The following is a 288358-nucleotide window of genomic DNA, read 5'->3' on the forward strand; positions in this document are numbered from 1 at the left end:
AGCAGTTTCCTGAGAGACACTTGGCTCAGAAGGGAGTAATTTGTCCTTAAAATTTAAAGTCTTAGCTAAACATGAAGAACAAAATTGCATAGGCAAAATAATGTGGTTCTCTAAACATAAACATTTGTCTATAGACATGGGCTGATTCGGTTCTGGGTCCATAGCTATGGAAAATAACTCCTACTAAAAAATAAATAAAGAGAATGCAAATAAAACTTACTAAAAAATGAGCAAAACGATTAAAACTTAAGGTAAAACTTTAATACCCCACCTCAGACAAGAAGCTAAGCGTCTGTCTGGGTCTCCTACCGTTACCAGAATGAGTATCCCACTAGTAATAGGGTATAGAAAGCTGAGTAGTCCAGTAGAGATTAGCGCTTCTACAATACTCCGATCAGCAATTGATGTCGGCACCTCAAAGCACGACGCTCCGCATACAGGAGAAACCAGAAGTCACATGACCAGCTGAAAATTAAATGCGCCACAGATAGAAAGGGCCCAAAGTTAAACTAAAACAGCCGCTTAGCGTATGCACTAACGACACACTTGCACATTAATAATTAAACAAAAAGCAAACATCTCTTATAAATAAAAAAGGACCCCTTTCCAAGTATTAAGGGAAGCTTTAGTAAGAAAACGCTCCCTTAAGTCTTTCAAAGTCTCACTCTACAGTGCCTGAAAGTATACTGAATAAGAAAGCCACTATCTCCCCAGAGTCAGTAAAGTTGCCCAAATTTATCCAAGTCTTAAAAGGATATCTAAGTCCCAAATTATGTCCACTTAAAGAGAAGATCTCAAAAGTGCTGTCCTTCAGTACCTAGAAGGCAAAAGCACTTACCTGTGGATCCAGCTGCAGGGCAAATGACAGCTACTAAGGTGTGACCGGTTCTCCACTTCCTGTCAGGGACCTGTTGCAAAAGAAAGATCAGAGTAACCACCCCAGGCTTTTTGCAAAGGGGTAGCAAGTAAAGAAAAGACTACCTTGCCGCCTTTTTACTGCTAAAAGCCACCACTACTCTTATTAAAGAGATTGACATGGACTTGGCTAGACCCCAATCCTTGCTTGCAGGAAAAAGTACCCATAAAAGGATTAAATATCTTCAGACACCGACTTCGCATTCCTCCATTGACAGAGGCAAAGAGAATGACTGGGGATTATGGGTAAGGGAAGTTACACTTAAAGAGACACTGAACCCAATTTTTTTCTTTCCCGATTCACATAGAGCATGCAATTTTAAGCAACTTTCTAATTTACTCCTAGTATCCAGTTTTCTTCGTTCACTTTTTATTTTTATTTGAAAAAGAAGGCATCTAAGCTAAGGAGCCAGCATTTTTTTGGTTCAGCACCATAAACAGCACTTGTTTATTGGTGCTGTCCAATCAGCAAGGACAACCCAGGTTGTTCACCAAAAATGGGCCGGCATCTAAACTGACATTCTTGCTTTTCAAATAAACATACCAAGAGAATGAAGAAAATTTGATAAAAGGAGTAAATTAGAAAGTTGCTTAAAATTGCATGCTCTATCTGAATCCCAAAAGAAAACATTTGGGTTCAGTGTCCCTTTAACAGCTTTGCTGGGGTGCTCTTTGCCTCCTCCTGCTGGCCAGGAGTTGAATATCCAACTATTAATTGGAATGACGTTTTGGACTCTCCATGTCTTAGGAAAGAAATGTAGATGCGCATTCGGGTGTTTTGTTTTAAAACTAATGTGAATATGACCGCTGTCAGCGACATTTGGCTCTTTTCGGAGCAGTATTTTTTTGTGAAAATCCAGATCTTTGTGTGTTGCATTTTCACAAGAAGAAATCTGGCTCTGAAGAGAGACAAATGTCACTGGCAGCGGCCATATTCACATTAGTTTTAAAACACTCGAATGCACGTCTACTAAATAGTAATAGGGTTAGCACAGTGAACAAACTAACAGCTAGCCCTAACTGGCTTCAATCAATGGAGCTAACACTTAAATGGTGTGTTTCAATTTGCAAAACTCTGCACATTATGCTAACAAGATAATGTCTTGGCCACTGTCCATGTCCCTTTAAGCATAATAACATATATATATATATATATATATATATATATATATATATATATATATATATATATATATATATACACATATATATATATATACACACACACACATACATACACCATCATGTAGACTATATAGCACCTTAGGATGTATGAATCATATATAATATGAACACTGCTGGTCACTTAATGATTTAGATAACCAATAGCAATGAGCATTGATAAGTATACAACATAATACAATGAGATCAAATTTCATTAAAGGGGCATGAAACACCTCTTGGTATTGTGCCAAAAAAATATGCATTGTCCCACTCTTCCTAGAGGCCAAAAAGCAAAATCCTTAAGTTCAGTTTTCAAAACGCTGCAAATGGCATATAACAGCCATTTTATTTGCAGGCTACAGAATTAGGTTTCTGGCACCTCTAGAGAGCATAGGAGTAACACAAATGCACAAGGTCTTTAATGTCCTCCTAATGCCAATATAAAATATCACCACACAGTGGCAGAGTAAAATGATGTCACATTTCCTGTTCACCAGTTGACCAAACTTGCTGAGCAGATACAAATCTGTTAAATTTAACACCTATTAAGAGCACTTCTTAAATTTGCACACAATCCTCACCATAAAAAGAAATATACTGCACAAATACACAATAAGGCATTGTTAGAGAGCAGTTCAAAATGTTTAGTTCTTTCATATGACGTTTAAAAAAAGTTTTTAAATGGGGCAATATTTTATTATGGTCAATATGTTGACTTTTCCTGATCCTGCTCAAAAAATGTACATAAAAAAAAAAGTTAATACAAAGTATATTTAGCATTTTATTTTCCTGGAAGATCCTGGCAATTCATTTTCTTCCGTGATCATGCTGCAGAAAGACAAAAAACTCAGCTGACAAAATGGCTTGAATATGCTTTTATCAAGACCAAAAAAAAAAAAAAAAAAAGTTTATATCTTTATGTTAACAATTTAATGTACTGAAAATCAGTATCCTAACTTTATTCCATTAGATGTCCTATTGTCTATTTACCCCTTGGCTCAAAGTGCAGAATGTTTCCAAATTTTTGATAACCAGGGAAAAAGAAAATAAATACAGTTAAGTGATAGACACTGCTGTCAGGTTTTCAGCCTCTTCGCACTTTTCTCTTTTTTGGCTTTCTGTTTTAATTCCTCTTCTTCACGTCTCAGTTCCTCCAAGTCCTCCTGGATACCCAGACGCAAGCTGTGGGCAAATAAGAAACAAGTTAACATTGACCCAATGAAAGCTCAATCGGTCTTAAAAGAAAAATAACCCAGGGAAAACATAATTTATGTAAGAACTTACCTGATAAATTCATTTCTTTCATATTAGAAAGAGTCCATGAGCTAGTGACGTATGGGATATACATTCCTACCAGGAGGGGCAAAGTTTCCCAAACCTCAAAATGCCTACAAATACACCCCTCATCACACCCACAAATCAGTTTAACGAATAGCCAAGAAGTGGGGTGATAAGAAAAAGTGCGAAAGCATAAAAAATAAGGAATTGGAATAATTGTGCTTTATACAAAAAAAATCATAACCACCACAAAAAAAGGGCGGGCCTCATGGACTCTTGCGAATATGAAAGAAATGAATTTATCAGGTAAGTTCTTACATAAATTATATTTTCTTTCATGTAATTAGCAATTCCATGAGCAAGTGACGTATGGGATAATGACTACCCAAGATGTGGATCTTCCACGCAAGAGTCACTAGAGAGGGAGGGATAAAATAAAGACAGCCAATTCCGCTGAAAATAATCCACACCCAAAATAAAGTTTAATATTAAAAATATAAGCAGAAGATTCAAACTGAAACAGCTGCCTGAAGTACTTTTCTACCAAAAACTGCTTCAGAAGAAGAAAACACATCAAAATGGTAGAATTTAGTAAAAGTATGCAAAGAAGACCAAGTTGCTGCTTTGCAAATCTGATCAACCGAAGCTTCATTCCTAAACGCCCAGGAAGTAGAAACTGACCTAGTAGAATGAGCTGTAATCCTCTGAGGCAGAGTTTTACCCGACTCAACATAAGCATGATGAATTAAAGATTTCAACCAAGATGCCAAAGAAATGGCAGAAGCTTTCTGGCCTTTTCTAGAACCGGAAAAGATGACAAATAGACTAGAAGTCTTTCGGAAAGTCTTAGTAGCTTCAACATAATATTTCAAAGCTCTAACAACATCCAAAGAATGCAATGATTTCTCCTTAGAATTCTTAGGATTAGGGCATAATGAAGGAACCACAATTTCTCTACTAATGTTGTTGGAATTCACAACCTTATGTAAAAATTTAAAAGAAGTTCGCAACACCGCCTTATCCTGATGAAAAATCAGAAAAGGAGACTCACAAGAAAGAGCAGACAATTCAGAGACTCTTCTGGCAGAAGAGATGGCCAAAAGGAACAAAACTTTCCAAGAAAGTAATTTAATGTCCAATGAATGCATAGGTTCAAACGGAGGAGCTTGAAGAGCCCCCAGAACCAAATTCAAACTCCAAGGAGGAGAAATTGACTTAATGACAGGTTTTATACGAACCAAGGCTTGTACAAAACAATGAATATCAGGAAGATTAGCAATCTTTCTGTGAAAAAGAACAGAAAGAGCAGAGATTTGACCTTTCAAGGAACTTGCGGACAAACCTTTATCTAAACCATCCTGAAGAAACTGTAAAATTCTCGAAATTCTAAAAGAATGCCAGGAAAAATGATGAGAAAGACACCAAGAAATATAAGTCTTCCAGACTCTATAATATATCTCTCTAGATACAGATTTACGAGCCTGTAACATAGTATTAATCACAGAGTCAGAGAAACCTCTTTGACCAAGAATCAAGCGTTCAATCTCCATACCTTTAAATTTAAGGATTTCAGATCCTGATGAAAAAAGGACCTTGCGACAGAAGGTCTGGTCTTAACGGAAGAGTCCACGGTTGGCAAGAGGCCATCCGGACAAGATCCGCATACCAAAACCTGTGAGGCCATGCTGGAGCTACCAGCAGAACAAACGAGCATTCCTTCAGAATCTTGGAGATTACTCTTGGAAGAAGAACTAGAGGCGGAAAGATATAGGCAGGATGATACTTCCAAGGAAGTGATAATGCATCCACTGCCTCCGCCTGAGGATCCCGGGATCTGGACAGATACCTGGGAAGTTTCTTGTTTAGATGAGAAGCCATCAGATCTATTTCTGGAAGTTCCCACATTTGAACAATCTGAAGAAATACCTCTGGGTGAAGAGACCATTCGCCCGGATGCAACGTTTGGCGACTGAGATAATCCGCTTCCCAATTGTCTATACCTGGAATATGAACCGCAGAGATTAGACAGGAGCTGGATTCCGCCCAAACCAGAATTCGAGATACTTCTTTCATAGCCAGAGGACTGTGAGTCCCTCCTTGATGATTGATGTATGCCACAGTTGTGACATTGTCTGTCTGAAAACAAATGAACGATTCTCTCTTCAGAAGAGGCCAAGACTGAAGAGCTCTGAAAATTGCACGGAGTTCCAAAATATTGATCGGTAATCTCACCTCTTGAGATTCCCAAACCCCTTGTGCCGTCAGAGACCCCCACACAGCTCCCCAACCTGTAAGACTTGCATCTGTTGAAATTACAGTCCAGGTCGGAAGAACAAAAGAAGCCCCCTGAACTAAACGATGGTGATCTGTCCACCACGTCAGAGTGTCGTACAATCGGTTTTAAAGATATTAATTGAGATATCTTTGTGTAATCCCTGCACCATTGGTTCAGCATACAGAGCTGAAGAGGTCGCATGTGAAAACGAGCAAAGGGGATCGCGTCCGATGCAGCAGTCATAAGACCTAGAATTTCCATGCATAAGGCTACCGAAGGGAATGATTGTGACTGAAGGTTTCGACAAGCTGAATTCAATTTTAGACGTCTCTTGTCTGTCAAAGACAGAGTCATGGATACTGAATCTATCTGGAAACCCAAAAAGGTTACCCTTGTCTGAGGAATCAATGAACTTTTTAGTGAATTGATCCTCCAACCATGATCTTGAAGAAACAACAAAAGTCGATTCGTATGAAATTCTGCTAAATGTGAAGTCTGAGCAAGTACCAAGATATCGTCCAAATAAGGAAATACCACAATACCCTGTTCTCTGATTACAGACAGAAGGGCACCGAGAACCTTGGTAAAAATTATTGGAGCTGTTGCTAGGCCAAACGGCAGAGCCACAAACTGGTAATGCTTGTCCAGGAAAGAGAACCTCAGAAACTGATAGTGAGCTGGATGAATCGGAATATGCAGATATGCATCCTGTAAATCTATTGTAGACATATAATGCCCTTGCTGAACAAAAGGCAGGATAGTCCTTACAGTTACCATTTTGAATGTTGGTATCCTTACATAACGATTCAATATTTTTAGATCCAGAACTGGTCTGAAGGAATTCTCCTTCTTTGGTACAATGAAGAGATTCGAATAAAACCCCAGCCCCTGTTCCAGAACTGGAACCGGCATAATTACTCCAGCCAACTCTAGATCTGAAACACATTTCAGAAATGCTTGAGCTTTCGCTGGGTTTACTTGGACACGGGAAAGAAAAAATCTCTTTGCAGGAGGTCTTATCTTGAAACCAGTTCTGAAATAATGTTCTGAATCCAAAGATTGTGAACAGAATTGATCCAAATTTCTTTGAAAAAACGTAATCTGCCCCCTACCAGCTGAGCTGAAATGAGGGCCGCACCTTCATGTGGACTTAGAAGCTGGCTTTGCTTTTCTAGAAGGCTTGGATTTATTCCAAACTGGAGATGGTTTCCAAACTGAAACTGCTCCTGAGGATGAAGGATCAGGCTTTTGTTCTTTGTGGAAACGAAAGGAACGAAAACGATTATTAGCCCTGTTTTTACCCTTAGATTTTTTATCCTGTGGTAAAAAAGTTCCTTTCCCACCAGTAACAGTTGAGATAATAGAATCCAACTGAGAACCAAATAATTTATTACCCTGGAAAGAAAGGGAAAGTAGAGTTGATTTAGAAGACATATCAGCATTCCAAGTTTTAAGCCATAAAGCTCTTCTAGCTAAAATAGCTAGAGACATAAACCTGACATCAACTCTGACAATATAAAAAATGGCATCACAGATAAAATTATTAGCATGTTGAAGAAGAATAATAATGTTATGAGAATCATGATCTGTTACTTGTTGCGCTAAAGTTTCCAACCAAAAAGTTGAAGCTGCAGCAACATCCGCCAAAGATATAGCAGGTCTAAGAAGATTACCTGAACACAAATAAGCTTTTCTTAGAAAGGATTCAATTTTCCTATCTAAAGGATCCTTAAAGGAAGTACCATCTGCCGTAGGAATAGTAGTACGTTTAGCAAGGGTAGAGATAGCCCCATCAACTTTAGGGATTTTGTCCCAAAACTTTAATCTGTCAGACGGCACAGGATATAATTGCTTAAAACGTTTAGAAGGAGTAAATGAATTACCCAAATTATTCCATTCCCTGGAAATTACTTCAGAAATAGCACCAGGAACAGGAAAAACTTCTGGAATAACTACAGGAGATTTAAAGACCTTGTCTAAACGTTTAGATTTAGTATCAAGAGGACCAGAATCCTCAATTTCTAATGCAATTAGGACTTCTTTAAGTAAAGGACGAATAAATTCCATTTTGAATAAATATGAAGATTTATCAGCATCAACCTCTGAAACAGAATCCTCTGAACCAGAAGAATCATTAGAATCAGAATGATGATGTTCATTTAAAAATTCATCTGGATAAAGAGAAGTTTTAAAAGACTTTTTATGTTTACTAGAAGGAGGAATAACAGACAGCCTTCTTAATGGATTCAGAAACAAAATCTCTTATGTTATCAGGAACACTCTGAACATTAGATGTTGATGGAACTGCAACAGGTAATGGTATTTTACTAAAGGAAATATTTTCTGCATTAACAAGTTTGTCATGACATTTAATACAAACAACAGCTGGAGGAACAGCTACCAAAAGTTTACAGCAGATACACTTAGCTTTGGTAGTTCCAGCACCAGGCAGCGATTTTCCTGAAGTATCTTCTGACTCAGATGCAACATGAGACATCTTGCAACATGTAAGAGAAAAAACAACATATAAAGCAAAATTGATCAAATTCCTTAAATGACAGTTTCAGGAATGGGAAAAATGCCAAAGAACAAGCTTCTAGCAACCAGAAGCAATGAAAAATGAGACTTAAATAATGTGGAGACAAAAGCGACGCCCATATTTTTTTAGCGCCAAATAAGACGCCCACATTATTTGGCGCCTAAATGCTTTTGGCGCCAAAAATGACGCCACATCCGGAACGCCGACATTTTTGGCACAAAAGAAAGTCAAAAAATGACGCAACTTCCGGCGACACGTATGACGCCGGAAACAGAAAAGATTTTTTGCGCCAAAAAAGTCTGCGCCAAGAATGACGCAATAAAATGAAGCATTTTCAGCCCCCGCGAGCCTAACAGCCCACAGGGAAAAAGTCAAATTTTTTAAGGTAAGAAAAAATGATTGATTCAAATGCATTATGCCAAATATGAAACTGACTGTCTGAAAATAAGGAATGTTGAACATCCTGAGTCAAGGCAAATAAATGTTTGAATACATATATTTAGAACTTTATAAAAAAAAAAGTGCCCAACCATAGCTTAGAGTGTCACAGAAAATAAGACTTACTTACCCCAGGACACTCGTCTACATGTTGTAGAAAGCCAAACCAGTACTGAAACGAAAATCAGCAGAGGTAATGGTATATATATATATATAAGAGTATATCGTCGATCTTAAAAGGGAGGTAAGAGATGAATCTCTACGACCGATAACAGAGAACCTATGAAATAGACCCCGTAGAAGGAGATCATTGCATTCAAATAGGCAATACTCTCCTCACATCCCTCTGACATTCACTGCACGCTGAGAGGAAAACCGGGCTCCAACCTGCTGCGGAGCGCATATCAACGTAGAATCTAGCACAAACTTACTTCACCACCTCCATAGGAGGCAAAGTTTGTAAAACTGATTTGTGGTTGTGGTGAGGGGTGTATTTGTAGGCATTTTGAGGTTTGGGAAACTTTGCCCCTCCTGGTAGGAATGTATATCCCATACGTCACTAGCTCATGGACTCTTGCTAATTACATGAAAGAAATAAGTATTTTATGAAAACTGGAAATAATTTAAAGGGACAGTCAAGTCCAAAAAAAACTTTCATGATTTAAATAGGGCATGCAATTTTAAACAACATCCCAATTTACTTTTATCACCAATTTTGCTTTGTTCTCTTGGTATTCTTAGTTGAAAGCTAAACCTAGGAGGTTCATATGCTAATTTCTTAGACCTTGAAGACTGCCTCTAATCTGAATACATTTTGACCACTAGAGGGCATTAGTTCACGTTTCATATAGATAACATTGAGCTCATGCACGTAAAGTGACCTAGGAGTAAGCACTGATTGGCTAAACTGCATGTCTGTCAAAAGAACTGAAATAAGGGGGCAGTCAGCAGAGGCTTAGATACAAGATAATTACAGAGGTAAAACGTGTATCATAACTGTGTTGGATATGCAAAACTGGGGAATGGGTAATAACATAATGTATGCTTACCTGATAAATTTATTTCTCTTGTAGTGTATCCAGTCCACGGATCATCCATTACTTGTGGGATATTCTCCTTCCCAACAGGAAGTTGCAAGAGGATCACCCACAGCAGAGCTGCTATATAGCTCCTCCCCTAACTGTCATATCCAGTCATTCGACCGAAAACAAACAGAGAAAGGAGAAACCATAGGGTGCAGTGGTGACTGTAGTTTAATTAAAATTTAGACCTGCCTTAAAAGGACAGGGCGGGCCGTGGACTGGATACACTACAAGAGAAATAAATTTATCAGGTAAGCATAAATTATGTTTTCTCTTGTTAGGTGTATCCAGTCCACGAATCATCCATTACTTGTGGGATACCAATACCAAAGCTAAAGTACACGGATGATGGGAGGGACAAGGCAGGATTAAGCGGAAGGAACCACTGCCTGAAGAACCTTTCTCCCAAACACAGCCTCCGAAGAAGCAAAAGTATCAAATTTGTAAAATTTTTAAAAAGTGTGAAGCGAAGACCAAGTCGCAGCCTTGCAAATCTGTTCAACAGAGGCCTCATTTTTGAAGGCCCAGGTGGAAGCCACAGCTCTAGTAGAATGAGCTGTAATCCTTTCAGGGGGCTGCTGTCCAGCAGTCTCATAGGCTAGGCGTATTACGCTCCGAAGCCAAAAGGAGAGAGAGGTTGCCGAAGCTTTTTGACCTCTCCTCTGTCCAGAGTAAACGACAAACAGGGAAGATGTTTGACGAAAATCTTTAGTAGCTTATAAGTAAAACTTCAAGGCACGGACTACGTCCAGATTATATAAAAGACGTTCCTTCTTTGAAGAAGGATTAGGGCACAACGATGGAACAACAATCTCTTGATTGATATTCTTGTTAGAAACTACCTTAGGTAAAAACCCAAGTTTGGTACGCAGAACTACCTTATCTGCATGAAAAATCAGATAACGAGAATCACATTGTAAGGCAGATAGCTCCGAGTCTCTCCGAGCCGAGGAAATAGCCATCAAAAACAGAACTTTCCAAGATAAAAGTTTAATATCAATGGAATGAAGGGGTTCAAACGGAACTCCTTGAAGAACCTTAAGAACCAAGTTTAAGCTCCACGGGGGAGCAACAGGTTTAAACACAGGCTTAATTCTAACCAAAGCCTGGCTAAATGCCTGGACGTCTGGAACCACTGCCAGACGCTTGTGCAAAAGAATAGACAGAGCAGAAATCTGTCCCTTTAAGGAACTAGCTGATAATCCTTTGTCCAAGCCCTCTTGGAGAAAAGACAATATTCTAGGAATCCTAACCTTACTCCATGAGTAATTCTTGGATTCACACCAATAAAGATATTTACTCCATATCTTGTGGTAGATTTTCCTGGTAACAGGCTTTCGTGCCTGTATTAAAGTATCAATGACTGACTCGGAGAAGCCAATCTCCATGCAGTCAGTCTCAGAGAAATTAGATTTGGATGATTGAAAGGACCTTGTATCAGAAGGTCCTGTCTTAGAGGCAGAGTCCATGGTGGAAAGGATGACATATCCACTAGGTCTGCATACCAAGTCCTGCGTGGCCACGCAGGTGCTATCAGAATCACTGATGCTCTCTCCTGTTTGATTTTGGCAATCAGTCGAGGGAGCAGAGGAAACGGTGGAAACACATAAGCCAGGTTGAAGAACCAAGGCGCTGCTAGAGCATCTATCAGCGTCGCTTCTGGGTCCCTGGACCTGGATCCGTAAGAAGGAAGCTTGGCGTTCTGGCGAGACGCCATGAGATCCAACTCTGGTTTGCCCCAACGATGAATCAACTGAGCAAACACCTCCGGATGGAGTTCCCACTCCCCCGGATGGAAAGTCTGACGACTTAGAAGATCCGCCTCCCAGTTTTCCACGCCTGGGATATGGATTGCTGACAGGTGGCAAGAGTGGTACTCTGCCCAGCGAATTATTTTTGAGACTTCTAACATCGCTAGGGAACTCCTGGTTCCCCCTTGATGGTTGATGTAAGCCACAGTCGTGATGTTGTCCGACTGAAATCTGATGAACCTCAATGTTGCTAACTGAGGCCAAGCCAGAAGAGCATTGAATATCGCTCTTAGCTCCAGAATATTTATTGGAAGGAGTTTCTCCTCCTGAGTCCACGATCCCTGTGCCTTCAGGGAATTCCAGACTGCACCCCAACCTAGAAGGCTGGCATCTGTTGTTACAATTGTCCAATCTGGCCTGCGAAAGGTCATACCCTTGGACAGGTGTACCCGAGACAACCACCAGAGAAGAGAATCTCTGGTCTCTTGATCCAGATTTAGCAGAGGGGACAAATCTGTGTAATCCCCATTCCACTGACTCAGCATGCATAATTGCAGCGGTCTGAGATGAAGGCGCGCAAATGGCACTATGTCCATTGCCGCTACCATTAAGCCGATTACCTCCATACACTGAGCTACCGAAGGGCGCGGAATGGAGTGAAGAACACGGCAAGCATTTAGAAGTTTTGATAACCTGGACTCCGTCAGGTAAATTTTCATTTCTACAGAATCTATAAGAGTCCCTAAGAAGGAGACTCTTGTGAGTGGGGATAGAGAACTCTTTTCCTCGTTCACTTTCCACCCGTGCGACCTCAGAAATGCCAGAACTATCTCTGTATGAGACTTGGCAACTTGAAAGCTTGACGCCTGTATCAGGATGTCGTCTAGATACGGAGCCACCGCTATGCCTCGCGGTCTTAGAACCGCCAGAAGTGAGCCCAGAACCTTTGTAAAGATTCTCGGGGCTGTAGCCAACCCGAAGGGAAGAGCTACAAATTGGTAATGCCTGTCTAGAAAGGCAAACCTTAGAAACCGATGATGATCCTTGTGAATCGGTATGTGAAGGTAGGCATCCTTTAAGTCCACTGTGGTCATGTACTGACCTTCTTGGATCATGGGTAGGATGGTCCGAATAGTTTCTATTTTGAATGATGGAACTCTGAGGAATTTGTTTAAGATCTTTAGATCCAAAATTGGTCTGAAGGTTCCCTCTTTTTTGGGAACCACAAACAGATTAGACTAAAAACCCTGTCCTTGTTCCGTCCGCGGAACTGGATGGATCACTCCCATAACTAGGAGGTCTTGCACACAGCGTAGGAATGCCTCATTCTTTATCTGATTTGCAGATAGCCTTGAAAGATGAAATCTCCCTTGTGGAGGGGAAGCTTTGAAGTCCAGAAGGTATCCCTGAGATATGATTTCCAACGCCCAGGGATCCTGAACATCTCTTGCCCACGCCTGGGCGAAGAGAGAAAGTCTGCCCCCTACTAGATCCGTCACCGGATAGGGGGCCGTTCCTTCATGCTGTCTTAGAGGCAGCAGCAGGCTTTCTGGCCTGCTTACCTTTGTTCCAGGACTGGTTAGGTTTCCAGGCCTGCTTAGATTGAGCAAAAGTTCCCTCTTGTTTTGAAGCGGAGGAAGTTGATGCTGCACCTGCCTTGAAATTTCGAAAGGCACGAAAATTAGACTGCTTGGCCTTTGCTTTGGCCCTGTCCTGAGGAAGGGTGTGACCCTTACCTCCAGTAATGTCAGCAATAATTTCCTTCAAACCAGGCCCGAATAAGGTCTGCCCCTTGAAAGGAATGTTGAGTAATTTAGACTTCGAAGTCACGTCAGCTGACCAGGATTTAAGTCATAGCGCCCTACGCGCCTGGATGGCGAATCCCGAATTCTTAGCCGTTAGTTTAGTCAAATGAACAATGGCATCAGAAACAAATGAGTTAGCTAGCTTAAGGGTTCTAAGCTTGTCAATAATTACAGTCAATGGAGCTGTATGGATGGCCTTTTCCAGGGCCTCAAACCAGAATGCCGCCGTGGCCGTGACAGGCGCAATGCATGCAAGGGGCTGTAAAATAAAACCTTGTTGAATAAACATTTTCTTAAGGTAACCCTCCAATTTTTTATCCATTGGATCTGAAAAAGCACAACTGTCCTCAACCGGGATAGTGGTACGCTTTGCTAAAGTAGAAACTGCTCCCTCCACCTTAGGGACCGTCTGCCATAAGTCCCGTGTAGTGGCGTCTATTGGAAACATTTTTCTAAATATAGGAGGTGGGGAAAAAGGCACACCCGGTCTATCCCACTCCTTGCTAATAATTTCTGTAAGCCTTTTAGGTATAGGAAAAACATCAGTACACACCGGTACCGCATAGTATTTATCCAGCCTACACAATTTCTCTGGTACTGCAACTGGGTTACAGTCATTCAGAGCAGCTAATACCTCCCCAAGCAACACACTGAGGTTCTCGAGCTTAAATTTAAAATTAGAAATCTCTGAATCAGGTTTCCCCGAATCAGAGATGTCACCCACAGACTGAAGCTCTCCGTCCTCATGATCTGCATATTGTGACGCAGTATCAGACATGGCCCTTACAGCATCTGCGCGCTCTGTATTTCTCCTAACCCCAGAGCAATCGCGCTTGCCTCTTAATTCAGGCAACCTGGATAATACCTCTGACAGGGTATTATTCATGATTGCAGCCATGTCCTGCAAGGTAATCGCTATGGGCGTCCCTGATGTAATTGGCGCCATATTAGCGTGCATCCCCTGAGCGGGAGGCGAAGGGTCTGACACGTGGGGAGAGTTAGTCGGCATAACTTCCCCCTCGTCAGAATCTTCTGGTGATATTTCTTTTATAGTTAAAGACTGATCTTTACTGTTTAAGGTGAAATCAATACATTTAGTACACATTCTCCTATGGGGCTCCACCATGGCTTTCAAACATAATGAACAAGTAGTTTCCTCTATGTCAGACATGTTTAAACAGACTAGCAATGAGACTAGCAAGCTTGGAAAACACTTTAAACAAGTTTACAAGCAATATAAAAAACGTTACTGCACCTTTAAGAAACACAAATTTTGTCAAAATTTGAAATAACAGTGAAAAAGGGCAGTTACTCTAACGAAATTTTTACAGTGTATGTAACAAGTTAGCAGAGCATTGCACCCACTTGCAAATGGATGATTAACCCCTTAATACCCAAAACTGAATAATAAAAGACAAAAACGTTTTTTTTTTTTTTTGTTTGTTTTTTCAAACAGTCACAACAACTGCCACAGCTCTACTGTGGCTTTTTACCTCCCTCAAAAATGACTTTGAAGCCTTTTGAGCCCTCCAGAGAAGTCCTGGAACATGCAGGAAGAAGCTGGATGTCTCTGTCAGTATTTTTATCTACACAGAAAAGCACTAAAATAGGCCCTTCCCACTCATATTGCAACAGTGAAAAGCCTAAGGAAACTGTTTCTAGGCAGAATTCAAGCCAGCCATGTGGAAAAAAACTAGGCCCCAATAAGTTTTATCACCAAATACATATAAAAACGATTAAACATGCCAGCAAACGTTTTATATTACATTTTTATAAGAGTATGTATCTCTATTAATAAGCCTGATACCAGTCGCTATCACTGCATTTAAGGCTTTACTTACATTACTTCGGTATCAGCAGCATTTTCTAGCAAATTCCATCCCTAGAAAAATATTAACTGCACATACCTTATTGCAGGAAAACCTGCACGCCATTCCCTCTCTGAAGTTACCTCACTCCTCAGAATATGTGAGAACAGCCATGGATCTTAGTTACTTCTGCTAAGATCATAGAAAACGCAGGCAGATTCTTCTTCTAAATACTGCCTGAGATAAACAGTACACTCCGGCACCATTTAAAAATAACAAACTTTTGATTGAAGAATAAACTAAGTATAAAACACCGCACTCCTCTTACGACCTCCATCTTGGTTGAGGCTTGCAAGAGAATGACTGGATATGACAGTTAAGGGAAGGAGCTATATAGCAGCTCTGCTGTGGGTGATCCTCTTGCAACTTCCTGTTGGGAAGGAGAATATCCCACAAGTAATGGATGATCCGTGGACTGGATACACGTAACAAGAGAAAAAGGGATTATCTTTCTTTTTAAACAACAAAAATTCTGGTGTTGACTGTCCCTTTAAGTGTAGTAAAAATGCAATATCTATTTAATTTAATTTTGCCTATGTTCCTGTAATTTATCTCTGAAAGATGTAATTTTCCATTCGTCTCAGAAAGAATGAAGAGAATACAGCTGCCAGTTCTTGAACCGGCAACATATATACAACTGTACAGAGCATTGCAAATATACATATCTGGCTTCTAATTGGCCTCATGAAATGGAACTAACTCATCATGAGGGCTTCCAAGGAGTATATCCCTAAAATACTCTGGACTTTTAAAACCACATATCATATTCTTTAAAGACCATTTTAAACTTTCTTAAAAAAAATAAAAAATGTATGCTTACCTTATAAATTATTTTCTTTCCTGGAATGGCGTCCACAAATCCATTCTAATTACTAGTGGGAATTCAACTCCTGGCCATCAGGAGGAGGCAAAGAACACCCCAGCAAAAGTATTCCTCCCACTTCCCATAATCCCCAGTCATTCAGCTGAGGGAATACGGAAAGAGAAGAGAAACACCAAGGGTATAGATGTGCCTGAAGCTTTAGAAAAATAAAAAATAATAAGCCGTCTTGAATTAGACAAGGGCGGGTCGTGGACTCTCCATGCCAGGAAAGAAAAGAATTTATCAGGTAAGCATACATTTTGTTTTCTTTCCAATGGCATGGAGAGTCCACAAATCCATTCTAATTATTAGTGGGAACCAATACCCAAGCTAGAGGACACAGAATGGAAAGGGAGGGAGAAACAAGACAGGCAGACCTAAATGGAGGGCACAACTGCTAGAAGAACCTTTCTCCCCAAAGGAAGCCTCAGCTGAGGCAAAAAAACAAAAATGTATTCTTACCTGATAAATGTATTTATTTCCGGATATGGTGAGTCCACGGCTTGAGTAATTACTGTTGGGAATATCACTCCTGGCCAGCAGGAGGCGGCAAAGAGCACCACAGTTAAACTGCTAAGTACCACTCCCTTACCCACAACCCACAGTCATTCGACTGAAGAGAAATGGAGAAAAAGGAGTAACACAAGGTGTAGAGGTGCCTGAGGTTATAGTCAAAAGAACAACGGTCTAAAATAAAGGGTGGGGCCATGGACTCACCATATGCGGAAATAAATACATTTATCAGGTAAGCATACATTTTGTTTTACTTTCCCAAGATATGCGAGTCCACAGGTTGAGTAATTACTGTTGGGAACCAATACCCAAGCTAGTGGACACGAATAAATAGGGAGGGACAAGACAGGCAGTCCTAAACAGAAGGCACCACCGCTTGAAGAACATTTCTCAAAAAAGAAGCCTAAGCCGAGGCAAAAGTATCAAATTTGGAAAAAGTATGCAGAGAAGACCAAGTTGCAGCCTTGCAAATTTGTTCCACGGAAGCTTCATTTTTGAAAGCCCAAGAAGAGGGAACAGCTCTTGTGGAATGAGCCGTATTTCTTTCAGGAGGCTGCTGTCCAGCAGTCTCATAAGCCAAACGAATTATACTTCGTAACCAAAAAGAAAAAGTAGTAGCAGTAGCTTTCTGACCTTTACTTTCCCTGAGAAATAGACAAAGATCTCCGGAAGGTCTCCCAAAGAATGTGCCCTGAGACAGATGTTCCTGAGAAATCCACCACGGTGAAGAATCCCTTGACGACTGATCTAACTCTATTCTCTGAGATAGATCCGCATGGTCGCCATTCCATGCACAACTGGAGAGCTCTCAAATGGAATCGAGCAAAAGAAATGATGTCCATGGAAGCTACCATCCAACCTATTACCTTCATTTATTGAGCCACTGAAGGATGAGCAGTAGCCTGAAGAGCGAGGCAAGAAGAAATTATTTTGTTTTTCCACTACTCTTGTAGCAGGGGAAAGGGAGCTTTATTTCCAGATTAACATTCCATCAGTGGGAAACGAAAATACAACAATATCTCTGTGTGAGATTTTGCTTGTTGAAAAGATGGCGCCTGAACCAATATGTCGTCACAAGAACGGATCACTGCCAAAAGAGCCCCCAGAACCTTTGAAAAAATTCTGGGAGCCGTGGCTAGACCAAAGGAAAGGGCCACGAACAGGAAATGTTTGTCCAGAAAGGCAAATCTCAGGAATCTGTGATGGTATAGGAACATGAATATACGCATCCTTTAAGTCTGCGTATATGACCCTCTTGTACTAAAGGAAGAATGGAGCGTATAGTCCTACTTTAGAGCATTGTGAGGGCATATCAGATACGGCTACTAAAGCGTCAGACTGCTCAGCATTTTTCCTTAACCCAGAGCTATCCTCTGTGAGGGTTGTATTCATAACTGTGGCCATGTCTTGTAAAATAAATGAATTCGACACACTAGAGGTACTTGGCGTCACTTGTGCAGGCGTTACTGGTTGTGACACTTGGGGAGAGCTAGATGGCGAACCCTCATTTACTTCTGACTGAGAATCATCTATTGCTCTATTTTTAAGTGCTAATATATGTTCTTTATAGTTTATAGACATATCAGTACAATTGGGACAAATTCTAAGAGGGGGTACCACAATGGCTTCCAAACATATTGAACAAGGATTTTCCTTGGTGTCAGACATGTTAAACAGGCTAGTAATGTAACAATCAAGCTTGGAAAACACTGTAATGAAAGTAAATAACACTTAGAAATAAAATGGTACTGTGCCTTTAAGAGAAAAAAGCTGCACAAATTCTGCAAAACAGTGTAAAAAAGCAGTAAACATATCAAAATGTTTACAGTAGTATCATATAGCCTTAGTAACTTTGCACAGCTATGCAAAAACAATTAACCCCTTAATGGCAAAACCGGATTGAAAAAACATCAAAACCGGTAAAAAAGACTTTCAGCACCTTGCCACAGCTCTGCTGTGGCGCCTACCTGCCCTTCAGAACAATTTGTGGGGAAAAAAACTTCTTTTACAGCCCTCAAACACGGCAGGAACCTCTGGAGAAACAGTTAGAAGTCTCAGAGGAAACGAAACTGCACAATTGATGCCCGAAAATAGGCCCCTCCCACCTCACTCGAGTTTTGAGGCCTAACAGAAAAATACTAGAGTGTCTCTAAATAAACCATGTGGGTTAAAAACCCCTAAAACAAGCCATAATGACCCCTTTAGTCCCTTCAAAAAATCGTTATAATTGCATCATTTACTGAATAAACAAAAACGTTTTTACCAAACAGTGTCACCAGTAACTAATGAGCCCTTCATGCAAGCTGAAATTCCTATCCAAGTGTCTGAATACAGCTTACCCTAACCTTATGGGGATATTGCCAGCCTTTCTAGAAATAACCTAGTCTGTCTAGAAAAAAATAAACTGAACATACCTTAATGCAGTTTAGCCTGCAAACTGTTCCCCCAACTGAAGTTTTCCTGTACTCTTCAGCCCTTGTGAGAACAGCAGTGGATCTTAGTAACAAAATGCTAAGATCATCATCCTCCTTGCAGAAATATTCATCCCTTTTCTGCCAGAGAGTAAATAGTACACACCGGTACCATTTAAAATAACAAACTTTCGCTTGAGAAAATAAAAACCTAACATTTTTTGTCACCACACTCCTCTTTGCCCTTCCTAGCAGTTAAGCAGGCAGAGAGAATGACTGGGGGGTGGAGCTAAGGGGGGAGCTATATAGGCAGCTCTGCTGTGGGTGCTCTCTCTGCCACTTCCTGTAGGGGAGGAGAATATCCCACAAGTAAGGATGAATCCGTGGACTAAATACATCTTACAAGAGAAAAAAACAACAGAGCAGACAAACCCTTTTCCAGACCCTCCTGGAGAAAGGACAGAATAAGGTTATTCTCACCTTACACCTAGAGAAACCCTGTGACTTGCACCAGTAAAAGGTATGGGCACCAAACCTTATGGAAAATCTTGCGAATAATCTGCTTACAAATCTGAACAAGGTGTCAATAACCTTGTCAGAAACCCTTGTCTAAACAAGACTAGGCATTCAATCTCCACGCAGCCAGCTTCAGAGGATCTAGTATTGGATGAAGAAAAAAAGACCCCGAAGTAGAAGGTCCTTCCTCAGTGGAATTTCAATGGAGGAGAAAAGGACATCTTCCCCAGGTCCGCAAACCAAAATCTGCGAGGCCAAGCTGGAGCAATTAAAAACACCAAAACCAGTTTCAATTTGATACGGACTATCACCGGAGAGTAAACGGAGGAAACCAGAAAAGCAGACTAAAATCCCACAGAACCGCTAGGACGTCTACCAGAGCTACCTGCAGATATCTTGATCTGGATCCATAAATGGGAAACTTGGAGATTAAACCAGAAGCCATCAAGTTCAACTCTGGAAACCTCCACCTAAGGGATATCACCTGGAAAAAGTGCTCACTCCCCTGGGAATAAGTCTGCCTGCTCAGGTAATCTGCCTCCCAGTAATCCACACCTGGGATGAGAATGGAAGAAATGAGACAGATGTGAAACTCCAAAAACAAAGGGGGGGTATTTTGATAGCAGGAGCCTTTGCCTGGATTCAAACCTTATAACTAACCCTCTCATTTTAGATGATGATGTGGTAATTATCTGCATTATTCTATAATTATGGATCAGCATCTAATAGTGCCTAAAATTAGTTAGTAAGAGTTGACAGGAAAACCGGATCAAACTCAGAAGGAGCCAAGCTATCAGAACAGTGAAGATAGCTCTAAACTCTAAGATATTTAAAGGCAGGACAAACTGTCTGATTCCAGATTCCCTGAGCTCTTAAGGAACCCCAAACTGCTCTCCAACCGGAAAGGCTAGCACTTGAAGACACAATCTCCCAGGATGGTTTCAAGAAGCATGTGCCTTAGGGCAGAAGGTCCTGAGAGAGCCCCCCCCCTCCAGGACAGAGAAGGTCTCCATTCCATTGTCTGAATACTGTAGGGGTCTCAGATTGAATCAAGCAAAATTAATAAAGTCCACGAAAGCCAACATTAGACCAATTACTTTGTGTCCAGGTAAGGTGTCACCGCAATACCTTGAGATCTGGCTACTGCCAAAAAAAGTCTCTAGAACCTTCAAAAAGATTTGTGGGACTGAGACTAGGCCTAAAGGCAAAACTACAAATCGGAAGAGTTTGTAAATAAAATTGTTACACATCAGAGTCCTGAATATACTGCTTACATGAAATCCCAAACATGAAGAGATTATTTTAAAGGGACAGTACACTGTAAAATAGTTTTTATGTTAATATATTTTTAATGTATGAGAAATTGCATTTTCAAGTTTATTTGTGTATATGAAGTAGCTGGTTTTGTGCTTTTAAACCACAGCCTATTACAATGGGTTGAGCATCAGGCAATATCATATCTCATTATGTTATCACTTTGTGTACACACACTTGCTTCCTTATCTTATATTTGTCTGGAAAACTAAAGCTCACTTTCTAACTTTACTCCATGAGTAGCCCTTGGATTCACAACAAAAAAGATATTTACACCATATCTTATAATAGATCTTTCTAGTGACAGGCTTACGTGCCTGAATCAAAGTATCGATGACCAAATCAGAGAAACCCCGCTTAGATAAAATCAAGCGTTCAATCTCCAAGCAGTCAGCTGCAGAGAAATCAGATTTGGATGTTGGAAAGGACCTTCAATGAGAAGGTCCTGTCTCACTGGAAGTTTCCACAGAGGCAGAGAGGACATGTCCACTAGATCTGCATACCAAGTCCTGCGTGGCCACGAGGGCATGATTAGAATTACTGAAGCTCTCTCCTGTTTGATCCAAGCAATCACCCGGGGAAGGAGAGGAAACGGTGGAAACACATAAGCTAGGTTGAACGACCAAGGCACTGCCAAGGCATCTATCAGTTCGGCCTGAGGATCCCTCGACCTGGATCCGTATCTTGGGAGCTTGGTATTCCTGTCGAGACGCCATCAGATCCCAATTCCGGCCTGCCCCATTGGAGAATCAGTGAGGCAAATACCTCCGGATGGAGTTCCCACTCCCCCGGATGAAAAGCCTGTCGGCTTAAAAAGTCAGCTTCCCAGTTGTCCACTCCTGGGATGTAGACTGCTGACAGATAACAAGAGTGGGTCTCCGCCCATCAAATTATCTTGGATACTTCTCTCATCGCTAAGGAACTCCTCGTTCCTCCCTGATGATTAATGTAAGCCACAGTCGTGATGTTGTCCGACTGGAATCTGATGAATTTGGCCGAAGCCAACTGAGGCCACGCCTGAAGCGCATTGAATATTGCTCTTAATTCCAGAATATTGATTGGAAGTAGAGACTCCACCTGAGTCCATACACCCTGAGCCTTCAGGGAATTCCAGACTGCACCCCAGCCTAGTAGACTGGCGTCCGTTGTCACTATCACCCACGAGGGTCTGCGGAAACACGTCCCTTGGGACAGATGATTCGGCGACAACCACCAAAGAACAGAGTCTCTGGTCTCCTGGTCCAGATTTAACTGAGGAGATAAATTTGCATAATCCCCATTCCCTTGTCCGAGCATGCACAGTTGCAGTGGCCTGAGATGAAATCGAGCAAACGGAATGATGTCCATTGCCGCCACCATCAATCCAATGACCTAAATGCACTGAGCCACTGATGGCCGAGGATTGGACTGAAGGGCTCGGCATGTATTTAGAATCTTTGACTTTCTGACCTCCGTCAGAAAAATCTTCATGGCTATAGAATATATCAGAGTTCCCAAGAAGGGAACCTTTGTCTGTGGAATTAGTGAACTTTTTTCTAGATTCACCTTCCATCCGTGAGTTCTCAGAAAGGACAACACTGTGTCTGTATGAGACTTTGTTAGATAAGTCGACGCCTGAATCAAAATATCGTCCAGCTAAGGCGCCACTGCTATACCCCGCGGTCTGAGAACTGCCAGAAGGGACCCTAGAACCTTTGTGAAGATCCTGGGTGCTGTGGCCAACCCGAAGGGAAGAGCCACGAACTGAAAATGTTTGTCCAGGAAGGCAAACCTTAGGTACTGATGATGATCCTTGTGGATAGGAATATGAAGGTATGCATCCTTCAAGTCCACGGTAGTCATATATTGACCCTCCTGGATCATTAGTAAAATTGTTCGAATAGTCTCCATCTTGAAAGATGGGACTCTGAGAAACTTGTTTATACTCTTGAGATCTAAAATGGGTCTGAACGTTCCCTCTTTTTTGGGAACCATGAAAACCTCTGTAAGGGTAGTTGACATAACTGCAGCCATATCCTGCAGAGTAAAAGAATTAGATGCGGTTGAGGAACTCAGCGTCGCTTGGGTGGGCGTTAAAGGTTGTGACACTTGGAGAGAATTAGGCGGCATATCCTGATTCTCTTCAGACTGAGAATCATCCTTAGGCACACTTTTACATAAAATATGCTTTTTACATTGTAAGGCCCTTTCAGTACAAGAGGTACACAAAGTAAGAGGGGATTCCACAATGGCCTCTAAACACATAGAACAAGGAGTTTCCTCAAGTTCAGACATGTTAAACAGACTAACAATAGCCAAAATAGTCGCTTTTAACCTTATTTATTGATTCAAAGAATTTTCAAAAAAAAAAAAAAAAAAAGTACTGCGCCTTTAAATAAAAGCGCAACAATTTTTCTGTATTGCACCAAAAACGATTTTTCAGCACTAAAAATGATAATAAACAGTTCAAATTAACCAAAAATGATAGCACAATTTGAGAAAAAAATGCTAAATCACATTTTAAAGTGTCTTTATTTGTAAATAAACTTTAAAAAAAAGATAACAGCCCCTGCACCTTGCCACAGCTCTGCTGTGGCGCCTACCTGCCAGGGTACTCAAGACTGAGTCAATAACGATCCGGTGACTGAAACTCAAACTTAGGCCCCACCGGAGCTAGTGCCTGCTGCCTTCTAGCGAGGAGAAAACTGCGCGTCTGAGCGTGCGAAATAGGCCCCGCCCACCATGGGCGTCGCATTAACTGTCTCCATAAGCGCATGGGAAGCGGTTTTAATAAGCCATGTGGTCCCCTAATGCCTTCACCCAAACATATCACTATGCCAAGCAATAAAAATAGAAAGTCTCTCAGCTGCCTCTCCCAGTGTCAAGCCCATATTGAGTCACATAACATAGTAATCTATATATAAAACAGTAATTTCAGTACCACCCTAACCCATTTAGGTCTACTGCTTACCCCTTCCCCTGCAGGGAATAATGTCAGCCAGTTCTGATATAACAAGTCTCCTCAGAAATAAAAGACTGAACATACCTCAATGCTGCTTGTAAGCATGACACCGTTCTCCACACTGAAGATTTTTCTTGCACTACCTTCAGAAGCTCTGTGGGAACCAGAATGGATCTTAGTAACGTCTGCTAAGATCATCAACCTCAGGGCAGAAAAATAATCTCTTCATTCCTCTTGGGAATCCAGACTGACGATTTCTCCCTGAGGAAAATAGTACTCACCAGTACCATTTTAAAATAAAAAAATTCTTGATTGAAGAATCTAAAACTAACACCTCACTTTACCTCTTCCTATTACTAACACAGGCAAAGAGAATGACTGGAGGTGGAGGGAAGGGAGGAGCTATATATACAGCTCTGCTGTGGTGCTCTTTGCCACTTCCTGTTAGCAGGAGGATAAATCCCACAAGTAAGGATGAAATCTGTGGACTCGTCATATCTTGTAGAAGAAATAACAGGCTATACTAGTATACAGGAAAGTATTAACCCCTAGTCTCCTAGTCACAATAGTACCTGCATCCTGCTACAAATATATCCTTCCAAAGATATATTATGTCCCAAAGAAAGCTGCAGTATATGTCATAAGTGCACAGCCCCCCCTATATAGAAGAACAAAAAGCACTTACCTGCAATCCAGCCGTCCAGCAGGACGACAGTCTGACCGGTATGAGAGGAAGCCACTCCTCACATAGACCTCAATGTAAACCTGCCTGGTAGCAGGGCAGCTCACCCGGTTTGAGAAGCATTCGCCCTCACATGGACCTGAGGAAAAAAAGAAAGACTGAGTGATCTTACTCAGGCTTTCACGTTAGGGCAGCAACAACTATTTGTGAGGCGCAGTGAGGATTATACCCCACAAGTTCCCAATTGCTTAAAAGCCACCACTGCTCTACTGAAGAGACTGACATGGGCTACAGCTAAACCCCAGGAAAGAGCAGAACAAGCTTGCTCTGCCTCAAAATAATAAACTCTCGATTAGACCAATATGTTTTTGCCTTACCTCATACAGATTGAGGTCTTTTGAAGTAAGTGTACATATAAGTGGGGCTTGAACAAGATTTCCTATCTTTGGGGAGTGTGATCGCACAGGACCTGTTCTTTACATTTGACTTTGAGACTCTATAGTAATACTCTCATCCCTCTGAGTGATCTGTACATACATGTTTGTTTTCTTTTTTTGTATGCTAATTATTTACATCCACATTCATATTTATATGTATAGATTTTTTATTGGTGGACGGTATTTGACATCTGCACTTGTATTTCTTTTCTTATTTGGCATATAGTATTTGCAAAGTAGCGCCATCCCTATTCTTTCTGATATATATATATATATATATATATACTGTATATATATTCTCTTTACATTTGCTTTTCTGTTAATATTCCGATATCCGTGCCTGTAATTAAGATCTACAACAAATAGCGGCTAAGGTGCAATATTTTTCTATATAAGCACAGGTTAATTAATCTCCATATAATACCCATATGTACCTCCTGGCTTCCTCCTTTTGCTGTTCTCTAAAACTGGTTTCCATGTATCTCAAGGCGTAATCACTTTCATCCTTATACCTGCAAGACAGATGCATGTTACAGTTAATATGATTGTTAGGAATAATGATCTTATATTCAGCAACCAAAGAAATCAGACTGGAGGAATCAGCCTGTCAATAAGTGAAAAAAAATAGCTCATTAGAAGCATAATTAATCCCACGTGCACAATAAGCAGCTGGACCCAACCTTCTACAAGACAGACATGCGAGTATATTCTCTACATTATTGTGGCATGGAGATGGCCAACGTAGGATCCGCAGTGGTGGAACTACAGGGTCTCAGCTGACATGGGGTCCCGTGCAACTGCTCTAACCACAATTCAATATTTTCTTTGTTTGATAACGGACACTGTATTTAAAGAGCCATGAAACCTATAAAAGGCTCTGAATTATTACTTTACTCATACAACATCTAACTTGCTTCCTTCTCTTGTTATCCTTTGCTGAAAAGCATCCCTAGGTTGGCTCAGGAGCAGCAATGCACTACTGTATGCTAGCTACTGACTGGTGGCTTAACATATGTCATTTGTTATTGGCTCCCCAAAGTGTTCAGCTAGCTCCCAGTAGTGCACTGCTGTTTCTTCAACAAATGATACCAAGAAAATGAAGCAAAATTAATAAAAGAAGTACATTTGAAAGTTGTTTAAAATTGTATGTTCTATCTGAATCACGTAAATATGTGGTGTTCCATGTCCCTTTAAAAAAAAAAAAAAAAAAAGAAGAACTTAAAACAGCTACGTGGTGTCAGTAGAGAATGCTAAAGGGCACTTTTTATTTGCGGTTTCCAGGGGTCGCTGTGGGTTATGTTTCATTGGTCAGGTATGCTGCGGTTTACCCTTATTGGGGCAGGCTATTGTATTTCATTAGGAAATAAAAACTCAGAGCTTTGCTGTAAACAAAACACCTACAGAATCTCTCTACGTCTCGCACACTCATCAGAAAATCTTACAGAAGTTTTAATGCATAAACTGAAGATAAAAAAGATCGCACAGGCTTTTTTTTAAAAGGTTAATTAATGGCATGAAGAAAAGTCTACAAACCCCATAAAATCATTGTCATAGTATTTAATCCTAATTTTCATCATCATTAGCACAGACATTTTAACCATGGGATGATGCAATAACATCTATGCTTAAAACTCAAGTCGCACAAATATGTCTTTCATATACACTGTGCTTCATGTGCTTCATATTTAAAATGGTTCTTGCTACCATAGTCCAGTTTTGTAGTCATCCTGGTCCTCTAAGGCTCCAGGTATCATGTTTAAATGGACAGTCTACTTGAAAATGTGTATTGTTTTAAAAGATAGATAATCCCATTATTACCCATTCCCCTGTTTTGCACAACCAACACAGTTATAGAAAACATAATTTATGCTTACCTGATAAATTTATTTCTCTTGTAGTGTATCCAGTCCACGGATCATCCATAACTTCCTGTTGGGAAGGAGAATATATCCCATAAGTAATGGATGATCCGTGGACTGGATACACTTAACAAGAGAAATATACTTTTTACCTCTGTAATTACCCTGTATCTACGCCTCTGAAGACTGCTCCTTATCTCAGTTATATTAATATACTTTTTACCTCTGTAATTACCCTGTATCTACGCCTCTGCAGACTGCTCCTTATCTCAATTATAATAATATACTTTTTACCTCTGTGACTACCTTGTATCTTAGCCTCTGCAGACTGCTTCCTTATCTCAGTTATATTAGTACACTTTTTACCTCTGTGATTACCTTGTATCTAAGCCTCTGCAGACTGCCCCTTATCTCAGTTATATTAATATACTTTTTACCTCTGTGATCACCTTGTATCTAAGCCTCTGCAGACTGCTCCTTATCTCAGTTATATTAATACACTTTTTATCTTTGTGATTACCTTGTATCTAAGCCTCTGCAGACTGCCCCTTATCTCAGTTATATTAATATACTTTTTACCTCTGTGATTACCTTGTAATTAAACCTCTGCAGACTGCCCCCTTATATCAGTTATATTAATACACATTTTACCTTTGTGATTACCTTGTATCTAAGCCTCTGCAGACTGCTCCTTATCTCAGTTATACTAATATACTTTTTACCTTGTAATTAAACCTCTGCAGACTGCTCCTTATCTCAGTTATATTAATATACTTTTTACCTCTGTGACTACCTTGTATCTAAGCCTCTGCAGACTGCTCCCTTATCTTAGTTATATTAATATACTTTTTACCTCTGTGATTACCTTGTAATTAAACCTCTGCTGACTGCCCCATATCTCAGTTATATTAATACACATATTACCTCTGTGATTAACTTGTAACTAAGCCTCTGCAGACTGCACCTTATCTCAGTTATATTAATATACTTGTTAACTCTGTGATTACCTTGTATCTAAGCCTCTGCAGACTGCTCCTTATCTCAGTTATATTAATACACTTTTTACCTCTGTGATTACCTTGTAATTAAACCTCTGCAGACTGCCCCGTATCTCAGTTATACTAATATACTTTTTACCTGTGATTACCTTGTATCTAAGCCTCTGCAGACTGCTCCCTTATCTTAGTTATATTAATATACTTTTTACCTCTGTGATTACCTTGTAATTAAACCTCTGCTGACTGCCCCGTATCTCAGTTATATTAATACACATATTACCTCTGTGATTAACTTGTAACTAAGCCTCTGCAGACTGCACCTTATCTCAGTTATATTAATATACTTGTTAACTCTGTGATTACCTTGTATCTAAGCCTCTGCAGACTGCTCCTTATCTCAGTTATATTAATACACATATTACCTCTGTGATTAACTTGTATCTAAGCCTCTGCAGACTGCACCTTATCTCAGTTATATTAATATACTTGTTAACTCTGTGATTACCTTGTAATTAAACCTCAGCAGACTGACCCTTATCTCAGTTATATTAATACACTTTTTACCTGTGATTACCTTGTAATTAAACCTCTGCAGACTGCTCCTTATCTCAGCTATATTAACCCCTTAATGACCGCAACATTTTTCCATTTTCTGTCCGTTTGGGACCAAGGCTATTTTTACATTTCTGCAGTGTTTGTGTTTAGCTGTAATTCTCCTCTTACTCATTTACTGTACCCACACATATTATATACTGTTTTTCTCGCCATTAAGTGGACTTTCTAAAGATACCATTATTTTCATCATATCTTATAATTAACTATAAAAAAAATTATATAATATGAGGAAAAAACCCACTTTTTCTAACTTTGACCCCCAAAATCTGTTACACATCTACAACCACCAAAAAACACCCATGCTAAATAGTTTCTAAATTTTGTCCTGAGTTAAGAAATACCCAATGTTTACATGTTCTTTGCTTTTTTTGCAAGTTATAGGGCCATAAGTACAAGTAGCACTTTGCTATTTCCAACCCCCTTTTTTTCAAAATTAGCGCTAGTTACATTGGAACACTAATATCTTTCAGGAATCCCTGAATATCCCTTGACATGTATATATTTTTTTTTAGAAGACACCCCAAAGTATTGATCTAGGCCCATTTTGGTATATTTCATGCCACCATTTCACTGCCAAATGCAATCAAATAAAAAAAACATAATTTATGTAAGAACTTACCTGATAAATTCATTTCTTTCATATTAACAAGAGTCCATGAGCTAGTGACGTATGGGATATACATTCCTACCAGGAGGGGCAAAGTTTCCCAAACCTTAAAATGCCTATAAATACACCCCTCACCACACCCACAAATCAGTTTAACGAATAGCCAAGAAGTGGGGTGATAAGAAAAAAAGTGCGAAGCATATAAAATAAGGAATTGGAATAATTGTGCTTTATACAAAAAAATCATAACCACCCCAAAAAAGGGTGGGCCTCATGGACTCTTGTTAATATGAAAGAAATGAATTTATCAGGTAAGTTCTTACATAAATTATGTTTTCTTTCATGTAATTAACAAGAGTCCATGAGCTAGTGACGTATGGGATAATGACTACCCAAGATGTGGATCTTTCCACACAAGAGTCACTAGAGAGGGAGGGATAAAATAAAGACAGCCAATTCCTGCTGAAAATAATCCACACCCAAAATAAAGTTTAACAAAAAACATAAGCAGAAGATTCAAACTGAAACCGCTGCCTGAAGAACTTTTCTACCAAAAACTGCTTCAGAAGAAGAAAATACATCAAAATGGTAGAATTTAGTAAAAGTATGCAAAGAGGACCAAGTTGCTGCTTTGCAGATCTGGTCAACCGAAGCTTCATTCCTAAACGCCCAGGAAGTAGATACTGACCTAGTAGAATGAGCTGTAATTCTCTGAGGCGGAATTTTACCCGACTCAACATAGGCAAGATGAATTAAAGATTTCAACCAAGATGCCAAAGAAATGGCAGAAGCTTTCTGGCCTTTCCTAGAACCGGAAAAGATAACAAATAGACTAGAAGTCTTACAGAAAGATTTCGTAGCTTCAACATAATATTTCAAAGCTCTAACAACATCCAAAGAATGCAACGATTTCTCCTTAGAATTCTTAGGATTAGGACATAATGAAGGAACCACAATTTCTCTACTAATGTTGTTGGAATTCACAACTTTAGGTAAAAATTCAAAAGAAGTTCGCAACACCGCCTTATCCTGATGAAGAATCAGAAAAGGAGACTCATAAGAAAGAGCAGATAATTCAGAAACTCTTCTGGCAGAAGAGATGGCCAAAAGGAACAAAACTTTCCAAGAAAGTAATTAATATCCAATGAATGCATAGGTTCAAATGGAGGAGCTTGAAGAGCCCCCAGAACCAAATTCAAACTCCAAGGAGGAGAAATTGACTTAATGACAGGCTTTATACAAACCAAAGCTTGTACAAAACAATGAATATCAGGAAGAATAGCAATCTTTCTGTGAAAAAGAACAGAAAGAGCAGAGATTTGACCTTTCAAGGAACTTGCGGACAAACCCTTATCTAAACCATCCTGAAGAAATTGTAATATTCTCGGTATTCTAAAAGAATGCCAAGAAAAGTGATGAGAAAGACACCAAGAAATATAAGTCTTCCAGACTCTATAATATATCTCTCTGGATACAGATGTACGAGCCTGTAACATAGTATTAATCACAGAGTCAGAGAAACCTCTTTGACCAAGAATCAAGCGTTCAATCTCCATACCTTTAAATTTAAGGATTTCAGATCCTGATGGAAAAAAGGACCTTGAGACAAAAGGTCTGGTCTTAACGGAAGAGTCCACGGTTGGCAAGAGGCCATCCGGACAAGATCCGCATACCAAAACCTGTGAGGCCATGCCGGAGCTACCAGCAGAACAAACGAGCATTCGTTCAGAATCTTGGAGATTACTCTTGGAAGAAGAACTAGAGGCGGAAAGATATAGGCAGGATGATACTTCCAAGGAAGTGAAAATGCATCCACTGCCTCCGCCTGAGGATCCCGGGATCTGGACAGATACCTGGGAAGTTTCTTGTTTAGATGAGAAGCCATCAGAACTATTTCTGGAAGTTCCCACATTTGAACAATCTGAAGAAATACCTCTGGGTGAAGAGACCATTCGCCCGGATGCAACGTTTGGCGACTGAGATAATCCGCTTTCCAATTGTCCATACCTGGGATATAAACCGCAGAGATTAGACAGGAGCTGGATTCCGCCCAAACCAAAATTCGAGATACTTCTTTCATAGCCAGAGGACTGTGAGTCCCTCCTTGATGATTGATGTATGCCACAGTTGTGACAATGTCTTATCTGAAAACAATGAACAACTCTCTCTTCAGAAGAGGCCAAGACTGAAGAGCTCTGAAAATTGCACGGGGTTCCAAAATATTGATCGGAAATCTCACCTCCTGAGATTCCCAAACCCCTTGTGCCGTCAGATACCCCCACACAGCTCCCCAACCTGTAAGACTCGTATCTGTTGAGATTATAGTCCAGGTCGGAAGAACAAAGAAGCCCCCTGAACTAAACGATGGTGATCTGTCCACCATGTCAGAGAGTGTCGTAAAATCGGTTTAAAGATATTAATTGAGATATCTTTGAGTAATCCCTGCACCATTGGTTCAGCATAAAGAGCTGAAGAGGTCGCATGTGAAAACGAGCAAAGGAGATCGCATCTGATGCGGCAGTCCTAAGATCCAACATTTCCATGCATAAGGCTACCAAAGGGAATGATTGTGACTGAAGGTTTTGACAAGCTGATATCAATGTTAAACTTCTCTTGTCTGACAAGGACAGAGTCATAGACACTGAATTTATCTAGAAACCGAAAAAGGTTACCCTTGTCTGAGGAATCAATAAACTGATTGGTAAATTGATCCTCCAACCATGAACTTGAAGAAACAACACAAGTCGATTCATATGAGATTCTTCGAAAATGAGAAGACTGAGCAAGTACCAAGATATCGTCCAAATAAGGAAATACCAAAACCCTATTCTCTGATTACAGAAAGAAGGGCACCGAGAACCTTTGAAAAAAATTCTTGGAACTGAGGCTAGGCCAAATAGTAGAGCCACAAAACTGGTAATGCTTGTCTAAAAAGAGAATCTCAGACAATAAAAGTGATCTGGATGAATCGGAATATGCAGATACACATCCTGTAAATCTATTGTAGACATATAATGCCCTTGCTAAACAAAAGGCAAGATAGTCCTACAGTAACCATCTTGAATGTTGGTATCCTAACATAACGATTCAATAATGATAGATCCAGAACTGGTCTGAAGGAATTGACCTTCTTTGGTACAATGAAGAGATAAAATAAAACCCCAGCCCCTGTTCCAGAACTGGAACTGGCATAAATACTCCAGCCAACTCTAGATCTGAAACACATTTCAGAAATGCTGAGCCTTGCTGTGTCAATTGGGACACGGGAAAGAAAAGAATCTCTTAGCAGGAGGCCTTAACTTGAAGCCAATTCTGTACCTTTCTGAAACAATGTTTCTGAAACCAGAGATTAAGAACGGAATTGATCCAAATTTCTTTGAAGAAAACGTAATCTGCCCCATACCAGCTGAGCTGGAATAAGGGCCGCACCTTCATAGGTACTTAGGAGCTGGCTATAGGTTTCTATAAGGCTTGGATATATTCCAAACTGGAAATAGTTTCCAAACTGATACCGCTCCTGAGGATGAAGGATCAGGCTTTTGTTCCTTGTTGTGAGGAAAGGAACGAAATGATTATTTACCCTGGAAAGAAAGGGAAAGCAAAGTTGACTTAGAAGACATGTCAGCATTCCAAGTTTAATCCATAAAGCTTTTCTAGCTAAAATAGCTAGAGACATATACCTGACATCAACTCTAATGATATCAAAAGATGGTATCACCAATAAAATTATTAGCATGTTATAGAATAATAATAATGCTATAAAATTATGATCTGTTACTTGTTGCGCTAAAGCTTCTAACCAAAAAAGTTGAAGCTGCAGCAACATCCGCTAAAAATATAGCAGGTCTAAGAAGATTACCTGAACATAAGTAAGCTTTTCTTAGAAAGGATTCAAATTTCATATCTAAAGGATCCTTAAATGAAGTACTATCTGCCATAGGAATAGTAGTACATTAGCAGGAGTAGAGACAGCCCCATAACCTTAGGGATTTTTGTCCCAACAAACTCTAATCTGTCAGATGGCACAGGATATAATTTGCTTAAACGTCTAGAAGGAGTAAATAAATTACCCAAATTATTCCATTCCCTGGAATTACTTCAGAAATAGCATCAGGGAGATAAAAAACTTCTGGAATAACTACAGAAGATTTAAAAACCTTATTTAAACGTTTACATTTAGTATCAAGAGGACCAGAATCCTCTATTTCTAATGCAAATAACACTTCTTTAAGTAAAGAACGAATAAATTCCATCTTGAACAAATACAAAGATTTATCAGCATCAACCTCTGAGACAGAAACCTCTGAACCAGAAGAACCATTATCAGTATCAGAATGATGATGTTCATTTAAAAATTCATCTGAAAAAAAGAGAAGTTTTAAAAGACTTTTATGTATACTAGAAGGAGAAATAACAGACATAGCCTTCTTAATGGATTTAAAAAATAAAATCTCTTATGTTATCAGGAACACTCTGAAAATTGGATGTTGACGGACAGCAACAGGTAATGTAACAGTACTAAAGGAAATTTTATCTGCATTAATAAGTTTGACATGACATGCAATACAAATAACAGCTGGAGAAACAGATACCAAAAGTTTATAGCAGACTTAGCTTGGTAGCTCCAGCACTGTGCAGTGATTTTCCTGTAGTAACTTCTGACTCAGTTGCAACGTGGAACATCTTGCAATATGTAAAAGAAAAAAACAACATATAAAGCAAAATTGATCAAATTCCTTAAATGACAGTTTCAGGAATGGGAAAAAAATGCCAGTGAACAAGCTTCTAGCAACCAGAAGCAATAAATAATGAGACTTAAATAATGTGGAGACAAAAATGACGCCCATATTTTTTAGCGCCAAAAAAGACGCCCACATTATTTGGCGCCTAAATGCTTTTGGCGCCAAAAATGACGCCACATCCGGAACGCCGACATTTTTGACGCAAAATAACGTCAAAAAATGACGCAACTTCCGGCGACACGTATGACGCCGGAAACGGAAAAGAATTTTTGCGCCAAAAAAGTCCGCGCCAAGAATGACGCAATAAAATGAAGCATTTTCAGCCCCCGCGAGCCTAACAGCCCACAGGGAAAAAAGTCAAATTTTTGAGGTAAGAAAAAATATGATAATTCAATGCATAATCCCAAATATGAAACTGACTGTCTGGAAATAAGGAATGTTGAACATTCTGAGTCAAGGCAAATAAATGTTTGAATACATATATTTAGAACTTTATAAATAAAGTGCCCAACCATAGCTTAGAGTGTCACAGAAAATAAGACTTACTTACCCCAGGACACTCATCTACATGTTTGTAGAAAGCCAAACCAGTACTGAAACGAGAATCAGTAGAGGAAATGGTAAATATAAGAGTATATCGTCGATCTGAAAAGGGAGGTAAGAGATGAATCTCTACGACCGATAACAGAGAACCTTATGAAATAGACCCCGTAGAAGGAGATCACTGCATTCAATAGGCAATACTCTCTTCACATCCCTCTGACATTCACTGCACGCTGAGAGGAAAACCGGGCTCCAACTTGCTGCGGAGCGCATATCAACGTAGAATCTAGCACAAACTTACTTCACCACCTCCCTTGGAGGCAAAGTTTGTAAAACTGATTTGTGGGTGTGGTGAGGGGTGTATTTATAGGCATTTTAAGGTTTGGGAAACTTTGCCCCTCCTGGTAGGAATGTATATCCCATACGTCACTAGCTCATGGACTCTTGTTAATTACATGAAAGAAAATTGTTCACTTTTTCACAATTTTGTTCACAAACTTTAGGTTTCTCACTGAAATTATTTACAAACAACTTGTGCAATTATAGCATAAATGGTTGTAAATTCTTCTCTGGGATCCCCTTTGTTCAGAAATAGTAGACATGTATGGCTTTTGTTGTTGCTTTTTGGTAATTAGAAGGGCGCTAAATGCCACTGCGCACCACACGTGTATTATGCCCCGCAGTGAAGGGGTTAATTAGGGAGCATGTAGGGAGCTTCTAAGGTTAATTTTAGCTTTAGTGTAGTCTAGTAGACAACCCAAAGTATTGATCTAGGCCCATTTTGGTATATTTCATGCCACCATTTCACCGCCAGATGCGATCAAATTAAAAAACATAATTTATGCTTACCTGATAAATTCCTTTCTCCTGTAGTGTAGTCAGTCCACGGGTCATCCATTACTTATGGGATATTAACTCCTCCCTAACAGGAAGTGCAAGAGGATCACCCAAGCAGAGCTGCTATATAGCTCCTCCCCTCTACGTCACACCCAGTCATTCGACCGAAAACCAAACGAGAAAGGAGAAACTATAGGGTGCAATGGTGACTGGAGTATAATTTAAAATTTAGACCTGCCATAAAAAACAGGGCGGGCCGTGGACTGACTACACTACAGGAGAAAGGAATTTATCAGGTAAGCATAAATTATGTTTTCTCCTGTTAAGTGTAGTCAGTCCACGGGTCATCCATTACTTATGGGATACCAATACCAAAGCTAAAGTACACGGATGACGGGAGGGACAGGCAGGATCTTTACACGGAAGGAACCACTGCCTGAAGAACCTTTCTCCCAAAAACAGCCTCAGAAGAAGCAAAAGTGTCAAATTTGTAAAATTTGGAAAAAGTATGAAGAGAAGACCAAGTTCCAGCCTTGCAAATCTGTTCAACAGAGGCCTCATTCTTAAAGGCCCACGTGGAAGCCACAGCTCTCGTAGAATGAGCTGTAATTCTTTCAGGAGGCTGCTGTCCAGCAGTCTCATAGGCTAAACGTATTATGCTACGAAGCCAAAAAGAGAGAGAAGTAGCAGATGCTTTTTGACCTCTCCTCTGTCCAGAATAAACGACAAACAGGGAAGAAGTTTGGCGAAAATCTTTAGTTGCCTGTAAATAAAATTTCAGGGCACGGACTACGTCTAGATTGTGCAGAAGTCGTTCCTTCTTAGAAGAAGGGTTAGGGCACAATGATGGAAATACAATCTCTTGATTGATATTCTTGTTAGTGACTACCTTAGGTAAGAACCCAGGTTTAGTACGCAGAACTACCTTGTCTGAATGAAAAATCAGATAAGGAGAATCACAATGTAAGGCCGATAACTCAGAGACTCTACGAGCCGAGGAAATAGCCATTAAAAACAGAACTTTCCAAGATAACAGCTTGATATCAATGGAATGAAGGGGTTCAAACGGAACACCCTGTAAAACGTTAAGAACTAAGTTTAAGCTCCACGGTGGAGCAACAGTCTTAAACACAGGCTTAATCCTGGCCAAAGCCTGACAAAAAGCCTGAATGTCTGGAACTTCTGACAGACGTTTGTGTAAAAGGATGGACAGAGCTGAGATCTGTCCCTTTAAAGAACTTGCAGATAAACCCTTTTCTAAACCTTCTTGTAGAAAAGACAATATCCTAGGAATCCTAACCTTACTCCATGAGTAACTCTTGGATTCGCACCAGTGTAAATATTTACGCCATATCTTATGGTAAATTTTCCTGGTAACAGGTTTCCTAGCCTGTATTAAGGTATCAATTACTGACTCCGAAAATCCACGCTTTGATAAAATCAAGCGTTCAATCTCCATGCAGTCAGCTTCAGAGAAATTAGATTTTGATGTTTGAAAGGACCCTGAATTAGAAGGTCCTGTCTCAGAGGCAGCGACCAAGGTGGACAGGATGACATGTCCACTAGATCTGCATACCAGGTCCTGCGTGGCCACGCAGGCGCTATTAGAATCACCGATGCTTTCTCCTGTTTGATCCTGGCAATCAATCGAGGAAGCATCGGGAAGGGTGGAAACACATAAGCCATCTTGAAGGTCCAAGGTGCTGTCAGAGCATCTATCAGGACCGCTCCCGGGTCCCTGGATCTGGACCCGTAACAATGAAGCTTGGCGTTCTGGCGAGACGCCATGAGATCCATATCTGGTTTGCCCCAACGTCGAAGTATTTGGGCAAAGACCTCCGGATGAAGTTCCCACTACCCTGGATGAAAAGTCTGGCGACTTAGGAAATCCGCCTCCCAGTTCTCCACGCCTGGGATGTGGATCGCTGACAGGTGGCAAGAGTGAGACTCTGCCCAGCGAATTATCTTTGAAACTTCCATCATCGCTAGGGAACTCCTTGTCCCTCCCTGATGGTTGATGTAAGCCACAGTCGTGATGTTGTCCGACTGAAACCTGATGAACCTCAGAGTTGCTAACTGAGGCCAAGTCAGAAGGGCATTGAGAACTGCTCTCAATTCCAGAATGTTTATTGGAAGGAGACTCTCCTCCTGAGTCCATGATCCCTGAGCCTTCAGGGAATTCCAGACAGCGCCCCAACCTAGTAGGCTGGCGTCTGTTGTTACAATTGTCCAGTCTGGCCTGCTGAAGGGCATCCCTCTGGACAGATGTGGCCGAGAAAGCCACCATAGAAGAGAATCTCTGGTCTCTTGATCCAGATTCAGCATAGGGGACAAATCTGAGTAATCCCCATTCCACTGACTTAGCATGCACAATTGCAGCGGTCTGAGATGCAGGCGTGCAAAAGGTACTATGTCCATTGCCGCTACCATTAAGCCGATTACCTCCATGCATTGAGCCACTGACGGGTGTGGAATGGAATGAAGGATCCGGCAAGCATTTAGAAGTTTTGTTAACCTGTCCTCTGTCAGGTAAATCTTCATTTCTACAGAATCTATGAGAGTCCCTAAGAAGGGAACTCTTGTGAGTGGCAATAGAGAACTCTTTTCTTCGTTCACTTTCCACCCATGTGACCTTAGAAATGCCAGTACTAACTCTGTATGAGACTTGGCAGTTTGGAAACTTGACGCTTGTATCAGAATGTCGTCTAGGTACGGAGCTACCGATATTCCTCGCGGTCTTAGTACCGCCAGAAGAGAACCCAGAACCTTTGTAAAGATTCTTGGAGCCGTAGCTAACCCGAAGGGAAGAGCTACAAACTGGTAATGCCTGTCTAGGAAAGCAAACCTTAGATACCGGTAATGATCCTTGTGAATCGGTAAATGAAGGTAGGCATCCTTTAAATCCACTGTGGTCATGTACTGACCCCTTTGGATCATGGGTAAGATTGTCCGAATAGTTTCCATTTTGAACGATGGAACTCTTAGGAATTTGTTTAGGATCTTTAAATCCAATATTGGTCTGAAGGTTCCTTCTTTCTTGGGAACCACAAACAGATTTGAGTAAAACCCTTGTCCGTGTTCCGACCGTGGAACCGGATGGATCACTCCCATTAGTAAAAGATCTTGTACACAGCGTAGAAACGCCTCTTTCTTTATCTGGTTTGTTGACAACCTTGAAAGATGAAATCTCCCTTGTGGAGGAGAAGCTTTGAATTCCAGAAGATATCCCTGAGATATGATCTCCAACGCCCAGGGATCCTGGACATCTCTTGCCCAAGCCTGGGCGAAGAGAGAAAGTCTGCCCCCCACTAGATCCGTTTCCGGATCGGGGGCCCTCACTTCATGCTGTCTTAGGGGCAGCAGCAGGTTTTCTGGCCTGCTTGCCCTTGTTCCAGGTCTGGTTAGGTTTCCAGCCTTGTCTGTAGCGAGCAACAGTTCCTTCCTGTTTTGGAGCAGAGGAAGTTGATGCTGCTCCTGCCTTGAAGTTACGAAAGGCACGAAAATTAGACTGTCTAGCCCTTGGTTTGGCTCTGTCTTGAGGCAGGGCATGGCCCTTACCTCCCGTAATGTCAGCGATAATTTCTTTCAAACCGGGCCCGAATAATGACTGCCCCTTGAAAGGTATGTTAAGCAATTTAGATTTAGAAGTCACATCAGCTGACCAGGATTTTAGCCACAGCGCTCTGCGCGCCTGAATGGCGAATCCGGAATTCTTAGCCGTAAGTTTAGTTAAGTGTACTACGGCATCAGAAATAAATGAATTAGCTAGCTTAAGGGCTTTAAGCTTGTGTGTAATCTCATCCAATGGAGCTGTGTCAAGGGTCTCTTCCAGAGACTCAAACCAAAATGCCGCCGCAGCCGTGACAGGCGCAATGCATGCAAGGGGTTGCAATATAAAACCTTGTTGAACAAACATTTTCTTAAGGTAACCCTCTAACTTTTTATCCATTGGATCTGAAAAGGCACAGCTATCCTCCACCGGGATAGTGGTACGCTTAGCTAAAGTAGAAACTGCTCCCTCCACCTTAGGGACCGTTTGCCATAAGTCCCGTGTGGTGGCGTCTATTGGAAACATTTTTCTGAATATAGGAGGGGATGAGAAAGGCACACCGGGTCTATCCCACTCCTTAGTAACAATTTCAGTAAGTCTCTTAGGTATAGGAAAAACGTCAGTACACGTCGGTACCGCAAAATATTTATCCAACCTACATATTTTCTCTGGGATTGCAACCGTGTTACAATCATTCAGAGCCGCTAACACCTCCCCTAGTAATACACGGAGGTTTTCCAGCTTAAATTTAAAATTTGAAATGTCTGAATCCAGTTTATTTGGATCAGATCCGTCACCCACAGAATGAAGCTCTCCGTCTTCATGTTCTGCAATTTGTGACGCAGTATCAGACATGGCCCTAGCATTATCAGCGCACTCTGTTCTCACCCCAGAGTGGTCTCGTTTACCCCTAAGTTCTGGCAATTTAGATAAAACTTCAGTCATAACATTAGCCATGTCTTGTAAAGTGATTTGTAATGGCCGCCCTGATGTACTTGGCTTTACAATATCACGCACCTCCTGAGCGGGAGATGCAGGTACTGACACGTGAGGCAAGTTAGTCGGCATAACTTCCCCCTCGTTCTCTGGTGAATTTTGCTTAACTTGTACAGATTGGCTTTTATTTAAAGTAGCATCAATGCAATTAGTACATAAATTTCTATTGCGCTCCACCTTGGCCTTTGAACATATTGCACAAAGAGATTCCTCTGTGTCAGACGTGTTTAAACAAACTAGCAATTAGACTAGCAAGCTTGGAAAATACTTTTCAAATGAATTTACAAGCAATATAAAAAACGTTACTGTGCCTTTAAGAAGCACACAAAAAACTGTCACTTTGATATAACAATGAACCGGTTTAGTTACAGCAATCAATTTTTCATATGAAATGCATTAATTTAGCAAAGGATAGCACCCATCAGCAAATGGATTATTAACCCCTTAATACCAAAAAAACGATTGACAAATCAAATAAATACGTTTTTATCACAGTCAAAGCACAGTCTCACAGGTCTGCTGTGAGTGATTACCTCCCTCAAACTAGTCTTGGAGACCCCTGAGCTCTGTAGAGACGTCCTGGATCATGCAGGGAGAATAAGGAAGACTGTGACTGAATTTTTAATGCGTAGTAAAAGCGCCAAAATAGGCCCCTCCCACTCATAATACAGCAGTGGGGAAGCCAGAAAACTGATTTTATTCAAAATAAACGACAGCCAAGTGGAAAATAATGCCCATAAATTTTCACCAAGTACCTCAGAGAGAAAAACGATTAATCTGCCAGTAAACGTTTTAAATATATGAAATAATAATAAAAGCCTGTTGCTAGTCGCTATCACTGCAGAAAGGCTATAAGTTATATGTATACCGTATTTTCTTAGTGAAGTGCCATTCCCCAGAAATACTTTAGTGCCAACATACATAACAGCCTGATACCAGTTGCTACTACTGCATTTAAGGCTGTACTTACATTATATTGGTATTAGCAGTATTTTCTCAGTCAATTCCATTCCTTAGAAAATAATATACTGCAACATACCTCTTTGCAGGTGAACCCTGCCCGCTGTCCCCTGTTCTGAAGTTACCTCGCTCCTCAGAATGGCCGAGAACAGCAACTGGATCTTAGTTACGTCCGCTAAGATCATATACAAACTCAGGTAGATTCTTCTTCTAATACTGCCTGAGAAGAAACAACACACTCCGGTGCTGTTTAAAACAACAAACTTTTGATTGAAGTAATAAAAAACTAAATTTAATAACCACACTCCTCTCACACATCCTATCTATTAGTTAGGTGCAAGAGAATGACTGGGTGTGACGTAGAGGGGAGGAGCTATATAGCAGCTCTGCTTGGGTGATCCTCTTGCACTTCCTGTTAGGGAGGAGTTAATATCCCATAAGTAATGGATGACCCGTGGACTGACTACACTTAACAGGAGAAAAAACGTAAAATTTTTCACAATTTTAGGTTTCTCACTGAAATCATTTACAAACAGCTTGTGCAATTATGGCACAAATGGTTGTAAATGCTTCTCTGGGATCCCCTTTGTTCAGAAATAGCAGACATATATGGCTTTGGCGTTGCTTTTTGTTAATTAGAAGGCCACTAAATGCCGATGCGCATCACACGTGTATTATGGCTAGCAGTGAAGGGGTTAATTATGTAGCTTGTAGGGAGCTTGCAGGGTTAATTTTAGCTTTAGTGTAGAGCTCAGCCTCCCACCTGAAACATCAGACCCCCTGATCCCTCCCAAACAGCTCTCTTCCCTCCCCCACCTCACAATTGTCCCCGCCATCTTAAGTACTGGCAGAAACTCTGCCAGTACTAAAATAAAAGATATATTTGTGGGGTTTTTTAGGTTTTTTTTTTAGCATATTTATATATGCTGCTTTGTAGTATCCCCCTTAGCCCCCAACCTCACTGATCCCACACCAAACAGCTCTCTAACCCTCCCCCTCTGCCTTAGCGGGCGCCATCTTGGGTACTGGCAGCTGTCTGCCAGTACCCAGTTTAGTAAAAAAAAAAATCTTTTTTTTTTTAAAAATCCCCTTTTCTGTAGTGTAGCTGTCCCCCCCCCCCAACCTCCCACCATTTGCAGATCACTTAGAAACATTATTCTTTTCTTATTTATTATAGCTATTTCAGATTTTTTTTTCTGTAGTGCAGCGGTTCCCTCCCGCTCCCGCCCCGTGCACGCGCCCGCCTGCCGCCCGCCGCCCCCCGTGCACGCGCGCGCTCACATGCGCGCCCCCGATCCCGCCCCCCTGCACATTACACGGCGCATCGATGGCCGCCCACCCGCCTCCCAAGTCCGTTCCCACCCACCAACGATACCGGCCATCGATGTCCGGTGCAGAGAGGGCCACAGAGTGGCTCTCTCTGCACCGGATGGCCATTTAAGGTTATTGCAGGATGCCTCCATATCGAGGCATCACTGCAATAACCGGAAAGCATCTGGAAGCGAGCAGGATCGCTTCCAGCTGCTTTCCACACCGAGGACGTGCAGGGTACGTCCTCAGGCGTTAACTGCCTTTTTTTTGAGGACGTACCCTGCACGTCCTCGGTCGTTAAGGGGTTAATATACTTTTTACCTCTGTGATTACCTTGTTTCTAAGCCTCTGCAGACTGCTCCTTATCTCAGTTATATTAATATACTTTTTCCCTCTGATTACCCTGTATCTAAGCCTCTGCAGACTGCCCCTTATCTCAGTTATATTAATATACTTTTTACCTGTGATTACTTTGTATATAAGCCTCTGAAGACTGCTCCCTTATCTCAGTTATATTAATATACTTTTTACCTCTGTGATAACCTTGTATCTAAGCCTCTGCAGACTGCCCCTTATTTCAGTTATATTAATATACGTTTTACCTCTGTGATTACCTTGTATCTAAGCCTCTGCAGACTGCTCCCTTATCTCAGTTATATTAATATACTTTTTACCTCTGTGATTACCTTGTATCTAAGCCTCTTTAGACTGCACCCTTATCTAAGTTATATACTTTTTACCTCTGTGATTACCTTGTAATTAAACCTCTGCAGACTGCTCCTTATCTCAGTTATATTAATACTTTTTACCTGTGATTACCTTGTAATTAAACCTCTGCAGACTGCTCCTTATCTCAGTTATATTAATATACTTTTTACCTGTGATTACCTTGTATCTAAGCCTCTGCAGACTGCTCCCTTATCTCAGTTATAGAAATATACTTTTTACCTCTGTGATTACCTTGTATATAACCCTCTACAGACTGCCCCCTTATCTTAGTTTTATTAATATAATATTTACCTCTGATTCCCTTTATCTAAGCCTCTGCAGAATGCCCCTTATTTCAGTTATATTAATATACTTTTTACCTCTGTGATTACTTTGTACCTAAGCCTCTTTAGACTGCCCCTTATCTCAGTTATATACTTTTTACCTCTGTGATTACCTTGTAATTAAACCTCTGCAGACTGCCCCGTATCTCAGTTATATTAATACACATATTACCTCTGTGATTACCTTGTATCTAAGACTCTGCAGACGCCGCCCTTATCTAAGTGTCAGGATATCTGAGTATTATTAAATAATATATTAATGTATGTATCTTTATCTACACATAGATTTGTGATAAGACCAAGAACTAATTTTTTTATTTGTTTTGGGAAACTGCCTATAAAAGACATTAGATGCCTGACTGACCACAATTCAATCCTCCACCACTCAATATGCAAAATTACAATACATCCAGGTGAGGACAAAGGGAAGACATTTGGTCTAGTTAAGCTCAGGCAGTCACTTCAAAGAAAAACAAATTACTTCAAAATAAAATTAGCATGATGGAGCCTCAGAAGTGTATGCCCATATATTGACTTCCTGCCCAAGATGAGTAATGAACTCACAAGCCCCCTGTGAGCAATAGACGGTCCGTCTGTGGGAGTGATTGAATATACAAACATGCAAAGAATTGTAGTTTTACCACCTACATGATAAATTAGTCCTGCTGAGATCTAAATACACATAGGATGCTTGAACTCCAGTTACCTACAGACATGAGAAAACTAAATCTCAGATAAAGAAATTATATATATATATATATATATATATATATATATAAAAATAATCTTTATGTAGTAAAGATACTCAAATGAATAGGTTACGAACAAGATAGGTTCTGTAGGTTTGTTCTTAAGTTGAATTTGTATGTAAGTTGGAACAGGCACTTTTTTTTGGGTAAAACTCTAGCCAAACATTTTTTTTTAGTTTTGGATAGCATAGGGAAAAGTTTGTTTTGCTATCTGTGCCCCTGTTCAGAACATTTCACATCACTTTCTGTCCTTGTGACAATTGGATTTGGGTATTTTGGGTTATCCTGGAAAGAAGGATTGGCGATAAAGCTTTGTTGTCTCCGTTTGTAAGTACGAGTTGTACTCAAGTCGGATGTCTGTAACCCGGGGTGTGTGTGTGTGTGTGTGTGTGTGTGTGTGTGTGTGTGTGTGTGTGTGTGTGTGTGTGTGTGTGTGTGTGTGTGTGTATATATATATATATATATATATATATATATATACACACATATATACATATACATATATACATATACATATACATATATACATATACATATATATATATATATATATATATATATATATATATATATATATATACACATATATACATATATACACATATATATATATTCAGACAACATATTAAATACGAATATAAAAATCTGGGAGATCATCTAGGCCTAGAAAGCTGGAAGCCCAGGAGCGGACTGATCAGCCGGGCAAATAGGACCTGGGCCGAGGGCCCAGCATGTCAGGGGGCCCACAAATGGCATTTACATGGCTCCTGGTGTGCTGCTTAAGCTAGGGCTGACAGCTGCCTTATCGGTTACTAAGCAGTTAAGTGTGGATTTAGTGGGGGCCCAAGCCACAGTATGGGGCCTTGTTCCTGGATGTGTTTTTTTCTTCTGGGGGGTCCTAGAGTGGGGAAGGGGCCTGCCGGGGATCTGTGACTGTGAGGGCCATAGAGTATGGAATCTAGCCCTGGAGGCTGGGGGCCCTGTCTCTGGCCTTTGGGGGTCATGGTCCTGGAGGTTGGGGGGTCATGGTCCTGGAGGTTGGGGGGCCTGAGGCGCAGGGCAGGGAAGCTACCATGTTCATTTGCATACATTTTAAAAAATTTGGGTCATTGTGAGACAGTGTGGGACCCTTCCCTAATTTTTGCCCGGGGCCCCTGTGGAAACCTTAGAGTTAAGATTTTAACATGTCAACCTATGTCTTAAGGATTCAAAATGTCTCAAAATTATTAACACTATTATTTTCATTTCAGACCTGCATCTTGTACTCCATGCATTCAAAATTCATTGGAAGTATGAAATATATTGCATTCCTATTGAGATGCAATGGCAGGATGTTGAATGATGTGATTCTGGGGGAGAGCAAATGATTGATAGTGTAATTGTTTATTAATATGGTCACTAGAAACATACTGTATTTGGTATTGGTGTAATCAGAAAAATGACATTATATTACCCCATCTATAATTAATATTGTAAATGATTAATACAAGGAAGTAAAATAGTTTAAAGGGACATAAAACCCACATTTTCTCTTTCATAATTCAGATAGAGCATGCAATTGTAAACAACTTTCTAATTTACTTCAATTATCTAATTTGCTTCATTCTCTTGATATTCTTTGCTGAAAAGCATATCTAGATAGGGACAGTAGCTACTGATTGGGTGCTGCCCATAGATGCCTCATGTGATTGGCTCACACATATGCATAGTTATTTCTTCAACAAAGGCTATCTAAAGAATAAAGCAAATTAGATAATAGAAGAAAAGTGGAATGATGTTTAAAATTGTATTCTCTATCTTAATCATGAAAGAAAAATTTGGGGTTTAGTGTCCCTTTAAATAATCCCTTTATAAGGATGTATTACATTGTTAGCAATATTGATGGTGAGGACATTTGCGGTTGTCTGCTTCCCCCTAGGGCAGTGCTTTCCAAACTGTGTGTCGGGACACACTAGTGTGTCGGCAGCAGTGTGTAGGTGTGTCCCTGCTTCAGCACAATTTTTTTTAAATTTTAATTTTTTTGGTTTCCGACTTTCTGCCTGCCTGCTACACATATCACATGGTTGACACGTGATTTATACCTAGTGGGTCACCGATCATTTTAACCAATTGGCGCAGCTCAGTGGGAACTGAAACTATTCCCATTGGCGGGACATTGGCTCCTGACTGCAGGTGAAGTCTCCTTAATTGGCTCGTGACTGCATGTGTAATCAGTGAGTGGGACAGCAGTGTGTTTGCAGCGCAGACAGTAGTCAATCGGACTCACGGAGCTCTGAGGGTGGCAGCTTAAACGCTGAGCTTAAGTCAGAAGTCACAGTGGGGTTTTATTGCAACTAGCTCCCATTAGTGCGTTACTGCTCCTGCTCTTGATATATGGATAGGAAGTGGAAGCTTAAAAATGCTTGATGATGAAATGCAAATGTCTTTATCTTATATTCCACCAAATATTCAGAAACTGTGTTCATCCCATCAACCTCATATATCCCATTAAAATAGTAAGTAGATATTGGTGTTATTAAACTTTTTTAATTCTTGCACATACATACTGTTACTTGTAAAAACATTTCATTATTATATAATTTATGTATGTGTCCGTATCTCTTAAAACAAGTTAGTTTAACCTCCTTTTTGCTAGTACAACTGAATTAATTACTGTGTCGCGAAATGATTTAGGTCTAAAAAGTGTGTCACCAACATGAAAAGTTTGGAAAGCTCTGCCCTAGGGGATTAAAACTGTTATGACAACCAAATGAATTATCTATTAGAACACATGTAAAACCAAATAGCCAATCAAATATTTCAGGGCGGACCAAGGACAGACTCCGGGGGCCAATCCGAGACAAACTTCCGAAGGGCCTATCATATCGTTTCACCAATGATTAAGATATATAAGCTGAATGCAAGAGGAGAAAAAAGGGAGGCTGCTGACTTTTTACTGAATTCTGGAGTCACTTTTAAGCAAATTGGGCTACTTTTTCTTATCCGAATTGCAAATACCCTTATTTTCATATGAGGTAAAACAAGGAATATTGGAATACTAAATTGGCTCATGTTGGTAATGTATGAATTCTATAATTTGATATTTTAAAGCAAATACACTCATTATTGCTAAAATCAAAAGGTATTCTAAGACTATAGTCAAATTGTAGTTAGTAATTTTAAAAGGGTATTTTGTATTTTAGCTTACATTCATAGTCCTGTATAGCTTTAAAGGGACACGCAATCAAAATTAAACTTTCATTATTCAGATAGAGCATGCAAGTTTAAAAAACTTTCCAATTTACTTCCATTAACAAACATTTTTTTTTTATATTTAAACTTTTTGAGTCACCAGCTCCTACTGAGCATGTGCAAGAATAAGTGTGTATGCATTTGTGAATGGCTGATGGCTGTCACATGGTAAGTGTATGCATTTGTGAATGGCTGATGGCTGTCACATGGTACAGGGGGAGTGGAAAAAGATAACTTTTAAAATTGTCAGAAAAAAAAAATCTACTACTCATTTGATGTTCAGACTAAGTGCTATTGTATTGTCTTGTTATCTTGCATTTGTTGATTATGCAAATCTACTGTGTTGACTGGTCCTTTAAGTTTGCCTTTTGTATGCCAAGTAATTTATCTTTGCAAATATATAAATATAATTTAGACTTTGTCTTATTTGTAGATAATTAAGAATTAATTTCAGCTTAGATAAATTGGCATATAAACTGTCTGTTTACATTTAGAATATATATATAACTTCTGGTGTTTTAATTAGAGTGTATAGAATCATTTGTGGGCGAAATAGTTAAAATATAGTTGTCTGGAAGTTAGTGACCCATACTGTGATATTTCATTGTGGTATCTTAATGAAATTCAATTGCGAATAAGGTAATTTTTATGATCTTTGCATAGCATATTATAATAGTTTAAATGTGTATAGTTTGATTCATCTGGTTTTCTATAAATATATTTCAATGTGTCTATAAATTTAAACTAATATAAAGAATTTAGGAATTTACATTAATTTTATTGTTTTGTATATGCATCTTTATTGGGAGTTTATTTTAAAGAATAATTATTAAATATATTGTATTATAACCCAGCCATATACTGACATCAGTTATATTAATATACTTTTTACCTCTGATTACCCTGTATCTAAGCCTCTGCAGACTGCCCCTTATCTCAGTTATATTAATATACTTTTTACCTCTGATTACCTTGTATCTAAGCCTCTGCAGACCGCTCCTTATCTCAGTTATATTAATACAGTTACTACCTCTGTGATTACCTTGTATCTAAGCCTCTGCCGACTGCCCCTTTTCTCAGTACTTTTGAAAGACTTGCATTTTAGTCAATCAGTGCTGACTCAAATAACACAGGGGTGAGCACAATTTTATCTATACAACACACACGAACTAGAGCTGTAAAAAAATTGTCAAAATGCACTGAGATAAGAGGCAGCCTTCAATGGCTTAGAAATTAGCATATGAGCCTACCTAGGTTTAGCTTTCAACAAAGAATACCAAGAGAACAAATCAAATGTAATGATAAAAGTAAATTGGAAAGTTGTTTAAAATCGCATGCCCTATCTAAATCATGAGTTTACTTTTAACCTGACCATCCCTTTAAGTCACTAATTTCCTAAATTGCAGGTCCAAATGATCAATTTAAACAAAGGATACCAAAAGAACAAAACAATTTAAACAAAAGATGTAAACTGGAACGATGTTTAAAATTGCAATGTCTATCTGAATCATGAAAGAGACAATTTGGGTTTAATGTCACTTACTGGCCAGACTAATGATGGTAAAGCAGTAAAAATGAACTATTTCATTACAAGTTTTAGATATTTTTTGGATCAACATATGAAATAAAAAATAAATGTGTGGCATATGCAGTATGTTCTACTTACTTATTCCTATCATAGCCAAAGATTTCCCTTATATGCCTGGAGATTTCATCCTGGGACTCTCCTCCATCATCTATAAAATCTTCCATCTCGGAATCATAGTCCTCCTCCTCGTCCTCAATTCTTCTCTTATAAGAAATAGTTATAGGTGGCTTAGGAGGGCCTGCTGAACAGAAAGCACAAGGATAAGATTCCTATACTCCTCCATAAATGATGTTTCAGTAGCTACAGGAATGCACAAAAAACACAATTTATGTAAGAACTTACCTGATAAATTCATTTCTTTCATATTAGCAAGAGTCCATGAGCTAGTGACGTATGGGATATACATTCCTACCAGGAGGGGCAAAGTTTCCCAAACCTTAAAATGCCTATAAATACACCCCTCACCACACCCACAATTCAGTTTAACGAATAGCCAAGAAGTAGGGTGATAAGAAAGGAGCGAAAGCATCAAAAATAAGGAATTGGAATAATTGTGCTTTATACAAAAAAATCATAACCACCACAAAAAAGGGTGGGCCTCATGGACTCTTGCTAATATGAAAGAAATGAATTGATCAGGTAAGTTCTTACATAAATTATGTTTTCTTTCATGTAATTAGCAAGAGTCCATGAGCTAGTGACGTATGGGATAGCAGATACCCAAGATATGGAACTTCCACGCAAGAGTCACTAGAGAGGGAGGGATAAAATAAAGACAGCCAATTCCGCTGAAAAAAACATAATTTATGTAAGAACTTACCTGATAAATTCATTTCTTTCATATTAGCAAGAGTCCATGAGCTAGTGACGTATGGGATATACATTCCTACCAGGAGGGGCAAAGTTTCCCAAACCTCAAAATGCATATAAATACACCCCTCACCACACCCACAAATCAGTTTAACGCATAGCCAAGAAGTGGGGTGATAAGAAAAAAGTGCGAAAGCATAAAAAAATAAGGAATTGGAATAATTGTGCTTTATACAAAAAATTATAATCACCATAAAAAGGGTGGGCCTCATGGACTCTTGCTAATATGAAAGAAATGAATTTATCAGGTAAGTTCTTACATAAATTATGTTTTCTTTCATGTAATTAGCAAGAGTCCATGAGCTAGTGACGTATGGGATAATGACTACCCAAGATGTGGATCTTCCACGCAAGAGTCACTAGAGAGGGAGGGATAAAATAAAGACAGCCAATTCCGCTGAAAATAATCCACACCCAAAACAAAGTTTAAATCTTATAATGAAAAAACTGAAATTATAAGCAGAAGATTCAAACTGAAACAGCTGCCTGAAGTACTTTTCTACCAAAAACTGCTTCAGAAGAAGAAAACACATCAAAATGGTAGAATTTAGTAAAAGTATGCAAAGAAGACCAAGTTGCTGCTTTGCAAATCTGATCAACCGAAGCTTCATTCCTAAACGCCCAGGAAGTAGAAACTGACCTAGTAGAATGAGCTGTAATCCTTTGAGGCGGAGTTTTACCCGACTCGACATAAGCATGATGAATCAAAGACTTTAACCAAGACGCCAAAGAAATGGCAGAGGCCTTCTGACCTTTCCTAGAACCGGAAAAGATAACAAATAGACTAGAAGTCTTTCGGAAATTTTTAGTAGCTTCAACATAATATTTCAAAGCTCTAACTACATCCAAAGAATGCAACGATCTTTCCTTAGAATTCTTAGGATTAGGACACAATGAAGGAACCACAATTTCTCTACTAATGTTGTTAGAATTCACAACCTTAGGTAAAAATTTAAAAGAAGTTCGCAACACAGCCTTATCCTGATGAAAAAATCAGAAAAGGAGACTCACAAGAAAGAGCAGATGTTACGGTACCAACTGTGTACCAAGGGTTAACCCCAGATGAACAATGTCCTGCATAGACAATCAGCAATTCACAACCCAGCCAGTTTCAGGTTTAAAACAGAATGACAACTTTATTTGAAGGCAGCACACAGATTTATACAGGTTTTTGACCCCCCCTCAGATGGGGGTTGAAAGAATGTTGTACATTAGATAAAAGGGAGAAGCGCCCTTGACATGATACAATAGAATTATATTACTTAAATACTTTACTTAGGCAGATAACAACTTAAACACATTTGGCTTGTCTTATCACCTAGCCTCTGTTCTCTGAGGGTGATTAAACAATGGCCTGTTTATTACTTAAATGTAATTATAGCACACAATAGCTGAGGCCAGAAAACCTGTCTTTATAAATTAGATTCTTAAAGCTAAACACAGTTAACTCTTTCAGTCCTGACAGAAGGGTCTGTCACATAGCTCCCCCCTTGTGGAACACTCCGGCAGACCCGGCTTGACCCTTTTGCGGGTCAACCTGGGGATGACCGGACTAGGAGGTGGTAGGCATGTCAGTTTGCTGGGACAATCCATCTGTATTCCCGTTATGAGAGAGAATCCCTGTCTGTATAAATAAGGGTTCAACCTCTTCAGTGCCCCGACTAGGGCTAAACAGTCCTTCAAAATATCATCGGCTTCTTTACGTGGTTTTTGTACCTGCTCTTTATAGGTATCCACAATCCCTTCATACTGACATAGGGTGCACTTGAGTTGCTGCACCTCCCTATGAGCCAGCGTCAGCTTCTCCTCCAGTGTCACTAAGTTTGTCCTTAATGTTTCATGTTCCACTCTCAAGCTGGTGTTTTCTGCAGTCTGTCGGTGCAGCTTGTCTAGCAGAGATTCCTGTTCTAAACGTGCTTTTTCCTCTGCACTCCTCTTCTCTCCCGCTAGCACTGTTACATGATTATTTAACGTGACCATTTTATCCTCTACGTGACTCTTCTCCTTCATCAGCGCATTGTAACGTGACTCCCACATATCAATAGCGGATAGAGATTTACTGAGCTCAGCGTCCTGGGGCTTAGCAGCAGGGGGGTCAGTCTCTGCTGCACGGATCTGAGCACGGGTAGTCACAGGGTTAACATCAGCGGGACCCATGGGAGCATAGGCAGAAACAAGGGGGACCAAGGTATTTCCAAGGAGAACATCAGCTGGTAAATCCTTCATGACCCCCACATTCACAGGTCTAGCGCCCCCTCCCCAATCCAAATGCACCCTGGCAACAGGCAGGCGGAACACAGTGCCCCCTGCTACCCTCACAGCCACAGTGTCTCCTGTGTGCTGTTTCTCAGACACCAAGTTCTTTCGAAGCAAGGTCATGGTAGCACCAGTATCCCGTAGACCACTGACCTCCTTCCCATTCACTTTAACCAGTTGCCGGTTATTCCGGTGGGCAGCTTGCACAAGGTCTGCCTCATGTAGGATGCCCCAGCATTCTTGCGCCTCTACATAGCGGGCCGCAGGCTGAGGATTACGTGGGATTCCGCTAGCGGGTCTTCTCCAGGACTGTGCTTGGTTCGCTGCGTTTAGGGGACACTCTGGTCTTTTGTGCCCTAGTTGCTTACATCCAAAGCACCGAATAGGTTGCGAGTAGCCCCGCGAATTGGACCAGGCTCTCTGAGGGTAGTTCGTGGCCCGAGACCGTGTGGTATAGCGGTGTGCTGGGGGTTGGTAACTGGCAGGTGCTGGGGTGACTGGGGGTCTGTACTCCACTCTGGCAGGGGGCTTAGTGGTAGCAGTGTCCAGTTTGCGGGCATCCGTATACTCATCTGCCAAGCGAGCCGCTTCATGCAGGGTGGAGGGTTTACGGTCCCGAACCCACTCTCGAACTCCTGCGGGTAACTTGTCGAAGCAATGTTCCAACAGGAATAGCTGCAGCACCTCTTCCCCAGATACGGCTTGGCACCCCGCTATCCAGTGAGATGCTGTGCGGTGCACCTTACATGCCCACTCAAGGTAGGAATCACCAGCCAATTTAACAGTGTCTCTGAACCGCCTCCGGTATGCCTCCGGTGTAACCGCATACCTGGAGAGCAGAGCCTCTTTTACAGTATTATAATCCCTGACTTCCTCATCTGGAATGGCCCGAAAAGCCTCTCTGGCCCGGCCGGATAATTTTCCGGATAATATCGTGACCCAGTCCTCTGCGGGTACCTGGTGTAGTGCACATTGTCTCTCAAAATCCGCAAGGTACCCATCAATCTCTCCTTCTGTTTCCAGGAAGTTTTTAAAAGCTGCAAAATTTACTTTTCTCTTTTCCACTGGGTTTGCTGCAGCGCCGCTTTGGCGAAGTAGGTTGGCCTCCACAGCTGCTATGACCCGGTCGATAATTTCCGCAGATGGGTTGGGGCCATAATGTGCCAGTCTTATTTTAACCGCCCGATCAAAGCTTGCTTCTGCGGGGGTTCTGTCTGCTATGCTGGGCCCATTGGTTCCTTCTGTCCCTGGTACTCTTTCCATCTTAGTCAGTATTGTAATAATCCCCCTCTTCCTGAGGTTACTGGCATGTGTAGTTGCTCTTCTGGGCGATAAGGTTCATTCCGTCGCTTGCCACCAATGTTACGGTACCAACTGTGTACCAAGGGTTAACCCCAGATGAACAATGTCCTGCATAGACAATCAGCAATTCACAACCCAGCCAGTTTCAGGTTTAAAACAGAATGACAACTTTATTTGAAGGCAGCACACAGATTTATACAGGTTTTTGACCCCCCCTCAGATGGGGGTTGAAAGAATGTTGTACATTAGATAAAAGGGAGAAGCGCCCTTGACATGATACAATAGAATTATATTACTTAAATACTTTACTTAGGCAGATAACAACTTAAACACATTTGGCTTGTCTTATCACCTAGCCTCTGTTCTCTGAGGGTGATTAAACAATGGCCTGTTTATTACTTAAATGTAATTATAGCACACAATAGCTGAGGCCAGAAAACCTGTCTTTATAAATTAGATTCTTAAAGCTAAACACAGTTAACTCTTTCAGTCCTGACAGAAGGGTCTGTCACAGCAGATAATTCAGAAACTCTTCTAGCAGAAGAGATGGCCAAAAGAAACAAAACTTTCCAAGAAAGTAATTTAATGTCCAGCGAATGCATAGGTTCAAACGGAGAAGCTTGAAGAGCCCCCAGAACCAAATTCAAACTCCAAGGAGGAGAAATTGACTTAATAACAGGTTTTATACGAACCAAAGCCTGTACAAAACAATGAATATCAGGAAGACTAGCAATCTTTCTGTGGAAAAGAACAGAAAGAGCAGAGATTTGTCCTTTCAAGGAACTTGCAGACAAACCTTTATCCAAACCATCCTGAAGAAACTGTAAAATTCTAGGAATTCTAATAGAATGCCAAGAAAAATGATGAGAACACCACCAAGAAATGTAAATCTTCCAGACTCGATAATATATCTTCCTAGATACAGATTTACGAGCCTGTAGCATAGTATTAATTACTGAGTCAGAGAAACCTCAATGACTGAGAAATACCTTCAAATTTAAGGATTTGAGATCCTGATGGAAAAAAGGACCTTGCGATAGAAGGTCTGGTCTTAATGGAAGAGTCCACGGTTGGCAAGTGGCCATCCGGACAAGATCCGCATACCAAAACCTGTGAGGCCATGCTGGAGCCACCAGCAGAACAAATGAGCACTCCTTTAGAATCTTGGAAATCACTCTTGGAAGGAGAACTAGAGGCGGAAAGATATAGGCAGGATGATACTTCCAAGGAAGTGACAATGCATCCACTGCCAATGCCTGATGATCCCTGGATCTGGACAGATACCTGGGAAGTTTCTTGTTTAGATGAGAAGCCTTCAGATCTATTTCTGGAAGTCCCCACATTTGAACAATCTGAAGAAATACCTCTGGGTGAAGAGACCATTCGCCTGGATGTAACGTTTGGCGACTGAGATAATCCGCTTCCCAATTGTCTATACCTGGGATATGAACCGCAGAAATTAGACAGGAGCTGGATTCCGCCCATACCAGTATTCGAGATACTTCTTTCATAGCCAGAGGACTGTGAGTCCCTCCTTGATGATTGACATATGCCACGGTTGTGACATTGTCCGTCTGAAAACAAATGAACGACTCTTTCTTTAGAAGAGGCCATGACTGAAGAGCTCTGAAAATTGCACGGAGTTCCAAAATGTTGATTGGTAATCTCACCTCCTGAGATTCCCAAACCCCTTGTGCTGTCAGAGACCCCCAAACAGCTCCCCAACCTGTCAGACTTGCATCTGTTGAAATCACAGTCCAGGTCGGAAGAACAAAAGAAGCCCCCTGAACTAAACGATGGTGGTCTGTCCACCACGTCAGAGAGTGTCGTACAATCGGTTTTAAAGATATTAATTGAGATATCTTTGTATTATCCCTGCACCACTGGTTCAGCATACAGAGTTGAAGAGGTCGCATGTGAAAACGAGCAAAGGGGATCGCGTCCGATGCAGCAGTCATAAGACCTAGAATTTCCATGCATAAGGCTACCGAAGGGAATGATTGAGACTGAAGGTTTCGACAAGCTGAAACCAATTTTAGACGTCTCTTGTCTGTCAGAGACAGAGTCATGGACACTGAATCTATCTGGAAACCAAAAAAAGGTTACCCTTGTCTGAGGAATCAATGAACTTTTTGGTAAGTTGATCCTCCAACCATGTTTTTGAAGCAACAATACAAGTCGATTCGTATGAGATTCTGCTAAATGTGAAGACTGAGCAAGTACCAAGATATCGTCCAAATAAGGAAATACCACAATACCCTGTTCTCTGATTACAGACAGAAGGGCACCGAGAACCTTTGTAAAAATCCTTGGAGCTGTTGCTAGGCCAAACGGCAGAGCCACAAACTGGTAATGCTTGTCTAGGAAAGAGAATCTCAGAAACTGATAGCAATCTGGATGAATCGGGATATGCATCCTGTAAATCTATTGTGGACATATAATGCCCTTGCTGAACAAAAGGCAGAATAGTCCTTATAGTTACCATTTTGAATGTTGGTATCCTTACATAATGATTCAATATTTTTAAATCCAGAACTGGTCTGAAGGAATTCTCCTTCTTTGGTACAATAAAGAGATTTGAGTAAAACCCCAGCCCCTGTTCCAGAACTGGAACTGGCACAATTACTCCAGCTAACTCTAGATCTGAAACACATTTCAGAAATGCTTGAGCCTTCACTGGATTTACTGGGACACGGGAAAGAAAAAATCTTCTTGCAGGAGGCATTATCTTGAAGCCTATTCTGTACCCTTGTGAAACAATGTTCTGAATCCAAAGATTGTGAATCGAATTGATCCAAATTTCTTTGAAAAATCGTAATCTGCCCCCTACCAGCTGGGCTGGAATGAGGGCCACACCTTCATGTTGACTTGGGAGCTGGCTTTGGCTTTCTAAAAGGCTTGGATTTATTCCAGACTGGAGATGGTTTCCAAACTGATACCGCTCCTGTAGGGGAAGGATCAGGCTTTTGTTCCTTATTGTGACGAAAGGAACGAAAACGATTAGTAGACCTAAATTTACCTTTAGATTTTTTATCCTGTGGTAAAAAAGTTCCTTTCCCCCCAGTAACAGTTGAAATAATGGAATCCAACTGTGAACCAAATAATTTATTACCCTGGAAAGAAAGGGAAAGCAAAGTTGACTTGGAAGACATATCAGCATTCCAAGTTTTAAGCCATAAAGCTCTTCTAGCTAAAATAGCTAGAGACATATACCTGACATCAACCCTAATGATATCAAAGATGGCATCACAAATAAAATTATTAGCATGTTGAAGAAGATTAACAATGCTATGAGAATTATGATCTGTCACTTGCTGCGCTAAAGCTTCCAACCAAAAAGTTGAAGCTGCAGCAACATCCGCTAAAGATATAGCAGGTCTAAGAAGATTACCTGAACATAAGTAAGCTTTTCTTAGAAAGGATTCAATTTTTCTATCTAAAGGATCCTTAAAGGAAGTACTATCTGCCGTAGGAATAGTAGTACGTTTAGCAAGAGTAGAGATAGCCCCATCAACCTTAGGGATTTTGTCCCAAAACTCTAATCTGTCAGATGGCACAGGATATAATTGCTTAAAACGTTTAGAAGGAGTAAATGAATTACCCAAATTATTCCATTCCCTGGAAATTACTTCAGAAATAGCATCAGGGACAGGAAAAACTTCTGGAATAACTACAGGAGATTTAAAAACCTTATTTAAACGTTTAGATTTAGTATCAAGAGGACCAGAATCCTCTATTTCTAATGCAATTAAGACTTCTTTAAGTAAAGAACGAATAAATTCCATTTTGAATAAATATGAAGATTTATCATCATCAATCTCTGAAACAGAATCCTCTGAACCAGAGGAATCATTATCAGAATGATGATGTTCATTTAAAAATTCATCTGAAAAATGAGAAGTTTTAAAAGACCTTTTACGTTTACTAGAAGGAGGAATAACAGACATAGTCTTCTTAATGGATTTAGAAACAAAATCTCTTATGTTAACAGGAACACTGAGTATTAGATGTTGATGGAACAGCAACAGGTAATGTAACATTACTAAAGGAAATATTATCTGCATTAACAAGTTTGTCATGACATTCATTACAAACAACAGCTGGAGGAACAGATACCATAAGTTTACAGCAAATACACTTAGCTTTGGTAGATCCAGCATCAAGCAGCGATTTTCCAGAAGTATCTTCTGATTCAGGCTCAATCTGAGACATCTTGCAATATGTAAAAGAAAAAACAACATATAAAGCAAAATTGATCAAATTCCTTAAATGACAGTTTCAGGAATGGGAAAAAACATAATTTATGCTTACCTGATAAATTCCTTTCTTCTGTAGTGTGATCAGTCCACGGGTCATCATTACTTCTGGGATATTACTCCTCCCCAACAGGAAGTGCAAGAGGATTCACCCAGCAGAGCTGCATATAGCTCCTCCCCTCTACGTCAATCCCAGTCATTCGACCAAGGACCAACGAGAAAGGAAAAGCCAAGGGTGAAGTGGTGACTGGAGTATAAATTAAAAAATATTTACCTGCCTTAAAAACAGGGCGGGCCGTGGACTGATCACACTACAGAAGAAAGGAATTTATCAGGTAAGCATAAATTATGTTTTCTTCTGTTAAGTGTGATCAGTCCACGGGTCATCATTACTTCTGGGATACCAATACCAAAGCAAAAGTACACGGATGACGGGAGGGATAGGCAGGCTCTTTATACAGAAGGAACCACTGCCTGAAGAACCTTTCTCCCAAAAATAGCCTCCGATGAAGCAAAAGTGTCAAATTTGTAAAATTTGGAAAAAGTATGAAGCGAAGACCAAGTTGCAACCTTGCAAATCTGCTCAACAGAGGCCTCATTCTTGAAGGCCCAAGTGGAAGCCACAGCTCTAGTAGAATGAGCTGTAATTCTTTCAGGAGGCTGCTGTCCAGCAGTCTCATAAGCTAAACGAATTATGCTACGAAGCCAAAAAGAAAGAGAGGTAGCAGAAGCTTTTTGACCTCTCCTCTGCCCAGAGTAAACGACAAACAGAGAAGACGTTTGTCGAAATTCCTTAGTTGCCTGTAAGTAAAATTTTAGAGCACGGACTACATCCAGGTTGTGCAGTAGACGTTCCTTCTTCGAAGAAGGATTTGGGCACAAGGAAGGAACAACAATCTCTTGATTGATATTCCTGTTAGTAACTACCTTAGGTAAGAACCCAGGTTTAGTACGCAGAACTACCTTATCCGAATGAAAAATCAAATAAGGAGAATCACAATGTAAGGCTGATAATTCAGAGACTCTTCGAGCCGAGGAAATAGCCATTAAAAATAGAACTTTCCAAGATAACAACTTTATATCAATGGAATGAAGGGGTTCAAACGGAACGCCCTGTAAAACATTAAGAACAAGGTTTAAACTCCATGGTGGAGCAACAGTTTTAAACACAGGCTTAATCCTGGCCAAAGCCTGACAAAAAGCCTGGACGTCAGGAACTTCTGACAGACGTTTGTGTAACAGAATGGACAGAGCTGAGATCTGTCCCTTTAATGAACTAGCAGATAAACCCTTTTCTAAATCTTCTTGTAGAAAAGACAATATCCTAGGAATCCTAACCTTACTCCAAGAGTAACCTTTGGATTCACACCAATATAGGTATTTACGCCATATCTTATGGTAAATCTTTCTGGTAACAGGCTTCCTAGCCTGTATTAAGGTATCAATAACTGACTCGGAAAACCCACGTCTTGATAAAATCAAGCGTTCAATTTCCAAGCAGTCAGCTTCAGAGAAGTTAGATTTTGATGTTTGAAGGGACCCTGTATCAGAAGGTCCTGTTTCAGAGGTAGAGACCAAGGTGGACAGGATGACATGTCCACCAGGTCTGCATACCAAGTCCTGCGTGGCCACGCAGGAGCTATTAGAATCACTGATGCTCTCTCTTGTTTGATTCTGGCAATCAATCGAGGAAGCATCGGGAAGGGTGGAAACACGTAAGCCATCCTGAAGTCCCAAGGTGCTGTCAGGGCATCTATCAGGACTGCTCCTGGATCCCTGGATCTGGACCCGTAACGAGGAAGCTTGGCGTTCTGTCGAGACGCCATGAGATCTATCTCTGGTTTGCCCCAACTTCGAAGTATTTGGGCAAAGACCTCCGGATGGAGTTCCCACTCCCCCGGATGAAAAGTCTGACGACTTAAGAAATCCACCTCCCAGTTCTCCACTCCCGGGATGTGGATTGCTGACAGGTGGCAAGAGTGAGACTCTGCCCAGCGAATTATCTTTGATACTTCCATCATAGCTAGGGAGCTTCTTGTCCCTCCCTGATGGTTGATGTAAGCTACAGTCGTGATGTTGTCCGACTGAAACCTGATGAACCCCCGAGTTGTCAACTGGGGCCAAGCCAGGAGGGCATTGAGAACTGCTCTCAATTCCAGAATGTTTATTGGCAGGAGACTCTCCTCCTGACTCCATTGTCCCTGAGCCTTCAGAGAATTCCAGACGGCACCCCAACCTAGAAGGCTGGCGTCTGTTGTTACAATTGTCCAGTCTGGTCTGCTGAATGGCATCCCCCTGGACAGATGTGGCCGAGAAAGCCACCATAGAAGAGAATTTCTGGTCTCTTGATCCAGATTCAGAGAAGGGGATAAGTCTGAGTAATCCCCATTCCACTGACTTAGCATGCACAGTTGCAGTGGTCTGAGGTGTAAGCGTGCAAAGGGTACTATGTCCATTGCCGCTACCATTAAGCCGATTACCTCCATGCATTGAGCCACTGACGGGTGTTGAATGGAATGAAGGGTGCGGCAAGCACTTTGAAGTCTTGTTAGCCTGTCCTCTGTCAGGTAAATCTTCATTTCTACAGAATCTATAAGAGTCCCCAGGAAGGGAACTCTTGTGAGTGGAACGAGTGAACTTTTCTTTTCGTTCACCTTCCATCCATGTGACCTTAGAAATGCCAGTACTAACTCTGTATGAGACTTGGCAGTTTGAAAGCTTGAAGCTTGAATCAGAATGTCGTCTAGGTATGGAGCTACCGAGATTCCCCGCGGTCTTAGTACCGCCAGAAGAGCACCCAGAACCTTTGTGAAGATTCTTGGAGCTGTAGCCAATCCGAATGGAAGAGCCACAAACTGGTAATGCCTGTCTAGGAAGGCAAACCTTAGGTACCGGTAATGATCTTTGTGAATCGGTATGTGAAGGTAGGCATCTTTTAAATTTACAGTGGTCATGTACTGACCCTCTTGGATCATAGGTAAAATTGTCCGAATAGTCTCCATCTTGAACGATGGAACTCTTAGGAATTTGTTTAGGATCTTTAAGTCCAGGATTGGTCTGAAAGTTCCCTCTTTTTTGGGAACCACAAACAGATTTGAGTAAAACCCCTGTCCCTGTTCCGATCGTGGAACAGGATGGATTACTCCCATTAACAAGAGCTCTTGTACGCAGCGTAGAAACGCCTCTTTCTTTGTCTGGATTGTTGACAACCTTGACAGATGAAATCTCTCTCTTGGAGGAGAGTATTTGAAGTCCAGAAGGTATCCCTGAGATATTATCTCTAGCGCCCAGGGATCCTGGACATCTCTTGCCCAAGCCTGGGCGAAGAGAGAAAGTCTGCCCCCCACTAGATCCGATCCCGGATCGGGGGCCCTCAATTCATGCTGTTTTAGGGGCAGCAGCAGGTTTCCTGGTCTGCTTGCCCTTGTTCCAGGACTGGTTAGGTTTCCAGCCTTGTCTGTAGCGAGCAACAGCTCCTTCCTGTCTTGGTGCAGAGGAAGTTGATGCTGCTCCAGCTTTGAAATTACGAAAGGAACGAAAATTAGACTGTCTAGCCTTAGCTTTGGCTTTGTCCTGAGGCAGGGCATGGCCTTTACCTCCTGTAATGTCAGCGATAATCTCTTTCAACCCGGGCCCGAATAAGGTCTGCCCTTTGAAAGGTATATTAAGCAATTTAGACTTAGAAGTAACATCAGCTGACCAGGATTTTAGCCACAGCGCCCTGCGTGCCTGAATGGCGAATCCTGAATTCTTCGCCGTAAGTTTAGTAAGATGTACTATGGCCTCCGAAATGAATGAATTAGCTAGTTTAAGGACTCTAAGCCTGTCCGTAATGTCGATCAGAGTAGCTGAACTAATGTTCTCTTCCAGAGACTCAATCCAGAATGCCGCTGCAGCCGTGATCGGCGCAATGCATGCAAGGGGTTGCAATATAAAACCTTGTTGAACAAACATTTTCTTAAGGTAACCCTCTAATTTTTTATCCATTGGATCTGAAAAAGCACAGCTATCCTCCACCGGGATAGTGGTACGCTTAGCTAAAGTAGAAACTGCTCCCTCCACCTTAGGGACCGTTTGCCATAAGTCCCGTGTGGTGGCGTCTATTGGAAACATTTTTCTAAATATCGGAGGGGGTGAGAACGGCACACCGGGTCTATCCCACTCCTTAGTAACAATTTCAGTAAGTCTCTTATGTATAGGAAAAACCTCAGTACTCGCCGGTACCGCAAAATATTTATCCAACCTACACATTTTCTCTGGTATTGCAACTGTGTTACAATCATTCAGAGCCGCTAACACCTCCCCTAGTAATACACTGAGGTTTTCCAGTTTAAATTTAAAATTTGAAATATCTGAATCCAGTCTGTTTGGATCAGAACCGTCACCCACAGAATGAAGTTCTCCGTCCTCATGTTCTGCCACCTGTGACGCAGTGTCTGACATGGCCCTAATATTATCAGCGCACTCTGTTCTCACCCCAGAGTGATCACGCTTACCTCTTAGTTCTGGTAATTTAGCCAAAACTTCAGTCATAACAGTAGCCATATCCTGTAATGTGATTTGTAATGGCCGCCCAGATGTACTCGGCGCTACAATATCACGCACCTCCCGATCGGGAGATGCAGGTACTGACACGTGAGGCGAGTTAGTCGGCATAACTCTCCCCTCGTTGTTTGGTGAAATTTGTTCAATTTGTACAGATTGACTTTTATTTAAAGTAGCATCAATACAGTTAGTACATAAATTTCTATTGGGCTCCACTTTGGCATTGCAACAAATGACACAGGTATCATCCTCTGAATCAGACATGTTTAACACACTAGCAAATAAACTTGCAACTTGGAATACAATTCAATTAGAATAATATTAAAAACGTACTGTGCCTTTAAGAAGCACAGAAGATCTATGACAGTTGAAAATTAATAAATTGAAAACAGTTATAGTGTAAACAACACAACTTTAGCAAAGGCTTAATCCCATTAGCAAAGATAACAAATTCTGAAAGCAGGAAACAAATTACAGAATAAACGTTTTTTATCTCAGTCAACTATAATTCTCACAGCTCTGCTGAGAGAAATTACCTCCCTCAAAATAAGTTTTGAAGACCCCTGAGCTCTGTACAGATGAACCGGATCATGCAGGAAATACAATGAGCTGCTGACTGAAATATTTGATGCGTAGCAAAAGCGCCAAAAAACGGCCCCTCCCCCTCACACACAGCAGTGAGAGAGAACAGAAACTGTCAGAAAAAAGATTTAAGCAACTGCCAAGTGGAAAAATAGTGCCCAAACATTTATTCACTCAGTACCTCAGCAAATGAAAACGATTTTACATTCCAGCAAAAACGTTAAACATAATTTCTAGTTATTAAACAGCTTTATGTAATTCTTACAGTGTAATTCTAGTGAAGTACCATTCCCCAGAATACTGAAGTGTAAAGTATACATACATGACATTATATCGGTATGGCAGGATTTTCTCATCAATTCCATTGTCAGAAAATAAAAGCTGCTACATACCTCTATGCAGATTCATCTGCCCGCTGTCCCCTGATCTGAAGTTTACCTCTCCTCAGATGGCCGAGAAACAGCAATATGATCTTAACTACTCCGGCTAAAATCATAGCAAAAACTCTGGTAGATTCTTCTTCAAACTCTGCCAGAGAGGTAATAACACACTCCGGTGCTATTTTAAAATAACAAACTTTTGATTGAAGATATAAAACTAAGTATAATCACCATAGTCCTCTCACACATCCTATCTAGTCGTTGGGTGCAAGAGAATGACTGGGAGTGACGTAGAGGGGAGGAGCTATATGCAGCTCTGCTGGGTGAATCCTCTTGCACTTCCTGTTGGGGAGGAGTAATATCCCAGAAGTAATGATGACCCGTGGACTGATCACACTTAACAGAAGAAAATGCCAGTGAACAAGCTTCTAGCAACCAGAAGCAATAAACAATGAGACAAATAATGTGGAGACAATAATGACGCCCATATTTTTTGGCGCCAAAAAAGACGCCCACATTATTTGGCGCCTAAATGTTTTTAGCGCCAAAAATGACGCCACATCCGATAACGCCAACATTTTTGGCGCAAAAACGTCAAAAATGACGCAACTTCCGGCGATATGTACGACGCCGGAAATAACAAAGAAAATTTTTGCGCCAAAAAAGTCAGCGCCAAGAATGACGCAATAAAATGAAGCATTTTCAGCCCCCGCGAGCCTAACAGCCCACAGGGAAAAAAGTCAAATTTTAAGGTAAGAAAATTGATTATTCAAATGCATTATCCCAAATAATGAAACTGACTGTCTGAAATAAGGAATATTGAACATCCTGAATCAAGGCAAATAAATGTTTAAACACAAATATTTAGAACTTTATATAAAGTGCCCAACCATAGCTTAGAGTGTCACAAAAATAAGACTTACTTACCCCAGGACACTCATCTACATGTAGTAGAAAGCCAAACCAGTACTGAAACGAGAATCAGTAGAGGTAGAGGTAATGGTATATATAAGAGTATATCGTCGATCTGAAAAGGGAGGTAAGAGATGAATCTCTACGACCGATAACAGAGAACCTATGAAATAGACCCCGTAGAAGGAGATCATTGAATTCAAATAGGCAATACTCTCTTCACATCCCTCTGACATTCACTGCACGCTGAGAGGAAAACCGGGCTCCAACCTGCTGCGGAGCGCATATCAACGTAGAATCTAGCACAAACTTACTTCACCACCTCCACAGGGGGCAAAGTTTGTAAAACTGATTTGTGGGTGTGGTGAGGGGTGTATTTATAGGCATTTTGAGGTTTGGGAAACTTTGCCCCTCCTGGTAGGAATGTATATCCCATACGTCACTAGCTCATGGACTCTTGCTAATTACATGAAAGAAATTAATCCACAACCCAAATCAAAAGTTTAAATTTTTATAATGAAAAAAACTGAAATTATAAGCAGAAGAATCACACTGAAACAGCTGCCTGAAGTACTATTCTACCAAAAACTGCTTCTGAAGAAGAGAAAACCCCAAAATGGTAGAATTTAGTAAAAGTATGCAAAGAAGACCAAGTCGTTGCTTTGCAAATCTGATCAACAGAAGCTTCATTCTTAAAAGCCCAGGAAGTAGAAACTGACCTAGTAGAATGAGCCGTAATCCTCTGAGGCGGGGATTAACCCGACTCCAAATAAGCATGATGAATCAAAAGCTTCAACCAAGATGCCAAAGAAATGGCAGAAGCCTTCTGACCTTTCCTAAAATCAGAAAAGATAACAAATAGACTAGAAGTCTTTCTGAAATCTGAGTAGCTTCAACATAATATTTCAAAACTCTTACCACATCCAAAGAAAGTAAGAATCTTTCCAAAGAATTCTTAGGATTAGGACACAAGAAAAGGACAATAATTCCTCTACTAATGTTAGAATTCACAACTAAGGTAAAAATCAAAATGAAGACAGCAAAACCACTTTATCCTGATGAAAAATCAGAAAAAGGATACTCACAAGAAAGAGCAGATAATTCAAAAACTGTTCTAGCTGAAGAGATGTCTAAAAGGAACAATACGTTCCATGAAAGTAATTTTAATGTCCAAAGAAAGCATATGCTCAAACGGAAGAGCCTGTAAAGCCCTCAGAACCAAATTAAGACTCAAAGGAGGAGAAATTGGCTTAATGACAGGCTTGATACGAACCAAAGCCTGAACAAAACAATGAATAACAGAAAGATTAGCAAATTTTTCTGTGAAAACAGCACAGAAAAAGCAGAGATTTGTCCTTTCAAAGAACTTGCAGACAAAAACACCTTATCCAAACCATCCTGAAGAAACTATAAAATCCTAGGAATTCTAAAAGAATGCCAAGAGAATTTATGAGAAGAGCATCATGAGATGTAAATCTTCCAAACTCGATAATAAATCTTACTAGACACAGATTTATGAGCCTGCAACATAGTATTAATCACTGAGTCAGAGAAACTTCTATGACTAAGTACTAAGCGTTAAATTTCCATACCATCAAATTAATAAATTGAGTTCCTGATGGAAAAAACGAATGTTAAGATATAAGGTCTGGCCTTAATGGAAGTGTCCAAGATTGGCAACTGGACATCCGAACAAGAACCATATACCAAAACCTGTGTGGCCATGCTGGAGCCACCAGCAACACAAAAGATTGCTCCCTGATGATTTTGAAAATCACTCTAAAAAGAAGAACCAGAGGCGAAAAAATATAGGCAGATTGAAAACTCCAAGGAAGTGTCAATGCATACACTGCTTCCGCCTGAGGATCCCTGGACCTGAATAGGCCCCTGGGAAGATCCTTGTTTAGATGAGATGCCATCAGATCTATTTCTGGAAGCCCTCACATCTGAACAATTTGAAAAAAACACATCTGGGTAAAGAGACCATTCTCCCGGATGTAAAGCTTGATAAACAGAGATAATCCGCTTCCCAATTGTCTATACCTGGGAAATGGACTGCAGAAATTAGACAAGAGCTGGATTTAGCCCAAGCAAGTATCCGAGATACTTCTTTCACAGCCTAAGGACTGAGAGTCCTACCCTGATGATTGACATACGCCACAGTTGTGACATTGTCTGTCTGAAAAACAAACGTCTCTTTCTTCAAAAAGAAGCCAAAACTGAAGAACTCTGAGAAATGCACGGAGTTCCAAAATATCGATTGGTAATCTCGCCTCCTGAGATTTCCAAACCCCTTGTGCTGACAGAGATCCCCAGACAGCCTCCCAACCTAAAAGACTCGCGTCTGTAGTGATCATGGTCCAGGTTGAATGAACCGAAGAGACCCGTAGAACTATATGATGGTGATCTAACCACCAAGTCAAAGATAGTTGAACATTGGGATTCAAAGATATAAAAAGTGATATCCTAGAATCCCTGCACCATTAATTCAGCATAAAAAACTGGAAAAGTTTCCTATGAAAATGAGCAAAGGGAATCGAATCAAATGCTGCAGCCATGACACCTAAAACTTCCATGCATATAGCAACTGAAGGAAATAATAGAGACTGAAGGTTCCGACAAACGGAACCCAATAAAATTGTCACTTGTTTGTTAGAGACAAAGACATTGACACAATCTATCTGGAAACCTAAAAAAGGTGACCCTTGTCTGAGGAATCAAAGAGCTTTTGATAAAAAGATCCTCTAACCATGTCTTGAAGAAACAACAAAAGTTGAATCGTATGAGATTCCGCAGAACGAAAAGACTGAGCCAGTACCACGAGACCGTCCAAATAAGGAAACACTGAGAACCTTGAAAAGATTCTTAAAGCTGTCTCTAGACCAGAAGGAAAAGCAACAAATTGGTAATGCTTGTCAAAAAAAGAGAATCTAAGAAAATGAAAATAATCTGAATAAAAACAGAAAATGAAGATATGCATCTATTGTATCTATTGTAAGCAAATAATGCCCTCACTGACCAAAAGGCAGAATAGACCATATAAACACCATTCTAAAAGATGGTACACTTATGACAATTCAATTTTTTTTTTCTATCTTTGGGACAATGAATAGTTTTGAATAAAACCCCCAAACCCTGTTCCTAAAATGGAACTGGTATAAATACCCCAGAAAACTCCAGGTCTGAGCAGCGCCTTGAGCCCCAACGGGTGACCAGCCGCGCTTCACAAGTACCCAATACATACAGGTCTGAAACACACTTCAGGAAAGTGTGAGCCTTACTGAAATAGCTGGAATATGTTAGAGAAAAAAAGACTTCTCACAGGCGGTTTTACTCTGAATCCTATTCTGTACCCAAATCTAAGAAGTTTGGACCGAATTGAACCAAACAATCTTTAAAAAGTCTTAACCTGCCCCTTACCAGCTAAGCTGGAATAAGAACCGCACCTACATGCAAATTTGGGGAGCTGACTTTGATATTTAAAATGGCTTAAATTGAATGAAGAAAACTTCCAATTATAAACATGTTACTTGGGGAAGAAATAGGATTCCATTCCTTAGTAAGAACAAAAACTAATATAAGCTTAAGATTTAGTCTTAGAGCTCAATCTTGAAGCCCAGAGTAACAGTCGAAGAATTAAATCCAATTGTGAACCAAATAATTGATTAACTTGGAAAAAAAGAAATATGGAATTTAGAAATCAAATTAGCATTCCAAGATTGAAGTCACAAAGTTCTTCTAGCTAAAATAGCTAAAGACATAGATTAAACCTCATTTGCGAAAATATCAAAAAAATGACGACACAAATGAAATTATTAGCATGTTGATCAACTTAACAATGCTAAACAAATCATAATCCGATACTTGTTGCACTAAAGTATCCAAACAGAAAGTTGAAGCAGTTGAAACATCAGCCAAATAAATTACAGGTCTAAAAAAAGTACCTGAAAATAAATAATTTTCCTTAAATAAGATACAAGTTTCCCATCTGAAGGAAAAAAATAAATACTATTTGCTATAGGAATAGTAGTATGTTAAGCAAGAGTAGAGATAACACCATTAACTTGGGGAATCTTTCCTCAAAACTTAAAACTAACTGCCGGCAAAGGATACAATTTAAAAACCTTAAAGAAGGAATAAAAGAAATTCCCGGCCTATTCCATTCCCTAGTATCAGGAACTGGAGAAAATCTCTGAAGAAACCACAGAAGGTTAATAAGCAGAATTTAAATGTTAGCTAGTCTTAATCAAAAGAACTAGTTACTTTTAATATCCAAAATAATCAACACCTTTTCAACAAAGAATGAATGTACTCTATTTAAAAAAAAAAAGTAGATTTGTTAGTGTCAATATCTGATGAAGAATATTCTGAATGAGAAAAAACACCATAAGAGAAGGATAATTCAGTATGTTGTTGGTCATTTGAAACTTCATCAACTAAATGAGAAGTTTAAAAAAGACCTAAAAATTTTATTAGAAGGCGGGATGGCAGACAAAGCCTTTAGAATAGAATCAGAAAAATATTCTTATAAATTCCTAAATATATCTTGTACATTAGATGTAAAAAGAATAGCAATAGATAATGCATAAATACTAATGGACTCTGCATGTAAAAGGTTATCATAATAACTTATTACAAACCATAGCTAAAGATAAACATTCATAACATTAAAATAAATGAACTTAGCTTTGGTAGGACTGATATCAGTCATCAGGAATCCCTCAGTATTTTCTGATACAGGAACAGTTTTTGGAATATCTTGCAATATGTAATAGAAAAAACAACATATAAAGCAAAATTATCAAATTCCTTAAATGACAGTTTCAGGAATGGGAAAAAATGAAAATGAAACAAGCTTCTAGAAAACCAGAAGCAACTGAAAAGTGAGACTGAAATAATGTGAAAAAAACTGGCGCCAAGTAGGACGTCCACATTTTTGGCGCCAAGTATAACGCCCACACATTTTTGCGCCAAGAATGACGCCCATATTTTTTGGCGCCAAAAAAACGTTCGCAATACACATACGTCAAAAATGACGCAATTACGTGAAAACTTCCGGCGCCAACTATGACGCCGGAAATGACGAAAGTATTGCGCCAAGAATGACGCAATAAACAGAAGCATTTTCTGCACCCGAGAGCCTAACAGCCCGCAATTTTGAAAAAAAGTCAATCGAAAATTTTAAATGCATTTTCCGAAAAAAATGAAACTGACAGTCTGAATGAAGGAATACTGATTATCCTGAATCATGGCAAATATAAGTTTAAACACTTATATTTAGAACTTTACATATAAAGTGCCCAACCATAGCTTTGAGTGTCATAAATAGAAATAAGATTTACTTACCCTGAGACACTCATCTACATATAGTAGATAGCCAAACCAGTACTAAACGTGAATCAATAGAGGTAATGGTATATAAGAGTATATTGTCGATCTGAAAAGGGAGGTAGGAGAAGAAATCTCTAAGACCGATAACAGAGAACCTATGAAATAGATCCCCTAGAGGAAGACCATGGTATTCAAATAGGCAATACTCTCTTCACATCCCTCTGACATTCACTGCACTCTGAGAGGAAAACCGGGCTTCAGCCTGCTGCGAAGCGCATATCAACGTAAAATCTAGCACAAACTTACTTCACCACCTACATGGGAGGCAAAGTTTGTAAAACTGAATTGTGGGTGTGGTGAGGGGTGTATTTATAGGCATTTTAAGGTTTGGGAAACTTTGGCCCTCCTGGTAGGAATGTATATCCCATACGTCACTAGCTCATGGACTCTTGCTAATTACATGAAAGAAATGTATGCTTACCTGATAAATGTATTTATTTCCAAATATGGAGAGTCCACAACGTCATCAATTACTAGTGGGAATATCACTCCTGGCCAGCAGGAGGTGGCAAAGAGCTCCACAGCAGAGCTGTTAAGTGTCACTTCCTACCAACAATCCCCAGTCATTCGACCGAAAGGAAAATGGAAAAAGGAATAACAAAGGTGTAGAGGTGCCCGAGGTTTAATAAAAAAATAACTGTCTTAAATTAAGGGTGGGGTCGTGGACTCTCCATATCTGGAAATAACATATTTTAGGAAAGATAACAAAATGTATGCTTACCTGATAATAAATTTAAGTCCACAAAGTCATCAATTATTATTGGGAACCAATACCCAAGCTAGAGGACACGGAATGAATAGGAAGGGAGAACAAGACAGGCAGACCTAAACAGAAGGCACCACCACTTGAAGAACCTTTCTCCTAAAAGAAGCCTCAGCCGAGGCAAAAGTATCAAATTTGGAAAAAGTATGCAGAGAGGACCAAGTTGCAGCCTTGCAAATCTGTCCACAGAAGGTTTATTTTTGAAAGCCCAAGAAGAGGAGACAGCCCTTGTAGAATGAGCCGTAATTCTCTCAGTAAGCTGCTGACCAGCAGACTCATAAGCAAAACGAATTATACTTCTCAACCAGAGAGAAAGAAGTAGCAGTAGCTTTCTGTCCTTTACGCTTTCCACAGAAACAAACAGGGCAGAGGACTGGGGAAAATCCTTAGTTGCCTGTAGGTAGAATTTTAGAGCACGCACAACATCCAGGTTATGCAACAAACGTTGCTTATGAGAAGAAGAATTAGACATAGAGAATAGACATAGAGAAGGAGCAACAATTCCCTGATCAATATTTCTATCAGAAACCACTTTAGGTAGAAAACCCAACTTAGTACGAAGAACTGCCTTATAAGCATGAAAGATAAGATAAGGCAAATCACACTGAAAAGCTGAGAGTTCCGAGACTCTCCGAGCAGAAGAGATAGCGAAAAAAACAACCTTCCAATATAACAACTTAATATCTATAGAGTGCAATGGCTCAAACGGAGCCTGCTGCAAAACTTTAATAACAAGGGTAAGGCTCCAAGGAGGAGCAACAGGTTTAAACACAGGCCTGATTCTGACCAGGGCCTGACAAAAAGACTGAACATCTGGCACATCCACCAGACGCTTGTGTAACAAAAAAAGATAATGCAGAAATCTGACCCTTCAGAGAACTGGCTAACAATCCCTTCTCCAGACCTTCCAGGAGAAAAGACAAGATCCTAGTACTCCTGACCCTATTCCAAGAGTAGCCTTTAAATCCACACCAATAAAAGTATTTGGTAAATCTTTCTAGTGACAGGCTTTAGAGCCTGAATCATGGTCACAATGACCGTCTCAGAAAAAACACGCTTAGACAGAACTAAGCATTCAATCTTTAAGCAGTCAGATTCAGAGAAACGAGATTTGAATGAAGAAAGGGACCGTGAGTTAGAAGGTCCTTCCTCAGAATCAACCTCTAAGGTGGAAGAGATGACATCTACACTAGGTCTACTAACCAGATCCTATGAGGCCATGCAGGAGCTATTAGAATTACCGATGCTCTCTGTTAGATACGAGCAATGACTCGTGGAAGGAAAACAAACTGAGGAAACAGATATGCCAGACTGAAATCCCAAGGAACCGCCAGAGCATCTATCAGGGCAGCCTGCGGATCTCTTGACCTAGAACCATACCTTGGAAACTTGGCGTTGGCGTTCTGCCGAGATGCAATCATATCAAACTCCGGCACCTCCCATTTAAGGGTTACCTGGAAAACACATTTCCAGATGGAGAGCCCACTCCCTGGAAAGAAATGACTGTCTTCTCAGGAAATCCGCTTCCCAGTCCACTCCTGGAAAGTGGATGGCAGATAGACAATTGTGAGCTTCCGCCCACTGAATAATCCGAGCCACCTCCTATATGGCAAAGGAACTCCAAGTTCCTCTCTGGTAGTTAATGTAAGCCGCTGAGGTGATATTGTCCGACTGGAATCTGATAAACCGGGCTAAGGGCAACTGAGACCAAGCCATCAGAGTATTGTAAATCGCTCTTAACTCCAAAATGTTTATGGGGAGAGCAGACTCCTCCCGAGTCCATAGTCCCTGCGCCTTTAATGAGTCCCAGACTGCTTCCCAGCCCAGCAGGCTGGCATCCGTGGTCAAAATCGCCCAGGAAGGTCTCCGGAAGCATGTGCCCTGAGACAGAAGCTCCTGAAAAAAACACCACGGGAGAGAGTCTCTTGTCGACTGATCTAAATCCATCCTCTGAGACCGATCCGAATGGTCCCCGTTCCATTGTCTAAGCATGCATACCTGCAGAGCTGTCAAATGGAATCGAGCAAAGGGAATGATGTCCATCGAAGCGACCATCAGACCAATTACCTCCATACACTGAGCTACAGATGGCCGAACAGCAGACTGCAGAGAGAGGCAAGAGGAAAGAATTTTGGATTTTCTGACCTGTTAGAAAAAATATTCATAGATAGGGAATCTATTATGGTCCCTAAGAAAACTACCCTTGTAGCTGGAACACAGGAACTCTCCAGATTCACTTTCCATTCGTGGGAACGCAGAAAAGACAACAAGATCTCTGCATGAGAGTTTTCTTGTTGAAAAGATGACTCCTGAACCAATATGTTGTCCAGGTAGGGCGTCACTGCAATTCCCCGAGACCTGAACACTGCCAAGAGAGCCCCAAAAACCTTTGAGAAAATTCTGGGAGCTGTGTCAAGGCTAAACGGAAAGCCAAAAACTGAAAGAGTTTGTCTAGAAAGGCAAATCTCAAGAACTTGTGATGATCCCTGAACATGAAGATACTATCACTCCAACGGAAGAAAGGTCCCAAATGCAATTCAGGATTGCGCCTCTATTTACCTGGTCTGCAGATAACCTTGAGAGGTGAAACCTGCCCCTGGGAGGAAAAGCTTTTTAAACCTGATATACTATGCCCACAGTACAGGAATCTGGGACATCTCGTATCCATGCTTAATAAAACAGAAAAAGTCTGCTCCCCACTTGATCCGAACCCAGATCAGGGGCAAACCCTTCATGCTGATTTAGACTCAGCTGCTGGTTTCTTTGATTGCTTCCCCTCATTCCAAGACTGATTGGGTATCCAAGAAGACTTGGACTGTTCCTGCACGGAAGAGAAAGACTTTACTTTGAAGTTATGAAAGGAACGAAAATCACTGACGTCCTTAAGGTCTATTCTTCTTGTCTTGTGGTAGAAAGGACCCTTTTCCACCAGAAATATCAGATTTTTTTTTTATGCCAGACCAGATCCAAACAAGGTCTTACCCTTGTAAGGAAGCACCAGAAGCTTGGACTTGAAGAAAACACTCAACCAAGATTTTAGCCACAATGCCCTGCGGGCTAGCACAGCGAAGCCAGATATCCTGGCTCCCATGGATACATCAGAATAAAGGAGTTGGCTAGCTTGAGAGCCTTAAATGGACAGTATACACTCATTTTCATATAACTGCATGTAATAGACACTACTATAAAGAATAAGATGCACATATACTGATATAAAATTTCAGTATAAAACTGTTTAAAAATGTACTTAGAAGCTCTCAGTTTAGCTCTGTTGAAAAGGTAGCAGGGAAGCCCACTGCAAGTTTGAAATAAGACCCCCCCCCCCCTCTTTTGCATATGAAAAGACCCTTAACACAAACAGGAGCAAGCTGGAGTAGGTATCTGACAGTATTCTCCTAAAACATTTGGGCTTGGTTAGGAGTCTGAAAATCAGAGTAATAGTATTTAAAAATAAGCAAAACTATACATAAAAAAAAACTAAAAAACACAACTTTATGGGCTATATAAATAGATCATCTACAAAACATTTATGTAAAGAAAAAATGAGTTTATAATGTCCCTTTAATCCTGTCTTGGATCTCCTCCAAAGAAGTCTCTACCTGAAGTGAATCAGACAAGGCGTCGAACCAATAAGTGCCGTACGACACAGTGGCAATACAAACTGCAGGTTCCAGAGAAGAACTTTCTCAAAAACGAAAATCTAACATGAGCTTAAAGGGATACTAACCCCAAATTTTTTCTTTCATGATTCAGATAGAGCATGCAATTTTAAGCAACTTTCTAATTTACTCCGATTATCAATTTTTCTTTGTTATCTTGATTTGAAAAAGCAGTAATGAAAGGTTAGGAGCCGGTGCATTTTTAGTTCAGCACCTGGGTAGTGCTTGCTAATTGGTTTGCTACATTTAGCCACAAATCAGCAAGTGCTACCCAGGTGCTGAACAAAAAAAATGGGCTGGATCTAAAGCTTACAGTACTGCTTTTTCAAATCAAGATAGCATGAGAACAAAGAAAAATTGATGATAGGAGTAAATTAGAAAGTTTCTTGAAATCTCATGCTCTATCTGAATCATGAAAGAAAAAAAATTGGGTTTAGTATCCCTGTAAGCAAAAACTAATTAAACACATCCAACCGGATCAAAAATAAAATTAAGGCAGCACCCATCGGGTGAATGCCCAAGGTGAATGAAAACGACAACGGAACCAGCCGATCAGAGGCCCCATTCACCCAAGCTCAGAACTGGAACCGAAACAAAGAAAAAAATAAAATGGAGAAGTTAAGGAGATTGGCTTCATCCCCAAATGTCATATCCAGTTTGCCATCCCAAAACTAAGGCCTCGGATCCCTCGGTCCACTAGGACTGGGATCCTCCAACATCACCAAAATATGTCTTAAAAGAACACGAAGACGTGCTAGCCTATAACGGAAGGCAAAATCATTCCTCGCCAGATCATCGAAAGACCCTGTGCCCCAAGGTTGGGGCCTCTGAAGCCACAGAGGCCAACGCTTCCCCAGAAGGCCGAACTGAATCAGGCGATCCCACGCCGGACGGGCCCTGGTTAACAGAACACGGACAGTATCTTAGAAATATTTCACTTGGGAGATATAAATGAGTCAACGCCATAGAAATGGCCATGCGGAACCATGCCGTAACCTCTGGAGGAAACAGGCCACCCTCTGGAGGAGTAAAGGCCATAGGGACACCTACTTGCGTAGCCAAGAAAAGGTATGGGGCACACGCCTCAAGGGACATGGAAATCTCGGAGGCGGATGGCTCAACACACTCTAAGCTCCCTGGTTTGGGAGAAGAGGGTACTCTAGAACGGCAATCGAAACATAACTGATGGGCATATCGAAATAAAATGAAACAATCTTACCGGAATCTACGCCATGGAACAGGAACACGGCCCTTCAAGTGTGACAGATAGTAGCCTCGCTTCTGACATGGAATTGAGTGAATAAAAGTATGCAGCGAAACTCGTCAACGCAGATTACCAAGGAGCTGTTATTATGAGTCGGGATGGGTTCGCAGGAAAACTCTCCCTGCATCTCCGGACTCTAACATTCATCCATGCTCTCACTGAGAGGCTGACAGGATTACTTAAAACTCCAGTCCCATTGAGAAGAATACTACCTTCCATAAGAGACTCTCTCGAACTTCTGACACTTCTCTGCTAACCTCCTGTGACGAAAGTCAAAGAATGACTGAGGGATGAGGGAAGTGGGGGAGGTATTTAAGCCTTTGGCTGGGGTGTCTTTGCCTCCTCCTGGTGGCCAGGTTCTGCATTTCCCAAAAGAAATGAATGCAGCTGTGGACTCTTCCCGTTTAAGAAAAGTTTAATTTTGACTAGACTGTCCCTTTAATACCTTCCTTTCTGCAATGTTTTTTCAGTGGCCCAGCTCCCAACATCACTTTACTTATTTGGAGGACCCAATGTAAAATATTCTCCCTTTTAAAGGGACACTATACTTTAAAATTGTTTTCCCCTTAATGACTTGTTAAACCAGCGGCAGGGTATTAAATATATGAGGAATTGATCCTTTATTTTTATTTATGAATTTAAAATAGATGCTTTTGCCCACTGAAATCATCACTCATTGTTTAAAGAACATGCCCATTCAAATGGGTTCATCCTGCAGGAAACACAAACCATATCTCCCTCTATACACACACAAAGGTCCTCATCTCCCTCTATACACACACAAAGGTCCTCATCTCCCTCTATACACACACAAAGGTCCTCATCTCCCTCTATACACACACAAAGGTCCTCATCTCCCTCTATACACACACAAAGGTCCTCATCTCCCTCTATACACACACAAAGGTCCTCATCTCCCTCTATACACACACAAAGGTCCTCATCGCCCTCTATACACACAAAGGTCCTCATCGCCCTCTATACACACAAAGGTCCTCATCGCCCTCTATACACACAAAGGTCCTCATCGCCCTCTATACACAAAGGTCCTCATCGCCCTCTATACACAAAGGTCCTTATCTCTCTCTATACACACACAAAGGTCATTATCTCTCTCTATACACAAAGGCATAAGCTTAGGTATCAACAATTAAAAGTTATTGAATGCGATATCTACTTATTTAAAGTGACATGAAACACAAATGATTCAGATAAAGTATAAACATTTTAAACAATTTTCCATTGTATGTCTATGATAATGTTTGCTTTATTCTCTTGGTATCCTTTGAGGGAGCAGCAATGCAACACTGGGAGCTAGTTGAACACATCAGTAAGTCAATGACAACAGCTCCTGAGCCTACCCAGGTTTGCTTATCAACAAAGGATTCCAAGAGAATTCAATAGCAGAAGTACATTGGAAAGTTGTGATTTGAATGTTGAAAGACCCATTGGGTTTCCCTTTAGAAGTAGTTCAGACCTGGGCTCTCCCCCACCGGGAGACGGTAGAGAGAATACTCAGTATTTCTATATTATTTAAATAGGCAAATGCATTTATTTCAAATTAAAGGGACATTAAACCCAAACATGTTCTTTCAGGATTCTGATAGAGAATACAATTTTAAACAACATTCCAATTTACTTATATTATCTAATTAGCTTCATTCTTTAGATATCCTTTGTTGAAGAAATAGTAATGCACATGGGTGGGCCAATCACATGAGGCATCTGTGTGCAGCCACCAATCAGCAAACAATTAACCTATCTAGATATGCGTTACAGCAAAGGCTAGCAAAAGAATGAAGCAACTTAAAAAGTTGTTTAAAATTACTGCTCTTTCTAAATCACGAAAGAAAAAATTTGGGTTTCACGTCCCTTTAACCCTTGTGTGCTAACGACTGCTCAGAGCCGTCGCTAGCACTCACCTACCTTAAAAGCAATCTGGGAGCTCCCATCGACTCCCACCCCAGCCTGTATAGTGTCAGGGTATTTGTAAATGTCAGTGGACAATATATATATATATATATATATATATATATATATATATATATATATATATATATATATATATATATACACACAAATATATATATATATATATATATATATATTATAAGATAAAATAAGCATGAAATCTTTCAAATAGTAAGTTTGAGCATGCTCATTTTATCACTGAATACCTTTTGTGTATTCCAAATCTGATTTGGTAACTATAACCAGATTGCAGTTAGTAATTTTAAAAGGGCACAATTTGTATTTTAAGTTATATCCATAGTCCTGTATAGTCTTAACTATTGCTAAATAATTTTTTTGCTAAACAAAGGTCCTTTGTGTTGCATATGTATAAGGCAGGCTTATTATTATTAAGAGTAAATTCTCTCTGGGGTGTATCAAGTTATTTGATATATATATAGATATATATATCTATAATAATTTATGCTTACCTGATAAATGTATTTATCTTGTGATGTATTGAGTCCACGGATTCATCCTTACTTGTGGGATATTCTCCTTCCCTACAGGAAGTGGCAGAGAGAGCACCCACAGCAGAGCTGTCTATATAGCTCCCCCCTTAACTCCACCCCCCAGTCATTCGACAGAAGGCTAGGAAGAAAAAGGAGAAACCATAGGGTGCAGTGGTGACAAAGTTTAAAAAATAAAAATATATATGCCTGTCGTAATAAACAGGGCGGGCCGTGGACTCGATACATCACAAGAGAAATAAATTTATCAGGTAAGCATAAATTATGTTTTCTCTTGTAAGATGTATCGAGTCCACGGATTCATCCTTACTTGTGGGATACCAATACCAAAGCTTTAGGACACGGATGAAGGGAGGGACAAGACAGGGACCTTAAACAGAAGGCACCACTGCTTGTAGAACCTTTCTCCCAAAAATAGCCTCCAAAGAAGCAAAAGTATCAAATTTGGAAAATTTGGAAAAAGTATGAAGCGAGGACCAAGTCGCCGCCTTACAAATCTGTTCAACAGAAGCCTCATTTTTAAAAGCCCATGTAGAAGCCACAGCTCTAGTAGAATGAGCAGTAATTCTTTCAGGAGGCTACTGTCCAGCAGTCTCATAGGCCAAACGGATGATGCTTTTCAGCCAAAAGGAAAGAGGTAGCCGTAGCCTTTTGGCCTCTCCGCTTACCAGAATAAACAACAAACAATGAAGATGTTTGACGGAAATCTTTGGTTGCTTGTAAGTAGAACTTTAAAGCACGAACCACATCAAGATTGTGCAACAGACGTTTCTTCTTTGATGAAGGATTAGGACACAGAGAAGGAACAATAATCTCTTGATTGATATTCTTATTAGAAACAACCTTAGGAAGAAAACCAGGTTTGGTACGCAAAATCACCTTATCTGAATGGAAAATAAGATAAGGGGAATCACACTGTAAAGCAGATAGCTCAGAAACTCTTCGAGCCGAAGAGATAGCAACTAAGAACAAAACTTTCCAAGATAGAAATTTAATATCTATGGAATGCATAGGTTCAAACGGAACCCCTTGAAGAACTCTAAGGACTAAGTTTAGGCTCCAAGGTGGAGCAGCAGGCTTAAATACAGGCTTAATTCTGACCAAAGCCTGACTAAAAGTTTGAACGTCTGGGACATCTGCCAGACGTTTGTGTAGTAGAATAGACAAAGCAGATATTTGTCCTTTTAGAGAACTAGCTGATAATCCCTTCTCCAAACCCTCTTGGAGAAAAGACAATATTCTAGGAATCTTAATCTTACTCCACGAGTAACCTTTGGATTCACACCAATAAAGATATTTGCGCCAAATCTTATGATAGATCTTCCTGGTGACAGGCTTTCTAGCCTGAATCAGGGTATCAATGACCGACTCAGAGAACCCACAATTTGATCGAACTAGGCGTTCAATCTCCAAGCAGTCAGAAGCAGAGAAACTAGATTTGGATGTGAGAACGGACCTTGGATTAGAAGGTCCCGCCTCATTGGCAGGGTCCACGGTGGAACCGAGGACATGCCCACTAGGTCACGCAGGTGCTATTAGAATCACCGAAGCTTTCTCCTGCTTGATTCTGGCAACCAGACGTGGAAGGAGAGGAAGCGGTGGAAATACGTAGGCCAGATTGAAGGACCAAGGTACTGCTAGAGCTTCTATCAGTACCGCCTTGGGATCCCGGGACCTGGACCCGTAACAAGGAAGTTTGGCATTCTGACGAGACGCCATCAGATCCAATTCTGGTGTGCCCCATAGCTGAATCAGCTGAGCAAATACCTCCGGATGGAGTTCCCACTCCCCCGGATGAAAAGTCTGACTTAGAAAATCCGCCTCCCAGTTCTCTACTCCTGGAATGTGGATTGCTGAGAGATGGCAAGAGTGATCCTCTGCCCATTGGATTATTTTGGTTACCTCCATCATCGCTAGAGAACTCCTTGTTCCTCCTTGATGATTGATATAAGCTACAGTTGTGATGTTGTCCGACTGAAACCTGATGAATTTGGTTGCAGCAAGCTGAGGCCATGCCGGAAGCGCCTTGAATATCGCTCTCAGTTCTAGGATGTTTATCGGAAGAAGAGATTCCTCCCGAGACCATAAGCCCTGTGCTTTCAGGGAGTTCCAGACTGCACCCCAGCCTAGCAGGCTGGCATCTGTCGTTACAATGAGCCACTCTGGCCAGTGGAAGTACATTCCCTGAGACAGGTGGTCCTGAGACAACCACCAGAGAAGAGAATCTCTGGTCTCCTGGTCCAGATGCAGTTGAGGAGATAAATCTGCATAATCCCCATTCCACTGTTTGAGCATGCATAGTTGCAGTGGTCTGAGGTGTAGGTGGGCAAAAGGAACTATGTCCATTGCCGCTACCATGAGTCCGATTACCTCCATACACTGAGCCACAGATGGTCGAGGAATGGAATGAAGAGTTCGGCAAGTGGTTAAGAGTTTTGATTTTCTGACTTCCGTCAGAAATATTTTAATTTCTACCGAATCTATCAGAGTCCACAGAAAGGAAACTCTTGTGAGAAGGAAGAGAGAACTCTTTTTTATGTTCACCTTCCACCCGTGAGATCCCAGAAAAGCCAACACAATGTCCGTGTGAGACTTGGCTAGCTGAAAAGTCGACGCCTGAATTAAGATGTCGTCTAGATAAGGCGCCACTGCTATGCCCCGAGGTCGTAGAACCGCCAGAAGGGACCCTAGCACCTTTGTGAAAATTCTTGGAGCCGTGGCTAACCCGAAGGGAAGAGCCACAAACTGGTAATGCCTGTTTAGAAAGGCAAATCTGAGAAATTGATGATGATTTCTGTGAATAGGGATGTGTAGATACGCATCCTTTAAGTCCACGGTAGTCATATATTGACCTCCCTGGATCAGAGGCAGAATAGTCCGAATGGTCTCCATCTTGAATAATGGAACCCTGAGGAACTTGTTTAGAATTTTGAGATCCAAGATTGGTCTGAAAGTTCCCTCTTTTTTGGGAACCACAAACAGGTTTGAGTAGAACCCTAGTCCCTGTTTCTCTTTTGGGACTGGGCGGATCACCCCCATGGTAAGCAGATCTTCTACACAGCGTAAGAACGCCTCTCTCTTTGTCTGGTTTACAGACAATCGAGAAATATGAAATCTCCCCGGTGGAAGGGAGTCTTTGAATTCCAGAAGATATCCCTGGGACACAATTTCTAAAGCCCAGGGATCGTGAACATCTCTTGCCCAAGCCTGAGCGGAGAGAGAGTCTGCCCCCCATTAGATCCGGTCCCGGATCGGGGGCTACCCATTCATGCTGTCTTAGAGGCAGCTGCAGGCTTCTTAGCCTGTTTACCCTTGTTCCAAGCCTAGTTAGGTCCCCAGACTGACTTGGATTGGGCAAAATTCCCCTCTTGCTTTGCAGCAGAGGAAGCCGAAACGGAACCACTCTTGAAGTTCCGAAAGGAACGAAAATTATTTTGTTTGATCTTTATCTTATTTGATCTATCCTGAGGAAAGGCATGACCTTTCCCTCCAGTGATGTCTGAAATAATCTCTTTCAGTTCAGGCCCGAATAGGGTCTTTCCTTTGAAAGGGATGTTCAAAAGTTTAGATTTGGATGACACATCAGCAGACCAGGACTTAAGCCATAACGCCCTGCGTGCTAAAATGGCAAAACCTGAATTCTTTGCCGCTAATTTAGCCAGTTGAAAAGCGGCATCTGTAATAAAAGAATTAGCCAAATTAAGGGCCTTGATTCTGTCCATAATCTCCTCTAATGGAATCTCCATCTGAAGAGCCTCTTCTAGAGCCTCAAACCAGAAAGCAGCTACAGTAGTTACAGGAACAATGCACGCAATAGGTTGAAGAGAAAAACCCTGATGAACAAAAATTTTCTTCAGGAGACCCTCTAATTTTTTATCCATAGGATCTTTGAAAGCACAACTGTTTTCGATAGGTATAGTTGTACGCTTAGACAGAGTAGAAATAGCTCCCTCCACCTTAGGGACTGTCTGCCATGAGTCCCGCATGGTGTCAGATATGGGAATCATTTTCTTAAAAACAGGAGGGGGAGAGAACTGAATACCTGGTCTATCCCACTCCTTAGTAATAATATTCACAATCCTCTTAGGAACTGGAAAAACATCAGTGTAAACAGGAACCTCCAAGTATTTATCCATCTTACACAATTTCTCTGGAACCACAATAGGGTCACAATCATCTAGAGTCGCTAATACCTCCCTGAGCAATAAGCGGAGGTGTTCAAGCTTAAATTTAAAGGCCGTCATATCAGAATCTATCTGAGGAAGCGACTTTCCTGAATCAGAAATTTCTCCCTCAGATAACAAATCCCTCACCCCTACTTCAGAGCATTGTGAGGGCATATCAGATACGGCTACTAAAGCGTCAGACGGCTCAGCATTTTTTCTAAACCCAGAGCTGTCCCGCTTTCCTTGTAAACCAGGCAGTTTAGATAAAACCTCTGTTAGGGTTGTATTCATAACTGTGGCCATGTCTTGTACTTCTGACTGAGAATCATCTATTGCTCTATTTTTAAGTGCTAATATATGTTCTTTATAGTTTATAGACATATCAGTACAATTGGGACACATTCTAAGAGGGGGTTCCACAATGGCTTCCTTGGTGTCAGACATGTTAAACAGGCTAGTAATGTAACAAGCAAGCTTGGAAAAGAAGAATAGAGAGAGGGCGCCACAATAGCGTGATATCGTCTGGAATGCAGGTACACATAAAAGAAGATTTTATGCTTACCAGATGGTGTGGCACTGTACTGTAACCAGTGCAAGAGAGCAGGCAAGCACTTAACAGTGGCTAGTACACTGTAGGAGCCAGGCTCCAAAGGCACTTGTCCTAGTTGCAACTTGGTGTTTGTCTCCTGTTGTCTGGACTTGTATGGACTTCAGGTGCTGCAAAGGAGTAATCTTATGTGTGTTGCTCAGATGGTATGTATGAACCACAACACAGACAACTTCAAATAAAAATGTCTTTCAATATTTTATGACGCGTTTCTCAACCTACAGGGGTTGTTTCATCAGATAAAAAAGTGTGAGAAACGCGTCATAAAATATTAAAAGACATTTTTATTTGAAGTTGTCTGTGTTGTGGTTCATACATACCATCTGAACAACACACATAAGATTACTCCTTTGCAGCACCTGAAGTCCATACAAGTCCAGACAACAGGAGACAAACACCAAGTTGCAACTAGGACAAGTGCCTTTGGAGCCTGGCTCCTACAGTGTACTAGCCACTGTTAAGTGCTAGCCTGCTCTCTTGCACTGGTTACAGTACAGTGCCACACCATCTGGTAAGCATAAAATCTTCTTTTATCTGTACCTGCATTCCAGACGATATCACGCTATTGTGGCACCCTCTCTCTATTCTTCTTCAACAGTTGTTCCACACTCTCTGGGATCAAGAGGAGCAGCCTGACTCATTATTCCATTCAAGAGGACATCTTTATTCCCTATTTACCACCAGAATATGGACAGTAAACAGGACTAATACGGTAGACTTGATCTACTATATCAATAGTACAATAATTTGGTTTTAAATTGTATATTGTTTTCTTTTTAAAACACCAGCGCTCTTTTATATCCCTTTACTGGGATATTTTTAAGCTTGGAAAACACTGTAATCAAAGTAAAAAACACTTAGAAATAAAACGGTACTGTGCCTTTAAGAGAAAAAAAAGCTGCACCAGTTCTGCAAAACAGTGTAAAAAAAGCAGTAAACTTAACGAAATTTTTACAGTAGTATTATAAAGACTTAGTAACTTTGCACAGCTATGCAAATAAACAATTAACCCTTTAATGGCAAAAACGGATTGAAAAACGTTAAACCCAGTAAAAAAGACTTTCAGCACCATGCCACAGCTCTGCTGTGGCTCCTACCTGCCCTTCAGAACGATTTGTGGGGGAAAAAACTTCTTTAACAACCCTCAAACATAGCAGAAACGACAGGAGAAGCAGTGATATGTTTCGAAGGAAAGGAAACTGCGCAACTGAGGCGCGAAAATAGGCCCCTCCCACCTCACTCGATGTTTTGATGCCTATCAGAGAAACACCAGAGTGTCTCTTAATTAACCATGTGAGTTACAAAACTCAAAACCAAGCCACAATGACCCCTTTAGTCCCTTCAAAAAACGTTATAAATGCATCAAAAAACAAAACGTTTTTTCCTAACAGTGTCACCAGTAACTAATGAGCCCTTCAAGCAAGCTTAAATTCCTATTAAAGTATCTGAATACAGCTTACCCTTCCCTCATGGGGATATTGCCAGCCTTTTCTAGATTTAACACAGTCTAGAAAAATATAGACTGAACATACCTCATATGCAGCTTAGCCTGCAAACTGTTCTCCCAACTGAAGTTTTCCAATACTCTTCAGGCCTTGTGAGAACAGCAGTGGATCTTAGTTACAAAGTGCTAAGATCATCATCCTCCTTGCAGAAATCTTCATCCCTTTTCTGCCAGAGAGTAAATAGTACACACCGGTACCATTTAAAATAATAAACTTTTGCTTGAGAAGTAAAAAACTAACATTTTAGTCACCACATAGCTCTTTGCCCTTCCTAGCAGTTAAGCAGGCAGATAGAATGACTGGGGTTGGAGCTAAGGGGGGAGCTATATAGACAGCTCTGCTGTGGGTGCTCTCTCTGCCACTTCCTGTAGGGAAGGAGAATATCCCACAAGTAAGGATGAATCCGTGGACTCGATACATCTTACAAGAGAAATATATATATATATATATATATATGCCTTATTGCTGCTAAAGAGTTTATTTCAGCTCAGAGAAATTGGCATAGGAGTTGGCTGTTTGCACAAATACTATATATAATTTCTGATGTTTTAAATTAGTTATATAGGATCAATTGTAGGCTAAGTAGTTTAGTTATACTGGTCTGAAAGTTAGTGGCCCATACTTTGGTATTTCATTGTGGTGATGTAATTCAATTGTGAATAAGGTTAATTCTAAAGGTACATTTGGTTTGCTTTGTAAAGAATATTGTAACAACGTAAGTGTATATCATTTGATTCATATCTGGTTTTCTATAAATATAAAATTCAATGTGTTTATAAATTTAACTAATTATAAAGAATTTAGGAATTTATATTAATTTTAATTGTTTCGAATATGCATTTTATTGGGGGTTTGTTTTAAAGAATAATTATTAAATATATTGTATTACAACCCGGCCATATACTGACAATAGTGACAGGCATCGCCGGGGCTTCCCGTTACGTGTGTAAGTAAAAAATGTTTTTTTTTAAATTGTAAAAAACAAAAAACTTAAATCCAGCTTAGCACTCAAAGGGTTAAGGTAAAGGAGCTGTTTTACCTCCAGCAGATAAAAGGGATTATTGAGAACACGTTAAAGGGACAGTGCACCCAGGCTAAAATGTTACAGGAACATGAGAATATAGAATCTTAAAAAATCTTTCCAAAATGACTTTGTCTTGGTACCCTTTTGTTGAGGAGCCTATGTAGGCTCAGGAATGCCCACCTGTCTGGAGCACTAAATACATTGTCTCACCAGCTGCCATACAGTGTTCTGAACAAATCCCAGCTTGTTTTTAATGGAAGTTGTTTAAAATTGCTGCTCTATCTGATTCATGAAAGTTTAATTTTGACTTGAGTGTCCCTTTAAAGGGGCCCATTGTACAGTACAGAAATAGGCACTTTTTTCTTGCAAGGTGTTTAAAGGGACACTGAACCCAAATGTGTTTCTTTCATGATTCAGATAGAGCAGCAATTTTAAGCAACTTTCTAATTTACTCCTATTAGAAATTTTTCTTCGTTCTCTTGGTATCTTTATTTAAAAAACAGGACTGTAAGCAAAGGAGTCATCCCATTTTTGGTTCAACACTCTGGATAGCGCTTGCTGATTGGTGGCTACATTTAGCCACCAATCAGAAAGTGCTACCCAGGTGCTGAACCAAAGATGGCAGGATTGTAAGCTTACATTCCTGCTTTTTCAAATAAAGATACCAAGAGAACGAAGAAAAAATAATAGGAGTAAATTAGAAAGTTGCTGCTCTATCTGAATCAAGAAATAAACAAATTGTGTTCAGTGTCCCTTTAATGTTACCAGAGTGATCACCTGCCTATACATACAAAATTCATATTTTTCTTTTGGCAGAGGGATTTGTCTACTAGAGAATAAGCTTTATTAGGGGTCTCTAAACATACCAGATTTTTTTAATTGCACATATAGGGACTGATGACCAAAAACTCGCAAAAATTTGGGGGCTATTTTTGAGCATTATTTTGCAATGTAAAATGTCTCTCCTTCACCTCCAGAACTAGGGACCTTGTGGTATTGATGAGACATATTAGATCATCTGACCGGAGCGAAGAGGCTTAGATCAGGCCATAATGACTATTATTAAAAGATCTGTTGTGTGGTACTGATCAACACCATTTGAAACAAATGAGGGGTCTTGGAGGTTTGTAGCTGCTAAGATTGAGGGGTTTGAAGAACCTCCCCATCCAGCTCCCTTGCAGCTATACTAAGCTTCCAGGTTCTGCCCTCTTTGTGACGTCACCAAGTAGGTAAGTGGTGAAGCCTGGGAGTGCTGCCCACTAAGCCACAAATGATTCCTGGTCTGTATTGCAGAGGCCACGATGTGCAAGATGACATTGAATAATTTACCTTTATTTTCAGCCTATACTGAAAGTTTCTAGACTATAGAAAATCTGTGTAACCATAGCCAGCAGATGGGGGTTAGGAGAGATAAGTAATACAATTTTAATTTTAAATTAAGTCCCTAAGTATGGGGCTTTAGTATACAGACAGATAATATAAAGAAGCATGTGTGTACAGAAAGTGATAACATAAGGAGATCTGCTTTTCCTGCAAGCTCAACCCATTTAAAAAACAAAACCAGCTAATTGATATACAAAAATAAACCTAAAGCAACTTCTCATACATATACTCTACAGTTGGTAAAACAAGTCATAGAAAACACACAAAAGGGATTTTTTTTTCTTTACAGTTCACTTTCTCTCTAAGTAACAATGCTTTAGTGCTTGACGAATATGTTCAAAAATTAAGAGCCAGTAAGAATATTTAGGAGCCAGGCATATTTTTAGGAGCCAGACAGTTGGATTTGTATATAGATATATGGAGAATAACCTAAAAAGTTAGGAGCCAGGGGTAAAATTCTAGGAGCCAGTGGCTCCCAGGCTCCTGGGTTTGTCGAGCCCTGCTAAAGTACACTAATTTGAACATTATGCAGATCACAGAAAAAAAATAAAATAAAAACAAATCACCCTATACTAAAAATTATATTGTTTACAATATTTTTGAATCCCAAAGTTTTTTTTGTTTGTTTTTTTTTTACCTGGGGGGCGCACCATAGGCCTGTGGCCAGGTGGAGGTCCTGCTCTCATTCCATTTACTGGTCCTGCTCTCATTCCATTTACTGGTCCATTGTTTGACTTAGGAACAAAGTTTTTGGATGAAATAGTTTCTGAAATAACTGTACATTTGGGCTTTGGCAGTGCCCCATGTCCTACAGTGGAATTATTCAAAGGTCGTCCAGGTCCACCATTTGGACGCACTTGGGTTGATCCTGGTGCTGGTCGAGAAGATACGCTTTTAGACAAAGGAGGTCCATTGTTTGACTTAGTGGACCCTGAAATGCTTAGTGGATGTGCAGAGTTATTAGAAAGTCTAGAACTGTCACGACGAGGTGCTCCTGAACTAGAATTACCAGAGGGCCGGGCAGAAGTAGAAACTAAACCTGTAGGAGGCCGAGCAGAACTGGATCCTAAGCCCCCAGAAGGCCGTGAAGAACTAGATCCTAAGCCTCCAGAAGGCCGCAAAGTACTTGATCCAGAGCTCCCCAAAGGCCGCGAAGAGCTAGATCCAGAGCTCCCCAAAGGCCGCGAAGAGCTAGATCCAGAGCTCCCCAAAGGCCGCGAAGAGCTAGATCCAGAGCTCCCCAAAGGCCGCGAAGAGCTAGATGCAGAGCTCCCCAAAGGCCGCGAAGAGCTAGATGCAGAGCTCCCCAAAGGCCGCGAAGAGCTAGACGAAGAGCTAGATGCAGAGCTCCCCAAAGGCCGCGAAGAGCTAGATGCAGAGCTCCCCAAAGGCCGCGAAGAGCTAGATCCAGAGCTCCCCAAAGGCCGTGAAGAGCTAGATCCAGAGCTCCCCAAAGGCTGTGAGGAGCTAGATCCAGAGCTCCCCGAAGGCCGCGAGGAGCTAGATCCAGAGCTCCCTGAAGGCCGCGAGGAGCTAGATCCAGAGCTCCCCGAAGGCCGCGAGGAGCTAGATCCAGAGCTCCCCGAAGGCCGCAAAGAACTAGATTCTGAGCTTCCCGAAGGCCGTGAAGAACTAGATCCTGAGGAAGGCCGCGAAGAATTGGGTCCTGAGCTGCCTGAAGGCTGTGCAGGCCTAGTTCCGGAATTGGAACCTCTAGAGGGTTTTGCAGAACTGGAGCTTCCAGTAGGTCTAGAGGAACCTGAGCCTCCAGATGGCCTTATAGAATTTGAGCCACTGCCTAGTTGTGTCCCTTGATATTTCCCATTTGCGTTCCCCATCTTATCTGGCTTAGATGATGAAGACTGTTTGTGATCTTTGGCAGACATTGGCTTCAAATTTCCATTCACAGAAACCTTTGAGGCTTTAGAGTGGGATCCAGTCATATTGCTGTATTCTCTACCACCGCCACCTGATGGTTTTTTAAGACCCGAAATATTAGTTTTATCAGTGGGGGTTGATTTTAAGAATGAACTGGATTTTTTTTCATGGGATTTTGATTTGATTTCCACGGAATTACTTTGTTTTAGTGACGAATGTTTGCTTTCTGAGCTTTTACTTACTTTCACAATGGTGCCATTCCTCTTGGGTTCTCTCTCTAAAATCTTTTTATCACTTTTCTGTGTTTTCCTTTCTAGAAACTCCAACTCTTTTATCTCCTCAGCAGTTCTTGGCCTTTCATCATTTTTTTTTAAAGGTTTCACAATTTCCACGGGTTCAAACTGTTTTTTTTCTGCAAGTTTTAGTAAATCAGCAAAGTTCAAAGCTACTGGCGGTGGTTTTTTCTTCAAGGGCAGTTGAATCTTTTTTGGAGGTGGCTCTTCAATTTCTTCCTCTTCTGACTCAGTTTGCGAATATTCGTAAAGTTCCTCTTCCTCCATACATTCGTCGTCCTCTGCATCCATGACATTTGCATTTTGATCTCTTTCTGGACTAGAATTTCTTTTTTTTGGTTTTTCTTCAACTGGGATACCATTATACCCTCTAAAATTATCTTTTGTCCTAGATGCCATGGCCCTGGCCTTTTTATCATGGTTCAGTTCTTTCCGTTTAGCCAACAGTTCTTCTTTCCTTCGCTTTTCTTCCAGTTCTAGAAAATACAAAAACATTAAAAAAAATATTAGATCCCTATACACATAAAACACAAATGTTACCCTTAAAAAGGACTGCACTGTAAAATTGGGAAATCACTCCATTAGATTTATTGTTGTATATGAAATAGCTGTTTTTGCTATAAACCACAAACCTTTAAAATGTGCTGAACTTTCAGGGAGAACACAAAGGCTTCCTTATCTCTGTCTAAGACAACAATTGAAAAACATTTTAGTACTTCTTCACTCCACACTGGGGGTCTGATTGCTTCTAAACATTTTAACAAATTAAAGGGAAGACAATTTCCCAGTACACTGTCCCTTAACATTTTAAATTAACATCAAATAATCCTTTGAAAAGTAATGTATGAACTATTATGTATGAACTGTGATATGTTGTTATGTTATGTATGTACTGTTATATTATATTATGTATGTACTGTTATATGTTATATTATATTATGTATGTACTGTTATATGTTATATTATATTATGTATGTACTGCTATATGTCATATTATATTATGTATGTACTGCTATATGTTATATTATATTATGTATGTACTGCTATATGTTATATTATATTATGTATGTACTGCTATATGTTATATTAAGTATGTACTGTTATATGTTATTATATTAGGTATGTACGGTTATATTATGTATGTACTGTTATATGTTATATTATATTATATTATGTATGTACGCTTATATGTTATATTATATTATGTATGTACTGTTATAGGTTATATTATATTATGTATGTACGTTATATTATATTATGTATGTACGGTTATGTTATATTATATTATGTATGTACTGCTATATGTTATATTAAGTATGTACTGTTATATGTTATTATATTATGTATGTATGTATGTATGTATGTATGGTTATATTATGTATGTACTGTTATGTTATATTATATTATGTATGTACGGTTATAGGTTATATTATATTATGTATGTACGGTTATAGGTTATATTATGTATGTACTGTTATATGTTATTATATTATGTATGGTTATATGTTATTGTTCTGTCTATTATATGCTTATTATGTTGATGACATCTGGTGGTTTCATGTTGCAATTACAGCTTGGTTCCTCTCAAGAATAAAACAGGAAGTGTTAATAAAGTTTGTTAATAAAAAGTTTTACTTTCAGTTTCTCAGCAGCCATCTTAGCTTCAAGAAGCATGGAAATCAGCTCTTCATATTTGCCTCTAAATATACATATGCCTGTAAGTTATTTATTGTTTGCTAAGAGTTCATTGTGCATTTGAATTGCATTGCTATTTGCTGTAAGGTTTAAATGTAAGCTCTCTGTGTTAGAAACATGTATTATTGTATGTATTGCAAGCACCACGTGTAACTACATATTGTAATTTCAACTTTTCTTATTGTATTGCAGTTTTACAAAATAACTATTCAGAAGTAAAATCAGTTTGGAATAAACACAAAGCTATTTCTGTCTGGTTTGTTAACTAGCTGTCTAGCTATCAGTTAGTGAGGACTGTACAGTTATATTATATTATGTATGTACTGTTATATATTATTATATTATGTATGTACGTTATATTATGTATGTACTGTTATATTATATTATTATGTATGTACGGTTATATTATATTATGTATGTACTGTTATATGTTATATTATATTATGTATGGTTATATGTTATATTATATTATTATGTATGTACGGTTATATGTTATATTATATTATGTATGTACTGTTATATGTTATATTATATTATGTATGTACTGTTATATGTTATATTATATTATGTATGTATGGTTATATGTTATATTATATTATTATGTATGTACGGTTATATGTTATATTATATTATTATGTATGTACGGTTATATTATATTATGTATGTACGGTTATATGTTATATTATGTATGTATGGTTATATGTTATATTATGTATGTATGGTTATATGTTATTATATTATGCATGTACTGTTATATGTTATTATATTATGTATGTACGGTTATATTATGTATGCACGCTATATTATATTATGTATGTACGTTACATTATATTATGTATGTACGTTACATATTATATTATGTATGTACGTTATGTTATATTATATTATGTATGTACGTTATATAATATTATGTATGTACTGTTATATGTTATATTATGTATGTACGTTACATGTTATATTATGTATGTACGTAATATGTTGTTATATTATATTATGTATGTACTGTTATAGGTTATATTATATTATGTATGTACGTTATATTATGTATGTACTTTTATATTATGTATGTACTTTTATATTATATATGTACTGTTATATGTTATATTATATTATGTATGTACTGTTATATTATGTATGTACGTTATATGTTATATTATATTATGTATGTTATATTATATTATGTATGTACTGTTATATGTTATATTATATTATATTATGTATGTACGTTATGTTATATTATATTATGTATGTACTGTTATATGTTATATTATATTATGTATGTACGTTATATTATATTATGTATGTACGTTATATTATATTATGTATGTACTGTTATAGGTTATATTATATTATGTATGGTTATATGTTATATTATATTATGTATGTACTGTTATATGTTATATTATATTATATTATGTATGTACGTTATATTATATTATGTATGTACTGTTATAGGTTATATTATATTATGTATGGTTATACGTTATATTATATTATGTATGTACTGTTATATGTTATATTATGTATGTACGTTACATGTTATATTATGTATGTACTGTTATATGTTATATTATGTATGTACGGTTATATGTTATATTATATTATGTATGTACTGTTATAGGTTATATTATATTATGTATGTACGTTATATTATGTATGTACTTTTATATTATATTATGTATGTACTTTTATATTATATATGTACTGTTATATTATATTATGTATGTACGTTATATGTTATATTATATTATGTATGTACTGTTATATTATGTATGTACGTTATATGTTATATTATATTATGTATGTACTGTTATATGTTATATTATATTATGTATGTACGTTATATGTTATATTATATTATGTATGTACTGTTATAGGTTATATTATATTATGTATGTACTGTTATAGGTTATATTATATTATGTATGGTTATATGTTATATTATATTATGTATGTACTGTTATATTATATTATGTATGTACGTTATATTATATTATGTATGTACTGTTATAGGTTATATTATATTATGTATGGTTATATGTTATATTATATTATGTATGTACTGTTATATGTTATATTATATTATGTATGTACTGTTATATTATGTATGTACGTTATATATTATATTATGTATGTACTGTTATATTCTGTATGCACGTTATATTTTATTATGTACGTACTGTTATATGTTACATAATATAACATATAAACAGTACATACATAATATAATATAACATAACAGTACATACATAATATAATATAACATAACAGTACATACATAATATAATATAACATATAACAGTACATACATAATATAATAACATATAACCGTACATACATAATATAATATAACATAACCATACATAATATATGTACTGTTATATGTTATATTATATTATGTATGTACTGTTATATGTTATATTATATTATGTATGTACGGTTATATGTTATTATATTATGTATGTACGTTATATTATATTATGTATGTACTGTTATATGTTATTATATTATGTATGTACGTTATATTATATTATGTATGTACTGTTATATGTTATTATATTATGTATGTACGTTATATTATATTATGTATGTACTGTTATATGTTATTATATTATGTATGTACGTTATATTATATTATGTATGTACTGTTATGTGTTATATTATATTATGTATGTACTGTTATATGTTATTATATTATGTATGTACGGTTATATTATGTATGTACTGTTATAGGTTATATTATATTATGTATGTACGGTTATATTATATTATGTATGTACGGTTATATTATGTATGCACGCTATATTATATTATGTATGTACGTTACATTATATTATGTATGTACGTTACATATTATATTATGTATGTACGTTATGTTATATTATATTATGTATGTACGTTATATAATATTATGTATGTACTGTTATATGTTATATTATGTATGTACGTTACATGTTATATTATGTATGTACGTAATATGTTGTTATATTATATTATGTATGTACTGTTATAGGTTATATTATATTATGTATGTACGTTATATTATGTATGTACTTTTATATTATGTATGTACTTTTATATTATATATGTACTGTTATATGTTATATTATATTATGTATGTACTGTTATATTATGTATGTACGTTATATGTTATATTATATTATGTATGTTATATTATATTATGTATGTACTGTTATATGTTATATTATATTATATTATGTATGTACGTTATGTTATATTATATTATGTATGTACTGTTATATGTTATATTATATTATGTATGTACGTTATATTATATTATGTATGTACGTTATATTATATTATGTATGTACTGTTATAGGTTATATTATATTATGTATGGTTATATGTTATATTATATTATGTATGTACTGTTATATGTTATATTATATTATATTATGTATGTACGTTATATTATATTATGTATGTACTGTTATAGGTTATATTATATTATGTATGGTTATACGTTATATTATATTATGTATGTACTGTTATATGTTATATTATGTATGTACGTTACATGTTATATTATGTATGTACTGTTATATGTTATATTATGTATGTACGGTTATATGTTATATTATATTATGTATGTACTGTTATAGGTTATATTATATTATGTATGTACGTTATATTATGTATGTACTTTTATATTATATTATGTATGTACTTTTATATTATATATGTACTGTTATATTATATTATGTATGTACGTTATATGTTATATTATATTATGTATGTACTGTTATATTATGTATGTACGTTATATGTTATATTATATTATGTATGTACTGTTATATGTTATATTATATTATGTATGTACGTTATATGTTATATTATATTATGTATGTACTGTTATAGGTTATATTATATTATGTATGTACTGTTATAGGTTATATTATATTATGTATGGTTATATGTTATATTATATTATGTATGTACTGTTATATTATATTATGTATGTACGTTATATTATATTATGTATGTACTGTTATAGGTTATATTATATTATGTATGGTTATATGTTATATTATATTATGTATGTACTGTTATATGTTATATTATATTATGTATGTACTGTTATATTATGTATGTACGTTATATATTATATTATGTATGTACTGTTATATTCTGTATGCACGTTATATTTTATTATGTACGTACTGTTATATGTTACATAATATAACATATAAACAGTACATACATAATATAATATAACATAACAGTACATACATAATATAATATAACATAACAGTACATACATAATATAATATAACATATAACAGTACATACATAATATAATAACATATAACCGTACATACATAATATAATATAACATAACCATACATAATATATGTACTGTTATATGTTATATTATATTATGTATGTACTGTTATATGTTATATTATATTATGTATGTACGGTTATATGTTATTATATTATGTATGTACGTTATATTATATTATGTATGTACTGTTATATGTTATTATATTATGTATGTACGTTATATTATATTATGTATGTACTGTTATATGTTATTATATTATGTATGTACGTTATATTATATTATGTATGTACTGTTATATGTTATTATATTATGTATGTACGTTATATTATATTATGTATGTACTGTTATGTGTTATATTATATTATGTATGTACTGTTATATGTTATTATATTATGTATGTACGGTTATATTATGTATGTACTGTTATAGGTTATATTATATTATGTATGTACGGTTATATTATATTATGTATGTACGGTTATATTATGTATGTATGTTATATATTATATTATGTATGTACGTTATGTTATATTATGTATGTACTGTTATATGTTATTATATTATGTATGTACGGTTATATGTGATTATATTATCTATGCCCAGAGGCAGAACTTTTCTCCACTTTCTGCAATGTGATTTTTTAGTGAACATTTTTCTGCAGATCATTTTGAAATAAAATAAAATCTTAAACTAGGCAGTTACACTAAAGCACCCATTCAATATTGTTAGGCATTGATTAATTGGAGAATAAAGCAATTTTTAAAGTTTTATAATATAGTGCAGCAGTTAAAAATTGCATTGCAAATTAGCTGCAAAGTAAAAACAAAATTTATGCTTACCTGATAAATGTATTTCTCTTGTGGTGTATCCAGTCCACGGATTCATCCATTACTTGTGGGATATACTCCTTCCCAACAGGAAGCTGCAAGAGGATCACCCACAGCAGAGCTGTCTATATAGCTCCTCCCCTAACTGCCACCCCCAGTCATTCGACCGAAGACAAGCAAGAGAAAGGAGAAACTATAGGGTGCAGTGGTGACTGTAGTTTAAAAATAAATAACACCTGCCTTAAAATGACATGGCGGGCCGTGGACTGGATACACCACAAGAGAAATAAATGTATTATTAGGTAAGCATAAATTTTGTTTTCTCTTGTAAGGTGTATCCAGTCCAGGGATTCATCCATTACTTGTGGGATACCAATACCAAAGCTATAGGACACGGATGAAGGGAGGGACAAGGCAGGCGCTTAAACGGAGGGCACCACTGCCTGTAAGACCTTTCTCCCAAAAATAGCCTCAGAGGAAGCAAAAGTATCGAATTTGTAGAATTTAGAAAAAGTATGAAGCGAAGACCAAGTCGCCGCCTTACAAATCTGTTCAACAGAGGCCTCATGTTTAAAAGCCCATGTGGAAGCTACTGCTCTAGTAGAATGAGCTGTAGTTCTTTCAGGAGGCTGCTGGCCAGCAGTCTCATAAGCCAAGCGGATTATGCTTCTTAGCCAAAAAGAAAGAAGTTGCTGAAGCCTTTTGGCCTCTCCTCTGTCCAGAGTAGACAACAAACAAAGCAGATGATTGACGAAAATCCTTCGTAGCTTGTAAATAGAATTTTAAAGCACGGACCACATCAAGATTGTGTAATAGACGTACCTTCTTTGAAGAAGGATTAGGACATAGTGAAGGAACAACAATCTCCTGATTGATATTCTTATTAGATACCACCTTAGGAAGAAACCCAGGTTTAGTACACAACACTACCTTATCAGCATGGAAAATGAGATAAGGAGAATCACATTGTAAAGCCGATAACTCCGAAACTCGTCGAGCCGAGGAGATAGCTACCAAAAACAGAACTTTCCAAGACAACAGCTTGATATCTATGGAATGCAAAGGTTCAAACGGAACCCCTTGAAGAACTTTAAGAACTAAATTTAGACTCCATGGCGGAGCAACAAGTTTAAACACAGGCTTGATTCTAACTAAAGCCTGACAAAACGCCTGAACGTCTGGAGAATTAGCCAGACGCTTGTGCAAAAGAATAGACAGAGCAGAAATCTGTCCCTTTAAGGAACTAGCCGACAATCCCTTCTCCAATCCTTCTTGGAGAAAAGATAATGTTTTAGGAATCCTGACCTTACTCCATGAGTAAACCTTGGATTCACACCAATGAAGATATTTACACCATATCTTATGATAGATTTTCCTGGTAACCGGCTTTCGAGCCTGAATTAAGGTATCAATGACAGATTCAGAGAAACCACGCTTTGATAAAATCAAGTGTTCAATCTCCAAGCAGTCAGATGCAGAGAAATTAGGTTTGGATGGTTGAAAGGACCCTGAAGTAGAAGGTCCTGCCTCAGCGGCAGAGTCCATGGTGGACAGGATGACATGTCCACCAGGTCTGCATACCAAGTCCTGCGTGGCCACACAGGTGCTATTAAAATCACTGAAGCTCTCTCCTGCCTGATCTTAGCAATCAGACGAGGGAGAAGAGGAAACGGTGTAAACACATAAGCCAGGTTGAAGGACCAAGGCGCTGCTAGAGCATCTATCAGCGTTGCCTTGGGGTCCCTGGACCTGGTCCCGTAACAAGGAAGCTTGGCGTTCTGGCGAGACGCCATGAGATCCAGTTCTGGTTTGCCCCAAAGTTGAATCAACTGAGCAAATACCTCCGGATGGAGTTCCCACTCTCCCGGATGAAAAGTCTGTCGACTTAGAAAATCCGCCTCCCAGTTCTCGACTCCTGGGATATGGATAGCAGATAGATGGCAAGAGTGAACCTCTGCCCATAGAATTATCTTTGAAACCTCCAACATTGCTAGGGAACTCCTTGTTCCCCCCTGATGGTTAATGTAGGCTACAGTCGTGATATTGTCCGACTGAAATCTGATGAACCTGACCCCAGCTAGCTGAGGCCACGCCTGAAGAGCATTGAAAATCGCTCTTAGTTCCAGAATGTTTATCGGAAGGAGTGCCTCCTCCTGAGCCTTCAGGGAGTTCCAGACTGCACCCCAGCCCAGAAGGCTGGCATCTGTCGTTACTATAGTCCAATCTGGCCTGCGGAAGCTCATCCCCTTAGACAGATGGACCTGACATAGCCACCAGAGAAGAGAATCCCTGGTTTCTTGATCCAGATTTAGTAGAGGGGACAAATCTGTGTAATCCCCATTCCACTGACTGAGCATGCAAAGTTGCAGCGGTCTGAGATGTAGGCGGGCAAACGGTACTATGTCCATTGCCGCTACCATTAAACCGATAACTTCCATACACTGAGCCACTGAAGGACGAGAAGTGGAATAAAGAACACGGCAAGAGTCTAGAAGTTTCTACCGAATCTATCAGAGTCCCTAGGAATGAAACTTTTGTTAGAGGTGATAGAGAACTCTTTTCTTCGTTCACCTTCCACCCATGGTACCTCAGAAATGCCAGAACAATGTCCGTATGGAACCTGGCGATTTGAAAAGTCGACGCCTGTATCAGAATGTCGTCTAAGTAAGGGGCTACTGCTATACCCCGCGGCCTTAGAACCTTTGTAAAGATTCTTGGTGCCGTGGCCAACCCGAAGGGAAGAGCCACAAACTGGTAGTGCCTGTCTAGAAAGGCAAACCTGAGAAAACGATGATGATCTTTGTGTATCGGGATGTGAAGATAAGCATCCTTTAAGTCTACAGTAGTCATATATTGACCCTCCTGGATCATAGGAAGGATGGTTCGAATAGTCTCCATCTTGAAGGATGGTACTCTGAGAAATTTGTTTAAGATCTTGAGATCTAAGATTGGTCTGAATGTTCCCTCTTTCTTGGGAACTACAAACAGATTTGAATAGAAGCCCTGCCCCTGTTCCTCCTGCGGAACTGGGTGGATCACTCCCATAACTAGGAGGTCTTGGACACAATGTAAGAATGCCTCTCTCTTTATCTGGTTTGCAGATAAATGTGAGAGATGAAATCTCCCTTTTGGGGGAGAGATTATGAATTCCAGAAGATAACCCTTGGACACAATTTCCAATGCCCAGGGATCCTGGACATCTCTTGCCCAAGCCTGGAGCGAAGAGAGAGAGTCTGCCCACTACTAGATCCGTTTCCGGATCGGGGGCTGCTCCTTCATGCTGTCTTAGAGGCAGCAGCAGGCTTTTTGGCCTGTTTCCCCTTGCTCCAAGCCTGGTTAGGTCTCCAGACCGGCTTAGAGTGGGCAAAAGTTCCCTCTTGTTTTGCGTTAGAGGAAGTTGAAACTGCGCCACTCTTGAAGTTTCGAAAGGGCCGAAAACTAGACTGTTTGGTCCTTAATTTGTTGGACCTGTCTTGAGGAAGGGTGTGACCTTTTCCTCCAGTGATGTCAGAAATGATCTCCTTCAGTCCAGGCCCGAATAGGGTCTGTCCTTTGAAGGGAATGTTGAGAAGTTTAGACTTTGAAATCACGTCAGCTGACCAGGATTTAAGCCATAGCACCCTACGCGCCTGAATAGCAAAACCTGAATTTTTAGCCGTTAGCTTGGTTAAATGAACAACGGCTTCAGAAACAAATGAATTGGCTAGCTTAAGGGCCTTAAGCTTGTCAATAATATCTTCCAACGGGGTTTCAACCTGTAGAGCCTCCTCTAGAGACTCAAACCAGAAAGCCGCAGCAGCAGTGACTGGGGCAATGCATGCAAGAGGCTGGAGAATAAAATCTTGTTGAATAAAAATTTTCTTATGGTAACCCTCTAATTTTTTATCCATTGGATCTAGAAAAGCACAACTGTCCTCGACAGGGATAGTGGTACGCTTAGCTAGAGTAGAAACTGCTCCCTCCACCTTAGGGACCGTCTGCCACAAGTCCCGTGTAGCGGCGTCTATAGGAAACATCTTTTTAAAAACAGGAGGGGGAGAGAACGGTACACCTGGTCTATCCCATTCCTTAGTAATAATTTTAGAAAACCTCTTAGGGATTGGAAAAACATCAGTGTAAGTAGGTACTGCATAGTATTTATCCAATCTACATAATTTCTCTGGGACTACAATAGCGTCACAGTCGTCCAGAGTTGCTAAGACCTCCCTGAGCAATATGCGGAGGTGTTCAAGCTTAAATTTAAATGTAGACATATCAGAATCAGGTTGAAGTATCTTCCCTGAATCAGAAAAATCACCCACAGATTGAAGCTCCCCTGCTTCGGCTTCAGTACATTGTGAGGGTGTATCAGACATAGCCACTAAAGCGTCAGAGAGCTCTGTATTTATTCTAGTCCCAGAGCTGTCTCACTTTCCTTGTAATCCTGGCAGTTTAGATAACACCTCTGTAAGGGTATGACTCATAACTGCCGCCATGTCTTGTAAGGTATATGCAATGGGCGCGCTAGATGTACTTGGCGTCCCCTGAGCGGGAGTAATAGGTTCTGACACGTGGGTAGAGTTAGACGGCATAACTTCCCCCTTGTCAATTTCTTCTGGTGATAAATTTTTTAAAGCCAGAATATGGTCTTTGTAATCTATAGTAAAATCAGTGCATTTGGTACACATTCTAAGAGGGGGTTCCACAATGGCTTCTAAACATAATGAACAATGAGTTTCCTCTATGTCAGACATGTTTAAACAGACTAGTAATGAGACCAGCAAGCTTGGAAAACACTTTATTAACTGTGAACAAGCAAAAAATAAAAACGGTACTGTGCCTTTAAGAGAAAAAAACAATCACAAACTGCAAAACAGTGAAAAAAAAGCAGTAAATTCTACAAAATTTTTACAGTGTGTATAATAGACTGAAATAGCATTGCACCCGCTTGCAAATGGATGATTAACCCCTTAGTTTCAAAACCGGATCAAAAGTCACAACCAACTGCCACAGCTCTACTGTGGCTCCTACCTGCCCATACAACGACTTTAGAAGGCACAAAAACCCTGTAGAGGGGTCCTATATGTCAGGGGACTCCTTCAGGGAAGCTGGATGTCTCTAGTAGCAAAAACTACTGCGCAATTAAGGCGTGAAAATAGGCCCCTCCCAACCTGTACTCACAGTGAGAGGGCCTTAAAAAACTATCCCTAGGCAAAATTTAGTCAGCCATGTGGAAAAACTGGGCCCCAGAATAAAGTTTTATCACCATTTGTAGTAAACGTTTATATACATCAAGCAAACGTTATATCTATTATGTAATGAGAGTAAACAACAAAAATATTACCCTTTACAGCAAGCATGATACCAGTCGTTATTAAATCACTGTAATCAGGCTTACCTTAAATACATCAGGTACTGTCAGCATTTTCTAGCTTATCTCTCTAGAAAAATTTAAAACTGCACATACCTAAGAGCAGGAAACCCTGCACGCTATTCCCCCAGCTGAAGTTACCCATCTCTTCAGTTACGTGTGAGAACAGCAGTGGACCTTAGTTACAAACTGCTAAGATCATCAAAAAACTTCAGGCAGACTCTTCTTCACCTTTCTGCCTGAAGCCAAAATAGTACAACTCCGGTACCATTTGAAAATAATAAACTTTTGATTGAAGATAAACTACATTAATTCACCACATCTCTCTAGCTACTTCCCTTGTCGAGAGCTGCAAGAGAATGACTGGGGGTGGCAGTTAGGGGAGGAGCTATATAGACAGCTCTGCTGTGGGTGATCCTCTTGCAGCTTCCTGTTGGGAAGGAGAATATCCCACAAGTAATGGATGAATCCGTGGACTGGATACACCTTACAAGAGAAAAGACATTTTGTTAAGTTGTAGTCTGCTGAGTAAAGCCCATATCCTGTAATTAAAAAGGTGTTTACTGCCCCTTTAATTATTTACACTGTGCATAAGGTTCCTGATGCACACACTGTCAAGCACAAGCTAAAGCACAATAAAGTAACATCTTCTATGTAAAAAAAAAAAAGAAAACGTCACTCTAGAAGCTGCAAGGGACTCTTAAAGAGTTATTAACTAAAGATCAGAAAAATATTGAGAAGTTACTAAAATAATAAAAAACAAAGGCTTTACACATAAAAATGCGACATTGTTTAAAAACGCAATAAAAAAAGCATTCACGTATACAACATACTCGAGACAACTTTTAGCATATATGCTCACATAAAAAACCTGCCGAGCTTTCAAGTCACGCTGTGAAATAATGGGACACACTATTTTGGGTGTATTCTCCAGATCACTTTTGAAAAGTATTTTGATATTATAAAATGATCAAATTGTTCTAAGCTTATCTGGGTGACCATTAACAAGCAGTCAATTCCTTCGTAGTTGCCTGTGCAAGCTAGATGCCACACGTGGTCCTTTCATTATGTCAGTGAAACCAGTCATGCCTTTTAATTATCATTGCAAGCGCAGAGAATTGTGAGCAGGGAACCTGTCCGCTTGTGACGCTGCATCGCATGCAGAAACAGGTTTCTTGTGCAATGCCGCCCCCTGCTCCAGTGCCACAAATTGCAGAAGAGCAGGGCATGTCAATCACCCTGAAGAAAAGGTGTGTCATGGTGATGATCTCACCCCTTCTGAGATGGCAGAGAGGAAAAAGAAGCAGTTTTTGCTTAAAGCTGTGGCTTCAGGCTCGCTCATGCACCTGCTCCACATATTAAATGTACCCCTAAGGGACAGCTGAAATGCAGATTAGTACACACTATGAAATACTTATTGACAGCTATGAAATGAGTGTGAAACAGGTGCAGAAACGGAAAGAAAATCATATCTACAGATGGTGCCTTAGATATTTGCATACAGACAGGGGAATTCATACTACAGTTTCTATGCTGTCCTGCTGCAGAACCATTTCATGCCCCTCGGCTTTAGTCCTTTGCACTTATTGCGAGCTGCACTGTGTATAATGGCGCGGTCGGGCCGGGCTGTGACTATACAGCTGGCCCGATGCGCTGTGTGAATAAAACAGACCCGCTCAGCAGAGAGCGGGTCTGTAAAACAGCCGGGTTTTTTTTAAATTAAAAGGGAATATTAGGTTTTATACAGATAAGGACAATATAATGTTACATAATTCTGCACTATGTGCATAATTATATAACATTATTTTTAAGGTTTACTGACACTTTAAATGTGTCTATAAATTTTAACTAATATAAAGAATTTAGGAATTTACATTAATTTTAATTGTTTCGTATATGCATTTTATTGGGGTTTGTTTTAAAGAATAATTAGTAAATATATTGTATTATAACCCGGCCATATACTGACAACTCTTAAATATTAAATATGAAGCAGCAACTTTTTTAACCTCCTAATTCCCAGGAATGAGATAACCCCAGGATTATAAACGCTCTATAAATTCCTCTCTCTAGCCTGCTCCCCGTCATTTCTTTATTGCACCTCCTGTGCAGAGCTACAAATTAATATAACAATTACAACACATTTCCCTCCCCACCCTTGTGCCCATCATAATTAAAGGGACAGTAAAGTCAAAATTAAACATTTATGATTCAGATAGAACAGGCAAATTTACAACTGCTTTGTTCTCGCGTTATCTTTGTTGAAGCATAAACCTAGCTAGGCTGGAAGGAGCTAAGGAGCGTGCACATGTCCTTAGCAGTCTATGGCAGCAGTATTTGCATCATTGTAAAACACTGCTACTAGATGGCTATAGACACATGCACACTCCTGAGCTCACCTAGGATTACTAATTAACAAAGAATACCAAGAGAACTAAGAAAATTGATAATAGAAGTAAATTGGAAAGTTGTTTAAAATGTAACTTTATCCATTCAATTTAAGTTTCATTTTTACTTTACCGTCCCTTTAATCTGCTCTTTACATTCTTGCAATGATACCTTTTTGTCGTATTTCCTCCTCTTTTTTCTTGAGGAACGCTTGCACTGCAGCAGAGTGAACGCCCTTAACCTTCGGATCCTTTTTTGGTGGTCCCACTGCCAGGCTGTACCTTTTCTGTTGCAAGAGAAGAAGAAGAGCGGGGTTTATAAAAAAAACAAATATAAAACTAACCTTCAGATTTCATTTTCTTGGGATTCACACTAAACGTGATATTTATTTGTTACGTAAATAAGAGCGACAACAAAGTGTAGTAGGTTTTAAAATGTATTTGTTAGAAAAAAAAACTTATTTATAGGAAAATTAAAAGGCACATGAAGCCCAAAAATGTCCTTTCCAGATTCAGAGAGAGCATAAAAATGCAAACAACTGAGCTAGTGACGTATGGGATATACAATCCTACAAGGAGGGGCAAAGTTTCCCAAACCTCAAAATGCCTATAAATACACCCCTCACCACACCCACAATTCACTTTAATGAATAGCCAAGTAGTGGGGTGATAGAAAAAAAAGGAGTAAAAAGCATAAAAAAAAGGAATTTGAAATATAATTGTGCTTTATACAAAAAAAACATAACCAGCATATAAAGGGTGGGTCTCATGGACTCTTGCCAATATGAAAGAAATGAATTTATCAGATAAGTTCTTACATAAATAATGTTTTCTTTCATGCAATTGGCAAGAGTCCACAAGCTAGTGACGTATGGGATAGTAATACCCAAGATGTGGAACTCCACTGAAGAGTCACTAGAGAGGGAGGGATAAAATAAAAAACAGCCATTTTCCGCTGAAAAATTAAATCCACAACCAAAAGAATAAGTTATTCTTAAAATTGAAAAGAAAAAAAAAAATTAAAACATAATCAGAGGAATCAAACTAAAACAGCTGCCTGAAGAACTTTTCTACCAAAAACTGCTTCCGAAGAGGCAAATACATCAAAACGGTAGAATTTAGTAAATATATGCAAAGTAGACCAAGTCACTGCTTTGCAAATCTGATCAAATGAAGCTTCACCCACAAAGTGGTGACTGATCTAGTAGAATGAGCTGTGATTCTCTGAGGCGGGGCCTGACCCGACTCCATATGAGCCTTATGAATCAAAAGCTTTAACCAAGATGCCAAGGAAATGGCAGAAGCTTTCTGACCTTTCCTAGAACCAGAAAAGACAACAAATAGACTAGAAGTATTCCTGAAATCTTTAGTAGCTTCAACATAATATTTCAAAGCTCTTACAACATCCAGAGAATGTAAGGATCTCTCCAAAGAATTCTTAGGATTAGGACACAAAGAGGGGACAACAATTTCCCTATTAATGTTGTCAGAATTAACAACTTTAGGTAAAAAAGTAAATTAAGTCCGCAAAACTGCCTTATCTTGATGACAAATCAGAAAAGGTGACTCACAAGAAAGAGCAGATAATTCAGAAACTCTTCTAGCAGAAGAGATAGCCAAAAGGTACAACACTTTCCAAGAAAGTAGTTTAATATCCAAAGAATGCATAGGCTCAAAAGGAGGAACCTGTAAAGCTCTCAAGACCAAATTAAGACTCCAAGGAGTAGAGATTGATTTAATGACAGGCTTGATATGGACCAAAGCCTGAACAAAACAGTGAATATCAGGAAGTTTAGCAATCTTTCTGTCAAATCAGAAAAAGCAGAGATTTGTTCCTTCAAGGAACTTGCAGACAAACCTTTATACAAACCATCCTGAAGAAACTGTAAAATTCTAGGAATTCTAAAAGAATGCCAGGAGAATTTATGAAAAGAACACCATGAAATATAAGTCTTCCAAACTCAATAAATCTTCCTAGAAACAGATTTACGAGCCTGTAACATAGTATCCATCACTGATAGTATCAATCACTGAGCCAGAGAAACCTCTATGACTAAGCACTAAGCGTTCAATTTCCATACCTTCAAATTTAATGTGGAAAAACGGTCCTTGAGACAGAATATCTGGTTTTAAAGAAAGTGGCCAAGGTTGACAACTGGACATCCGGAAAAGGTCCGCATACCAGAACCTGTGAGGCCATGCTGGTGCTACCAGAAACACAAACGAATGTTCCATGATGATCTTGGAGATCACTTTTGGAAAAAGAACTAGAGGCGGGAAGATATAAGCAGGTTGGTTAAACCAAGGAACTGCTAACGCATCCACCAACTCCTCCTGAGAATCCCTGGACCTGGACAGGTACCTGGGAAGTTTCTTGTTCAGATGGGAAGCCATCAGATCTATTTCTGAAAGACCCCACATCTGAACAATCTGAAAAAACACATCTGGATGGAGTGACCACTCCTCCGGATGTTAAGTCTGACAGCTGAGATAATCCGCTTCCCAATTGTCTACACCTGGGCTATGTACTGCAGAAATTAGACAAGAGCTGGATTCCGTTCAAGCAAGTATCCAAGATACTTTTTTCATAGCTAGGGGACTGCGAGTCCCACCCTGATGATTGACATATACCACAGTTGTGATATTGTCTGTCTGAAAACAAATGAATGGTTCTCTCCTTTAACAGAGGCCAAACCTGAAGAGCCCTGAAAATAGTACAGAGTTCTAAAATATTGATTGGTAACCTCACCTCTTGAGATTTCCAAACCCCTTGTGCTGTCGGATATCCCCAGACAGCTCCCCAACCTGAAAGACTTGCATCTGTTGTGATTACAGTCCAGGTTGGACAAACAAAGGAGGCCCCTTGAACTATACGATGGTGGTCTAACCACCAAGTCTGAGAGAGTCAAACATTGGGATTTAAGGATATTAACTGTGATATCTTTGTATAATCCCTGCACCATTGATTCAGCATACAAAGCCGAAGAGGTCTCATATGAAAACGAACAAAGGGGATCGCGTCCGATGCTGCAGTCATGAGACCTAAAACTTCCATGCACATAGCCACTGAAAGGAATGACAGACTGAAGGTTCCGACAAGCTGAAACCAATTTTATTCGTCTCTTGTCTTTTAGAGACAGAGTCATGGACACTGAATCTATCTGGAAACCTAAAAAGGTGACCCTTGTCTGAGGAATCAAGGAACTTTTTGGTAAATTGATGCTCCAACCATGTCTTTGAAGAAACACTAATTGATTTGTGTGAGATTCTGCAGAATGTAAAGACTGAGCTAGTACCAAGATATCGTCCAAATAAGGAACCACAATGCCCTGTTCTCCGATTAGAGAGCAGGGCACCGAGAACCTTTGAAAAAATTATTGGAGCTGTCGCTAGGCCAAATGGAAAAGCGACAAATTGGTAATGCTTGTTTAGAAAAGATTATCTCAGAAACCGATAGTGATCTGGATGAATTGGAATGTGAAGATATGCATCCTGTAAGTCTATAGTGGACATATAATGACCTTGCTAAACAAAAGGCAGAATAGTCCTTATAGTCACCATTTTGAAAGTTGGCAATCTTACAAAATGGTTCAAAATTTTCAGATCCAGAACTGGCCTGAATTAATTTTCTCTCTTTGGGACAATGAATAGATTTGAATAAAACCCCAGACCCTGTTCCTGAAACAGAACTGGTATAATTACCCCTGAAAGCTCTAGATCTGAAACACACTTCAGAAAAGCCTGAACCTTTAATGGATTTGCTGGAATGCGCGAGAGAAAATCACAGGAGGTCTTATTCTGAATCCTATTCGATACCCTTGAAAGAAAATGCTCTGAATCCAATGATTTTGGACAGAATCTACCCAAACGTTCTGGAAAATTTTTTAATCTGCCCCCCAACCAGCTGAACTGGAATGAGGGCCGCACCATCATGCAGACTTGGGGGCTGGCTTTGGTTTCTTAAAAGGCTTGGATTTATTCCAACATGAAGAAGGCTTCCAATTGGATCCAGATTCCTTGGGGGAAGGATTTGGTTTCCGTTTCTCATTCTTTCGAAAAGAACGAAAATGATTAGAAGCTTTAGATCTTTTATCCTGAGGTAAAAAAAAACTCCCTTCCCCCCAGTGATAGTTGAAATAATGGAATCCAACTGAGAACCAAATAAATTGTTACCTTGGAAAGAAAGAGATAGTAATCTAGAGACTTAGATACCATGTCAGCATTTCAATATTTGAGCCACAAATCTCTTCTAGCTAAAATAGCTAAAGACATAGATTTAACATCAATTTTGATTATATCAAAAATAGCATCACAGATAAAATGATTAGCATGTTGAAGCAAGCGAATAATGCTAGAAAAATCAGAATCTGTTTCCTGTTGAGCTAAGCTTTCCAACCAGAAGGTTGATGCAGCTGCAACATCAGCTATAGAAATTGCAGGCCTGAGAAGATAGCCAGAATATAAATAAGCTTTCCTTAGCTAAGATGCAAGTTTCCTATCTAAAGGATCATTAAAAGAAGTACTTTATTCCATAGGGATAGTAGTATGTTTGGCAAGAGTAGAAATAGCCCCATCAACTTTGGGGATTTTTCCCCAAAACTCCAATCTGGCTGCTGGCATAGGATACAACTTTTTAAATCTAGAAGGAATAAAAGAAGTACCAGGCCTATTCCATTCCTTTGAAATCATAACAGAAATAGCATCAGGAACTGGAAAAACCTCTGGAGTAACCACAGGAGGTTTATAAAACAGAATTTAAACGTTTACTAGTTTTAATATCAAGAGGACTAGTTTCCTCAATATCCAATGTAATTAACACCTCTTTTACCAAAGAACGAATATACTTCATCTTAAACAGATAAGTAGATTTGTCAGTGTCAATATCTGAGGTAGGATCTTCTAAATCAGATAGATCATCATCAGAGGAGGATAATTCAGTATGTTTTCGGTCATTTGAAATTTCATCATCTTTATGAGAAGTTTTAAAAGACCTTTAACGTTTATTAGAAGGCGGGATGGCAGACAAAGCCTTCTGAATCGCATCTGCAAAAAAATCTTTTATATTCACAGGGATATCATGTACATTAGATGTTGAAGGAACAACAAGCATTGTACTAGTACTGATGGATACATTCTCTGCATGTAAAAGCTTATCATGACAACTGTTACATACTACAGCTGGAGATATGATCTCCGCTAACTTACAACAGGATACACTTATCTTTGGTAGAACTTATCAGGCAGCAGGGATCCAATAGTGGTTTCTGAGACAAGATCAGATTGAGACATCTTGCAAATGTAAGAGAAAAAAAACAACAAATAAAGCAAAATTAACAATTTCCTTATATGCAGTTTCAGGAATGGGAAAAGAGGCATATAGGAAGTGGGGTTTAAATAGTAAGTATAGCAAGTATAGGAATTCTCGTGCCAAGAATGACGCAATAAATATCAACATTTTGCAGCCTTGCGAGCCTAAATTTTGTCCATGAAAATTAATGAAAACAGTCAATTTTGAAGAAAAGACTATACCCCGGGTAAGAAAATAACTTGCAACCTAAACACGTTTTCCCAATTTTGAAACTGATAGTCTGCAAAAGGAAATATACATAAACCTGACTCATGGCAAATATAAGTACAATACATATATTTAGAACTTTATATTAATACATAAAGTGCCAAACCATAGCTGAGAGTGTCTTAAGTAATGAAAACATACTTACCAAAAGACACCTATCCACATATAGCAGATAACCGTTTCAGTACTGGTTTGGCTATCAGTAGAGGTAATGGAATATGAGAGTATATCGTCGATCTGAAAAGGGAGGTAGGAGATGAATCTCTACGACCGATAACAGAGAACCTATGAAATAGATCCCTGTGAGGAAAACCATATAATTCAATAGGTGATACTCCCTTCACATCCCTCTGACATTCACTGTACTCAGAGGAAACAGGCTTCAAAATGCTGAGAAGCGCTTATCATAGAAGAAATCAAGCACAGACTTGGAGGCAAAGTTTGTAAAACTGAATTGTGGGTGTGGTGAGGGGTGTATTTATAGGCATTTTGAAGTTTAGGAAACTTTGTCCCTCCTGGTAGTATTGTATATCCCATACGTCACTAGCTCATGGACTCTTGCCAATTACATGAAAGAAAGCAGGGAGATAAGCTCAGGAGCATGCACATTTCCTCAAAAGCACTCGATGTAGCTAGCTGCTGATTGGTGGCTGCATATATATATACCTCTTGTCATTGACTCACTGATGTGCTCAGCTAGCTCCCAGTAGTGCATTGTTTCTCCTTCAATAAAGGATACCAAGAGAATGAAGCAAATTTGATAATAGAAGCTAATTGGGAAGTTCTATCGGAATCGTGGCAGAAAAACTGTGGGTTTTATGTCCCTTTAATATTTCAAGTAAACGTAGTGGCAAATGACTAATCAAGTTTAACTCATTTATAGGCTGGGATAACACACAGGTTTATTACAAGTTTAACTCATTTATAGGGTGGGATAACACACAGGTTCATTACAAGTTTAACTCATTTATAGGGTGGGATAACACACAGGTTCATTACAAGTTTAACTCATTTATAGGGTGGGATAACACACACGTTCATTACAAGTTTAACTCATTTATAGGGTGGGATAACACACACGTTCATTACAAGAAACCCAAAGTTTTTGTTTTATATAGGATTGCATTTAACGGCAAAACAGTGGCATGAAATATACTAAAATGGGCCTAGATCAATTTATAGGGTGGGATAACACACAGGTTTATTACAAGTTTAACTCATTTATAGGGTGGGATAACACACAGGTTCATTACAAGTTTAACTCATTTATAGGGTGGGATAACACACACGTTCATTACAAGTTTAACTCATTTATAGGGTGGGATAACACACACGTTCATTACAAGAAACCCAAAGTTTTTGTTTTATATAGGATTGCATTTAACGGCAAAACAGTGGCATGAAATATACTAAAATGGGCCTAGATCAATTTATAGGGTGGGATAACACACAGGTTTATTACAAGTTTAACTCATTTATAGGGTGGGATAACACACAGGTTCATTACAAGTTTAACTCATTTATAGGGTGGGATAACACACACGTTCATTACAAGTTTAACTCATTTATAGGGTGGGATAACACACACGTTCATTACAAGTTTAACTCATTTATAGGGTGGGATAACACACACGTTCATTACAAGTTTAACTCATTTATAGGGTGGGATAACACACACGTTCATTACAAGTTTAACTCATTTATAGGGTGGGATAACACACACACGTTCATTACAAGTTTAACTCATTTATAGGGTGGGATAACACACACGTTCATTACAAGAAACCCAAAGTTTTTGTTTTATATATGATTGCATTTAACAGCAAAACAGTGACATGAAATATACTAAAATGGGCCTAGATCAATGCCTTGGGTTAACTACTTAAAATAAATATTAGTTTTGATAGGTTAAAAAAAAAAATTCTGCTTAAATTGAGTGATAGCGAAAATGCTAAAAAAAAAATAAAAAATCTGGTATTTTGAGCAAGTTTTCCTATGAAATAAACAGTAGCAAAGGGGTTAAATAACACTCACCAGATCATGTCTTTGCTGATAGGTCAGACTACACATGGAGGCGCTGTCTGATATGGCAGACACACATAGGATACCAGCAATACAAGCTTTCTCTATATAATGGTGATTTGTATCTCATTACTATATGCAACCTTGGGTGTCTGGGGCTTAGGGTGAGAGAGAAGGCTCAGATGGGTAATTACTATAAATGCGTGTCTTCCTTTAGGGAGGCACTAAAGCCCATGCGGAGAATGATGAAATACGGTCACAGCCTGTGTCAGACTGAGCAAAACCCATCTGGGCAAGTAACAGTTTGTCACTTTTTTACCCATCTTAGTTTTTAAAGGGACCTAAATAAATGTTAGCTACCAGGCATATGTATTTTACAATTATAGAAATAAGTTTTATGTTTTCTTCTCTAGAAGTAATGGGTGTTGTAGGCTAAAGGGACCTATATAAATGTTAGCTACCGGGCATATGTATTTTACAATTATAGAAATAAGTTTTATGTTTTCTTCTCTAGAAGTAATGGGTGTTGTAGGCTAAAGGGACCTATATAAATGTTAGCTACCGGGCATATGTATTTTAAATTATAGAAATATGTTTTTATTATCTGTAGGCTAAAGGGACCTTATACACAAAAGAAAATAGCGCAATTTACACATTAAAGTGTTTTTTTTGGTATGAAAATAAAATGTTAATAAGACATAACACTAAAAGGGACACTAAAGTAAAAATTAAACTCATGATTCAGATAGAGCACACAATTTTAAACAACTTTTAAATTCACATCCATTATCTAAATGCACACAATCTTTTTATATGCACACTTTCTGATGTACCAGTTCCTACTGAGCATGTGTAAGATTCACAGAATATTTGTAAATGCATACTGTGATTGGCCGATGGCTGTCACATGATGCAGTGGCAAGGAAAATAAAACTTTGAATGGTGTCAGAAAAAAAATAAAAAATCATGTGACATTCAAACTAAGTGCTTTTGCATTGTTTATTATGCAATTCTACTGCGTTTAATGATCTAATATTTCATGTTTCAGAAAGAGAACGCAAATGAAATAAACTTCCATTTTACTTCTATTATCATTTGCCTTTATGCGCTTAAAGAGCATACCTAAGTAGGCTCAGGAGCGTGCACGTGCATTTTTATGTAATATTTGCAGTAACAGTGTTAACAAGGTTATATATTGTTGATCACTGCAGGCCAATATAGTTTAATGAGCCAACCTTGGTATGGTCTTCAAAAAAGGATACAAAGTAAACTACAACAATTATTTCCTGCAGATATTAGCAGAGTGAATATGATCCTTAATTGTTGCAATAGTTTTTTTATCATCAAACACCAGCCACCACTTTCCTTATTTGGAGGAGCCAATCCGGAGTTAAGATAAGGCTTGTCACTGACATGATGTTAACAAAATATCCATTGTTTGGTTTCAGCAGACACAATATGATAATAAACGACAAATTATGGACATATATGTAGCAAGTCTTCTGAAACCTGTCATGTACACACAGTGTTTGGACAGGAAAATCCACAATTTTCAGACAAATTACAGGAAAGGAGGCAAATAAGTATATTGCAAAGTTGTCTTACTATACATAAAAGCAACAACGGACTACAAGGTCGCTCAGTTATCCATAGTGCTGAAGACAGTTAGGGGCAGTTATAAATAGACTGGTAAAGTAATAATCTCACAGGGATTTATTTTAGTATATTTATTTTGAAACAAATCATCAACATTTTAGACCTATGCATCAATATTTGCTGTAATTTACATGTGGGATAAATAAAAACTTACAGAAATTAAAAGGGAAAACAAGAGATGAGCAGGCGTCCCTAACCTATTATAACACAATTGCTCATTGATTAATTCAGGCAAAAGAAGATCTTGTGCAGAATAAACACTGTAAAGAATACAAAGCAGATCTTTATCATATTTAAACAGGACATAAACCACCTTATATTGTAATATAACAATTATTTAAAAAACAAACAGTTTATTTATTTTGTCCCCTTTTTTCCAGAACAGAAAGACAATCTAAACCTTTTGTGAAGAATCCACAGCAGCACACTATTTGCATTTAGTACTTTGGAGTTATCTAAGCAGCAACAGGTTATAGAGCTGCAGCAGTCACCGGATGATTTGGATGTTCAGCTGCTGACGAAGCACTTAACCCTCCCCACCCCCTACACACACACAAACAACCAGCCCAGCATATAATTCTGCTCACTGGCAGTCCCTTGTTCAGCTCTCACCAGATTCAAATGTTTTAAAGGGGCACAGAAAGACAAATTACAACAATAAACTATTCTGTATTGCAGTTGGATGACAAGTTTATTTCACTTTTAGGAACCGGTGTAGTGTCAAAATCTGCGACCCGACTGAATTTGTGACCGTTGCGTCACCACATTCCTGACCGCACACGTGACTGGTTGACCGCCAATCACCTGCTACAGACACCTCCTTCCAGATTTTGACACTAAACCGTGAGGGGTCGCAGAATCAGACGGAACAGCTGAGCCTTTCTGATTTTGCAGCCTTCACTGAAGCGCCGCTGCTCCACAGCTTACCATGCCTTCATACATTTATTAGCAGTCCGAAACAGATACTACTAATATGGAAATGCCTATGAAAGTTAAAAATATGTTGAATCTTTGACGAGCGACTGCTCTATTTCATTCTTTTCAAATGACTGCTCAGCTGTTCCGTCTGATTCTGCGACCCCTCACGGTGTAGTGTCAAAATCTGGAAGGAGGTGTCTGTAGCAGGTGATTGGTGGTCAACCAGTCACGTGTGCGGTCAGGAATGTGGTGACGTAACTGTCACAAATTCCGTTGCGTCGCAGATTTTGACACTACACCGGCAACTATACCGAAGAGCCAACCACACATCTCTTTTATGCTAAAAGGAGTGTTTATAGTAAATATTTTAGTATAATAATAATTAAATGGAATTGTTAAGCACGTACTTGTGTTACACAAAAAGTTCATATCTATTTACACACACAAAAACACACCCGCTCCTAACAAATCTCATTTTACTCTCTTTAGTTCCGTTTTCCAACAGGGGCATAGATATTTATAAAATAGTTGTCAAAATTAAAATGTACATTACACTTCTACAACCAAAAATGCTTCTAGTAAGTTATCCCTCAGCGCCATACACAAATATGCTCCTTGTGTCCTATGTATTAGCATTCAAACACCACACCTACTTAGAGCACACCTGCTCTATCTGAATAATTCAAGTTTAAATTTGACTTGACTATCCCTTTGGAATAAATTTGTTGAAGAGAAAACAGGCATGCTCAGGAGCATGCACGTGTCTTTTGCCTTCTATGGCAGTAGCGTTTGCTACAATGTATAACATTACTACAAACATTGCTGCCATAAAGACACATGCAAGCTTTTGAGTTTCTTTGAGGTTGTATTTGCGTAAATTGATTGTTCTATGTAAATAATTTTGACTTTACTGTCCCTATAATGGAAGCATGAGACAAGACGAGAGGAAGAAACCAGCATTTCCAGCTATCAGTTACTATGCCCTCCTCAGTTTTATCTGCACAGTTTCTATGGGTAGGAGGGGTGTAAAGTTATAGGGTGATACAGGGTTAGTGTGCCCAAGCATGCGAACATCACAAATCATATGCAGTAATGCTTTGGCTGAGCACACGTTAACATATTTCCAGGAATTTACAATCCACATATTTAACTGCAAATGTTATTTTGTTAGCAAAACTTGTTTTGTTTTATTGTATTGTATCTTATCAATCATTGTATCATCTTATTGTTTTATTGTATTGTATCTTATCACCTCTGCTGAGGTTAAAGTGACAGATATAGAACAGGGTTAGAACAGGGTTAGGTTTGTTATGTGAATATCCTCTATTGATAACAGGCGGTTAGGTCACATGAGTCAAGCTGTGCATTGGTCATTGGGTATGTCATCAGCATTGTAGTTGACCATTACTTGTAAAGGGCCATGATACCCAAATGTGAAACACTTGAAAATGCTGCAGCATAGCGGTAAAAAAGCTGACTATAAAATATCACATGAGCATCTCTATGTAAAAAAGAAAGATATTTTACGTGAAAAGTTCGTCAGTAGCCACATCCCATTGTAAAGGACTTTAAGCAGCAAATCAGTAGGTCTGTCCCGGGACCTGCAAGGGAGCGTGCCTCATGCACACTCATTTTATTTCCCTATTCAGTTTTAGGAAGTTTACTATGAAATCTCATGAGAGTTAAAGGGACATTAACCCCCCCAAAAAATTTCCGTTATTCAGACAGAGAATAACAATTTTTAAAAAGTTTCCAATTTACTTCTATTATCAAAAATGTTTCATTCTCATGTTATTCTTTGTTAAAGAGATACCTAGGTAGGTAGCATGCACATGCCTGAAGCACTACAGGACAGGAAATAGTGCTGCCATCTAGTGCTACTGCTAATGTATAACATTGCTGCTCTTGAGCTTACATTTCTGCTTTTCAAATAAGGATAACAAGAAAACGAAGAAAATATGATAATAGAAGTAAATTAGAAAGTTGTTTAAAATTGTATGTACTATCAGAAAAAAATTGGGTTTTATGTTCCTTTAAGTTCAATCTCATGAGATCCCAGTAAAAGAGTGCATGACCTCAGCACTGCTGATAGGCTGCACTGTGAATTTGGTTTCCCTTTAATGTGTTTCCAATCAGAGGTGGAACTACAGAACATGCACTGTTAAGCAACTTTCTAATTTACTCCTATTATCAATTTTTCTTCATTCTCTTGCTATCTTAATTTAAAAAGCATGATTTTAAAGCTTAGGAGCCGACCCATTTTAGGTTCAGCAACCTGGATAGTGCTTGCTTATTGGTAACTACTTTTAGCCACCAATAAGCTAGCATAACCCAAGTTCTGAAACAAAAATGGGCCGGCTCCTAAGCTTACATTTTTGCTTTTTAAATAAAGATAGCAAGAGAGCAAAGAAAATTTGATAATAGGAGTAAATTAAAAAGTTGCTTAACATTTGGGTTTAGAATCCCTTTAACAGCCTCAGGTCGTTAGGACGTTCTATGCCACCCCAACCGCGTTGGGCTTTAACTCCTTATATGGTGTCCTGCAGTCTGCTCCTTTTAGAGAATTAAAAATCGTACTGGGGGTAACTTCCGAGCGGCGGCCATGACAGGTCGCTTAATTGTTAGCTGCTACAAGCTTCTTAATTAATCCACTAAAAATCACCCTCTACAATCGGCATCACTTAACCAAACTTGCCATACGGGACACAGCTGAAGAAGCCCGTCAACCAGCACTGACTATTACTCTGATCAGGGTCAGCTGCAATTAACCGGAGACTTTCTGAGGCTCTGGCCTCTTACATAACCCCCCGGCAGAGCGCCCTGGGCCTCTGTCGTTAGAAGGAACCTGGAGAGTTCCGATCCTACCTATTCTCAGTGGGGATTCAAATACCGGATGGAGTCCAAAGATATTCTCCTACTTAATCAGATCGCCAAAATTTTGGATGAACACTTTGCACGGCTCAGGAGAGACGTAGCTCTGGCCTGGGGAAATGGCGCTAACGCAATTCAACAACACAATATCGAGAGCGCAGTGGTGTCTGACCTGGAGCCCCTCATGGACGGTAAACTTCCAACAGCTAAGCTGACTGCAACACCGCTATCTGATGGATATCGCTTGCAGAAAGAGCTAGCTCAGGCTGACACTGAGTATCTAGACAATATGAATGCGGTAAATCTCACCACACCAACTCAGTACGCTGTCATATCAGTTCCGGAGTGCATGTTGCCTTCGTATAGATGTACCCAGCAGAACCAAGAAGTCCAGCACAGCATCGCATTGTCTGACACCCAGGCATCACAGCTCACAAAACCGTTATCAAGGAGAGAGGGTTGCATGCCTTTTGTGATATATAATGTACCTAAAACCTTGCTTCACTATGGAGATAGCATGTCAAAGGGACACGGAACCCAAATTGTTTATTTTGGGATTCAGATAGAGCATGCAATTTTAAGCAACTTTCTCATTTACTCCTATTATCAAATTTTCTTCGTTGTCTTGCTATCTTTATTTGAAAAAGAAGGCATCTAAGCTTTTTTTGGGTTCAGAACTCTGGACAGCACTTTTCTATTGGTAGATGAATTTATCCACCAATCAGCAAAGACAACCCAGGTTGTTCACCAAAAATGGGCCGGCATCTAAACTAACAATCTTGCATTTGAAATAAAGATACCAAGAGAATGAAGAAAATTTGATAATAGGAGTAAATTAGAAAGTTGCTTTAAATTTCATGCTCTATCTGAATCACAAAAGAAAAAATTTGGGTTCAGTGTCCCTTTAAGAGTTCCTAGCTCACGATCGCTAGCTATAAGGAGGCGCATTCAGACATACAGACTAGCTTGCCCAAGTCTCAGCGTACCCGTGTGTGACTTGAGGCATAAAGGACTGTAGCAAAGGACCGGGGTGGGTTAGACCGCAACATGCATACGGATTAAAGAGGTGAGCAGTGAACTCCTCGCAACTCCTACTTATTTGACCGTTTTAAGTTGCACGGACTTCTCACCGGGTACTGATACCTCAGGGCCTTTGACAGCTCAAGTTAAATTGCATTAACTATACCCGGTTACACTGAAATTGGACGGTTCCTGTTCATATTTCCTGTTTATATAAGCTATAGATCTCATCTGTGTAAAACAGTGTTTTTGTTGGTTTTATTCATAGTTACATAAGTAGCCTGTTCAATATAAAAGTTGAATGTTTAATTTCCAATCCTACACATGTTACCAGTGTACAGTACTACTAACTCAGCAGTAGTGATCCTGCCTTAAAGAGTGGTTTAATTGGATATTGCAAGTATCCCTAAAAGATCAAGCCACTGACTCTTTGAGGGGGTGGGGGAGTAGGAGTCGTGCTGTCTGTGGCCGGGATGGCGGGGCCCTGGCCTCAGCAGGATATTTTGCATTTGGCCTCACAAGAGGACTGACTCACTATAATTCTACATTCAGTGAACCACAATCTGCTCTAATTATATCACCACATGGCAAGGTTATTTTCTGTCTCTCTATGTAACGTACTCATCACATGGGTCTATATAACTAATAATTTGACAATCCCAAGTGCTTAGCCTTAGCGTTGCCCAAACGTATATTTCTATATATGCATGGTTACTTCTATGGCGATAGACTGTCACTCGTAGTATGTCTTAAGAAATATGCTTAAATGATAAAGTCCTCCGGTACACTAAGATTGTCAGAAAGAAAAAAAAAAAATGTTTTAAATAAGAGCTTCTTAAATAATACTGATTCTGCCTTGGTTGAACGACTACCAATTTTAATGAGGTTTGCAGTTAGGACCCAAAAGTGGTCCTTTTTGTTGGTACCAGCCTCCATTAACCTGATTAATTAGAGAGGAGGTCCAAAAGTGGCCTCTAATTTCACTTTGGAGGTGAACAAATTGTTAGGCATACTATCTGCATACAGTTATTTTATTATTTCTTTTCAGAAATATATTTTACCAACCTACAATATTCCTTGGTGTTTGTATTCCAACATTACACTTATGTTATGTGATTATATATCCTATGAATGCCTTTTCAAGCCTCAAACATAATACCTTCACCTTTATTCATACTAATGTAAAAACAGAAAATGAGGTTGTTCAGTTGAGATCCAAGAGTGGTCTCCTTAGTTGTTTTATACCTCCAATACCCACTTCATCTAGAGTGGAGGTCCAAAAGGGGCCTCATCTATCATCTTGGGGGTATATAAAAGTTTTGGTATACTGCCTACGTATTGTGCCCATTTCTTTGTACCTTTCTATGTAATGCATATAACCAATCACAATATTGTATCTTCTGTTTTCATTTCAAACATTTTTATGGTGTCACTGTATTGTATATTCCGTGTATACCTTATGTTAAACCTCAAATAAAAATTATTTTAAAAAATAAATAAAAATAATCGTACTGGGAGCTGTGCCTAGCAATCACCATGTTCCGATCCCAGCCTTGAAATCACATGAGCGCATCAATGATTATGTGATTTCATTTTTCCACCAACTGTTTACATTAGAACTTTGTTCCGATGTTAAACACTTGCGGCAGGAAGGGGTTAAGTATTTAAATTTTCAGTATCAGTGGGGACACAACAGGCAAATCCAGCTTTTGAAAATGACAAAATCGAGATAAAGGAGCAATCTGTAAATAATTTAATACACTCCTGCAAGACACTGTCCCTTTAATACAGTTACCTGAAAGAGAAAGTTACAACTCACACAAATGGCAAAAAAATAGCTAAAGGGACACTCAAGTCGAAATTAAACTTTCATGAATTGGATAAAGCACTTCCATTAACAAAATGTGCTCAGTCTTTTTATATTTCTTTTTTTAGTCACCAGCACCTACTGAGCATGTGCAAGAATTCACAGAATATACGTATATGCATTTGTGATTAGCTGATGGCTGTCACATGATACAGGGGGAGTGGACACAGACAAATTTGAAATGTGTTAGAAAAAAAAATCTAATACTCCTTTGAAGTTCAGACTAAGTGCTATTGCATTGTCTTATCCTGCATTTGTTTATGCAAATCTACTGTATTTACTGCTCCTTTAAGAACTGTATTGCAAAAAAACTGAATTCACATTTTATTTAAAACTCAAATTTTGTTAAATTTTTCATTAATTAACACAGATATAAAAAGCCTCCTGCAATCTCTGGGCAGAACGTTGCAAGGTCATCATTCTGCTCTGCTCCAACCTCTCATGGAGCACTGAAAAATCCCTATTTTTTTAGGGTAAAAAAGTTAGTTACATAAGTAACAAAATACATAATAAAAATACACTGCAATGTTGTCAGCTTTCATGTGGGCTTAACCCCTTAATGACCAAGGACGTACGCCACACGTCCTCAAAAAAAAGTCAGTTAATGACCGAGGACGTGTGGCGTACGTCCTTGGTCTGGAAAGCAGCTGGAAGCGATCCTGCACGCTTCCAGCTGCTTTCCGGTTATTGCAGTGATGCCTCGATATCGAGGCATCCTGCAATAACCCCCCTTGGCCATCCGATGCAGAGAGAGCCACTCTGTGGCCCTCTCTGCACCGGACATCGGTGGCCGGTATCGTTGGTGGGTGGGAGCAAGTCTGGGAGGCGGGTGGTCGGCCATCGATGTGCCGAATGGAGTGGAGGGGGGCGGGATCGGGGGCGGGAGGGGCGGGAGCGCGCACGGGAGCGCGCGCGTGCACGGGGGGGCGGCGGGCGGGCGCGTGCACGGGGCGGGAGCGGGAGGGAACCGCTGCACTACAGAAAAATAAACTGGGTAAAGTAATCAAAAAAAGTTATTAAAGCTGTAAATAAACAGCTAAGGGACCTGGAAGGGGTGGGGGGGTTGATCTTGGGGGGGGGGGAAGCTACACTACAGAAAAGATCATTTAAAAAAATAAAAAGGCACATTTTTTTTTACTACACTGGGTACTGGCAGACAGCTGCCAGTACCCAAGATGGCGCCCATTAAGGCAGAGGGGGAGGGTTAGAGAGCTGTTTGGTGGGGGATCAGTGAGGCTGGGAGCTAAGGGGGGATCCTACACAGCAGCATATGTAAATATGCTTAAAAAACACAAAAAAGGCCCAAATATAGCTTTTATTTTAGTACTGGCAGAGTTTCTGCCAGTACTTAAGATGGCGGGGACAATTGTGGGGTGGGGGAGGGAAGAGAGCTGTTTGGGAGGGATCAGGTGGTCTCATGTTTCAGGTGGGAGGCTGAGCTCTACACTAAAGCTAAAATTAACCCTGCAAGCTCCCTACAAGCTACATAATTAACCCCTTCACTGCTAGCCATAATACACGTGTGAAATGCAGCGGCATTTGGCGGCCTTCTAATTACCAAAAAGCAACGCCAAAGCCATATATGTCTGCTATTTCTGAACAAAGGGGATCCCAGAGAAGCATTTACAACCATTTGTGCCATAATTGCACAAGCTGTTTGTAAATGATTTCAGTGAGAAACCTAAAATTGTGAAAAATTTAACGGTTTTTTTAATTTGATCGCATTTGGCGGTGAAATGGTGGCATGAAATATACCAAAATTGGCCTAGATCAATACTAGGGGTTGTCTACTACACTACACTAAAGCTAAAATTATCCCTAAAGGCTCCCTACATGCTCCATAATTAACCCCTTCACTGCTGGGCATAATACACGTGTAGTGCGCAGTGGCATTTAGCAGCCTTCTAATTACTAAAAAGCAACGCCAAAGCCATATATGTCTGCTATTTCTGAACAAAGGGGATCCCAGAGAAGAATTTACAACCATTTAAGCCATAATTACACAAGCTGTTTGTAAATAATTTCAGTGAGAAACCAAAAGTTTGTGAAAAAATTAGTAAAAAAGTGAACGATTTTTTGTATTTAATCGCATTTGGCGGTGAAATGGTGGCATGAAATATACCAAAATGGGCCTAGATGAATACTTTGGGATGTCTACTAAAAAAAAATATATACATGTCAATGGATATTCAGAGATTCCTGAAAGATATTAGTGTTCTAATGTAACTAGCGCTAATTTTGAAAAATAATGGTTTGGAAATAGCAAAGTGCTAATTGTATTTATGGCCCTATAACTTACAAAAAAAGCAAAGAACATGTAAACATTGGGTATTTCTAAACTCAGGACAAAATTTAGAAACTATTTAGCATGGGTGTTTTTTGGTAGTTGTAGATGTGTAACAGATTTTGGGGGTCATAGTTAGAAAAAGTGTGTTTTTTTCAATTTTTTCCTCATATTTTATATTTTTTTTTATAGTAAATGATAAGATATGATGAAAATAATGGTATCTTTAGAAAGTCCATTTAATGGCGAGAAAAACGGTATATAATATGTGTGGGTACAGTAAATGAGTAAGAAGAAAATTACAGCTAAACACAAACACCGCAAAAATGTAAAAATAGCCTTGGTCCCAAACGGACAGAAAATGGAAAAGTGCTCTGGTCACTAAGGGGTTAATTCACTGTTATGAACATACTGCACCGTTACTGAGCCCCTGACAGACCTCTAGTTTTCCCGGCACTTGTGCCAACAGTTCCCCTCACTGAGACCCTAACTCTCCGGGCACTTGTGACAACTGTTCCCCAAACTGAACCCCTGACAGACCCCTGACTCTCCGGGCACCTGTGCCAGCTGCTCCCCTCACTAAGACCCTGACAGACCACTGACTCTCCAGGCACCTGTGGCAGTTGCTCCCCTCACTTAGTCTCTGACTGACCCCTGGCTCTCTGGGCACCTGTGCCAACTGTCCCCCTCACTGAGCCCCTGACAGACCCCTGATTCTCTGCGCACCTGTGCCAGCTGCTCCCCTCACCGAGACCCTGACTGACCCCTGGTTCTCCGGGCATCTGTGCTAACTATTCCCCTCAATAAGCCTCTGACTGACCCCTGGCTCTCCGGGCACCTGTGCCAGCTGCTCCCCTCACCGAGAACCTGACTGACCCCTGACTCTCCGGGTACCTGTGCCAGCTGCTCCCCTCACTTAGCCTCTGACTGACCCCTGGCTTTCCAGGCACCCATGCCAACTGTCCCCTGTCTCTGTCATTTTAAGGTTTGTATGATAGTCTCTAATACACAGACAGACCACTGGCTCTCTGCTTGCACTAGTGCTAACTGCTCCCTGTCACTGAGCTAATGACAGTTCCCTGGCTCTGCTTGCACTAGTGCTAACTGCTCCCTGTCACTGAGCTAATGACAGTCTGTGGCTCTACTTGCACTAGTGCTAACTGCTCCCCCTGTCACTGAGCTAATGACAGTCCCCTGGCTCTGCTTGCACTAGTGCTAACTGCTCCCCCTGTCACTGAGCTAATGACAGTCCCCTGGCTCTGCTTGCACTAGTGCTAACTGCTCCCCCTGTCACTGAGCTAATGACAGTCCCCTGGCTCTGCTTGCACTAGTGCTAACTGCTCCCCCCCTTGTCACTGAGCTAATGACAGTCCCCTGGCTCTGCTTGCACTAGTGCTAACTGCTCCCCCCTTGTCACTGAGCTAATGACAGTCCCCTGGCTCTGCTTGCACTAGTGCTAACTGCTCCCCCTGTCACTGAGCTAATGACAGTCCCCTAGCTCTGCTTGCACTAGTGCTAACTGCTCCCCCTGTCACTGAGCTAATGACAGTCCCCTGGCTCTGCTTGCACTAGTGCTAACTGCTCCCCCTGTCACTGAGCTAATGACAGTCCCCTAGCTCTGCTTGCACTAGTGCTAACTGCTCCCCCTGTCACTGAGCTAATGACAGTCCCCTAGCTCTGCTTGCACTAGTGCTAACTGCTCCCCCCTGTCACTGAGCTAAAGACAGTCCCCTAGCTCTGCTTGCACTAGTGCTAACTGCTCCAACCTGTCACTGAGCTAATGACAGTCCCCTGCCTCTGCTTGCACTAGTGCTAACTGCTCCAACCTGTCACTGAGCTAATGACAGTCCCCTGGCTCTGCTTGCACTAGAGCTAACTGCTCCCCCCTTGTCACTGAGCTAATGACAGTCCCCTGGCTCTGCTTGCACTAGTGCTAATTGCTCCCCCCTGTCACTGAGCTAATGACAGTCCCCTGGCTCTGCTTGCACTAGAGCTAACTGCTCCCCCCTCGTCACTGAGCTAATGACAGTCCCCTGGCTCTGCTTGCACTAGTGCTAACTGCTCCCTGTCACTGAGCTAATGACAGTCCCCTGGCTCTGCTTGAACTAGTGCTAACTGCTCCCCCCTTGTCACTGAGCTAATGACAGTCCCCTGGCTCTGCTTGCACTAGAGCTAACTGCTCCCCCCTTGTCACTGAGCTAATGACAGTCCCCTGGCTCTGCTTGCACTAGTGCTAACTGCTCCCTGTCACTGAGCTAATGACAGTCCCCTGGCTCTGCTTGCACTAGTGCTCCCCCCAGTCACTGAGCTAATGACAGTCCCCTGGCTCTGCTTGCACTAGTGCTCCCCCTGCCACTGAGCTAATGACAGTTCCCCTGGCTCTGCTTGCACTAGTGCTCCCCCCTGCCACTGAGGTAATGACAGTCCCCTGGCTCTGCTTGCACTAGTGTTCCCCCCTGTCACTGAGCTAATGACAGTCCCCTGGCTCTGCTTGCACTAGTGCTCCCCCCTGTCACTGAGCTAATGACAGTCCCCTGGCTCTGCTTGCACTAGTGTCCCCCCCTGTCACTGAGCTAATGACAGTCCCCTGGCTCTGCTTGCACTAGTGCTAACTGCTCCCCTTGTCACTGAGCTAATGACAGTCCCCTTGCTCTGCTTGCACTAGTGCTCCCCCTGTCACTGAGCTAATGACAGTCCCCTGGCTCTGCTTGCACTAGTGCTCCCCCCCCTGTCACTGAGCTAATGACAGTCCCCTGGCTCTGCTTGCACTAGTGCTCCCCCCCCCTGTCACTGAGCTAATGACAGTCCCCTGGCTCTGCTTGCACTAGTGCTAACTGCTCGTCACTGAGCTAATGACAGTCCCCTGGCTCTGCTTGCACTAGTGCTAACTGCTCCCCCCTGTCACTGAGCTAATGACAGTCCCCTGGCTCTGTTTGCACTAGTGCTCCCCCTGTCACTGAGCTAATGACAGTCCCCTGGCTCTGCTTGCACTAGTACTCCCCCCTGTCACTGAGCTAATGACAGTCCCCTGGCTCTGCTTGCACTAGTGCTCCCCCTGTCACTGTGCTAATGACAGTCCCCTGGCTCTGCTTGCACTAGTGCTCCCCCTGTCACTGAGCTAATGACAGTCCCCAGGCTCTGCTTGCACTAGTGCTCCCCCTGTCACTGAGTTAATGACAGTCCCCAGGCTCTGCTTGCACTAGTACTAATTGCTCCCCCTGTCACTGAGCTAATGATAGTCCCCTGGCTCTCTGGTTGCACTAGTGCTCCCCCCTGTCACTGAGCTAATGACAGTCCCCTGGCTCTTCTTGCACTAGTGCTCCCCCCTGTCACTGAGCTAATGACAGTCCCCTTGCTCTGCTTGCACTAGTGCTCCCCCTGTCACTGAGCAAATGACAGTCCCCTAGCTCTGCTTGCACTAGTGCTCCCCCCTGTCACTGAGCTAATGACAGTCCCCTGGCTCTGCTTGCACTAGTGCTAACTGCTCCCCCTGTCACTGAACTAATGACAGTCCCCTAGCTCTGCTTGCACTAGTGCTAACTGCTCCCCCTGTCACTGAGCTAATGACAGTCCCCTGCCTCTGCTTGCACTAGTGCTAACTGCTCCCCCCTATCACTGAGCTAATGACAGTCCCCTAGCTCTGCTTGCACTAGTGCTAACTGCTCCCTGTCACTGAGCTAATGACAGTCCCCTGGCTCTGCTTGCACTAGTGCTAACTGCTCCCCCCTTGCAGTTAGCACTAGTGCAAGCAGAGCCAGGGGACTGTCATTAGCTCAGTGACAAGGGGGGAGCAGTTAGCACTAGTGCAAGCAGAGCCAGGGGACTGTCATTAGCTCAGTGACAGGTTGGAGCAGTTAGCACTAGTGCAAGCAGAGCCAGGGGACTGTCATTAGCTCAGTGACAGGTTGGAGCAGTTAGCACTAGTGCAAGCAGAGCCAGGGGACTGTCATTAGCTCAGTGACAAGGGGGGAGCAGTTAGCACTAGTGCAAGCAGAGCCAGGGGACTGTCATTAGCTCAGTGACAGTGGGAGTAGTTAGCACTAGTGCAAGCAGAGCCAGGGGACTGTCATTAGCTCAGTGACGAGCAGTTAGCACTAGTGCAAGCAGAGCCAGGGGACTGTCATTAGCTCAGTGACAGGTTGGAGCAGTTAGCACTTGTGCAAGCAGATCCAGGGGACTGTCATTAGCTCAGTGACGAGCAGTTAGCACTAGTGCAAGCAGAGCCAGGGGACTGTCATTAGCTCAGTGACAGGGGGAGCACTAGTGCAAGCAGAGCCAGGGGACTGTCATTAGCTCAGTGACAGGGGGGAGCAGTTAGCACTAGTGCAAGCAGAGCCAGGGGACTGTCATTAGCTCAGTGACAGGGGGAGCAGTTAGCACTAGTGCAAGCAGAGCCAGGGGACTGTGATTAGCTCAGTGACAGTGGGAGTAGTTAGCACTAGTGCAAGCAGAGCCAGGGGACTGTCATTAGCTCAGTGACAGGTTGGAGCAGTTAGCACTAGTGCAAGCAGAGCCAGGGGACTGTCATTAGCTCAGTGACAAGGGGGGAGCAGTTAGCACTAGTGCAAGCAGAGCCAGGGGACTGTCATTAGCTCAGTGACAGGTTGGAGCAGTTAGCACTAGTGCAAGCAGAGCCACGGGACTGTCATTAGCTCAGTGACAGGTTGGAGCAGTTAGCACTAGTGCAAGCAGAGCTCCCCCCTGTCACTGAGCTAATGACAATCCCCTGGCTCTGCTTGCACTAGTGCCAACTGCTCCCCCTGTCACTGAGCTAATGACAGTCCCCTGGCTCTGCTTGCACTAGTGCTAACTGCTCCCCCCTGTCACTGAGCTAATGACAGTCCCCTGGCTCTGCTTGCACTAGTGCTAACTGCTCGTCACTGAGCTAATGACAGTCCCCTGGCTCTGCTTGCACTAGTGCTAACTGCTCGTCACTGAGCTAATGACAGTCCCCTGGCTCTGCTTGCACTAGTGCTAACTACTCCCACTGTCACTGAGCTAATGACAGTCCCCTGGCTCTGCTTGCACTAGTGCTAACTGCTCCCCCCTTGTCACTGAGCTAATGACAGTCCCCTGGCTCTGCTTGCACTAGTGCTAACTGCTCCCCCCTTGTCACTGAGCTAATGACAGTCCCCTGGCTCTGCTTGCACTAGTGCTAACTGCTCACCCTGTCACTGAGCTAATGACAATCCCCTGGATCTGCTTGCACTAGTGCTAACTGCTCCCTGTCACTGAGCTAATGACAGTCCCCTGGCTCTGCTTGCACTAGTGCTAACTGCTCCCCCCTTGTCACTGAGCTAATGACAGTCCCCTGGCTCTGCTTGAACTAGTGCTAACTGCTCCCCCCTTGTCACTGAGCTAATGACAGTCCCCTGGCTCTGCTTGCACTAGTGCTAACTGCTCCAACCTGTCACTGAGCTAATGACAGTCCCCTGGCTCTGCTTGCACTAGTGCTAACTGCTCCAACCTGTCACTGAGCTAATGACAGTCCCCTGGCTCTGCTTGCACTAGTGCTAACTGCTCCCCCCTTGTCACTGAGCTAATGACAGTCCCCTGGCTCTGCTTGCACTAGTGCTAACTGCTCCAACCTGTCACTGAGCTAATGACAGTCCCCTGGCTCTGCTTGCACTAGTGCTAACTGCTCCCCCCTTGTCACTGAGCTAATGACAGTCCCCTGGCTCTGCTTGCACTAGTGCTAACTGCTCCCCCTGTCACTGAGCTAATGACAATCCCCTGGCTCTGCTTGCACTAGTGCTAACTGCTCCCCCTGTCACTGAGCTAATGACAGTCCCCTGGCTCTGCTTGCACTAGTGCTAACTGCTCCCCCCTGTCACTGAGCTAATGACAGTCCCCTGGCTCTGCTTGCACTAGTGCTAACTGCTCCCCCCTTGTCACTGAGCTAATGACAGTCCCCTGGCTCTGCTTGCACTAGTGCTAACTGCTCCAACCTGTCACTGAGCTAATGACAGTCCCCTGGCTCTGCTTGCACTAGTGCTAACTGCTCCCCCCTTGTCACTGAGCTAATGACAGTCCCCTGGCTCTGCTTGCACTAGTGCTAACTGCTCCCCCTGTCACTGAGCTAATGACAATCCCCTGGCTCTGCTTGCACTAGTGCTAACTGCTCCCCCTGTCACTGAGCTAATGACAGTCCCCTGGCTCTGCTTGCACTAGTGCTAACTGCTCCCCCCTGTCACTGAGCTAATGACAGTCCCCTGGCTCTGCTTGCACTAGTGCTAACTGCTCGTCACTGAGCTAATGACAGTCCCCTGGCTCTGCTTGCACTAGTGCTAACTGCTCCCCCCTTGTCACTGAGCTAATGACAGTCCCCTGGCTCTGCTTGCACTAGTGCTAACTGCTCCCCCCTTGTCACTGAGCTAATGACAGTCCCCTGGCTCTGCTTGCACTAGTGCTAACTGCTCCCCCTGTCACTGAGCTAATGACAATCCCCTGGATCTGCTTGCACTAGTGCTAACTGCTCCCCCCTGTCACTGAGCTAATGACAGTCCCCTGGCTCTGCTTGCACTAGTTCTAACTGCTCCCCCTGTCACTGAGCTAATGACAATCCCCTGGCTCTGCTTGCACTAGTGCTAACTGCTCCCCCTGTCACTGAGCTAATGACAATCCCCTGGCTCTGCTTGCACTAGTGCTAACTGCTCCCCCTGTCACTGAGCTAATGACAATCCCCTGGCTCTGCTTGCACTAGTGCTAACTGCTCCCCCCTGTCACTGAGTTAATGATAGTCCCCTGGCTCTGCTTGCACTAGTGCTAACTGCTCCCCCTGTCACTGAGCTAATGATAGTCCCCTGGCTCTCTGCTTGCACTAGTGCTAACTGCTCCCCCTGTCACTGAGCTAATGATAGTCCCCTGGCTCTCTGCTTGCACTAGTGCTAACTGCTCCCCCTGTCACTGAGCTAATCACAGTCCCCTGGCTCTGCTTGCACTAGTGCTAACTGCTCCCCCTGTCACTGAGCTAATGACAGTCCCCTGGCTCTGCTTGCACTAGTGCTAACTGCTCCCCCCTGTCACTGAGCTAATGACAGTCCCCTGGCTCTGCTTGCACTAGTGCTCCCCCTGTCACTGAGCTAATGACAGTCCCCTGGCTCTGCTTGCACTAGTGCTCCCCCTGTCACTGAGCTAATGACAGTCCCCTGGATCTGCTTGCACAAGTGCTAACTGCTCCCCCCTGTCACTGAGCTAATGACAGTCCCCTGGCTCTGCTTGCACTAGTTCTAACTGCTCCCCCTGTCACTGAGCTAATGACAATCCCCTGGCTCTGCTTGCACTAGTGCTAACTGCTCCCCCTGTCACTGAGCTAATGACAATCCCCTGGCTCTGCTTGCACTAGTGCTAACTGCTCCCCCCTGTCACCGAGTTAATGACAGTCTCCTGGCTCTGCTTGCACTAGTGCTCCCCCCCCTGTCACTGAGCTAATGACAGTCCCCTGGCTCTGCTTGCACTAGTGCTAACTGCTTTCCCTGTCACTGAGCTAATGACAGTCCCCTGGCTCTGCTTGCACTAGTGCCCCCCCCTGTCACTGAGCTAATGATAGTCCCCTGGCTCTGCTTGCACTAGTGCTAACTGCTCCCCCTGTCACTGAGCTAATGACAGTCCCCTGGCTCTGCTTGCACTAGTGCTCCCCCTGTCACTGAGCTAATGACAGTCCCCTGGCTCTGCTTGCACTAGTGCTAACTGCTTCCCCCTGTCATTGAGCTAATGACAGTCCCCTGGCTCTGCTTGCACTAGTGCTCCCCCTGTCACTGAGCTAATGACAGTCCCCTGGCTCTGCTTGCACTAGTGCTCCCCCCAGTCACTGAGCTAATGACAGTCCCCTGGCTCTGCTTGCACTAGTGCTCCCCCTGTCACTGAGCTAATGTCAGTCCCCTGGCTCTGCTTGCACTAGTGCTAACTGCTCCCCCTGTCACTGAGCTAATGACAGCCCCTGGCTCTGCTTGCACTAGTGCTAACTGCTCCCCCCTGTCACTGAGCTAATGACAGTCCCCTGGCTCTGCTTGCACTAGTGCTCCCCCTGTCACTAAGCTAATGACAGTCCCCTGGCTCTGCTTGCACTAGTGCTAACTGCTCCCCCTGTCACTAAGCTAATGACAGTCCCCTGGCTCTGCTTGCACTAGTGCTCCCCCCAGTCACTGAGCTAATGACAGTCCCCTGGCTCTGCTTGCACTAGTGCTCCCCCTGTCACTGAGCTAATGACAGTCCCCTGGCTCTGCTTGCACTAGTGCTCCCCCCAGTCACTGAGCTAATGACAGTCCCCTGGCTCTGCTTGCACTAGTGCTCCCCCTGCCACTGAGCTAATGACAGTCCCCTGGCTCTGCTTGCACTAGTGCTCCCCCTGCCACTGAGCTAATGACAGTCCCCTGGCTCTGCTTGCACTAGTGCTCCCCCTGCCACTGAGCTAATGACAGTCCCCTGGCTCTGCTTGCACTAGTGCTCCCCCCTGTCACTGAGCTAATGACAGTCCCCTGGCTCTGCTTGCACTAGTGTTCCCCCCTGTCACTGAGCTAATGACAGTCCCCTGGCTCTGCTTGCACTAGTGCTAACTGCTCCCCCTGTCACTGAGCTAATGACAGTCCCCTTGCTCTGCTTGCACTAGTGCTCCCCCTGTCACTGAGCTAATGACAGTCCCCTGGCTCTGCTTGCACTAGTGCTCCCCCCCTGTCACTGAGCTAATGACAGTCCCCTGGCTCTGCTTGCACAAGTGCTCCCCCCCCTGTCACTGAGCTAATGACAGTCCCCTGGCTCTGCTTGCACTAGTGCTAACTGCTCGTCACTGAGCTAATGACAGTCCCCTGGCTCTGCTTGCACTAGTGCTAACTGCTTTCCCTGTCACTGAGCTAATGACAGTCCCCTGGCTCTGCTTGCACTAGTGCTCCCCCCTGTCACTGAGCTAATGATAGTCCCCTGGCTCTGCTTGCACTAGTGCTAACTGCTCCCCCTGTCACTGAGCTAATGACAGTCCCCTGGCTCTGTTTGCACTAGTGCTCCCCCTGTCACTGAGCTAATGACAGTCCCCTGGCTCTGCTTGCACTAGTACTCCCCCCCTGTCACTGAGCTAATGACAGTCCCCTGGCTCTGCTTGCACTAGTGCTCCCCCTGTCACTGAGCTAATGACAGTCCCCTGGCTCTGCTTGCACTAGTGCTCCCCCTGTCACTGAGCTAATGTCAGTCCCCTGGCTCTGCTTGCACTAGTGTTAACTGCTCCCCCTGTCACTGAGCTAATGACAGTCCCCAGGCTCTGCTTGCACTAGTGCTAACTGCTCCCCCTGTCACTGAGCTAATGACAGTCCCCAGGCTCTGCTTGCACTAGTGCTAACTGCTCCCCCTGTCACTGAGCTAATGATAGTCCCCTGGCTCTCTGGTTGCACTAGTGCTCCCCCCTGTCACTGAGCTAATGACAGTCCCCTGGCTCTGCTTGCACTAGTGCTCCCCCCTGTCACTGAGCTAATGACAGTCCCCTTGCTCTGCTTGCACTAGTGCTAACTGCTCCCCCCTTGTCACTGAGCTAATGACAGTCCCCTGGCTCTGCTTGCACTAGTGCTAACTGCTCCCCCTGTCACTGAGCTAATGACAGTCCCCTAGCTCTGCTTGCACTAGTGCTAACTGCTCCCCCTGTCACTGAGCTAATGACAGTCCCCTGGCTCTGCTTGCACTAGTGCTAACTGCTCCCCCTGTCACTGAGCTAATGACAGTCCCCTAGCTCTGCTTGCACTAGTGCTAACTGCTCCCCCCTGTCACTGAGCTAATGACAGTCCCCTAGCTCTGCTTGCACTAGTGCTAACTGCTCCCCCTGTCACTGAGCTAATGACAGTCCCCTGCCTCTGCTTGCACTAGTGCTAACTGCTCCCCCCTATCACTGAGCTAATGACAGTCCCCTGGCTCTGCTTGCACTAGTGCTCCCCCCTGTCACTGAGCTAATGACAGTCCCCTGGCTCTGCTCGCACTAGTGCTCCCCCCTGTCACTGAGCTAATGACAGTCCCCTAGCTCTGCTTGCACTAGTGCTAACTGCTCCCCCCTGTCACTGAGCTAATGACAGTCCCCTAGCTCTGCTTGCACTAGTGCTGACTGCCCCCCCCCTGTCACTGAGCTAATGACAGTCCCCTAGCTCTGCTTGAACTAGTGCTAACTGCTCCCCCCTGTCACTGAGCTAATGACAGTACCCTGCCTCTGCTTGCACTAGTGTTGATCCCTGATGTGGCCGCTCTCCTCCTACAACAGCCGGTCAGCTGCCCCCGCACACACTAACAGTGACCCGGCTCAGCTGTTGCCCCCCCCTCCATACCTGGACACCATCACCTTCCTTTTTGGAAGCCGCCACCTTTAGAACTTTGTAAAAATCCATGGTGAGGTCGGCCACCGGCCGCAATCAGCGACAGACACCCCGCGCGAACCGTTCACCGTGTACCGCGGGGCGAGGACCGGGAACCCCGAGAAACTCTCAGCTACCAACCGTGACGCACTTCACTGCCAGAAACTACTAGATTACTCTGTCCATCAACGTCATCAATGAGTGACACGTCACTTCCGCCCAAATTGAAGAATATCCGGAAAGTTGCCCTTAGTTATGTCACGTGATAGCAATTACGGGAGTTCCGGTTGCATCGCGCGCGTGCCCGTGGTGTGAGTATTTATATATATTTTTTTAGTTGGTTGTTTAGGTTGAGCGTTGTTATAATTTTAAATTATTTGTAAGAAGATTTTGTTATAATATGGGGATTATTATTGTGCCAGTAAAGTATTTGGATTGCTATTTTCCCAGCAGTGTCCTGACATGGCCCCGTTTGTGTAATTTAAAGGAACAGTAAAGTCAAAATTAAAGGGACCCTAAACCCACATTTTTTTCTTTACTGATTCAGATAGAGCAGCAATTCTAAGCAACTTTCTAATTTTCTTCTTTTGTCAATTTTTCTTTGTTCTCTTGGTATCTTTTTAAAAAAAAAATCAGAAATGTAAAGCTTAGGAGCCGGTCCATTTTAGGTTCAGCACCCTGGATAGAGCTTGCTTATTGGTGGCTACATTTAGCTACCAATAAGCGAACGTAACCCAAGTTCTGCACTAAAAATGGACCTCCTAAGCTTTATATTCCTGCTTTTTAAATAAAGATACCAAGAGAATGAAGACAAATTGATCATAGGAGTAAATTAGAAAGTTGCTTAAAATTGCTGCTCTATCTGAATCAGTAAAGAAAAAATGTGGGTTTAGGGTCCCTTTAACTTGCTTGATTCTAGATAATGTATAGATGTTTAAACACTTTACAATCTACTTATCAAATTGATCTCATTCTCTTGGTGTCCTTTGTTGAAGAGTAGGCTTAGGAGCAGCAAATTACTACTGGGAGTTTGAAGGAAAAAAAAATAAATAGCCCACTTATCATGTGTGTATGGATGGGACATCACACAGTTACTGTTTTTATGCGGCATACACACATATCCTGTGAGGGCCGCCCCGTGCACCAGTATTTAAGTGCGGAGAGCTGTGTATTGCGTCTGAGAAGGTGCGCTGTTTGCATACTGGTTAACGGCCCTCATATGTGCGTATGCCGCAGACAAATAGTAAGAACTTTTTCTAATGGAAAAATATAAATGCTTCTGTTTCACACTGAAATGCACCCATGCACATTTCAATTTTGAACTTTCTATCCCTTTAACACCTTAACAACTGTGATGTAACCTGTACATCACTGGTCGTTAAAGGGACACTCAAGTCAAAATTAAATATTCACGATTCGGATAAAGCAGCAATTTTAAACAACTTTCCATTTTACTTCCATTAACAAAATGTGCACAGTCTTTTTATATTTTCACTTTTTGAGTCACCAGCTCCTACTGAGCATGTGCAAGAATTCAGACTATACGTATATGCATTTGTGATTGACTGATAGCTGTCACATAATACAGGAGGAGTGGAAATAAACATATCTTTGAAATTTGTCAGAAAAAAATCTACTGCTCCTTTGAAGTTCAGACTAAGTGCTATTGCATTGTCTTTTTGTCATTCAATTGTTGTTTATGCACAATACTATATTTACTGGTCCTTTAAGGGATTTTCTGGGTATAATAGCGTGGGTCTTGCAGCACTATTAGGCTTGCTAAAATAGCGTGGTCTCACCTTTTGGCCACGAGACATCGCTATTGAAAAGTCACTCCCATAGAAAGACAAGCGACATACAGGCTTCCAGGGGATGGCTCTGTCGCTGGGGAGAGAGACCGACTGTCTCCTCTCCCAGGAAGGGTTTCTGCGTAAGGGGAGGGAGGACGACTACCTCCACTTCCAGGAGATGGTTCTGCCGCTGGGGAGAGAGACCGACTGTCTCCTCTCCCAGGAAGGGGTTCTGCGTAAGGGGAGGGAGGACGACTACCTCCGCTCCCAGGGGATGGCTCTGCCGCTGGGGAGAGAGACCGACTGTCTCCTCTCCCTGCTCCTGGCTCTGCCGCTGGGGAGAGAGACCAACTGTCTCCTCTCCCGGGAAGGGGTTCTGTGTAAGGGGAGGGAGGACGCCTACCTCCTCTCCCTGGTTTCCTGGAGCTGTTAGAGGTGCTGGGCAGAGGCCGGGGGCTCTCTGCCCTGTTGCCAGCGCTTCTTTTGGGGTGGCTCCTTTGTCCAGGTCTATAAGCTCGGGCCCAGGCTGCTGATCTGTATCTAGCAGCTTGTCGTCGCTTATGCTCTGTTGCCAGTCAGCTGAGGCCAACCTCCATGATTCCCAGAGTGCTGCACCACAGCTCTGTGCAGACTCCGTGGCATGCTGCAGAACTCGGTCTAGCAGCCTCTTGTATCCCTTTTCCAGTCCCCATTCTTGGACAATAAGCGGTACCATATTGGATACCAGCCAGGGTACCCCCGAGAGATCCAACAGCTGCTCTCGGGAGTGGCCAATGTTCGTTACTCTCAGTTCCCCCCGCTCCCAAATTCTGGGTCTTCTGTCAACTTTTCCAATAGTAACCCAGGGCCGCCGAAGCCAAAGCCCTCTGTCGGGGAGCAATCCTCCAGCCATGGCCGTACTTGCATAGCGAGCCATCGGAGGTCCCGATAGCCGTCCTCCACCCACATCTCCGACCAAACCAGTCGATCTAGTTCCGATAGCCATTCCTCCATGGGCTGCTCTCCCAGGAAAAGCACTCGCAAGTCCCACCGGACCCAGTACCTCTCATCATCTGTGGGGAGGACCTTTCCATCACAATCCTTTTCTTGTTGAAGCCTCTCCCTCCATAATTGCTGGCGGACAAGGCTCCTGCAGCTCAGCTGGTCCAGTTCAGAACCAGGACCGTTCAGCTGGGTCAGTGCCTCTTGTACTCGGCTTCCATAGTTACGAGCTACTGTGGCCCTTCTCTGTCAGCAGGAATCATGTGGAAGAAGCAGATCCCACCGCTGCCAGCCAATGTGACGGATACTCCGGCTACCCCGACTGGGTTGCTCCGCCAAAGGAGTTCTGCTTCCTCCCTGCCGACTGCAGCTATGTAGCTAGCAAGTGACCACAGCCTGTAGCCACCCCTGATGCCCGACAGCATCAGTACCCAGGGTCCCACCCTGTGGCAGACTCCAGCTACCCAGACTAGGTAGCTCTGCCTGATGATCCTTTCTCTGCCTGGAACAGGCTGCTATGTAGCCCAGGAAAGTGATTTTAGCTGGAGCCCACCCAAATAAGTAGACAGACTAGCATTCAGGTGAAACAAGAACTGATTTTAATGAAAACACACACTCCTTTTATACAGACAGCTCATCTTGATAAGAACAGAAGACAATGCCAGAGTTTTCCTGCCATTCCCACCCCTCCAGACAGCCCGGCACCTCCATAGGAGCCACAGTCTCACATAATCCCAATACCTAGGGGTGGCGGTTTCGGGGTGATCCTAGCTGCACTTCCATTGTGTCATTTTAAAGCTCTCGGCCCCCAGATGTCACAGTCCAAAAATCAGCATGATTCGTTACTGGGGACCGGAGTTACAGTCCGTTGAAGTTATGGGGTTAGGGGTGTCCAAAACCCCCAGTTTCCAAAGGAGCTCCCCTCTGATAATTGCCACAGCTCTTGTCCTCCCTAGGGGCTACCAATCCCCAAAAGAGCGGAGCTCTGGGGCAAAGGGCTGCTGGAGCGACCAGGGGTAAAGTTAGCGGGTGTCCTGCTTTCCTGTGGCCGACCGGGAGTTCCAGGAGCCCGGCCAGCCTGAGAGGAATTAGGCGGGTGTCCATTGTGAGCGGCCAACCAGGAGTTCCAGGAACCCGGCCAGCCTAGGAGGGTTTTCCTGGTCATACACCAGCTCTTCACAAAACAAGCAAATAAAAGCTTCCAGAGATTGTGGTTGCTCTGAGGAGCCCCAAACCACTGAGAAACAACAGGGGTGAGGTTGTAGGGGGGGTTGGGGGTAGCCTTAGCTGTCTGGTATCCGTGACATAGGCAACAACTTGAGGCTGTGTTATTGTATAATGTATATGTTAGAGGCAAACATATACATATATAGGCAACAACTTGAGGCTGTGTTATTGTATAATGTATACGTTAGAGGCAAACATATACATATATAGGCAACAACTTGAGGCTGTGCTATTGTATTTGTTACAGGCAAACATACATATATAGGCAACAACTTGAGGCTGTGTTATTGCATAATGTATACGTTAGAGGCAAACATATACATATATAGGCAACAACTTGAGGCTGTGTTAATGTATATGTTACAGGCAAACATATATAGGCAACAACTTGAGGCTGTGTTATTGTATAATGTATACGTTACAGGCAAACATATAGATATATAGGCAACAACTTGAGGCAGTGTTATTGTATAATGTATATGTTACAGACAAACATATACATATATAGGCAACAACTTGAGGCTGTGTTATTGTATAATGTATATGTTACAGGCAAACATATACATATATAGGCAACAACTTGAGACTGTGTTATTGTATAATGTATACATTACAGGCAAACATATACATATATAGGCAACAACTTGAGGCTGTGTTATTGTATAATGTATATGTTACAGGCAAACATATACATATATAGGCAACAACTTGAGGCTGTGTTATTGTATAATGTATATGTTACAGGCAAACGTATATAGGCAACAACTTGAGGCTGTGTTATTGTATAATGTATATGTTACAGGCAAACATATACATATATAGGCAACAACTTGAGGCTGTGCTATTGTATAATGTATATGTTACAGGCAAACATATACATATATAGGCAACAACTTGAGGCTGTATTATTGTACAATGTATACATTACAGGCAAACATATACATATATAGGCAACATCCTGCTGCAACACAGCCTCAAGTTGTTGCCTATATATGTTTGCCTGTAACATATATATTATACAATAGCACAGCCTCAAGTTGTTGCTTATATATGTATATGTTTGCCTGTAACATATACATTATACAATAGCACAGCCTCAAGTTGTTGCTTATATATGTATATGTTTGCCTGTAACATATACATTATACAATAACACAGCCTATAATGTATTTGTCACAGGCAAACGTATTGTGCTATTGTATAATGTATATGTCACAGGCAAACGTATTGTGCTATTGTATAATGTATATGTGTCCTGGTGCCAGGAATCAGACTGAGACGAGAAGTGCAAAAATAATCACACCTTTATTAATAGCAAAATATAATAAAAAGTCCACAAGTCAAATAACAAGCCAGGAGTCAAAACCAGAGCTGGTAGTCAGACGAGCTGAGTCAGGAGCCAAAGCGAGTAGTCAGACGAGCCGGAATCAGGAACAAGGAAAACAGCAGAGTCAGGAACAAGCCAGGGATCAGGAACCAGGAAGGACGCCAGGCAGCCACGTAATACACAGGAACTCTCACAAACAGGTCTGAGACAACGCAAAGGCAAAGCATACTGAACAGAGGCCCTTTAAATAATAAGTGATGACATCACAATTCTGAGACTGTATCCTGTCTCACATGGATGATGCACACCAGTCTGGCCATAAAAGGAAGTGCAGGAAATGAGCAGCATCCCCCACAATGCACCAAGTCAGGAAGAGAGGTGAGTAAAATGGCTGCCAGCAGCACATGGCAAACACAACAGGGAAAAAAAAAACCCTGACAATATGTCACAGGTATTGTGTTATTGTATAATGTATATATCACAGGCAAACATATTGTGTTATTGTATAATGTATATGTTATTATAATGTATATGTCACAGGCAAACGTATTGTGCTATTGTATAATGTATATGTCACAGGCAAACATATTGGGTTATTGTATAATGTATATGTCACAGGCAAACATATTGGGTTATTGTATAATTTATATGTCACAGGAAAACGTATTGTATAATGTATATGTCACAGGCAAACTTATTGTGTTATTGTATAATGTATATCCTATATAATAAATGGCCAAGTATGTTTGTCAGATGCAGTCATGCGCAGTAGAGACTGCACGTGACAAACATACCTGGCAGTTTGGATCCTGACACTCAGCACAGAGCAAGGCTGAAGCGGAGTGTCAGGGGGCGTGACCGGGTGCGGCGATGGGCATGACCGGGCGTGGCAAGGGACGTGGCTGGGCGGGTGTCGCCGCGATGGAGCATGGCCGGGCGCGGTGCCGCGATGGGGGCGTGGCCAGAGAGGCAAAGTGTTTGAAAGACAGAGCCAGAGAGGGGGGAGAAGGGCCAAATAGAGGGGGGGAGAGAGCCAAATAGAGGGGGGAGAGAGCCAAAGAGGGGGAAGAGAGAGAGCAAAAGAGGAAAGAGAGCAAAAGAGGGGGGAGAGGGAGCCAAAGAGGGGGGAGAGAGAGCAAAAGAGTGGGGGAGAGAGCCAAAGAAGGGGGTAGAGAACAAAAGAGGGGGCAGAGAGAGCAAAAGAGAGGGGGGAGAGAGCGCAAAAGAGAGGGGGGAGAGAGCAAGGGGTAGGACCGCTGTACTGCAAAAAATGGCCCGTGTACACAGGCTTTAGTACTAGTGTTATTATAATGTATATGTCACAGGCAAACGTACTGTGTTATTGTATAATGTACAGGTGGCCCTCGTTTTACAACGGTTCAATTTACACCGTTTCAGAATAACAACCTTTTTTCCAGTCATGTGACTGCTATTGAAAAGCATTGAGAAGTAGTGCATTTATTAAAATAGCCAGTAGGTGGAGCTGTCCACTTGTGTTGCAGCAAAGCCAAGCAAGCTGAAATTAATCAGTTTAACCAGACCTGAGCTATCAAGCAGATTTCAAAGGAACAAGAACTTCCTGTCTATAAATCAGTCCAGATTGGAATGCATAGAAAGAACTGTTTGCAGAAAAATGCAAGTGAAGTCTGTGTTGTGTGATTATTTTATTAGGTTTATAATGCTGTTTAGCAAATGTTTTTGTTCATTTAACTTAGTTTAATTATATATTCTGTGTTGTGTGATTATTTTATTAGTTTTATAATGCTATTTAGCATTTAAAGTCTTCATTTCAAAGCTTTAAAAATAATGTATTAGGTATTACTTAGGACAATTTTGAGAGGGGCCTGGAACCTAACTCCTTCACTTCCCATTGACTTACATTATAAACTGGGTTTCAATTTACAACGGTTTAGATTTACAACCATTGCTTCTGGAACCTAACCCCGGCGTAAACTGAGGGCTACCTGTATATGTCACAGGCAAACGTATTGTGTTATTGTATAATGTATATGTCACAGGCAAACGCATTGTGCTATTGTATAATGTATATGTCACAGGCAAACGTATTGTGTTATTGTATAATGTATATGTTACAGGCAAACATATTGTGTTATTGTATAATGTATATGTCACAGGCAAACGTATTGTGTTATTGTATAATGTATATGTTACAGGCAAACGTATTGTGTTATTGAATAATGTATATGTCACAGGCAAACATATTGTGTTATTGTATAATGTATACATTACAGGCAAACATATACATATATAGGCAACAACTTGAGGCAGTGTTATTGTATAATGTATACGTTAGAGGCAAACATATACATATATAGGCAACAACTTGAGGCTGTGTTATTGTATAATGTATACGTTAGAGGCAAACATATACATATATAGGCAACAACTTGAGGCTGTGTTATTGTATAATGTATATGTTACAGGCAAACATATACATATATAGGCAACAACTTGAGGCAGTGTTATTGTATAATGTATATATGTTACAGGCAAACATATATACATATATAATCAACAACTTGAGGCTGTGTTATTGTATAATGTATACATTACAGGCAAACATATACATATATAGGCAACAACTTGAGGCTGTGCTATTGTATAATGTATATGTTACAGGCAAACATATACATATATAGGCAACAACTTGAGGCTGTGTTATTGTATAATGTATATGTTACAGGCAAACATATACATATATAGGCAACAACTTGAGGCTGTGATATTGTATAATGTATATGTTACAGGCAAACATATACATATATAGGCAACAACTTGAGGCTGTGCTATTGTAAAACGTATATGTTACAGGCAAGCATATACATATATAAGCAACAACTTGAAGCTGTGTTATTGTATAATGTATACGTTACAGGCAAACATCTATAGGCAGCAACTTGAGACTGAGTTATTGTATAATGTATACATTAGAGGCAAACATATACATATATAGGCAACAACTTGAGGCTGTGTTATTGTATAATGTATATGTTACAGGCAAACGTATACATATATAGGCAACAACTTGAGGTAGTGTTATTGTATAATGTATATGTTACAGGCAAACATATATAGGCAACAACTTGAGGCTGTGCTATTGTATAATGTATATGTTACAGGCAAACATATATAGGCAACAGCTTGAGGCTGTGCTATTGTATAATGTATATGTTACAGGCAATTATAGATTGATGCTGGACAGCTAGTTTTCACTCAAGGTGGTTGGAAGTAACTTCACCCATACCATCTAATTAGCTGCAGCACTCCATCTATGGTAATGTCTTTTTTGCATATTTGTTAAATAAAGTGTAATTTTTTAATAAATTGTTTTTGTATGTATCATAGTGTATAATTCTACACTTGGCTTAAATACCAGAAATCCCCTCAACTTCCCTAATTATATTACCATTATTACAAGTGATTTAATTCACACTTACGAATTTGGGATTTGAGTGGTAGTGAGGTTGTTAGCTATGGCTGGCTACCTATCCTCTACCATAGATTTTGACCAATGGAAGCAAGAAGCAGAGAGAGTATTTACTCTAAACGTTGGGAATGTATGCCCACAAGCCACTAACATAGAAGAAGCTTTTAAAAGTATTGCAAAAATAATGAAGAAACAAGTCAAATCATTCTGGGAAGTTTTAGCCTAGAAAGTTATGTTAAGAACAAACTTATCCCTAGAGGACTGAGAATTCAGTTAGCTCCCTCTTTTCACATTACAGATGAAAATTTTGTATTAAGGTGGCAGGAAATCCTTACACAATGTTCTCTAGATCTTATGAAGCTAACTTTAGAATACGAAAGAAAACAATATGAACAACTAACAAAACTAATAGATGAAGCAAAGGTACAAACAAATAAATTCACTACACATAAAGACTTTGAGACATTGGATGTAAAACTTAAATTTCATATAGATAAGCTAAAGGAAGAACTTAGCGAAGCTAAGAACAGAAAACTACAAAGGGATTGGTCTGACCACCATAAAGGAAACATTTATAAGATAAATCAGAAACGAAGAAATTTTAGATACACACAAGATAATAGAGGTAGTAATAAGAATACCACCCCTGATAATTCAACTACTGATTCTGAACCTTCAGATGAAGAAGTAAGCCAGTTACCAATAGCAAGTGTTGCCACAACTGAACATCCATAACAAGAACTTTTTTAGAAAAGGATTTGTTCCCCCCAAAGAGAACCATAAGAACAAGACAGCAAAACAAATCGAAACCCCCAAACAAACAAAAGTAAATACGCAAAATTTACAAATTATTAATCTGGCAGACATAACCCTATCTAAGGAACATCATACATTACTAACCAAAGGTTCAACATTTATACCAACCCCACATTATGATACATTCAATTGGATTAAGGACACACACCTATTCGCTAGAAAACTAGCACTACATAAGTTTCATAAAATGTCAAATACTAACTCCCTTAATGATCTGGGTATTGCACAAGAAGACCATGACATGGTTAACTTAATGCTGACACTATTGAATGAAAATGATGAGGCATCAGGCACAAGAAAAGAGAGTGTTGTTAAACCAAAAAGTAAATTCATGCCATCAATTTCGAAATACCCACTAATTAATAAGTTTGTTTCCCTAGTTACTACAGAGATAGAGGGACTTAATCCAAGAAGTAAAATTAAAAAGAACATAACGTATAAAGAACGAATGGCCCTCAAAGAACTGCAGAATAACAAGGGTATTACCATTAAAAATACAGATAAGGGAGGGAATATGGTTATTTTGAATAACACACAATATGAACATATGTGTAATGACATCTTAGAGAATGTGGAGAATTATAAAGTCCTTACACATGATCCAACGGAAACCTTTGGCAAAGAGTTAAAATCTTTGCTGGATAGGGGTTTACAAGAAAGAACAATAACTAAAGCAGAACATTCATTTATGTATAACACAGTACCTAGAATCGCAACCTTCTACAGCCTACCAAAAGTCCATAAAAGTATGGAAAAACCACCCGGGAGACCTATAGTCTCTGGGAATGGATGTCTAACAGAGAACGTCAGCATATTTATAGACAAAAAATTGAGACACTTTGTACATACCATAACCTCATATGTACAAGATACAAAAGATGTCTTGAAATATCTAGCTAATATCAGAATAGATGACAACACACTATTAGCTAGCATTGATGTTGAAAGCCTCTATTCCAACATTTCCCATAATTTGGGACTGGAAGCAGTTGCTTTTTTTCAGAGAACTATAAACCCAAAAGGGAATGAGGAAGATTACTTTGTTATTGATCTTTTGAATTATGTATTGAAACATAATTATTTTCTGTTTAACAAAAAAATGTATTTGCAGAAAAGGGGTACAGCAATGGGCACATGCTGTGCCCCGACTTATGCAAATATATTTTTGGGGTGGATCGAACATAAAAGCATATTGAATGAGGACATCAATCCATATATGAAATTCATGGATCTATATATTAGATATATAGATGATGTCTTGATCTTATGGACTGGCACACAAAAAGATTTCAGTAACTTTATGCTATGGCTAAATGACAACACAGATGGGATGAGATATACCTCAACAATAAATGACACACAAATTTCCTTTCTAGATTTGGAAATCAGAAAAGAGAGGGATGGTATTTTGAACACCAAACTGTACAGAAAGGAGACATCCACCAACAGTCTTCTTCAATGGGAGAGTTTTCACCCAAAAAAACAGAAGCTGGGCATTCCATTTGGCCAATATCTGAGAGCCAGACGCAACTGCAGCACAGACTCAGATTTTGAAGCAGAAGCAACAGAATTAAGGAAAAGATTCAAAAAAGGGGATATCCAGGGAGATGTTTAAAAAGGGCAAATCAAAGAGAAAAAGCTTTAGATAGATCTTCACCCCTATCTTCACCCCTATTGTGAAAGATCAATTTAACAATATGCCACAACCTATAAGAATAATAGGGACTTATGATGACAAAAATGTAAGCATTAAAAACATCTTCCAAAGACACTGGCACGTACTACATGAGGATGATGACCTAAGAGAAGTAATCACTGCTAACCCATTAATAACCTATAGAAGGTCACGGAACCTAAAAGATTTATTAATGGACAGCCACTACTCAAAAGAACAACCTAGAACATGGTTAAGAGAAACAAAAGGTTTCCACAAATGTGGTAGATGCCAAGCCTGTAAAAATATGACCCCTACCAAGATCTTTGACCACCCATATACAAGAAAACAATATGAAATTAAAGATTTTCTGAACTGCAGATCAAAAAGAGTTATTTATGTTGCAATGTGCAAATGCCCCAGAATCTATGTGGGAGAAACATCTAGAGAACTACGGACTAGGGTCCTAGAACACATAGGCGATATAAAATGGAACAGGGATGTACCGGTGGCACGACATGAATAGTGCACATCAGGGACATAAATATGACATATTTTTCTTTGCAATGGAGCAACTAAAAGTCAAAGGCAGAAAAGGAGACATCACAAAGATGTTACTACAAAAAGAATGTAGATGGATTCACGAATTACAATCCACCGCACCCAGAGGATTGAATGAGGCAATATCTTATAAATGCTTTTTGTGAAACACAAGATATCTAATATCTTTTCAGTACCTGACGGGACAGAACTGTATATGTACACTACTGTATACTTAAAGGATTACTTTCTGTTATAATTTTTAAGCTAAACAACTAACATATTAAAGTTAATAAACATTAATTAAAACCTACTGACCTATATTTTCTCCAAAACGAAGTTTCATAACGTTATAAAAGTTATATCTTTTATTCGCCGATGATGTCACGTTATCCTGCCCACTATTTTCAGCACTGCATGTTCTAAATACTTAAACCAATAACTTTGTGTTTAAAGCGCCATTTTGAAACCTAGGTATTGTAAACGGATTGGTACAGAGCAAAGGATACCCACGGAGTGGGTTTGGAAAACAATTAAATTTGCAGACAAGATTTCTGATATACGGTAGAGATATGTTAATGAAATGCTATTGATAAAAAGCGTATTTGGGGTAGTTAGTAATAGAAAATATTTACTTACAGTGGCCCTTTAATACTAGGGTTACGTAGTGACAAAGTACAAAACAGGAGATATAGCCTCCTAGTTGGAACTATATAATAAATTCTATAGATTTTAGAACAACCATGTGGGGGCACTACGTGTGGATAACAAAAACACAACTGTCCGTCAATGAAGACACATGCCTAATAAGAAAAATTCTAAAATACATATATAGACCTACAATAATTGAGGGGGTACTATAACATCTTCTATATCACCTTTTGGACTCATTGATTTAGAAACTGTCACAATGATGTTTAACATCCTTTAATGTTCAAAACACAAACATATGTATAAGGTTCTCAATTTTAGAGACCCTGAGAATCTGAAAGTGAAATAATATGGCTCAGCCGTGTGCACTATTAGGCAACATTATATAAGATATCCTTTGAAGACATATAAGAATATCGAAATATTTATTCATTATCTAATTAGAATTCATAAGGTTATCTATATTGACTAGTCGGATAATTATATAACTAGGCATAAATTAAAGAAGCAGACCGGTCACTATAGAAAAATAGCTCTCCCTCTCTCCCAAGTTCGAATTGATAGATACAGAGAAATTCTGTTGGGATGTTGTTTCACATGATGAAGTGACCATCCTATTATTTATACAGAATATTTTTGAAAATATGCATTATTGATATTGGGATAGCTATATTATTATCAACCCACCGCTGCATCTAGGTGGAAATACTTGACGTATGAACTCCAAGCTAACTAAGGAATCAATGAATCTATACCATACTTAGATTAGGAATAAATAAATGTGTACTTTACACGCTAGTACATATATATATATTTTTGGACTTTTAGATATTTTATTATTAATGCATACGGGACAATTTTTGTGCGATGAGTCAATCTTCCAACAAATAAGATGCCTTGTTGTGGTGTTCATTATATTATATTTATATTACATGTGTACAGATAATAATACTGGATATTATGGCGATTAGCATTTAACATGATTCCTATACATAAGGTAAATACCGTTAATAAGAGCATAAAGTGTAATCCACATTTACTTTGTAGTTACTCCGGATGCAACATTTTATGACTTGTGGCAATACGCTGTGAACGATCATAGTTGACATTATGGATATTAAATAGCAATCATCTGTTGAGGCCAAGCTGTGCTACACTTCCGCACAATATCCGTGGAGTCACTAAACCGTTACCATGACGACCTGCGGGTATAAAGAGCGTAGTCTAACGCTGGGCTGGCCCTATGCCCTGACGAAGTCACGCTATAGTGACAGAAACGCGTCGGTGGGCGGAGCCTGGCAGTAGCGTGTTTGTTCAACAATCATACAGCTTATACGAGCTGCATTTTTAAACTCGATCCGCTCTAGATACTATAGTTGCTAGACTGTTTGGTAGTATGTTGAGTCCCTATTAAGGGACTAGATAGATAGATCTGACTTTTTTATATGTGCAGAGCTCATTCATAGTTTGCAACATAGTATCACGTTGCATACTTTAATAATTACATCTATTTAATTATCACACTAAATGTTAGCACAGTATCCTACACAGACAGGGATCCATATTTTGATACTGAGACTTATAGGTCACTGAGTAATAATCCACTGTCTGGGTCTGATCTTTGAATGCCTTTGTATGAATGTTATGTGAATATACTTTGAATTTAGGGAATACAGTCAGAAATCGGCTGACTCTGTTTGATCAGAGCAGTACGCAGGCAGGACTGCCTTTGAGCGCATAGCTTATCTTACAGTCAGTGTGAATACTGGTGTGAGTTGTTTTTGGTCTGATCACTCTTAACCCTGCCATTACCCTTTTCTCTAATTTACTCACATATAGTTAACCCACGCTAAACCAGACTCACAAGCCCTTATTTTAACTATAGATGTTATATTATAAGGCTGATGAATCATGGAATTTGGAAGTGACTTTCCCATTCTTCCTGTAAGCCTTTTATAGCATCTTTTTAATTATAGATTGATGCTGGACAGCTAGTTTTCACTCAAGGTGGTTGGAAGTAACTTCACTCATACCATCTAATTAGCTGCAGCACTCCATCTATGGTAATGTCTTTTTTGCATATTTGTTAAATAAAGTGTAATTTTTTTAATAAATTGTTTTTGTATGTATCATAGTGTATAATTCTACACTTGGCTTAAATGCCAGAAATCCCCTCACCTTCACTAATTATATTACTATTAAACATATACATATGTAGGCAACAACTTGAGGCTGTTCTATTGTATAATGTATATGTTACAGGCAAACATATACATATATAGGCAACAACTTGAGGCTGTGTTATTGTATAATGTATATGTTACAGGCAAACATATATAGGCAACAACTTGAGGCTGTGTTATTTTATAATGTATACGTTAGAGGCAAACATATATAGGCAACAACTTGAGGCTGTGTTATTGTATAATGTATATGTTACAGGCAAACATATACATATATAGGCAACAACTTGAGGCTGTGTTATTGTATAATGTATATGTTACAGGCAAACATATACATATATAGGCAACAACTTGAGGCTGTGCTATTGTATAATGTATATGTTACAGGCAAACATATACATATATAGGCAACAACTTGAGGCTGTGCTATTGTAAAATGTATATGTTACAGGCAAACATATACATATATAGGCAACAACTTGAGGCTGTGCTATTGTAAAATGTATATGTTACAGGCAAACATATACATATATAGGCAACAACTTGAGGCTGTGTTATTGTATAATGTATACGTTACAGGCAAACATATACATATATAGGCAACAACTTGAGGCTGTGTTATTGTATAATGTATACGTTACAGGCAAACATATACATATATAGGCAACAACTTGAGGCTGTGTTATTGTATAATGTATACGTTACAGGCAAACATCTATAGGCAGCAACTTGAGACTGAGTTATTGTATAATGTATATGTTAGAGGCAAACATATATAGGCAACAACTTGAGGCTGTGCTATTGTATAATGTATATGTTAGAGGCAAACATATATAGGCAACAACTTGAGGCTGTGCTATTGTATAATGTATATGTTAGAGGCAAACATATAGGCAACAACTTGAGGTAGTGTTATTGTATAATGTATATGTTAGAGGCAAACATATACAGGGAGTGCAGAATTATTAGGCAAGTTGTATTTTTGCGGATTAATTTTATTATTGAACAACAACCATGTTCTCAATGAACCCAAAAAACTCATTAATATCAAAGCTGAATAGTTTTGGAAGTAGTTTTTAGTTTGTTTTTAGTTATAGCTATTTTAGGGGGATATCTGTGTGTGCCGGTGACTATTACTGTGCATAATTATTAGGCAACTTAACAAAAAACAAATATATACCCATTTCAATTATTTATTTTTACCAGTGAAACCAATATAACATCTCAACATTCACAAATATACATTTCTGACATTCAAAAACAAAACAAAAACAAATCAGTGACCAATATAGCCACCGTTCTTTGCAAGGACACTCAAAAGCCTGCCATCCATGGATTCTGTCAGTGTTTTGATCTGTTCACCATCAACATTGCGTGCATCAGCAACCACAGCCTCCCAGACACTGTTCAGAGAGGTGTACTGTTCTCAATGGGGTTCAGATCAGGTGAACAAGGAGGCCATGTCATTAGATTTTCTTTTTTTATACCCTTTCTTGCCAGCCACGCTGTGGAGTACTTGGACGCGTGTGATGGAGCATTGTCCTGCATGAAAATCATGTTTTTCTTGAAGGATGCAGACTTCTTCCTGTACCACTGCTTGAAGAAGGTGTCTTCCAGAAACTGGCAGTAGGACTGGGAGTTGAGCTTGACTCCATCCTCAACCCGAAAAGGCCCCACAAGCTCATCTTTGATGATACCAGCCCAAACCAGTACTCCACCTTGCTGGCGTCTGAGTCGGACTGGAGCTCTCTGCCCTTTACCAATCCAGCCACGGGCCCATCCATCTGGCCCATCAAGACTCACTCTCATTTCATCAGTCCATAAAACCTTAGAAAAATCAGTCTTGAGATATTTCTTGTCCCAGTCTTGACGTTTCAGCTTCTGTGTCTTGTTCAGTGGTGGTCGTCTTTCAGCCTTTCTTACCTTGGCCATGTCTCTGAGTATTGCACACCTTGTGCTTTTGGGCACTCCAGTGATGTTGCAGCTCTGAAATATGGCCAAACTGGTGGCAAGTGGCATCTTGGCAGCTGCACGCTTGACTTTTCTCAGTTCATGGGCAGTTATTTTGCGCCTTGTTTTTTCCACACGCTTCTTGCGACCCTGTTGACTATTTTGAATGAAACGCTTGATTGTTCGATGATCACGCTTCAGAAGCTTTGCAATTTTAAGAGTGCTGCATCCCTCTGCAAGATATCTCACTATTTTTGACTTTTCTGAGCCTGTCAAGTCCTTCTTTTGACCCATTTTGCCAAAGGAAAGGAAGTTGCCTAATAATTATGCACACCTGATATAGGGTGTTGATGTCATTAGACCACACCCCTTCTCATTACAGAGATGCACATCACCTAATATGCTTAATTGGTAGTAGGCTTTCGAGCCTATACAGCTTGGAGTAAGACAACATGCATAAAGAGGATGATGTGGTCAAAATACTCATTTGCCTAATAATTCTGCACTCCCTGTATAGGCAACAGCTTGAGGCTGTGTTATTGTATAATGTATACGTTACAGGCAAACATATACATATGTAGGCAACAACTTGAGGCTGTGCTATTGTATAATGTATACGTTACAGGCAAACATATACAGTATTGGCAACAACTTGAGGCTGTGTTGCAGCAGGATGTTTTAGTGGTGGAACGATAGATCTTTAAAAATAACAAAGTTACTTAGTATACAAAGTAAACAGGGGCGCTATACTGCACACAATTCTTGGATAAAAGAAAAATCCCTGTATCTGATCCAGAAGAATCATTAAAGGGGTAGTATACTATAAAATAGTTTTTCCCTTAATGTGTTTCCAATTACTTTTTTTACCAGCTGCAGAGTATAAAATGTATGAGATTTGCTTTTTAAGGCTTATTTGTGTATATGAATTAGCTGATTTTGTGTTTTGAAGCCATAACCTAATAAAATGGGTTGAGCTTGTAGGAATAATCAGATCTCATTACTGTATCACATTGTGTACATATACCTGCTTCCTTATCTTATATATGACCATAAACCAAACACCAGTACTTGGAGAGAACAATGGAAAATTAACATTGTATCACCTTATCTCTTATTTAACCCACTGGGAGTGTAATTTATTCTACTGGCTGTGTTAACAGAGCTTGGCCTCGAGACCAACAACTTTCAGGATGGATGGGGACACCACAGACTAAATAAACTATTTTAAATGCTAATATAAGGCTAATGGAAATACTTGTAAACAATGTAATACACTCCAGCAGGTAAAGTGGATCATTGGGAACAAATTAAAGGGGAGACATTTTTTGAGTAAACGGTCCCTTTAAATTCACCAGGGCAGCTCCTCTTCTATAGGTGTGGGAAAACCAACGTGTATCTACAAAGTAAAAGACAAAAGGGCGCCTCAATGTGTAGACTGTGTGATTTATAAAACAAATGGGTCACAAGTAAGGTGGCGCTATATAGAGGGATAGTGCAAATAGACAGGCTGAATGTCGCAGCCACCAGCTGGCTGATGCTCCCTGCAACAACCTCTAGGGGAATTCCTCCTTAGACTCGAGAGTCTCCCATATCCAGCAACAGGCAATCAGGAAAAACATAGTTAAAGGGACATGAAACCCAATATGTTTATTTCATGATTTAGGTAGAACATACAATTTTAAACAACTTTCCAGTTGACTTCTATTATCAAATTTTCTTCATTCTTTTGATATCATTTGTTGAAGTAGCAGCAATGCACTTCTGGTTTCTAACGGAACACATTGGTGAGCCAATGACAATCGGTATATATGTGCAGCCTCCAATCAGTCCTAGAACCTAGGTTATATACTGCTCCTGAGCTTACCTAGATAAACCTTTCAGCAAAGGATAACAAGAGAAAGAAGCAAATTCAGTAATAGAAGTAAAGTGGAAAGTTGTTTAAAATTGTATGTTCTGTCTAAATCATGAATGTCTAATTATGACTTTACTGTCCCTTTAAACGTAAGTTAAACATCATTATATTATCAAACTGTAGGCTGGCCCCTGTGGACTATACGTATCTTGGTATTTGGCTTGATCCTAACCTAAAGTTTGGACCTCACATTTACAAACTATTGTTCCAACTGTTCTCTAAAATTGGAGCCCATTTAAGAAATAAATCCTGTCGGTAACATCTTGTACAAGAAATGCTGATCCCAGTTACGTGGATGTTGTGTATGCATCTGCGCCTCAGATCCATCTCCGTAAACTCGTTATGTGCTGCAATGTGATTACAAAACTCATCGTGATCTATACAGGCTCTCGCTTGACCATTCACCTCTCTTGCCTTGTCTGAGAGACTCCCACGCAACCTGAGCAGTATGCTCACCCATGCTCCCCACTCCCTGTATAACTTAAAGGGATAGTCTAGTCAAAATTAGACTTCCATGATTCAGATATAGCAGCAATTTTAAGCAACTTTCTAATTTACTTCTATTAACAATTTTTCTTAGTTCTCTTGCTATCTTTATTTGAATAAGCAGGAATGTAAGCTTAAGAGCCGGCCGATTTTTGGTTATAAATAAATGTAGCCACCAATCAGCAAGCGCTACCCAGGTGCTGAACCAAAAATGTGCCAGCTAATAACCATACATTCCTGCTTTTTCAAATAAAGATAGCAAGAGAACTAAGAAAAATTGATAATAGGAGTAAATTAGAACGTTGTTTAAAATTGCTGCTCTTTTTATATTTTATTTGATCGCATTTGGCTGTGAAATGGTAGCATGAAATATACCAAAATTGACCTAGATCAATACTTTGCGTTGTCTACTACACTACACTAAAGCTAAAATGAACCTACACTAAAGCTAAAATTAACCCTACAAGCTCCCTAATTAACCACTTCACTGCTGGACATAATACAAGTGTGGTGCGCAGCGGCATTTAGCGGCCTGATAATTACCAAAAATCAATGCCAAAGCTATATAGTTCTGCTATTTCTGAACAATGGGGATCCCAGAGAAGCATTTACAACCATTTGTGCCATAATTGCACAAGCTGTTTGTAAATAATTTCAGTGAGAAACCTAAAGTTAGTTAAAAAGTTTGTGAAAAAGTTAACAATTTTTTTTTTATTTGATCGCATTTGGGGTTGAAATGGTGGCATGAAATATATCAATACTTTGGGTTGAAGCTCATTCCTATTGGCTGATTGCATCAGCCAATATGATTTTTTCACCTTTAATTCCGATTGGCTGATAGAATTCTATCAGCCAATCGGAATTCAAGGGACGCCATCTTGGATGACGTCATTTAAAGGAACCTTCATTCTGGAAGAGGACTTCAATTGAAGAGGATGCTCCGCGCCGGATGTCTTGAAGATGGAGCCGCTCCGTGCCGGATGGATGAAGATAGAAGATGCCGTCTGGATGAAGACTTCTGCCCGTCTGGAGGACCACTTCTGCTGGCTTGGATAAAGACTTCTCCCGGCTTCGTTGAGGACTTCTGCCGCTTGGATCAAGACTTCTCCCGGCTTCGTTGAGGATGGATGTCCGGTCTTCAAAACTGTAAGTGGATCTTCGGGGGTTAGTGTTAGGCTTTTTTAACCCCTTAATGACCACAGCACTTTTCCATTTTCTGTCCATTTGGGACCAAGGCTATTTTTACATTTTTGCGGTGTTTGTGTTTAGCTGTAATTTTCCTCTTACTCATTTACTGTACCCACATATATTATATACCGTTTTTCTCGCCATTAAATGGACTTTCCAAAGATACCATTATTTTCATCATATCTTATAATTTACTTTAAAAAATTTTTATAAAATATGAGAAAAAAATGGAAAAAAACACACTTTTTCTAACTTTGACCCCCAAAATCTGTTATACATCTGCAACCACCAAAAAACACCCATGCTAAATAGTTTCTAAATTTTGTCCTGAGTTTAGAAATACCCAATGTTTACATGTTCTTTGCTTTTTTTGTAAATTATAGGGCCATAAATACAAGTAGCACTTTGCTATTTCCAAACCATTTTTTTTTCAAGATTAGCGCTAGTTACATTAGAACACTAATATCTTTCAGGAATCCCTGAATATCTATTGACATGTATATATTTTTTTTTAGTAAACATCCCAAAGTATTGATCTAGGCCAATTTTGGTATATTTCATGCCACCATTTCACCGCCAAATGCGATCAAATACAAAAAATCGTTCACTTTTTCACAAATTTTTTCACAAACTTTTGGTTTCTCACTGAAATTATTTACAAACAGCTTGTGCAATTATGGCATAAATGATTGTAAATTTTTCTTTGGGATCCCCTTTGTTCAGAAATAGCAGACATATATGGCTTTGGTGTTGCTTTTTGGTAATTAGAAGGATGCTAAATGCCACTGTGCACCACACGTGTATTATGCCCAGCAGTAAAGGGGTTAATTAGGGAGCATGTAGGGAGCTTTTTGGGGTAATTTTAGCTTTAGTGTAGTGTAGTAGACAACCCCAAGTAATGATCTAGGCCCATTTTGGTATATTTCATGCCACCATTTCACCGCCAATTGCGATCAAATTAAAAAGTTAAATTTTTCACAATTTTAGGTTTCTCACTGAAATCATTTACAAACAGCTTGTGCAATTATGGCACAAATGGTTGTAAATGCTTCTCTGGGATCCCCTTTGTTCAGAAATAGCAGACATATATGGCTTTGGCGTTGCTTTTTGGTACTTAGAAGGCCGCTAAATGCCGCTGCGCATCACACGTGTATTATAGCTAGCAGTGAAGGGGTTAATTAGGAAGTTTGTAGGGAGCTTGCAGGGTTAATTTTAGCTTTAGTGTAGAGATCAGCCTCCCACCTGACACATCAGACCCCCTGATCCCTCCCAAACAGCTCTCTTCCCTCCCCCACCCCACAATTGTCCCCGCCATCTTAAGTACTGGCAGCAACTCTGCCAGTACTAAAATAAAATATATATTTAGGCTTTTTGGGGTTTTTTTAAGCATATTTACATATGCTGCTGTGTAGGAGCCCCCCCTTAGCCCCCAACCTGGCTGATCCCCCACCAAACAGCTGTCTAACCCTCCCCCTCTGCCTTAATGGCCGCCATCTTGGGTACTGGCAGCTGTCTGCCAGTACCCAGTTTATAAAAAAAACAGTTGCTTTTTTATTTTTTCCCCATTTTCTGTAGTGTAGCTCCCCTACCCACCAAAGAACAAACCCCCACCCCCTCCTAGATACCTTTGACTGTTTTTTTTTTTTTTAAATAAAAAGCTTTACACAAACTTTTAGCACAGTCTTTTCTGTAGTGTAGCGGTTCCCACCCGCTCCCGCCTGTGCGCGCCCCCGCCCCCGATCCCGCCCCCCTCTACATTACCCGGCCCATCGATGGCCGCCCACCCGCCTCCCAAGTCAGCTCCCACCCACCAACGTTACCGGCCACCGATGTCCGGTGCAGAGAGGGCCACAGAGTGGCTCTCTCTGCACCGGATGGCCATTTAAGGTTATTGCAGGATACCTCCATATCGAGGCATCACTGCAATAACCGGAAAGCAGCTGGAAGCGAGCAGGATCGCTTCCAGCTGCTTTCCACACCGAGGACGTGCAGGGTACGTTCTCAGGCATTAACTGCCTTTTTTTCTGCACGTCCTCGGTCGTTAAGGGGTTAAGGGTTTATTGGGTGGGTTTTATTTTTAGATTAGGGGTTTGGGCAGGAAAAAGAGCTAAATGCCCTTTTCAGGGCAATGGGGAGCTTAGGTTTTTTTAGTTAGGTTTTTATTTGGGGGGTTGGTTGTGTGGGTGGTGGATTTACTGTTGGGGGTTGTTTGTATTTATTTTTACAGGTAAAAGAGCCGATTTCTTTGGGGCAATGCCCCGCAAAAGGTCTTTTTAAGGGCTATTGGTAGTTTAGTTTAGGCTAGGTTTTTTTTTTTATTTGGGGGGCTTTTTTTAATTTTGATAGGGCTATTAGATTAGTTGTAATTAGTTTAAATATCTTATAATTTATTTTTTTTATTTTGTGTAATTTAGTGTTTTTTTTTTGTAAATGTAGGTAGGTGGCGGCGATGTTAGGGACAGCAGATTAGGGGTTAATAATATTTAACTAGTGTTTGTGATGCGGGAGTGCGGCGGTTTAGGGGTTAATATGTTTATTATAGTGGTGGCGATGTCCGGAACATCAGATTAGGGGTTAATAATTTTATTTAGTGTTTGCAATGTTGAAGGGCCTCGGTTTAGGGGTTAATAGGTAGTTTATGGGTGTAAGTGTACTTTTTAGCACTTTAGTTATGAGTTTTATGCTATAGCTTTGTAGCGTAAAACTCATAACTACTGACTTTAGATTGCGTTACGAATCTTGCGGGATAGGCTGTACCGCTCACTTTTTGGCCTCCCAGAAAAAGCTTGTAATATCGGCGCTTTGGAAGTCCCATTGAAAAAAGACTTTACGCAAATTGCGTAAGTTAATTTGCGTTACGGCCAAAAAAGTGTGCGGTACAGCTTTTTTGACAAGACTCGTAATAGCAGCGGTAGTGAAAAAGCAGCGTTATAACCCATAACGCAAAACTCAAGCCAAGTGTTTTTTCTAATTTTGAAAAAAAAAAATGGTTTGGAAATAGCAAAGTGCTTGTACTTATTGCCCTATAACTTGCAAAAAAAGCAAAGAACATGTAAACATTGGCTATTTCTAAACTCAGGACAAAAGTTAGAAACTATTTAGCATTCTTTTTTTTTTTTTTGGTGGTTGTAGATGTGTTACAGATTTTAGGGGTCAAAGTTTGAAAAAGTGTGTTTTTTTTCCATTTTTTCATCATAATTTATAAAAAAAAATATACTAAAATATAAGATATGATGAAAATAATGGAATCTTTAGAAAGTCCATTTAATGGCGAGAAAAACGGTATAATATGTGTGGGTACAGTAAATGAGTAAGAGGAAAATTACATCTAAACACAAACACAGCAGAAATGTAAAAAAAGCCCTGGTCCTTAACCCCTTAATGACAGAGGACGTGCAGGGTACGTCCTCTAAAAAAAGACAGTTAACGCCTGTGGACGTACCCTGCACGTCCTCGGTCTGGAAAGCAGCTGGAAGCGATCCTGCTCGCTTCCAGTTGCTTTCCGGTTATTGCAGTGATGCCTCGATATCGAGGCATCCTGCAATAACCCTGCATGGCCATCCGATGCAGAGAGAGCCACTCTGTGGCCCTCTCTGCACCGGACATCGATTGCCGGTATCGTTGGTGGGTGGGAGCTGAGGCGGGAGGGTGGCCATCGATGGGCCGTGTGATGTGGAGGGGGGCAGGATCGGGGGCCAGACTGACGGAGGCGCGCACGGACGCGTGCACGGGTGCGGCGGGCGCGTGCACGGGACAGGAGCGGATGGGAACCGCTACACTACAGAAAAAAAGGATAATATATGTGGGAGAAAGGGGCTAAAAACAATCTAAGGGATCTGGGAGGGGTGGGGTTGATCTTTGGGGGGTGGGGGAAGCTACACTACAGAAAAGGGAAAAAATAAATTAAAAAAAGCACAATTATTTTGTAAACTGGGTACTGGCAGACAGCTGCCAGTACCCAAGATGGAGCCCATTAAGGTAGAGGGGGAGGGCTAGAGAGCTATTTGGTGGGGGATCCGTGAGGTTGGAGGCTAAGGGAGCATCCTAAAAAAACTCAACTATACCTTTTATTTTAATACTGGCAGACTTTCTGCCAGTACTTAAGATGGCAGGGACAATTGTGGGGTGGGGGAGGGAAGAGAGCTGTTTTGGGAGGGATCAGGGGGTCTGATGTTTCAGGTGGGAGGCTGATCTCTACACTTAAGCTTAAATGAACCCTGCAAGCTCCCTACAAGCTACCTAATTAACCCCTTCACTGCTAGCCAAAATACACGTGTGATGCGCAGCAGCATTTAGCGGCCTTCTAATTACCAGAAAGCAACGCCAAAGTCATATATGTCTGCTATTTCTGAACAAAGGGGATCCCAGAGAAGCATTTACAACCATTTGTGCCATAATAGCACAAGCTGTTTGTAAATAATTTCAGTGAGAAACCTAAAATTGTTAAAAATGTAACTTTTTTTTTATTTGATCGCATTTGGCGTTGAAATGGTGGCATGAAATATACCAAAATATGACTAGATCAATACTTTGGGTTGTTTACTACACTAAAGCTATCTTTATAAAGTCCATTTAATGGCGAGAAAAACGGTATATAATATGTGTGGGTACAGTAAATGAGTAAGAGGAAAATTACAGCTAAACACAAACACCGCAGAAATGTAAAAATAGCCTTGGTCCCAAACGGACAGAAAATGGTCATTGGTGCTGTGATCATTAAGGGGTTAAAGGGACACTGAACCCAAATTTTTTCTTTCATGATTCCGATAGAGCATGAAATTTTAAGCAACTTTCTAATTTACTCCTATTATAAAATTTTCTTCATTCTCTTGCTATCTTTATTTAAAATGCAAGAATGTAAGTTTAGATGCCGGCCCATTTTTGGTGAACAACCTGGGTTGTTATTGCTGATTGGTGGATAAATTCACCCACCAATAAACAAGTGCTGTCCAGGGTACTGAAAAAAAAAAAAAAAAAAAAAAAACGATAGCAAGAGAACAAAGAAAAATTGATAATATGAGTAAATTATAAAGTTGCTTAAAATTGCTGCTCTATCTGAATCACGAAAGACAAAAATTGGGTTCAGTGTCCCTTTAAGGGTAAGAAAATTGAAACAATGGTCTGGTCACTAAGGGGTTAATCCAGTCACAATGTTTTGCTCTTCCAGAGGACAGTTTTTCTATCCTGAAGATATTATTACATATTGGTTTTATAGTTCTTTTATAGAATTTGTGTCTGCAGAAATAACCTGCCCCTTCTTCACAGCAAAAAAAAAAACACGTACAGAGTTGAGAAGAAGACCTTAAAGGGACACTGAACCCAATTTTTTTTCTTTCATGATTCAGATAGAGCAGCAATTTTAAGCAACTTTCTAATTTGCTCCTATTATCAATTTGACTTTGTTCTCTTGCTATCGTTATTTGAAAAAGAAGTCATCTAAGCTTTTTTTGGGTTCAGAACTCTGGACAGGACTTTTTTATTGGTGGGTGCAATTAGCCACCAATCAGCAAGAACAACCCAGGTTGTTTACCAAAAATGGGCTGGCATCTAAACTTACATTCTACCCCGATGCTTCTATAAAGCATAACGCTTACAGTATTGAAAGGGTTTTCACCTAATAAAAGTTCACCATTAATTGTTATTTTATCGTTTTGATTGTTAAAGGGACATGAATCCCAATTTTTTTCCCCATGACTGAGATAGAAAATATGATTTTAAAAATGTTTCCAATTTACTTCTATTATCAAATTTGCTTCATTCTCTTGTTCTTCTTTGTTGAAGAGATATCTAGATAGGTAGCGTGCACATGCCTAGAGGATTACATGACAGGAAATAGTGCTGCCATCTTGTGCTCTTACTAAAACTGCTGCCATATAGTACAGACACGTGCACGCTCCTGAACTTACCTTCCTGCTTTTCAACAAAGAATAACAAGATAATGAAGACAAATTGATAATAGAAGTAAAATGGAAATGTTCTGTTTGAATAATGAAAGAAAATGTTTGGGTTTTCTGTCCCTTTATTGAAGGTCTGGAACAAGTAGCAATAATAATTTACAAACAAAAGCATCGGCCCATGAATAAGTGAGAACAATAACCTGTAAATAGCAGCTCAGGCACAGATGATTGTGCTGCGCCTGCGGAATCATCTGCCCCATCAGCGGAGGGAGAGCGCATTTGATAATTGTCTCTGGCTTCAACCAGGGAGATTAGATAACAAGAACAAGCTTTGTACCTACAACATGGCAATGCCCACTACTGTATAGAAACTAAAACTACACTAATTTCTTCATTATTAGAACAAATGATATCATTTTTATACCCAATTCATCTGCATATTATTCGCAGGCTAAGTTCTGTTGGGTTTTAATGTCCAGTTAACCCCTTTCCATAGTTTAATAATTATCTAACAATAAGTGTGTGTATATATATTATATTTTTTTATTTTACTGTATTGCTAAAATATCTCAATTTAACCTTATAGATAATATTTTTAGATGAACTAAAGGAGCTTTGTGATTATAAACAACTTTCCAATTTACTTCTTTGATCAATTTTGCTTTGTTCTGTTTGCAACAATATACTGACTGCTACCAATAGTGTTACCGTAGAAAGCAAAGAATTGCACAAGCACCAAGGGTATAAATCAGCTTGTTTGCAGGTGTGCCAACTATTGGACCTGCACCAAGGTCCCAAGAAGTCAGTCCAAAAATAATGATATAGCTGCACCACCAACTGTATTAAAACATCATGATTTTATTGTGCCACTTAAAACAGAAAACGTTTCGGACCCATGTCCTTATTCATGTCTGACATGAATAAGGACATGGGTCCGAAACGTTTTCTGTTTTAAGTGGCACAATAAAATCATGATGTTTTAATACAGTTGGTGGTGCAGCTATATCATTATTTTTGGACCAATAGTGTTACCAATAGTGACTGCTACCAATAGTGTTACAGAACACTGCTGCTATAGAAAACGAAAGAAACGTGCCTGCTCCTGAGCTCCTATAAGACTACAGATTTATTATTCAACAACATATACAAAGAGAATCAAGAAAATGTGATAATACAAATAAATCAGAAAGTTGTTTACAATTACATGCTCTATCTGAATCATGAACATTTAATTTTGGCTTTACTGTCCCTTTAAAGGAGGGACAATTTTAAAGTACAATGTCCCTTTAAATCGTCACAAGGCAGCACTGAAATCTAGGTCAGTGTCTGTGGATAAAGCTCAGTCACAGAATCAAGCTGATCCGCTGGAGCAGACGCGCACGCCTGCATTATGGGATTAAAATAGCTATGCTCTGCATTTGCCACACCTTTAATATTGTATGTTTTATTGCAGATTCTCACGCAGGCATGAAATTGCCCGTTTATACAGTGCCATTGTACTTTTTACCTGTGTGCCAAGGCTGCTTAAAGGGATATGAAACCCCACATGTTTATTTCATGAATCAGATAGAGCAGTGATTTTAAAAAACATTCTAATTTACCTCTATTATCACTTTTTCTTTGTCCTCTTGGTATCTTTTGTTGAAAAGCAGGGATGTATGCGTAGGGGCCGGACCATTTCAGGAGCACTATATGGTGGCAGTTTTGCAAGAATGTTATCCATTTAAAAGACCACTAGATGGCAGCACTATTTATTGCTATATACTGCACCAGATGCCTACCTAGGTATCTCTTCAACACAGAATATGATGGATAATAGAAGTAAATCTGAATCTTTTTTCTTAATATGTTATGTTCTGTCTGAATCACAAAAGAAAAGTTTTGAGTTTCATATCCCTTTAAGAGTGTCGCTGAATTTTTTTAATCTGATGTACCCAGTTGCATATTTATTTCCTTGTTCTTTGGAAATAGATCAGGCTGTTGCTGTACATTTTGCTGTTATGATTGTTTTAGATGTGAATAACCTTACTGACATTCGTAGGGGCTGCTCTTGGGGTATTCTCTAAAAAAAGGCAGCTGTCTTGTGAATTGCAACCAATACTTATCAGGTTTTGGTTGTACGTCTGTACACCACTCTCTTTATTACCTTTTACAAATCAGGTTTTGGGTTGTACGTCTGTACACCACTCTCTTTATTACCTTTTACAAATCAGGTTTTGGGTGTACGCCTGTACACCACTCTCTTTATTACCAATACAAATCAGGTTTTGGGTGTACGTCTGTACACCACTCTCTTTATTACCTTTACAAATCAGGTTTTGGGTTGTACGTCTGTACACCACTCTCTTTATTACCTTTTACAAATCAGGTTTTGGGTGTACGTCTGTACACCACTCTCTTTATTACCAATACAAATCAGGTTTTGGGTGTACGTCTGTACACCACTCTCTTTATTACCTTTACAAATCAGGTTTTGGTTATACGTCTGTACACCACTCTCTTTATTACCTTTACAAATCAGGTTTTGGTTGTACGTCTGTACACCGCTCTCTTTATTACCTTTACAAATCAGGTTTTGGGTTGTACGTCTGTACACCACTCTCTTTATTACCTTTACAAATCAGGTTTTGGGTGTACGTCTGTACACCACTCTCTTTATTACCTTTACAAATCAGGTTTTGGTTATACGTCTGTACACCACTCTCTTTATTACCTTTACAAATCAGGTTTTGGTTATACGTCTGTACACCACTCTCTTTATTACCTTTACAAATCAGGTTTTGGTTATACGTCTGTACACCACTCTCTTTATTACCTTTACAAATCAGGTTTTGGTTATACGTCTGTACACCACTCTCTTTATTACCAATACAAATCAGGTTTTGGTTATACGTCTGTACACCACTCTCTTTATTACCTTTACAAATCAGGTTTTGGGTGTACGTCTGTACACCACTCTCTTTATTACCAATACAAATCAGGTTTTGGTTGTACGTCTGTACACCACTCTCTTTATTACCTTTACAAATCAGGTTTTGGGTTTACGTCTGTACACCACTCTCTTTATTACCTTTACAAATCAGGTTTTGGGTTTACATCTGTACACCACTCTCTTTATTACCAATACAAATCAGGTTTTGGTTATACGTCTGTACACCACTCTCTTTATTACCAATACAAATCAGGTTTTGGGTGTACGTCTGTACACCACTCTCTTTATTACCAATACAAATCAGGTTTTGGTTATACGTCTGTACACCACTCTCTTTATTACCTTTACAAATCAGGTTTTGGGTGTACGTCTGTACACCACTCTCTTTATTACCTTTACAAATCAGGTTTTGGGTGTACGTCTGTACACCACTCTCTTTATTACCAATACAAATCAGGTTTTGGTTATACCTCTGTACACCACTCTCTTTATTACCTTTACAAATCAGGTTTTGGGTGTACGTCTGTACACCACTCTCTTTATTACCAATACAAATCAGGTTTTGGTTGTACGTCTGTACACCACTCTCTTTATTACCAATACAAATCAGGTTTTGGTTGTACGTCTGTACACTACTCTCTTTATTACCTTTACAAATCAGGTTTTGGGTGTACGTCTGTACACCACTCTCTTTATTACCAATACAAATCAGGTTTTGGTTATACGTCTGTACACCACTCTCTTTATTACCAATACAAATCAGGTTTTGGTTGTACGTCTGTACACCACTCTCTTTATTACCTTTACAAATCAGGTTTTGGGTGTACGTCTGTACACCACTCTCTTTATTACCAATACAAATCAGGTTTTGGGTTTACGTCTGTACACCACTCTCTTTAATACCAATACAAATCAGGTTTTGGGTGTACGTCTGTACACCACTCTCTTTATTACCTTTACAAATCAGGTTTTGGGTTTACGTCTGTACACCACTCTCTTTATTAGTAATACAAATCAGGTTTTGGGTTTACGTCTGTACACCACTTTCTTTATTGCCAATACAAATCAGGTTTTGGTTGTACGTCTGTACACCACTCTCTTTTTTTACCAATACAAATCAGGTTTTGGGTGTACGTCTGTACACCACTCTCTTTATTACCAGTACAAATCAGGTTTTGGGTTGTACGTCTGTACACCACTCTCTTTATTACCAATACAAATCAAGTTTTGGGTTTACGTTTGTACACCACTTTCTTTATTGCCAATACAAATCAGGTTTTGGTTGTACGTCTGTACACCACTCTCTTTTTTACCAATACAAATCAGGTTTTGGTTATACGTCTGTACACCACTCTCTTTATTACCAATACAAATCAGGTTTTGGGTGTACGTCTGTACACCACTCTCTTTATTACCTTTACAAATCAGGTTTTGGGTGTACGCCTGTACACCACTCTCTTTATTACCAATACAAATCAGGTTTTGGGTTTACGTCTGTACACCACTCTCTTTATTACCAATACAAATCAGGTTTTGGGTGTACGTCTGTACACCACTCTCTTTATTACCAATACAAATCAGGTTTTGGTTATACGTCTGTACACCACTCTCTTTATTACCTTTACAAATCAGGTTTTGGGTGTACGTCTGTACACCACTCTCTTTATTACCAATACAAATCAGGTTTTGGTTGTACGTCTGTACACCACTCTCTTTATTACCAATACAAATCAGGTTTTGGGTTTACATCTGTACACCACTCTCTTTATTACCAATACAAATCAGGTTTTGGTTATACGTCTGTACACCACTCTCTTTATTACCAATACAAATCAGGTTTTGGGTGTACGTCTGTACACCACTCTCTTTATTACCAATACAAATCAGGTTTTGGTTATACGTCTGTACACCACTCTCTTTATTACCTTTACAAATCAGGTTTTGGGTGTACGTCTGTACACCACTCTCTTTATTACCTTTACAAATCAGGTTTTGGGTGTACGTCTGTACACCACTCTCTTTATTACCAATACAAATCAGGTTTTGGTTATACGTCTGTACACCACTCTCTTTATTACCTTTACAAATCAGGTTTTGGGTGTACGTCTCTACACCACTCTCTTTATTACCAATACAAATCAGGTTTTGGTTGTACGTCTGTACACCACTCTCTTTATTACCAATACAAATCAGGTTTTGGTTGTACGTCTGTACACTACTCTCTTTATTACCTTTACAAATCAGGTTTTGGGTGTACGTCTGTACACCACTCTCTTTATTAGTAATACAAATCAGGTTTTGGGTTTACGTCTGTACACCACTTTCTTTATTGCCAATACAAATCAGGTTTTGGTTGTACGTCTGTACACCACTCTCTTTATTACCAATACAAATCAGGTTTTGGTTGTACGTCTGTACACTACTCTCTTTAATACCAATACAAATCAGGTTTTGGGTTTACGTCTGTACACCACTCTCTTTATTAGTAATACAAATCAGGTTTTGGGTTTACGTCTGTACACCACTTTCTTTATTGCCAATACAAATCAGGTTTTGGTTGTACGTCTGTACACCACTCTCTTTTTTTACCAATACAAATCAGGTTTTGGGTGTACGTCTGTACACCACTCTCTTTATTACCAGTACAAATCAGGTTTTGGGTTGTACGTCTGTACACCACTCTCTTTATTACCAATACAAATCAAGTTTTGGGTTTACGTTTGTACACCACTTTCTTTATTGCCAATACAAATCAGGTTTTGGTTGTACGTCTGTACACCACTCTCTTTTTTACCAATACAAATCAGGTTTTGGTTATACGTCTGTACACCACTCTCTTTATTACCAATACAAATCAGGTTTTGGGTGTACGTCTGTACACCACTCTCTTTATTACCTTTACAAATCAGGTTTTGGGTGTACGCCTGTACACCACTCTCTTTATTACCAATACAAATCAGGTTTTGGGTTTACGTCTGTACACCACTCTCTTTATTACCAATACAAATCAGGTTTTGGGTGTACGTCTGTACACCACTCTCTTTATTACCAATACAAATCAGGTTTTGGTTATACGTCTGTACACCACTCTCTTTATTACCTTTACAAATCAGGTTTTGGGTGTACGTCTGTACACCACTCTCTTTATTACCAATACAAATCAGGTTTTGGTTGTACGTCTGTACACCACTCTCTTTATTACCAATACAAATCAGGTTTTGGTTGTACGTCTGTACACTACTCTCTTTATTACCTTTACAAATCAGGTTTTGGGTGTACGTCTGTACACCACTCTCTTTATTACCAATACAAATCAGGTTTTGGTTATACGTCTGTACACCACTCTCTTTATTACCTTTACAAATCAGGTTTTGGGTGTACGTCTGTACACCACTCTCTTTATTACCAATACAAATCAGGTTTTGGTTGTACGTCTGTACACTACTCTCTTTATTACCTTTACAAATTAGGTTTTGGGTGTACGTCTGTACACCACTCTCTTTATTACCAATACAAATCAGGTTTTGGTTATACGTCTGTACACCACTCTCTTTATTACCAATACAAATCAGGTTTTGGTTGTACGTCTGTACACCACTCTCTTTATTACCTTTACAAATCAGGTTTTGGGTGTACGTCTGTACACCACTCTCTTTATTACCTTTACAAATCAGGTTTTGGGTGTACGTCTGTACACCACTCTCTTTATTACCAATACAAATCAGGTTTTGGGTTTACGTCTGTACACCACTCTCTTTATTACCTTTACAAATCAGGTTTTGGGTGTACGTCTGTACACCACTCTCTTTATTACCAATACAAATCAGGTTTTGGTTGTACGTCTGTACACCACTCTCTTTATTACCAATACAAATCAGGTTTTGGTTGTACGTCTGTACACTACTCTCTTTATTACCTTTACAAATCAGGTTTTGGGTGTACGTCTGTACACCACTCTCTTTATTACCAATACAAATCAGGTTTTGGTTATACGTCTGTACACCACTCTCTTTATTACCAATACAAATTAGGTTTTGGTTGTACGTCTGTACACCACTCTCTTTATTACCTTTACAAATTAGGTTTTGGTTGTACGTCTGTACACCACTCTCTTTATTACCTTTACAAATCAGGTTTTGGGTGTACGTCTGTACACCACTCTCTTTATTACCAATACAAATCAGGTTTTGGGTTTACGTCTGTACACCACTCTCTTTAATACCAATACAAATCCGGTTTTGGGTGTACGTCTGTACACCACTCTCTGTATTACCTTTACAAATCAGGTTTTGGGTTTACGTCTGTACACCACTCTCTTTATTACCTTTACAAATCAGGTTTTGGTTATACGTCTGTACACCACTCTCTTTATTAGTAATACAAATCAGGTTTTGGGTTTACGTCTGTACACCACTTTCTTTATTGCCAATACAAATCAGGTTTTGGTTGTACGTCTGTACACCACTCTCTTTTTTACCAATACAAATCAGGTTTTGGGTGTACGTCTGTACACCACTCTCTTTATTACCAATACAAATCATGTTTTGGTTATACGTCTGTACACCACTCTCTTTATTACCTTTACAAATCAGGTTTTGGTTGTACGTCTGTACACCACTCTCTTTATTACCAATACAAATCAGGTTTTGGGTGTACGTCTGTACACCACTCTCTTTATTACCAATACAAATCAGGTTTTGGTTGTACGTTTGTACACCACTCTCTTTATTACTAATACAAATCAGGTTTTGGGTGTACGTCTGTACACCACTCTCTTTAATACCAATACAAATCCGGTTTTGGGTGTACGTCTGTACACCACTCTCTGTATTACCTTTACAAATCAGGTTTTGGGTTTACGTCTGTACACCACTCTCTTTATTACCTTTACAAATCAGGTTTTGGTTATACGTCTGTACACCACTCTCTTTATTAGTAATACAAATCAGGTTTTGGGTTTACGTCTGTACACCACTTTCTTTATTGCCAATACAAATCAGGTTTTGGTTGTACGTCTGTACACCACTCTCTTTTTTACCAATACAAATCAGGTTTTGGGTGTACGTCTGTACACCACTCTCTTTATTACCAATACAAATCAGGTTTTGGGTTTACGTCTGTACACCACTCTCTTTATTACCAATACAAATCATGTTTTGGTTATACGTCTGTACACCACTCTCTTTATTACCTTTACAAATCAGGTTTTGGTTGTACGTCTGTACACCACTCTCTTTATTACCAATACAAATCAGGTTTTGGGTGTACGTCTGTACACCACTCTCTTTATTACCAATACAAATCAGGTTTTGGTTGTACGTTTGTACACCACTCTCTTTATTACCAATACAAATCAGGTTTTGGGTGTACGTCTGTACACCACTCTCTTTATTACCAATACAAATCAGGTTTTGGTTGTACGTCTGTACACCACTCTCTTTATTACCAGTACAAATCAGGTTTTGGGTTGTACGTCTGTACACCACTCTCTTTATTACCAATACAAATCAGGTTTTGGGTTTACGTCTGTACACCACTCTCTTTATTACCAATACAAATCAGGTCATTTTGCTTTTAGCTTACAGAGGGGGCTTTTTTTTTGTAATAGGCTAATAAGTGTTTTGATTATTTACACAATTTTGCCACAGTGTGCAAGAGAAAACGGTAAGATCTACAGGAGGAAAATGGTTAGAGAATACAGCAGACCTGAGAGAGAACTTATTAAACTGATAAGAACAGATACTACACTTGATCTTAGCCAAAAGGCCGAGAAGCGATAGAGAGAGAACTTATTAGCTACAATAATAAAAGGATTTTGTTGCTATATTTAATGCGATTTAACAATACAATTGTAGTTTCATATCATTTTGAAATGACTTTGTGAGCCTCATTGTAATGTATGCAACTCCTTCACATACATGCAATAGCATATACTCTAAATTTCAAATCAGCAGTAGATTGTTTCTGACAAATTTCAAAATTCCTTCCATAATCCTACCTTCTGTATCATGTGACAGCCATCAGCCAACCCTAGACTCTATGAGGCCCATTTATCAAGCTCCGAATGGAGCTTGAGGGCCCGTGTTTCTGGCGTGTCTTCAGACTCACCAGAAACAGCCGTTATGAAGCAGCGGTCTAAAGACCGCTGCTCCATAACCCCGTCCGCCTGCTCTGATGAGGCGGACAGAGATCGCCGAAAATAAACCCAATAGAGTACGATCGAGTTGATTGACACCCCCCTGCTGGCGGCCGATTGGCTGCGAGTCTGCAGGGGGCGGCGTTGCACCAGCAGCTCACAAGAGCTGCTGGTGCAATGCTGAATACGGAGACCGTATTGCTGTCCGCATTCAGCGATGTCTGTCGGACCTGATCCGCACTGTCGAATCAGGTCCAACAGACATTTTATAAATAGGCCTCTATATGTAGACACTGATTTGCTACACATGCTCAGTAGTAGCCGGTGCCTCAGAAAGTGCTGGAAGCTAGAAGAGAAAAAGTATAAAATTCATAGTCATATATAATAAAAAAACAGTAGAAATAAGACAAACTAGAAACTAGTAAACAATTATAAAATGTATTGACATAAACAAGAGTGGGGACGAAGTATTTAATGAAGGGGTGCAGGAAACCAAGACTGGTCAGAGAATGACACTAATCCAATGTCCCTGACCATTTAATACAGAAAAATTGTATATTCAACAAGTGCATAATAAAAAGACAATGCAATATCACTTACATTTGCAAGCCCCATGTATCATGTGACAGCCATCAGCCAATCACAGACTCATATACATATACACTGTGAACTCTTGCACATATGCTCACTAGGAGCTGGTGCCTCAGACAGTGTGCATATAATAGAACGGTACACAATTTGATAATGGAAGTAAATTGGAAAGTTGTTTAAAATTGCAAGTTCTATCTGAATCATTTTGACTTTATTGTCCCTTTAAATGCAAGGAACACTTCTTTTTGAGGTGAACAACCTTTGAGAATTTTACCAGGGGCTTAATAGTACTGGTAAGATTTCTTAGAGAATTTAGCAGAGACCCTCGTATCGCACCCTATGACTGTATACTTCTTATTGTTATTTTTTACTGTTTGATATTTTTGTCATCTACAGCATCTCACAAAACTGATTACACCCCTCACATTTGTGAAAATTTTTTATTATATCTTTTCATGTGACAACACTGAATGACACTTTGCTACAATGTAAAGTAGTGAGTGTACAGCCTGTATAACAGTGTACATTTGCTGTCTCCCAAAAATAACTCAACACACAGCCATTAATGTCTAAACCGTTGGCAACAAAAGTGAGTACACCTCTAAGTGGAAATGTCCAAATTGGGCCCAAAGTGTCAATATTTTGTGTGGCCACCATTATTTTCCAGCACTGCCTTAACCCTCTTGGGCATGGAGTTCACCAGAGCTTCACAGGTTGCCACTGGAGTCCTCTTCCACTCCTCCATGATGACATAACGGAGCTGGTGGATGCTAGAGACCTTGCTCTCCCCCATCTTCCATTTGAGGATGCCCCACAGATGCTCAATAGGGTTTAAGTCTGGAGACATGCTTGGCCAGTCCATCACCTTTACCCTCAGCTTCTTTAGCAGGGCAGGGGTCGTCTTGGAGGTGTGTTTGGGGTCGTTATCATGTTGGAATACTGTCCTGCGGCCCAGTCTCCAAGGGAGGGGATCATGCTCTGCTTCAGTATGTCACAGTACATGTTGGCATTCATGGTTTCCTCAATGAACTGTAGCTCCCCAGTGCCGGCAGCACTCATGCAGGCCCAGACCATGACACTCCCACCATCATTCTTGACTATATACACTTGTCTTTGTACACTTCACCTGGTTGCCGCCACACACGCTTGACACCATCTAAACCAAATAAGTTTATCTTGGTCTCGGACAACAGGACATGGTTCCATTAATCCATCCAGGTAAGTATTTATTTTTAAATGGGATTAATTTATTAAAGTGTAGTGTTAGGTGTAATTGTAACTTAGGTTAGGATTTATTTAACAGGTACATTTCTCTTTATTTTAGCTAGGTAAGCTATTAAATAGTTAATAACTATTTAATAACTATTCTAACTAGCTAAAATAAATACAAAGTTACCTGTAAAATAAATATAAATCCTAAAATAGCTAGAATATAATTATTATTTATATTGTAGCTATATTAGGGTTTATTTTAAAGGTAAGTATTTAGTTTTAAACAGGATTCATTTAGTTAATCTTCAGGGGATTAGTGTTAGGTTTTTGTAAGGGGGGTTTGGGTTAGATTAGGGGTATGTGGGTGGTGGGTTTTAATGTTGGGGGGGGGTTGTATTTTTCTTTTACAGGCAAAAGAGCTGTTTTCTTTGGGGCATGCCCCCACAAATGGCCCTTTTAAGGGCTGGTAAGGTAAAAGAGCTTTGAAATTTATTTAATTTAGAATAGGGTAGGGCATTTTTTTATTTTGGGGGGTTTGTTATTTTATTAGGGGGCTTAGATTAGGTGTAAGTAGCTTAAAATTGTTGTAATATTTTTAACATGTTTGTAACTTTTTTTTTTTTTTTTGTAACTTAGCTTTTTTTATTTTTTGTACTTTAGTTAGTTTATGTAATTGTATTTAATTGTAGTTATTTGTAGGTAGTTTATTTAATTAATTTAATGATAGTGTAGTATTAGGTTTAATTGTAACTTAGGTTAGGATTTATTTTACAGGTAATTTTGTATTTCTTTTAGCTAGGTAGTTATTAAATAGTTAATAACTATTTAATAACTATTCTAACTAGCTCAAATAAATACAAAGTTACCTGTAAAATAAATATAAATCCTAAGATAGCTACAATATAATTATTAATTACATTGTAGCTATCTTCGGGTTTATTTTACAGGTAAGTATTTATTTTTAAATGGGATTAATTTATTAAAGTATAGTGTAGTGTTAGGTGTAATTGTAACTTAGGTTAGGATTTATTTAACAGGTACATTTCTCTTTATTTTAGCTAGGTAAGCTATTAAATAGTTAATAACTATTTAATAACTATTCTAACTAGCTAAAATAAATACAAAGTTACCTGTAAAATAAATATAAATCCTAAGATAGCTAGAATATAATTATTATTTATATTGTAGCTATATTAGGGTTTATTTTAAAGGTAAGTATTTAGTTTTAAACAGGATTCATTTAGTTAATAAGAGTTAATTTATTTAGATTTATTTAATTAATATTTAAGTTAGGGGGGCGTTAGGGTTAGGGTTAGACTTAGGTTTAGGGGTTAATAATTTTATTACAGTGGCGGCGGCGTAGTGGGGGGCAGGATAGGGGTTAATAAATTTATTATAGGTGGCGACGGTGTAGGGGGGGGCATATTAGGGGTTAATACATTTATTATAGGTGGCGACGGTGTAGGGGGGGCAGGATAGGGGTTAATAAATTTATTATAGGTGGCGACGGTGTAGGGGGGGGCAGATTAGGGGTTAATACATTTAATATAGGTTGCGGCGGGTTCAGGGAGCGGCGGTTTAGGGGTTAATACATTTATTATAGTTGCGGTGGGCTCCGGGAGCGGCGGTTTAGGGGGTAATAACTTTATTTAGTTGCGGCGGTGTAGGGGGGGACAGATTAGTGGTGTTTAGACTCGGGGTACATGTTAGGGTGTTAGGTGTAGACAGCTCCCATAGAAATCAATGGGATGTCTGGCAGCAGCGAACTTGTACTTTCGCTATGGTCAGACTCCCATTGATTCCTATGGGATCCGCCGCCTCCAGGGGTGGCGGATTGAAAACCAGGTACGCTGGGCCGTAAAAGTGCCGAGCGTACCTACTAGTTTTTTGATAACTAGCAAAAGTAGTGAGAATGTGCCGCACTTGTGTGCGGAACATCTGGAGTGACGTAAGAATCGATCTGTGTCGGACTGAGTCCAGCGGATCGATGCTTACGTCACAAAATTCTACTTTTGCCGGTCTCGAGCCTTTGATAACTAAGGCGAATCAGCCTCGCCACAAATACGATGCGGAATTCCAGCGTATTTGAGGTTGACGGCTTGATAACTAGGCCCCTGTATATTCTTGGTATTAATATTAACAGTGGGCTAAGCCTTTTTGGGGTTGTATATCTTCTATACCATTATGTTTTAATACAGTGCTTAAGAAATATGTTCAAAATCTAGGCCAGCCCAAAGGTCTAGGAGACAGGAATTTCAGGAATATATAGTTAGCTTTTTAATATGTGTGTCTATATCTATATATTGTACAACAAATAAAAATATATACCCTAGTGAAGTGCAGAATCTTTGGTGAGATATATCCTGAAATCTCAATAAGTTGAAATGGGTACAGACAGATTGCCCTAATAAAAAGCTGTCTCACAATAAAGTTAAATCAAAAGTCCAGCCATGGATATATATTCTTTAACCACCAGTGGTCTGATTATTGTATATTCACTATTTTTATTATGTAATAAACGTTATGTATTATTTTGAACATGGCTTTGAAGGTCACCTCCTCTCTAGGCATTTTAAAGAGCACCATAATCAAGACCCAAAAGGGTTAAAATACTGGGGTATCAGAAAAGTAAAAGCGAACTGGCGAGGAGGCGACACAACTTATTATTAAGAACTGAAGCAGAACTTATCTTCACTTTTAAGACCTTAGAACCTCAAGACTTAAACGCAGAGCTTGATTTAAATCCCTTTCTTTAAATTCCTCTAATCCTTTAATCAATTATTATTCCATGTATAATCATACTAGGTTAATTAAAAGGTTATAGATTAAGAAGGAAAATATATAAGAAATCAATTAGCCCCATAAACATGAAAGGATTCTGAACTTTATATTTTAGATTTATACCATAATCTACTACTTAAAATTTTAGACACTTCAGTATTTTATTATGTATAGATACTGTATAACCATCATTTTTATATTGATTTTATATTTTCCAATATTTATTATCATTTTTATTACCATTTCATTATGTCCATCATTAAATAGAAGCAAGAAGCCTAATACCAAAATGGTATATCACTTGATAAATAAAGATCTGACTGCCCCTTTAAGATAAACGGTATAAAACGACAGTTAATCCTTTCACAGACTCATCTTGAAAAAAGCACACCTGCTGAAACGCGTTGATGAGTATGAGGAGTCTGTGTCAGCCAGACCATTTGCAGTAACCAGCTGGAACATATTGGCAAACTTTATTTGTGTACTTTTTGGAAAGAGTTAAAAAAAAACTGCTAAATCCCACACAAACAGAGCGTTAAGGGTCTATATTCCATATATGGGGTTGTCATGTTCCTTGTTCAGAGGAGAATTGCCTGGTATTTCGGTGCTGGACTGACCATGTAGGCGGGATCAGACTGATATACTACAGGAAAGTTTTCCTCTGTGAAAAGCACAATTGGGCAGAAAGAAGCTACTACCAGGTGGCAACCGGGCCATAGAACAAGCTATTGATGCTGCTGTTCGTTCCTGGCAGACTGCTCCTCATTCTCTTTTGCATATGTAAATATGACCCTGGGGATAGTCTCCCTAAGGGTGATGGGGGAAACCAGACGTGGACTCCTTGCCCAATGTGCTTAGAGGGATATGGCTGCACCTCACTGACGAGGCCCAACGGAGGCCGAAACGATCGTCTGGGGTTGTCATGTTCCTTGTTCAGAGGAGAATTGCCTGGTATTTCGGTGCTGGACTGACCATGTAGGCGGGATCAGACTGATATACTACAGGAAAGTTTTCCTCTGTGAAAAGCACAATTGGGCAGAAAGAAGCTACTACCAGGTGGCAACCGGGCCATAGAACAAGCTATTGATGCTGCTGTTCGTTCCTGGCAGACTGCTTCTCATTCTGTTTTGCATATGTAAATATGACCCTGGGGATAGTCTCCCTAAGGGTGATGGGGGAAACCAGACGTGGACTCCTTGCCCAATGTGCTTAGAGGGATATGGCTGCACCTCACTGACGAGGCCCAAAGGAGGCCGAAACGATCGTCTGGGGTTGTCATGTTCCTTGTTCAGAGGAGAATTGCCTGGTATTTCGGTGCTGGACTGACCATGTAGGCGGGATCAGACTGATATACTACAGGAAAGTTTTCCTCTGTGAAAAGCACAATTGGGCAGAAAGAAGCTACTACCAGGTGGCAACCGGGCCATAGAACAAGCTATTGATGCTGCTGTTCGTTCCTGGTAGACTGCTTCTCATTCTGTTTTGCATATGTAAATATGACCCTGGGGATAGTCTCCCTAAGGGTGATGGGGGAAACCAGACGTGGACTCCTTGCCCAATGTGCTTAGAGGGATATGGCTGCACCTCACTGACGAGGCCCAAAGGAGGCCGAAACGATCGTCTGGGGTTGTCATGTTCCTTGTTCAGAGGAGAATTGCCTGGTATTTCGGTGCTGGACTGACCATGTCGGCGGGATCAGACTGATATACTACAGGAAAGTTTTCCTCTGTGAAAAGCACAATTGGGCAGAAAGAAGCTACTACCAGGTGGCAACCGGGCCATAGAACAAGCTATTGATGCTGCTGTTCGTTCCTGGCAGACTGCTTCTCATTCTGTTTTGCATCTATATTCCAACCCCAAATAACCCAGGGAATCTGAAGAACAATATTTTGGGGACTGCCTAATAGAAATATACTGGATGATTTTCCGTGCCTCAAGCAAGAAGCGCTAGCCGGTAATCTCACTCTCCAATTGGACACTGTGTAACAGGTGACCTAATTACGTCACAAGCAGAGCCACAACTCAGCAGTGAGAACGCTGAGTGGAAACAACTCTACACACCGAGGAGAAGGTGAGAGAAAACAACTAACATCAGTTGTTCTTCGTATTCCGGTGAGCATAAGAACTTGTTAGGAGGATCTAGCATATGCCTGTAATACTATGCTTTACTTTTGACACACGATTGAAGCACTTCAGCTATAAAGGATTGACATATACCTTTTAAACTCCCAATATCTGAACTTTGCTTTGGAGGTTGAATACTAAGTACTTGTACCACTTAAACAGGGGGCAGTCAAACTTAGACATTTCACTTTCTGCATTCCATTAGCATTTCAAATATCGGCCTTTATAGACGGTTTTGATTGGTATAAATTGTTTTAATAATTGTAACAGATATATATATTCTTTAACCACCGGTGATCTGATTATTGTATATTCACTATTTTTATTATATCTATATATTATTAAGTGCTAAAACATATCATATGATGCTTCATTCACACATAGGTGTCGGCATAGTTGAGAGGACCTTATACCATGGTACAAGATGCAGAAGTGAACATGGTGCAATGACACGGCTTACCTGCCATTCTGCCTGCTTTTCCCTGTCCGTTACCACTGCTAACCGAGGTCTTGCCGTAAATCAGAAGGTAGAACCGGCTCCTGCAGTCATCCCGAGTCACAGGTGCCCAGCCATGCTTAGCCGGGCCGAGCATGAAGTCCTTGAGGGCAGAGCACAGAAGCCACTGACTCCCAGCTATATGGAAGGTTTTGCCAGCGAAAGGGGTATGTACATTAAAATGGTTGATTGCAGCAATAGTGCTCCATGCCTGCTTCCTGCTGCCTCAGTATTGCAGGTTGTTTTGCACTGAAAGGAACTGTCCTTGACATCTTGCAGCATCAAAACCTGTTAATGAATCCAGGAATTAGATAGATCCTGTGTAACACCAGTCACCCAGACACTGATACTACGGCGGCTGTAAAGAACAGTCAGCTGTGAATTCCCTAAATCTGGAAGCAGCCACATTACACATTCACCTGCATGGGTTAAAGAGGGGGTATAATTTCCAGCGTGCCTTTCAGTCCCATCACTTCTGTAGCTCCTACCTCCACAATAAGGTTGTGTCCAGATGCGTGCCCTATGCCTGGCAGGGTGTCGTATTTGTATAGAATTTAAAGGTTTGCCAGGCGGGTGGCATTATGAAGTAACCTGGGTGGGGGCAATCATTTGCAATATTATAACATTTTCTGTTGTTTTTATGTTATGTTACGCTGTAATGCTAAGTGTTAACCCCTGCAAAGGGCATATGTACATAGGCGTATGCACTATAAAATCTTTCTATAAAAATGCTGAAAAACTTTACTAGAAGCATTTTGCTAATACATATATATTGCAAAAATACTTGTATTGAAACTGAAGTTCAATTGTGTGCATGAGATGAGATCCCAGTGTAAGAATGTTGTGACCAGTACTCTCATGTGAGTCTTGGGGCCAATTTATGAAAGTGCGAACGGACATGATCCTCTGTAGCGATCATGTCCGCCGCAGATCGATAAACGCCAACAGCATTAGTTGTGGGCATTTATCATTGCACAAGTATTTCACTAGAAATGCTTGTGCAATGTCGTCCCCTGCAGAGGGGTGTCAATCAACCCAATCGTATGCAATTGTGCGGATTGCTGTCTGCCGCCTCAGAGCAGGCGGACATGTTAAGGAGCAGCAGTCTTAAGGCCGCTGCTTCTTAACTCCTGTTTCCGGCAAGCCTGAAGGTTTGCGCGGAAACAGGTGTATACGGCCCTATTCGGGCCGTGATAAATTGGCCCCTTGGCGTTAGCTGAGGCCCTAATACTAACACCAATCACTTTCTGAGCGCTGTGTTGTCAGATCTTTACTTGTCAGATACTGTTTATGACACAGGAGTTGGCAGTTTGTCATGGACGGAGACTCCTCAGTATAAAGAAAAATACCGTTATGAATGGGATGTACTTTTGAAATGTCTTACACATTGTTTTCCTTTTAAGATACTGTTAAACAAAATGAAGATGGACTGGTGCACTCTGTTGTTTCACCTTATGAGGAGGGGCCTGCAAACAACTTCCTACAAGTGGAGCTGGAACTGAACTTGAAGTTGAGGAATTTACTGTTTCAGGATCCAGTAAAATATGTTTACAATCCCTTATTATATGCCTGGGATCCCCATGAGAAGTATGTGCGGAGATACTGCCACACCAAAAAGGAGGTGCTCTTTTTAGGAATGAACCCAGGACCATTTGGCATGGCTCAAACAGGGGTAAGATCCTGCGTGTGTTAAAGGGATAGAAAGGTCAAAATTTCAATTTTAAATAGAAGCATTTTTGCAATATATTTCCTCTCCAAAAATACTTCTAGTAAAATGTATTATGCTTTTTCAGCAGCATATACACACATGCTGTGCATGCACGTGCACCAGCATTCAAACACCACCGCTCTCAGAAAGTCAGCAGGGGGTTTATATGAGAAAATGAAGTTTTAACAGACACAATGCACACTACTGCCAGCTCTCACAGCATATGTGCATATGTCACTGAAAAACAGGAATGACTTTTATTAGAAGCATTTTTGCTAATGTACTTATTTCTCTTGTAAGGTGTATCTAGTCCACGGATCATCCATTACTTGTGGGATATTCTCATTCCCAACAGGAAGTTGCAAGAGGACACCCACAGCAGAGCTGTTATATAGCTCCTCCCCTAACTGCCATATCCAGTCATTCTCTTGCAACTCTCAACACGCATGGAGGTAGTAAGAGAGAGTGGTGAAATATAGTTAGTTTTTTATCTTCAATCAAAAGTTTGTTATTTTAAATGGTACCGGAGTTGTACTATTTTATCCCAGGCAATAAATAGAAGAAGAATCTGCCTGAGTTTTCTATGATCTTAGCAGGTTGTAACTAAGATCCATTGCTGTTCTCACATATGTCTGAGGAGAGAGGTAACTTGAGTGGGAGAATGGCGTGCAGGTTACTCTGCTATGAGGTATGTGCAGTTACAATTTTTTCTAGAAATGGTAAATGCTAGAAAATGCTGCTGATACCGGATTAATGTAAGTTAAGCCTGAATACAGTGATTTAATAGCGACTGGTATCATGCTTACTCTCAGGGGTAATACCCTTATAAAATTACAATATAAAACGTTTGCTGGCATGTTTAATCGTTTTTATATATGCTTTGGTGATAAAACTTTATTGGGGCCTAGTTTTTTCCACATGGCTGGCTTAAATTTTGCCTAGAAACAGTTTCCTGAGGCTTTCCACTGTTGCAGTATAAAAGTTACAGTTGTTGCAGTTAAAATTACAAACTGTAACATCCAGCTTCCCTCAGGAGTCCCCTGTATGCTATAGGACATCTCTAAAGGGCTCAAAGGCTTTCCAAAGTCGTTTATTGGGGAAGGTAGGGCCACAGCAGGCTGTGGCAATTTGTTGTGTCTGTTAAAAAACGTCTATATCGTTTTTTTGATCAGTTTTTTGAATTAAGGGGTTAATCATCCATTTGCAAGTGGGTGCAATGCTCTGTTAACTTATTACATACACTGTAAAAATTTCGTTTGATTTACTGACTTTTTTCACTGTTTTTCAAATTTTGACAAAATTTGTTTCTCTTAAAGGCACAGTACCGTTTTTTATATTTGCTTGTTAACTTGATTTAAAGTGTTTTCCAAGCTTGCTAGTCTCATTGCTAGTCTGTACAAACATGTCTGACATAGAGGAAACTCCTTGTTCATTATGTTTAAAAGCCATGGTGGAACCCCCTCTTAGAATGTGTACCAAATGTACTGATTTCACTTTAAGTAATAAAGATCATATTCTGTCTTTAAAAAAAAAAAAAAAAATTATCACCAGAGGAATCTGACGAGGGGGAAGTTATGCCGACTAACTCTCCCCACGTGTCAGATCCTTTGACTCCCGCTCAAGGGACTCACGCTCAAATGGCGCCAAGTACATCTAGGGCGCCCATAGCGATTACTTTACAAGACATGGCGGCAGTCATGGATAATACACTGTCAGCGGTATTAGCCAGACTTCCTGAATTTAGAGGTAAGCGAGATAGCTCTGGGGTTAGACGAAATGCAGAGCATACTGACGCTTTAAGAACCATGTCTGATACTGCCTCACAATATGCAGAAGCTGAGAAAGGAGAGCTTCAGTCTGTGGGTGATGTTTCTGACTCAGGAAAGATGATGCAACCTGATTCTAATGTTTCTACATTTAAATTTAAGCTTGAACACCTCTGCGTGTTTCTCAGGGAGGTTTTAGCTGCTCTGAATGACTGTGATACAATTGCAGTGCCAGAGAAATTGTGTAGACTGGATAAATACTATGCAGTGCCGGTGTGTACTGATGTTTTTCCAATACCTAAAAGGTTTACAGAAATTATTAATAAGGAATGGGATAGACCAGGTGTGACGTTCTCTTCCCCTCCTATTTTTAGAAAAATGTTTCCAATAGACGCCACCACATGGGACTTATGACAGACAGTTCCTAAGGTGGAGGGAGCAGTTTCTACTTTAGCAAAGCGTACTACTATCCCTGTCGAGGACAGTTGTGCTTTTTTAGATCCAATGGATAAAAAATTAGAAGGTTACCTTAAGAAAATGTTTATTCAATAAGGTTTTATCCTACAGCCCCTTGCATGCATTGCTCCTGTCACTGCTGCTGCGGCGTTCTGGTTTGAGTCTCTGGAAGAGGCTTTACAGGTAGCGACTCCATTGGATGACATACTTGGCACGCTTAGAGCACTTAAGCTAGCCAATTCCTTTGTTTTCTGATGCCATTGTTCATTTGACTAAACTAATGGCTAAGAATTCTGGTTTTGCTATTCAGGCGTGCAGGGCGCTATGGCTTAAATCATGGTCAGCTGACGTGACTTCAAAATCTAAGCTGCTTAGCATTCCCTTCAAGGGGCAGACCCTATTCGGGCCTGCTTTGAAGGAGATTATTGCTGATATCACTGGAGGAAAAGGTCATGCCCTTCCTCAGGACAGGTCCAAATCAAGGGCCAAACAGTCTAATTTTCGTGCCTTTCGAAACTTCAAGGCAAGTGCGGCATCAACTTCCTCTAATGCAAACAAGAGGGAACTTTTGCTCAGTCCAAGACGGTCTGGAGACCAAACCAGACCTGGGACAAAGGTAAGCAGGCCAAAAAGCCTGCTGCTGCCTCTAAGACAGCATGAAGGAACGGCCCCCTATCCGGTAACGGATCTAGTAGGGGGCAGACTTTCGCGCTTCGCCCAGGCGTGGGCAAGAGATGTCCAGGATCCCTGGGTGTTGGAAATTATATCCCAGGGATATCTTCTGGACTTCAAAGCTTTCCCCCCAAAAGGGAGATTTCACCTTTCACAATTATCTGCAAACCAGATAAAGAGAGAGGCATTCTTACACTGTATACGAGACCTCCTAGTTATGGGAGTGATCCATCCAGTTCCAAAGGAGGAACAGGGACAGGGTTTTTACTCAAATCTGTTTGTGGTTCCCAAAAAAGAGGGAACCTTTAGACCAATTTTGGATCTAAAGATCTTAAACCAATTCCTCAGAGTTCCATCATTCAAGATGGAAACTATTCGTACCATCCTACCTATGATCCAGGAGGGTCAATATATGACTACAGTGGATTCACATTCTGATAACAAAGATCATCATCGGTTTCTCAGGTTTGCCTTTCTAGACAGGCATTACCAGTTTGTAGCTCTTCCCTTTGGATTAGCTACAGCCCCAAGAATCTTTACGAAGGTTCTAGGGTCGCTTCTGGCGGTCCTAAGGCCGCGGGGCATAGCAGTGGCCCCTTATTTAGATGACATCCTGATACAGGCGTCAAACTTCCAAATTGCCAAGTCTCATACGGACGTAGTACTGGCATTTCTGAGATCGCATGGGTGGAAAGTGAACGAGGAAAAGAGTTCTCTATCCCCACTCACAAGAGTTTCCTTCCTAGGGACTCTGATAGATTCTGTAGAAATGAAAATTTACCTGACGGAGTCCAGGTTATCAAAGCTTCTAAATTCCTGCCATGTTCTTCTTTCCATTCCGCGCCCTTGTGCATGGAAGTAATCGGCTTAATGGTAGCGGCAATGGACATAGTGCCGTTTGCACGCCTACATCTCAGACCGCTGCAACTATGCATGCTCAGTCAGTGGAACGGGGATTACACAGATTTGTCCCCTCTACTAAATCTGGATCAAGAGACCAGGGATTCTCTTCTCTGGTGGCTATCTTGGGTCCATCTATCCAAAGGTATGACCTTTCGCAGGCCAGATTGGACAATTGTAACAACAGATGCCAGCCTTCTAGGTTGGGGTGCAGTCTGGAACTCCCTGAAGGCTCAGGGATCGTGGACTCAGGAGGAGACACTCCTTCCAATAAATATTCTGGAAGAGCGATATTCAATGCTCTTCAGGCTTGGCCTCAGCAACTCTGAGGTACATCAGATTTCAGTCGGACAACATCACGACTGTGGCTTACATCAAGGGGGAACAAGAAGTTCCCTATCGATGTTAGAAGTCTCAAAGATAATTCGCTGGGCAGAGACTCACTCTTGCCACCTATCAGCTATCCATATCCCAGGTGTAGAGAACTGGGAGGCGGATTTTTTAAGTCGTCAGACTTTTCATCCGGGAAAGTGGGAACTCCATCCGGAGGCATTTGCACAATTGATTCATCGTTGGGGCAAACCAGAACTGGATCTCATGGCGTCTCGCTAGAACGCCAAGCTTCCTTGTTACGGATCCAGGTCCAGGGATCCCAAGGCGACGCTAATAGATGCTCTAGCAGCGCCCTGGTCTTTCAACCTGGCTTATGTGTTTCCACCGTTTCCTCTGCTCCCTCGACTGATTGCCAAGGTCAAGCAGGAGAGAGCATCGGTGATTTTGATAGTGCCTGCGTGGCCACGCAGGACCTGGTATGCAGATCTGGTGGACATGTCATCTTTTCCACCATGGACTCTGCCTCTGAGGACCTTCTACTTTAGGGTCCTTTCAACCATCCAAATCTAATTTCTCTGAGACTGACTGTCTTGGAGATTAAACGCTTGATTTTATCAAAGCGTGGCTTCTCCGAGTCAGTCATTGATACCTTAATACAGGCACGAAAGCCTGTCACCAGGAAAATTTACCATAAAATATGGCGTACATATCTTTATTGGTGTAAATCCAAGGGTTAGGATTCCCAGGATATTATCTTTTCTCCAAGATGGTTTGGAAAAAGGATTGTCAGCTAGTTCCTTAAAAGGACAGATTTCTGCTCTGTCTATTCTTTTGCACAAGCGTCTGGCAGATGTTCCAGACGTTCAGGCATTTTGTCAGACTTTGGTTAGAATCAAGCCTGTGTTTAAACCTGTTGCTCCCCCATGGAGCTTAAATTTGGTTCTTAAGGTTCTTCAAGGAGTTCCGTTTGAACCTCTTCATTCCATAGATATCAAACTTTTATCTTGGAAAGTTCTGTTTTTGGTAGCTATTTCCTCGGCTCGTAGAGTCTCCGAGTTATCTGCTTTACAATGTGATTCTCCTTATCTGATCTTCCATACGGATAAGGTAGTCCTGCGTACCAAGCCTGGGTTGTTACCTAAGGTGGTATCTAACAAGAATATCAGTCAAGAGATTGTTGTTCCATCCTTGTGTCCTAATCCTTCTTCAAAGAAGGAACGTCTATTACACAATCTGGACGTGGTTCGTGCTTTAAAGTTTTACTTACAAGCTACTAAAGATTTTTGTCAAACATCTGCTTTGTTTGTTGTCTACTCTGGACAGAGGAGAGGTCAAAAGGCTTCGGCAACCTCTCTTTCTTTTTGGCTAAGAAGCATAATCCGCTTAGCCTATGAGACTGCTGGCCAGCAGAGCTGTGGCTTCCACTTGGGCCTTTAAAAATGAGGCTTCTGTTGAACAGATTTGCAAGGCGGCGACTTGGTCTTCGCTTCATACTTTTTCAAAATTCTACAAATTTGATACTTTTGCTTCTTCGGAGGCTATTTTTGGGAGAAAGGTTTTACAGGCAGTGGTACCTTCCGTTTAAGCACCTGCCTTGTCCCTCCCTTCATCCGTGTACTTTAGCTTTGGTATTGGTATCCCATAAGTAATGGATGATCCGTGGACTGGATACACCTTACAAGAGAAAACACAATTTATGCTTACCTGATAAATTTATTTCTCTTGTGGTGTATCCCTTCCACGGCCCGCCCTGTCATTTTAAGGCAGGTAATTTTTTCATTTAAACTACAGTCACCACTGCACCCTATGGTTTCTCCTTTCTCTGCGTGTTTTCGGTTGAATGACTGGATATGGCAGTTAGGGGAGGAGCTATATAACAGCTCTGCTGTGGGTGTCCTCTTGCAACTTCCTGTTGGGAATGAGAATATCCCACAAGTAATGGATAATCCGTGGACTGGATACACCACAAGATAAATAAATTTATCAGGTAAGCATAAATTGTGTTTTTGCAGGATTACTTACATTTAAAACTAAAATGCATTCATGTACATTTAAATTTGGTCCTATCTCTCCCTTTAATGAAGTAATTATGTGTCTACATACCTGCCTCTTTGTCTGTTTATAAAATATTTTCTTTTTTTTTTACATTTAAAGGGACATCTAGATACATTTACAAAGCAGTTCAGTGCATTTCAATTTCAATTAAAATCCATTTTTTTTAAGTGCACTTTATTAAACTCGTACCACAAGCCATCACATTTTTAGTGGTCATGTTAATGGGCACCTGTTTTTGGAGCATACTTACATAGGTCTAGCACTCTGGTACAGTTTGTAGCTACTCTGAGAGCTGACAGTGTTTCATATCATGTCAGTGCCTATACAATATGCATCACCTCTCGCAATTGTAAATGCAAGTGCACAAGGCGATCACTGAAACATTGATGGATTGTGCTATAAGCATTGATGTTTAAAGTGATGGTAAATCCTAGCGTTTGTGAAATGCTAGGATTTACCATTGGAACAAATAATTATAAAATACTTCATGCTGAAAGCATTTTTTATTTTTTCCAAGTGATTGCTGAACTGAGGTGCTAAGGCAGCCCACGGGAGAATGCTATTTTCGCTATTTGGCTGAGCGGTGACGTTTCCTGCACGGCTATTGGCTAAGAGGTGGAAACGTCACCTCTCAGCCAAATAGCGAAAAAAGCGTTCTGCCGGTGGGCTGCCTTAGCAGCTCAATGCAACAATCGCTTGGAACAAATAAAGGAGCTTTCAGCATAAAGTATTTCTTCTGTTATGTGTGATCAGTCCACGGGTCATCATTACCTCTGGGATATTATCTGCTCCCCTACAGGAAGTGCAAGAGGATTCACCCAGCAGAGCTGCTATATAGCTCCTCCCCTCTACGTCACCTCCAGTCATTCTCTTGCACCCAAAGACTAGATAGGAGGTGTGAGAGGACTATGGTGATTATACTTAGTTTTTAGAACTTCAATCAAAAGTTTGTTATTTTACAATAGCACCGGAGCGTGTTATTACCTCTCTGGCAGAGTTTGAAGAAGAATCTACCAGAGTTTTTCTTATGATTTTAACCGGAGTAGTTAAGATCATATTGCTGTTTCTCGGCCATCTGAGGGAGGTAAAAAACTTCAGATCAGGGGACAGCGGGCAGTTGAATCTGCATTGAGGTATGTAGCAGTTTTTATTTTCTGAATGGAATTGATGAAAAGATCCTGCCATACCGTTATAATGAACATGTATGTATACTCTACACTTTAGTATTCTGGGGATGGTATTTCACCGGAATTACTCTGTAAAAGTTCATTAAACCTTTTAATAGGTATTTTTCATGTTAAACGTTTTTGCTGGAATGTAGAATCGTTTGCATTAATGAGGTACTGAGTGAATAAATATTTGGGCATTATTTTTCCACTTGGCAGTTTGCTCTTTGCTACGCATCAAAAATTTCCAGTCAGTTACTCTTGTATTTTCTGCATGATCCGGTTCATCTCTAACAGAACTCAGAGGTCTTCAAACTTCTTTGAAGGGAGGTAGATTCTCTCAGCAGAGCTGTGAGACTTATATAGTGACTGTGATTTAAAACGTTGCTCTGTAATTTTTATGTTTAAAATTTAATTAGTGTTATTTTACTAATGGGAACAAACCTTTGCTAAAAAGTTGTGTTGTTTTTAAAGTGTGATGCTATAACTGTTTTTCAGTTCATTATTTCAACTGTCATTTAATCGTTTAGTGCTTCTTGAGGCACAGTACGTTTTTGTTAAATAAGATTGTAACCAAGTTGCATGTTTATTGCTAGTGTGTTAAACATGTCTGATTCAGAGGAAGATACCTGTGTCATTTGTTCCAATGCCAAGGTGGAGCCCAATAGAAATTTATGTACTAACTGTATTGATGCTACTTTAAATAAAAGCCAATCTGTACAAATTGAACAAATTTCACCAAACAGCGAGGGGAGAGTTATGCCGACTAACTCGCCTCACGTGTCAGTACCTGCATCTCCCGCCCGGGAGGTGCGTGATATTATGGCGCCTAGTACATCTGGGCAGCCATTACAGATAACATTACAAGATATGGCTACTGTTATGACTGAAGTTTTGGCTAAATTACCAGAACTAAGAGGCAAGCGTGATCACTCTGGGGTGAGAACAGAGTGCGCTGATAATTCTAGGGCCATGTCTGATACTGCGTCACAGCTTGCAGAGCATGAGGACGGAGAGCTTCATTCTGTAGGTGACGGTTCTGATCCAAGCAGATTGGATTCAGATATTTCAAATTTTAAATTTAAATTGGAAAACCTCCGTGTATTACTAGGGGAGGTCTTAGCGGCTCTTAACGATTGTAACACTGTTGCAATACCAGAGAAAATGTGTAGGTTGGATAAATACTTTGCGGTACCGGCAAGTACTGACGTTTTTCCTATACCTAAGAGATTAACTGAAATTGTTACTAAGGAGTGGGATAGACCCGGTGTGCCGTTCTCACCCCCTCCAATATTTAGAAAGATGTTTCCAATAGACGCCACCACACGGGACTTATGGCAAACGGTCCCTAAGGTGGAGGGAGCAGTTTCTACTTTAGCTAAGCGCACCACTATCCCGGTGGAGGATAGCTGTGCTTTTTCAGATCCTATGGATAAAAAATTAGAGGGTTACCTTAAGAAAATGTTTGTTCAACAAGGTTTTATATTGCAACCCCTTGCATGCATCGCGCCGATTACGGCTGCGGCAGCATTTTGGATTGAGTCTCTGGAAGAGAACCTTAGTTCAGCTACGCTGGACGACATTACGGACAGGCTTAGAGTCCTTAAACTAGCTAATTCATTCATTTCGGAGGCCGTAGTACATTTAACCAAACTTACGGCTAAGAATTCAGGATTCGCCATTCAGGCACGTAGGGCGCTGTGGCTAAAATCCTGGTCGGCTGATGTAACTTCTAAGTCCAAATTACTTAATATACCTTTCAAGGGGCAAACTTTATTTGGGCCCGGTTTGAAAGAAATTATTGCTGACATTACAGGGGGTAAGGGCCACGCTCTACCTCAAGACAAAGCCAAAGCTAAGGCTAGACAGTCTATTTTTCGTCCCTTTCGGAATTTCAAAGCAGGAACAGCATCAACTTCCACTGCACCAAAACAGGAAGGAGCTGTTGCTCGTTACAGACAAGGCTGGAAACCTAACCAGTCCTGGAATAAGGGCAAGCAGGCCAGGAAACCTGCTGCTGCCCCTAAGACAGCATGAACCGAGGGCCCCCGATCCGGGACCGGATCTAGTGGGGGGCAGACTCTCTCTCTTCGCCCAGGCTTGGGCAAGAGATGTCCAGGATCCCTGGGCGCTAGAGATCATATCTCAGGGATACCTTCTAGACTTCAAATTCTCTCCCCCAAGAGGGAGATTTCATCTGTCAAGGTTGTCAACAAACCAAATAAAGAAAGACGCGTTTCTACGCTGTGTACAAGATCTATTATTAATGGGAGTGATCCATCCGGTTCCGCGGTCGGAACAAGGACAAGGGTTTTACTCAAACCTGTTTGTGGTTCCCAAAAAAGAGGGAACTTTCAGGCCAATCTTGGATTTAAAGATCCTAAACAAATTCCTAAGAGTTCCATCGTTCAAAATGGAAACTATTCGGACAATCTTACCCATGATCCAAAAGGGTCAGTACATGACCACAGTGGATTTAAAGGATGCTTACCTTCACATACCGATTCACAAAGATCATTACCGGTATCTAAGGTTTGCCTTCTTAAACAGGCATTACCAGTTTGTAGCCCTTCCATTCGGATTGGCTACGGCTCCAAGAATCTTCACAAAGGTTCTGGGTGCCCTTCTGGCGGTACTAAGACCGCGAGGAATTTCGGTAGCTCCGTACCTAGACGACATTCTGATACAAGCTTCAAGCTTTCAAACTGCCAAGTCTCATACAGAGTTAGTTCTGGCATTTCTAAGGTCGCATGGATGGAAAGTGAACGAAAAGAAGAGTTCTCTCTTTCCTCTCACAAGAGTTCAATTCTTGGGGACTCTTATAGATTCTGTAGAAATGAAGATTTATCTGACAGAAGACAGATTAACAAAGCTTCTAAATGCATGCCGTGTCCTTCATTCCATTCAACTCCCGTCAGTAGCTCAATGCATGGAGGTGATCGGCTTAATGGTAGCAGCAATGGACATAGTACCCTTTGCACGCCTACATCTCAGACCGCTGCAATTGTGCATGCTGAGTCAGTGGAATGGGGATTACTCAGATTTGTCCCCCACTCTGAATCTGGATCAAGAGACCAGAAACTCTCTTCTATGGTGGCTTTCTCGGCCACATCTGTCCAGGGGGATGCCATTCAGCAGGCCGGACTGGACAATTGTAACAACAGACGCCAGCCTACTAGGTTGGGGCGCTGTCTGGAATTCTCTGAAGGCTCAGGGACAATGGAGTCAGGAGGAAAGTCTCCTGCCGATAAACATTCTGGAATTGAGAGCAGTTCTCAATGCCCTTCTAGCTTGGCCCCAGTTAAAAACTCGGGGGTTCATCAGGTTTCAGTCGGACAACATCACGACTGTAGCTTACATCAACCATCAGGGAGGGACAAGAAGCTCCCTAGCAATGATGGAAGTATCAAAGATATTTCGCTGGGCAGAGTCTCACTCTTGCCACCTGTCAGCAATCCACATCCCGGGAGTGGAGAACTGGGAGGCGGATTTCTTGAGTCGCCAGACGTTTCATCCGGGGGAGTGGGAACTTCATCCGGAGGTCTTTGCCCAAATACTTCGACGTTGGGGCAAACCAGATATAGATCTCATGGCGTCTCGCCAGAACGCCAAACTTCCTCGCTACGGATCCAGATCCAGGGATCCGGGAGCGGTTCTGATAGATGCTTTGACAGCACCTTGGAACTTCAGGATGGCTTATGTGTTTCCACCCTTCCCGCTGCTTCCTCGATTGATTGCCAAAATCAAACAGGAGAGAGCATCAGTGATTCTAATAGCACCTGCATGGCCACGCAGGACTTGGTATGCAGATCTAGTGGACATGTCATCCTGTCCGCCTTGGTCTCTACCTCTAAGACAGGACCTTCTGATACAGGGTCCATTCAAACATCAAAATCTAACTTCTCTGAAGCTGACTGCTTGGAAATTGAACGCTTGATTTTATCAAAACGTGGTTTTTCTGAGTCGGTTATTGATACCCTGATACAGGCTAGGAAGCCTGTTACCAGAAAGATTTACCATAAAATATGGCGTAAATACCTATACTGGTGTGAATCCAAAGATTACTCCTGGAGTAAGGTTAGGATTCCTAGGATATTGTCCTTTCTACAAGAAGGTTTAGAAAAGGGTTTATCGGCTAGCTCATTAAAGGGACAGATCTCAGCTCTGTCCATCTTGTTACACAAGCGTCTGTCAGAAAATCCAGACGTCCAGGCATTTTGTCAGGCTTTAGCTAGGATCAAGCCTGTGTTTAAAACTGTTGCTCCGCCATGGAGTTTAAACTTAGTTCTTAACGTTTTACAGGGTGTTCCGTTCGAACCCCTTCATTCCATTGATATAAAATTGTTATCTTGGAAAGTTCTATTTTTAATGGCTATTTCCTCGGCTCGAAGAGTCTCTGAATTATCAGCCTTACATTGTGATTCTCCTTATCTGATCTTTCACTCAGACAAGGTAGTTCTGCGTACTAAACCTGGGTTCTTACCTAAGGTAGTCACTAACAGGAATATCAATCAAGAGATTGTTGTTCCATCCTTGTGTCCAAATCCTTCTTCAAAGAAGGAACGTCTTCTACACAATCTGGATGTAGTTCGTGCCCTCAAGTTCTACTTGCAGGCAACTAAGGATTTTCGACAAACGTCTTCCCTGTTTGTCGTGTACTCTGGTCAGAGGAGAGGTCATAAGGCTTCGGCTACCTCTCTCTCCTTCTGGCTTCGTAGCATAATTCGTTTAGCCTATGAGACTGCTGGACAGCAGCCTCCTGAAAGAATTACAGCTCATTCTACTAGAGCTGTGGCTTCCACTTGGGCCTTTAAGAATGAGGCCTCTGTTGAACAGATTTGCAAGGCTGCAACTTGGTCTTCGCTTCATACTTTTTCCAAATTTTACAAATTTGACACTTTTGCTTCTTCGGAGGCTATTTTTGGGAGAAAGGTTCTTCAGGCAGTGGTTCCTTCTGTATAATGAGCCTGCCTATCCCTCCCGTCATCCGTGTACTTTTGCTTTGGTATTGGTATCCCAGAGGTAATGATGACCCGTGGACTGATCACACATAACAGAAGAAAACATAATTTATGCTTACCTGATAAATTCCTTTCTTCTGTTGTGTGATCAGTCCACGGCCCGCCCTGTTTTTTAAGGCAGGTAAATATTTTTTAAATTATAATCCAGTCACCACTACACCCTTGGCTTCTCCTTTCTCGTTGGTCTTTGGTCGAATGACTGGAGGTGACGTAGAGGGGAGGAGCTATATAGCAGCTCTGCTGGGTGAATCCTCTTGCACTTCCTGTAGGGGAGCAGATAATATCCCAGAGGTAATGATGACCCGTGGACTGATCACACAACAGAAGAAAGGAATTTATCAGGTAAGCATAAATTATGTTTTTATACTTCATGAATGAAAGTCCCCTTTATTTTGCCAATGGTAAATCCTAGTTTGACAAACACTAGGATTTACCATCACTTTAATAAAGAATGCTTCTCATTAAATCTAACATGAAAGTGTGTTGTTGGAATGTTCCTTTATGCTTCTGTTAACATTAAAAAACTAAACCCCATGAGATTGTAATATAAAATATTTAATTATGGGTAGTAATGAAAGTATATTGCAAAATAATATTTTTGGTCCCTTTTATATCTAATTTTAAAGGGACATTGAACACTATATTCATATTGCAAGCATAGTATTTAGTTTCCCCCCCCCCCCTCCTCTCTCTAGTCATGGGTTCTGTCAAATCTTTCTTTCACTGCTGCGGAAACTTTTGGCGATAATAACGGCATTCCAGTGCTGATGTGTGGGTACATGTGCAGATACTTTCCTGCTGTAAAACCTGGATCCAACGTCTGTGAACTGTATTTAGGGCTAGATTACGAGTGCTAAATTGTGCTAGCGTGACCGTGATATTTGCACTTCACTCATAATACCAGCACACGCAAATGTGCGTTGTATATAAGGTCAAGTGCAATGCAAACTCGTGAAAGCTTTGCGCTCATTAGAGCATCTTTCCATAGGCTCCAAAAAGAGACAAGGGGGTCAATTTAGTAAGTGTCGGGCGGACATGATTCACCCGACATTGCTAAATGCAGAAAGCATACACTGTCGGCATTTAAAATTGCACAAGCATTTCTTGTGAAATGCTTGTGCAATGCCGCCCCCTGCACATTTGCGGCCAAAAGTCCGCTAGCAGGGTGTGTCAGTCATCCCAATCGCATCGGGACGATTGCAGTCCGCTGCTTATTAAATCTCCCCCAAGGCATGAGAACCTAGCACAGCGATGCAGGTAAGTTATATGTGTATATACACATATTAACACATTAAACTAACACATTAAACTACACTATACTTAGATTAGGGAGCAAAATAGGCAAATTTGCCAGTTTATGTGCGCACAATAAATTTGCACTCCACTTGTAATCTAGCCGTTAGTGTTTAAAGTCCCTTTACCTCTGAAAATTATGGGTTTTCCAAATCTGAGAATTGTAAATTATTATTATTATCAGGTATTTGTAGAGCGCCAACAGATTCTGCAGCGCTGTAAACATAGTCAATATACAGGATAGCTTTTGCAGGGATCAAGTGGGTAGAGGGCCCTGCCGAGAGTTTCACTGTTGTAGTCGGCTCTTATGAAGGCGATCTGCAAACAGCTGGGCTCATAGGCTTACATTCTAAGGGGTTCAAGGGGAAAGCAATGGAGTTAGGAAAGGTTAGTTTTGGTTGTAAGCATCCCTGAATAGTGGAGTTTTTAGGGAGCGCTTGAAGCTGTTAAAACTAGGGGAGAGTCTTGTGGAGCGAGGCAGGGAGTTCCACAAGATGGGGGCCAGTCTGGAGAAGTCCTGTAAACGGGAATGTGAGGAAGTAACAAGAGAGGAGGAGATTGTGAGCAGAGCGAAGGGGACGGGAGGGAGAGTATCTGGAGACAAGGTTTGAAATGTAGTGGGGAGCAGTGCAGTTGAGGGCTTTATATGTCAGCGTGGGAATTTTGTGTTTAATCCTGGAAGCAAGAGAAAGCCAGTGAAGGGATTGGCAGAGAGGTGCAGTAGATGAAGAGTGTAAGGAAGATTAGCCTGGCAGAGGCATTCATTATGGATTGTAAAGGAGCTAGGCGGCAGCTAGGTAGACCAGAGAGGACGGAGTTGCAGTAGTCGAGGCGGGAAAGGATGAGAGAGTGGATTAAAATCTTAGTTGTATCTTGTGTAAGGAAATGTCTAATTTTAGCGATGTTTTTAAGGTGGAAGCGGCAGGCTTTAGCCAAGGACTGAATGTGAGGAGTGAAGGAAAGATCTGAGTCAAGTGTGACCCCAAGACATCTGGCATGCGGGGTAGGAGTAATGATGGAATTATCAACAGTTATAGAAATTTTGGGGGTGGAGACATTGGAAGAAGGGGGAAAAATAAGGAGTTCAGTTTTGGAGAGATTTAGCTTAAGGTAGTGAGAGGACATCCAAGATGAGATATGATAAAGACAGTTAGTGACACGGGTTAGTAAGGAAGGAGGTAGGTCTGGTGCAGAGAGGTAAATTTGGGTGTCATCTGCATACAAATTATATTGAAACCCATGGGACTTTATTAAGGAACCTAATGATGATGTGTAGATTGAAAAGAGAAGGGGACCGAGGACAGAGCCTTGAGGTACACCAACAGAAAGTGGTAACGGGGCAGAGGATGCTCCGGAGAAGGCTACACTAAATGTACGGTTAGTTAGATAGGAAGAGAACTACGAAAGAGCTGTGTCGCAGATGCCAAAGGATTGGAGGGTTTGGAGCAGAAGAGGCTGGTCAACAGTGTCAAAGGCTCAGACAGGTCAAGGAGGATAAGCAGAGAGAAGTGGCCTTTGGATTTTGCTGTAAGTAGGTTGTTGTTAACCTTGACAATTGCTGTCTCTGTAGAGTGACGGGGAAGAAATCCAGATTGCAGTGGGTCAAGAAGAGTGTTTAGTGTAAGGAAATGGGATAGATGTGCGTATACTAGCTTTTCTAGGAGCTTTGAGGCAAGAGGGAGTAGGGAAATAGGGCTGTAGTTTGATGGGGAGGTTGGATTGAGGGAAGGTTTTTTGAGGATAGGTGTGACCAGTGCATGTTTTAGAGATGAGGGAAATATACCAGTGCTGAGGGAGGGGTTGAAAATGTGTGTGAGTATGGGGGTGAGGGTAGAAGAGAGGGAGGGGAGTAGCTGTGAGGGGATGGGGTCGAGGGGACAGGTAGTGAGGTGGGAGGACAGTATAAGGGCAGAAACTTCATCCTCGTTAACAGGGGCAAAAGAGCTGCATTTTTTTATATTTGGGTTTTGGATGATTGTGAGCTTTTGAGGGGGTGGGAGATTGGTAGTATGTTGAGAGCTGATTTCACTTCTGATGGAGTCAATTTTGTTTTTGAAGTGGCTGGCAAAATCTTGAGCTGAGAGAGAGGTTGTATTAGGAGGTGGGGGTGGGCGGAGAAGAGTATTGAACGTGGAGAACAGACGTTTTTGGTTAGAGGAAAGAGTAGAGATGAGATTAGAGAAGTATTGTTGCTTATAGAGATTAAGGGCAGAGTAGTAGGAGTTCAGGATGAACTTATAGTGAAGAAAGTCAGCTGAACTCTGAGATTTCCTCCAGTGTCGCTCAGCAGTACGGGAACATCTGCGTAGGTACCGTGTCAGAGGAATATGCCAGGGCTGAGGATGAGAGTGTGGTTTCAGAGCTATGGTTGGAGGGGCCAGATTGTCAATGACCGATGTAAGGGTGGAGTTATAGTGGCAGATAGATTGGTCAGAGCAGGAAAAGAGGTGATGGATGAGAGGAGAGGTTTGAGAGAGCTAGCGAGCTGTTGCATATCTAGTGACTTAGTGAAGTTTGGTGTGAGGGGTAGAGGGAGGGGGAGTTGTAGGTAGGGAAGTGATGTTGCAAGTTAGGAGATGGTGGTCAGAGAGAGGAACAGGGGAGGTTGTTAAATTTGAGATTGTGCATCGATAGGTGAAAATCAGGTCAAGGGAATGACCAGCTTTGTGGGAGTGGGAGAGTTAGTCGATTGTGACAGGCCGGAAGAGGAAGTGAGTTGAAGAAGTTGTTTTGCAGAGGAGGCAGTGGGATTGTCAAGAGGGATGTTAAAGTCGCCAAGAATGAGGGCAGGGGTGTCTGAGGAAAGGAAATAAGGAAGCCAGGCAGCAAAGTGATCTAAAAATTGAGTTGGGGAGCCAGGGGGGCGGTATATGACTGCAACACGTATAGAGAGGGGAGAGATGTGTGCTTCAAATGAAGAAAATGTGAGTGAAGAGAAGGGCTGTATTTTTTGAAAGGTGCAACAAGAGGAAAGTAAAATACCAACACCACCTCCTTGTCTATTGCCAGACCTAGGAGTGTGGCTGAAGTGGAGACCCCCATGTGACAGTGCAGCAGTGGATGCTGTGTCTAATGCAGAGAGCCAGGTTTCTGTAAGAGCCAGAAGGTTAAGAGAGTGGGAGATAAAGAGATCATGGATAGAAGTGAGCTTATTGCAAACAGAGCGAGAGTTCCAGAGTGCACAAGTGAAGGGGGAGGTGGTTTTAGATGTAAGAGGAATGTGGTTAAGGTTACCATAGTTTTGTTTATGAAGTATATTGAAAGGCACATAGAGATGTGAAAGGCTAGGAGGTTATGAGGGACCAGGATTAGGGGAGATGTCGCCAGCAGCTAGTATGAGCAAGAGGGAGAGTGACATGAGATGAGAAACAGATTTGCAGTAGTGAGACAGGCTTCAGTGCAGGGGGGAGAGAGAGTGTTTAGGAATAGGTAAAGTTCATGAGTACAAAAGTAAGGTGAGTTTAAGAGAGATGGGCTAATGAACAGTGCAGGCGGAGAGGGAGAAGGAGTAAATGCATCCTTTCACATGTATATCTGTAATTGTACTCAGCAGAGGTTATCCGATACGTTATCGCAAAACAATATTTTGTTAACAAAATGACAGTAACAAACCATGTCTACTCCTATAGTAAATCCATATTGGCTCCTCCAAATAAGGCAAGTGGAGGGTGCAGTTTGGATATTAAAAAAAAAAATAGCCGAAAACAAAACTATTCTGAAAATGCCCATACTGTGCTGATGTGTTTAACATAACCTAAAGCCTGATAATTAATATGGTGCTGAATGTCCCTTTATCCTTCACACTATTACTCCTGTGCATATCAACTGTCCGTCTGTCTATTATCTATTTATTTATTTATCTGTCTATCTTTGTATATATCTGTCTGTCTGCCTATCTATTAACTATTTATTTATTTGTCTGTCTCTGTATCTACCTATCTGCCTGTCTATTATCTATTTATTTATCCATCTATCTCTTTATCTGTCTGTCTAATCTATCTCTGTATATATATGTCTATCATTTGTCTATCTATATACATTTGTCTATCATCTATCTATCTACATCCATATACAGTTGTGCTAATAAGTTTACATACCCTGGCAGAATTTATGATTTCTTTGCCATTTTCCAGAGAATATGAATGATAACACAAAAACTTTTCTTTCACTCATGGTTAGTGTTTGGCTGAAGCCATTTATTATCAATCAACTGTGTTTACTCTTTTTAAATCATAATGACAGAAACTACCCAAATGACCCTGATCAAAAGTTTACATACCCCAGTTCTTAATACCGTGTATTGCCCCCTTTAACATCAATGACAGCTTGAAGTCTTTTGTGGTATTTGTGGATGAGGCTCTTTATCTTCTCAGATGGTAAAGCTGCCCAGTCTTCCTGGCAAAAAGCCTCCAGTTCCTGTAAATTCTTGGGCTGTCTTGCATGAACTGCATGTTTGAGATCTCCCTAGAGTGGCTCAATGATATTGAGGTCAGGAGACTGAGATGGCTTCTCCAGAACCTTCACTTTATTCTGCTGTAGCCAATGACAGGTCGACTTGGCCTTGTGTTTAGGATCATTGTCATGTTGGAATGTCCAAGTGCGTCCCATGCACAGCTTCCGGGCTGATGAATGTAAATTTTCCTCCAGTATTTTTTGATAACATACTGCATTCATCTTGCCATCAATTCTGACCAAATTTCCGGTGCCTTTGTAGCTCACACATCCCCAAAACATCCGCGATCCACCTCCGTATTTCACAGTAGGAATAGTGTACCTTTGATCATAGGCCTTGTTGACTCCTCTCCAAATGTAGCATTTATGGTTGTGGCCAAAAAGCTATATTTTGGTCTCATCACTCCAAATTACTTTGTGGCAGAAGGTTTGAGGCTTGTCTCTGTGCTGTTTGGCATATTGTAAGCAGGATACTTTGTTGAATTTGCGTAGTTATGGCTTTCTTCTGGCGACTCGACCGTGCAACCCATCTTTCTTCAAGTGCCTCCTTATTGTGCATCTTGAAACAGCCACACCACACGTTTTCAGAGAGTCCTGTATTTCACCTGAAGTTATTTGTGTGTTTTTCTTTGCATCCCGAACAATTTTCCTGGTAGTTGTGGCTGAAATTTTAGTTGTTCTACCTGACCATGGTTTGATTTCAACAGAACCCCTCATTTTCCACTTTTTGATTAGAGTTTGAACACTGCTGATTGGCATTCTCAATTCCTTGGATATCTTTTTATATCCCTTTCCTGTTTTATACAGTTCAACTACTTTTTCCCGCAGATCCTTTTACAATTCTTTTGCTTTCCCCATGACTCATAATCCAGAAACGTCACAGCTTCTGGGCTGATGAATGTAAATTTTACTCCAGTATTTTTTGATAACATACTGCATTCATCTTGCCATCAATTCTGACCAAATTTCCGGTGGCTTTGTAGCTCACACATCCCCAAAACATCAGCGATCCAACTTCGTATTTCACATTAGGAATAGTGTACCTTTGATCATAGGCCTTGTTGACTCCTCTCCAAATGTAGCGTTTATGGTTGTGGCCAAAAAGCTACATTTTGGTCTCATCACTCCAAATGACTTTGTGGCAGAAGGTTTGAGGCTTGTCACTGTGCTGTTTGGCGTATTGTAAGCAGGATACTTTGTGGCATTTGCGTAGTTATGGCTTTCTTCTGGCGACTCAACCATGCAGCCCATCTTTCTTCAAGTGCCTCCTTATTGTGCATCTTGAAACAGCCACACCACATGTTTTCAGAGAGTCCTGTATTTCACCTGAAGTTATTTGTGGGTTTTTCTTTGCATCCCGGACAATTTTCCTGGCAGTTGTGGCTGAAATTTTAGTTGTTCTACCTGACCATGGTTTGATTTCAACAGAACCCCTCATTTTCCACTTCTTGATTAAAGTTTGAACACTGCTGATTGGCATTCTCAATTCCTTGGATATCTTTTTATATCCCTTTCCTGTTTTATACAGTTCAGCTACCTTTTCCCACAGATCCTTTGACAATTCTTTTGCTTTCCCCATGAGTCATAATCCAGAAACGTCAGTGCAGCACTGGATGAAAGATGCAAGGGTCTGTCAGGAGTCCTGAAACTCATTGACCTTTTATACACACACGCTGATTACAAGCAAACAGATCACAGGTGAAGATGGTTACCTTTATGTAATAACTTAGGTTGGAACGCAGCTGTAGATCTAATGATAAGGTTTGTATCACTATGCCCTCTGTATTCCCTTGGAATGTTGGAAATTCAGATAAAGGCAGAGAGTGAAATTATTGTAGATAGTTGCTACAGTAATACTTCAGTACTACTGTCAGTTGTGTAATATACAGTGAGCAAGGTTAATGAACAATAGACACTGTGTAGGATGTAAATCTTAATGTAAACTGAGGTAGATGGTAACAGGGTATTGGCCCTTTAAGAAATGGCTTGAGAGCGTTTTGCAAGGTGATCACTAAATTTCTGTATGTGCAGCTGAAATGTTCCTTAAGAGTGCTCTGCACTATAGTTAGGGCTGACAACAGATGTGAACAGTAAGAGGCTGTACGTATGGAAGACCAAGTTGCTATACCCTGTATCGGCTGAGGAGGAGATAGCTGGAATGTACAGAGCTGTGTCTAAGCGCACGCTGAAATCAATACAGCGCTGAGTCCGTTCGTGCAGGGAATAGCTGCAGAGAGTGGCGGTCATGTGACCCCTATGGGTCTCGGTCTCCGGATCTCCGGTTAGTGTTAAACAGAGAAGTTCAGGGTGGCAATTTCACTGAAATGTGAATCCTAGGTTGAACAAGCCGTGGATAGGGAGGAGGTTGGAGACTGGGTTTGGTAGCGCTGAATCCGGCAAAGGTTGTTGGTAGCAAATTCCTGGAAAGGCTTGCGGTATGTTTGTACTCTGCAGGTAAGGAATTGACAGTTCCAAGCATAATAAATCCTTAGATTAACAGAGTGTGGTTGAATTGAAACCCCAGATGGTTGATAACAGGCTCCTTAGCAAAATAATGCAGTAGAAATCCAAGTGCTAGAAAGCAGCAAAGTATCTGACCTGCACTGGCTCAGCTCACAGTTAGTCTGTCTAACAAATTACTAAGCACTTGTTTGCAGCTCAGTAGAAGCTTTTGAAGGAGATGGGGGAAGGGCCTGAAGTGAATCCTGACACTTTAATAGCAATCCAAACCCCTTTGTGTCAACTTCTGTGCATGTTATCGGGCCAAAATCACCAGGGTATGTAAACTTTTGATCAGGGTCATTTGGGTAGTTTCTGTTGTCATTATGATTAAAAAAAAGTAAATACAGTTGATTGATAAAAAATGGCTTCAGCCAAACACTAACCATGAGTGAAAGAAAAGTTTCTGTTTTATCATTCATATTCTCTGAAAAATGGCCAAGAAATCACAAATTCTGCCAGGGTATGTAAGCTTATGAGCACAACTGTACATACTATAAAACCTTTAATTCATCTGTGATATATACACTTGTTCAGCATTTGTGCATTTATTCAGTGTATGTTGTTATAAATCTGCCAGGCTTAATTCGTTAATCAGTTATGCTCTGCTAACATTGTTTAATTTCACATCTACTGTGCACTGCTCGATTAAAGTGATTGTAAACTCTCCCCTTTATAAAATCAGATGCAGAATGTTAGTGATATTTTAGTTGTAGTTTAATTCATTAGATGTAATGAAGATGCGCTATAACTTGCTTTTTAATATAGATATGAAATTCAAATAAACCGCGCTCTGCCACCCACTTCAAAAGTCAGTTTTATGGTGAGCTAATGCCTCTAATTGTTGTCCAATCAGTGCTCTAGCTACAACAAAAGGCGTCCAAAGGAGAGAGTGCTGATTGGAGAAGAGTTCAAACCTTTAACTATAACAGGGTTATTACAGAATGATACAATTTGCGTCATATACACTTCATATACACTTCTAAGTTACAAACCAATAAGCATTAGTGGATATCTATCAGCGCGTGATCTGTTCATGATGTACCTGCTTAGCATGACTGGAACCTTACCATTCCATATTTGTCTTTTGTACAACTGACATGTTGTAGCTAGCTAAGGCGAGGATGTCCATTTCCCCCATTTACACTGATATGCTGTAGCTAGCTAAGGCGAGGATGTCAGTTCCCCCCATTTACACTGATATGCTGTAGCTAGCTAAGGCGAGGATGTCCATTTCCCCCATTTACACTGATATGCTGTAGCTAGCTAAGGTGAGGATGTCAGTTTCCCCCAATTACACTGATATGCTGTAGCTAGCTAAGGCGAGGATGTCCATTTCCCCCATTTACACTGATATGCTGTAGCTAGCTAAGGCGAGGATGTCCATTTCCCCCATTTACACTGATATGCTGTAGCTAGCTAAGGCGAGGATGTCCATTTCCCCCATTTACACTGATATGCTGTAGCTAGCTAAGGCGAGGATGTCAGTTCCCCCCATTTACACTGATATGCTGTAGCTAGCTAAGGCGAGGATGTCCATTTCCCCCATTTACACTGATATGCTGTAGCTAGCTAAGGCGAGGATGTCAGTTTCCCCCAATTACACTGATATGCTGTAGCTAGCTAAGGCGAGGATGTCCATTTCCCCCATTTACACTGATATGCTGTAGCTAGCTAAGGCGAGGATGTCCATTTCCCCCATTTACACTGATATGCTGTAGCTAGCTAAGGCGAGGATGTCCATTTCCCCCATTTACACTGATATGCTGTAGCTAGCTAAGGCGAGGATGTCAGTTTCCCCCATTTACACTGATATGCTGTAGCTAGCTAAGGCGAGGATGTCAGTTTCCCCCAATTACACTGATATGCTGTAGCTAGCTAAGGCGAGGATGTCAGTTCCCCCCATTTACACTGATATGCTGTAGCTAGCTAAGGCGAGGATGTCCATTTCCCCCATTTACACTGATATGCTGTAGCTAGCTTAGGCGAGGATGTCAGTTTCCCCCATTTACACTGATATGCTGTAGCTAGCGAAGGCGAGGATGTCAGTTCCCCCCATTTACACTGATATGCTGTAGCTAGCTAAGGCGAGGATGTCAGTTCCCCCCATTTACACTGATATGCTGTAGCTAGCTAAGGCGAGGATGTCCATTTCCCCCATTTACACTGATATGCTGTAGCTAGCTAAGGCGAGGATGTCAGTTTCCCCCATTTACACTGATATGCTGTAGCTAGCTAAGGCGAGGATGTCAGTTTCCCCCATTTACACTGATATGCTGTAGCTAGCGAAGGCGAGGATGTCAGTTCCCCCCATTTACACTGATATGCTGTAGCTAGCTAAGGCGAGGATGTCAGTTCCCCCCATTTACACTGATATGCTGTAGCTAGCTAAGGCGAGGATGTCCATTTCCCCCATTTACACTGATATGCTGTAGCTAGCTAAGGCGAGGATGTCAGTTTCCCCCATTTACACTGATATGCTGTAGCTAGCTAAGGCGAGGATGTCCGTTTCCCCCATTTACACTGATATGCTGTAGCTAGCTAAGGCGAGGATGTCAGTTTCCCCCATTTACACTGATATGCTGTAGCTAGCTAAGGCGAGGATGTCCATTTCCCCCATTTACACTGATATGCTGTAGCTAGCTAAGGCGAGGATGTCAGTTTCCCCCATTTACACTGATATGCTGTAGCTAGCTAAGGTGAGGATTTCCGTTTCCCCATTTACACTGATATGCTGTAGCTAGCTAAGGCGAGGATGTCATTTCCCCCCATTTACACTGATATGCTGTAGCTAGTGAAGGCGAGGATGTCAGTTCCCCCCATTTACACTGATATGCTGTAGCTAGCTAAGGCGAGGATTTCCGTTTCCCCATTTACACTGATATGCTGTAGCTAGCTAAGGCGAGGATGTCCGTTTCCCCCATTTACACTGATATGCTGTAGCTAGCTAAGGCGAGGATTTCCGTTTCCCCCATTTACACTGATATGCTGTAGCTAGCTAAGGCGAGGATGTCAGTTTCCCCCATTTACACTGATATGCTGTAGCTAGCTAAGGCGAGGATGTCAGTTTCCCCCATTTACACTGATATGCTGTAGCTAGCTAAGGCGAGGATGTCAGTTTCCCCCATTTACACTGATATGCTGTAGCTAGCGAAGGCGAGGATGTCAGTTCCCCCCATTTACACTGATATGCTGTAGCTAGCTAAGGCGAGGATGTCAGTTCCCCCCATTTACACTGATATGCTGTAGCTAGCTAAGGCGAGGATGTCCATTTCCCCCATTTACACTGATATGCTGTAGCTAGCTAAGGCGAGGATGTCAGTTTCCCCCATTTACACTGATATGCTGTAGCTAGCTAAGGCGAGGATGTCAGTTTCCCCCATTTACACTGATATGCTGTAGCTAGCTAAGGCGAGGATGTCAGTTTCCCCCATTTACACTGATATGCTGTAGCTAGCTAAGGCGAGGATGTCCGTTTCCCCCATTTACACTGATATGCTGTAGCTAGCTAAGGCGAGGATGTCCGTTTCCCCCATTTACACTGATATGCTGTAGCTAGCTAAGGCGAGGATGTCCGTTTCCCCCATTTACACTGATATGCTGTAGCTAGCTAAGGCGAGGATGCCCGTTTCCCCCATTTACACTGATATGCTGTAGCTAGCTAAGGCGAGGATGTCCGTTTCCCCCATTTACACTGATAAGAGAAGTACTAACTGAATTTAACTCAGATAACTATCCTATAAACTATGGGGTTCTGCTACACATTTAATGCACACAACGTTAATTCATTCATTACCATTCACACACACAAGACACTTTGATTAGTAATGTTCATGAGATGTTACTCCAGTAAAAGTGGCTTTGCATAGTAATATCCCTCAGCATCCTCATTATAACTGATCAATTAAACTCCATCTAAAATATCACTAACATTATGGATCTGTTTTTATAAAGGGGAACGTTTACCATCACTTTAATACTGTCCCTAACTCAGAAGCAGAATAAAAATTGAATAGCAGATGGAGAGACCGACTTGGAGTGGGAGGAGTGACAATATATGAGAAGGTCGGACAATCTTGCTGGCTGTGATAGCTTGTACACACTCTTCAATTAAGCTTTCTGATAGCGACTGTATCAAACCCTAAACAGTGGAAGAATTATGCTGTACCCAGTTAGAGTAGGACCCTCTTTATTATCCTGTATGTGACCAGTGGAGATGTATGTTGTAAAGTTATCCATCTAACTAGAATATATGCTGTTTTGGAAAAATATGTTACCTCTCAGCCAGTTACAGCTTTTATCTATTAGCTGAATGCTATACAAAACAAAGAAGACTTGAAACCAGTAGTACTGATAAATTTTGTGTGTGTGAGTAAGCGATAGACTTTCTGTGAATAATCAGTTCAGGTGCGCACACATTTCTCTTGTTAGGTGTATCCAGTCCACGGATCATCCATTACTTGTGGGATATTCTTCTTCCCAACAGGAAGTTGCAAGAGGATCACCCACAGCAGAGCTGCTATATAGCTCCTCCCCTAACTGCCATATCCAGTCATTCTCTTGCAAGCTCTCAACATAGCTGGAGGTAGTAAGAGGAAAGTGGTAAAATATAGTTAGTTTTTTCTTCAATCAAAAGTTTATTGTTTTTAAATGGTACCGGAGTGTACTATTTTATCTCAGGCAGCATTTAGAAGAAGAATCTGCCTGCGTTTTTCTATGATCTTAGCAGAAGTAACTAAGATCCACTGCTATTCTCACATATGTCTGAGGAGTGAGGTAACTTCAGAGGGAGAATGGCGTGCAGGGTATCCTGCAATAAGGTATGTGCAGTTAAGTTTTTCTAGGGATGGAATTTGCTAGAAAATGCTGCTGATACCGGATTAATGTAAGTTAAAGCCTAAATACAGTGATTTAATAGCGACTAGTATCAGGCTTGCTATCAGAGATATATACTCTGATTAATGTGCAATATAAAACGTTTGCTGGCATGTTTAATCGTTTTAATATATGCTTTGGTGATAAAACTTATTGGGGCCTAGATTTTTCCACATGGCTGGCTTTATTTTTGCCTAGAAACAGTTTCCTGAGGCTTTCCAATGTTATAGTATAAACGTTACAGTTGGTGCAGTTAAAATTACAAACTGTGACATTCAGCTTCCCTCAGCAGCCCCTGCATGCTATAGGACATCTCTGAAGGGCTCAAAAGGCTTCAAAAGTAGGAGCTGTGGCAGTTGTATGACTGTTTAAAAAACATATTTTTCGTTTTGTTAATCTGTTTTTTTGTATTAAGGGGTTAATCATCCATTTGCAAGTGGGTGCAATGCTCTGCTAACTTGTTACATACACTGTAAAAATTTCGTTAGTTTAACTGCCTTTTTTCACTGTTATTTCAAATTTTGGCAAAATTTGTTTCTCTTAAAGGCACAGTAACGTTTTTTTATATTGCTTGTTAACTTGATTTAAAGTGTTTTCCAAGCTTGCTAGTCTCATTGCTAGTCTGTATAAACATGTCTGACATAGAGGAAACTCCTTGTTCATTATGTTTAAAAGCCATGGTGGAACCCCATAGGAGAATGTGTACTAAATGTATTGATTTCACTTTAAACAATAAAGATCAGCTGTTATCTTTAAAAGAATTATCACCAGAGGATTCTGATGAGGGGGAAGTTATGCCGACTAACTCTTCCCACGTGTCGGACCCTTTGACTCCCGCTCAAGGGACTCACGCTAAAATGGCGCCAAGTACATCAAAGACGCCCATAGCGATTACTTTGCAGGACATGGCGGCAATCATGGATAATACCCTGTCAGCGGTATTAGCCAGACTGCCTGAATTCAGAGGAAAGCGCGATAGCTCTGGGGTTTGACGTAATACAGAGAGCGCAGATGGTTTAAGGCCCATGTCTGATACTGCGTCACAATATGCAGAAGCTGAGGAAGAGCTTCAGTCTGTGGGTGACGTCTCTGACTCAGGGAAACCTGATTCAGATATGTCTACTTTTAAATTTAAGCTTGAGAACCTCCGGGTGTTGCTTGGAGAGGTTTTAGCTGCTCTGAATGACTGTGACACAATTGCAGTGCCAGAGAAATTGTGTAGACTGGATAAATACTACGCAGTGCCGGTGTGTACTGACGTTTTTCCAATACCTAAAAGGTTTACAGAAATTATTACTAAGTAGTGGGACAGACCCGGTGTGCCGTTTTCCCCCCCCCTCCTATTTTTAGAAAAATGTTTCCAATAGACGCCACCACACGGGACTTATGGCAGACGGTCCCTAAGGTGGAGGGAGCAGTTTCTACTTTAGCAAAGCGTACCACTATCCCTGTCGAGGACAGTTGTGCTTTTTCAGATCCAATGGATAAAAAATTAGAAGGTTACCTTAAGAAAATGTTTATTCTACAAGGTTTTATCCTGCAGCCCCTTGCATGCATTGCTCCTGTCACTGCTGCTGCGGCGTTCTGGTTTGAGTCTCTGGAAGAGGCCTTTCAGACAGCTACTCCATTGACTGAAATACTTGACAAGCTTAGAACACTTAAGCTAGCTAATTCTTTTGTTTCTGATGCCATTGTTCATTTGACTAAACTAACGGCTAAGAATTCTGGATTCGCCATCCAGGCGCGTAGGGCGCTATGGCTTAAATCTTGGTCAGCTGACGTGACTTCAAAGTCTAAATTACTTAACATTCCCTTCAAGGGGCACACCCTATTCGGGCCTGGTTTGAAGGAAATTATTGCTGACATTACTGGAGGTAAGGGTCATACCCTTCCTCAGGACAGGGCCAAATCAAGGGCCAGACAGTCTAATTTTCATGCCTTTTCGAAACTTCAAGACAGGTGCAGCATCAACTTCCTCTGCTACAAAACAAGAGGGAACTTTTGCGCAATCCAAGCCGGTCTGGAAATCTAACCAGGCCTGGAGCAAAGGCAAGCAGGCCAGAAAGCCTGCTGCTGCCTCTAAGACAGCATGAAGGAACGGCCCCCTATCCGGCAACGGATCTAGTAGGGGGCAGACTTTCTCTCTTCGCCCAGGCGTGGGCAAGAGATGTTCAGGATCCCTGGGCGTTGGAGATCATATCTCAGGGATATCTTCTGGACTTCAAAGCTCCCCCCCCCCCACAAGGAAGATTTCACCTTTCGAGATTATCTGTAAACCAGATAAAGAAAGAGGCATTCTTACGCTGTGTGCAAGACCTCCTAATAATGGGAGTGATCCATCCAGTTCCACAGATGGAACAAGGACAGGGATTTTATTCAAATCTGTTTGTGGTTCCCAAAAAAGAGGGAACCTTCAGACCAATTTTAGATCTAAAGATCTTAAACAAATTCCATCGTTCAAAATGGAAACTATTCGGACAATCCTACCTATGATCCAGGAGGGTCAGTACATGACCACAGTGGATTTGAAGGATGCTTACCTTCACATACCGATTCACAAAGATCATCATCGGTTCCTAAGGTTTGCCTTTCTAGACAGGCATTACCAGTTTGTGGCTCTTCCCTTCGGGTTAGCTACAGCCCCAAGAATTTTTACAAAGGTTCTGGGGTCTCTTCTGGCGGTCCTAAGACCACGGGGCATAGCAGTGGCCCCTTATCTAGACGACATCCTGATACAGGCGTCAAACTTCCAAATTGCCAAATCTCATACAGACATAGTGTTGGCATTTCTGAGGTCGCATGGGTGGAAAGTGAATGAGGGAAAGAGTTCTCTATCACCCCTCACAAGGGTTTCCTTCCTAGGAACTTTGATAGATTCTGTAGAAATGAAAATTTACCTGACGGAGTCCAGGTTATCAAAGCTTCTAAATTCCTGCCGTGTTCTTCACTACATTCCGCGCCCTTCGGTGGCTCAGTGCATGGAAGTGATCGGCTTAATGGTAGCGGCGATGGACATAGTGCCATTTGCGCGCCTACATCACAGACCGCTGCAATTATGCATGCTCAGTCAGTGGAATGGGGATTACACAGATTTGTCCGCTCTGCTAAATCTGGATTAAGAGACCAGAGATTCTCTTCTCTGGTTGCTATCTCGGGTCCATCTGTCCAAAGGTATGACCTTTCGCAGGCCAGATTGGACAATTGTAACAACAGATGCCAGCCTTCTAGGTTGGGGTGCAGTCTGGAATTCCCTGAAGGCTCAGGGATCGTGGACTCAGGAGGAGAAACTCCTCCCAATAAATATTCTGGAGTTAAGAGCAATATTCAATGCTCTTCTAGCTTGGCCTCAGTTAGCAACCCTGAGGTTCATCAGATTTCAGTTGGACAACATCACGACTGTGGCTTACATCAACCATCAAGGGGGGACCAGGAGCTCCCTAGCGATGTTAGAAGTCTCCAAGATAATTCGCTGGGCAGAGACAAACTCTTGCCATCTATCAGCGATCCATATCCCAGGTGTAGAGAACTGGGAGGCTGATTTTCTAAGTCGTCAGACTTTTCATCCGGGGGAGTGGGAACTCCATCCGGAGGTGTTTGCTCAATTGGTTCATCGTTGGGGCACACCAGAATTGGATCTCATGGCGTCTCGCCAGAATGCCAAGCTTCCTTGTTACGGATCCAGGTCCAGGGACCCAGAAGCGACGCTGATAGATGCTCTAGCAGCACCGTGGTTCTTCAACCTGGCTTATGTGTTTCCACCATTTCCTCTGCTCCTTCGACTGATTGCCAAAATCAAACAGGAGAGAGCATCGGTGATCTTGATCGCGCCTGCGTGGCCACGCAGGACCTGGTATGCAGACCTGGTGGACATGTCATCCTTTCCACCTTGGCCTCTGCCTCTGAGACATGACCTTCTAGTAAAAGGTCCTTTCAATCATCCAAATCTAATTTCTCTGAGACTGACTGCCTGGAGATTGAACGCTTGATTTTATTAAGGCGTGGCTTCTCCGAGTCAGTCATTGATACCTTAATACAGGCACGAAAGCCTGTAACCAGGAAAATCTACCATAAGATATGGCGCAAATATCTTCATTGGTGTGAATCCAAGAATTACTCATGGAGTAAGGTTAGGATTCCTAGGATATTGTCCTTTCTCCAAGAGGGTTTGGATAAAGGATTATCAGCTAGTTCTTTAAAGGGACAGATTTCTGCTCTGTCTATCCTTTTGCACAAGCGTCTGGCAGAGGTTCCAGACGTCCAGGCATTTTGTCAGGCTTTGGTTAGAATTAAGCCTGTGTTTAAACCTGTTGCTCCTCCATGGAGCTTAAACTTGGTTCTTAAGGTTCTTCAAGGAGTTCCGTTTGAACCCCTTCATTCCATTGATATCAAACTTTTATCTTGGAAAGTTCTGTTTTTGATGGCTATTTCCTCGGCTCGTAGAGTCTCTGAGTTATCAGCTTTACAATGTGATTCTCCTTATCTGATTTTCCATACAGATAAAGTAGTTCTGCGTACAAAACCTGAGTTTTTACCTAAGGTAGTTTCCAACAAGAATATCAATCAAGAGATTGTTGTTCCATCATTGTGTCCTAATCCTTCTTCAAAGAAGGAACGTCTTTTACATAATTTGGACGTAGTCCGTGCTTTAAAGTTTTACTTACAAGCGACTAAAGATTTTCGTCAAACATCTTCCCTGTTTGTTGTTTACTCTGGACAGAGGAGAGGTCAAAAGGCTTCGGCAACCTCTCTTTCTTTTTGGCTTCGGAGCGTAATACGCTTAGCCTATGAGACTGCTGGACAGCAGCCCCCTGAAAGGATCACAGCTCATTCTACTAGAGCTGTGGCTTCCACCTGGGCCTTTAAAAATAAGGCTTCTGTTGAACAGATTTGCAAAGCGGCGACTTGGTCTTCGCTTCATACCTTTTCAAAATTTTACAAATTTGATACTTTTGCTTCTTCGGAGGCTATTTTTGGGAGAAAGGTTCTACAGGCAGTGGTCCCTTCCGTTTAAGTACCTGCCTTGTCCCTCCCTTCATCCGTGTACTTTAGCTTTGGTATTGGTATCCCACAAGTAATGGATGATCCGTGGACTGGATACACCTAACAAGAGAAAACATAATTTATGCTTACCTGATAAATTTATTTCTCTTGTGGTGTATCCAGTCCACGGCCCGCCCTGTCCTTTTAAGGCAGGTCAAAATTTTAAACTACAGTCACCACTGCACCCTATGGTTTCTCCTTTCTCGGCTAGTTTCGGTCGAATGACTGGATATGGCAGTGAGGGGAGGAGCTATATAGCAGCTCTGCTGTGGGTGATCCTCTTGCAACTTCCTGTTGGGAAGGAGAATATCCCACAAGTAATGGATGATCCGTGGACTGGATACACCACAAGAGAAATAAATTTATCAGGTAAGCATAAATTATGTTTTTCATTATTCATAGTGTTTTTTCCTTAACGTTACAGGTACCTTTTGGTGAAGTGAAGCATGTACGGGATTGGCTGCAGATTGAAGGTCTGGTTTGTAAACCAGAATTGGAGCACCCTAAAAGGCCTATTCGTGGGTTTCAATGTCCTCAGAGTGAGGTGAGTGGTGCCCGTTTTTGGGGTTTCTTCAAGTCACTCTGTGGACACCCTGAAGTGTTTTTCCAGCGCTGTTTTGTTCACAACCATTGTCCTCTCATCTTCATGAACCAATCTGGCAAGAACCTGACACCCACGGACCTTCCAAAAGCACAACGAGAGTCACTACTGGAAATCTGTGATGAAGCCCTTTGTCAAGTTGTAAGGACGCTTGGGGTCAGAATGGTTATTGGTGTAGGACGATTCTCTGAACAGAGGGCTAGGAAGGCTCTGGCATTGGAGGGACTAAATGTTGCAGTAAAAAGCATAATGCACCCCTCCCCTAGGAATCCTCAAGCCAACAAAGGTTGGGACAGTCTGGTGAGGACCCAGCTTGAGGAACTGGGAGTCTTAAGCTTACTGAATTGTGGAACAGCAAAAGCATAAGACACAGTCTATATCAGGACTTCACAAGACTGACAATCAGAGGAAGGTTCTACATATTCTTACTGAGTATTATAGAGGACTGTAGTTCAGGAGATGTGCACTGCTGGCTCTGGTCATCTCCATTACTTCTATGCGGTGCACCTCCTGGTATACAGAGTTTTCAAACACTAACGGCAAGATTTAGCTCTTGTTAATTTGCCTAAAGCTAAGAGGAATTACACAGTGATAAAGCCTGCATACTGTTTAATAAGATATAATCCCCACATTGTAAATAACTAACAGCTGCATTTACCTCTTGTTAATTTGCCTAAAGCTAAGAGGAATTACAGTGATAAAGCCTGCATACTGTTTAATAAGCTATAATCCCCACATTGTAAATAGCTAACAGCTAGATTTACCTCTTGTTAATTTACCTAAAGCTAAGAGGAATTACACAGTGATAAAGCCTGCATACTGTTTAATAAACTATAATCCCCACATTGCAAATAACTAATGGCTAGATTACGAGTTTTGTGGTAAGAGCGGCTCGGTGCTAACTTGCAAGTTATTGTCACCGCTCACCTCCCTATAGCGCTGCTATTACGGGTTTTCAGAAACCCGGCGTTAGCAGGCAAGAAGTGAGCGTTGAGCAAAATTGAGCTCTATACCGCACTCCAATACCAGCGCCGTGGTGAGCTGGTTTTACGTGCTCATGCACGATTTCCCCATAGACATCAATGGGGAGAGCCGGCTGAAAAAAAGTCTAACACCTGCAATAAAGGAGCGTAAAGCTCCGTAACGCAGCCCCATTGATTCCTATGGGGAAATAAAAAGTTATGTTTACACCTAACATAAACCCCGAGTCTAAACACCCCTAATCTGCCACCCCCAACATCACCGACACCTACATTACACTTATTAACCCCTAATCTGCCGCCCCAACATCGCTGCCACCTACAGTACACCTATTAACCCCTAATCTGCCGCCCCAACGTCGCCGCCACCTACCTACATTTATTAACCCCAATGTTGCCGCCACTATACTAAAGTTATAAACCCCTAAACCTAACCCTAAGTCTAACCCTAACACCCCCTACTTTAATATAATTAAAATAAATCTAATAAAAATTCCTATAATTAACTAAATAATACCTATTTAAAACTAAATACCTATAAAATAAACCCTAAGCTTGCTACAATTTAACTAATAGTTAAATAGTAGCTATCTTAGGTTTTATTTTTATTTCACAGGCAAGTTTGTATTTATTTTAACTAGGTAGATTAGTTAGTAAATAGTTAGTTATTATCTATTTACTAGCTACCTAGCTAAAATAAATACCAATTTACCTGTAAAATAAAACCTAACCTTACACTACAATTAAATAAACAATGTTAATTAAATACAATTAACTAAATTAAAAAAATAACAAACACTAAATTACACAAAATAAAAAAATAAATTATCAAATATTTAAACTAATTACACCTAATCTAATAGCCCTATCAAAATAAAAAAAAAACCTAGCCTACAATAAACTACCAATAGTCCTTAAAAGGGCCTTTTGCGGGGCATTGCCCCAAAGAAATCAGCTCTTTTACCTGTAAAAAAAATACAAACAACCCCCCAACAGTAAAACCCACCACCCACACAACCAACCCCCCAAATAAAATCCTAACTAAAAAACCTAAGCTCGCCATTGCCCTGAAAAGGGCATTTGGATGGGCATTGCCCTTAAAAAGGCATTTAGCTCTTTTTCGGTGCCCAAAAGCCCTAATCTAAAAATAAAACCCACCCAATAAACCCATAAAAAAAAAACTAACACTAACCCCCCGAAGATCCACTTACAGTTTTTGAAGACCCGAAATCCATCCTTAACGAAGCGGCCGAAGTCCTTATCGAAGCGGCCGAAGTCTTCATGCAGACAGCATCTTCTATCTTCATCCATCCGCGGCTCCATCTTTAAGACATCCGGCGCAGAGCATCCTCTTCTTTCCACGGCGACCGAAGAATGAAGGTTCCTTTAAGTGACATCATCCAAGATGGCGTCCCTTGAATTCCGACTGGCTGATAGAATTCTATCAGCCAATCGGAATTAAAGGTGAAAAAATCCTATTGGCTGATGCAATCAGCCAATAGGATTGAGCTTCAATCCTATTGGCTGATTTTTCACCCATACCGCAAAACTCGTAATCTAGCCGTAAGGTAGTTACATTTGGTTTTATGTTTAAATATAAATATTGGATTATTTTGATAATGGATTATTGTTTGAAATAACACGTAAAGAAGGTGAAAGACTTTTTAATTTATGATAAACCTTATAAGGTTTTGCAACATTCAACTTTCCAGTTTACTTCTTTTATCAAATTTGCTTTATTCTTATGGTATCATTTGTTGAAGGAGCAGCAATGTGCTACTGTTTTTTAACTGAACACATGGGTGAGCCAATGACAATCGGTATATATATACAGCCATCAATCAGCAGCTAGAACCTAGGTTCTTTGCTGCTCCTGTGCTTTCCTAGAAAAACATTTAAGGCTTTAAGCAAACGATAACAAGAGAAGGAAGCAAATTAAATAATAAACGTAAATTGTAAAGTTGTTTAAAATTGTATTCTCTGTCGAAATCGTGAATGTCTAATGATGACTTTACTGTCCCTTGAAATATCAATGGGTAAAACAAAGGCACAACTTCTGTTTCTTGCTTGTCAACCACTTAATGGAATTTCAAACCATGGCAGCTTTCAAAATATTATTGATATTTTGCAGTAAAAATATCCCTACGATTGTGTGCTTGAATTACTAACAAATCCGGCGCCAGGATCCTGAAATTTTCTGTCTTTTATTTTTTTGGATTAGTCTATAAGTGTATATGTAAATAATGTTCCTGATTCCTAAAAATAGGTTCCTGGCTCCTAACATATCAATGTAACAGCCTTAATATATATATTTCTGTCTCCTCCCAGCATGTATTTAATATTGTTATCCTTTTCTCGATTGTACGTCTTCACAAATCTACTTTTTCTATGTTATTTCTGATCTAGAACTTATTTTAATGTCTTGGTAAAATAAAAGTAGTATACCACTAACTGATCATGCTGTTCAGTCATTTATAGACACTTTCATGTATAAATTAGTGGCACAAATGACTTATCTTAGCAAATCTTACCCAGAAAAAAAAGTATTTGCTAAATATTTGTTAAAAAGAAAGTCTCATTGTATTTCAGATTACAACTGAAAATCTCAGTCTAAAGGTATGTTTGTTTGTGACTGATTAACTGGTTCTCTAAAAAAAAAAAAAAAGCCAGATTTCCAATTGGAGAAAAATATAAAGAAATATGACAAGCAAATAATACAGGATTATGTAGTGTACACAACTTCTAAAAAAAATAATTAACTTGTAATGAAGAACAAGTTAAAAATGGTATAAAATCCCTGAAAGCACTACAATGAAAAATGCCCCAAAACCCTATAATAAAGGTGACGGCAGAAGTTGCCCTCGTCGATACGTTGGTGTCAGAAGGGGACACCCTCAAATCAGCCCACCAAATAGCTTCCCAAAAAAGGAAACCGACATAAACTAGTGAAATAAAGACAACACATTTTGTGACCTTTTTCAAATCCAAAATAACTTAAAGGGATATTGAACCCAATTTTTTTTCTTTCATGATTCAGATACAGCATGCTTTTTTAAGCAACATTCTAATTTACTTCTATTATCAATTTGTCTTCATTCTCTTGGTATCTTTATTTGAAAAAGCAGGATTGTAAGCTTATGAGCCAGGCCCACTTTGGAACCCACCAATCAGCAAGCACATCCAGGGTGCTGAACCAAAATGGGCTGGCTTGTAAGCTTACATTCCTGCTTTTTCAAATAAAGATGCCAAGAGAATGAAGACAAATTGATAATAGACGTAAATTGAAAAGTTGATTAAAATTGCTGCTATATCTGAATCATGAAAGAATTAATTTGGGTTCTGTATCCATTTTATTTATAGGTTTTTCATTGTAGTGCTTTTGGTTCCTGGTAACATATTTGTTTAGGGTTTTACAATGTATTCTCAAATAAAAGTTATTTCTCTTGTTAAGTGTATCCAGTCCACGGATCATCCATTACTTATGGAATATATTCTCCTTCCCAACAGGAAGTTGCAAGAGTCCACCCACAGCAAAGCTGCTATATAGCTCCTCCCCTAACTGCCATATTCAGTCATTCTCTTGCAAGCCTCAACATAGATAGGAGGTCGTGAGAGTCTGTGGTGCTTTCTACTTAGTTTATTCTTCAATCAAAAGTTTGTTATTTTTAAATGGCACCAGAGTGTGCTGTTTATCTCAGGCAGTATTTGGAAGAAGAATCTGCCTGCGTTTTTCTATGATCTTAGCAGACGTAACTAAGATCCATTTGCTGTTCTCACACATTCTGAGGAGTGAGGTACTTCAGAGGGGGAATGGCGTGCAGGTTTTCCTGCAGATAAGGTATGTGCAGTAAAATATTTTTCTAGGAATGGAATTGACTAAGAAAATACTGCTGATACCGAAGTAATGTAAGTAAAGCCTTAAATGCAGCGATAGCGACTGGTATCAGGCTTATTAATAGAGATACATACTCTTATAAAAATGTGTTTTAAAACGTTTGCTGGCATGTTTAATCGTTTTTTAACATACAATGGTGATAACACTGTAATGTTGGTATAGCCTTAAATGCAGTAAAAGCGACTGGTATCAGGCTTATTAATAGAGATACATACTCTTGTAAAAATGTGTTTTAAAACGTTTGCTGGCATGTTTAATCGTTTTTTAACATATGTTTGGTGATAAAACTTATTGGGGCCTAAGTTTTTTCCACATGGCTGGCTTAAATTTTGCATAGAAACAGTTAACTGAAGCTTCCCACTGTTGGCTGTGGCAGTTTGTTGTGTCTGTTTTTAAAAACGTCTGTCGTTTTTTTGATCTGTTTTTTGCATTAAGGGGTTAATCATCCATTTGCAAGTGGGTGCAATGCTCTGTTACCTTATTTCATGTACTGTAAAAATTTCGTTTGTTTTACTGCCTTTTTTTCACTGTTTTTCAAATTTTGACAAAATTTGTTTCTCTTAAAGGCACAGTAACGTTTTATATATTTGCTTGTTAACTTGATTTAAAGTGTTTTCCAAGCTTACTAGTCTCATTATTAGTCTGTTCTAACATGTCTAACATAGAGGAAGCTCTGTGTTCATTATGTTTTAAAGCCATGGTGGAACCCCATCTTAGAATGTGTACCAGATGTACTGATTTCATGTTAAACAATAAAGATCATTTTTTGTCTTTAAAAACATTATCACCAGAGGATTCTGTCATGGGGATAGTTATGCCGACTAACTCTCCCCACGTGTCAGACCTTTTGACTCCCGCTTTAGGGACTCACGCTCAAATGGCGCCAAGTACATCAAGGGCACCCATAGCGTTTCTTTTACCAGGGGATTCTGTCGAGGGGAAAGTTATGCCGACTAACTCTCCCCACGTGTCAGACCCTTCGACTCCCGCTTCAGGGACTCACGCTCAAATGGCGCCAAGTACATCAAGGGCGCCCATAGCGTTTATTTTACAAGACATGGCAAAGGTGGTGAATAATATTCTGGCAGCAGTATTAGTCAGACTACCTGAAATTAAAGGAAAGCAGTTAGCTCTGGGGGTAGATACAGAGCATACAGACGCTTTAAGAACCATGTATGATACTACCTCACAATATGCTTAGTCTGTGGGTGATTTTTTTTTTACTCAGGGAAGATGATTTAACCTGATTCTGATATTTCTACATTTAAAATTTATGCTTGAGAACCTCTACTTGTTGCTCAGGGAGGCTTTGGCTGCTCTGAATGAATGTGTACAATCGCAGGGCCAGAGAAATTGTGTAGACTGGATAAATAATATGCAGTGCCGGTGTGTACTGATGTTTTTCCAATACCTAAGGAATGGGATAGACCAGGTGTGCCGTTCTCTTCCCCTCCTATTTTTTAGAAGAATGTTTTCTAATAGTTACCACCACACGGGACTTCTGGCAGACAGTTCCTAAGGTGGAGAGAAGAGTTTCTACTCTAGCTAAGCATACCACTACCTCTGACGAGGACAGTTGTGCTTTTTAGATCCAATGGATAAAAAATGTTTATTCAACAGGGTTTTATCCTGCAGCCCCTTGCATAAATTGCTTCTGTCACTGCTGCTGCGGCGTTCTGGGTTGAGTCTCTTGATGAGGCTTTACAGTTAAGCGACTCCATTGGATGAATATATTTGACAAGCTTATGCTAGCCAATTCCTTTGTTTTCTGATGCCTTGTTCATTTGACTAGACTAACGGCTAAGAATTCTGTTTTTTTACTATACTGGCGCGCAGAGCGCTATGGCTTATATCAAGGTCAGCTGTCGTGACTTTAATAAATAAGCTACTTAACTTCCCTTCAAGGGGCAGACCCTATTCGGGCCTGGTTTGAAGGAGATTATTGCTTATATCACTGGAGGAAAAGGTCATGCCCTTCCTCAGGATAGGTCTAAATCAAGGGCCAAAAAAAAAAAAAAAAAGGTCTAATTTTCGTGCCTTTTAAAAACTTCAGGGCAGGTGTGGCATCCTCTTCCTCTAAGGCAAAACAAGAGGGAATTTTTGCTCAGTCCAAGGCGGTCTGGAGACAATCGGACCTGGAACAAAGATAAGCAGGCCAAGGAGCCTGCTGCTGCCTCTAAGGCAGCATGAAGGAACGGACCCCTATCCGGTAACGGATCCTATAGGGGGCAGACTTTCATTCTTCGCCCAGGCGTGGGCAAGAGATGCCCAGGATCCCTAGGCATTGGAATTTATATCCCAGAGATATCTTCTGGATTTCAAAGATTCCCCCCCCCAAAAAAGGGGAGATTTCGCCTTTCACAATTATCTGCAAACCAGATAAAGAAGGAGGCATTCTTACATTGTGTACGAGATCCATCCAGTTCCAAGAGAGGAACAGGGACAGAGTTTTTACTCAAATCTGTTTGTGGTTCCCAAGGAGAGGGAACCTTCAGACCTATTTTGGATCTAAAGATCTTAAACAAATTCCTCAGAATTCCGTCATTTAAGATGGAAACTATTCGTACCATCTTAACTATGATCCAGGAGAGTCAATAGAGGACTACAATGGATTTGAAGGATGCTTATCCTCACATTGTGATGCATAAAGATCACCATCGTTTTTCAGGTTTGCCTTTCTAGACAGGCATTACCAGTTTGTAGCTCTTTCCTTTGGGATATCTACAGCCCCAAGAATCTTTATGGAGGTTCTGGGGTCGCTTTGGCGGTCCTTAGACCGCGGGGCATAGAAGTGGCCCCTTATTTAGACAACATCCTGATACAGGCGTCAAACATCCAAATTGCCCAGTCTCATACGGACGTAGTACTGGCATTTCTGAGATCACATGGGTGGAAAGTGAACAAGGAAAGAGTTCTCTATCCCCAATCTCAAGGGTTTCCCTCCTAGGGACTCTGATAGATTCTGTAGAAATGAAAATTTACCTGACGGAGTCCAGGTTGTCAAAGTTTCTAAATTTCTGCCGTGTTTTTTCATCCCATCCGCGCCCTTCGGTGGCTCAGTACATGAATGAAATCGGCTTAATGGTAGCGGCAAGGGACATAGTACCGTTTGCACGTCTACATTTCAGACCGCTGCAACTATGCATGCTCAGTCAGAGGAACGGGGATTACACAGATTTGTCCCCCTGTTAAACCTGGACCAAGAGACCAGAGATTCTCTTCTCTGGTGACTATGTCGGGTCCATCTGTCCAAGGGTATGACCTTCCGCAGGTCAGATGGGACAATTGTTACAATAGATGTCAGCCTTTTAGGTTGGGATGCAGTCTGGAACTCCCTGAAGGCTCAGGGATAGTGGACTTAGGAGGAGATCCTCCTTCTAATAAATATTCTGGAACTGGGAGTGATATTCCATGCTCTTCAGACTTGGCCTCAGTTAGCAACTCTGAGGTACATCATACTCAGTCGGACAATATACACGACTGTGGCTTACATCAGCCATCAAGGGGGAACAGAAGTTCCCTAGCGATGTTAGAAGTCTTACAATAATTCACTGGACAGAGACTCACTCTTGTCTATCAGCTATCCATATCCCAGGTGTTGAGAACTGGGAGGTGGATTTTCTAAGTCATCAGACTTTTCTTCCGGGGGAGTGGGATTTCCTCCGGAGGTCAAGACCAAGCAGGAGAGGGCTTTGGTGTTTTTGACAGCGCCTGCGTAGCCACGCAGGACCTGGTATGCAGATCTGGTGGACATGTCATCCTTTCCATCACGGTCTCTGCTTCTGAGACAGGTCCCTCTACCTCAGGGTCCTTTCAACCATCTAAATAGAATCAATCTGAGATGGACTGCCTGGAGACTGAACGCTTGATGTTATCAAAGCATGGCTTCTCCGAGTCAGTCATTGATACCTTAATACAGACATGAAAGCCTGTCTCTAGGAAAATTGAACATAGATATGGTGTAAATATCTGATTGTTATGAATCCAAGGGTTACTCATGGAGTAAAGTCTGGATTCCCAGGATATTATCTTTTCTCCAAGATGTTTTTGAGAAAAGGGTTGTCAGCTAATTCCTTAAAAGGGGACAGATTTTTACTCTGTCTATTTTTTTGCACAAGCGTCTGGCAGGTATTCTAGACGTTCAGGCATTTGGTCAGGCTTTGGTTAGATCCAAGCCTGTGTTTAAAACTGTTGCTCCGCCATGGAGCTTAAACCTGATTCTTAAGGTTCTTCAAGAAGTTCCGTTTGAACCTTTTTTGTTCCATAGATATCAATCTTTATCTTGGAAAGTTCCTTTTGGGTAGCTAATTCCTCGACTCGTAGAGTCTCCAAGTTATCTGTGTTACAATGTGATTCTCCTTATCTGGTCCTTCGTACGGATAAGGTAGTCCTGCGTACCAACCTGGGTTTTTTCCTAAGGTGGTATCTAACAAGTACATCACTCAAGAGATAGTTGTTCCATGCTTGTATCCTAATCCTTCCTCAAAGAAGGAACGTCTATTACACAATATTGGACGTGGTTTGTGCTTTAAAGTTTTACTTACAAGCTACTACAGTTTCTACTACTACAGTTTTCATCAAACGTTCACCTTGTTTGTTGTCTATTCTGGACAGAGGAGAGGTCAAAAGACTTCAGCAGCCTCTCTGTCTTTTTGGTTAAAAAGCATAATTCATTTAGCTTATGAGACTGCTGGACAGCAGCCTCCTGAAGGGATTACAGCTCATTCTACTAGAGCTGTGGTTTTCACTTGGGCCTTTTTTAAATGTGGCTTCTGTTGAACAGATTTACAAGACGGAGTCTTGGTCTGCGCTTCATACTTTTCAAATTTAACAAATTTGATACCTTGCTTCTTCGGAGGCTATTTTTGGGAGAAAGGGTTTTTTACAGGCAGTGGTAACTTCCGTTTAAGTACCTGCCTTGTCCCTCCCATCATCCGTGTACTTTAGCTTTGGTATTGGTATTCCATAAGTAATGGATGATCCGTGGACTGGATACACTTAACAAGAGAAAACATAATTTATGCTTACCTGATAAATTTATTTCTCTTGTAGTGTATCCAGTCCACGGCCCGCCCTGTCACTTTAAGGCAGGTAATTTTTTCATTTGAACTACAGTCACCACTGCACCCTATGGTTTTTCCTTTCTCTGCATGTTTTCGGTCGAATGACTGAATATGGCAGTTAGGGGAGGAGCTATATAGCAGCTTTGCTGTGGGTGGACTCTTGCAACTTCCTGTTGGGAAGGAGAATATATTCCATAAGTAATGGATGATCCGTGGACTGGATACACTACAAGAGAAATAAATTTATCAGGTAAGCATAAATTATGTTTTTTTTTTCTTTTTTAGAAAATGTGAGACGGTAGACCATATAATCCCTAATTTCCTGCGTATTATATTCTATAATGCATAATACATTACTGGTGCTTCCTATTTACTCCCACATAAATATACATATATAAAGGTAATACATTACTGATGTTTATTATTTACTCCCACATAGATATACATATATATAAAGGTAATACATTACTGATGTTTATTATTTACTCCCACATAAATATACATATATATATATAGGTAATACATTACTGGTGTTTATTATTTACTCCCACATAAATATACATATATATAAAGGTAATACATTACTGATGCTTATTATTTCCTCCCACATAAATATACATATATATAAAGGTAATACATTACTGATGCTTATTATTTCCTCCCACATAAATATACATATATATAAAGGTAATACATTACTGATGTTTATTATTTCCTCCCACATAAATATACATATATAAAGGTAATACATTACTGATGCTTATTATTTCCTCCCACATAAATATACATACATAAAGATAATACATTACTGATGCTTATTATTTCCTCCCACATAAATATACATACATAAAGATAATACATTACTGATGTTTATTATTTACTCCCACATAAATATACATATATACAGTATATAGGTAATACATTACTGGTGTTTATTATTTACTCCCACATAAATATACATACATATATAAAGGCAATACATTACTGATGTTTATTATTTACTCCCACATAAATATACATATATATAAAGGTAATACATTACTGATGTTTCCTATTTTCTCCCACATAAATATACATATTTAAAGGTAATACATTACTGATGTTTATTATTTACTCCCACATAAATATACATATATATAAAGGTAATACATTACTGATGTTTATTATTTACTCCCACATAGATATACATATTTAAACGTAATACATTACTGATGTTTATTATTTACTCCCACATAAATATACATATATATAAAGGTAATACATTACTGGTGTTTATTATTTACTCCCACATAAATATACATATATATAAAGGTAATATATTGCTGGTGTTTATTATTTACTCCCACATAAAAATACATATATAAAGGTAATACATTACTGGTGCTTCCTATTTACTCCCACATAAATATACATATATATAAAGGTAATACATTACTGATGCTTCCTGTTCCTCTGCTTCCCATAGGTAACTTATCTAAAGACCATACATTACTGCTGCCTTCTATTTATTATTTATTAACAGTCTACTCATGTAGAAAAAACATAAAGCTGATTACGGAAGGTGCTGGAAGTCCGACAGCCATCAAGACTCTCTGGCTAGAGTCACTGACGGTACAAGCAGCCGAAACAAGGTGCAACACTCCCCCTGCAGTACTCCCAGGACCCTGGTGACTAGAGAAAGTCGAGGCGGTGAATTCTGCTTACGACAGCTCCTAGTCCCGGGATAGGAGACAAGCTTTGAAGATCTAGTAGAGGGGATTCCTGTCAAGCCCAACTCTTATAGACCAGCCAGGATAATCGGTCAGCCTCCCAGAACCCCAGGGGAAAGAAAAGATCTCAAGGCGAAGACAGAGCATTGCCGCTCTCTATCTTTCCCGGACCGGTGGCTTGCCCTGGGATAGGAGGTGGGGAGAATATCAACCTACATTAAGCATTCATGCCCTGTGGAGGCCCACGGATGTCAGAGGCATAACTGTTCCATTGTGCAGCGGAGAAAACACTGAAAAAGGAAAAAAAAGATTAGTTTCGTTATTTACATCTTTTGTCTTGTAACCCCCCTTTGTCCTTTCCCTTGCCGAGGAATATGTATCAGACCGAGGGTCAATGCCTACATATATACCTAATGCTGTCCGGTTCTGATTAAGTGGACCTAAAAGTAATAAGGCAGATGGGTGCAAGTAGTCTCTTAGGGACCTATTGTGGCTGAAGGAACAAAGATTGGGTGTTGTCTATCACAAATAAACTGCTATTAACTGTTAGTAAGAAATACAAGCTAAAGGAGCCATGTTGTTTTTCTGATTGGTACATATTGAATCTTCCAAGAACTATTCCTGGCTACCAATTTATCTAAGCCATTTTCTATTTTCTGCTTGGTATACAGTTAACACTGATAACCAGGAACGCTGGGTTTGGTTCAGAGGTCTCAATGACTGTGCAATATTAACCAAAATTTGTCTGTTGTGAACTTTTGTAAATTGTTTCTGTTGCTGTAAATGTATACCATTGATGCATATTCAGTGATAATCTGTTAGATCTGCCTAATCGGCCTGGATACCAGTCTATGATACGCTAATTTACTGGGCGGGAAATCCCTAAGATAAGGGTTAACTATTAAGCTGTCTACAAAATTATTCAACCATGTTTAAATAAATGTTAGGCTTTGATGAGTTAGGTACATATTTATTTGCCAAGTATCTGGTGAAAAACCCTACTCTGGTATACAGCTGCTTATAGTTATATAGTGGATAAATAATTATCTGTTCTGAAGTTCTAGGTAGACACTTACTTGTGAAGTTTTTGGCCTAAGAATTCTATTCTGGGATAAAGTGGTTTATTGATATAGTTAATCATCTATATTTCTCTTGTAAGGTGTATCCAGTACACGGATCATCCATTACGAGAGATGTGGTGAAATGTAGTTGTTTTTTCTTCAATTCAAAAGTTTGTTATTTTTAAATGGTACCGGAGTTGTACTATTTTGGTCCCAGGCAGAAAATAGAAGAAGAATTGTCTGTGGTCTCTAATGATCTTAGCAGGTTGTAACTAAGATCCATTGCTGTTCTCACACATAACTGAAGAGAGAGGTAACTTCAGCTGGGGAATGGCGTGCAGGTTATCCTGCTATGAGGTATGTGCAGTTTAATTTTTTTCTAGAGGAATGTAAATGCTAGAAAATGCTGCTGATACCAGATTTATTTAAGGTAAGCCTGATTACAGTGATTTAATAGCGACTGGTATCATGCTTACTGTCAGAGGTAATACTCTTATTATTTTTCAATTCCTGTCATATAAAACGTTTGCTGGGAGTGCTTAAACGGTTTTATATATGTTTTGGTGATAAAACTTTATTGGGGCCTAGTTTTTTCCACATGGCTGGCTTAAATTTGCCTAGAAACTCCCACTGTGTAGACATGAGTGGGAGGGGCCTAATTTAGCGCTTAATTGTGCAGTAACTTTTGCAGACTGAGACATCCAGCTTCCCTCAATGAGTCTCCTGAATGCTATAGGACCTCTAAAGGGCTTTTAGGCTTTCCAAAGTCGTTTGTATGGAAAGGTAGGGCCACAGCAGAGCTGTGGCAGTTTGTTGTGACTGTTAAAAACGTCTATATCGTTTTTTTGATCCGTTTTTTAAACTAAGGGGTTAATCATCCATTTGCAAGTGGGTGCAATGCTCTGTTAGCTTATTTTACACACTGTAAAAATTTCGTTTGATTTACTGCTTTTTTACACTGTTTTTCAAATTCTGACCTTTTTTATTTTTCTTAAAGGCACAGTACCGTTTTTATTTTTTGCTTGTTAACTTGCTTTAAAGTGTTTTCCAAGCTTGCTGGTCTCATTGCTAGTCTGTATAAACATGTCTGACATAGAGGAAACTCCTTGTTCATTATGTTTAGAAGCCATGGTGGAACCCCCTCTTAGAATGTGTACCAAATGTACTGATTTCACTTTAAGTAATAAAGACCATATTTTGTCTTTAAAAAATTTATCACCAGAGGAATCTGACGAGGGGGAAGTTATGCCGACTAACTCGCCCCACGTGTCAGAACCTTTAAATCCCACTCAAGGGACTCACGCTCAAGAGGCGCCAAGTACATCTAGCTCGCCCATGGCGTTTACTTTACAAGACATGGCGGCAGTCATGGATAATACACTGTCAGCGGTATTATCCAGACTACCTGGGTTACGAGGAAAGCGAGACAGCTCTGGAGTTAGAAGAAATACAGAGCATACTGATGCTTTTGTAGCTATGTCTGATACCCCCTCACAATATGAAGAAGCTGAGGAAGGAGAGCTTCTTTCTGTGGGTGATTTTTCTGACTCAGGGAAGAGGATTCAACCTGATTCTGAAGTATCAACATTTAAATTTAAGCTTGAACACCTCCGCATGTTGCTCAGGGAGGTTTTAGCTGCTCTGAATGACTGTGATACAATTGCAGTGCCAGAGAAATTGTGTAGATTGGATAAATACTATGCAGTACCTGTTTACACTGATATTTTTCCAATACCTAAAAGGTTTACAGAAATTATTACTAAGGAATGGGATAGACCAGGTGTGCCGTTCTCTCCCCCTCCTATTTTTAAGAAAATGTTTCCAATAGATGCCGCCACACGGGACTTATGGCAAACGGTCCCTAAGGTGGAAGGAGCAGTTTCTACACTAGCTAAGCGTACTACTATCCCTGTCGAGGACAGTTGTGCTTTCTTAGATCCAATGGATAAAAAGTTAGAGGGTTACCTTAAGAAAATGTTTATTCAACAAGGTTTTATTCTACAGCCCCTTGCATGCATTGCCCCAGTCACTGCTGCTGCGGCCTTCTGGTTTGAGTCTCTGGAAGAGGCTTTACAGGTAGAGACCCCATTGGATGATATACTTGACAAGCTTAGAGCACTTAAGCTAGACAATTCTTTTGTTTCTGATGCCATTGTTCATTTGACTAAACTAACGGCTAAGAATTCTGGTTTTGCTATTCAGGCGCGTAGGGCGCTATGGCTTAAATCATGGTCAGCTGACGTTACTTCAAAGTCTAAGCTGCTTAATATTCCCTTCAAGGGGCAGACCCTATTCGGGCCTGGTTTGAAGGAGATCATTTCTGATATCACTGGAGGAAAAGGTCATGCCCTTCCTCAGGATAGGTCCAAATCAAGGGCCAAACAGTCTAATTTTCGTGCCTTTCGAAACTTCAAGGCAAGTGCGGCATCAACTTCCTCTAATACAAAGCAAGAGGGAACTTTTGCCCAGTCCAAGTCGGTCTGGAGACCTAACCAGACTTGGAACAAAGGTAAGCAGGCCAAAAAGCCTGCTGCTGCCTCTAAGACAGCATGAAGGATTGGCCCCCGATCCGGTAACGGATCTAGTAGGGGGCAGACTTTCGCTCTTCGCCCAGGCTTGGGCAAGAGATGTCCAGGATCCCTGGGCGTTGGAAATTGTATCCCAGGGATATCTTCTGGACTTCAGAGCTTCTCCTCCAAAAGGGAGATTTCACCTTTCACAATTATCTGCAAACCAGATAAAGAGAGAGGCATTTTTACACGGTGTTCAAGACCTCCTAGTTATGGGAGTGATCCACCCAGTTCCAAAGGAGGAACACGGACAAGGATTCTATTCAAATCTGTTTGTGGTTCCCAAAAAGAGGGAACCTTCAGACCAATCTTAGATCTCAAGATCTTAAACAAATTTCTCAGGGTCCCATCATTCAAGATGGAGACTATTCGTACCATCCTACCTATGATCCAGGAGGGTCAATACATGACTACAGTGGATTTAAAGAATGCTTATCTTCACATTCCGATACACAAAGATCATCATCGGTTTCTCAGGTTTGCCTTCCTAGACAGGCATTACCAGTTTGTAGCTCTTCCCTTTGGGTTAGCTACAGCTCCAAGAATCTTTACGAAGGTTCTGGGGTCACTTCTGGCGGTCCTAAGGCCGCAGGGCATAGCAGTAGCCCCTTATTTAGACAACATTCTGATACAGGCGTCAAATTTCCAAATTGCCAAGTTTCATACGGACATAGTTCTGGCATTTCTGAGGTCGCATGGGTGGAAAGTGAACGAAGAAAATAGTTCTCTATCCCCTCTCACAAGAGTCTCCTTTCTGGGAACTCTAATAGATTCTGTAGAAATGAGGATTTACCTGACAGAGACCAGGTTATCAAAACTTCTAAATTCCTGCCGTGTTCTTTATTCCACTTCTCGCCCTTCGGTGGCTCAGTGTATGGAAGTAATCGGCTTAATGGTAGCGGCAATGGACATAGTGCCGTTTGCCTGTCTACATCTCAGACCGCTGCAACTCTGCATGCTCAGTCAGTGGAATGGGGATTACACAGATTTGTCCCCTCTACTAAATCTGGATCAAGAGACCAGGGATTCTCTTCTCTGGTGGCTATCTCGGGTCCATCTGTCCAAAGGTATGACCTTTCACAGGCCAGATTGGACAATAGTAACGACAGATGCCAGCCTTCTGGGCTGGGGGGCAGTCTGGAACTCCCTGAAGGCTCAGGGATCGTGGACTCAGGAGGAGACCCTCCTCCCAATAAACATTCTGGAACTAAGAGCGATATTCAATGCTCTTCAAGCTTGGCCTCAGCTAGCGACATTGAGGTTCATCAGATTTCAGTCAGACAACATCACGACTGTGGCTTACATCAACCATCAAGGGGGAACAAGGAGTTCCCTAGCGATGTTGGAAGTTTCAAAGATAATTCGTTGGGCAGAGATTCACTCTTGCCACCTATTGGCTATCCATATCCCAGGTGTAGATAACTGGGAGGTGGATTTTCTAAGTCGACAGACTTTTCATCCGGGGGAGTGGGAACTCCATCCGGAGGTATTTGCACAATTGGTTCAACGTTGGGGCGAACCAGAACTGGATCTCATGGCGTTTCGCCAGAACGCCAAACTTCCTTGTTACGGATCCAGGTCCAGGGACCCCAAGGCAACGCTGATCGATGCTCTAGCAGCGCCTTGGTCCTTCAACCTGGCTTATGTGTTTCCACTGTTTCCTCTGCTCCCTCGTCTGATTGCCAAAATCAAGCAGGAGAGAGCATCGGTGATCTTGATAGCGCCTCCCTTCCACCATGGACTCTGCCTCTGAGACAGGACCTTCTACTTCAAGGTCCTTTCAACCATCCAAATCTAATTTCTCTGAGACTGACTGCCTGGAGATTGAACGCTTGATTTTATCAAAGCGTGGCTTCTCCGAATAAATTATTAGCAAATATATTAGCCACTCGGCTTAAAAAGATTATAGGAGAAACTTAACTAATGAGATAGCGTGACACAATCTCTGTTAGCTTCAGGTTGGACACTTGTCATTATAATTCAAATGCATATTGTTTATAATGCTCTGTGAGATGTAAACCTGCCTTTTCAATGTATTGCACTTATGTTGTGGATCTTTGGATGTTCACTAATAAAGCTTGTTTAAAAAAAAAAAAAAAAGATTATAGGAGATGTTATTCATCCAGACCAAACTGGATTTATACCAGGTAGAACAGCGCAGAAGAACATAAGAAAGGCTATGACTATAATTGAATATGTACTGGCATCCCATAGGACAGGGTCAGGCACAAAGCAAGACTTTGCCTTATTAACGGTTGATGCAGAAAAAGCCTTTGACTCTGTCCTATGGGATCATTTACTAACGACTTTAAATAAATTTGGTTTTTCAGGGCACTTCTATAATTATATCTCGTTGCTATACCAGAACCCAATCTCGTATCTTAGTATAAATAACATTCTCTCTCCTCCCATAACTCTGTATAAAGGAACAAGACAGGGGTGCCCCCTCTCCCCGCTATTATTCAACATAGCCATTGAGCCCCTAGCATTAAAAAGTCGAGAAATATTGGAGGGTATAAAAATAAAACAATTCAAAGTTATGTTGTCATTATATGTTGAAGACATTTTATTTTACATAAGGAATTCAACTAAAAATATCCCAATTTTAGTAGATATTTTAGCGGAGTTCAGTAAATTTGCCGGGTACAGAATTAACCTTTCCATGTCAGAGATCCTCTGGGTAATTAAGAATAAGAACAGTTATTTAGAAAATCCATTTAAATTAACCAATAAATCTATCAAGTATCTAGGAATAAATCTTTCCAGAAACCCAGAGGAATGGTATGACATAAATTTTACCCCCATATGGAAAAAAATGCCTTTCCGAGATGCAGAATTGGACCAAATTGCCACTGTCACTTTCGGCAAGGATAGCAATAATTAAAATGTGAATACTCCCAAAAATATTATTTTTTATACAGAATATCCCTTCATTTCTACGTAAGGCGGACATTCAAAAATTTAATTCAAGCTGTTCCCGCTTTCTCTGGGCCCCCCCAAAAAAACGTATCGCGTTATCAAGATTAATGCACCCAAAAGATTTGGGCGGATTTGCATTGCCGAATCTCGTAAATTATAATTTGGCATGTTTGGCTAGAATAGCTCTGGATTGGTTAACAAGTGCTAATTATGTCGCAAGTTGTGATATAGAAGAGAATATAATGTCTCCCTATGCCCTTAAAGCGCTGTTACATGCTTCTCAACCTAAAAAGGTTCGAGAATATTCATTAAAATATACAATTAATAATGTAATCATAGCATGGCATAAAATCTGTAGCTTGTTAGAGGTAAAGCATACGCCCTCCAAATATCTATTAGAGGAAATCCAGATTTCGAAAGCGGTTGCATATCGTCTGCCTTCAGGAAATGGTCAGTAAATGATTTGAATTTTCTGATACAGGTGGTGGACCCGGTCTCTAATCATATAAAAACATTTGATTCTCTAGTTAGAGAGTTCAATCTAGATAGGAGATCATTTTTTGCTTATTTGCAAATCAGACACTTTTACTATAATCAGAAATCTCCGGAAGGAGATGATTGGACACTGGGCCCACTAGATTCTCTATGGGTAACCACTCCATTTCACATATCTATAGACTGCTAACACTTAAGGAGGCAAAGACAAAGGTAAATAACCTCTTCTGCATTTGGAAACTTGACTTTCCCGAAATTGATCTGGACTATTTTCAAAAGAGCTTTAATAGGGTAAGAAAGTTTTCAAGTAACATGGCAATAAGAGAATCTCATTTAAAACTTCTTAATAGAGCCTATCTGACTCCTAGCAGAATGGGTAAATGGAAGGGGGATATGGCCTGCTATAGATGTAAATTCCCTTCTGCAGATCTATTTCATGTCTTCTATGCCAGTCCAAAAACAGTTAAACTATGGAAACAAGTGGAATATTGGCTGAACAGATTTCTGCCAGCCATGATATCACTTAAGCCTTTACATTTTTTTTTCTGGTTCATGATTGGATTAAGAATAAGTCTCTGATTAACACTCTAATCCTATTAGTTAGACAGATGATTTTAAGAGTGTGGAAGGATAAAAATGCTCCCAGTATACCCTCTGTAATACGTAATATACAATACCAAATGGTGTTAGACCAAAATGATCCATTAATCTTTGAAGAAAAAAAATTACTTGGCAAAATGAGATAAAGTAATCTTAGGTCAGCCCAGAGAGGTCCAGTTGCAGTTATTAGGATATTTTCGTAAGTCACCGGACTTTTTACAATTGTTTTTATCAGACAGATACCCTGAGTTCTGGAGACAACATTTCTTCTGAGGATTGGGGGGGCGGGGCTTGGGGGGAGGGGAGAGAGTGCGGGTGTTTTTTTTTCTCTCTCTCTCTCTTATGAGAATAACTCAAGTATATCTAGAAAAGCTCTCTCGTTTAAACTCTTTGTGAATTTAGGTTAAGGTTACCCACAAAGTAAGAAGTATCGGTATCAGTATTTAGAAGTATTGTTTTTTTTGTTGTTGTTTTTTTTTTTGTGGTGTGTTATAGAGAAACTCATGTGAGATATATTAACACTTTCCACAAATGTATAATAAAAAATAAAAATTATATTAAAAAAAAAAAAAAAAAGTCTACTCATGTAGAAAAAACATAAAGCTGATCACGGAAGGTGCTGGGTTTTTTTCTGGACGGTTACAGGATACGTTGATATCAGATGGGGACTCTCTCAAATCCGCTCACCAAATAGCCCCATAAATTGGAAAGGAAACAAAAATACACTGGTGAAATGAGGACAACACATTTCAGAACAAATCCAAAATAGTTTAAAATATTTTTATTTTTTTATATTTTTGGGGGTTTTATACTGATTTAAGCATATACTTTTAAAATGTTTAAAATTAATTGTTAGCACCATGAAGTCCCACATTTTCTGCTTGTCATATTCTTATAAGGAGTTGGTCTTGCTCCTGTGACTTCATTATTTTGTAACGATTTAACTCAGTGACAACGTGCGTTGTGTAAAAAATATAAAGACAATATAGAGAATAATGCATTACTGAATGCCATAAAGGTAATACATTACTAGCTGTCTTTTATCTCCTCTACTCTCACATGTACTACTCATTGGAGACAAACATAAAGATAACAATTGCCAAATGTCCGTTTTAAAAAAACAACATATTTCTAAATTGGTGATAGGCCACGAAAATCCTTACCACCAGGGGGAAACGAGGAGCTCCCTAGCAATGAGGGAGATGTCTCTGATTTTATAGTGGGCGGAGTCCCACAGCTGCTCGCTCTCAGCTATTCACATTCCAGGTGTGGACAACTGGGAACTGCATTGGCACGCAGAGTATCTGAGCTGGCTGCCTTGCAATTTGAGCCTCCTTATCTGGTTTTTCATGTGGATTAGACTGTTCTTTGCTCCAGTTTGGGGTTTCTTCCCAAGGCGGTGTCTAACCGTAACATCAATCAGGAAATAATTGTTCCTTCTTTGTGTCCTAAGCCTTCTTCTTTTAAGGAGAGGTTACTTCATAATCTGGATGTGGTTCGGGCCTTAAAGTTCTATCTACAGGATACGAAGGATTTCAGACAGTCTACATCTCTTTTTGTGGTGTATTCTGGGAAGCGCAAGGGGCAGAGGCCCTCTTCTACTTCTTTGTCCTTTTGGTTGAGGAGCTTGATTAGCTTGACCTATGAGACAGCGGGAGATAAGCCTCCTCAGAGGATCACGGCTCATTCAACTAGAGCTGTGGCTTCGTCTTGGGCCTTCAAGAATGAGGCCTCTATGGAGCAGATGTGTAAGGCAGCTACCTGGCCCTCCTTACACACTTTTACAGTTTTACAAATTTTACGTTTTTGCTTCTGCAGAAGCTGTTTTTGGGAGAAAGGTTTTACAGGCTGTGGTGCCCTCAGATTAGGGTTCGCCTTTTTACCCTCCTGGTTTCATTCAGTGTCCTCTAAATCTTAGGTATATGCTTCCCAAAAGTAATGCATGAAGCCGTGGACTCTTCTCCGCTTTAGATGGAAAACATAAATTATGCTTACCTGATAATTTTATTTCCATCGTGGGGAGGAGAGTCCACGGCTCCCGCCCGTAACTGCGATGGGTGGAACTAAATTTAATTTGTCTTCTGGCACCATTTATACCCTGATATTTCTCTTACTGTTCCTTGTTCCCTCGGCAGAATAACTGGGGGATGAGAGGAGTGGGGGCGGTATTCAAGCCTTTGGCTGGGTTGTCTTTGCTTCCTCCTGGTGGCCAGGTTCTTATTTCCCAAAAGTAATGAATGAAGCCGTGGACTCTCCTACCCACGATGGAAATAAAATTAGGTAGGGGTCGGAGCTTGGCCATGCAGGCGGATGGCCACATTTTAGAGAAGCTCCCAGTTCTAGAGGCCCTTGCAACAACAAAAAAATAGTATAAACAGCCCCTCCATCATAGCATCCTAATAAAGGGACAAAGTGCTCACCCTAGCTCCGGAGTGAAAGTAAAATCATCCCTGCTGCCCCAGGTTGCCAGAACTCTCAAAAATCAGCACAACGCAGAGCCACATTAACAGACAGGCATCGGCCATTTGAGGAGTGTCTGGGTTTTTTCCCTGTTTGCCATGTGCTGCTGGCAGCCATTTTACTCACCTCTCTTCCACACTATGGTGCATTGTGGGGGATGCTGCTCATTTCCTACACTTCCTTTTATGGCCAGACTGGTGTGCATCATCCATGTGAGACAGGATGCAGTCTCAGAATTGTGATGTCATCACTTATTATTTAAAGGGCCTCTGTTTAGTATGCTTTGCCTTTGCGTTGCCTGTTTGTGAGAGTTCCTGTGTATTACCTGCTGCCTGATGTCCTTCCTGGTTTCTGATCCCTGGCTTGTTCCTGACTCTACTGTTTTCCTTGTTCCTGATTCCGGCTCATCTGACTATTCGCTTTGGCTCCTGACTCGGCTCGTCTGACTACCAGCTCTGGTTTTGACTCCTGGCTTGTTATTTGACTTGTGGACTTTTTATTATTTTTTGCTATGAATAAAGGTGTGATTATTTTTGCACTTCTCGTCTCAGTCTGATTTCTGGCATCCTGACAAGGAGAAGTGTGACTGGTAGCGGTTGCGGAAAGCGGCAGAGAGCCTTTGGGCAGACCCCAAAATGGATCAGTGGGAGAACTGAAATCAGAAAGCTGCTGGTAGTGCTACAGGACCCTGGGGGCTGGTGGATTCAAGCTCGGCCTACACAGGCCTAAGAGGTAAAACACGCTCCGGTCATCTACACCTTTTAGTGCCTCCCCAGTGCAAAAGATTAGGCAGCTCCATACTTACTTTACCAGATTGCTGCCCCCCCCTGCTATATAAGCATGGTTTGATCTCTCAGCAGGCTACAGGACTGTCAATAGCGGGCACAATCTTGCCTATCCATAACAGAACACGGTTTCTATCACAGCCATGCACCCTGAATAGCAAAGTTCCTGAACTGCACTAACAGCAGGAAGCGGTTAGCATTGAACTTATAAAGGGGGAAAAAAAATATAAGCTCTTGACAACCATTAATAAAGGTCACTGTGATTTTGGTCAGGTCACAGGAGACCTCTTTGAGACCCCGTTCAAAAAACAACAACAAAAAACTTGCACACCAGTTCTCAGGGGATGCCTAAAAAGAGGCACAATAAGCCGGAGAGGGGAACCCCTTTTGAAGACACTAAGTAAATTCTTAAAGCCAGTGAAACCTGCTAATCCAATAGACCAAGGAGATATGGCTTCCAGTCTGCAGGCAGAAGTACCACCTACAGCAATGGGTGACTAGCAGACAAAGCATTACATCACAAGAAACGACTTGCAGCTCCTATCTACGAAGGAGGATATTCAAAATGTAATGAGTAAGATGTGCAGCCTATTCCATGATCTCAGAAAATACATTAATATTTTAGACAGCAGAGTTGCTAAAGTAGAAGTAGTCCAAGCTGCCAATGCTGCCACTATACAAAGTAATACTGCAGACATACGGCACCATAAAGCTACTATCCAGTCACTTACAGATCAATTACAAGATTTGGACAACAGTGGGCATCGAAATAACTTAAGAGTCAGGGGATTCCCTGAGACCATACACCCTCCTGCCATTGAGGGCTACTTCCAAAACCTCTTTTGCACCATTAAGGGAACACCATCTTCAGCTAAAATCGTTATGGAAAGGGCCCACAGAGCCTTGAGAGCTAGACCGCCATCAAAAGCTCCTTCAAGGGACATTATCATTAAATTTCTAAACTTCAAAGACAAGGAAGAAATATTAAAATGTGCAAGGGCCAAGAACCCTGTACGCCACGCTGGATTTGATATCCAATTATTTTCCGACTTGTCGCCTACTACCCTTCAAAAGAGGAGAAAACTGGCTCAAGTTACCACCTAACTAAGGAGCCGCAACATACAATACCGCTGGGGATTTCCAGTTTCCCTGATTGTGGCTCACGATAACAGGACCCTAATTTTCAAACCCGGTGCAGACCTCCAGGCATTCTACGCAGAGCTCGCAATTACAGAGAAGAGGCCACAAATCGACAATACTCCAGAAACAGAGGACTCTGAGGAGCATTAAACAAAATATATAACAGTCTCAAGACCTCGCACTTGGGGTAGTATTCTAATCTCCCCAGGACGGACATAGAATTTACTCCCTTACAGTGTCATCTGCTCCCCTGTAGAAAACTGAGTATGAATACAAGGACTAATGCAGTGACTCTGAATGCCTAAACATGCACTTCCCCAGTGCGCTACTTAGTGTTATGTTAAAAAAAAAAAAAAAAAAAAAAAAAAAAAAGTTTTGTTTCTAATAGCCTTATTAGGCGCATATATGGCGGGGGGACTTTGTTTATGTCTCAGGGAGTATGCCCCTTATTCACACTTTCACTGACTAGATTATCAATGCTCTTATGTGGCCTGGTTAGTAATAGTGCCTTAATTAAACTGAAAACATAAAGCACAACAATCTAAATGTATATTATGGAAGTTCAATGCACTTGTGTAGGCGAGGAGAGGAGACGCTTTATATGCCTTAGAGCGTTTACCCCCTATTTATATTTATGTCTTCACTGACTAGACTAAAAATGCCATCAAGAGGTATAGCCAGCAATAATGTTTAAATGACCCCTATGCTGACGCGTACCCATTACCCTTAACTGTCAGAACGCCTTGCTTATGTAACTAGTTGGTTACGGTCCTATTGAGTGCTCCAAGCTCACACACGTTCCATCAGAGTGCATCTGGCCAAGATTGAGCCCTTAATATCTAACAGAGGAACCAGTGTCTGGCGATCTCGCAGGCCAGCAGGTATCACAACGAGTTCCAGATACCCCCTAAACAGGCTATATAAGACGGGCCTTAGTGAAGAGGCCGACTAAGCTTAGCTTATGAGCACTAATAGATAGCCCTAGATCCTTCCACAGTGGCCATACCACTAAACCTCACATATATTATGCTCTGACCTCTTTCTCCCTAGTTTGTTACTGCCACATCCCTTTCCCATCAATTCTGGTTGACATACCTATGCAAACACCATGAATCTTGGTGACAAGACCTATGGAACATTTCAAATATTCCAAGTTGCAATTTTTCTTGGATTATTTCCTCCATTGTTTATTTTTTGTGATAATTACTGTTTGACTGAACTGCTAACTGATTCAAATTGTTGTTTTTATAATTTGCAAAAGCACTGTCGATTTTCATTTTCTGTTATTGGTTACTTGCCTTGCTTTTTTTTTCCCCCCTCTCCAGGATGTCTATACAAACAAGTAGATTCCATACGCACAGTCTAATATTCACCACAGTTAATGCAACGGGCCTCAACAGCCCAGGTAAAAGATCTTAAACAATTGCACAGTCACATCCTGTTCCTCCAGGAAACACACTTCCGCAAAGGCAGGGAACCAAAATGGTACAGTTCACAATATCCTACAGCATACTTTGCATCAGGCTCATCTAAAAAAAATGGAGTGGGTATTTTAATTCATCACTTAGTCCCATTTAAACCCATACACATAGAAAAGGACCCAGAAGTGCATTTCATTGTCTTGACGGGCACCCTGTATGAGCACCCAATCACATTGTCGACAATATATATGCACCTAACTCAAATCAACACCAATTTCTTAAATGCTTTTCGAAAGCGTTACTTGAAAATGCAAAACGCACGGTGTTCTTAGCTGGAGACTTTAATATTCCCTTAGAACCGTACATAGACACCTCCAACGGCACTTCCAGTGTCCCAGGCAGAGTATTTAAGTAAATCAAGGCGACAATCTCTTATTACACAATGTGTGGAGAACCTTTCATCCAACAACCAAAGATTTCACTTACTATTCTCCTCCGTGCAGAAAATATTCCCACATCGATTACATATTTACCGACATGACAGGAATGGATTTTATAGGTGCATGCACCATTGGCTCCATCACATGGTCAGACCACGCGCCGGTTACGTGCGTGGTACAATGTCCCAACATACCACCTACCACATATATCTGGAGACTTGATGACTCACTTTTGGACAGGCCCCTAATTAAGATAGAACTCCAAAAATCACTTACTGACTATTTCACACACAATTCACCCGAACATACTTCTGTAGGTAATACCTGGGAAGCTCACAAATGCGTTATGCATGGGAAATTCCTCAAGCACACGGCAAGATTACGGAAACAATATAGGGCAAAACATATATCCATCCTAAATACTATAGCAGCCCTGGAAAACAAACATAAGCAAAGTCCACTAGATGCAGACACTAATAAGGCCCTCACGCAGGCTAGGGTAATATGAGGGGGGAAATAAACCTGGAAAGCTGTTTGCACGGCCCCTACGGAGAAAACAAATCAGATCATGGGGGATATGTATCAAGTTGTCAACCTAAAATACGCTGGAATTCCTCATCATAATTGTTGCGAGATTGATCCGACCTAGTTATCAAAGCCTACAGACCGGCAAAAGTTGAAATTTGTGACGTAACATACGATTCGCCGGTTGTATGCCATAGAAATCAATAGGAGTCTGAAAGCAGCGAAAGCTTATGTTCGTTGCTGCAAGACAAATAAATATAACCCATTGATTTCTATGGTAGACAACAAGTAACGTTTACACCTAACACATAAACCCCGAGTCTAAACACCACTAATCTGTCGCCCCAGACATTGCCGCAACCTAAATAAAGTTATTAACCCCTATCCCGCCGCTCCCTGACACTGCCATAACTAAATAAACGTATTAACCCCTAAACCTCTGGCCTCCCACATCACTACCACTAACTAAACCTATTAACCCCTAAACCATCAGCCCCCCACATCGTCATAAACTAAATTAAGCTATTAACCCCTAAACCTAACAAGTTGCTAACTTTAAATTAAAATTACAACATTCCTATCTTCAAATAAATTTAAACTTACCTGTAGAATTAAAGGGACATTAAACCCAAATTTTCTCTTTCATGATTCAGATAGAGAATACAATTTTAAACAACTTTCTAATATACTTCTGTTATCTAATTTGCTTCATTCTCTTGATATTCCTTCCTGAAAATCATATCTAGATAGGCTCAGTAAACTCTGGTGGCTGCACATATTTGCCTCATGTGATTGGCTCACCCATGTGCATCGCTATTTCTTTAGCAAAGGATATCTAAATATTGAAGCAAATTAGATAATAGAAGTAAATTGGAATTTTGTATAAAATTGTATTCTCTGTCTGAATCATGAAAGAATAATTTTGGGTTTAATGTCCCTTTAAAATAAACTATTTTAAACTATTAACTAACCTACCCTAACTATTATCTACAATTAAATTAAACTACCAATTAAATAAAATAAATTACATATTAAAAAACCTAACCCTACTCAAATTATTTAAATATACAATTAAACATTATTAAAAGTACTAAATTACAGAAAAAAACAAACACTAAGTTACAAAAAAACCAAACACTAAATTACGAAAAATAAAAAAACAACGGCTAGATTACGAGTTTTGCGTTATGAGTGAAAAAGCAGCGTTATGGGTTATAACGCTGCTTTTTCACTATCGCTGCTATTATGAGTCTTGTCAAAAAGCTGTACCGCACACTTTTTTGGCCGTAACGCAAATTAACTTACGCAATTTGCGTAAAGTCTTTTTTCATTGGGACTTCCATAGCGCGATTTTACAAGCGCTTTCTGGGAGGCCAAAAAGTGAGCGGTACAGCACAAGATTCGTAACCCCTAAACCTAAGTCTAACCCTAACACCACCTAACGTAAATATAATTAAAATAAATCTAAATAAAACCTACTATCATTACCTAAATAATTCCTATTTAAAACTAAATACTTACCTGTAAAATAAACCCTAAGCTAGCTACAATATAACTAATAGTTACATTGTATCTAGCTTAGGTATTATTTTTATTTCACAGTCAAGTTTGTATTTATTTTAACTAGGTAAAATAGTTACTAAATAGTTATTAACTATTTACTAACTACCTAGCTAAAATAAATACAAATTTACCTGTAAAATAAAACCTAAACTGTCTTACACTAACACCTAACCTTACACTACAATTAAATAAATTACCTAAATTAAATACAATTACCTAAATTACAAAAACAAACAAACACTAAATTACACAAAATAAAAAAAGAAATTATCAGATATTTAAACTAATTACGCCTAATCTAGTAGCCCTATCCAACCAATAGCCATTAAAAGGGCCTTTTGCAGGGGAATTGCCCCAAAGAAATCAGCTCTTTTACCTGTAAAAAAAAAAATACACAACCAACCTCCCAAATAAAATCCTAACTAAAAAAGCTCTCTTCTCCTAAGTTCCCCATTGCCCTGAAAAAGGGCATTTAGATGGGCATTGCACTTAACAGGGCATTTAGCTCTTTTTCAAGTGCCCAAACCCTAATCTAAAAATAAAATCCAACCAATAAACCCTTAAAATAACCTAACACTAACCCCTGAAAATCCACTTACAGTTTTGAAGACCGGACATCCATCCTCAACGAAGCCGGGAGAAGTCTTCATCCAAGCGGCAAGAAGTCCTCAACGAAGCCGGGAGAAGTCTTCATCCAAGTCGGCAGAAGTGGTCCTCCAGATGCTTAAATAAATATCTCCCAGAGCTCATCTCGATGGATCCAGGTGGGTTTTGTTCCTGGAAGGGAGGCCAGGGATAACACCTGCAAGGTTGTGCATTTGGTGTATCATGCTCAGGCGGTTAATGTGTCCTTGGCTCTCTTCTCCTAAGCTCCCCATTGCCCTGAAAAGGGCATTTAGATGGGCATTGCCTTTAAAAGGGCATTTAGCTCTTTTTCAAGTGCCCAAACCCTAATCTAAAAATAAAATCCAACCAATAAACCCTTAAAATAACTTAACACTAACCCCTGAAGATCCACTTACAGTTTTGAAGACCGGACATCCATCCTCGACAAAGCCGGGAGAAGTCTTCATCCAAGTCGGCAGAAGTGGTCCTCCAGACGGGCAGAAGTTTTCATCCAGACTGCATCTTCTATCTTCATCCATCTGACGCGGGGGGGGGGGTTGGTTGGTTGGGTGATGGGTTTAACTGTTGGGGGGGGGTGTTTGTATTTTTTTTTACAGGCAATGCCCCACAAAAGGCCCTTTTAAGGGCCATTGGTAGTTTATTGTAGGCTAGTTTTTTTTTTTTTTTTTTGATAGGGCTATTAGATTAGGTGTAATTCTGTTTTATTTTTAATAATGTGTTTTTTTCCCCGTAATTTACTGGGGGGGGGGGGGGGGTTGTAACTTAGTTGTTTTTTTTTGGTAATTTAGTACTTTTAATAATATTTAGTAGTATATTTAAATATTTTGAGTAGGGTTAGGTTTTTTTATTTAATTTAATTAGTAGTTTAATTTGATTGTAGGATAATAGTTAGGGTAGGTTAATTAATAGTTTATTTTAATTCTACAGGTAAGTTTAAATTTATTTGAAGATAGGGATGTTGTAATTTTAATTTAAAGTTAGCGGCTTGTTAGGTTTAGGGGTTAATGGCTTAATTTAGTTTATGGAGATGTGGGGGGCTGACGGTTTAGGGGTTAATAGGTTTAGTTAGTGGTGGTGATGTGGGAGGCCAAAGGTTTAGGGGTTAATAAGTTTATTTAGGTTGCGGCGGGATAGGGGTTAATAAATAGGTGTTAATAACATTATTTAGGTAGCGGCGGGATAGGGGTTAAACATTTTAGTATAGTGGCAGCGTTTAGTGACAGGGTATGAATAAAGTTGGGAAAAAGCCGAATAGCCCCGTACTTGGTGCACGTCTTTTTTCATAAATAAGGAGAGCGTATTGAGATACGCAGCCGCGATGTTAGGTGAGCGTATCGGTGCCGGCAAATGCAGCATAGTTGACAGCTTGATACATATCCCCCCATATATAAACTACATTAAAGCCAAAGACGGCTCCACGATAAAAGGTAATAAACAGATAGCTAATACTTTCAATACATACTATGATTCCTTGTATAACATAAATAAACCCACAGAAACGCAGTCTTGTGACCTAGCTAAATAGGCCATAGACAGGTATCTGTCAACATTGAAACTCCCGCAACTATCCAAACCAGATGCCGAAAAACTAGATCTACCCATCACCTTTGAAGAACTGTCCCAGGCAATCAAAGACCTCCCAAATGGCAAGAGTCCAGGGCCTGATAGACTCACCCCTAGATACTATAAAACTTTTTTTAAGTCACTTGCTCCCACATTACTCCAGCTCTTTAACGACTTGATTAACAACCCCCAGCTCACCAACTCAATGTTGGAGGCACATATCGCAGTCATACCCAAACCGGGTAAGCCCCCTAACACTCCAGAGAACTTCAGGCCTATTTCCCTATTAAATACAGACGTTAAGATCCTCTCCAAGATTCTCTCCCAACACTTAAATAAATATCTCCCAGAGCTCATCTCGATGGATCAGGTGGGTTTTGTTCCTGGAAGGGAGGCCAGGGATAACACCTGCAAGGTTGTGCATTTGGTGTATCATGCTCGGGCGGTTAATGTGTCCTTGGCTCTCTTCTCGACTGACTCGGAGAAGGCCTTCGACCGGGTCGACTGGCTTTTCTTAAATGTAATGTGAATGTTTTCTTGAGAGGTTGCCACACCTTTGCGGGTCTAACTATATGACATAAGGGTCTCATTGAGTCTCTGTTAGTATCTTGGAATCAAGGGTTAATATCTCCTGAGGGGTTTATTGAACAGGGGGGTTTATAATCATGTTTGTTATGTGATTCAACCTGCTTATGTGTGAGGTTTATGGGCTCATGGTTGGAACTTTGAGGCTTTTGGAAGTGATGCAGCCTTTTGGTTGGGCACGCTTTTTTGGACTGTTCGGTTCACCTTGTGTTCGGGCATGGTTCTATTCCGTTCCCCATTTCTGCATTCCTAACCATGTGGCGAAGTTGAAATTCTAGTCCGCAGGGGTCTTGTCATAGGAGGTAGTGAGTGCCCCAGCCATTGTGGCTGTCAGGTGTCGTTTTTTTGTTTTCATACTTTAGTCCATATTGATATTTTCTCTATCCAGTTATAGAGGATTCTGATGCTGAGACTGTGCTCATTTCAGATTCAGTTACGGAGGATTCTGATACCGAGACTATTTTGATTTCAGATTCTGTGTCTGGTGATGACTCCGGATTTGTCTTGTTGACACATGTCGACCAGTTTTGTTCTGTATGCCATATAAGAGCGCCTGGTTCCTCATGCTCGGGGAATCAGGGGAATGCTGCGCCATCCACCTCTGGGGGTCCCGTCCTCCTAGAGGCGAGTTCCCTTCCAATTCATACTTCTACACATGCGGGTAAACCAGTTTATGATTCCTCCATGCGGGGTGGCATGTTCCCCCGGAGGTTGCAGCACGTTTTCGCTTCCAGATAATGTTAGCGATGGTCCGTCTGCAGAGTCCAGACGTTTATTTGAGATTGTGCTCGTGCCCTATTGTCCCGGGTCTTCCGCCTTGGGGTGGGCCTCTACAGTTCCCCGCGGGTGTAACTGTTCCGGAGTGTTGTGCCTTTCGTTACAAGATTGCGCGCCTTAGCTTGTTGCTTAGACAACTTTTTCAGTTATTGAATGACCCTATCATTAACAGATATGGGGAATTTTAGTCTGATAATTCGAATGGTGCACCTCATTAGACATGTGGGGATGGGGTTATCTCCTGTTTGTCATTTATTTGAGATCTTTCCCAGTTTTTTGAAAGATGGGGCTCCGTTTGGCTGGTCCTGCGGTTAGGCCTGTGTCTTTTGGGCATTAACGGAAGTTAATGCCCAAAAGACACAGGCCGAACCGCAGGACCAGCCAAACGGAGCCCCATCTTTCAAAAAACTGGGAAACTGGGTTGCCTTATATTTTATTTTGTATCCGATGGGATGTCTTTTATTTGTGTTTGTTTCCTTCGGGAAACATCTGGGATCGATACTCTTTGTTTCTTCTTCTGAAGTTGTTTGGACATGTTAGTCCTATGTTTAATGTCTGTTTTCTTTTTTTCCCCTATGTGGAAAATGTATGCAGCTTGCTGGTTAGGACCCTGATTACAGGCTGGTCCTGTCGGGTTCGTTTGGTTTTGTGGCTGTTCAGACACGTGGCGCTGTTTCTGCTGGAGAATGTCATCCATCCATTCGGACATTGCTTAATAGCCCAATGAGCAATTTTGTTGTTAGCCCCCTAAATATAATTCTGGGATGTAAGAGGTTTCACATTAATATAACATTTAATGCAATGCCCAACATGTAATTTAGTTGTGGGCAAGTTACCATTAACGCAATTGGGTATTTGAAGATTGGTTACATTTCACAATGTATCTAAGGCATATTATAATAAGTATATCATTAGCACAGGCTAAGTCATGGGTGCACTATACTAAAATATATATCCTAGCTTCAGTTTCTCATATTATTAATTGGTATGAAATTACTGCAGATTATATGTATTATTTTTTTGTTTTTAAATTTAATGTTTGTATTGGCAAATGTGTGGGTAATTCTGGCCCTGTTTAAAGATGAATGTCTTACATTGTAAACTGAATCCATGATTAAGCGCCACTAGGGGGCGCAAAACACATCAGACTATCTGTCCATGTCTGTCTGGGTCTTATTTTTATAATAAACCTTTGTGTGAATTTTGGATCTGATGTGCAGCCTTTGTTTTTGTTTTGGATATAGAATCCACTTTCAGGCTCCTGCCCCTTCATCCGTCTTCCTTTTGGCTGATGGGTATGAAGTTTGAGGGGGCATACTATGTAGACAGATGTCTACCCATTGGGTGCTCATTATCTTGTTCACTGTTCGAGTGCTTCAGCTCTTTTCTTCACTGGGTAGTGCAAAAGGCGTCCGGGGTGGGGCTTTGGCACATTACCTAGATGACATCTTGTTAGTAGGTAGAACAGGTTCCACTGAGTGTGACACGTTAATGAAGGTAATGCAGGACATGATGGCTAAATTTGGAGTGCCGCTTGTGGACAATAAAATGCAGGGTCCATGCACCTGTCTCACCTTTTTAGGTATAGAGATAGACACAGTGCAGTCAGTGTGCAGGTTGCCACGGGACAAGGTCGACCGCCTCTTACAGGTGGTACAAAAAGTGGGTAGAGATGACAGGCTCTCCATTAAGGAGCTTCAGTCTCTGTTGGGCCTACTTAATTTTGCTGGAAGGGCCATACCGATGGGTAGGGTGTTTAATCAACGCTTGGAGAGTCAGCTGAAGGGGCCCAGGGGTCAGCATAAGTGGGTTAAGGTCACCACAGAGATGAGGAAAGACTTGGGAAAGATTTCTAGTCCACTTTAATGGAGTATGTATCTGGAGGGCGGTGCCCATATCAAACCAGACGTTGCATCTATTGGCAGATGCTGCGGGAGGTTTCGGTTATAGGGCGTACTTAAATGGGGAATGGAGCGCGGCTCCATGGCCCAAGGATTGGATAGCTGCAGGCTTGACTTGGAACCTGACATTGCTAGAGCTTTTCCCAATTGTAGTTGCCATTGAAATTTGGGGGCGTCAGTTGGGAAACAGGTTAGTGTTTTTTTTAGACTGACAATATGAGTGTGGTTTACGCCATAAATAGATTGTCCGCGTCCTCTCCAGTGGTGGTGACATAATTCAGTCAGTTAGTACTACGCTGCTTGCAGCTTAACATTTGCTTAACCTCCAGGCATAACGTGATTGCGGATGCTCTCTCTTGATTTAATTGGGATCAGTTTAGGAGGGCAGTGCCTAGGGCGGCGGCAACTGGATTAACGTGCCCTCCCTTTCTTTGGCAGCTGGCACAGGATGGGAAACCATTCTCCTCTTAGTTCAGACATCATTGGCGCTGAAGACCTGGAAATCATACATTTGCCATTGGAAAGGATGGGAGCCATTGGAAAGGATGGGAGACATTCTGTCTCTAGAAAGGGTTTCAGGTGCATCAGGCATCACAGGTACAGGTGCTTGACTAGTTGGCATGCTTGAGGGGATCTCCAGATTGGGAGTGGGTAGTAGGTTGGCTGTGGTAGCTTTCTTTAACAGAGCGTTAGGTAATACTGATCATTTAAAATCGTTTCTGGTCCTTCAGGTTTTGAAGGGTTGGGGTAGGCTGGACCCTCGCTCGAAAGATCGGAGGGAACTGATCACACCGCTTCACCTGAGGCAGCTGGTGTTGGAACTGAGGACAGTTTGTTCCTCTGAGTACAAAGTTTTGCTTTTCTGTACAGCGTTCACCTTAGCCTTTGCGGGGGCGTTGCGATTGGGAAAATTGGTGGCGTCTTCCAGAGCCAAGGGCTCGGGGGGATACAAATGGGTCACGTAAGGACATTGGAGGAGGGACTATTTCTGTAAGTGCCTCGGTCCAAGACGGATCAAGAAGGTAGAGGGGCATGGCTGTCCCTGGTTAGGCATGAATTCCCAGAGTGCTGCCCGCTGCAATGTGTTGGGGAATTTTGTAAGGTTAGGCTGGAGGGTTGTCAACAATTCCTTGTACATGACGATGGCAGCTCATTGTCAGTTTTTCAGTTCCACAAGGTGCTTGCAAGAGCAGCGGAAAAGCTGGGTCTTTACCCATCTATAATAGCACCATACTCATTTCGTATAGGGGCTGCTACTAGCGCTGCAGCACAGGGGGCTTCCACATCTGAGATCAAACGCATAGGGCGTTGAAGTCGGGGAGTTACAAAACATACATCAGACCTCTGCACAATGCATAAAAAAAAAAGGAAGAGGTATATAGAAACTTGTAATTTGTGTCGGGTTGTTAAAGTTTAAGCAACAAGAGGGGAGGGGCAGTCGGGGGGCTGTCAAATTAGTGCAGACAAAGGTGTTAATGTTGTCTAATCATGTTTTGCCAGGTATGTGTCAGGGTGCCAGGAATCAGACTGAGACGAGAAGTGCAAAAATAATCACACCTTTATTAATAGCAAAAAATAATAAAAAGTCCACAAGTCAAATAACAAGCCAGGAGTCAAAACCAGAGCGGGCAGTCAGACGAGCCGAGTCAAGAGCCAAAGCGAATAGTCAGACGAGCCGGAATCGGGAACAAGGAAAACAGTAGAGTCAGGAACAAGCCAGGGATCAGGAACCAGGAAGGACGTCAGGCAGCCAGGTAATACACAGGAACTCTCACAAACAGGTCTGAGACAACGCAAAGGCAAAGCATACTGAACAGAGGCCCTTTAAATAATAAGTGATGACATCACAATTCTGAGACTGCATCCTGTCTCACATGGATGATGCACACCAGTCTGGCCATAAAAGGAAGTGTAGGAAATGAGCAGCATCCCCCACAATGCATCATAGTCAGCAAGAGAAGTGAGTAAAATTGCTGCCAGCAGCACATGGCAAACACAACAGGGAAAACACCCTGACAGTATGTTAGGTGTGAATTCCCCTCCAGTTCGGGCGTGGATAATAGGGCATTCATTTATCCACTGAGTGTCTATCAGGACGCTGCGCTCCCCAGAAGGTCAGCAGCTTAGATTTGCAATGTCCAAGGCCAACTTTCAATGGTTAGGTCATTTGGGATTGACATGGGAGGAATTACCAGCCATTCTACAAAATGCACACAGGAGGTGGGGGCAGCCTCACATTATTTTGTTGCACGTAGGGGGGAATAACTTGAGATCAGTTCCAATATTGGCTCTTATTAGGAGGAGGGTGGCCGATATAAAGCGGGTTCATGCTTGGCTCTGTGATTTGTGTGGATAGGTTGGTCCAATGTGGTTGCGTGGCTGCACTGGCGGTACATAGCAACCCAGAGGGCGGCTTATAATATCCGTAAGAAACTTAACAGGGAGCTAGGAAGAGCGGTCACAGCACTGGGGGGCTTGGTTATCAGGCACAAACTGATTACGGCCGACAAGAAGGATGGTCGGGCACGGCTCTGAGAGTGGGCATTGAGAAGAGTGACGGTCTAGAAACAGGGAGGGGAGACGCCCACTAGGTGCCGGCCTAGGGGTCCTTTCCCTTACGTATTGCAGACCGAAAATCTCTATACATCACAGCTCTCTCTCTATGACATTTAGCGCGAATAGACGAGTGTCGTGCTGCAAATATCGGAGGGGCCTTGTCCGTCTGTCATTAGGGGTTAGAATAGTGTTTGATGTCGCCACCAGTTATGACGAACTTGATACAAGTTTTAGTTATGTTCTGATAAAAGAGTGCCTAATATAAGATTATATTAGCCATAATTCATTGAATAAACGTGACCGGTCTTTTCTCCCAACCAAATTGTTGTGTTTTATGTATTAAGGTTATAGTATTAGACTACATATGATGTAATAGGGGGTTTATCTCTTATCACACACAGCATGTGCCTGCCTCTTCCCTGTTCCCTACCCTCTCACACACAGCATGTGTCTGCCTGTAACTGACCTCTCACACACAGCCTGTGCCTGCCTATTCCCTGCCCTCTTACACACAGGATGTGCCTGCCTCTTCCCTGTCCTCTCACACAGGATGTGCCTGCCTCTTCCCTATTCCCTGCCCTCTCACACACAGCATGTACCTGCCTTTTCCCTGCCCTCTCACACACAGCATGTGCCTGCCTGTTCCCTGCCCTCTTACACACAGCATGTGCCTGCCTCTTCCCTATTCCCTGCCCTCTCATACACAGAATGTGCCTGCCTGTTCCCTGTTCCTGCCCTCTCACACACAGCATGTTTCTGCCTCTTCCCTGTTCCTGCCCTCTCACACACAGCATGTGTATGCCTCTTCCCTGTTCCTGCCATCTCACACACAGCATGTGCCTACCTCTTCCATTTTCCTGCCCTCTCACACACAGCATGTGCCTGCCTGTTCCCTGTTCCTGCCCTCTCACACACAGCATGTGCCTGCCTTGTCCCTGTTCCTGCCCTCTCACACAGAGTACACCTGTTGCTTCCCTGTTCCCTACCCTCTCACACAGAGTATGCCTGTTGCTCCCCTGTTCCCTACCCTCTCACACAGTACGCCTGATGCTTCCCTTTTCCCTATCCTCTCACACAGAGTTTGCCTGTTGCTTCCCTGTTCCCTGCTCTCTCACGCAGAATACGCCTGTTGCTCCCCTGTTCCCTCCCCTCTCACACAGACTTTGCCTGCTGCTTCCCTGTTCCCTGCCCTCTCACATAGAGTATGCCTGTTGTTTCCCTGTTCCCTGCCCTCTCACACAGAGTACGCCTGTTGTTTCCCTGTTTCATACCCTCTCACACAGAGTATGTCTGTTGCTCCCTTGTTCCCTGCCCTCTCACACAGAGTACGCCTGTTCCTCCCCTGTTCCCTGCTCTCTCACACAGACTATGCCTGTTGCTTCCCTGTTTCCTGTCCTCTCACACAGAGTATGCCTATTGCTTCCCTGTTCCCTGCCCTCTCACAGAGTATGCCTGTTGCTCGCCTATTGCTTCCCTGCTCCATGCCCTCTCACACAGAGTATGCCTGTTGCTCCCCTGTTCCCTGCCCTCTCACACAGAGTATGCCTGTTGTACCCCTGTTCCCTACTCTCTCACGCAGACTACGCCTGTAACTTTCCTGTTCCCTACTCTCTCACACAGAGTATGACTGTTGCTCCCCCTGTTCCCTGTCCACTCACGCAGAGTACACCTGTTGCTCCCCTGTTCCCTACCCTCTTACACAGTACGCCTGATGCTTCCCTTTTCCCTACCTTCTCACAAAGAGTTTGCCTGTTGCTTCCCTGTTCCCTGCCATCTCACGCAGAATACGCCTGTTGCTCCCCTGTTCCCTCCCCTCTCACACAGAGCATGCCTATTGCTTCCCTGTTCCCTGCCCTCTCACAGAGTATGCCTGTTGCTCCCCTGTTCCCTGCCCTCTCACACAGAGTACGCCTATTGCTTCCCTGTTCCCTGCCCTCTCACACAGAGTATGCCTGTTCCTCCCCTGTTCCCTGCTCTCTCACACAGACTATGCCTGTTGCTTCCCTGTTTCCTGCCCTCTCACACAGAGTACGCCTATTGCTTCCCTGTTCCCTGTTCAGGGTAATTTGAAGTCACAAGTTTATTAGTCTCCCACAAGGGATTAGCCCAGGCAAGAGCTGTGTCAGAGGGAAACGCCTGAGGTAACATCTCAAAGTAAATGCCCACCTGGTTCAAAAACCCTCTGCATTGAATAGGATCACCTCCATATCGCTGAGGTAGAGGTGTAGAACCGGACATGCTCCTGGTAGGCATTGGTGCAGCAGCAGAAACAGGAGCAGCCATAACTTGCGGGACACTTTGGTCCATATGTGCAGTGCGAGTCAGCAGGGTTTGCAGGGCTAGTGCAAATTGATCCAAGCGGTGATCCTGTACATCCATCCTGGAAATGATGGCAGGTAAAGGTGGATTATTAGCACCATCAGGATTCATGGCCTTTGCGTAATGTCAGGGTGCCAGGAATCAGACTGAGACGAGAAGTGCAAACATAATCACACCTTTATTAATAGCAAAAAAATAATAAAAAGTCCACAAGTCAAATAACAAGCCAGGAATCAAAACCAGAGCTGGTAGTCAGACGAGCCGAGTCAGGAACCAAAGCGAATAGTCAGACAAGAGGGAATCAGGAACAAGGAAAACAGCAGAGTCAGGAACAAGCCAGGGATCAGGAACCAGGAAAGACCTCAGGCAGCCAGGTAATACACAGGAACTCTCACAAACAGGTCTTAGACAATGCAAAGGCAAAGCATACTGAATAGAGGCCCTTTAAATAATAAGTGATGACATCACAATTCTGAGACTGCATCCTGTCTCACATGGATGATACACACCAGTCTGGCCATAAAAGGAAGTGCAGGGATTGAGCAGCATCCCCCACAATGCACCATAGACAGGAAGAGAGGTAAGTAAAATGGCTGCCAGCAGCACATGGCAAAAACAACAGGGAAAAAACCCTGACAGTACCCTCCCCTCAACGACCCCTCCCCCGCGGGAGGACAAAAGGCTTATTAGGGAAACGGGCATGGAAGGCATGGAGGAGGGCAGGATCATGAACATCAGAGGAGGGAACCCAAGAACGCTCCTCCGGATCGTAGCCTCTCCAGTGAACCAAATACTGTACACGGCCCCTGGACATACAAAAGTCAATAATGCTGCTGACCTCATACTCCTCATGGTTGTCAACAAAGATAGGACGGGGACGAGGCAACACAGTGGTAAACCGATTACAAACCAATGGTTTCAAGAGGGAGACATGAAAAACATTGGAGATGCGCATAGCAGGAGGAAGGTCAAGAGCGTAGGCCACAGGATTAACCCTTCGCCAGTATTCGAAAAGGACCAACATAACGGGGAGCCAATTTATTGGAAGGCACACGAAGGTTCAAGTTGCGTGAGGACAGCCAAACTCTCTCACTGTGAGGACTTTGGTTTACTTCCCCTTTAAGTCTGGTTCTCTCCCTATATAAGGCTCCTCCTATCTGCCTTTGCTGGTAAATTGAGTTAGTAGTTCTCAAGCTACACCTCGGCAGCTCTCGTCGTTTTGTGGAGGAACTTTTGGGATTCTCTCCATCTCATCAGCCTGGTACCTCAACTCTTCCCCCTGGATTGGGTTCTTAAATCCTGCAGCCGTATACCCTACGGATTCTGTTTAACACAGTAAAACTCACTGAGACCGTTTTTGCTGACGTCATCAGCTACGGCCATTACCGCTCTCAGTTAACACTACATTAAGCATTACATAATTTACCAGCCAGGAAGGAAAGGAGAACTTAGTTATATCTCCTATCAACTCTTTGATTCTGTGTATAGTTACATATAGATTTTTTGTCTGCTGTATTCCAGGTAGCTATGGATCAGGATACTACAGCGAATCAGAATAAAGCTCTTTCTGATAGAATGGACCTCATTGCCAATTCTTTTCATGAGCTGCATACTGAAAATCAGGCATTAAAAGCCTGTCTCAGGGAAACTCTTTCTGTGAAACCAACACACACTGAGACTCTCCCTGAACCCCTAGTTTCTGCTCCAGAAAAATTCAATGGGACTCGCTCACAATTCAGAGGCCTAGATTTGGAGTTTGGCGGTAGCCGTGAAAACCAGCGTTAGAGGCTCCTAACGCTGGTTTTAGGCTACCTCCGGTATTTAGAGTCAGTCAAAAAAGGGTCTAACGCTCACTTTTCAGCCGCGATTTTTCCATACCGCAGATCCCCTTACGTCAATTGCGTATCCTATCTTTTCAATGGGATTTTTCTAACTCCGGTATTTAGAGTCGTGTCTGAAGTGAGCGTTAGAATTCTAACGACCAAACTCCAGCCGCAGAAAAAAGTCAGTAGTTAAGAGCTTTCTGGGCTAACGCCGGTTCATAAAGCTCTTAACTACTGTACTCTAAAGTACACTAACACCCATAAACTACCTATGAACCCCGAAACCGAGGTCCCCCCACATCGCCGCCACTCGATTAAATATTTTTAACCCCTAATCTGCCGACCGCCACCTACGTTATACTTATGTACCCCTAATCTGCTGCCCCTAACACCGCCGACCCCTGTATTATATTTATTAACCCCTAACCTGCCCCCCACAACATCGCCGCCAGCTACCTACAATAATTAACCCCTAATCTGCCGACCGCAAAGCGCCGCCACCTACATTATAGCTATGTACCCCTAATCTGCTGCCCCTAACACAGCCGACCCCTATATTATATTTATTAACCCCTAATCTGCCGCCCTCAACGTCGCCTCCACCTGCCTACACTTATTAACCCCTAATCTGCCGAGCGGACCGCACCGCTATTATTATAAAGTTATTAACCCCTAATCCGCCTCACTAACCCTATAATAAATAGTATTAACCCCTAATCTGCCCTCCCTAATATCGCAAACACCTAACTTCAATTATTAACCCCTAATCTGCAGACCGGAACTCACCGCTATTCTAATAAATGTATTAACCCCTAAAGCTAAGTCTAACACTAACACCCCCCTAAGTTAAATATAATTTAAATCTAACGAAATTAATTAACTCTTCTTAAATAAATTATTCCTATTTAAAGCTAAATACTTACCTGTAAAATAAATCCTAATATAGCTACAATATAAATTATAATGATATTATAGCTATTTTAGGATTAATATTTATTTTACAGGTAACTTTGTATTTATTTTAACCAGGTACAATAGCTATTAAATAGTTAAGAACTATTTAATAGCTAAAATAGTTAAAATAATTACAAATTTACCTGTAAAATAAATCCTAACCTAAGTTACAATTAAACCTAACACTACACTATCAATAAATAAATTAAATACAATTCCTGAAGTCTTTATCCAAGCGGGAGCTGAAGAGGTCCATGATCCGGATGAAGTCTTCATCCAAGCGGGAGCTGAAGAGGTCCATGATCCGGATGAAGTCTTCTATCAATGGCATCTTCAATCTTCTTTCTTCGGGAGCCATCATCTTCCATCCGACGCGGAACATCCTCTTCTCCCGACGCCTACTAGCCGAATGACGGTTCCTTTAAATGACGTCATCCAAGATGGCGTCCCTCGAATTCCGATTGGCTGATAGGATTCTATCAGCCAATTGGAATTAAGGTAGGAATATTCTGATTGGCTGATGGAATCAGCCAATCAGAATCAAGTTCAATCGGATTGGCTGATTCGATCAGCCAATCAGATTGAGCTCGCATTCTATTGGCTGTTCCGATCAGCCAATAGAATGCAAGCTCAATCTGATTGGCTGATCGGATCAGCCAATCGGATTGAACTTGATTCTGATTGACTGATTCCATCAGCCAATCAGAATATTCCTACCTTAATTCCGATTGGCTGATAGAATCCTATCAGCCAATCGGAATTCGAGGGACGCCATCTTGGATGACGTCATTTAAAAGAACCGTCATTCGGCTAGTAGGCGTTGGGAGAAGAGGATGTTCTGCGTCGGATGGAAGATGATGGCTCCCGAAGAAAGAAGATTGAAGATGCCGTTGATAGAAGACTTCTTTCGGATCATGGACCTCTTCAGCTCCCGCTTGGATGAAGACTTCATCCGGATCATGGACCTCTTTAGCTCCCGCTTGGATAAAGACTTCAGCCGGATCATGGACCTCTTCAGCCCCTCGCTTGGGCTTGGATCAGGACATCGGAGGAGCTCTTCAGGACGGATCGGTGAACCTGGTATGGTGAAGATAAGGTAGGAAGATCTTCAGGGGCTTAGTGTTAGGTTTATTTAAGGGGGGTTTGGGTTAGATTAGGGGTATGTGGGTGGTGGGTTGTAATGTTGGGGGGGGGGGTATTGTATGTTTTTTTTTTTACAGGCAAAAGAGCTGAACTTCTTGGGGCATGCCCCGCAAAGGGCCCTGTTCAGGGCTGGTAAGGTAAAAGAGCTTTGAACTTTAGTAATTTAGAATAGGGTAGGGCATTTTTTTATTTTGGGGGGCTTTGTTATTTTATTAGGGGGCTTAGAGTAGGTGTAATTAGTTTAAAATTGTTGTAATATTTTTCTTATGTTTGTAAATATTTTTTTATTTTTTGTAACTTAGTTCTTTTTTATTTTTTGTACTTTAGTTAGTTTATTTCATTGTAGTTATTTGTAGGAATTGTATTTAATTTATTTATTGATAGTGTAGTGTTAGGTTTAATTGTAACTTAGGTTAGGATTTATTTTACAGGTAAATTTGTAATAATTTTAACTATTTTAGCTATTAAATAGTTCTTAAAGGGACATGACAGCCAATTTTTTTCTTTCGTGATTTAGAAAGAGCATGTCATTTTAAACAACTTTCTAATTTACTTCTATTATCTAATTTGCTTCAGTCTCTTGATATCACTTGCTGAAAAGCATATCTAGATATGCTCAGTAGCTTCTGATTGGTTGCTGCACCTAGAGGCCTTGTGTGATTGGCTCACACATGTGCATTGCTAATTCTTCAACAAAGGATATCTAAAGAATTGAGCAAATTAGATAATAGAAGTAAATTGGAAAGTTGTTTAAAATTGCATGCCCTATCTGAATCATGAAAGTTTAATTTTGACTAGACTGTAACTTTAACTATTTAATAGCTATTGTACCTGGTTAAAATAAATACAAAGTTACCTGTAAAATAAATATTAATCCTAAAATAGCTATAATATCATTTTAATTTATATTGTAGCTATATTAGGATTTATTTTACAGGTAAGTATTTAGCTTTAAATAGGAATAATTTATTTAAGAAGAGTTAATTAATTTTGTTAGATTTAAATTATATTTAACTTAGGGGGGTGTTAGTGTTAGGGTTAGACTTAGCTTTAGGGGTTAATACATTTATTAGAATAGCGGTGAGCTCCGGTCGGCAGATTAGGGGTTAATAATTGAAGTTAGGTGTCGGCGATGTTAGGGAGGGCAGATTAGGGGTTAATACTATTTATTATAGGGTTAGTGAGGCGGATTAGGGGTTAATAACTTTATTATCGTAGCGCTCAGGTCCGCTCGGCAGATTAGGGGTTAATAAGTGTAGGCAGGTGGAGGCGACGTTGGGGGCGGCAGATTAGGGGTTAATAAATATAATATAGGGGTCGGCGGTGTTAGGGGCAGCAGATTTGGGGTACATAGCTATAATGTAGGTGGCGGCTCTTTGCGGTCGGCAGATTAGGGGTTAATTATTGTAGGTAGGTGGCGGCAACGTTGTGGGGGGCAGGTTAGGGGTTAATAAATATAATATAGGGGTCGGCGGTGTTAGGGGCAGCAGATTAGGGGTACATAGGGATAATGTAAGTAGCGGCGGTTTACGGAGCGGCAGATTAGGGGTTAAAAATAATATACAGGGGTCAGCGAATAGGGGTTAATAAGTGTAAGGTTAGGGGTGTTTAGACTCAGGGTACATGTTAGAGTGTTAGGTGCAGACGTAGGAAGTGTTTCCCCATAGCAAACAATGGGGCTGCGTTAGGAGCTGAACGCGGCTGTCAGGATATTCACCTGAATTGCTGAATTTCCTAATTCCTGTAGGAAGAAATATTTATCCTTTAGTTGAATCCAACTGTAGTAGAATATAAATTAACTAATAAGGATTTCTATGAGTTTTGTTTAATAGGTGTGTAGAAGATTTATTCCTAAATAATAGGTGGCAACATATGAAAACTTGTTCATAATTAGAAATAAACCTTGCATTGATATATGGTGGAAATCTACACAAGTAAATCTATAGTCAGGTGGATGGCAGCTTATGACAGAGATACTAAGTGCAGGACACCAATATAAAAGATACAGACAAATGCAGCACAATATTAGTAAAGATTGTTAACAAGTTATAGTTTAGGTACCAGGTAATTATTAACATTAGAGAGGAGTATTTAGGTAAGAATTCTTACTATTTAGTGGAAGTCCAGATACTCTGTAACAGGAGGAGATCCTTTGGAGTTGAGACAGTCTGTGTGCAGCTCCGGCGTGTGACGTCACACCTGCAGTGTTACCGAAACCGGAAGTGTGAAACTGTCAGCTCTGGGAGAGCAGGAGTTTCAGGGAGACAGATTGATCCTTAGAAATTACTCCAATGAGATGGTAAGTGAGAGCGGATGCTCAAAAGGTGATAGCTGGTGAGAGAGGTGAGGTCTGCACAACAGAGATACCAGAATATGCAGGAGCTGGATAATTCTGAGCTAGTAGAACAAAATAATCAAGCAACTATTAGACTGTGGGAGGAACTTTTATACCTGATGATAGACACCTCCTATTAAAGGGAAAGCAAGGATAGGTGAAAGCATGACAGCGGCTTTTTTGCAGGTGTTAGGTTTTTTTTCAGCTCAAACAGCCCCATTGTTTCCTATGGGGGAATCATGCACCAGCACGTTTTTGAGGCTGGCCGCGTCCGTAAGCAACTCTGGTATCGAGAGTTGCAGTTGCGTTAAATATGCTCTACGCTCCTTTTTTGGAGCCTAACGCTGACATTATATGGACTCTCAATACCAGAGTTATTTTAAAGGTGCGGCCAGAAAAAAGCCAGCGTTAGCTACGCGAGTCCTTACCGACAAAACTCTAAATCTAGCCGAGAGAGTTTAAAAATTCTTGTATGTTGTTATTCGAACTTAAACCCAGGACCTACCCTACTAAAAGGGTTAGAGTGTTAACTGTGATTTCCTATCTCAGGGGTGAGCCCAGTGTCTGGGCAGACTCCTACTATGAGAGACATGATTCTATTTTAGGCTCATTGGATGCTTTTTTTGCTGAAATGTCTGTTCTTTATGACGATTTTTTTAAACAGATATCAGCAGAGAACAACCTCAGATCACTGAAACAATTAAGAAATCCAGTGGAGGTTTACATTACGCAATTTAAAATTTCTGCTACTCATTCTTTATGGAACGAAGTTTCACTTAAGAATTAATTTCGCTTAGGTCTCTCAGAGGAGGTTAAGGACGAACTTTCTCATATTGGTATTCCTGACACTCTTGAAGATTTGTTTTCATTAGCCATCAGCATAGATAGGCGCCTCAGAGAGAAACGTTCTGAGAAAGCACATACATCAAAGAGATACAACTTTACACCTTCTCCTTCTGCAAAAGATTATCCCCAACCCATGGAAATAGGGTTTGTTAAAGGGCCGCTACCACCCCAAGAAAAGCAAAGAAGAAAATCCCCAAATCTTTGTATGTATTGTGCAGCATCAAATCATGAGGTAAAGGAATGTCCTGTTTTAGCTAAACAGAAATCAAGTAAGTTATTTCATTCTCATATACATTCAGCATATAAGTCTGTGCCATCCAAATTTATAACCACAACCATTGTTTTACAGTGGGACAACAACAGGATCACGAATGAAGCAATATTTGACACCGGTTCCTGTGGGAATTTTATTGATCTAAATTTCGTTACGAAAAATAAAATTCTGTTGTTGTGTAAGCATGCACCTGTCTCTGTCAAAGTTATTGATGGTAGGTCTTTGTCCACTGGTCCTGTTACTCATCAGATATCACCCCTCCATCTTTCTCTGGCCACATATGATACTGGGGAGTTGTATTTAGACCTCATTCACTCACCAATGTTTACTGTTATTTTAGGTGTTCATTGGTTACGTTTACACAGGCCAACGATTAATTGGTCAGACCTTAGTCTTACCTTTCCCACCGTTTCATCCTCATACACAATTCACTCTGATACACCTTTGTTACAAATTACTAAAAATGTTTTACCCATCCACTATTCAGAGTTATCAGATGTGTTCAATAAAAAGGATGCTGAGACCCTGCCGCCTCACAGGTTGTACGACTGCACGATTGATCTCTTGCCTGGGGTTTCCATTCCACATGGGCATATTTACCCTATATCCAAGCCTGAGCTTGAACATCTAAAGACCTACATAGATGAAAACCTCAGGAAAGGATTTATAAGGCCTAGTACCTCCCCTGCGGTGGCTGGTATGTTTTTTGTCACAAATAGAGATGGCACTCTAAGGCCGATCATTGATTATAGGGAGCTTAATCGACGTACCAGAAAGAATAGATACCCACTCCCGTTAATTCCCGAACTGATAGAGAGTTTGAGAGGTGCCACGATTTTTACTAAATGGATCTTCGTGGTGCCTATAATCTCACACGAATGAGAGCTGGTGACGAATGGCTTACAGCATTTAGGACTAGGTATAGTCTTTTTGAATATACTGTAATGCGATTTGGCTTATGTAATGCTCCAGCTACATTTCAGTGTTTAATAAATGACATTTTAAGAGACATACTTGATATTTACGTGGTTGTATATCTGGATGACCTTTTGATTTATTCACAAGACCTAAACCAACATAGAACTCATGTAAAACATGTGCTATCCAGACTCAGAGAACACCGGCTCTATGCCAAACTAGAAAAATGCATATTTGATACGGATGACATTATCTTCCTTGGATATCATATTACACCTTCTGGTATCTGTATGCAGGAAGATAAGATACAAGCCATTAAGTCATGGCCTATTCCTTCTTCAAAAAAAGAGGTACAGCGCTTTCTGGGGTTCTCCAACTTTTATAGAAAGTTTATTCCAGGATTCGCCAAAATAACAAAACCCTTGTCAGATCTCACTAAGCAAAACTTAGTCTTTAAATGGACAAATCAAACTCAAGCTGCCTTTGAATTTCTGAAATCAAGATTTTCATCCGCTCCAATCTTACAATTCCCAGACCTGGAAAAACAATTTATCCTTGAGGTGGATGCATCAGATTATGCTATCGGCGCTTTCCTATCTCAGAGGAAGTCTTTTAAAGACCCGTTGCATCCTGTGGCATTCTTCTCAAGACTCATGCTACCTGCAGAAATGAATTACCCTGTTGGGGAAAAGGAACTCTTGGCCATTAAGTGCTCTTTCGACAATTGGCGACATTTATTGGAAGGCACTTCTCAACCTATTGTCATCTACACTGACCATAAAAATTTGCAATATTTACCTTGTCCTCCAGACAATTACGCTGGAGTCTTTACTTTTCTAGATTTAGTTTTATCATCACTTACAGACCTGGAGACAAAAATGGTAAAGCCGACGCTTTATCAAGGAAGGACCATAAACTTCTTGATTTCCAGACACCATCCACAGTCATTCCTAAGGATTTCATAATTGGTACACTAACTGATATAACCCCCTCTCTTCTTCAGGCTCAAAGCACCGATGGTACGAAACCTTTGGGGATTCTCTGCCTGGATTCAAGAGGCTTGTACAGGTATAATGGGAGGCTGTATGTACCACCGGCTCTAAGAACCTCTGTTCTTCACCAAGTACATGATACTCCACTTGCAAGACATATGGGTTTTAAGAAGACCTTGGATCTCTTACAACGCTCATTTTGGTGGCCTTTTCTGATACCTGATCTCAAGAAATATCTTTCCCATGTGTCGTCTGTGCAACAACTAAACACTCCAGACAACTTCCCACTGGCTTGCTTCATTCTCTACCATTCCCTCAAATTCCTTGGGAGATGGTTTCCATGGATTTTATTGTTGAACTTCCCAAATCTCTCTCTTATACTACTATTTTAGTTTTCACCGACCATCTTTCAAAGATGGCTCATTTCATTCCACTTGATGCCTTACCATCTGCCGAAAAAAACGAGTGATGTCTTTATCCGCAAAATTGTTCGCCTGCATTGCATTCCTAAGGTTGTCATAAGTGACAGAGTGTGACGAACCAAGGTTATCCAACCCTGCACCAGTCACTTATTTGGCACAGAAAGGGTTTTCAGCCCCCCTTTCTGTCACCTATAGCTCAAATGCTGCCACCACTTAAAATTTATTAAAGGGAAAATCTTAAGGAAAACCCCAGACTTTACACATTAACTCTAGAAATACAATTTAGCAGAAAATAACCTAAACTTATACAGTTCTAATATTCCAGTCTCTTTCAGTAAAGTGGTTCAATTATTAGACAAAGGCCAAACTTAATAAAGGAATTATTTATTATGCCAAAAATATTATGCACAATGCATTAATAATAAAAAGTTGTTACAAATAAAATTACACACGCAAACAGTGTTTTAAAATAAAAAGGAGAAAAACAGAATTGAATACTTTACTAGCTTCAAGATCTGCGCCAGGGGAATGGCAAGAAAATGATGGCTCCTTACTTCTGTACAGCAGCTCCCCTTGTAAGAATGACAATCTTATTGTTAAAAAATAAGATTCTTAAACCTACTTCTCAGAGATCATGTTGCTTAACCACACCCTCCTGGGCGGGCTAAGAAACCCCCCTGTCTTTAGGACCTTCAATAGACTAATTTCTTGCCTGAAATTATACAATCCAGTATATTTTCTGCTAGGTAAGAAATTTCTATATTTACATGTCTAGAACCTTTTAGGTTTATTGGGAGACTCGTTTTGATATCAAATATGCCATAGGTTGTCATATTTACCTGCCGTTAAGGTTATAACACTTTTAACCCACATATGTACATAATATACCAATGTCCTGTCAGTGACCTGGTCAGTTTTTGTAATGAAGGGCCTGTTTTGCATCATGCATTCTATTGACAGCTTAAGCCATAAACTTTATCCTGTGTATCTCTGTGACTAAGAGCTTCAGTGATTTTATGACTCAATGCATACACACTAACATTTGGTGGCTAGTTAGAGGGTTCTGGCACTTCAAAGAAAATACAAACACAATTCTTCTTGAAAACAAATAACTGTTTTGAGTGCAAGCTACACAAAGTTAACTCCTTAGCAGCTGAATCCTGAGATATTTGTGACACCTCCCCCAATAAGAGACGCAAAAGGGGGTGGCTACGAGCCACTCCCGATGCGTATCAAAAGGAGCTTCCCCTTGCGATGAGAACACCATTGCCAGACAGATTGCACCTAGCAGCTTTGGCAGCAGGATGCCCTCCTTTGAAAAGTGACACACTAGTTGCTCTACCCAACCGATTGAATATATTGCAGGGCCTCTCTCATGCAGCCTCTAGTTTGTTCTGTCTCATGGGCGTGAGTACAAGAACATTATGGACCATCTCACACACTCCCTCTCTGGCAGTAAACTCCTGCAACGGTTTTTGTGCGAATATGGCATCTCTGGGTTTTGCAGGTACCTCCCCCAATAAGGTTTGCATCTTATCCAGGAATAACACATCATCCCCTGTTACAGAGGTGCCTGTGAAACCTAGTGTCTTGCTACCTATGGTGTGCTCTCTAAACATATTGTGTGCTGTCAGTTGCTGCTTAACTACCATAGGCTCTGGCCCTCCCACTGGAGTAGAATTCCTGTACTCCTGCACTCTGTTATGGTTGGTAGGGGGTTGACTAACTGCCCCCCTCCTCCTGACTGTGGGTTCTAACTGCTGGGGACACTGAGGCTGCACATCTATCAGTGTATTTGCTGAATGGCACTGTGGGGCTGTGTAAATACACTTCTCTGTACTCCTCCCCCCTGTGCCTGCAGTCTGTGTCAGTCTCTGTCCCCTAGCCTGTGCAGTCTGTTTATAGGTCACAGCTGAGGTTACTGGGGTCTCTGTCACCCACAATCTTTCACACTCACTCTGGGGGTCCCTCAAAGAGTATCCTGTACCCTCCTCCCCCACACACTCTGAAATCTGTGGCTTTGCTGCTTCTGTCATAGAGTGGGCTAGTTTACCCCCCTGCTCTCTCTCACAGTCAGTCTGCCACTTTGCATAATCACACAGAATCTGGTATCCTTTTGACACTGGTGCAGACAAGCACACATCTTCCTTCTGCCATTTATCCCAACTATTGTGTCTTTTCACAGGGTACCGAATTGTCCCTGGCAGAGACTGGCACACATCATCCAGCGGCCCAGTCACCCAGTCATTCTCTCCCCCGTCAATCTCACCTTCTATAGAATCCACTGATTCAATCACAGGCAGACACGCACCCCTCATCTGCCTTCTCTCACAAACAGCTTCTCCCTGTACAGGTAAACTCAGTTCAGGCAGAGACAGACCCACACAGTCTATCGGCCTTTCTCCACCATCAGTTTCTCCCTGAACAGCTAATGGTAATTCTGCCGATACTGCTGGTTTAAGTACAGGAAGACACACACCGTCTGTCTGTCGTTCTCCCCAGTCAGCATCTCCTCGTACAGCTTCACCTCTCAGCACAGACACCCCCAGTTCAGGCACAGCCCTGCGCACACATGCACTCTGTCCTCCCTCCTGGTCATAATGTCTCTGAGCATTTTTACACACAGCCCTTTCCACATAAGGGTCCGCAGCTAATGTCACTAGGTCACATGTAGCATTGTCAGGCACATAAAGAGATAACAATCTACCCAAATCAGTACCCAGTAAAACATCATTAGGAATATTTTCAGATACCCCCACATTTCTTAAACCTCTCCCCACTCCCCAATCAAGATATACACGTGCCATAGGCACTGCAAGTTTCATTCCCCCAATCCCTTTAACTGCTAGAGTCTTTCCAGGGATAATGTTCTCAGAGTTCACTAGCTTTGGATGCACCATAGTCACTTCTGCACCTGTGTCCCTTAGCCCTAGGGTTACCTTATCTCCAACAGTCACAGGTTGCAAGTTCTCATGGTTGTTTTCCTCTGGACAGGTAACAAACAAAACAGATGCTGGTACTTCTGAGGAATTACTCCCTCCAGCTGATTGCCCCAAGTTAATCCTCTCTGGGCAAGTGGAGCTGATGTGGCCCACTTTGTTGCAAACAAAACATCTGTGGGTATCCCCCTGCCCAGATGCAGCACTCGCCCCTCCTTTCCCAGAGGGAGCAGACACACTGGATAAAGGCACAGCAGGTTTTGTGAAGGGGGGTCGTGCAGCAGCTCCTTTACAGGTGGATCCCCCCTTAGAAAAGGATTTCCTCCCATTCTCTGGAGACCTGTTAGCTGTGTAAAAATCAGCCAGCTCGCCAGCTTCCAATGCTGTTATGGGCTTCCGATCTAAAACCCATTCTTGAACTCCGGCTGGGCACAGCTGCATAAGCTGTTCCTTCACAATCAAATCTTCCAGCTCCTCCATAGTGGCAACTTTTAATCCTCTGACCCACTGTTTAAAGGCTGTCCTCAAGTTCCCAACAGCTGTAATATAGCTCTCTGACAAACCTTTCTGCAGAGAACGAAATTTCTTTCTGTACACCTCAGGAGTAAGATTGTATCTTCTTTGCAGGGCAGCTTTAATGGAATCATAGTCCTGATCAAACTCTGGGGGTAGTTCAGCAAACGCCTCCAGTGCAGGACCTTTCAGGCCAGGGGTAAGGTACTTGGCCCACTGCTCCCTTGGCAACTGGAACTGTCTGCACACTTTCTCAAAGCTATGCAGGAATAAATCCACATCTCCATCTTTCTCCAGGGTGGGAAAATTCTCTGCACGCACTCTGGGAGCAGGTAGGTCTCTAGGTTCACTAACAACAGGTGAGACCATCCCTCTCTCCAACCGTGCAAGCTGTAGCTGATACTCTCTCTCTGCCTGTCGTTCAGCCGCCTGTCTTTCAGCTGCCAGAGCCTCTCTCTCAGCTGCCAGAGCCTCTCTCTCAGCTGCCAGAGACGCCTGTCTCTCAGCTACAGCAGCTTGTCGTTCAGCAGCCTGTCTTTCATAAAACTTCTGTAATCAGTTCCATGCGCAAACTTGCATCCACTGAGCCCATATGTTTAAGAACAGTTTGCAAATAACAGTCCAAGGGATCCCCAGATTCTGATGAATCGCTGCCCCCAGCTGCAGACATCTCTCCTGAGACCTCAACTGGTGTGATTTGGCTGTTATCATATTCTACAAGAGCTTGTATTAGTAAATCTTTGTTCTTTGAACGTGTTGGAATATCCCGCTCCTGGCATAGGAGTATAAGTGCCTCTTTAGATCGCTGCTCGTATGCCTCCATAGCAAAAATAAAATAGAAAAGAACAACAGAGAATAGGGAAGGGGACTGTTTGCAATGTGTCACTATATAATGCACTGAGTTTTAGCCTTTGGAAATTGTAAGAAACAATCTCTTTTAGTACCGGGATTTCCACACTAGCAAATCCACAAGCACTAAAATCTAATAATAAAAAAAATTATCTACACCGCTGCCCACCAATTTGTGACGAACCAAGGTTATCCAACTCTGCACCAGTCACTTATTTGGCACAGAAAGGGTTTTCAGCCCCCTTTTCTGTCACCTATAGCTCAAATGCTGCCACCACTTAAAATTTATTAAAGGGAAAATCTTAAGGAAAACCCCAGACTTTACACATTAACTCTAGAAATACAATTTAGCAGAAAATAACCTAAACTTATACAGTTCTAATATTCCAGTCTCTTTCAGTAAAGTGGTTCAATTATTAGACAAAGGCCACACTTAATAAAGGAATTATTTATTATGCCAAAAATATTATGCACAATGCATTAATAATAAAAAGTTGTTACAAATAAAATTACACACGCAAACAGTGTTTTAAAATAAAAAGGAGAAAAACAGAATTGAATACTTTACTAGCTTCAAGATCTGCGCCAGGGGAATGGCAAGAAAATGATGGCTCCTTACTTCTGTACAGCAGCTCCCCTTGTAAGAATGACAATCTTATTGTTAAAAAATAAGATTCTTAAACCTACTTCTCAGAGATCATGTTGCTTAACCACACCCTCCTGGGCGGGCTAAGAAACCCCCCTGTCTTTAGGACCTTCAATAGACTAATTTCTTGCCTGAAATTATACAATCCAGTATATTTTCTGCTACGTAAGAAATTTCTATATTTACATGTCTAGAACCTTTTAGGTTTATTGGGAGACTCGTTTTGATATCAAATATGCCATAGGTTGTCATATTTACCTGCCGTTAAGGTTATAACACTTTTAACCCACATATGTACATAATATACCAATGTCTTGTCAGTGACCTGGTCAGTTTTTGTAATGAAGGGCCTGTTTTGCATCATGCATTCTATTGACAGCTTAAGCCATAAACTTTATCCTGTGTATCTCTGTGACTAAGAGCTTCAGTGATTTTATGACTCAATGCATACACACTAACATTTGGTGGCTAGTTAGATGGTTCTGGCACTTCAAAGAAAATACAAACACAATTCTTCTTGAAAACAAATAACTGTTTTGAGTGCAAGCTACACAAAGTTAACTCCTTAGCAGCTGAATCCTGAGATATTTGTGACACAGAGGTTCACAATTTACGTCTAAATTTTGGAGAAATCTCTGCAAAGCCTTGCATATCGACCAGCGTCTCAGCACGTCTTATCACCCCCAAACCAGCGGGTTAACAGAACGAGTAAATCAGTGTCTTGAGCAGTACCTGAGATATTACTGCTCCTCTCACCAGGACACTTGGGCTACTATCCTATCTTTAGCTGAGTTCGCGTACAACAACAGTAAAAATTCATCTACTGGATACTCAGCATTTTACATCAACTTTGGTCTTCATCCACGCTTCGAGTTATATCCGAAGGTGGATACTCCATGTCCACGAGTCAATGACACAGTGAATGACTTCTCTCAAATCTTTGCTACTGTACGTGACAACATCCAATGCGCTCAAGCAGCCCAGGGGACTTATTATAATCTTCGCCACAGGAAAGGGCCTGACCACTCAGTCGGTCAACGCGTCTGGCTTTCAACCAAGAATCTAAAACTTCCGTATCCAAGTCAGAAATTTAGTAGATTGTTTATAGGTCCTTTTCCTATTCTTCGGTTGGTAAACTTAGTCACTGTTACCTTGGATCTACCTTCCTCTTTCAGGATTCATCCCACGTTCCATACTTCTTTGATCAAGCCTTGCTTGTCATCAACGACTGTTCCTTCTCACATGGACGTTCCTTCTACTGCTGTTCCTGATGTGGAATATGAAGTTCAGGAGATTCTTGACTCTCGATTTCGTAATGGACGACTATTTTACCTTGTCCATTGGAAGGGCTATGGTCATGAGGAGTCATGAGGAGTCATGAGTCTTGGGAGCCTGCTTCCTATGTTTCCGCTCTTAGGTTGGTGTCTGTTTTTCATAGAAGGAATCCGGACAGACCTAGGCCTTGAACCTTGCAGTGGTTCCTTTTTTTGGGGGCCTATGTGAGGACTTTGGTTTACTTCCCCTTTAAGTCTGGTTCTCTCCCTATATAAGGCTCCTCCTTCTATCTGCCTTTGCTGGTAAATTGAGTTAGTAGTTCTCAAGCTACACCTCGGCAGCTCTCTTCGTTTTGTGGAGGAACTTTTGGGATTCGCTCCATCTCATCAGCCTGGTACCTCAACTCTTCCCCCTGAATTGGGTTCTTAAATCCTGCAGCCGTATACCCTCCGGATTCTGTTTAACACAGTAAGACTCACTGAGACCGTTTTCGCTGACGTCATCAGCTACGGCCAGTACCGCTCTCAGTTAACACTGAGCTTCTCACAGAGAACATCACTTCCAGTTTGTAGCGTGCAAACCGCTACACAAGGTCTCCGATTGTCTGGGTATGAACTGTTGCACATTGCCATATGTATTGCTCTATATTTATATATATATATATAAACCGCTCCACAAGGTAATCACTTGTCTGGGTAATGTACTGTTACAAATTGCCATAAGTAAAGCTCAGTTCAAGTATCTCACTGTATATCTTGAGCTTATATTTTGGCAAATAGTAAGTCACACTGGTAACTGAGGAAATCTCTTATCCGGTTACCATTGTGACACATTCCAACCTTTTTAGAGTGTTAATCTTTCATTTACTGACATAAGTATTTACTACTGCATCCGTCATGTGGATTTATTCTCTACAAAGTGAAGCATTACACTCACCAACCTGGTAGGAAGGTGCGGGCAGACGCCTACGATCAGCCTGGAACTTTTGGCGCTGCATAGAATGATGAAGGCAATCTTGAATCTGCACCCACGTGGAACGGAGTTGCCGGAGATGCTCCTCCGAAGCCGGAATACCCTGAGACATGAATGAATCGGGCAACAAGGATGGTTGAAACCCATAATTCGCCATGAATGGGGATAACTTGGAGGAAGCATTAATAGCACTATTACGAGCAAACTCTGCCCCAGGTAACAGTTCAGACCAATTATTGTGGTGATCTGAGACATAGCAACGGAGGAACTGTTCCAGAGCTTGATTAGACCGTTCCGCAGCCCCATTGGATTGAGGGTGATATGCCGTGGAGAAGGAAAGATGGATCCCCATTTGAGCATAAAAGGAACGCCAAAATCTGGAGACAAACTGGCTACCCCGGTCTGACACTATATCCTTGGGTAACCCATGTAAACGGAAGACCTCCCGGGCAAAAATTGAAGCAAGCTCCTGAGCGGTAGGTAGCTTCATCAAGGGAATGCAATGTGACATTTTAGAAAAATGGTCAACCACCATAAGGATAACAGTATTGCCATTGGAAACAGGGAGCCCGACAATGAAGTCCATGGAAAGATGTGTCCAAGGACGCTCACCATTAGCAATAGGTTGAAGAAGACCCACAGGAAGACGTTGAGGAGTCTTATTCTGTGCACAAACTGAGCAGGAGGCAACATACGCAGCAACATCAGAACGAAGACCTGGTCACCAGAATTGTCAAGTGACAGACCAAATCATTTGGTTCTTGCCTGGGTGACCTGCGGCTTTAGGATAGTGGTAAGTGTGCAAAAGTTTAGTTTGAAGATTCTCAGGAACAAAACACTTACCACTAGGTTTCTCAGGAGGTGCATTGGTTTGTGCAGCCAGGATCTCCTCCCCCAAGGGAGAAGTCAAATTAGTACGTATGGTAGCCAAAATATGGTCAGGAGGTATAACAGGAGTAGGTACAGACTCCTCCTTGGACAGAGGCGAAAATTGTCGAGAGAGGGCATCAGCCCTAACATTCTTACTACCAGGCAGGTAGGAGACCACATAATTAAACCGAGACAAAAATAGCGCCCATCTGGCCTGTCGGGGCGACAAACGTTTTGCTTCAGATGGATAAGTTATATTCTTGTGGTCAGTAAGAATGAGCACTGGCACGCTAGTACCCTCTAGAAGATGCCTCCATTCCTTAAGTGCCAAAATTATGGCCAGTAATTCCCTGTCGCTAATTTAATAATTGCACTCCGCTGGAGACAATTTCTTAGAGAAGAAACCACCCGGATGCAAGGAACCGTCAGGCGTAGGACGTTGAGATAAGAGGGCACCTACTCCAGTCTCAGACGCATCAACCTCAAGAACGAAAGGCAGGATAGGGTTAGGATGAGCCAGAACTGGAGCGGCAGCAAAGGTAGTCTTAAGACTATTAAAGGCCTTAATGGCAGTCGGTGACCAATGGAGTGGATCATTCTCTTTACGGGTCATGTCTGTGATAGGTTTTACCAACGAAGAAAAGTTTTTAATAAACTTTCTATAGTAATTGGCGAACCCCAAAAAACGTTAAATAGACTGAAGACCAACTGGGCGAGGCCACTGCAGAACTGCAGATAACTTGTCAGGATCCATGGAGAACCCTGCAACGGAGATAACATAACCTAGGAAGGTTACTTGAGTCTGATGGAACTCACATTTCTCGAGTTTACAAAACAGGCCGTTCTCACTTAGTCTTTGAAGAACCCGTGTAACATCAGAATGATGAGCCTCAAGTGTGGGTGAGTGTATGAGGATGTCATCTAAGTACACCACAACACACTGTTGCAACATATCTCGTAGGACATCATTAATAAATTCCTGAAAAACAGCAGGAGCATTACATAGTCCAAAGGGCATTACAAGATACTCATAATGCCCGCTCCTGGTGTTAAATGCTGTTTTCCATTCGTGGCTCTCCTTAATCCTAACGAGATTGTACGCGCCTCTCAAATCAAGTTTAGTAAAGACCGTAGCTCCCTTGAGGCGGTCAAAGAGTTCCGTAATAAGCGGAATAGGGTAAGCATTCTTAATGGTAAGACGATTAAGACCCCTATAATCGATACATGGTCTTAACTCGCCACCCTTTTTCTTCACAAAGAAGAAGCCAGCCCCTGCAGGAGAGCAGGATTTGTGGATGATCCCATGTGACAGAGCATCAGCAACATACTCCTCCATAGCACAATTCTCTGCAACAGACAGAGGGTACACCCGGCCCGAGGAGGAATGGCTCCGGGTTGCAGGTCTATGGCACAATCGTAAGACCGGTGAGGAGGCAACGTACTGGCACGCACCTCGTCCAACATGTCTAGGAACTCTCGGTACTCCTCTGGCAATTGAGAAAACGAAGAAGTGCACAAGACTTTAACTGGTTTTCGAAGACAAGTGGAAATACATTGTGGGGACCACAACAAAATTTCGGACTTGCGCCAGTCAAGACTGGGATTGTGCTTTTGGAGCCAGGGATAACCCAGAACAACCAGAAAATGCGGAGAGTTTATCACCTGGAACTGGAGGGTTTCAAAATGGAGAGCCCCAACAGCCATCGACAACGGAGCAGTTTCGTGAGTAACGAGTACGGGCTGAAGGGGCCTGCCATCAATGGCCTCAATAGCAAGCGGAACGGACCGAGGCAAAACAGGAATGGAGTGCTTTGATACAAAAGCACTGTCAATGAAATAGCCCGCAGCACCGGAGTCAACAAGAGCCTGGGTGACTTTGGAGGAGTCCACACAGGAAAGGACAACCATGACCATAGGTTTCTCCTTAAGCGGTTCCGGGGACGAGGATAAACCACCCAAGGTCTGCCCCCGACATTACCTTAGGTGTGAGCGTTTCCCGGCCGTGTAGGACAAGACTTCAAAAGGTGGCCCTGTAACCCACAATAGAGGCAGAGCCCTTCCCTCCACCTAAAGGCCCTCTCCGTCGCGGAGAGACTCATGAATCCCAGCTGCATCGGCTCAGCAGTACCTGGTGACTCGGGACCAGGAGGCATGGGAGGAGAGGGAGGCATGGGTGGGAACGAACATGTAGGAGACAACGGAACAGGAGGCTTCCGCAAGCGCTCCTTGAAAGAGGGCCTCTCTCTGAGTCTGATGTCAATTAGGATCAAAAAAGTCACCAATGCCTCGAGATCCTCTGGTAAATCTGTAGCAGCAACTTCGTCTTTAATCGCATCAGAGAGCCCATGAAAAAAGGCGGCAACAAGGGCTTCATTGTTCCAACCTACCTCTGCGGCAAGCGTACGGAACTCAATAGCATACTAAGCAACAGATCTTGAACCTTGCTGATAGGACATGAGTTGTTTAGCAGCAGAGGAGAAGCGAGCCGGAACATCAAATACCCTTCCAAAGGAGGCCACAAATTCAGGGTAATTTGAAATCACAGGTTTATTAGTCTCCCACAAGGGATTAGCCCAGGTAAGAGCTGTGTCAGAGAGTAACGAGATGAGAAATCCCACCTTAGCTCTGTCAGAGGGAAACGCCTGAGGTAACATCTCAAAGTAAATGCCCATCTGGTTCAAAAACCCTCTGCACTGAATAGGATCGCCTCCATATCGCTGAGGTAGAGGTGCAGAACCGGACATGTTCTTGGTAGGCATAGGTGCAGAAGCGGAAACAGGAGCAGCCATAACTTGCGGGACACTTTGGTCCATATGTGCAGTGCGAGTCAGCAGGGTTTGCAGGGCTAGTGCAAATTGATCCAAGCAGTGATCCTGTACATCCATTCTGGAAATGATGGCAGGTAAAGGTGGATTATTAGAACCATCAGGATTCATGGCCTTTGCGTTATATCAGGGTGCCAGGAATCAGACTGAGACGAGAAGTGCAAAAATAATCACACCTTTATTAATAGCAAAAAATAATAAAAAGTCCACAAGTCAAATAACAAGCCAGGAATCAAAACCAGAGCTGGTAGTCAGACGAGCCGAGTCAGGAACCAAAGCGAATAGTCAGATGAGCCGGAATCAGGAACAAGGAAAACAGCAGAATCAGGAACAAACCAGGGATCAGGAACCTGGAAGGACGTCAGGCAGCCAGATAATACACAGGAACTCTCACAAACAGGTCCTAGACCACGCAAAGGCAAAGCATACTGAACAGAGGCCCTTTAAATAATAATTAATGACATCACAATTCTGAGACTGCATCCTGTCTCACATGGATGATGCACACCAGTCTGGCCATAAAAGGAAGTGCAGGAATTGAACAGCATCCCCCACAATGCACCCTAGACAGGAAGAGAGGTGAGTAAAATGGTTGCCAGCAGCACATGGCAAAAACAACAGGGAAAAAACCCTGACAGTATGCCTGTTGCTCCCCTGTTCCCTGCCCTCTCACACAGAATACACCTGTTGCTCCCCTGTTCCCTGCCCTCTCACACAGTTTGCCTGTTGCTTCCCTGTTCCCTGCCCTCTCACGCAGAATACGCCTGTTGCTCCCCTGTTCCCTCCCCTCTCACACAGAGTTTGCCTGTGGTTCCCCTGTTTCCTGCCCTCCCACACAGAGTACGCATGTTGCTTCCCTGTTCCCTACCCTCCCACACATAGTATGCCTGTTGCTCCCCTGTTCTCTACCTTCTCACACAGAGTACCTTTGTTGCTCCCTTGTTCCCTACCCTCTCACACAGAGTACGCCTTTTGCTTTCCTGTTCCCTGCCCTCTCACACAGTACGCCTAATGCTTCCATGTTCCCTGCCCTCTCACACGGAGTATGCCTGTTGCTCCCCTGTTCCCTGCCCTCTCTTACAGAGTATGCCTGTTGCTCCCCTGTTCCCTGCCCTCTCACAAAGAGTATGCCTGTTGCTTCCCTGTTCCCTGCCCTCTCACACAGAGTACGCCTGATGCTTCCCTGTTCCCTGCCCTCTCATACAAATTATGCCTGTTGCTCCCCTTTTTCCCGACTTCTCACACAGAGTATGCCTGTTGCTCCCCTGTTCCCTGCACTCTCACACAGAGTATGCCTGTTGCTCCCCTTTTTCCTGCCCTCTCACACAAAGTACTCCTGTTGCTGCCCTGTTTCCTACCCTCTCACACAGAGTACACCTGTTGCTCCCCTTTTCTGTCCCCTCTCACACAGAGTATGCCTGTTGCTCTCTTGTTCCCTGCCCTCTCACTGAGAGTATGCCTGTTGCTCCCCTGTTCACTGCTCTCTCACACAGAGTATGCCTGTTGCTCCCCTGTTCCCTGCCCTCTCACACAGAGTATGCCTGTTGCTCCCCTGTTCGCTGCCCTCTCACACAGAGTACACCTGTTGCTCCCCTGTTCCCTGCCCTCTCACAGAGTATACCTGTTACTCCCCTGTTCCCTGCCCTCTCACACAGAGGATGCCTGTTGCTCCCCTGTTCCCTGCCCTCTCACACAGAGTATGCCCGTTTCTTCCCTCTCCCCTGCCCTCTCACACAGAGTATGCCTGTTGCTCCCCTGTTCTCTACCTTCACACACAGAGTATGCCTGTTGCTCCTCTCTTCTCTACGTTCTCACACAGAGTATGCCTGTTGCTTCCCTGTTCCCTGCCCTCTCACACAGAGTATGCCTGTTGCTCCCCTTTTCCCTGCCCTCTTACAGAGTATGCCTGTAACTTCCCTGTTCCCTGCCCTCTCACACAGAGTACGCCTGTTGCTTCCCATTTCCCTGCCCTCTCACACAGAGTACGCCTGTTGCTTCCCTGTTCCCTGCCCTCTCAAACAGAGTATGCCTATTGCTCCCCTGTTCCCTGCCCTCTCACACAGAGTATGCCTGTTGCTCCCCTGTTCTCTACCTTCTCACACAGAGTACACCTGTTGCTTCCCTGTTCCCTGCCCTCTCAGAGTATGCCTGTTGCTCCCCTGTTCGCTGCCCTCTCACACAGAGTATGCCTGTTGCTCCCCTGTTCCCTGCCCTCTCACAGAGTATGCCTGTTACTCCCCTGTTCCCTGCCCTCTCACACAGAGGATGCCTGTTACTCCCCTGTTCCCTGCCCTCTCACACAGAGTATGCCTGTTTCTTCCCTGTCCCCTGCCCTCTCACACAGAGTATGCTTGTTGCTCCCCTGTTCTCTACCTTCACACACATACTACTCATGTTGCTTCCCTGTTCCTTACCCTCTCACACAGATTATGCCTGTAACTTCCCTGTTCATTACCCTCTAACACAGAGTATGCCTGTTGCTCTCTTGTTCCCTGCCCTCTCACTTAGAGTATGCCTGTTGCTCCCCTGTTCACTGCTCTCTCACACAGAGTATACCTGTTGCTCCCCTGTTCACTGCCCTCTCACACAGAGTATGCCTGTTGCTCCCCTGTTCCCTGCCCTCTCACACAGAGTATGCCTGTTGCTCCCCTGTTCGCTGCCCTCTCACACAGAGTACACCTTTTGCTCCCCTGTTCCCTGCCCTCTCACAGAGTATACCTGTTACTCCCCTGTTCCCTGCCCTCTCACACAGAGGATGCCTGTTGCTCCCCTGTTCCCTGCCCTCTCACACAGAGTATGCCTGTTTCTTCCCTGTCCCCTGCCCTCTCACACAGAGTATGCCTGTTGCTCCCCTGGTCTCTACCTTCACACACAGAGTATGCCTGTTGCTCCTCTGTTCTCTACCTTCTCACACAGAGTATGCCTGTTGCTTCCCTGTTCCCTGCCCTCTCACACAGAGTATGCCTGTTGCTCCCCTTTTCCCTGCCCTCTCACAGAGTATGCCTGTAACTTCTCTGTTCCCTGCCCTCTCACACAGAGTACGCCTGTTGCTTCCCATTTCCCTGCCCTCTCACACAGAGTACGCCTGTTGCTTCCCTGTTCCCTGCCCTCTCAAACAGAGTATGCCTATTGCTCCCCTGTTCCCTGCCCTCTCACACAGAGTATGCCTGTTGCTCCCCTGTTCTCTACCTTCTCACACAGAGTACACCTGTTGCTTCCCTGTTCCCTGCCCTCTCAAACAGAGTATGCCTGTTGCTCCCCTGTTCGCTGCCCTCTCACACAGAGTATGCCTGTTGCTACCCTGTTCCCTGCCCTCTCACAGAGTATGCCTGTTACTCCCCTGTTCCCTGCCCTCTCACACAGAGGATGCCTGTTACTCCCCTGTTCCCTGCCCTCTCACACAGAGTATGCCTGTTTCTTCCCTGTCCCCTGCCCTCTCACACAGAGTATGCTTGTTGCTCCACTGTTCTCTACCTTCACACACATACTACTCATGTTGCTTCCCTGTTCCTTACCCTCTCACACAGATTATGCCTGTAACTTCCCTGTTCATTACCCTCTAACACAGAGTATGCCTGTTGCTCTCTTGTTCCCTGCCCTCTCACTTAGAGTATGCCTGTTACTCCCCTTTTCCCTGCCCTCTTACACAGAGTATGCCTGTTGCTCCCCTGTTCACTGCTCTCTCACACAGAGTATGCCTGTTGCTCCCCTGTTCACTGCCCTCTCACACAGAGTATGCCTGTTGCTCCCCTGTTCCCTGCCCTCTCACACAGAGTATGCCTGTTGCTCCCCTGTTCCATACCCTCTCACACAGAGTACGCCTGTTGCTCCCCTGTTCCCTGCCCTCTCACACAGTACGCCTGATGCTTCCATGTTCCCTGCCCTCTCACACTGAGTATGCCTGTTGCTCCCCTGTTCCCTGCCCTGTCGCACAGAATATGCCTGTTGCTTCCCTGTTCCCTACCCTCTCAGATGGAGTAAGCCTGTTGCTCCCCTGTTCCCTGCCCTCTCACACAGAGTATGTCTGTTGCTTTTTCCGTTCCCAGGCCCTCTCACACAGAGTATGCCTGTTGCTCCCCTTTTTCCTGCCCTCTCACACAGAGTACACCTGTTGCTTTTTCTGTTCCCTGCTCTCTCACACAGAGTATGCCTGTTGCTTCCCTGTTCCCTGCCCTCTCACACAGAGTATGCCTGTTGCTCCCCTTTTCCCTGCCCTCTCACACAGAGTACGCCTGTTGCTTCCCTGTTCCTTACCCTCTCACACAGAGTACGCCTGTTGCTTCCCTGTTCCTTACCGTCTCACACAGAGTATGCCTGTTGCTCCCCTGTTCCCTGCCCTCTCACACAGAGTATGCCTGTTGCTCCCCTGTTCTCTACCTTCTCACACAGAGTACGCCTGTTGCTTCCCTGTTCCCTACCCTCTTACACAGATTATGCCTGGTGCTTCCCTGTTCCCTACCCTCTTACACAGATTATGCCTGGTGCTTCCCTGTTCCCTACCCTCTCACACAGTGTATGCCTTTTGCTACCCTGTCTCCTGGCCTCTCACATAGAGGATGATTGTTACTCCCCTTTTACCTGCCCTCTTACACAGAGTACGCCTGTTGCTTCCTTGTTAACTGCCATCTCACACAGAGTATGCCTGTTGCTCCCCTGTTCGCTGCCCTCTCACACAGAGTACACCTGTTGCTCCCCTGTTCCCTGCCCTCTCACAGAGTATACCTGTTACTCCCCTGTTCCCTGCCCTCTCACACAGAGTATGCCTCTTTCTTCCCTGTCCCCTGCCCTCTCACAGAGTATACCTGTTACTCCCCTGTTCCCTGCCCTCTCACAGAGTATACCTGTTACTCCCCTGTTCCCTGCCCTCTCACACAGAGTATGCCTGTAACTTCCCTGTTCCCTGCCCTCTCACACAGAGTACGCCTGTTGCTTCCCTTTTCCCTGCCCTCTCACACAGAGTACGCCTGTTGCTTCCCTGTTCCCTGCCCTCTCACACAGAGTATGCCTGTTGCTCCCCTGTTCTCTACCTTCTCACACAGTGTATGCCTTTTGCTAGCCTGTTCCTTGCCCACTCACATAGTCTGCCTGTTGCTTCTCTGTCTCCTGGCCTCTCACATAGAGGATGCTTGTTACTCCCCTTTTCCCTGCCCTCTTACACAGAGTACGCCTGTTGCTTCCTTGTTAACTGCCCTCTCACACAGAGTATACCTGTTGCTCCCCTGTTCGCTGCCCTCTCACACAGAGTACGCCTGTTGCTCCCCTGTTCCCTGCCCTCTCACAGAGTATGCCTGTTACTCCCCTGTTCCCTGCCCTCTCACACAGAGTATGCCTGTTGCTCCCCTGCCCTCTCACACAGAGTATGCCTGTTGCTCCCCTGTTCGCTGCCCTCTCACACAGAGTATGCCTGTTGCTCCCCTGTTCCCTGCCCTCTCACAGAGTATGCCTGTTACTCCCCTGTTCCCTGCCCTCTCACACAGAGGATGCCTGTTGCTCCCCTGTTCCCTGCCCTCTCACACAGAGTATGCCTGTTTCTTCCCTGTCCCCTGCCCTCTCACACAGAGTATGCCTGTTGCTCCCCTGTTCTCTACCTTCACACACATACTACTCATGTTGCTTCCCTGTTCCTTAGCCTCTCACACAGATTATGCCTGTAACTTCGCTGTTCATTACCCTCTAACACAGAGTATGCCTGTTGCTCTCTTGTTCCCTGCCCTCTCACTTAGAGTATGCCTGTTACTCCCCTTTTCCCTGCCCTCTTACACAGAGTACGCCTGTTGCTTCCTTGTTAACTGCTCTCTCACACAGAGTATGCCTGTTGCTCCCCTGTTCACTGCCCTCTCACACAGAGTATGCCTGTTTCTTCCCTGTTCCCTGCCCTTTCACACAGAGTACGCCTGTTGCTTTCCTGTTCACTACCCTCTCACACAGAGTATGCCTCTTTCTTCCCTGTCCCCTGCCCTCTCACACAGAGTACGCCTGTTGCTTCCCTGTTCCCTGCCCTCTCACACAGAGTATGCCTGTTGCTCCCCTTTTCCCTGCCCTCTCACACAGAGTACGCCTGTTGCTTCCCTGTTCCTTACCCTCTCACACAGAGTACGCCTGTTGCTTCCCTGTTCCTTACCGTCTCACACAGAGTATGCCTGTTGCTCCCCTGTTCCCTGCCCTCTCACACAGAGTATGCCTGTTGCTCCCCTGTTCTCTACCTTCTCACACAGAGTACGCCTGTTGCTTCCCTGTTCCCTACCCTCTTACACAGATTATGCCTGGTGCTTCCCTGTTCCCTACCCTCTTACACAGATTATGCCTGGTGCTTCCCTGTTCCCTACCCTCTCACACAGTGTATGCCTTTTGCTACCCTGTCTCCTGGCCTCTCACATAGAGGATGATTGTTACTCCCCTTTTACCTGCCCTCTTACACAGAGTACGCCTGTTGCTTCCTTGTTAACTGCCATCTCACACAGAGTATGCCTGTTGCTCCCCTGTTCGCTGCCCTCTCACACAGAGTACACCTGTTGCTCCCCTGTTCCCTGCCCTCTCACAGAGTATACCTGTTACTCCCCTGTTCCCTGCCCTCTCACACAGAGTATGCCTCTTTCTTCCCTGTCCCCTGCCCTCTCACAGAGTATACCTGTTACTCCCCTGTTCCCTGCCCTCTCACAGAGTATACCTGTTACTCCCCTGTTCCCTGCCCTCTCACACAGAGTATGCCTGTAACTTCCCTGTTCCCTGCCCTCTCACACAGAGTACGCCTGTTGCTTCCCTTTTCCCTGCCCTCTCACACAGAGTACGCCTGTTGCTTCCCTGTTCCCTGCCCTCTCACACAGAGTATGCCTGTTGCTCCCCTGTTCTCTACCTTCTCACACAGTGTATGCCTTTTGCTAGCCTGTTCCTTGCCCACTCACATAGTCTGCCTGTTGCTTCTCTGTCTCCTGGCCTCTCACATAGAGGATGCTTGTTACTCCCCTTTTCCCTGCCCTCTTACACAGAGTACGCCTGTTGCTTCCTTGTTAACTGCCCTCTCACACAGAGTATACCTGTTGCTCCCCTGTTCGCTGCCCTCTCACACAGAGTACGCCTGTTGCTCCCCTGTTCCCTGCCCTCTCACAGAGTATGCCTGTTACTCCCCTGTTCCCTGCCCTCTCACACAGAGGATGCCTGTTGCTCCCCTGCCCTCTCACACAGAGTATGCCTGTTGCTCCCCTGTTCGCTGCCCTCTCACACAGAGTATGCCTGTTGCTCCCCTGTTCCCTGCCCTCTCACAGAGTATGCCTGTTACTCCCCTGTTCCCTGCCCTCTCACACAGAGGATGCCTGTTGCTCCCCTGTTCCCTGCCCTCTCACACAGAGTATGCCTGTTTCTTCCCTGTCCCCTGCCCTCTCACACAGAGTATGCCTGTTGCTCCCCTGTTCTCTACCTTCACACACATACTACTCATGTTGCTTCCCTGTTCCTTAGCCTCTCACACAGATTATGCCTGTAACTTCGCTGTTCATTACCCTCTAACACAGAGTATGCCTGTTGCTCTCTTGTTCCCTGCCCTCTCACTTAGAGTATGCCTGTTGCTCCCCTGTTCGCTGCCCTCTCACACAGAGTACACCTGTTGCTCCCCTGTTCCCTGCCCTCTCACAGAGTATACCTGTTACTCCCCTGTTCCCTGCCCTCTCACACAGAGTATGCCTCTTTCTTCCCTGTCCCCTGCCCTCTCACAGAGTATACCTGTTACTCCCCTGTTCCCTGCCCTCTCACAGAGTATACCTGTTACTCCCCTGTTCCCTGCCCTCTCACACAGAGTATGCCTGTAACTTCCCTGTTCCCTGCCCTCTCACACAGAGTACGCCTGTTGCTTCCCTTTTCCCTGCCCTCTCACACAGAGTACGCCTGTTGCTTCCCTGTTCCCTGCCCTCTCACACAGAGTATGCCTGTTGCTCCCCTGTTCTCTACCTTCTCACACAGTGTATGCCTTTTGCTAGCCTGTTCCTTGCCCACTCACATAGTCTGCCTGTTGCTTCTCTGTCTCCTGGCCTCTCACATAGAGGATGCTTGTTACTCCCCTTTTCCCTGCCCTCTTACACAGAGTACGCCTGTTGCTTCCTTGTTAACTGCCCTCTCACACAGAGTATACCTGTTGCTCCCCTGTTCGCTGCCCTCTCACACAGAGTACGCCTGTTGCTCCCCTGTTCCCTGCCCTCTCACAGAGTATGCCTGTTACTCCCCTGTTCCCTGCCCTCTCACACAGAGGATGCCTGTTGCTCCCCTGCCCTCTCACACAGAGTATGCCTGTTGCTCCCCTGTTCGCTGCCCTCTCACACAGAGTATGCCTGTTGCTCCCCTGTTCCCTGCCCTCTCACAGAGTATGCCTGTTACTCCCCTGTTCCCTGCCCTCTCACACAGAGGATGCCTGTTGCTCCCCTGTTCCCTGCCCTCTCACACAGAGTATGCCTGTTTCTTCCCTGTCCCCTGCCCTCTCACACAGAGTATGCCTGTTGCTCCCCTGTTCTCTACCTTCACACACATACTACTCATGTTGCTTCCCTGTTCCTTAGCCTCTCACACAGATTATGCCTGTAACTTCGCTGTTCATTACCCTCTAACACAGAGTATGCCTGTTGCTCTCTTGTTCCCTGCCCTCTCACTTAGAGTATGCCTGTTACTCCCCTTTTCCCTGCCCTCTTACACAGAGTACGCCTGTTGCTTCCTTGTTAACTGCTCTCTCACACAGAGTATGCCTGTTGCTCCCCTGTTCACTGCCCTCTCACACAGAGTATGCCTGTTTCTTCCCTGTTCCCTGCCCTTTCACACAGAGTACGCCTGTTGCTTTCCTGTTCACTACCCTCTCACACAGAGTACGCCTGTTGCTTCCCTGTTCCCTACCCTCTCACACAGAGTACGCCTGTTGCTTTTTCCGTTCCCAGGCCCTCTCATACAGAGTATGCCTGTTGCTCCCCTTTTTCCTGCCCTCTCACACAGAGTACACCTGTTGCTTTTTCTGTTCCCTGCCCTCTCACACAGAGTACGCCTATTGCTTCCCTGTTCCCTGCCCTCTCACAGAGTATGCCTGTTGCTCCCCTGTTCCCTGCCCTATCACACAGAGTATGCCTGTTGCTCCCCTGTTCCCTGCCCTCTCACACAGAGTATGCTTGTTGCTCCTCTGTTTCCTGCCCTCTCACATAGAGGATACCTGTCGCTCCCCTGTTCCCTGCCCTGTTGCACACAATATGCCTATTGCTTCCCTGTTCCCTACCCTCTCAGATGGAGTAAACCTGTTGCTCCCCTGTTCCCTACCTTCTCATACAGAGTACGCCTGTAACTTCCCTGTCCCCCTCTCGCACAGAGTATGCCTGTTGCTTCCCTGTTCCCTGCCCTGATATACAGAGTACGCCTGTTGCTTCCCTGTTCCCTACTCTCTCACACAGAGTACGCCTGTTGCTCCCCTGTTCCCTACCCACTCACACAGAGTATGCTTGTTGCTCCTCTGTTTCCTGCCCTCTTACACAGAGTACGCCTGTCGCTCTACTGTTCCCTGCCCTGTCGCACAGAATATGCCCATTGCTTCCCTGTTCCCTACCCTCTCAGATTGAGTAAGCCTGTTGCTCCTCTGTTCCCTGCCCTCTCACACAGAGTATGCCTGTTGCTCCCCTGTTCCCTGCCCACTTACATAGGGTATACCTGTTGCTCCTCTGTCTCCTGCCCTCTCACACAGAGTACACCTGTTGCTCCCCTGTTCCCTGCCCTCTCACACAGAGTACACCTGTTGCTTCCCTGTTCCCTGCTCTCTCACACAGAGTACGCCTGTTGCTCCCCTGTTCCCTGCCCTCTCACACCGAGTAAACCTGTTGCTTCCCTGTTCCCTGATCTCTCACACATAGTATGCCTGTTGCTCCCCTGTTACCTCCCCTCTCACACAGAGTATGCCTGTTGCTTCCCTGTTCCCTGCCATCTCACACAGAGTACGCCTGTTGCTTCCCTGTTCCCTGCCCTCTCACACAGAGTACGCCTGTTGCTCCCCTGTTACCTCCCCTCTCACACAGAGTACGCCTGTTGCTTCCTTGTTCCCTGCCCTTTAACACTGAGTTCGCCTGTTGCTTTCCTGTTCCCTGCTCTCTCACACAGAGTACACCTGTTGCTTCCCTGTTCCCTGCTCTCTCACACAGAGTACGCCTGTTGCTTCCCTGTTCCCTGCCCTTTAACACTGAGTTCGCCTGTTGCTTTCCTGTTCCCTGCTCTCTCACACAGAGTACGCCTGTTGCTTCCCTGTTCTCTCACACAGAGTATGCCTGTTGCTCCCCTGTTACCTCCCCTCTCACACAGAGTACGCCTGTTGCTTCCCTGTTCTTTGCTCATTTTACAGTGCAATATTGTTTTTTATTTCTTTTTTTACACGCCTTATGCTGAAGGACCTGGCACTTCCTGAGGTCATGTTGAAATTCTGCACCTACTTCTTTCATATGCACATGGGAGCATTTCTGAACCCTAGATATATGTTTGTATTAATTATTCTATATTTTACTTTATTTATTATTATACTACTTATTATCCACTTGTTTCTATAAGCGATTCTAAACAGAGGTCAAATAAAGTCTCATTCAACCTCAGTTCACCGATCTTGTAATGAATACAGGGGCATGAATTTGAAACCAATATGTTCCGGATCGCTGACAGGTTAGGACTGTGCCTCAGAAAATCCTAAGTATGTGTTGAAATAAAGTGTAGAAACACAAACAAGACGAAAATACAGAAGGGTGCACATGTGTTTAGTTGGTATAAGAAAACTCATACACAGGCAGTATCCACAGCCTTATGGAAAATAGTTTTTTAGGACCATATTTATTGTATTTAAATGTGTATATATGTATTTACAGACATATATACACACATATAAACACATAAATACATATGTAAGCATACATACATATACACATATAAAAACATAAATACAGCATACAGACATATATACTGTATATACATATAAACACACAAATACATATGTAAACATACATACATATATACTGTATATACATATAAACACACAAATACATATGTAAACATACATACATATATATACACATATAAACACATAAATACATATGTAAGCCTACATACATATATATACACACATATAAACATATACATATGTAAGCATACTTACATATATATATATATATACACATATAAACACATAAATACATATGTAAACATGCATACATATATATATATATATATATATATATATATATACAGAGAGAAGTGCACTCACAGGAACGAACAACTGGCTCAATAACATTGTTAGCCTGTTCTATGGCGATTTACCGCCTGGGTGCAACTTTTTAGCCCAGTAATGCTTTTCACAGAGTAGAACTTTCCTGTAGTATATCAGTCTGATCCCGCCTATTACGGTCAGTCCAGCGCCGAAATACCAGGCAATTCCTCTCTGAACAAGGAACACAGCAACCCCAGACGATCGTTTCGGCCTACATTGGGCCTCGTCAGTGAGGTGTAGCTATATTCCTCTAAGCACACTGAGCAAGGAGTCCACGTCTGGTTGCCCCTTTTTCTCTGGTTGCATTTTCTCTCTGTGTGTATTTAGTCTCCCTATGGGAAAAAGGGGAAACAAGACGTGGACTCCTTGCTCAGTGTGCCTAGAGGAATACTGCTACACCTCACTGACGAGGCCCAATGAAGGCCGAAACGATCGTCTGGGGTTGCTTTGTTCCTTGTTCAGAGAGGAATTGCCTGGTATTTCGGTGCTGGACTGACCGTAATAGGCGGGATCAGACTGATATACTACAGGAAAGTTCTACTCTGTGAAAAGCATTGCTGGGCTAAAAGAAGTTGCACCCAGGTGGTAAATCGCCATAGAACAGGCTAACAATGGTATTGAGCTGGTTGTTCGTTCCTGTGAGTGCATTTCTCTCTGTGTGTATTTAGTCTCCCTATGGGAAAAAGGGGAAACCAGACGTGGACTCCTTGCTCAGTGTGCCTAGAGGAATACTGCTACACCTCACTGACGAGGCCCAATGAAGGCCGAAACGATCGTCTGGGGTTGCTTTGTTCCTTGTTCAGAGAGGAATTGCCTGGTATTTCGGTGCTGGACTGATCGTAATAGGCGGGATCAGACTGATATACTACAGGAAAGTTCTACTCTGTGAAAAGCATTGCTGGGCTAAAAGAAGTTGCACCCAGGTGGTAAATCGCCATAGAACAGGCTAACAATGGTATTGAGCTGGTTGTTCGTTCCTGTGAGTGCATTTCTCTCTGTGTATATATATATATATATATATATATATATATATACACATATTCACACATAAATACATATGTAAACATGCATATAAATGCATATGTAAACATATATATATATATATATACACACACAAATAAACACAAATACATATGTAAACATATATATATATATATATATATATATATATATATATATATATATATACACACACACACACATAAATACATATGTAAGCATACATACATATATACACACATAAACACATAAATACATATGTAAGCATTCATACATATATATTTATATATATATATATATATATATATATACACACACATATAAATACATATGTAAGTATACAAACATTATATATATATATATATATATATATATATATATATATATATATATATACACACACACACACACACATATAAACACACAAATACATATGTAAGCATACAGACATATATATACACATTTAAACACATAAATACATATGTAAGCATACATACATATATATATATACACATAAACACATAAATACATATATAAGCATACATATATATACACACACATATAAATACATATGTATACATACATATACACATATAAACACATAAATACATATGTAAAAATACATACATATATGTCCAGCCACTCCAAGTGCATAAAAAATCCAAAGTTTATTTTAAAAAAATCATGTTAAAACCAAAAGATGCATCAGCCGATAAAAACATTGCTTTAGACTAACGCCAGTAGGGAGGACAGCTGGGTTACTGTGCAGCAGATATGTTCTGTGCCCTCAGGCACTTGTTCACTGCTCACAGGTGTCCCAGCCTTCTCTCCCTAAATAGGTGTTTTCTTAAAGGTGTATTAAAACATATATGGGGGGGATATCACTATGATTTACTAGTCAGGAAATAAAATCAACTAAACAGGGGAAACTATCTAGGGACAATACAGACTATGCTAACAACAAAGTCTATAAATGGAAAAAGAAATGTAATACTAACACCAATAAACCTTCTAAGGTGATCATTGTACAGAGTGATGTCTCAGACACTGAAGGGGAAGAGTCAGAGACACAGGAATCTGATAGTGAGCCATCGATCCCAATAACAGACAGTCACATGAGAATCACGAGGGGCAAAAGAAAAGATTTTTTAGGAGGAAAAGCCTCTTCAAGTTTAGACACACCAGAAGAGGCAGGGGGCAAACCAAAAAGAAACAACAAGAGCCAATCGCACAACAAAACACACAAAAATGGTTGGAAACCGTATTAGAGACCCCCAAGTCCATTTTCTCAGATGAAATAGACACTCTGAGAATCATTAATCTGTCCCCAAAACTTTTAACAAAGGATCACATTGAAGTTCTCACAAAAGGCATGACATTTTGCCCCACCCCTGTAGTGGACAAATTTGAAACAATCAAGGATGTCCAACTATTTCTCCGCAAAATTGCTTTAAAAATATTCTATTCTATGAAAACTCAAATGAATGGAAGTAATTCGAATTCACTCTCAGAAGACGAAAGAAACATTTTGGAAAATTTAGAGACTCTTCTCTCAGAAAGCGAAACAACTATCGATATGCAACCTACTATGTAAACATTTGATAATTGGAGAAAGAAAATTAAAAATAAATCTTCCTTTATGCCTAAAATGTGTTCCCAACTACAGGTTTTCAACGATATAGTCTGAAAAAATACTTCTAATCCCTGAAAACAAAAAAAAACAATCAGAATCTAACATCTAATGAACGCAAAGCCTTGAAAGATATGCAATCTTGGCATGACGTCATTATAAGAAATTCTGCAAGGGGGGCAACATTGTCTTATGGCCTATCAACATGTACAGATTGGAGACAGATAAACAACTACGAGATCATTACTGCTATTCAAAATTGGGATATAATCCAACTCAAGAATACTTGTCTGAGTACATAAATTTGATACAAGGAGCCAAAAATGATAACATCATTAACACTAAGGAGTATAACTTTCTCAAAGTAACAAACCCTACAGTGGCTACCTTTTACTTGATTCCCAAGATCCATAAAAACAAACATCACCCCCCTGGCCGTCCAATAGTGTCAGGGATTAACAGTCTCACAGAGAGAGCAAGCCAATACATTGACTTCAGACTCAGAAATTACTTGACACAAATTACATCCTATGTTCAAGACACTACAGATGTATTGACACATTTAAATAATATTCACATCTCGACTAATACTTGGTTAGTTACAGCAGATGTAGAATCATTATATACATGCATTAAACATGAGCTGGGATTGGAAGCAGTCAAGTGGTTTCTAACTATGGGATCTGAAGAAGATATGTTACATGATGAGTTTGTCTTACATCTATTACAATTTTTACTCAAACACAACTATTTCACCTTTAACAACGTTTTTTTTCTACAATCAAGAGGTACTGCGATGGTCACCGCATGTGCCCCCACCTATGCAAACTTATTTCTAGGCTGGTGGGAGCAAAAATATGTTTTTGCGGACACAGACTCACAATTTCTGGACAAAATTCCCCTCTGGATTTGGTTCATAGATGACGTGCTGTTCCTGTGGGAGGGCACCAAAAATGAATTAGATCTATTTCTCCAAAATCTTAATAATAATTTGCTTAACATCAAATTAACTCACGATGCTAGTTTAACCTCAATTAATTTTCTGGATTTAGAGATAAGTAAAAATGCAGAAGGAACACTCTATGGATGTACACAGAAAACCAACAGCGACAAACAGTGTTCTACACAGCACAAGTGCACATGCACCAAACACTATACAAGCTCTACCAGTAGGAGAATTCCTCAGAATGAGAAGGAATTGCTCCTCAGATACTATCACAAGAGAGCTAAAGAACTAACAACAAGATTAGTAGCAAGAGGCTACAGTAAAAGAGCAATCAAGAAAGCAGAACACCGAGCAAGATGTACGGATAGAAATGAGCTTTTACAGAAGAAGCACAAATCTGCACAAGATCATATCAGATTCATCTCTACATATAATCCAGCAAGCTCACAAATCAGAAACATCTTACAAGAAAACTGGCATATCTTATTATCAGATCCTATCCTAAATAAGATTTTAGGATATAAAATCCAAACAGGTTACAGGAGAAGTAGAAATCTAAAAGATCTTATCAGCCCAAGTCATCTGGAGAGTACGAAAACACCAATGGCTTTTACTAATGGGTCCTTCAAATGCGGGACATGTTCAACATGTTGCTTTATGTTGAAAACACATAAGATACAGGACCGTTTCAATAAAAGCCATACAATAAACTCACATATCAATTGCCAAACAGAAGGGATAATTTATGCATTAAAATGCAAATGTAATCTATACTACATAGGAATGTCTACCAGAAAAATCAGAGTCAGATTACAAGAACATCTTAGAAACATAAAAAATGCAGTGAAAGATCTACAAGCAGGTAAACAAATAACCTCAGTGGCAAGATACTTCCTGGACAAACACAATTGTAGACAAAGTGATTTGAAGTGTTTTGGACTACAGAAAATCAAACTGGGAATTAGAGGAGGAAATCTGGAAAACAAGCTGCTACAAGCTGAAAGCAAATGGATTCTTAATGAATTCTGTTCAACCATCAGGCCTTAATGAGAACAATCATTTTTCATCCTTCCTTTAAATTGATTAGCAAATACTGATGCTTAAAATCCCTCACGGACTCAAATTTTCAATACACTGTTGATGAAAAATTTGGTATAAATTTCCTACCTAAAGAAGAAATTGACCCAAGTAGAAATATTAGATACTTAAGTACCAGGATATTATGTTTCTCAAATCTGTCATGTAGATTTTCATTATAATAATAGAAGGCTCATGCCTATTGAGGCAGCAAGAGGTCTCTTTACTATCACTCTGAATTGTAACAAATATATCTTATATTCATCTCTTTGGAGTTTAATACCAATATTGGGTTAACTAAACATCTGATATAACTTATATGATCAATTCCCTGTCACTCTCAACTTAGAGTTTTCACCTCACAATATATTCACTTTATGATTTACAAACATATTTATAGTTATTATTTTTATTCAGGTATAGTAGTTATTTAAACCATGCACACACATATTCCCAACATACACCATGCACCAATACCACTTAGTGTTAGTCTTCACATTTTACTTCATTATTATATACAATGTAGATTATGATATTTAAAGTCACAGTTTTCTTTTAATTTGTATATGAGAATTAACACAGAATAAAATCTTTTTGATACTAATAACCAAATTGTTGATGATCACTAAGATTCACTGAGGGCTGAAAAACTGTGCATTCAAAATTTAATGCACACCATATTTTCATTCACCGGAACTCTGAATAACATAACACAAGTACACATTTAAGGCAAATCACTGTTGTGTAAGACACAGGAGGGTAATTGGGAATGACTAACTTCCGCTCATCTGAAGTTATGTATTCTATTCTCAGCGATAAGATACAACTTGTAGGATAATGAGATATTACTTATACTTCCTCAATATGTAACTTCTATAACAGGCTACTAGCAACATATGATCATTCGAGATCGCCTGGTACATTTCTTCTATGATCCGGTGCTATAGAATGATTGGAGAGTCCTAGCTGACGTCACCGGGAGGGTGTGACTAGTTTTCCTTTAAGAGCCAGTAAGTGAGCGGCGCGCTCACCCTTTGAAAAAGCTGTTAGGGCGAAACATGTTAGGGACGTTAGGGAATTGGTGAGGAGTCCTGGAGCTCCTGTGTTTTTAGATAAGCCTCAGTAAGCTGTTATATATAATTTGGTTGAATGAATATATTTATACTTTGACCGGTTGTTTTCAGTATTTAGTATATGCTCCCGTACATAGGAAGCTAATTATACTACTGGTATCAACAATTCAAATGTGGGGAACCACAATTACTTGTACCGCTTTGTTGTTTGTAACCAGCATAGGAGATTTAAATCCAAACTTCAAATAAATTTGGGCAATTCTATATCGTTACCATTAGCACTTTATACTTGTATGTGTGACACCGGAGCTGTATAATAAGCTTTTCACAGCCTGATAATATACTCGTATTATGCGATTGTCATATATCAAGCAGTAATTTGCCACAATAACTCGAGCAGTCTATAATTTTTCTGCATGTATCGCAAAATATTAGTGTCTGTATATAAAATCTAAGTTACGGTCCTGGCTGTGAACAGCATCCTCTCAGTTGCTGCAGTTACGCTTTCGGAAAAATATTGCAATACATCAGTGTCAGTAGATATAAGCAAAGTTACGCTCCTGGTTGTGAACACCTCCCTATCAGCTGCCGCTGTGTCAGTAGATTGAAGCTTAGTTACGCCTCAGGCTGTGAATAGCTTCCTTTCAGCTACTGCAGTTACGCTATGCGGTAGCATACATTGACATTAATTGTGTAAACAGTACCAGCCTAAACTGTGGATTTCAATTCTATCTGTAATTATCCGTTAATAATATCCGTTAATAAAACTGAACACGCTTACTACTGTGGTGTAGCCATTGAAACCACACAGGAGGTTATAGAATCTATACACTACCAAGACTTGCTATATTACGAATTTTTGATATTTCAGGCTGTAACTTTAAAATTATAAATGATCCAATTGGTGGGGTTCCTATTATTTCACCATAATTGACAACCTGTGCCTATAATAGTTCAGTATACCATTAAGGATATTCGCCTGCTTAACTATCAGTTTCAGTTTATTCCAATATTTATTATCATCTGAAGAAAGTGTGAGATGCACACTTGCATACAAATAAACTATTTGCTAATGTTGCTCAACACACTCAGCCCAGTAATATAGCAGTATTAGTTAGCGTTAGCATACTTGACTTTCTCTTTACTGAAGCTCAGGGTTTAATAAAATTGCCTGTGAACTGATTGTACATAATATCACTTTCCAGCAATATTTGCAAAAATATATAATATTCAATCTTCACCAAAGTATGGTAGAAAAACAGTGGTTAACATTGTGAACCTAATTGTTTCAGTTTCACTATATACCAGTAATTTAATAATATACTGTGTTCCAATTGCACAGAATAACTATGTACATACATGCATATTAAATAGTATCTTTTTGTCAATTACCAACTTACTGAATAGTTGCAATACAATGTGATTTATTTTAATCACTGGACACTTAGATACACCAAAGTAAGATTTTACTATTTGCTAGTACACAACCTATTTTGACTAGGTTATATAACCAGGGCCCGATCCGATAGGCAGCGTCGCCCGCAAAAGCCGACAATGCTGAAATTTGCGCTGGTTTGGTATCACATATACGGCGTAACCTAGAAGTTACGCTCGTATATTTCTGCCTTCGCCGTAGTTTTTTTGGGCCATAGGCAGGTATACCAAACCAGCGCAGTTTGGTATCCAATATACAGCGTAAGGACTTACGTGGCGAAAATGGAGAAATCTTACTCCATTTTCACCTCGCCACAAAATGCAGCCGTAGTAAGCCTTACGCTGTGTATTGGAGCCCCGTAACTCCCTAAACTACCTGCTAAATAAAACCTAACGCATGCGCAATGTCTATCTACCTGTCAACCGCGATCCCCCGCCGCAATCCCTAATAAAGTATTTATCCCCTAAACCGCCGCTCCCGGACCCCGCCGCCACCTACATTAAAAGTATAACCCCCTAATGTGATCCCCCTACACCGTCGCCAGCTACATTACATACCCTCTAATGTGAGCCCCTTACACCGCCGCCATCTACCTTACCTACCCCCTAAAGTGAGCACCTACCCCGCCGCCATCTACCTTACCTACCCCCTAAAGTGAGCACCTACCCCGCCGCCATCTACCTTACCTACCCCCTAAAGTGAGCACCTACCCCGCCGCCATCTACCTTACCTACCCCCTAAAGTGAGCCCCTTACACCGCCGCCATCTACCTTACCTACCCCCTAAAGTGAGCCCCTTACACGGCCGCCATCTACCTTACCTACCCCCTAAAGTGAGCCCCTTACACCGCCACCATCTATTTTAAAAATATTAACCCCTAATTTAATCCCCCTACACCGCCACCAGCTATATTAACCCTAATTATATTATGGTTAATATAGTTAATATAGTTATTATATTATATATATTAACTATATTAACCCTAATTATATTAGGGTTAATATAGTTAATATCGTTATTATATTATATATATATTAAGTATAATAACCCTATCTAACTCTAAAATCCCTAACTAAATTCTTATTAAAATAAATCTAATTAATATTAATATTATTAATTAAAATATTCCAATTTAAATCTAAATACTTACCTATAAAATAAACACTAGTGGCTAGATTTAGAGTTCTGCGGCCAAAGGGGTGCGTTAGCTACGCATGCTTTTTTCCCCCTGCACCTTTTAAATACCGCTGGTATTTAGAGTTCACAGAAGGGCTGCGTTAGGCTACAAAAAGGGAGCGTAGAGCATAATTTACCGCCACTGCAACTCTCAATACCAGTGGTGCTTACGGACGCGGCCAGCTTAAAAAACGTGCTTGTGCACGATTCCCCCATAGGAAACAATGGGGCCGTTTGAGCTGAAAAAAAAACTAACACCTGCAAAAAAGCAGCGTTCAGCTCCTAACGCAGCCCCATTGTTTCCTATGGGGAAACACTTCCTAAGTCTGCACCTAACACCCTAACATGTACCCCGAGTCTAAACACCACTAACCTTACACTTATTAACCCATTATCTGCCGCCCCCGCTATCGCTGACCCCTGCATTATACTATTAACCCCTAATCTGCCACTCCGTACACTGCCGCAACCTACTTTATCCCTATGAACCCCTAATCTGCTGCCCCTAACCCCCGCCGACCCCTATATTATATTTATTACCCCCTAATCTGCCCCCCCCCAATGTCGCCGCTACCTACCTACAAGTATTAACCCCTAATCTGCCGACCGGACCTCACCGCTACTCTAATAAATGTATTAACCCCTAAAGCTAAGTCTAACCCTAACACTAACACCCCCTTAAGTTAAATATAATTTTTATCTAACGAAATAAAATAAATCTTATTAAATAAATTAATCCTATTTAAAGCTAAATACTTACCTGTAAAATAAACCCTAATATAGCTACAATATAAATAATAATTATATTGTAGCTATTTTAGGATTAATATTTATTTTACAGGCAACTTTGTATTTATTTTAACCAGGTACAATAGCTATTAAATAGTTAATAACTATTTAATAGCTACCTAGTTAAAATAATTACAAAAGTACCTGTAAATTAAATCCTAACCTAAGTTACAATTAAACCTAACATTACACTATCAATAAATTAATTAAATAAACTACCTACAATTATCTACAATTAAACCTAACACTACACTATCAATAAATAAATTAAATACAAATCCTGGGGGCGCGATCCGATAAAGATCGTAGTTTGCGGCGCAAGCGAGGGAACCCCCGCCGCCCGTAGTTTCAGCTCGCAACTCGAGCTATCCTATATACGGCGCCGTCAGAGGCTAAAGTGCCGTAAGTCTGACAAACCAGCAATGTCCAGAAATCTGCGTAAGCACAAATTTCTGGAGTCGCCAGTGACTTACGGCACTTTAGAAATTGCCAGCGCCTACAAAACCTGACTAAAGTTATTAAATCTCCGGTACTGTCTAACACGCCTCCCAAACATAGCCCGACACGTCTAACCCTCTATCCGCCCTCTATTTACCGGATTTATTTTACCGGTAAATTGGTAATTATTTTAACTAGGTAGCTATTAAATAGTTATTAACTATTTAATAGCTATTGTACCTAGTTAAAATAAATACCAAGTTACCTGTAAAATAAATATAAACCCTAAAATAGCTACAATGTAATTATTAATTACATTGTAGCTATCTTATGGTTTATTTTATAGGTAAGTATTTAGATTTAAATAGGAATATTTTAATTAATAATATTAATATTAATTAGATTTATTTTAATAAGAATTTAGTTAGGGATGTTAGAGTTAGATAGGGTTATTATACTTAATATATATATAATATAATATAATAGTGATATTAACTATATTAACCCTAATATAATTAGGGTTAATATATATAATATAATAACTATATTAACTATATTAACCATAATATAATTAGGGTTAATATAGTTAATATAGCTGGCGGCGTTGTAGGGGGATTAAATTAGGGGTTAATATTTTTAAAATAGATGGCGGCGGTGTAAGGGGCTCACTTTAGGGGGTAGGTAAGGTAGATGGCGGCGGTGTAAGGGGCTCACTTTAGGGGGTAGGTAAGGTAGATGGCGGCGGGGTAGGTGCTCACTTTAGGGGGTAGGTAAGGTAGATGGCGGCGGTGTAAGGGGCTCACTTTAGGGGGTAGGTAAGGTAGATGGCTGCGGGGTAGGTGCTCACTTTAGGGGGTAGGTAAGGTAGATGGCGGCGGGGTAGGTGCTCACTTTAGGGGGTAGGTAATGTAGATGGCGGCGGTGTAAGGGGCTCACTTTAGGGGGTAGGTAAGGTAGATGGCGGCAGGGGTAGGTGCTCACTTTAGGGAGTAGGTAAGGTAGATGGCGGCGGGGTAGGTGCTCACTTTAGGGGGTAGGTAAGGTAGATGGCGGCGGGGTAGGTGCTCACATTAGGGGGTAGGTAAGGTAGATGGCGGCGGGGTAGGGGCTCACATTAGGGGGTTATAGATTTAATATAGCTGGCGGTGGGGTCCGGGAGACGGGCGGTTTAGGGGTTAATACATTTTTTATTGTTAGGATAGTGAGGGGGGGATAGCGGATAGAGGGTTAGACGTGTCGGGCTATGTTTGGGAGGCGTGTTAGACAGTACCGGAGATTTAATAACTTTAGTCAGGTTTTGTAGGCGCTGGCAGTTTCTAAAGTGCCGTAAGTCACTGGCAACTCCAGAAATTTGTGCTTACGCAGATTTCTGGACATTGCTGGTTTGTCAGACTTACGGCACTTTAGCCTCTGACGGCGCCGTATACAGGATAGCTCGAGTTGCGAGCTGAAACTACGGGCGGCGGGGGTTCCCTCGCTTGAGCCGCAAACTACGATCTTTATCGGATCGCGCCCCCAGTCTTCAGCTTCTGGGTGTGTTTTTAAAGTAACAATCTCCAGTATTTTATTGTTTATTTAATTAATAAAAGATATATTTTAAACGTAGAGCCATCCTACTCACTTAGCTAATTCAGCTACTCTATATGCCTTTATATAATAGTGTCTTTTTACACTAGAAAATTTACTCTATATTAACCCTTTGAGTGCTAAGGATGTTGTCTTTTCAGTTAGAGATCCTCTCTACTGTACTGTCACAAGTTAAATACTACATAGCACCTACCCTATCCAACATAGATATCCAGGGATTAATCCCCTCTCTGATTGAATATAGGAGGTTATATATATATATATATATATATATATATATATATATATATATAGAGCGTCAATACATATACCTTTAAGTAATGCCGTCGAACCCCTTCTTTGAGGGATTAAAATTACTTGCCCAGAGGGAAAAAGTTACTAGTCCACTCAATGTTAAATATTGGAAAAAGTCAAGTTTTTAAGAAATCCGTGCTATTTCTAAGTCGTCCGGGACTAGTGGACCACTGGAAATTTCAAGCCCTGTATGTACAGTATATCATAAAAATGAGTACACCCGTCACATTTTTGTAAATATTTTATTATTTCTTTTCATGTGAAAATTTGCTGTCCCCTCAAAATAACTCAACACACAGCCATTAATGTCTAAACCGTTGGCAACAAAAGTGAGTACACCCCTAAGTAAAAATGTTCAAATTGGGCCCAAAGTGTTAATATTTTGTGTGGCCACCATTATTTTCCAGCACTGTCTTAAGCCTCTTGGGCATGGAGTTCACCAGAGCTTCACAGGTTACCACTGGAGTCCTCTTCCACTTCTCCATGACGACATCACGGAGCTGGTGGATGTTAGAGACCTTGCGCTCCCCCAGTTTCCATTTGAGGTTGCCCCACAGATGCTCAATAGGGTTTAGGCCTGGAAACATACTTGGCCAGTCCATCACCTTTACCCTCAGCTTCTTTAGCAAGGCAGTGGTCATCTTGGAGTTGTGTTTGGTTTCATTATCATGTTGGAATACTGCTCTGCGGCCCAGTCTCCGAAGGGAGGGGATCATGCTCTGCTTCAGTATGTCACAGTACATGTTGGCATTCATGGTTCCCACAATGAACTGTAGCTCCCCAGTGCCGGTAGCACTCATGCAGGCCCAGATCATGACACTCCCACCACCATGCTTGACTGTAGGCAAGACACACTTGTCTTTGTACTCCTCACCTGAGTGCCGCCACACACGCTTGACACCA

The 288358-nt window shown here is 41.2% G+C and overlaps 2 protein-coding genes and 1 pseudogene across 4 annotated transcripts; 1 reads left to right on the forward strand and 2 right to left on the reverse strand.

The window, feature by feature from the left end:
- Window positions 1-2847: 2847 nt before the first annotated feature.
- Window positions 2848-131230, reverse strand: SPTY2D1 (SPT2 chromatin protein domain containing 1). Of its 3 annotated transcripts, XR_008403217.1 has the most exons (7): window positions 131019-131230; window positions 102683-102797; window positions 86412-88421; window positions 48508-48670; window positions 25226-25303; window positions 3070-3261; window positions 2848-2907 (listed from the first exon to the last, which is right to left on the reverse strand). XR_008403217.1 is itself a non-coding variant. In XM_053720670.1 (6 exons), the coding sequence occupies exons 1-6, from the start codon at window positions 131076-131078 to the stop codon at window positions 3156-3158; spliced, it is 2529 nt and encodes an 842-aa protein (XP_053576645.1). In that variant the 5' UTR covers window positions 131079-131230; the 3' UTR covers window positions 2848-3155. The 3 variants fall into 3 exon arrangements, 2 of the variants coding, with proteins under 2 accessions (XP_053576645.1, XP_053576644.1); XM_053720670.1 differs by having other exon boundaries at window positions 2848-3261; window positions 48508-48667; XM_053720669.1 differs by having other exon boundaries at window positions 2848-3261.
- LOC128666204 (single-strand selective monofunctional uracil DNA glycosylase) lies at window positions 131208-209639 on the forward strand. Its single transcript, XM_053720671.1, has 4 exons — window positions 131208-131356; window positions 173256-173534; window positions 174771-175039; window positions 206028-209639. The coding sequence occupies exons 2-4, from the start codon at window positions 173318-173320 to the stop codon at window positions 206568-206570; spliced, it is 1029 nt and encodes a 342-aa protein (XP_053576646.1). The 5' UTR covers window positions 131208-131356; window positions 173256-173317; the 3' UTR covers window positions 206571-209639.
- Window positions 165687-165805, reverse strand: LOC128636823 (uncharacterized; annotated as a pseudogene).
- Window positions 209640-288358: the final 78719 nt, after the last annotated feature.

The sequence above is a fragment of the Bombina bombina genome, chromosome 7 (genome assembly GCF_027579735.1).
Source record: "Bombina bombina isolate aBomBom1 chromosome 7, aBomBom1.pri, whole genome shotgun sequence".
NCBI lineage: Eukaryota > Metazoa > Chordata > Amphibia > Anura > Bombinatoridae > Bombina > Bombina bombina.

Excerpts from the sequence above, each read along its gene's own strand:
- SPTY2D1 (XM_053720669.1), bottom strand. The coding sequence starts at position 131,078 with ATGGATTTTTACAAAGTTCTAAAGGTGGCGGCTTCCAAAAAGGAAGGT. Across the intron at positions 102,798-131,018 it reads AGGAAGGTGATGGTGTCCAG|AAAAGGTACAGCCTGGCAGT; the intron begins GTATGGAGGGGG and ends CTCTTGCAACAG. Across the intron at positions 88,422-102,682 it reads GGAGGAAATACGACAAAAAG|AACTGGAAGAAAAGCGAAGG; the intron begins GTATCATTGCAA and ends TGTATTTTCTAG.
- LOC128666204 (XM_053720671.1), top strand. The coding sequence starts at position 173,318 with ATGACACGGCTTACCTGCCATTCTGCCTGCTTTTCCCTGTCCGTTACC. Across the intron at positions 173,535-174,770 it reads AGGTTTTGCCAGCGAAAGGG|ATACTGTTAAACAAAATGAA; the intron begins GTATGTACATTA and ends TTTCCTTTTAAG. Across the intron at positions 175,040-206,027 it reads TTGGCATGGCTCAAACAGGG|GTACCTTTTGGTGAAGTGAA; the intron begins GTAAGATCCTGC and ends TTAACGTTACAG.